Here is a 288,358-nt window from a genome sequence, read left to right as displayed (position 1 = left end):
AGTCTCCATTTAGAAGGAAAGCTAAGGTGCACACTTACCCAGATTCTTTGTTCCAGAGGGCATGAAATTTGAGCTTTGGATCAAACTGCCTGCTGTTTTTTGTTTTTGTTTTTTTGCGGTACGCGGGCCTCTCACTGTTGTGGCCTCTCCCGTCGCGGAGCACAGGCTCTGGACGTGCAGGCTCAGCTGCCATGGCTCACGGACCCAGCTGCTCTGCGACATATGGGATCTTCCTGGACCGGGGCACGAACCCGTGTCCCCTGAATCGGCAAGCGGACTCTCAACCACTGCGCCACCAGGGAAGCCCCAGAGTGTAGAGTTTTAAGAAGGGAAATGGAAAAGCAGAATTGGAAGCCTTGATAACATACAAGTTAAGGTGGGTGGAGGGGAAGCTCTCAGAATTTGGGTTGAGCCTGGAGAATAATGAAGGTCCTTCCCCAACTATGCAGGGAGGGGATGGCATATGATGCCTGCATGCCCAGAGGGAGGAGGACTAGCCATTCTTTGTCACCTTCTGCTTCTGCATCTTGGGTCTGTCTAGTGGGAAGTATGGCTTACCTTTGATCACTTTCAGACAGATGCTGCATCAGGCAAGCTTGGGGGCTCTGCTCGACCCCAGCCTCTTCTCAAGGCATCTTTTCTGCAGAGCCCTGACTAAAGGGCAAGGGGTCACGTAATCCCACTATATTGTCCTTTGGCGTGATGATTAGATGAAGTATGGACACCTGAGCCATTTGCCGGGTTGGGGATGGGGTTGCTCATCAGTGTGTTGGGCTGAGCCAACTGAAGCCTTTTCTGAGAATTTGAATTAAGATTCACAGAGGGCTTCCCTGGTGGTGCAGTGGTTGAGCGTCCGCCTGCTGATGCAGGGGACACGGGTTCGTGTCCCGGTCCGGGAAGATCCCACGTGCCGTGGAGCGGCTGGGCCCGTGAGCCATGGCCGCTGAGCCTGGGCATCCGGAGCCTGTGCTCCGCAACGGGAGAGGCCACAACAGTGAGAGGCCCGTGTACCACAAAAAAAAAAAAAAAAAAAAAAAGATTCACAGAAATGTTCTGGTTGGTGGTAGGCCCTAAATCTGAGGGGTAATGGATCAGAGCTGTGACCAGTGGTTGTCTTGCAAATGGGCACACAGACGAAATGCGTTGAGGAGAGAGTTACAGAGTAAGTGTATAGGGATGGCTCTGGTGCTCCAATCCCTGGTTCCAGTTTCCATGAGGCCTGGACACACTTTGTTTCCTGCCCTTGGATTCTCTGAAATCCCTTTTCTCATGAGCTGACTTGAGAGAGCTTCTCTTCCTTGCAACCAAAAGATCATTGACTAGAACAGATGTTAAGAGCAGGATCCATGTGACAGCTACAAAGTGCAGAATTCAGCCGGATGAACCACTTAGCAGGCCAGGGAGACTCTACAGTCGACTGTGTGTGTGTTTCGGGGGAGGGGTGTTAAATCACTAGAGATGAAAGGACCCTCCCATAACCCTGTTCTCTTTCCCATCTTAGTTCCTTGGCTGCTCTCCATCTCCTGGCCCCAGCTGCCGAGAGCTATTTCTAGCTGAAGTCAGGAAATTGTTTTTGTCTCTAGGACTCTGAGCCCAGAATCCCCTGCTCAGGAATACCCTCTTTGCCCTCCACTATCTGCATGCCTCCTTTCTAGCTTCCTCTGTACCACCGCCCCACCTCCCTACCCTGTGGAATTGCAACCTCTCAGGGAAACCAAAGTAGAATATCAAACTCCAGTAGTAGTATCTGTCTCTCTGGTGGAGGTGGAGGGGCAGGGGAGTAGCTTTCTGCAAGGAGTTCCATAACCTCCCCTACCAGGAAGACCTCAACTCCAACCCGTTCTCTTACCTGCATTTAGGCAGAGCTCTTCATAGCTCCAGGGTCTTCAGACAAACTCAGGTCAGGTTCATACAGTCTGTGTGTGTGTGTGTGTGTGTGTGGTGGGGGGGTGGTGGTAAGATGGGGACACAGGGGTTGGTCTCCTCACGTCAGTCACGATGGTGGAATGGAAGGTGCTATTGTCATAGATCCAGCCGTGGGTGCAGGGCTCTGTGGCCCGCGTGCTGTTGGTCTCTGTGCCATTGGGAAAGGATGGTCCCTGCTGAGGGGGAGGTGAAGCAGAGGCAGGACTTGGGCTGCCCCTGCCCGTCCTGGGGCAGCCAGGCGTCCTGCTCCCCGTCCTTGCTGAGGTTGGTGTCGGCAGGTGGGTGGCAGTGGTCGGTGGGGATGGCAGTGGTGAAGTTCTGCAGGGTATTGTGCAAAAACATTAGGAGCGGGGGCAGAATCAACAGAGTGGTCTGGACCTGCTGGAAGTGGCCGATGCCCCCCAACCTGCAGCAGGAAGTCATTGAAGGCCATGGGGCAGGATCTCGCAGGGGCACTGGAGCTGAGGCCTCTCCCTCCCACAACCTGTTTCCTGTCTTTCGGTGCAGGGGGAGGAGACAGACTGCCCTTTGCCTCCTCAGCTCATCAGTTCCTGGGTCTGCTGTGGCCCTCGAGGCATCAAGTTAAACTGTGACTTGAAAGTAAGACGTTCAAGGATTAAGACTCATCGGGTCAGTGATTTGTTCAAGGGGATCTAAAGGGCAGGTAAAGTTGGATGGGGTGGAAGAAACCACCTTCTTGTGAAGGAGGGATATGTGTGACGCCCCAAAGTTTGGTGGTTTGAATCTCCCCACCCCAGGCCAGAGCAAGCAACCTCCTTCCTTGAGGAGATAGGAAAGAGCAGAGAGAGGCCCAAGCTGGTTTGAGCACAAAGCCCCAGCTGAATTCCCTTTTCTCAAGGCCACTTGGGCCAGATGGAGTTGGGTAAAGGCTCTGAAGAGCTCACATAGAAATGCCATTGTGCTGTGCTTGTCAGCAACCCCCAACCTGTGAACACTGCCTCTGTGTTAATCCCAGAACCTGGGCCTTCAGCTAAGCCACAGCTTAACCTCCACTCAAAGAGTGAACACTGGGAATTCTCTGGTGGTCCAGTGGTTAGGACTCGGCACTTTCACTGTCGGGGGCCAGGTTCAATCCCCGGTGTGGGGAACTAAGATCCAACAAGCATGACATGCGGCCAAAAACAAAAACAACAACAAAAAAAAGTGAACCCTCCTCAGAGGTAAATATCAGCAGGGCCTCTTTTCTCATTATAATACAATCCACTCCAATTTTTCTCTTTCCCTCAGTTGTAACAGCTAAAACCAAGGAAATGTCCACCACCGTCTATCCCATTAGCTGGTTAACCATCCTCAAAACTGGGAAAAAAAAATCTTTATTGAGATTTAGTATATACAGTAAAATGCATCAATTTGGGGGGCTCATTTTGACAAGTTTTGACAAATTTATACACCCATGTAACCACTATATAGAACATTTTTATCACCTCCAAATTTCCTGGTACCATACTCCAGATAGCTCTACCTAGTCCTAGGCAATAGAGTTGTCTTTTCTAGAGTTTCAAATGAATATCATACAGTGTATACTCTTTGCACCTGGTTTCTTTTATTGAGCCAAATGTTTCTGAGATCCATCCATGTTGTAGTGTACCAACAGTTCATTCTTTTTATTGTTGAGTAGTATTGCAGTATATGGACATACCACAATTTGTTTATTCATTCATCTGTCGATGAACATTTGTGTTGTTTCCAGCTTTGGGCTGCTGCAAATAAAGCTGCTTTGATCATTTGTGTACAATGTGTGGACATAAGTTTTAATTTCTCTTGGGTAAATGTCTAGAGGTAGAATTGCTGGGTCATATGGTAAGTGTATATTTAAGTTCATTAGAAACTGTAAAATTGTTTTCCAAAGAGTTTCCAAGTTGTATATTTCCATCTGCAATGTGTGAAAGTTCCAGTTACTTTATGTTCTTTCCAACACTTTGTATGGTCCATCTTTTGAATTTTAGCCATTTTTAGTAGGATGTGTAGTAATATCTCATGGTCTAGTTTGCATTTTCTGCATGACTAACGATGGTGAACTTCTTCTCATTTGTTTATTGACCATTCTATTTATTTTCTGTGGTAAAGAGTATGTTCAGGGCTTCCCTGGTGGCGCAGTGGTTGAGAGTCCGCCTGCCAATGCAGGGGACACGGGTTCGTGCCCCGGTCTGGGAGGATCCCACATGCCGTGGAGCGGCTGGGCCCATGAGCCATGGCCGCTGAGCCTGCACGTCCGGAGCCTGTGCTCCACAACGGGAGAGGCCACAACAGTGAGAGGCCCGCGTACCGCAAAAAAAAAAAAAAAAAGAGTATGTTCAGGGACTTTCCTGGTGGCACAGTTAAGAATCTGCCTACCAATGCAGGGGACATGGGTTTGGTCCCCAGTCCAGGAAGATCCCACATGCCACAGAGCAACTAAGCCTGTGCACCACAACTCCTGAGCTTGCACTCTAGAGCCCGAGAGCCACAACTACTGGGCCCGTATGCCACAACTACTGAAGCCTGCACGCCTAAAGCCCATGCTCCACAACAAGAGAAGCCACCGCAATGAGAAGCCCTTGCTTGATGCAACTAGAGAAAGCCTGTGCACAGCAGTGAAGACCCAATGCAGCCAAAGATAAATTAAAAAAAAAAAAAAAAGCGCACGTTCAGATTTTTTTTTTTTGCCCATTTTTGAATTGGAGTACTTGACTATTTTTTATTGAGTTGTGGACTTCTTTATATACACTACAGATTTGTGGAACTATGTTTGCATAGCTCTCTCCTCTCCAGGAGTTTGTCCTGCAAATTCTAGCTGCCTTGGCCACTCTTAACTTTTTTGTCCTCCTCAACTCAATAAGATTGCCAGGCTTTCTTTGGATTCCACTTCTCTACACTAAAGTCTGGAAACTACTTCCAGGAAGAAAGCCTGGGTGATGATAGGTAGGTCTCACATCATTTGTTTCTATTATCAAAGAAATTACAAATCTCCATGGCCTGTTGTTCAAAGGCTGACTGTGGTTTCCCACATTTCCTTCAGTTTTCTTTTCTTTTTTTTTTTTTTTGCGGTACGCGGGCCTCTCACTGTTGTGGCCTCTCCCATTGCAGAGCACAGGCTCTGGATGCGCAGGCTCAGCAGCCATGGCTCACGGGCCTAGCTGCTCCACGGCATGTGGGATCTTCCCGGACCAGGGCATGAACCCATGTCCCCTGCATTGGCAGGCGGACTCTCAACCACTGCGCCACCAGGGAAGCCCCCTTCAGTTTTCTAGTTGTAGTTGTTTACAGTGGGAGAGTTACTTTGGACACTGTTATTCCCTCATGCCTGGGATATTTTGTTTTCCATTCATAATGATTTTAAAACAACAATGCTCCTAGTGTAATTGGAAGTGGACTTTATCCCTCCCTAAAGGGAGATGCTAGGTAGGGAGTGTTGGAGAAACTTCCATTCTTCTGGCTTCTTGTATCTTTGTGGAATAAGGAATGAGTTATCTGATTGGTGAGTTTGGGAGAAGAAACAGGGCATGTATGATTTCTTTCCTTCTTTCTCTCTTTTGGGGTATCCTTGCCTTCAGAGAGCATGTATTTTGCTCACTTTTGACCACACAGAAAGGTATTTGACAGCTGGGTCTATCTCTCAATAGTTTCCATACTTTGGTGAAGAAAAGATGGGTGTTTTGATAGTTTATTTCATCCAGCTCAAAGTTCAGTATTTCTGAGTAACATTGTCTTCTTTAATTCTGTTGCTCTCCTGTCTTCATGGTATGTAGAGAAATCAGAAAATATTGCTTTTTATTTCTTCACTTGTTCCTGTTTATAGAAATGTATTTGGCAAGAAGTCATGAGGACTATAATAATGTGTCAGTTGTCAGGACTTCTGCTTCCAGTCAAGAAGGAGCAGCACAGACTAGATTTACTCTCCTGTCTCAAACTAACAAAAAGCCTATCAAATTATATACAACAGCTCTTTTTAGACATTGGGCAACAGGAAGCACAGGACAGTTACTCCCCAAGAGAAAGAAAACCAACAAAATGAACCTTAAGAATCAACTTATTGACGAGAGAAAATTTCAAGTCTGTAGAACAGTGGGTGTGGAGAGGAACCTAGTTGAGGCCTGAAGTCTCCTGGAGCTAAGGGAATGGATTTGGGAATTTGGGATATCTTGTCAGAAATCATACAAGCCAGCAGATAATGGAGAAATATCTTTAAAGAACTGAAAAGGAAAAAAACTATCAAGCTAAAATTCTATACCCAGCAAGAATATCTTTCTAAACCATACAGAATCAAGACTTTTTCAGGCATATACACGTTGAAAGAATTCAGAAGCAGCAGACCTACAGTACAGGAAATGTTAAACGAAATTATATTTGTACTTAAAAACCATCTTGCAAGGAAAATTCCAGGCACATATGACTTCACTGGCTAATTCTGTAAAACATTTAAGGAAGAGATAATGCCAAATTCTACCCAGACACCTACAGAAATTTCAAGAGTAGACAATACTCCACAAATCATTCTATGAGGTAGCATTACCCTGTGTCTTAGGCAGCTCTGGCTGCTATAACAAAATGCCATAAAATGGGTGGCTTATCAAAAACAGAAATTTGTTTCTCACAGTTCTGGAGGCTGGAAGTGTGAGATCATACTGCCAGCATGGCTGGGTTCTGGTGAGGATCTCTTCTGGGTTGCAGATGACTAACTTCTCATTGTACTCTCACATGGTGAAAAGAGGGCTAGTTCTCTGGTCTTTTCTTATAAGGGCACTAATCGCATTCATGAGGGCTCCACCCTCATGACCTAATTTTCTCCCAAGGGCTCCACCTCTAAATACCATCACATTGGGCATTAGATTTCAACATATGAGGGAATTTCCCAGTGGTCCAGTGGTTAGGACTCCATGCTCTCACTGCTGAGGGCCTGAGTTCTATCCCTGCTTGGGGAACTAAGATCACACAAGCTGTGTGGCACAACCAAAAAAAAAAAAAGATTTCAACTTATGAATTTTGGAGGGACACAAACATTCAGTCCATACCACTCTGATGCTAAAACCAGACAAAAACATTGCAATAAAAGAAAACTAGAGACTGATATCCCTTATGGTGATAAATGCAAAGTTCTTACTATAATTTTATCAAATTTTAGTCAGCAATACATAAAAAGGATAATGCATCTTGACAAAGTAGTGTTTATCCCAAGAATGCAAAATTGATTTAACATTAAAAAATCAATTAATGTAATTCACCATATTAATAGACTAAAAAAGAAAAACTATATGATCATCTCAATAGATGCAGAAAGATCTGTTGACACAACTCAATACCAATGACATCCATGATAAAACTTCTCAGCACACCTGGAATAAAAGGGAATTTCTTCAAATTGATGAAGGACATCTATTGGAAAACTGTAGTCAACAACATACTTAATTGTGAAAGACTAAATGCTTCCTTCCTAAGTTCAGGAATAAAACAAGGATATTCACTCTCACCACTTTTATTCAACATTGTACTGAAAGTTATAAGCAGTGTAATAATGTAAGTAAAATAAATGAAAGAATTCCAGAAAAGGAAGAAGAAATCTGCTTTTATTTGCAGACAACTTGATTGCTTGTATAGAAAATCCTAAGGAATCTACAAAAAGCTACTAGGACTAATAAGTGATTTCAGCAAGTTTGCAGGATGCAAGGTTAATATACAAAAATCAGGTCAGTTTCTGTATAATGGCAACAAACAATTGCAATTGAAATAAAATATCATTAATAATTGCATAAAATATGAAATGCTTAGGGATAGATTTGACAAAATGTGTGCAAGATCTATACACTTAAAAGTACAAAACATTGCTGAGAGAAATTAAAGAAGATCTGAAAAAATGGAGAACTATATCATGGATTGGAATTCTCAATATTGTTAAGATGACAATTATTCCCAAAATGATCTATAGATTCAATGTAATACAAATCAAAATTTTAGTAGTTTTTTAGGTAAAAATTTACAAGTTGATTTTAAAATTTATATGGAAATGCATACGATCTAGAGTAGCCAAAACAACTTTGAAAAAGTTAAAATTAAAGGATCTACTCTGAGTTCAAGACTAGTTATAGTTATTAAGACAGTGTGATATTCATATAAAGACACATAAAGAGATCAGTGGTATAGAAGAGTCCAGAAATAGAGCCACACACATAGCCAGTTTACCTTTGACCAAGATACCTAGGCAATTCAATGAGGAAAAGAAAAAATTTCAGCAAATAGTGCTGGAATAATTGGTTACCATATGCAAAAAACAATGAACCACAACCCTCTTTACAAAACTAACTCAAAATGGATCATAGACCTGAATATGAGTTAAAACTATAAACTTTCAATAAGAAAACATAAGAGAAAATGTTAGTGTCCTTGGGTTTGGCAAAGATTTAAAAAATAAGACACAAAAAGCATGAATTATAAGAGAAAAAAAAATTGGACTTCATTAAAATTTAAAAACTTTTGCTATTCAAAAGACACTCATAAAAATGAAGAGACAAGCTATAAACTTAGGGAAAATATTTGCAAAACACATAACTGGCAAAAGATTTAAAAATTTATGTGGAAATACAAAGTATCTAAACTAGCCAAAACAACTTTGAAAAATTTAAAATGAAAGTATATTCTTGTTCCTAGAATACATTAAAAAACAGCTTCCAACTCAATCATAAAAAATCAACCAAATTTAAAATGTGCAAAAAGTTTCGAACATATACAAAAGAAGAGATCTAGATGGAAATAAGCACATAAAATTTTCTTAACATCATTAGTCATTAGGGAAATGTAAATTAAGACTACAGTAAGATACCATTACACATTCCCTCCAATGGCTAAAATTTAAAATATCTACATTACCAAGAGTTGGCAAAGATGTGGAGCAACTGGAACTCTCACATACATGGTGGGAATGTGAATTGTTACAACCACTTTGGAAAACTGGCTATTTCTTAAAAACTTAAACATACATCTTGCACACTACTCAGCCATTCCACTCCTTAATGTTTGCTCAAGAAAAATGGAAGCCATGTCCACACAAAAACGGGCATGAAGAAACTTTGGTGGCAATGGCTATGTTCATTGTCTTGATTTTGGTGATAGTTTCATGAGTGTATGCATCTGTCAAAACTCATCAAATTTAACACTGTAAATATGGGCAACTAATTGTCTATTATATTTCAAAAAAGCTGTTAAAATATATTAGTTAACATGTCTTTGGCTGCAAGTCACAGAAAAACCAACTTACAATGGCTTAAAGAATCAAGAGGATAAGGAGGACTTAAATTTAAATTCTTACCTTCTACCATTAGAGTAGATGTAGGTGGCTCCAGGATTGGTTAAATCAGTGGCTCAGTGACACCATCAGCCCCCTAGGTTAGTTCCATCTTTCCACTTTGTTACTCTTAGTTGCTGCCTTCATCTTTGCTCTGGTTTCCCTCTTGGGTCATAAGATGGCTGACACAGTTCCAGACATCCCATCCAGACTCAGCATTGTCTGTCAGCTAAATCTAATCTAGCCCTAACAGGCTATTTGGTTTCTTCTCTGGGTGTGGCTTACATGGAACTTGCTACTGGGGTGTGGGTTTCTCTTGGGGGAGACATTTAGGAGAAGCAGGAGCAGACCTTACTAGAACTGGTCAGGGAAACCGAGGCTCAAGCTCATCTAGCTTATTACTCCAGCTTTTTGCAGTGGAGTCAGCTACTGTTCCATGATTACAGCATGAACTACGTGGAGACGGTCACATCTCAGAGAATAACATTAAGTGGTTTTCTTGAAAGAGGAAGAACAATGGGGCAATGGGGCCCACCCAGTGTTTTTCTTTTGCTCTCTATACATATAACAAAAATCTTTCCTTCAACAATTTAAAAAATGTGAAGGTAAGGTAGGGGTTAAACAGAGAGGGGTCTAGGAGTCCTAAACTTAACTGGCTACAAGGGTCAGAGGGTAACATAAATATGTGAATCTGTCAGATGTAAGACAACAGGCAGTGGTGAGGCCTATGGTGATTTGGACAGTACAGTCCTATCCCCACCAAAAACATAATGCATGGGAAAATAAAAGCTCTATGGGCCAGTTTGAGACCCCTGGAGGAGTCTGAGAATAAGGGATGTGTATTCATTTCCTACTGCTGTTGTAACACATTGCCACAAACTTAGTGACTTACAACAGCGCACATTAATTTTCTTATAGCTCTGGAGGTCAGAAGTCTAAAATCAATGTGTTGGCATGGCTACATTCCTTCTCGAGGCTTCAGAGGAGAATTCATTTCTTTGCCTTTTTCATCTTCTAGAGGCTGCTTGCATTTCTTGGCTTGTGGTCCCTTCCTGTATCACTAGGACCTCTTGTTTCTGTTGTCACATCTCCCACTACCCACTCTGATCTCCTGCCTCTCTCTTTCTTTTTTTTTTTTTTTTTTTTTGCGGTATGCGGGCCTCTCACTGTTGTGGCCTCCCCCGTTGCGGAGCACAGGCTCCGGATGCGCAGGCCCAGCGGCCATGGCTCACGGGCCCAGCCGCTCCGCGGCATATGGGATCCTCCCAGACCGGGGCACGAACCCGTATCCCCTGCATCGGCAGGCGGACTCTCAACCACTGCGCCACCAGGGAGGCCCTCCTGCCTCTCTCTTAAAAAGACTATGGTGTTGGGACTTCCCTGGTGGTGCAGTGGTTAAGAATCTGCCTGCCAATGCAAGGGACATGGGTTCGAGCCCTGGTCCGGGAAGATTCCATATGCCGCGGAGCAACTAAGCCTGTGCACCACAGCTACTGAGCCTGCGCTCTAGAGCCCGCTAGCCACAACTATTGAGCCCATGTGGCACAACTACTGAAACCCGCATGCCTAGAGCCCGTGCTGCACAAGAAGAGAAGCCCATGCACTGCAACGAAGAGTAACCCCCGTGTGCCGCAACTAGAGAAAGCTCATGCACAGCAACAAAGACCCAAAGCAGCCAAAAAAATAAAATAAAATAACTAAATTTATTTTAAAAAATCACTATTGTGATCATACCAGGCCCACCCAGGTAATCCAAGATAATCTCTCCATCTCAAGATCCTTAACTTATTCACATCTGCAAAGTCCCTTTTACCATGTAAGGTAACATATTCACAGGTTCCAGGATCAGGATGTGGACATCTTTGGGCGTCCATTATTCAGACTACCACACGAAATGAAAGCTTAACTGGATGGGCATCTGCTCTCCAAGGAGCCATGTAACTCCTGGGAACTGGGGAGAAGAGCCTGATGGAGGAGCTTGGTGTGGACTGAAGCTTGAGTTGTTGAGGTGGGACTTGGGATGCAAGGGTGGGGCCCTGGGAAGGTGGCTTCTGGTGAGCCCTCTACCAGTGTCATGCAGGTGAAGAACCTCTTGAATGTGCCTTCCTGTCCAGGAAGTGCTCAAGGCTGTAGGCAGAGAAATTGAGGGTGGCCTCAAAGGCTCTACCTACCCTGGCTGAAGATAGGACCTTGTGTTCAAAACTGGGGACAGCATCTGTGGCCAGTGGGGTGGTGCATGACTGTATTAGAACTTGGCCTTCCAAGGCAAGAGGATGAGATGTGAGCCAGTGTTTGGGGGCTGACTCTTTGGGGAGACCGGGTCAGAAGTCACGTACTGGTGACTTAAGAGTGGAAGGTAGAATTCCATTTGGTCAAGGGCATGGGGTGAGTGCAGGAAGTCTCAGGCCAGGAGCTGGGGAAACAGAGTCCGTGCAGATGGTGCAAGCCACCTGAGTCAGCACCAGGTCTTTACCAGTTGGGGGTGTATGCAGCGGGACAGGCCAGGGACTGGCTCTGGTTGAGACAGATGCAGGTACCAGGTGATCTAAGCACAGAGATGACAGACCTACAGGAATCAGAACATGTCAGAGCTGCTAGCAGGGTTTTGAGGCAGGGGTAGGTTTGGTCCCCAAACCCCTACATCTGCAGAAGCAGAAGATGCCATCCTAGGTGTCCCTGATCAGCCACGAGGGCAACACTGCCTGAGAAACAGCAGCAGGGGTGGGGCTGGTGGCGCTCTGGCATCTACTGGACCCTACAATGGCCAAGAAATTCTTGGGGAGCATGGGAATGTCAGCACCATCGGGGAACACCAAGGTTTCAGATGTTCCAGGGTGTGGGGTGGGTTACGGTGATTTCAGCTCTGCCCAGTCTGTCCTCTGGCTTTCTGAGCTGCCTTGAGCTCTCCCAGGGCTTTGTGGCTTTTTCAGGGGAGCTCCAGGCCACCTCCCCTCTCCAGGTTGCCCTGACTCAGCTCGAGCCCTCGGGTCCCACCTGGAAGGCAATGTGTACAGCTTGAGAGTGTGAACTTTCTCCAGGGGACGAGGGTCTGAGGGGCTGGGTCGCTTGCAGGGGAAATAGTAAGGGGCAGTGTGCCAGCAGACAAGCATGACTAAGCAAGTACATGTACTAGAGGGCACTGCTGGCCCCCTCCTTCCTGCCACCTGTGGGTGTTAAAAGGACTATCTTTTCCCGTGGCCTCCCCACTCTAACTCCCCACCTCCACCTCCACCCCCAGCTTCCCTGAAGGGAGCTCCCTTGCTGATGCAGGTGACTGGATATTCCTCTTTTCCTGGCTGTGTTCCTTAAACTGCCTTCTCTCCCTCCTTTCATATGGTTCTTACCATGTGATCTGGTCTCCTCCACCCCCCACCCCCCCTTCTCTGTCTCTTTTCAGCTCAGGAGGCAGGAATAGGAGAAGCACAGCCCTGGGGGTGGAAGAGGCCAAAGTCTCAGTGCCTCACAGCCTCCAGGCATTTGGTGGGGAGGGGGGATGTCCTGGCACACACATTCCACGTGGTCTGGTTCTAACCCTGACTCTGCAATTTAATAGCTGTGTGAATTTGGGCAAGTTACTTAACCACTCTGTGCCTTGATTTCCTTACCTGTAAAATGGGGATAGTACTAGCACTTATCTCTAGAAGGTTCCTGGGAGGACTGAATGCGTTAATACATGCAAAGGGCTTAGGACGGTGCCTGGCACCAAATTAGCACTCAGAGGTGGCTCTCTGGCTGGGTTCCACACTCCCCTTTTCCTCCTCCTTCCCCTCCACCAGCCCAGGGCCCGCTGGAGGCTGAGCAGCAAAGAAAGGCCAGGAAGTGCAGTGCGGAGGATTAGGATAGCTAGCAGGCTGAATCTCCAGGTGCAGAGCTGGAAGTGGCAAACTGGTTTTGAGTCCAGACCCTGCTGGAATCCAGAGGAGCAGGGATCAGCATCCTGACGTCACAGCTGCTCTCTTTTTTCTCCTCCTTTGCTGCCAGAAGTTCCCAGGAGCTTTCACAGAGAGGGAGGATCCTGAAACAAAGCCTCTGATTGGCTGCTTTCATTTTAGTCCCTTGTCAGTTTCCAGCCTGATAGGGAAGGAGTGGAGTGTAAGGGATTTAAAACTCAGAAGTAGCAATATTTAGATAGGTTAGAGAAGGAAGGAGGGAAGAGGGAGGAAAGCAGGGACAGGGGAGCGGGCCAAGGTAAGAGGTTCTTCTCCAGTTGCCTGGGATGGTTTGTGAAGTCCTGGGGATTGAGGGTGGGGACTGGATTGTATGCTCTTTTGGACTGGAAGCTGGCTGAAGCGGAGTGGCTGTTACTTTTGAGACAGGAGAGACAAAGGGAGATGCTGCGCACAAACCTTTTAATATGCGGTCTTCGTGGCGTCTATTCAGAGAGGGGGGCCCCTGGGGAGTGCTCCCTGAACCATAGCCCCAACACTTGGGCCACCATTCCCCCTTCCCCCTTCTCCTGTGAGTGGCCCAGGACCTGTAGGACCCTGTCTTCCTTTAGGGCTCTGTAAGGCTCCTTTTCAGTGCTCAGAGTCCGTCCTTCGCTTGTGCTGAGGCCTGGAGTGGGACCATCTGCTTTCGCTCCTGTCGCAGCTGCCTCCTCTTCCCTCTCCTCCTGTGGCAGGTGGGGGTGGGTGGGTGGGCAGGAGAGTGGTGCCCTCGGTATGCAGCCTCCAGGCCAGCCTGGGGCTCCCAGGGGGGCTCTCCATTCAGCTGTGCCCAGCTACCAGCTCTCTGCCCCAAACATCTGCCACTCCCTGGAGCCGCGAGCCCCAGGAAGGACTCCAGGAGACTCTCAGCCAATTGGGGACACAGGGACAAAGAGCCCTGGCCTGGAAGAGGAGGCCTGGGTTTGAGTCTTAATGCCACCCCAGCCTGGATGTGTGACCCTGGGAGAGTCTCTGCTGTCTCTGGGTGGAGGCCCACCTGTTTTCCACATCCTGCGCAGTGTCTGGCAGTGGCTGGCCCAGGGTCTCCGGCAGGAGGGCAGTGGCAGCGCTGGCAGCCACGGGGACAGCGCCGTAGATAAAGAGAGGCACGGAGGGGTAGATCTCGGCGGTCATGCTCACCAGCGGGCTCACAATGCTGCCCACTCGGGCCAGCGTGCTGCCCATTCCCAAGCCTGTCTGCCTGCGGGACCCAGGGGGATGGGTGCCGGTTAGTGTTCTGTCATGAATGCTGAGGTTCTGGCTGACTCTGGGGCCAGGGCAGCTCGGGCCCAGCCCCAGGAGACCCGCTGGTGCCTGCTCTGTTCCCCATTTGATTAGCTAACCAATTTGGCATTTATTTTGGAGATTAAAAAAAAAAAAACAGGTTGGGAAAGGCTCTGGGCAGAGAATCAGGAGACTGAATTTTGCCTCTGCCTTTAACTTGCTATGTGACCTTGGGCAAGTCTCTTGCCCTCTCTGGACAGTTTCCTGAACGGTTGAGTTAGCTCAGTTCGGCCAGTTGTTCTCAGATCACCTGAGGGATTTCATTTACAGTTGCCCCAGCTCCACACAGACCTCTTGGGTTAGAATCCCCAGGGGACGGGACCTGGACTCTGCATGTTAAGAATATGTTAAGAACATTCTCTATGAGAGCAGAGGTTAAAAACTTTGACTAGGGAGATAAACTGCTTGGTTTCAAATCTAAGCTTCCTGACTTATAAGATATGTGACCTTGGGCAAGGCACTTAACCTCTCTGTGGCTCAGTTTTCTCATTTGGAAAATGGGAATTATCATAGTACCTACCTCATAAGCGTGTTATGAGGACCAAAAGAGTTGATATTTGTAAACAGTTTGACAGCGCCTGGCACATAGTACTACCTTATACTATTGTTCTTTCAGCTGAAATCCTTTGAAAGTACAGTACAGTAACCATGACCCCTTGGGGTTCTCATTCCAAGTAGCCTAGGGAAGCCTGGCATTTCTTTGACATCTCATATGAATTTTGCACCCCATTCTATTTTTTTTTTGTTGTTGTTGTTTTGAATCCCATTCTTAAAATAGATATGTGTTTCTGGTGTCTTCATGCAAAAATACCCCCTCCCTGCAACCTTGGCACTCAAAAAAGCAGTGCTGTATTTATCCATACAACTCCCAGAACCACCGTTATTAAGTGGTTGCTCTGTGACAAAAAATTACTTTCATGTTTGTGGTCTTTGGTTTCAGACATACTACTTGGTTAAAGATGGAATTTAGATTTTGTGGCAGCTTCTAACTTGTGCTTTGGAGATCAAGGGGAGACTTCAATTAACTGCCTCTGAGATGTGTCTTCTTGGCCTCCATTCAATTAACTGCCTCTGAGATGTGTCTTCTTGGCCTCCAACCTTGTCCCAGTTGGTGGCTCAGATCTTCCCCTTAGGTCAGGTAAGAGCTTAGTGGGCAGCCTACGTGTGTACTGAGCGGCTGATATAGACCTTTCACTGTTAGGTGCTGGGAGGGCGCCTTGGGCTGGGGCATACTGGACTGTGCTCTGGGTCTGACCTGTGTGCGGGGGAATGTCTTGCCCCAAAGCCCCTCCCATTAAGCTCCCACTCACCGGATCATTGTGGGGTACAGCTCCCCAGTGTACAGGAAGATGCAGTTGAAGGAGGCAGCCAGGCAGCCCTTCCCCAGCACAGCAAGGGAGGTTCGGACAACGGACTGATCTAGAGAGAAGAGAGGGGGTCAGCAGATCTCGGGAGTGTGGGCTGAGAAGTTGGGTCATGTCTGGGGGTGTGGCCAAGGATGAGGGACCAAGATGTTCATGGGTGCTCACCCTGGGGTACCACCCCATTGATCAGGATGCAGATGCCTGCCAGCAGCAGTGAGGCCATCTGGGCAGGCCGGCGGCCCATAGAGTTGATGACAAGGAAGCCCACAAGCTTGGCAGGCAGGTCCACAGCACCAAAGATCACCTGGATTAGGTAGATGCTGACCCCAAAACCCTGCAGGTCCATGACCAGCCCATAGTAGGCAAAGCTAGTGGCAAGCCTAGTGGGGAGGGATGAGGGGTATGGAGTTCGTTAGGAAGATTGAAGGAGGGGGTGCTCATCCAAACAGGGGTGAGCTGCACAGGTTACCCTACTTAAGAATCTGGAGGGACTTCCCTGGTGGAGCAGTGTATAAGACTCCACACTCCCAGTGCAGGGGGCCCAGGGTTCGATCCCTGGTCAGGGAACTAGATCCCACATGCATGCTGCAACTAAGAGTTCGCATGCCACAGCTAAGGAGCCTGCCTGCTGCAACTAAGACCCACAGCAACCAAATAAATAAATAATTAAAAAAAAAAAAAAAAAGAATCTGGAATCTACCTTGCCTGATATTTCTTCTGTCATTTAGTATGCACTTTAAGTATTGGGGTAGTCCTCCAATACCCCAGATTTCTCAGTCTTCTGATAGTGTCCCCAGTGTATTAGGGAATTTTCACTTAGTTGCCATGTAGGATTTACACAGTTTTAGTCTTTATTTTATCTATTAATACTGGACTGAGGGAGGACAAGTGGATATCCAAAGCCATATGTTTAGGGCCAAGGTGTTGGGAGAGGCCAGTTTTCCGGGACCTGTCCGTGGTCCTGGGATGGGTGTTGTGCTTCTTAAGATGTCAAGAGCCCAGAATATAAAGCTCAGGTTGTTGGACAGAACCCACCACCTGGAGTAAATCCCAAATTGGAAGCAAAGAATTCATTGGTAGGATTGTTCCTTCTGACCATGTTTCTCTTGACTGTCTTGGGATTGCTATGATGATGGGGTTGGGAGAGTAGCACGTGAGAGGGGTAATGGGTGATGTTGCAGTGGGAAAGGAAGATTTTTGGCTGGTCTCAACCCTGGCCAGAGTGTACTTTCAGAGATGAGTTTTGCCTGTGCCTGTGTTTCTGGCAGGCACCACAAGGCCAGTAATGTCTCTCAATGTTTTGCAAGCCAGCCTCGTCTCTGCCTTTGTGATGTCATTTGGTTGACTCTGCGGCCGGCCATCAGTACCGATGAAGTGTTTCCATATTGGAACAGAGCTGATAAAAGGAGAAGAATATGGAGAGATTGATGCCCAGTTTGGGGATTGGAGGCAAACTGAGGCTGGAGGTCATCTGGTTCTTTAAGACTCTCTCTGGTGGGGGATTCCTGCCCCTCATAGCTGGTCTGCTGACTTCCTCCCTCCTGTCTCCCTTCTTCCATCCCCTGCGTCCACTCTTTCCCCAACCAGTCTTTTGTCTCTTGGTCTGTCTGTCTGTCCATCAGTCTGTCTGTCTGGGCCTACCACAGCATGGAGAGGCAGAGGAAGAGGCGGCGAAGGGCAGGACAGCGCAGCAGCTCCATGGCCGAGGCCTGGCCCTTCCCCAGGGTCAGCTCCTTCTGCAGACTGGCCCGGAGCACCTGCTGGGATGGACAGGGCTCAGGGCTTGGACTTCCATAGACGCTCCTCCCAGCCTAGCTCCTCAGTCAGAGAAGTCCTGTGAGTCCTGGGTTTAGGGGTGGAGCCCTGGTGGGGTGTCATGGGAAGTCTCAGGGGTCTCACCTCCATACTTAGACTGGCCCCCTCTTCCCGCTTCCCATTGATCCAGGCCACTCTTTGCAGGGCCTTCAGGGTGAGGTCCAGCCTCCCAGAGGAGGAGTACCAGCGGGCCGACTCGATGAAGAACCTGGGAGCAGGGGTGAGCGTGGGTGTTGGCATGGCTTCAGTTCCAGTCACTGGGGCTGGAGGTAGGGCATGGGCTTTCCAGAGGTCTGCAGTGGGATTTTATGTAAGGGTGGGAACCCAGGACTTTGCCACACCCCAATCTCTAGGACCGTAAGGCAGTGCCCAGCTTGGATGACTTATTCCCCAACACGGGAGCTCAGCCCTTGGGTGCTGGGTAAAGGGAGCAAGGCAGGCAGGCTGGAGAGCTGGGGGGAGCTGGGGAAGCCAGAGAACCAGACACCCTGGGGCAAGTCCTTCCGCCCAGAGCCTCAGTTTCCCCATTGGTCACACTGAGTCACTGGCCTGGGTTTGACCTTCTCTGATTCTGCGGGCGAGATCTGGGGGAAGTCTTGTCCCTCGCATCCCTCTGGGCCCCACGCACCAGGAGTAGATGAAGAAGGCAAAAAAGGGCACAGAGACCAGCAGCTGCAGGTAGCGCCAGTGGGGCACAGCATAGGCCACACCAGCCAGGAGAAACTGGCCCAGGCTGTAGACATAGCCAATCAGGGTGCCCACGCAGGCCCGCGTGTGGATGGGCATCCACTCCACATCTGAAAAGAGGGTTAGAACAGAGTGGTGGAACTTACTGGGTGCCAGGTGGATGGAGACCTGTGGAGCCCACCAAGACCCCTCTCTCTGTTCAAACCTTGGTCTGTCCCAAGGCTCAGTGGAAGATACATCAAACGAGGTTGGGGGCCATGGGAGGGGGAGTGGGGGACCTGTGATGGAGGTGGGGATGGGGAGGTAGGTTTGGAATCCCCAGGAGTTGTCCCCTCCACTCCCCTGCTGTGTGTTTTTGCTCCTCTCCAACCTACTGTCCTGGCCAGCGTCCTCTTTCCCTTCAGAGCATCTCTGACCACTCATTCCGTCCTCAACAGCACCCGCCCCTCTGGTCCTTCTCAGTCTGGGCTGGATTTCAGCCTCAGTGGCCAGAGCAGCTCAGAGGAGACAGTAGTATTCCTCTACTCTGGAGAATTGAGGTGGGAGTGGGACCACCTCTCTGCTTCTGTCTGAAGAGGTCCAGTTTCGTTCCTTGTGGGCTCCTGATGTGGCAGCTGGGGCAGTGGCTTGAAGACTTAGATTGGCCTTTAGGACTGGATTCTCTAGGTGTCCTGCCCCTGCCCTAGCCTTGTCCTGGTTAATTCCTTTAGTCTGGAGAATCCCAAATCCTTAGATTCCCTTCTGGGCTTGAGGAATGAGCTTGGGTAAATCCTTTCCCTTCTCCCCAGCCTCAGGTTCCTCATCTGAGAAACAGGGAGCAGGGGGGTGACTTATCCAAGGATGCACACTGATGACTCATGGACAGGCCATGCTCAGTCCATCAATGTGTCTGGTCTATATGATGCTGGCTTGCCCTATGTTAAAAATATGAGAATGAATTGCAAATGTTAAAAAAAATTGGGATATTTTACACTGATAAAAAAAGATGGGGGAAGATCTGACAGCCCTGAGACTTCTTGGCTTGAGCAGCTGAGTGGCTGTGGCCCCTCTGGATGGATGTGACTATCTTTTGAAGACAGTTCTCACCACTGCCTAATGCCTGTTGTCTGCTTCAGTCATTTATGGGAATTACCTGGCCCTAACAATGGAGTTTGCAATCACTTGTCTAAATGAGAGGCCAGGATGGTGTGAGCCCCGGGAAAAAGGCTGTTATGTTGGCTGGAAGGGCAGGACAGGCTGAATGCAGGAGGGGTGGGCTGGGAGAGGAGGCTGGAAAGGGGCTGCAGGGCTGGGTGGTCGGAGGGGAGTGGGTAGGGGCCTGCCCTGCCCTTCCAGCCTCCCTCACTCAGTGTCATGCAGTTGAGGGAAATGCCAGCCAGCGCCATGCCCGAGAGGAGCCGGAAGGCACAGTAGACGGGGAAGTTGGGAGCAAAGGCGGCGCAGGTTCCTGACACAGCCGTCTGCAGGTAGTTCAAGATCAGCACCTTCCGGCGGCCCAGCCTGTCGGGGGAAGGAAGACCTGCAGCAGGCGTCCTGAGGACCAGCAGGGCCAGGCTAAACTGGGAGAGGGGCGCTTGCCCTGGGTGAGTCCCTGGGGTGGGGGTCTTTGCAGGACCCGTGACTTATCATGAGGCTGTGCTATAGGTCCTCAAACGAGCCCCAGCTGGTGATGCCAACCTCCCACCTAGGCCCCCCAAGCCCAGGTGAGGAGCCCCCAGTCCCAGCCCGGCTCCTTGGCCCTGCCCAGGACTGACCTGTCTGCCAGGTGCCCGAATATCATGGCTCCGAGAAGCACCCCTACCATGTACAAGGACTGAGCCAGCTGGCGTAAGGCCCTACGAGAACACACGAGGTCCCACTGTGGGGAGAGGGGGCAAGGGTCAGGCCAAGGTGAGCCTGGGCTGCAGGGCAGCCCCTTGCCCTCCTTCCGGCTGGCCCTTTGAGGCCTGTGTCACCCTCTTCCTCTGACTCTTCTCTTTGGCCCCAGGAGCTGAGAGACTTTTCTTGACCCCTACAACTCCCACCTCCCCCTTTCCTACAAAGACCCCCATCTTGAACCCCTTTCTCCATTTTCCCATCTTGGCCTCTGGAGAATTTGAGACAGTCTCTGTGTGTGTGTATGTGTGTGTGTGTGTGTGTGTGTGTGTGTGTGTGTCTCAGAGGGGAAAGCACACTCTGGATGGTGCACAGAGGGGCCCAGGTCTCCTCACCTCCATCACGATGGTGGAAGGGAAGGTGCTATTGTCATAGATCCAGCCGTGGGTGCAGGGCTCTGTGGCCCCCGTGCTGTTGGTCTCTGTGCCATTGGGAGAGGGCAGCCCCCGCTGGGGGGAGGTGAAGCGGAGGCAGGACTCGGGCCGCCCCTGCCCGTCCCGGGGCAGCCAGGCGTCCAGCTCCCCGTCCTTGCTGAGGTTGGCGTCGGCAGGCGGGCGGCAGTGGTGGGTGGGGACAGCGGCGGTGAAGTTCTGCAGGGTGTTGTGGGAGGCCATCAGGAGCAGGGGGAGGACCACCAGAGTGACCTGGATCTGCTGGAAGCGGCCGGCGCCCCCCACCTGCAGCAGGAGGTCATTGAAGGCCATGGGGCCAGGCCTGGCCGAGAGGCTGGGGGCTGAGGACGTCCAGTCCCAGGCCCTCCGTCTGTGTGCCCGTCTGCCTGCTGCTGTTCCCTGGTGGAGAGGGACTGCTGTTGCTTCCGCAGCCAAGCTGCTCCTGGAACTGAATCTGAGCTGCCTCTGTAGGGGGGGACAGCAGCCCGGCCAGGCGGCCCCTCCTTCCTTCTCTCTCCTTGTTCCGTCCCTCCCTTTCCTTGGCAGCCGCTCCTCACTTGGTGTGAGTGTGTGGGGTGTTTCTCAGCTTTCAGGGTCTGCTGTAGCGCTGACCCCTACAGGGGCAGTATTTAATCCTTGGCCTGGAGGGAATGAGTTAAAGTGTGACTTGGTATCAGAAGGATTAACCCTCCAAGTATCCTTGTATCAGTGGAATTTCTCCACATAGGTATAAAGGGCAGGAGAGGGTGGACTGAAGTGGGGGTGATGGGAGCAGATTGTACTGGGCATCTGGGGGCAGGAGGGGACAGGGTGGGACCTTTCTGTCTTCCTTTTAGTGAGGGGATGGGGCTCTGGGAAGTGTGCTGGCCTCTTGTGGGGCTTCTGTCCCTTTTAGTGGGCAGGATCCAAAGGGACCGTCGTGGGGAGGGGGTGCCAGAGAAAATACAGGTCGCCCAGTTAATTTGAATTTCAGATCATCAAAGAAATTTTTTTCTTTAGTGTTAAGAATGTCCCTAATAGTTACATGGGACATACTTCTACTAAAAAAGTATTCATTGGGGCTTCCCTGGTGGTGCAGTGGTTGAGAGTCCGCCTGCTGATGCAGGGGACACGGGTTCGTGCCCCGATCCGGGATGATCCCACATGTCGCGGAGTGGCTGGGCCCGTGAGCCATGGCCGCTGAGCCTGCGCGTCCGGAGCCTGTGCTCCGCAACAGGAGAGACCACAACAGTGAGAGGCCCGCGTACCGCAAAAAAAAAAAAAAAAAAAAAAAGTATTCATTGATCTGAACTTCAAATTTAACTGGGTTTCCTGTATTCTTTTTTTTTTTCTTAACATCTTTATTGGAGTATAATTGCCTTATATTGTTGTGTTAGTTTCTGCTGTATCACAAAATGAATTAGCTATATGTATACATATATCCCCATAAACCCTCCCTCTTGTGTCTCCCTCCCACCCTCCCTACCCCACCCCTCTAGGTGGTCACAAAGCACCGAGCTGATCTCCCTGTGCTATGCGGCTGCTTCCCACTATCCTGTACTATTTGCTAAAATTGGCAACCCCAGTCTTTGGTCTTCTGGGGACAGCTTACATCTTATAGGACCACGGCTTTGTTCAATTGGAAGACACAATAGAGGTCAGAGGCTGCTTTTGAAGCAGTGGGACCTAAGACCAACATCTTATGTGATGTAGATTGAGTCTTCCAGTACCTCAGCTTTTACTTTCTTTCTCATCCCGATTCAAAATTTCCCTTTGTCTTGTCTTCTGTCTATAGCTTCTCCTCCTCCCCTCCTCCTCCTCCCCCTCCTCCTTTTTCTTCTTCTTGTTCTTGTTCTTGTGCTTGTTCTTCTCCTCCTCCTCCTCCTCCTCCTCCTCCTCCTTCACAATGAGCATGAACTTATTTTACTTTTAGCCACAACTCTAAGACATTCACTTGATTTCCCCAGCGGTTTGGTTCCTGTGTCCAGTTCACTCCTGCTCAGGGCAGTGCCAAGCTCTGATTGGATGGGTTTCTATGGGATCCGATTGGTTGGATCCTGGGTTGGGGATGTCAACAGAGTGGATTACAGCTTCTTGCTTTACTTTGCATAGTGTATATTATATAAACCATGGACACTGGAGTCAGCTTACTTGGATCCAAATCCTCACTCCACACTTGCTGGCCATGGGCAAGTTGCTAAACTTTCTGTATCTCAGTGTCCTTGTTTGCAAGATGGGGATAATGGTTGTGTATACCTCATTGGGTTGTTGGAGGGTTAAATGAGCAAATACAGGTAAAGATCTTAAGGTGGTCCCTGCCCTGTGGCTCAGTGATCATGAGCTGTTCTTATTATTTGTTTCTGGTAAAAAGGTGATACTATCACACTGATTTTAGAGAGAAAGTGTGCCTAGGCACATCTTACCCTCAGAACAGTGATTCCTGATTGGGGGAGATTTTTCCCCAGGGGACATCTGGAGACATTTTTGGTTGTCACCACTGGGGGTGGTGGTACTACTGGCATCTAGTGGGTAGAGTCCCAGGGATGCTACTCAACATCCTACAGTGCACAGGACAGGTCTCCATAACCAATAATTTTCTGGAGCTAGAATGTCAATAGTGCTAAGAAACCCTACCCTAAAAGATGTCCTCAAACTTCTTTTGTATAGTGATCAATCCCATACCTGCTTGGCAAAGGACAGTGCAGTCAGACGGATGACTCCTACCAACATATTTCTAAGAATCCCCACATGCTTATTTGAATGGGCAAATGTTTGCAAGGTGAACACGAGAACTCCTCTGCCTCCCCAGAATAACAGCAGACTTGCAGGCTCCAATGTGCTGCAAGTCTTCCCCTAGCTGCGCCTACCCAGCCAGTTTTGCCACTGGAGTGGCTGAATCAAGCAAGACCCTGGTCTCCCTGTGTCCAGGCCAACACCCTTTCCCACCATGTTCTAACTCGATCGCTGGGCTTGGGTTACCATATTAGCCTCTTTTTTGCCCTTCATGGTGTGTTTCCATCTGGGGTCTCTGGCTGTCCCTCTCTGCAATCTGCCACCCAGTGACTGCTCCTCTAGCCCACTTCAGAGATTTTGGCATATGTCTGAACACAATGGATTATTGGGGTTCCATAGTTTTACAGGAGGTATGCCAGGCCCTGCACAAATTAGCTGATGCGAAGGGCCGTGAAGGGAAGGGGCATTTCTCAATTCTTCTGGGCACAAATCTCCAAGTCTTATTGAGGGGAAGCAGTTTGACGTCTGACTTCTCTTGTAAGGAGTCAAGATGCTCTGTTAACATCGCACAGTAGTTTACACAAACTACACTTTTGTGTATGAAGTTGGGGGATTGTTTATTGTCTATTGAAGTCCTGGGTACATAAAGTCTTACGCTAGTTCAAACCTATTCTGTCTAACTTCAAAACCAACCAAGTTCTTAACTGGTACTCTGGAGGTGTGGACTGCCCAGCTAAAGAGCTCTTGGTGACTATGTGACCTCATATGTACAGAAGAGAATAGGGGAGGCCCAGAGAGGTATGAGGCTCAGCCCAGCTTCCCTCCTCCCACCCTGTGTTGGTTCTGGGCCGGGACCCCATGGGTGTCCAGATGCCTGACAACATTTTCCAGGCCAAGGTATATAAGAAACTTGTGGCCTGGGGATGTGAGGACAGCTGGACAAACAGCTTGGGGGTTCTGGGGCCAGTCTCCTGCCAGGACTTGGTGCCCTCATGGGGGAGTGGGTGGAGTGCCAAGTGCAGTGGGGGAGATTGTGGGCCCCTACAAGCACCCTTCTTCTCTGAGCCTGTGTCCAGTCCTGCCTGGGAGAAGAGTTCCTTCCCTAGTGTCTGACCAGCTCCAAGCCAGCCTAAGTCTGGAAAAGGCTCAACTGGAAACTCTAGGGACTGAACTGTGGTTGGCTCCTGGAATTATCTGGTTAGTGAGGGGATTCCCCACCAGGCTCTCAGCTCATGGAGAGTTTCTGGATGGAATTGCTCCCTTGGCAAATGATTTGTAGAGCCAAGAACTATCCTTTAGGAACATTCTGGGTCATTAAACACCCAGAGTTGGACTCCCCTGTGCTCACTGGAATGTGCACTTAAATTCTGGCCATGCTCACCGAGAAGGGGTCAAATCTGAGGACTTCCGACTGGCCAAGAGCCACAGAACCACGTGCCATTAGCGATGAACGCCATCACACAGGTGAAAACTTCCATTGTGCAGATGAGGAGACCAAGGCCCAGAGTAAGCAAGGGATTTGTCTAGGATCACACAGCAAGCAAATCTAGAACTCAGCCCTCCTGATTCCATTGCTTTTTCTACTATGTTAGCAGCCATCACATATCCCAGATTTTCTGAGACATCCAGATTTTGTATAATTTTATTCCATTAACTAAATGGGATTTAAGGTGTGTGACTACCTGTGATTTTGATGTTGATTATTTTGTGAGACTTTTCAAATAAAATAATTTACAGATAAAGAAAACACTCTTGCTCAGATCACATGCCCTAAGTGTGAGTTTGAAATGATTGACCTGGAGAGAAGTCTGGCAGACTCCAAGTGCCTGCCAGGCCTACAACAACATTCGGATCAAGAAGCCAAATTGTGAGCTTTATGCCTGTGGCCTGGCTACTTAGAAATTAATCCAAAGACTGCCATTTAAAGGCTGGATATGAGGCTTACCTGGTGGCGCAGTGGTTGAGAGTCCGCCTGCCGATGCAGGGGACACGGGTTCGTGCCCCAGTCCAAGACGATCCCACATGCCGCGGAGCGGCTGGGCCGGTGAGCCATGGCCGCTGAGCCTGCGCGTCCGGAGCCTGTGCTCTGCAACCGGAGAGGCTACAACAGTGAGAGGCCTGTGTACCACAAAAACAAACAAACAAACAAACAAACAAATAAATAAAGGCTGGATGTGAGTCTAGTAACCAATGAAGTAGCTCAGTATGAGGACGCCCTCCAAGTGAGGTGCTCCACATTGGGTGGCAATTCACTGAGCCAGTTCAGGGACAGAGAGAAGCAAATAGGGAAAGCGGGAGGAGCTGGAGTTGTGGAGGAACAAGCAGACATGGAGAGAGGGTGGAATCCAGATAGGGAGTTGGGAATGGCCAGAGGAATGGCGTATATGGGGGGGTGGGTCAGTACATCCTGACACCAGCATCGCAGGTCATCAGGAGTCCTGAACATGTGACTAGGAGCTGCTTTCCTGGGCATCTTCCTTTACCTTCCTGTGTGTCTTTGCAGTAAACCCCTGGATACAGCACAGGAACAGCTAGGACGTCCTGGGAGCCACCCTGAATTCTGGACAACTGAAAGACGGGGATGGGGTGAGAGAGCCAGTGTACTTCACTGAGCCCAGTTCTTCTCCCTGCAGGTTGAGACCAACTCAAGCCAAGGGGAGACATTGGTGGTCCCATTGTCAGCTGACCCTAAGTCAAATGTTGTGGAGGTGGGACGGGGAGAAGTCAGGTGCCAGGCAGGCATGAAGGGCAAGCATAAGAGGAGCTGTTGCAGTCTAGGAACCGAAAGAAGTGAAATGAGGCTAGATTTCAGGGTGCAAGGTAGAGGGTGTTAAAAACTGAAGCCATTGGGGCAGGTTGGGGCCTGATCATGATGGGCCTTGTAACAGAGTTTAGACTTCATCCCGATGGGGTGTTACCAAAAAACTGAAGCATGGGGGCAATATGATTTAGTTCACGTTTATTAAGCACTCTCTCACAAATATCTAAATACAGACTTGAGAGTAATTAGCTCCGTGGCTGATAATTGAAGCCCTGCTGTGTGTCTGAGTTGTCCAGTATGGTAGCCACTAGCTACTACTGGGCGCCTGAATTGAGCTAATCCTAATGGAGATATGCTGTTAGGGTAAAATACATATGGATTTTGAAGACTCAGTATGAATTAAAGGCTATAAAGTATCTCATTGATAACTTTTCTATTGATTACATGTTGAAGTGGTAATATATGGATATATTGGGTTAAATAAAAATATTATTATAGTATTAAAATTAATTTCATCTTTTTAATAGTTACTAGGAATTTTTAAATTACACAAGTGGCTTGCATTATATTTTCACTAGACAGTGCTGGTAAAGAATCCTAGAGGAAGAGGTCCTAGGAAGAGTTTTGAGAGATGATCATTAAGAGCTGATAAAGGAATTGCTTTTGGAATTGTTTGGTTATAAGGAACAGAAACACTTGAGTTTATCTTTGAAAAGAAGGAGTTTATTCAGAGAATTAAAAATAGTTGATAGAACTCAGGGGCAGAAAGGGCATCCAGGGCTGAGAGGGAATTGGGACCTGGAATCCATTAAGAATCAACGCACGGACTTCCCTGGTGGCGCAGTGGTTAAGAATCTGCCTGCCATTGCAGGGGACATGGGTTCGAGCCCTGGTCAGGGAAGATCTCACATGCTGCAGAGCAACTAAGCCCGTGCACCACAACTACTGAGCCTGCACTCGAGAGCCCGCGAACCACAACTACTGAGCCCACGTGCTGCAACTACTGAAGCCCGCATGCCTAAAGCCCATGCTCCGCAACAAGAGAAGCTACCACAATGGGAAACCCATGCATCGCAATGAAGAGTATTCCCTGCCCGCCACAACTACAGAAAGCCCTTACGCAGCAACAAAGACCCAACGCAGCCAAAAATAAATTTAAAAAAAAGAATAAATGCAAATGATCTCACCATTTGTTTATCTGTTTATCTGAGCCCATGTCTTCCCCCCCGCTCTGTGCATCTGCTTCATTCTTTCTCTGCAACTGATTTTCTCTGCTCTACTTTTATCTGGGCCAGCCCACCTTCATGCTAACTTGCCTTCTCAGGACGGGAAACAAGAGATGGACTAGAACTTCCATGACCCAAATTCCAGCCTGGAGGGAAAATGTGATTAATGAGATTTGGACCTGAAGTGCCCTCTTGTCCAGTCAGTCATGACCAGAGGTGCAGGGTCATGTTAACTGTTCAGTTAGCAGGCTCTGGGGAATGTAGACCCTTGAGGAAGGTGTGGGTGCGGGACAAAGTGATCACCATAGCATTTTACAGGAAACCCTAAAGGAGACTGAGAAGGAGCAGCCAGAGTGTGGGAGGGAGCTGTAAGCACATGGCATCTCAGAAACCAAGGAAGGAGGCCATGACCAATAGAAAGAAATCTGCTGTGAGGTCAAGTAAGACAAGGGATGACCAGTGACCTATGGATTTGGCACAGGGCTGATGAGTGTTGTTGGTGAAAACAATTTCAGAGAAGGGTGGGAGCCAGAGCGAAGTTTGGATGAGGTTAGAGGGTGGAGGCAGGGGAGGCAGACAGGAGCTTTGTGAAGTTTGGCTGTGAAGTGGAGAAAGAGACAGTGTGGCCCTGGAGGGAGACGTGGCCTCCAAGGAAGTTTGGTTGGTTGGTTTGTGTTAAGATAGGAGAGATTTGGGTTTATTTAACTGGTGATGGGAAGGAGCCAGGAGAGAGGGAAAGGGCAGAGACCCAAGGAGAAGGCAGATGGCTGCTGGTGGGAGAGGCTGGATGCAGAGCCCCAATGGGAGGACTTGCTTTTTGTTGTGATTGGGGGAAACTTGGGAAACATGGTGGCAGACGTCTACGATGTTCAGTTACGGTTGCAGTTTTCTCAGTTATATAGGAGACAAAGCTGCCTGGTGGGCGCAGGGTTGGGACATGGATCAGAGACTTGGGGTGAGCAGGGAGAAGGAGGTCGGGATTGGAGGAGCCCTGGCTTCCGTCTGCAGCCACTCTGGGCTTATCTAGTCAAGTGCTCACATGCATGACGGGACGTAGATACACACGTGGTATTTCCAAGGACAGGACTTGCTATAGACTGCTTTGTAACCCCCAATGTGATGGTACTAGGAGGTGGGGCCTTTGGGAGGTAATTAGAGTTAGATGAGGTCATGAGGGTGGGGCCGTCATGATGGAATTAGTGCCCTTAAAAGAAGAGAAACCAGAAAGCTCGATTCATCTCTCTCCCGCCATGTGAGACACAGTGAGAAGGTATCTGACCATCTGCAAGCCAGGAAGGGGGCCCCCACCAGGAACTGAGTCTGCCAGCACCTTGATCTTGGACTTCTCAGCCTCCCGAACTGTGAGGAAGAAATTGTTTAAGTGATTCTGTCTGTGGCATGTTGTTATAGCAGTCCGAGTCGACTAATACAGGCTTGGCGTATACACACGTCAGTGTGCTCACACTGGACACACGTGTTCACATCAGCCCACCTTGCATGTACCTGTGTGCCCACACCTGTATGTACATGCCAGTGTGGATGGGCAGATGCACATACTCACATGTCCATACCAGGCCCTGCCCCCTTTCCCACCCCTGTTCCTGAGCAGCATGGCTTGAGTTCTTCACTGCTGTTTATTGAAAACTCCCATTGAAGAAAGGGGTGGGAGCAAGGGGAAGGGAGTGGGAACAATGGGAGAAGTGGTCAGTGGGGAAGGGCTGGACAGAAGAATGGCAGGGCCTGGGCTGCAGGGAAGGTGAGGGCAAGGTGGGGTGTGCAAAGGCCTGTAGCCAAACTTTTGAACTGTCCAGGGCTGGGCTGGGGAGCTCCGGTGGTGGTGGAGATACCTCCACCAAGCTCTTAGAAGACTGTGTCCTAGGAGCATAGATGCACCCAGGGCCCTCCCCAAGGTGCCTGTGGAGCCCAGAGACAGGCAAGGACCTGGCTGGGATTAGTCTCTGGAGGGCAGGGAAAGGAGGGTCTGTTGCCTTCAGTTGGGGCCCAGGCCCAGTTCACAAGGCTGCAGAGGGATCCTCTGGGATGCGTTTTCCGCTTCTGGCTCCTGCTTTGGCTCCTTTGCCTGCAGGGACCTAGGGAAAGAGGGCTCAGGAAAAGCCTTGGGCTTCCCCAAGGAGGAGGACTGGAGGGGCCAGAAACAGGGGACTGACCAGTTTTCTAAGTCTTCAACAGTCTCTGGCAAGGGCCGATTGAGCGTCTCAGGCAGGAAGAGGGCTGCACTGCCTCCCAGGAGGGCGATGGTCCCAAAGATGACGTTGGGGATGAAGGGCTTCAGCTCCCCGGTGATTTTCACCAGTGGGGCCGTCATGCTTCCCACGCGGGTCCACAGGTTATTTATGCCCATACCTGTTTGCCTGGGAGAGTTCAGAGCAGAGATTGGCAGCCTCTGTGTGGGTTCTCAAAGAACAGCTCTGGGACCCCTGGACAGGGGCCACAGTCCCACCTGCCCCTGTATCCTTTGGCTAGGCCGCTTCCAGGCCCAGCACCTACCGGATGACTGTGGGGTATAGCTCGCTCGTGTAGAGGAAGAGGCAGCTGAAGGAGCTGGACAAGCATCCCTTCCCAAACACAGCCAGTACTGTCCTCAGGGTCAACAAGTCTGCAGAGGAAAGAAAACGCAGTAGACCTTGGGGCTCAGGAGCCCCTGAGTTTTCTCACTCCTCAGAGACCTTGTCTCCCTTTTTGCTTTGGCTGCCAGACAGCTCAGATCCAAACTTAAAGCTGAGTAATAGCCCCTCTGCTATTCCCAGTGCTTCGCAGGCTTGCGTCCTGCTGCATTTGGGGTTTTCCCTGGCTCTGATTCCCTATTCTCATATTTTGTTGTATCTGTTTTTGTCCTAAAATATCTCCAGTTCCTTTGGAAGGATATAGGTGTATCAACACACAAACATCTATATAAAGTAAAAGTGGCTTTTCCAAGGTCATGGTGGAGTAGGTTGTGGGGTGTTCCTTGAGCACTGGGCTCTGATGTTTCCCCATCCAAGCTTGTCTTCTGCAGCAATGTCACCCAGGCAACACCCAAATCCCGAGCAATTCCTCTCACTGTGTAGACACCACCATACTTTGCCCTGAGTCAGATCTGAAAAGGATCTTTGATATCATCTAGCCCACCTGTGTTATTTTCTAGAAGAGAAACCTGAGCCCCAGAGAGTACAGGGGGCTGCTCAAGGTAACACAGTGAATTAGAGGCAGACTCAGCAGATCTGGAGTCCCTGGAACCCCACTTCCCAGCCTGTGAGGCCCACAGACACATTGGTCTCATGGGTCAGCCTTTTTCGGAGGGTTCTGGGGCTCGACACAGCTTCTCACCCGAAGGCACAAAGATGAGAGACAGGATGCATCCTCCTGCCAGGAGTAGAACAACGGCCTCCGTGGTGTGCCGGCCCAGATAGCTTATGGAGACCATAGTGATGAACTTGGCTGGGACGTCAACCCCACCAAAGATGAGCTGGAGAACATAGAGGTTGACGCCAAATTCCTCCACACCCATAGCCAAACTATAGTAGGCGAAACCGGTGGAAAACCTGAGGGTCAGAGAGTGATTGATTAGGACCCACAGCCAGGTGGGGGCCTCTCCCCCTACTGCTCATTGGGTCACCAGGATGATGACTAGTTTCATTTCTTGTCCTAACTGCAACAGATTGATAGGGGCTGCTTCAGTGCTCTTTTGAGGCCTCTGAGATTGTGTCTGGGCTCAGTGAGAGAGTGCTGGGATTGATTGGTTATGTCTGACATGGACATGGTCTAGGGTATGGTGACAAAGTGCCATATAATTGACTCCAGAGAATATAGGTCCTGGAGGGACTCTTGGAGACCAAAGGAGGCAGTAAACAATCGCTCTTTGTTGGGTAATGGTTTAACATTCAGCTGTGGGAGGTGAAAGTCCCCAGGGCTGCACACATGGGTCAGATGCCTCCCCTCCCCCTCTCAGAATTGTGGGATCCCTTTTGAAGAGTTCCTGGATATACTGAATCCTTTTCACATGGGGGTGGCCAGGATGAGAAGGGCGTCAGAACCAGGTCATGGAAAGGGCTTTGAAGGAGATGTGGGATGTCCGGCAAAAGAGAAGACTTAGAAGAATCACAATTTCTGTCATTAAATCTTGAAGCCCTGAGAGCCAGGCTTGTTCTGTGGGGTCCCAGAGGGCAGAGCGGAACCAGTGGGGGGCAGGGGCAGAGAGGCACAGCTCACATGGTAAGGATGTGAGCTGGTGAAGGTGTTTGGAGCATTTGTCCTGTGGGTGAGGTGGGTGTGACCCCAGAAGGAAGCAGACCCTTATGGCTGGACCTGGGTGTGGGGCAGGGATGCCAGAGATTACTGGGGTTGGGGCTGGACTGGGGCAGCCCTGAGGAGGGGATCCCTTGAATCTTCTTGCAGGTATTTTAGGCCTTGCCCTTAGGTGAGCCTGCCAGAAGCCTTGTTCATGACCCCTGCTTGGCAGGGGTGCTAGGGTGTGGGCAGGGAGGGGTGGTGGGTTACCAGGCCAGGGAAAGACAGAAGGTCACACGGCGCAGGATGGGCGTCCGGAACAGGTCAGCTATGCTGTGCTTGGCCTTGGCCAAGGTGATCTCCTTCTGCAGGCTGAGTTTGATCTCCTTGGGGCAGAGGAAGGGGAGGGGTCCATTAGCGACCAGCTGGTGGGCAGAGGAAGAAGAGAGGGAGGTGCAGGCCTGGTGGCTTTGGAAAAGCTTGCTTAGGGCATCAGATGTAGGCTTGTGATCAGGGGAAGCAGAGGCAAGAGGAGGGGACAGTCCAAGAGCAGAGCCCGGGTTCGTGCCCCAGACTACAGTCCCTCTGGGTCTCTACCTCCAGGCTGAGTTTTTCTCCTTCCTCCTTCTTGCCATTGAAGGCCGCCACCTGCCGGAATGTCTTCAGGGCCTTGGAGGACCTTCCAGACAGGATCATCCAACGTGTGGACTCTGGCAGCCACCTGGGGGCCAGAATCAAGTCACAGTGGCTCCCAACCCCCAACCTCCCAACACCAGAAGTTCTTTGAGAGGCTGGAAAAAGATCAAGAGCCAGGGCCAAAGGGTAGGAAGACCAGAAACCCGAGCTGCCTTACTGCAGGTTTCATGGAATTTAAACCTGGTCAAGCTCTGCACCTGGGCTGCCTGCAGGCGGCACAAATTCCAGAGATCTCTTCTTCCCTTTCCAGAAGAGCCTTTCCCCTGCCCCCGACCTCGGGCAGCTTGTTATCCTTGGGTGTTGTTCTTAGCTAGGAGCCTCGGGCCCCAGGTCAAGGCAGGTGGGGCCTGGGGAAGGGTTGGCATGCTCGAGGCTGGACAGCTGGAGGGTCCTGCATGTCCACGTCCCCAGCCGTCCTTGGGCCGAATTCCAGGTCCTGGGTGAAGGGGGTGGGCAGGACTGCAGTCCCAGGGCAGCTTAGGAAGGGGGCTAAGCTTAGGGTTGTGGTCTAGGGAAAGGGTCCGAGGACCCTTTGATTCTCCCTGCAAAAGGCCAGCTCTGCTGGGTCGGGGGACGGTCTGCAAGCGCAACATGGGGCCTTGGGGTTGGCAAGTGTGTGGCCAACCTCACTCTCCCCAACCCTTGGGCTGTGCTTTTGGGGTTGGTTCACCCCTGAGCAAACCCTGAGGGTCACAAAGTGAAGGGAAATGGAGGAGGCAGAGGCGTGGGGAGAAAGGAGGGATGCTTGGAAAAGTCTGGTCCCAGGTGGGGTCCGTTCTGGCTGTGGACCCCACAGGCACCCAGGACCTGGCTCCAGTGAGACCCTCAGGGGAGTGGACACGGGTCACCTGGCCTCAGACCTTTGGTCTTGCTGGTAGTGGCAGCTCCCTGGGCCCATTGCTACCTGCCCTTCTGGCCTTGTGGTCTTATTTCTGCCCTGACAGTCTTCTCAGCCTGCGCCTACCAAGATGATGGGTGACTTCCTCCCAAATCCCATAGCCAGGGCCTGGATTCCATCCTCCTCTCCCTGAGAATAATGACAACAGTGGCTTCCAATTAGTGAGCCTTCCTGTGGACCAGGCACATGTAACTCTGGGAGACAGGCATTGGTATCTCCATTTTGCCTAGAAAAATCTTGAGGCTCAGAGTGAAGGGACCTGCTGACCACCTGCCCTTATTTTGCCTCCCAATTCTCGGCTCCCATCCTAGGCTGTGGACATGCCGAACTCCACTCTGGACTCTCTGACCATCTCTCTCACTGCAAGATTACCCACCCCCTTGGGAGGTTATTCTCATTTTCAAATGGAGGCCCCATTCCAGTCCTGCGTCTTTTTGTGTAACCTTGGAGGATTGCTTCACCTCTCTCATCCTCAGTTTCCTCATCTGTAAAATGGGAATACTAATGTCCCCTTCACACAGAGATGCCGTAAGCGTTGGTATGATGTGGGTTGATGCCCAGAGCAGGGCCTTGCACATAGTAAGTGCTGGATAAAGGATCCTCCAGGACTTCATTTCTGCTCCTGAGTTTGTTCATTATTTCCTGTTCTTTGGGCCCAGCTATCAACTACCACCTACAGATTGGCTTCCTGTCTTTCACATGTCCTCACTCGGGGTCTCTGCCCCAGACCCCTTGATTCTCCCAGGTTCTCAGGTTGGAGCTTTCCTTTCCTTTATACCTCAAATCCAGAAGTCCCCACACTCTGAGGATTTCTCCTTCAAAATGCCCCTCAGACTCATCCCCCAGGCTCCACCTGCCCACGTGGTCACTTCCCTTTGCCTCTCATCCCCACCCACTTGGGTTTGTCCTTCTGTGTGATTATGTCACGAACGGAGGTTTGGTCAGGCCTCTCAGCACCCCTGGCACCTTCAGAGGCGTTCTCTGTCCCTCCACGTGAAACCGAGGGCCTCTCTGGCTTTCTGTGCTCTTCACAGCCTGACCCTAACCCCCTCACCTCCCCCCACGCCCCCAGCCGAGCGCTCCCTCCCGCGGCATGCATCGCTGTGTGGTTCCTCCTCCCTGGGATGGGGTGTCTCGGGACAGACAGAGTCAGCCAGCCTGGTCAGGCCTGGGCTCCTCCTGTTTGATCCCGGTGGCTCTAAGGAGGGGGCTGAGGAAACGAGGGTCACATACCAGGACAACAGGAAGAAGGCGAAGAAGGGAATGGACACGGTTAACTGGAGCCAGCGCCACTGGGGGATGGCGTAGGCCAGGCCAGGCAGAATGAACTGGCCACTGGTGTAGAAGTAACCGAGTGAAATCGACTTGATGGCCCTCATCCGGGTGGACACCCACTCGACACCTGCAGGAGGAACCCAAGGACCAGATTAAGACCCTACTGGGCAGTGGGCACCTCCTGAGAAGAGGCACCAGCCCCTGCCCCTCCGTTGGCTGCTTGATCTGACCCTGATCCTAAGGTTTCATTGCCCCCATTTTAGAGATGCGGTGACTGAGGCTCAAGAAGGTAGGACTCAAGCGTAGGTTTGACTGACTCCCAAGCCTGCGGCCTTGACTGCCTCTCCAGTGGCAGGTGACGTCCCTTGTCTTAGCACTTGTGTGTATGGGCTGAACGAGGTCATGTACCTGGCAGATGCCAGGCCCGGGGTGGGTCCTCAGTACTGAAGCTGCTGCTATTATGCTGCTGCTATTATGTTCAGAGGGGGCCTCTGGGGTCCTGAGAGGGGCAGCGACCTTGCCTGACCAAGGTCGCCCAGTGCCTGTGGCTGAGCCACACTCTTGGCTTCAGGCTGGTGCTCCCCAAACTCCGGGTCCCTGTCCCCTCCCCCTGTGGCTCACTCAAGATCGTGGTGCTCAGGGTGATGCCTGAGATGCCGCAGCCACACAGGAAGCGGAAGACTGTGTAGACGGGGAGCGTGGGGCTGAAGGCTGCGCCTGAGCCGCTGGCTGCCAGCAGCAGGTAGCTGCAGGTCAGGATGGGCTTGCGGCCAAACCTGTAGCTCGAAGAAGAAGAGGGTCGTTAGCTGCCGTGAGCCACCCAAGGATAGTGACTCTGCAGGCCTCCGGGCAAATGGCTGGACCCTCCACCTCCCAAAGGGCCAGGCAGGGCATGTAACTCCCTCCCCAGACAGAGCCTTGCTGGTAATTGCTTTTTTTTGTTGACAGGTTTGCAGTTAGATGTTTGAGTTAATGAGTGATCTCCTCCACCGCCAGCTTAGCTACCCGAGCAGGGGTCAAAGGACCTCTCCTCTCCAAGCCGTTCATCCACCCACCTCCACGGCCATGCGGCCACTACTGTGTCTGAAAACACTGAGGCCGTTTCCCCAGGTCTGGGGAGGCTGGAAGACTCAAACTGTAGGGGTTTTGGGGCAGGGAGAAGGCTGTGGCCCTGAAAGGGGCTGGCCACACAGCAAGGACCATCTCTCCCCCCTACCCCAGCTCTTTGCCCCTTTGGGGGTGCATGGGTGGAATGGAGAGGGGCGGGGAGTCTCCATGGGTTGTGCCTCCCCTGGCGAGGCCCCCGCGTCTCACCTGTCAGACAGGTCTCCCAGCACGAGACCCCCAATCAGTATGCCCGCCATGAAGATAGACTGGGCCATCTCCTTCAGTTTGTTGGAGTTGCACACCAGGTCCCACTGTGCAGGAGAGAGGGAGAGCCAGCTGGCCAGCCGGCCACCCGGCTCAGTCCAGCCCAGCCTCTCAGCCACGCTCAGCCTGTGCCCCCATGTGTGTGCTCCCTCCCCCAGCGCCCACACTTGGCTTCCCTGAGGCTAGCCCCTGCTCCCCGTGCCGCTTCCCCCTTCAGGCTGGCTTGGGGCTCCTTGGGTCCCTGCCTTGTGGTTCTGTAATGACGACAACCCTTCGGCACATGTGGCCTGCCATATGGCTTGTGAAGTCTGCTCAGCTGTCACAACCAGGTCTGTCTTCAAGCTCCTCCAGGCTCACCTGCATCCTGTGGTTACCTGTGTGTCTGCTCCCCAACTTCACTTGTGCAAGGCTGGTCCCTCTGCTTGCCCCCTCTCTCCTCCAGGGGCCATTCCCGCTGCCACCTCCCTCCATCCCACACCTTCAGTCTCTCTCCTGACTGCTCCACATCATCATTAGCTTGTGTTCCAGTCTCTCCACTTAAAGCCTCTTTCCCTTCCACATTTGCTTCATTTCTCTCTTCCCTTCAAAGTCAGATCTCTTGAACAAGGAACCATCCTGGCTGTCACCCTGTCCTCATGTCCCACTCATTTCCCGAGTCTGCCCCCACCACTCCACTGAAACTCTGCTCTCCAAACCCAATGGAACCTTCTGTTTCCTGACCTGACTTCCCTTCAGCAGCCCATGACCCCGCTGACCTCTCCCTCCTCCGGTCTTCCTCCTTTCCCTCCCTCTGTGGTCTTCTTTCTCTCTATCCCTTAAAAGTTGCCCAGGCCTCTTCTTGGATCTTTCTCTTTTTATTCACTTTCCCCAGGAAATGCCACCTGCTCCTATGGTTTCAATGACTATTTTATGGTGAAGGCTCCAAATCCCTCTCTTTAGCCCAACCTTTCTTCTGGCCTTGAGACCCATCGATTCAGCAGCCTACTTGAAATCTCCACCTGGAGGGTGTCTTTTGGGCATCTCAGAGTCAGCGAGACTTGCCACCCCCTCCCTGTAAGGTCTGAATCACAGTGACTGGCAGCCCTTTTTGGACTCCTTCCTCTCCCATGTTACAACCACTTCATCCTCCAGTTTCTAACTTTTTAAATACTTCTTTCTTTCTTTTTTCTCTGGCCGCTGCTAGCGGCATGTGGGATCTTACTTCCCCAACCAGGGATCGAACCCATGCCCCTGCAGTGGAAGCATGGAGTCTTAATCACTGGACCACTAGGGAAGTCCTTTAATATTTCTTGAATCTGGATTCTTCTATTTCCACTACTGCTATCTTAGTGCAGGCCTCATCCTCTTATGCTTGGATTAAGAATAACAGCCAATATTCCGTAGAAATAAAAGCAATGGGACCTAATGAAAACCACAAACAAAATGAAAAGACAACCTATGAACTGGGAGAAAATATTTGCAAATGATGAGACCGATGAGGGCTTAATTTCCAAAATTTACAAACAGCTCATGCAACTCAAAAACAAAAAACAAACAACCCAATCGAAAAATGGGGAGAGACCTAAAGAGACATTTCTCCAAAGAAGAAATATGGATGGCCAACAGGCATATGAAAAGATGCTCAATTTTGCAAATTATTAGAGAAATGCAAACCAAAACTATGAGGTATCACCCCACATCGGTCAGAATGGCCATCATTAAAAAGTCCACAAATAACAAATGCTGGAAAGGGTGTGGAGAAATGGGAACCCTCCTACACTGTTGGTGGGAATGTGAATTTGTGCAGTCACTATGGAAAACAGTATGAAGGGTCCTCAAAAAACTAAAAATAGAGTTGTCATATGATCCAATAATCCCATTCCTGGGCATATATCTGGACAAAACTATAATTAAAAAAGATACATGCAGCCCTATGTTTATAGCAGCATGGTTCACAATAGCCAAGACATGGAAACAACCTAAATGTCCATTGACAGATGAATGGATAAAGAAGATGTGGTACATATATACAGTGGAATACTATTCAGCCATAAAAAAGAATGAAATAATGCCATTTGCAGCAACATGGATGGACCTAGAGATAATCATACTAAGTGAAGTAAGTCAGAAAGAGAAAGACAAAATATCATATGATATCACTTACATGTGATGACACAAATGAACTTATCTACGAAACAGAAACAGACTCACAGACATAGAGAACAGACTTGTGGTTGCCAAGCGAGAGGGGAGCAGGGGAGGGATGGATTGAGAGTCTGGGATTAGCAGATGCAAGCTAGTATATATGGCATGGATAAAAAAACAAGGTCCTACTGTATAGCACAGGGAACTATATTCAATATCCTGTGAGAAGCCATAATGGAAAAAAATATGAAAAGAGTGTATATATGGGTAACTGAGTCACTTTGCTGTATAGCAGAAATTAACACAACATTGTAAATCTGCTATACTTCAATAAACTAAATTTAAAAAAAAGAATAACAGCCAAGATATATTGAGGGCTTACTCTGCACCAGACGCTGTTCTAAGTAAGCACTTTCCACGCCTTAATTGTTTCAGTCATCATAGCAACCGATGACGTAGAGCTGTTGTCATCCTCATTTTACAGTTGAGGAAATTGAGCCCAGAGAGGATTATCGCAACAATCTTCTGACAGGTCTCCCAACCTTCGACCTCAGTCCTTCCTATCCATCCTTTCCCTGATAACCCGAGTGGCTTTTCTGAAGCACCTCTCACATCAGCTTACTGCCTTGCCTAAGGCACCCCCTGGCTTCCTCTTGCCCTCTGGGTAAAGAGAAAGCTCTGTTAACACAGATTTATAAAGCCCTCAGGCTCTGGCCCCTGCCCACCTGTCTGGCCTAATCTCCTGCTAATCCCCAGCACGCACCCTTTGTCCAGTTGTCCTGAATTACTTGTGTAATGAAGTGAAGAATCTCATTCACTGGAAATGCCTTATGAGAATGTTTTGGAAGCAAAACAGTGCGGGGAGGGGGGGGAAGAACCACACGTCCCAGGGAGCTCTTTCTGCTTTCCCCCCCGGAAAGCAAGGGGGATTGGGCAAGGGGGAAGCCTCCAGGTCCTCCAGCTTGCTCACAGTGGCCCAGAGTGGCCAGCAAAGCCAGGGCTCTTCTGGCTGGAAAGGGAGCCTGCATGGTACATGTGTGGGGATGGGGAGGGAAAAGAGTAAAGGAGGAAGTGAGGTGGTGTGAAAGGAGTAGGCCAGTGGGTGTCTAGAGAGACTTCCTGTACTGTGTAGCATGCGGTGTAAAGGGACAGGCCATCCAGGAGGGAGATGGGGCCATGTAATTCTTGACAATGACGTGTGAGTGGAAGAAATGGATGCTGCTTCCACTTCATTTGAGTACGAGGGAATCCCTGGCTTGGACTTGCATGCTTTCTCCCTTCCTGTTGGTTAGGAATGGTGATAACTAGAGCAACTCTGGGAGCCACGTGTTGAAGATGGCGGAGCTGCTGTGTGTCTCGGTCCCCGAATGACCTAGGAAGGGGACTGGGAACACAAGAGCGTGGCAAAGAGCATGGGACCAGATATAGAGAGAACTGGAGAGATTTTTAAAGGCATCTTGGAATTTTGGGGGGGAAGGGAAGCTATTTTGAGGCATTTTTGGCATGCTTTCTGTGTTAAGAAAACCTGTAGCTGAAGTCTCCGTTCTTCAAGGTGTTGAGAGAGTGATTTATGTTTCCTTTGACTCTGACTCCATGCATAGGCCTGGCCACGTGGGGTCCATGGTTGTAATCAGTTACACTAGTGATCCTACAAAAGCTTCAGGCTATTGTGTTCCTCTTTGCTTTTGTACTTGATATCTTTCCCTACGCTAGCAAGGTTGTCAGTCCTTCAAAAGACATGTCAAGATCACTTACGCTGAGTGCCAGAAGCATCTTTTCTGGCTGCCTGGCACAAGCAGGTAGTCAGTAAATATTCGTGCAATGGATAAATGGCTGAGAAGCACATCCAGGCTCCCAGTGTCATTCCTCATTTCTCCTTCCACGCTCGGCATCCTGTTCTTACCTCTAAGAGGACACAGATTACATAGCGTGCTACCTGCCTATTTGCTTGTCTATCTCTCCTGTATAACCGCACCAAGGGCGGAGGCATCTCATCTGATTCTTTATTGCTAGCAGCTAGCAGAGTAGTCGGTGCACAGTAAATGTTCAGTGTTTGTCCAATGAATCATGAATGGCGTTGCCATACATATTTTACTGATGAGGCCCAGAGAGGAAGAGGTAACCAGCTGACTGGAGGGAACAGGTCAGTCAACTTCTATTTAGCCCATGGCATGGTCTGGGCTGACCACTTGTCTACCAGCTTTTGGCAGCTCCACATAGAGTTCTTGCTCCCAATATCCTATCCAACGTTCTTGGCCTTCTTTTTTTTTTTTTTTTTTTTTTTTTTTGCGGTACGCGGGCCTCTCACTGTTGTGGCCTCTCCCGTTGCAGAGCACAGGCTCTGGACACGCAGGCTCAGCGGCCATGGCTCACGGGCCCAGCCGCTCCGCGGCATGTGGGATCTTCCCGGACCAGGGCACGAACCCATGTCCCCTGCATTGGCAGGCGGACTCTCAACCACTGCGCCACCAGGGAAGTCCTCTTGGCCTTCTTTTTCCTTTCTTGGAATGTTTACTCCTTAGGGAGCTGGATTCAGGAAGGGAAGAACAGGAAGCCCACTGCCATGTCTTCCTGAGTGATGATATACCAGGAAGATGGTGGGGGAGAAAGAGAGGGCTTACTCTGCTCCGGAGCAAGCTTTGCAAATGATGCCATAATAATCCTATGAAGTGGGTACTATTATTATCTCCATTTTACAGAGCACGAACCTGAGGCTCAGAGGGTAAATAACTTGCCCAAGCACAGCTTGGTTCATTTCAAGGCAGAGACTCAAACTCAGGTCTTCTGGAACCCCAACTAGTGCTCTTGACCATGGCTCCCTGATGTGTGCTTTGCTCTGAGTCCTGAGCTGCTGGAGGGAAGGCTCAGTCCATGGGAGCTGTAGCCATGTGCCACTATAAGACACAAGCACAGGATGGGCTGGAGTCATGGTCAAGGAGGCAGCCAAGGCCAGAGCCAAGTGAGCTGATCTGATGTCAGGCTCAGGAGCTGGAGCAGCAGCAAAATCATAGGCCAGGAGGCCCCTCAGAGGGCAAAGAAGAAGGCCTGACGTAAACGGTCAGGGCGAGCCATGTGTGATCAAGGATGGGGACCCTGCTCCGTGTGTGTGTGTGTGTGTGTGTGTGTGTGTGTGTGTGTGTAGGTTAACTCTGCCAGGGGACCCCACACATGGTCCATACTCCCTCCAGAGCAAGGACAAGGGAAACAAACTTCCCTAGATTTGGGGCCTTTTATTTTATATTTTAAATTATTTATTTATTTATTTATTTATTTATTTATTTATTTATTTATTTATTTATGGCTGTGTTGGGTCTTCGTTTCTGTGCGAGGGCTTTCTCTAGTTGCGGCAATTAGGGGCCACTCTTCATCGTGGTGCGCGGACCTCTCATTGTCGCGGCCCCTCTTGTTGCGGAGCACAGGCTCCAGACGCGCAGGCTCAGTAATTGTGGCTCACGGGCCCAGTTGCTCCGCGGCATGTGGGATCCTCCCAGACCAGGGCTCGAACCTGTGTCCCCCGCATCGGCAGGCAGACTGTCAACTACTGCGTCACCAGGGAAGCCCTTGGGGCCTTTTAGATCCAGTTTAGAACTTGGGGACAATTGCTATGCCTCTGTCTACTCTTGGACCTCTGATGGAACCAAGGCTGGGGCACAACGGCCAGAGAGCCAGGTACCTGGGAAGACTCAAAAGGTCATGAATCTCTAGCTCTGCCACTTAGTAGCTGTGAGTTCCTGGGCCAGTTACTTAACCCCTCTGTGGCTCAGTCTCTTTATCTGTAGAATGGGGGTAATACTAATACCTGCTTCTCAGGATTGTAAATAAAATAAGGAATGAAGAGCACCCAGCACGGTACCTGGCGGACAGTCGGCACTCTACGTGATAGCTGGTTTATTATTATTGTCACATGTCATTGTAAGGCCTGTGCTCACAGGGACATGTGATGCAGTAGAAGGGGATGGATTCTGGAGTCAGGACCCCCATCCCTCTTCCTACAAAAACTTGATTTCACCATCATGGCTGAGAGAGCCACCTTCTGGATCTGAACCCAGTGTATTCCTCTGTAAAAAGGGGCAATATTCACAGTGGCCATAAGAGAAGATTCGCAGGATCGTGAAAGAAGGAATGCAAAGCACCAGCCCAGGGCCCTGCACACGGTAGATGTTCACCCTGACCCTAGAGAACCCAGGGGATGGCCCCGGGCTCCTCCTGCCTGGGATTACAGCTTCCTAGGTGAGGGCTGCAACGGTGGGGGTCAGGCTGGCCCAGACACGTGGCTGAGCTGGGGCCCCCTGGTCATTACACAGGAGTCAGATTGGAGGCTAGGAAAGGGGAGATGATAGGAGGGGCGCCCAGGGCAGGGGCCAGGGTGAGCAAGTAGGGGTGACGCAAGAGCTCAGCTGGAGACAAGAGGTGGACAGATGGTCTGGGAGGTGGGCAGCCTGGGGATTTGGGGGTGAGCGTGGAGGAAGACCAGACACTCGGCAGGGGAAGCTTCCAGGGTGGAGACCCACTTCTGGGAGGACCACTGAGTGGGATATCTGCTTCTCCAGCGGCTGACTTGGGGCCTCCAGGGACCTGTGTGGGGAGACAGGATTTCTGTGGCCCTGGAGACAGAACGGGAAGGCTCAAGGTCCAGAGAGGACTCACAGGGGCCTCAGAGGGGAGGGCCTGCTCATCCAAGGCCAGGCCCGGGCCTTCGAGGGCTGCAGGGTTGGGTTTCCGGAGCCCCAGACTGAGCTGGGCACCCACAGGGCTGTGTTCTGCGGTGTGGAAGCTGTGGGCTCCTCTCCAGGGAATCCAGAGTCCACAGTCCTCACTCCTCACACTTTCCAGACTTAAAAGAAAGGCCTTTGTTTCCTCTTAACGTCCTGGTAAAGCTCCTTCTGAAAAATTCCTACCTTGTCTCTGCTGAACCCAGAGAAAGGAATGTGTGGTCACCTCTGCCAGCAAAGCTTATGGGATCAGAAGGGGGAGGGAAACTCCCTGCGCTCCTGGTTGGACCCAGCGCAGTCCTCCCACCCTCGCCTCTTCTGCGGGGAAGGTCCTTATTATCCCATTCTACAGATGAGGGGACTGAGGTGGGGAGGGAGATGACTCACCTGGTCCCCGGCTGTGGGGGGGTGGAGCTGGGCCCTGTGTGCTGGCCTGTGCTGGGTTGGGGAGTGGAGTGAGAAATAGCCCTGCAGCCTGGGTGAGCTGGAAAGAGCTGGGACAGCTGATTCTCCTTTTACCAGGAGTCCCCCTACTCTTCTGGGGGGACTAACCCCCTACTCCTCAGGACATCTCCATTAGTCATGACCACCACAAGAGCAACAGTGGCAGCAAACATTAGCTGAACACCTTGTAGGTGCCAGGCCCTGTGCTAATGCTGGCCTTGCATTATCTCTTTTAGTGGTCACACTTGTTCTCTTACCCCATTTTACAGATGAGGAAACTGAGACTTCTGGAGTTGTAACATCCCCAGTAAACGGCAGAGTCAGAGTGTGAACTCTGCTGCTTGGCCCTGGCTCATGGCGCCACACTGTCCACCTGGGAGACGGCTCCCTGCCTACTAACCAGGGTCACCTGGGCTGAGTTGGTTGCCAGGTGCTGTCTTCCTGATTACCACCCTTCCCCCCAGGGCTGGCACACCCAGCTCCCTGCCTCCACACCAGAGACACACCCCTAGGTGAGCCAGCCACTGTCTTACCTCCACCCCGTGAGGGACCGGAACCCCACCCCACCCCAAGTGATGGAGCATAGATTTGCCACGGCTTGAGCCACAAGCAGAAAAGCCAAAGGGGTTTTGACCTTGTTGTGCTGCTAAGAGCACCTGGCTGGGTCTGGCCACTGACATTTCCCTGACTGGGTGAGGACCCTGATCAGGGGTTCTCATGGCTGAGAGTCCTCAGGGAGCCTGGGCCTGACCAGGACCCGACCTGGAGAAGGGGGCAGACCCCGAGGCCTGGTGAAACCCTGTGTATTTGGGATGCAGATTCACATGGCCCTAACTGCTGGAATGGCGACTGGGTGCTCAGCTGGCACAGATGTAAGCTGATGCTTGACGGGGTACAAGAACTGCAAGCTGGGCTTCCCTGGTGGTGTAGTGGTTAAGAATCCACCTGCCAATGCAGGGGACACGGGTTCGAGCCTTGGTTCGGGAAGATCCCACATGCCACGGAGCAACTAAGTCGGTGCGCCACAACTACTGAGCCTGCATTCCAGAGCCTGCGAGCCACAACTACTGAGCCCATGTGCCACAAGTACTGAATCCCATGCACCTAGAGCCTGTGCTCCGCAACGAGAGAAGCCACCGCAATGAGAAGTCCGCACACCACAACGAAGAGTAGCCTCTGCTCGCGGCAACTAGAGAAAGCCTACGTGCAGCAATAAAGACCCAACGCAGCCAAAAAAAAAAAAGACCTGCAAGCTCTGCTCTTGGCCAGGCTCCCTGTAGCTCAAGGCGCACCCTGGAGGGGAAGACACTTCCCAGCAGTCAGCACTGTCTGAGTCCCTCCTGCCGGGCTCTGAGGGCATATGGTCTTCATCCAGCATTAACTGAGCGCTTCCTAGAACCTAGCCCAGGGTGCAGTGGTCGAGGGATGCAGTCCCCAGGAGCATGGGGGTGGGGAAGTGGCGGCAGGTGGCTCTGGAGCCCTGCTGCCTGGGTTTGGCTCCCAGCTCCACCATTTATAAGATGTGGTGCCTTGGGCCAGTAACCTGTACCTTGGTTTCCTCATCTGCAAAATTGACATAATATAGGTACTAACCTCAGAGAGTTGTTGTGAGGATTAAATGAGTTCATACGAGCAAACTGATTAGAGCCGCCTGGCAAGGGGTTAGCACGCGGTAAGGGGTAGCGATGGTTGTTATTTCATTGCTCCCTGTAGGATTTTTGTTTCCTCGTCTAGGTTCTGTATTCTGGAGGACATGGATGGTGGCTTTACCCCTTCTCTCTGTCTTCCAGGGACCAGATGTACAGCAAGTTGCCCACACATCTGGAAACTTATTTACAGATATTGGGGCATTTCCACGCCCCCCACCCCCCACCCTGTTCCTCGCCCCTACATCCATTTGGTTCCCGAGTCCCAGAGATTCTGACTCCCCAACCTCTCTGGTATTTATTCCGACTGCCCCTGCCGTCTGTCATCTTGGTCCTGGGTCCCTGTAGCAACCTGCTAACCGGTCTCCCAGCTGCTGGACCAAAATGCTCCACAAGCTACCCTCCGCCCTGCAGTTGAGGCAGGAGATAGATGGGCCCCAGGCTGAGCAGCCGGAGTTCGTCCCCTATGGACAGATACTCCAAAGTAGCAGGAGGGAGGAGAGCTGAGCCCTGTCCAGATAAGAGATAAAAGACTGCATATGCCGGGCTTCCCTGGTAGTGCAGTGGTTGAGAGTCTGCCTGCCGATGCAGGGGACGCGGGTTTGTGCCCTGGTCAGGGAAGATCCCACATGCCGCGGAGCGGCTGGGCCCGTGAGCCATGGCCGCTGAGCCTGCGTGTCCGGAGCCTGTGCTCCGCAACGGGAGAGGCCACAACAGTGAGAGGCCCGCGTACCGCAAAAAAAAAAAAAAAAAAAAAAAGACTGCATATGCCTCATTCTTGAAGTCAAGGAGACCTTCCCAACTATACGTGCTCAGAAAGGCTCCTTGAAGGTCAACAACGGAGGGGGTGCCACTCCATAGTAAGTGACATCAACCTACCCACAGGCCTCTTGGCTAGAATCCATCTTGGCTAAGAGATGCGCACACACACATGGGAGGACTCTGAGATACACAAAATACGGCCTCAGAACCAGGCAGAGCGAGATGATTGGCCAGAGGAAACCCGGAAGAAATGCCCCATATAAGTGATTCAAACTATCACAGGGTGCAACTCTCTCTCTGAGTCTGCCCATGTGTCTATCCACATGTACCCTTTTACCTCCTAATAAATATTTTACTTGTTTCACTACTTTCTGTCTTTGTGGGAATTCATTTCTACAAAGCCGAAGGGCCAGGACCTTGTCACTGGCCACTGGTCTAGTCGCCAGGATTCAGCGCTCTCACTGCTGTGGCCTGACTTCAATCTCTGGCTGGGAATCGAAATCCTGCTTCAAGCCGCTGCTGTAGGCTGAGGCTACCCGAGATCACAGTCAGAGTGCAGATCCATAGAAGGTGATCTGAGTATGCCACACTCCTGCATAACACCATACAATGGCTCCCTGTCACCTTCGAGACAGAGGCCAGTCTTTTGCCCCGGCATCCACTCCAGGCCCTCCTGCTCCCTATGCCCCTGGCCTCCGCAGCCCGCTGCCCGCCTCTCCAGCCTTCCTCAGTCTCTTGCAGTCCTTACTGCTTTGCTCTCTTTATGCTCCTGTGACTGTGCATGTGACTCCAGGCACACCGTTCCTTTCGCCTGGGGTGCACTTGCCCGCATCAGCCCCCTCCCTAACCCTGACCCCTCCTTCACACTCAGCTCAGGCTTTGCTGACTCCAGTGAGCCCCCCTGGGTTCCCCCTCCAGTCAGATTCCATGCCCCTCCTCTGGGCTCCCAGAGCACCCTGAGTTCATAAAGCTCGTATCCATTCATTACACAAATATTTATTTCACAGTGCGCCTCCTCTGTGCCAGGCACTGTTCCAGCTGCTGGGGATATAGCAAAGCAGCTGAAAACCCCTGCCCTGGGAAGCCTGCATACCCCACCACGCTGCTGGTGAGTTTCCTCACTACAGGTGAGCACCTGGAGGACAGGCAGGGCTCATGAGTTCTTTGACTCTGTGTCCTCAGTATTATGAGTGTAGCTGTCAATAAATGTTGGGGTTTCCCTGGTGGCACAGTGGTTGAGAGTCCGCCTGCCGATGCAGGGGACACGGGTTCTTGCCCCGGTCCGGGAGGATCCCACATGCCGTGGAGCGGCTGGGCCTGTGAGCCATGGCCTCTGAGCTTGCGCGTCCGGAGCCTGTGCTCCACAATGGGAGAGGCCGTGACAGTGAGAGGCCTGCGTACCTCAAAAAAAAAAAAAAAAAAAATTGTTGGATGCTGGATGTATTTCAGGCCCTGGGCTGGGTGCTGGGGAGAAATAGTGCATAGGACAGGGATGGAGTGTCCAGGACTATGAGAGTCAGCAGATGTGATGGTTAGGAGCGTGGCTCTGGGGCCGGTGCCTGTGTTCAGGTCCTGCATCTGCCTCTTACTAGTGGCGAGACCTTGCACAGGCTCCTCATCCTCTCTGTGCTTCAGTTTCCCCATCACAACAATGGGCTTATCATACTATCTTATAATGGTGTCAGGAAGGTTAAAAGGGTTAGTTAATATTTATAAAGCACTTAGGACAGTGCCTTGCGCGTGGTCAGAGCTTTATACAGAAATAAATATTCACTAGACAAATGAACAGCAATCATAGATTCTGAACATAGATAGTCCTGGATTCAAATCATTTCTCTGCCAGGTCCGAATCATATGTAATCCTGAGAAAGTCACTGAACCAGGCTGAGCCTCGGTTTCCTCATCTGAAGGTACTAACAATACTTCCCTCACTGAGATACCATCTCCAGGGATTCCAGGAGCCCACGCTCATAGTGTGCCCAGCACAGGACTGGCACCAGGTAAAGACTTTGAAATGCATCCCTTCTAATGCGGCAAAAGCAAGATCCTGCCCTTGAGGGGCTCATGGTCCCCGAAGGGAGAATGAAAACGTTGGCTTCTGCTCACTGCTCAGATGTCACCCACTCCAGGAAGCCTTCCTAGAATCCCGTGGTCCCCCCACTCTTTTGTACTGCCATGAATGCTTGTCCCCCTGTGCCTAGTATGGGCTTTTGCTTTAAATTCCAGCTCCGAAACTGACCAGCTGTGTGGCACTGGACCTTCACTTCCTTCCACTGAGTCTTAGTTTCTTTTTTCTTTTTTTTTTTTTGAATGAAAAAGGAGATAAAATCACCTTCAACAGAATACCATTGTGGGAATCAAAGTATGGGAGACAATGTCTGCCAGACACCAAGATGTGCCTGGCCATTTGTGGATCCTCAATAAATGCCAATTCCCTTTTCGCTCTCTTCATCTGACCATGGTCTCCAGGTCATTCGAGAGCCTGATTTACCTCTGTAACTCCTGGAGACGGTGGGTAAAAGAATCAGTGAATAAATGAGGGTGTGAATGAATGGGAGATGCACACATAAGTGACTGCAGGAGCGGATGAGATGTTTTCTGGGTCTGCTCAGGCATGTCCCAACCCTCACCTCTGTCCACCCCCTCCTCCACACACTGTCCCACCTTGAGACCTTTGCACAAGATGGAATTTTCCTCCTTTTCCCCATTGCCTGGCTAACACTTGCTGAACTCCCTTATCTCTGCCCAGGGTCACTTTTTAAAGGAAGCTTCTTCCCCTGGCCCCTGCCCGCAGTCCAGGGGTAGGTTGTAGTCTAAGGTCACAACTTTAAGTACTTTGAAGTTGTAATTTGACATTTCTTTGTGTGGTCCTCTCATTAATTTGTGTTACCCCTGCTGGGCGGTGGACCCCGTGGGAACAGGGACAGTGCATTTTTGTATCCCCAGAGTTTGGCACTGCGCCTGGCATAGAAAGGGCCGTTTGCACTCTGAACGTGAAGAGACGGGACCTTTTGGTTGGTGTGTCTCTGCACCCGGCTCCTTCCTCTCTGCCTGCCCAGTGCCTGTCCCTGGGTCCTTAGGGAGACTGGGCCCCAGCCTGCTCCCCTGTCCATGAGTGTGGGGTTCCTGCTGTAATCGGAGGGAGAGGGCTGGCCTCTGGGCATACCTCAGTCACAATGGAGTCCCTGGTGCTGACGTCGTAGGTCCAGCCATCCAGGCAGGGCTCGGTGGCCCCCTGGGTGTCATTGGGCAGGCTGGCGTTGGGTGGATATACAAAACGGAGGCACCGCTCAGGCTTCTCATCCCGGCCCATGGGGAGCACCCAGGGCCCTGCAGAGGCGTTGGGTGGTGGGCGACAGTGGTGGGCGGGGGTGGCCGCTGTGAAGATCTGCAGCAGGTTGTGGTTGGCCATGCTGAGGATCGGGAGGCCGAGCAGGACTGTGTGCAGGAACTGGAAAGGCCCTTTGCTGGCCACGCGGTCCACGAGCTCGGCGAAGGTCATGGCACCGGACAAGATGAGCCAGAGCTACGGGTGGGTGGGGCACCAGGCCGGGGAGAGGGATGTGTGCATGGGGGTGAGGCGGGGCAGGTGGACGGTTGTGGAAGCACAAGGGGGAGGGTGTGCCCAGGTGTATGTGTAAGCCTGTGTATGTATAAGTGTGTGAGGATGTGGGGCTCAGCTGTGCGTACCCACAGATTTGCGTGTGGATGAGGATGTACCCAACTGCGCGTACAGACGTGGGGTCACAGGTGTGGTGTGTGCTCACAGCAGTGTCTGCTGGGATGTGCACACTTAGGCTGGAGTGTCAGGGCACAGCTGTGTGAGCGCAGGTGTGTCGCTGTGTGCGTGTGGGGACTTGTGGGTGCGAGTATGTGTTCAGCCTGGCTGGTCACACGCGCTGCAGGCATGGGGCAGTGCAGGCCAGGCCGCTGGGACCGAGGGGCCCCGTCTTGGACGTTGTCCCCACAGGATGGATGTCAGGAGTAAGTGGGGGAGGTCCCTGGTTGCCTCGAGCAGACACACGGGACTGGCAGAGCTCAGGTTGCCTGCTGGGAAGGTCTCCCCAAGCCCAGCGCCTCCTGGTTTTGGCTGTCCCCTGGGGCAGGGTGCACCATAGCAGGGCAGCAGAAAGGGGCCAAGCAGATCCCAGAGGGCATAAGGGGCTTGGTCAGTTGCAGTGAGGAAGCAAGGCCCGGCCTTGGGGGCTTCCCAGGGGTCCCTCCTCACCTGGTAGCTGGGCCTGGCTCCTCCTCCAGTGGGGTCGGTGGTCGATACGGCTGAAATCCTTGCTCTGTCCCAGGGTCCGGCAGCTGCTGTAGTTTGGCGGCTCAGCTCCAACAAGCTGTGTTTGTGCCTTCCCCAGGGGAGCTTATATAAGGCAGGCATAAGCTGTTTCCCAAGCTAATGTTTGACTTTCTTTGGGGGATTAATGACACTGGCAGGGCCAGGGCTGTGGACCCACTAAGCCCAGCTTTCCTCAAAGGGCTGCCTCAGCAAAGGCTGGTGTGGTGGCGTGGCTGAGTCTAGTGGGGCTGCTGGGGGGACAGAAGCCTAGGTGGTTTGGGCAGGGGGAGTCTGGGGAGGGGGTGGGGGGCTGGCTTGAGTCCTGAGGGCCCAGGGTCCTCTCTGAGCTGACGGTCTGAAGACTCGGAGCTGAGAAGAGCCAATGAGAGAAGTGCTACTGCCCGTGAGTGGACAATACTCTCCAGGGCAGCGACTTCCCCTGCCTGGTGCCTCTTGGTGGGGCACAGGAAATAGTAGGGCACGTCCAGGCCGAAAATGTCACCTGTGTCTGTCCCTGAGGGCTCCGGGCTGTCACCCCCTGGGCCCCTGGGGCAGCCAGGGCTCCCCTGTCTGAGTCTCAGACCCAGGGGAACACCCACGCCCCCTTCCATCCTCATGCTCAATGGATGGGTTCCTCTTCTGAAAACTGCTTCCCTTTAAAGACAACTTGCAGTCCCTATGGTTCTGTTTTTTCCTCTGAATATTATTTTAATTATATAATCAACTGTTTCTCGCATAAAGTACAGGAAGTACAAACAAGCCAAACAAAACAAAACGCCCAATCTCACCTGACAGCCAGGCCTGTGAGTGATCTGATGTATGTGCTTCCAGCCCTTTCCTCATGAGACTGCGGTCTAAGCCTCCACTTTCTTTATTTTTTTTTTATAAAGTTATTCATTTTATTTATTTATTTTTGGCTGCGTTGGGTCTTTGTTGCTGTGCGCAGGCTTCCTCTAGTTGTGGCAGGCGGAGGCTACTCTTCCTTGCGTGGGCTTCTCATTGCCGTGGCTTCTCTTGTTGTGAGCACGGGCTCTAGGCGTGCAGGCTTCACTAGTTGTGGCTCGCGGGCTTAGTTGCTCTGCGGCATGTGGGATCTTCCGGGACCAGGGCTCGAACCCGTGTCTCCTGCATTGGCAGGCAGATTCTTAACCACTGCACCACCAGGGAAGCCCCCTAAGCTCCCACTTTCTAGCAGCCAACGTGAGTCTCGTTTTACTCTCACAGCAGCCTTGTTATTACTATTCTAGCATTATCCTGGGAAATTGAGGCACAGAGAGGTTAAGTAACTTGCTCCTGGTTCCCCAGCCAGGAAGTGGCAGGGCAGGGGCAGTGTGGCTCTAAGCCCACTTCTGTCTCTTGGAGCCAACATTTCTGCAAAGTCCGTGGGACACTGTGCTGCCTCTCCCTTAACAAGTTCTCCTAGCCTGGCCTTCAGCATCACTCCTGCCTGCCTTTAGCTCTCGGGTTCTTCCTCCAGGGACCCTAGGAGCTGCCCCTCCTGCCTGCTCTGGGGGCTAAGAAGGAGCCCACCTAGGGCTCCCCTTCTCGGTTGGGGAGGGGGCTCCCCATTCTCTTCCTTGGCCCCCTTCTCCACCAAGGCAGCATCCAGCTCCCTGGGCTCAGGCTGGAGGCTCAGGCTCCCCCTGAAGTCTCCTCCAGCTCTTCCTCCCCTATCGGCCTCCCCAAGGGCAGGGTCAGCTGTAACCCGGGTCCAGCCCCTCCTCTCCGCTCCCCACCTGGGCCCAGCAGTAATTGATGTTCTTAAAGTGGCCCAAGGCAGGGCAAGATCCGGAGTCATCAAAGGAAGATTAAATTATGTTCCAAGGCAACCAAGGGGTTGTTTTAGGAAGGTTTTCGACTGTGAAGCTTGCAGAGGGCTGGGCCCCCGCCCTGAGCCCCCCCGGTTTTGGGCATTCGCCCTCTGTGAGATTTTCCGGTTCCTAATTGGGCCAGGGTTATCTGATTGTTCCTGTCCTAGTGGAATGTTGTTTAAAGGAGGCTGATGACCTCCCACTGCGGCTGCTGGAGCTGAGCCAGAGTATAGCCCAGTCAGGGGCAGTGCCCCCGACCCCCATGGATGTGCTTGGATTCCTGAATCTGAACTGAAGGAATGTGTTGATGCACTGGCTGTACGACCTTGGGCAAATCACCTCCCTCTGGGCCTCTTGTTTCTCTTTATTAGTTAAGTGGCTTAAAACACACACACACACACACACACACACAGAGAAACCTTTTATTCAAACAATATAGTGGGTTCCTAAGGTCAACATATAAGTCAGGTCCTAAAGGAGGTGGTCTGCTTAAGTGGTGAAGGGGGTGGAGAGAAGCCCCCTCCACACCCCCAGCCTCCCAGCCCATCCTTCCCTTTGGCACCTTTTGCCCCAGGCCATCCCAGCCTGAGGCAGCTCCATTATATTAGAGGATCCATCTCTTCTTACATGCTGTGATCCTAAATTCAATATGTTGAAATTAACTTTTTTTTTTTAAGAAATGATGCATTTGGGAAATCTTACATACTAGATGCATTTTTTAAAAATGCATTTTTAATCTGGGGCATGGGAATCGATTTTCTTCCTTCCTTCCTCCTTTCCTTCCTCCCCCCTTCTTTCTTTCTCTTTCTTCCTTTCATTTTTACCTAAACTCTTCTAGAGCCTCTAAGCTGAACTAGGTTCAATCAGTTGCCCTGTTCTTTGCTGGGTCTCAGCAGTGACATGTGTTTTGCTCTGGAAAGGCCCAAAGAATCATCTGGTCCCGTGTCCTCATCTTATATAAGGGAGACTGAGGCCCAGTGAGGGAAGGAACACAGATCTGACTCCCCGTGTCCCTTGCAGCTCCACACAGTACAGTCTCTAAATCTTCAATTCACTGAGGCAGGGGAGGGGCTGTGATAAGTGAAACAGGGAAATCTCATTCCCTTGGAGGGGGAGTTCTGGCCAATTACGGAGGCCATACTGAACCTCTGTGGGCCATCCACCCTCCTACCCACTCATTTGTTCATCTGTTTATCTGGTCATCTCCCCATCCTCCCTCCCTTCCTTCCTTCCTTCCATCCATCCATCCAGTGTGTCTCATGCTTTGTGTGTATGAGGCCCCATGCTAGGAGCTATGGTGCCTGCTGAAACTTGCAGTCCACTTGTCAGAGAAGACAGTGTTCCAGAAACAATTATAGCATAAACGAGACTGACCTCAATGCCACAGGAGAGGTCCACGCAGTTTCAGTGGTCTCAGGAGAGGGAGAAAATGACCAGATCTGAGGGGTCACATCAGGGTGGGTTGCCCATAGAAGGTGGCATTTACACAGGCAGAAATGGGGAGGGGCTTGCAGACCCAGTGGTGTGAGTGCAGGGCATGGTGGGAAAATGGGAGGTAAACTGGATGAAATAGCCTGGACAGAACCTCTCTTCCTACCCAGGGTGGTGGCCTTGGTCACTTCGCTGTGATAGTCTCAGAGGGGCTGACGATCCCTGGGCTTCTCTGTCTCCCTGTAGGTGGGAGGGGGGAGCTCCTGAGGTTGTGGCTCATGAGCTGACCGAGTCATGCTCAGCGGTGCTTAAGCTCACCTTGTACAGACTCTGGGTCTCTTGCCCCTCATCCAGGCCCCCTCCAGCTGAGTTGGCCATTTGAACTGTCCAGGTGTCTTTGTGCCTGGCGCTGTCTGCTCACCACCCCTCATGGGTTCAAGGCAGAAGCTGTAGCATGTGTGGGACCCTGTCCCGCTGCTCAGATCCCCAGGTGGGGATCATGAGGCATTCAGTAAATTCCCAAGGGCCAGGAGCTATTCCTCCCTGGTGGCCATGCTGAAGCTCTGAGCCTTCCTCACTGGTTTAGGGGCCCCAGATCCTGCCCCTGTCCTTGGGCGGCTCCAACAGGATAGGTGGCCTGTGTGGGGGTGGTTTCAGCTGGACCCGGGGAAAGGGATTGTCCTCTGCCCTCAAACCCTAAGCAACCCCTCCTCCTCCACGGGCTGATTCTAAAATTTCCTTCATGGGAACAAAGCAGTCCAGGGAAGAGGGGTTCCACAGGCCTGGATCTGAATCATGACTCCACCACTCGCTAATTGGTTGGCCCTGGGCCCGTGATGTCGCCTGTTTCAGCCTCAGTTTCCCCACTTGTAAAATGGGGATTAATACCTACCTTATAGGGTTGTTGGGATTTAAAGTGCTAAGCACATAGTACTTAATTTGAGGGTCAGCCCTGAGGGACCAGCAAGGCTGAGCAGTCCCAGAAGAGGAGGAAGAGAAGGTTGCTAGGAGAAGGGAGGGCAGAAGGCGTGCCCTTTGGCCCCTGGGTCACAGGCTGGAAGGGCTTCAAGGTGGGTTGTGGACCTCTTGAGGCTGTCCTCGGGCACCTGGAGTATGTCCTGGCCCAGCTAATCACCGCTGAGCCCATCATGTTGCCAGACAGGCTGGGCCTCAGCTGTCACCCCAAGTGAGAAAATGCAGGGACACAGGATCATTCCGGGACTGTTTTCCAGCAGCTGGAGCCCTGGCTGCACCGTCAAGGCCAGGAGTGGAGCCCCCCGCCTCCTCCCCGCCCTACCGCCCTGCAGTTGAGGACACAGTAGGGAGAGGCGCCCCCTGCTGTTGCACTTCGGGAACTGCACCTCTCGCCTCGACTGAACGGCCGAAGTTTTGGCCTCCCGGCACCCGAACCCACAACACAGCACAGAGAACCGATTTAAGTGGACCTGGAAGCCCCCGCACACTGGACAACTGCCATAAGAACCTGAGGGAGGGGACCTCAGTCTGACTCTCCTTAGCTGCAGGCTGACGCGACAGATGCCATGGTCCCCATGCCCCTTGCACGACTTTCTGCTCATCAGATCTCTTAAACCAGGGTTGTCCGATTCAGATGCCCACGGGGCCAGTGATGTGAACGAGTGGTGTGGGTTAAGTGTCTGCAGCAGTGAGCCGCCTGTCCGCGGCGAAGTGCAGAGCGCATGTCCAGTCACCAGGGCCGCTCAGCACCAGCTGGCGTTGCCATGGGGATGTGCAGGCTCGGGGTTGCCAGATCTTCAAATATTTTAAAAATAGCTTGAAATCTGGACTTCTGTGCGAAAATTTCCAATTGTGTAGGCGACCCCTCCTCCCACCTTCTGGAATCCCTTTGTCTTTTCTGCTTCTACCACCGACAGGAGCCACAAACTCCATCAAGTGATTCCCTGTAGAAGAAGGTAGGATTTCCTTGGGTTTGTCCTCACACTTCCTCCTTGCTGGCCCTCGGGATTTGGTGAGCAAGGCCTTCTGGAGGTTGTTCATTTGGCAAAGTTTATCTAGAGCCTGCTTTGGGCTGGGCCTTGTGCAGAAAGGTGTTGAAGATGGGAGGAAACAAAGACGACACAGAGCGTCACAGACCCACATTCCGGGCGGGGACTCACAGACCCCTGGAGGGAGAGTGGAGGCATCCATGGAGCCCGTGCCAGGACTCGGGCATCCTGAGGACACCGGCCCACATGCTTCCCCACTGAGGCTTCACATCAGAGCCATGTGGTTTCCTCTCTGTAATCCTCCATGGTGGGGGTGGGTGGATTTGGTACCACACTGCACTCATTCTCTTTCAGCATCTTTATACTTGCTGTTCCCAAGGCCAGCTCCTTCTTGGCTCCTAAAATGTCACCTCCTCAGAGAGGCCTTCCAGGACAATGCTAGCTGGAGTAGCATCCTTAACTCTACTGACACCTACTGACATAAAGCTCTCCCTGGCTTTATGCTCTTCGTAGCATTTACCACTGCCTGAAATTATGGGCTGGCTTTATTATCTATCTCTACTGCCCCCGAAACTGAGGCCATAAGGGCAGGGCCTGACTCTGACATATTTGCTGCTTACTGGGTTTATGGTAGGAGCTCGCTGGGTTCTTGTTCAGCAGATGCATTCTGTCCACAAGTCTCTGATCTCTTTTCAGGAAGCAGTCTTAGCAGAGGTAGTATCCAGGCCTGGATCCCACCTGCTGCACCTTAGTCTCCTTGCCTGCAAAATGGGCACAATGATAATATTTCCAATCTTCTGGGGCTGTGAGGAGGGTAGGTGCCTGTGGTCCTGTGAGGTGGTAAGCTCAAATCCTGTCATGGGGTATGGTGTCCCCGGGTCTGGCTGGGAGCTTGGAGCCCATCTCAAACCTCCTCTCCCCAACGGAGCAGTGCTTTATTCTGCTCACCTTCTTTCCTGCCCCCAGCCCTCGCACAGGCCTGCTCTGCAGTTGGTCTCCCTTAGCTTGGCGGAAGAGCTGAGCGAAAAAGATGGGCTGAGCCTCTGGGAGCAGAAGGTGCGGGAGAGCAGAAGCCTCAGATGCAAGGGGGGAAGCTCAGAGCCTGAGAGATCCCAGCTCAACTGCCCTCTCCTCGTCTTGGGCTTCAAGTCTCCCTCTTGGAGAGGGACATTGGCACATGGAGCTTTACCATGATTCAGGCAAAGGCCAGGCACAGCTGGTCTCCTGCATGTAGAGGACTTGGCAGTGGGGGCTGGTTTTTTGGCAAAGACGCCAACAACCAGATACATAGCTGCTTGGATGGGGAGCGAGCCCGGGTCCTGGGGTGGAGGGAGGAGAAGGGTCAGGGGGCCTCCAGTCGAGTGCATTTGTATCTGCTGAGCCCACAGGGTGCAGAGTCATAGATGGCTGTCCCTCTGGGGTAGAGGGGCATTGGTGACTCACCCCAGGTCTCTGACTTCATCTTAGTTTCATCAGGGCTGTTGATGAAATTCAGAGAGGTGAAGTTTATCAGGTTTGCAGAGAACCCAAAGCTGGGAGAGAGGGTATCTATGCAGGAGGAAAGAGCCAGAATCTAAAGCGATTGAAGGGTTGAACGCTGAGCCTGCCACTTTCCAGGTATGCCACTTCAGACAAGGCACAAACATTTTTTGAACCTCGATTTCCCCATTTGCAAAATGGGAGCAATGCTACCTATACTGCAATGCTTTGAGGGTCAATGAGACAAGCTACATGCAGCCCCCAGCACAGTTCCTGGCACACAGCAGGCCCTTGATAACTATGGTGGCTGCTGTGATTAATGACAGTGTGAGCTCCTCAAGGACAGGGGATCTGTCTTTCTGTGCTGCCAGTTCTTGGTATGGCGTGGGCACCGAACAAATGTTTGTCAGATGAATGAACAAGATGAAATCTGACGGGGATAAATGTCAGTTCCTGGACTCAGATCCAAAGACCCAGCTGCACATGGACGCAGTGGGGGGGGGGCGGGAAGAAAAGGCTTAGCAACAAACAGCACACGGGAGAAAAGTTGAGGGATTTAAGCTGATGGAAATTTCGGTCAACATGAGGTGGCTGCCAAGACCAGCCAGGACAGACTTGGGTGGCATTATTAGAGGCCTAATGCTCAGAAGGAGGGAGACCACGGTGGTCCGAGCAGCTTCAAGAGCCGCATCCCATTCTGCGCTTCCCTTGCAGAGACTGGCCAACAAGATCAAGTGGGGAATGAGGCCTAAAGCCACACTGGGATATGGTTGAAGAAATCAGGGCACTGAGCCTGGAGAGGAGAAGTTCACAAGCCCCACCTGGCGGCAGGTGTTCGGACCTTGCCTCCTCCGCTTGCTCTGGACAAGTGGTCAATGGCTCCCAGCTTCAGTTTCCTCATCTGTGAAACGTGCAAGCCTTAGGCTGGAGCTCACCGGGCCGCTGGAGAACAGCAGGACAGGGAGCCCGAGGCTCCCTGGACACAGTGCCCCGCCTGCTTCACTCAGCTCCTCAGCCGGGTTGTTCCCGCCGGAGGACGGCTGGTTGGGAAGCTAGAGGTGCCCGGCGTTTGTTTCCTTTGCGGGTTGGACCAGGATTGCAGGGGCGACACTTCCCACCCCGACCTCCTCCCTTTCCTCCCTTTGAGGCCAATTCTATAGTTGGGTCTCTTTCCCTGCAGCCAGCTTCCCTCTCATCTGCATGTTCCTTGGTGTGGGATGTGCGTGTAAGAGGCTGAGCTCCGGCTTCCTCTTCCTCCCACAAACCGCCAAGTGCCCGCAGCGCGCCCGCCTGGGTGGGTGGGGAGTGGGTAGGGGTGGGAGTGGTCTCTGTGCGCCCTCTGGTGGCTGCTGGGGGCACTGCGCTGGACTCAGCGCCAATCAGACATCTTGGTAAAAATCCTGGCCCTCCAACAACAGATGAATGGTTAAACACAATGTGATATACACACAATGGAATATTATTCAGCCTTAGAAATGAAGGAAATTCTGATACGTGTTACAATATGGATGAACTTTGAAAATATTATACTGGGAATTCCCTGGTGGTCCAGTGGATAGGACTCCTCACTTTCACTGCCGAGGGCATGGGTTCCCTCCCTGGTCCGGGAAATAAAATCCTGCAAGACACTCGGCGTAGCCAAAAAAAAGCCAAAACCAAAACCAAACCAAACCAAAAAAACGTTGTACTCAGTGAAATAAGCCAGACACAAAAGGACAAATATTATATGATTCCACTTACAGGAGAACATTCATAGAGCCAGAAAGTAGACCTCTATTATGGGCTATCAGGGACTGGGGTAGGGGGACAGGGGAACTATTGGTGAATGGGTACAATTTCTGTTTGAGATGATGAAAAAGTTCTGGAAAAGGATAGTGGTGATGGTGGCACAACATTGTGAATGTACTTAATGCCACTGAATTGCACACTTAAAAATGGGTAAAATGGTAAGTTTTATGTTATGTATATTTTACCACAATTAAAAAGAGTACCCTCCCTCCCCCTCGAAAAAAAAATCCTGGACCTGCCACTTAAAGGGAGCATGATCTTGGTCAAGTCACTTAACTTCTCTGAGCCTCAGTTTCCTCATCTTTAAAGTGGGGGCAATAATGCCTACCTTGGGATACCACTCTGATCCAAGCCGCCATCCTCCCTGGCCTGGAGGATTGCAAACAGCCTCTTTGGTTTTCTGGGCTTCACTCTTGGGTCTCCCCCCAGCTCTTTTTCACCTGAGCAGCCAGAGTATCTGAAACCGTAAGTCCAATCAAGTTACTCTCCTGCTTAAAATTCTCTCCAAATTCCTCCCCTTGGCTGAGAGAGCAGGGTCCCTGTCACTTCTCCTGTCTCTGTACTTTCCATACCCTTTCTCCGCAAGCTGTCACTCCCTGCTCCTTTGTGCCTCCGGGCCCTTGGCCTTGCTCTTGACTCTGTCTTGAACACCGTTCTTCTGACTGTCTGGCATTGCTGACTTGAGGTCTCAACTCAAAAGTCACTTTTTCTTCCTGAGGGGTTGACTCCTTACCACTCCCATGTTGTCTCGCCTCCTGGTCTTACCCTCATCACCTCTAACCTGTTTTATTTTTTTTTATAGCATCTGCCATTACCTGAAATGGTCTTATCTTCTTCATGTAACTAGTTTTTTTCAACTGGCTGGACTTTGTAGGGTGCAAGCTGGAAACAGCTTAATTTGTCTCCCACAACCATCCTAGTATTTGCTCTGTTGCTTCTCTAATCCCTCTCCTTGAAAGTACTTCAACTAAATAGAGTTTTACCAATTCCTTTCAGGTATTAGATCAATTTCAATTTCAGACTTTAAAAAGTGATTCTTTAGGAGATGTGCATTGAATGATCCAAGAGTGAAGTGTTGTGATGTCTGAGGCTCACTTTCAAATAGTTCAGCCAAACCAGGTCACACACACACACACACACACGCACCCCACAATGTCAAACATTTTTGAATCTAAGTGGTGAGTACATGGCTTTATTGCATTATTCTTTCGACTTTTCTGTGAGTTTGAAAATTCTTATCAAAAGTTGGCTAAGGGCTTCCCTGGTGGCGTAGTGGTTAAGAATCCGCCTGCCAATGCAGGACACATGGATTTGATCCCTGGTCCGGGAAGATCCCACATGCCACGGAGCAACTAACCCCTGTGCCACAACTACTGAGCCTGCGCTCTAGAGCCTTCAAGGCACAGCTACTGAAGCCCACACGCCTAGAGCCCCTGCTCCGCAACAACAGAAGCCACCGCAATGAGAACCCGCGCACAGCAATGAAGACCCAACGCAGCCATAAATTTAAAAAAAAAAAAAAAAGTTGGCTAAAAAAGAAACTGTTTTTGCCAAGTTAAAAAATAAGCCCAGTCCCATCGAAGTAAGAATATTCACCTCCCATCCAACATAAGTGTCTCCTATTCAAGCTGACCCAGTTTCACGTGGTGGGAAAGGCAGGCGGCGGCAGGTGGGCGGTCTTGGAGGGTGCCCTGGCTCTGTTTGGTTCGCCTCCTCTCCCACTGCTAGCCGCTGCTTTCCGGCTCCTTCGGTCCAAGAGGGAAGGAGGGATGAAAAGAAACTGTTAAGGGCTCCTTGATGATGGGACTGTCACGCACGTGGGGTGCGCAGGTGAGTTAGCCCCTCCACAAACTGCCTGCACCCTTTCCTGACACAGGTCACACCTGCTCCGCTGCCCTCTCACACCCTGCCCGGTCCTCCCGCAAAGCCGCTTTCTGTGGGGTCGCCTCGTGCCCGCAGGCAGCCTCCCCGGGTGGGGTCCTGTCGAGATTGCTCTAGCTCAGCTCTCTTCCTGAATGTCCACTTTGGCCATGGGAATTTGGCTCCTGCCCTGCCAGTGGTGGCACGCAGGTCACCCCCGCTGCAGCCCTCTGTCCTTCATCCTGCCAGTCTTGACGCTGTTGCAGGTCTCTGGTCCCTTGCTCTCCCCTTGCCCTGCCCTGGTAGCAGCAGTGGCAGGTTCCTGAGTGTCAGCGGCTCAGCAGTGAGGGTGGGGATGAGGTGCCAGGGTCCCCTCTGGCGACCCCCTGTCCTCCAAGCAGTGGTCCTGAGTCCCCCTCATCTGGCTTGAGGAGTGTTTTTTTGGGGGGTGTGTGTGTAAGCCCTTCTCCCTCCTGGGCTGACAACTCTCTAGGAAGAAATTCTCATTTGGAACAGTCTGTTTTGAATTTCTCAGCCTCTTTCCCATGGACTGGGCTGAGGTAAAGGGCTAGGTTTTGTAACCTCACAGTAAGTCCAGCACAGAGCCCTGAGGGCAGGAAAGGTCCAGTTCGAGGTCCCGTCCCCTCTATTTACTTGTTACAGTCTCTGCAGAAGGCCAGCACAGACCAGGGAACAGTTTTATTACGGTCTATCAGTTGAAGGCGAAGCCAACAGCAGCCAGGGTTCAGTAGGGCAGGGGAGTGGATACACGAATCAAGAGTTCACAGCAAAGAAGCCAGATGGGCCCAGATCCCTGGTCCCGCCCAGACTCAGCCTCACCCCTGTTCCTCCCACCCCGGCAGAACTGGCTAGACGTAGTCTTAACTTTTGCTGAGTTGAGTCAGCTCAACCTGGAGGGTTAACATGGAAAGGAAAATAGTCCAGAAAGCAAAGGCTAAGCAGAGAGTGGGTGAGTACGTGTGCACGCATGCTTGTGCACACGTGTGAGTCAGTGTGTGCATGTGTGTGCATGTCCCGCACTCGTGTGTGTGGTGGCTAGCTTGCAGGGTCTGTGGTGGGGCCGGCAGAGGAGGTGGATTTGAGAGGTAGTGAATGTTTGCTGTGGGTGTGTAAGGGCAGATACAAATGAAAAATAAGAAAGAAAAGAGTTTAATTCTCCCTGTAGAAAAAAAGGGAAGAGACTTTTCGTCTCTTTTCAGTTTAGAAACCTTATAATTGTAGGCTTTGCCTCTTTGAAATGTATGTAAATATTTTCAAAAGCTAAATAAGCCTCTTGCCAGTTTACCATCCCAGGAACGTTTCCTCAGGGATGCGCAGCTCTCTCTCTGAAATGGATCATCCAGAAACTCATCTCCCACTTTCTGTGGGAAAGCAGGAGCCTAACTTGAGCTGGTGCCGGGCCCCAGGTTGCAAACCTACCTCTGGAGGTAGGTATTTTTCCTCGGCATAAAGGCAATTAACAAACACAGGTGGCTACTGTAATTGCCAGGCAAATGTACATGACAGTGGTGCTGTCCAATCCTTTTGCTGGAGGACTAGCTGTGGTTGATCTTGAGATGTGTACGACGTGTCGTTATCTGCCTGGCTCTATGAAAGGGTGAGAGTTCTTTGTAACCTCGTAGCGGATAGCCTGTTCTGTGCAGCACATTCTGGTCGAATGCTAATTCACTATAAAAAGGTTCTTTCCCTCTTAATTTTTCGGAGAGGTTTTCTGGCTTGGCAGGAGATTTTGCCCCTAGTTTGTATTTCCCCAGCAGGTGTCTGGGCGCCCTCCATTTTTTTTGGTACATGCGTGTGCGTCTTTACCAGACAGAGAGGTGGCAGCAAGTCTCCCGGCCTGGGTCTCCTGGACCACTGGGGCTGCCTTGGGCCAGCCATCCTGGAGGCATCTCTCTGAGAAGGGGGTGAGGGGCTCGCCGCCCAGGGAAAGGGGACGCAGTCTGAGGATTCACAGCGACGGCTGCTGACCCTCGGCAGGCCTGGGGCCCTGGACAACAGCCGCGTGTGGAATCTCAGAGTCCTCGGGGCCCACGGTGGGGCTCTGGGGTGGGCGCTCTGCCCCAGCCGGGGCTCCGAGCCCCGCGGCCCCGCCCGCATCCGGCCCCGCGCCGGGCTGGCTCAACAGCGACGCCGTGTGGCCGAGAGAGGCAACGGCGGCTGGCCTGCGGCTTCTCTCTACCCAGCGCCAGGAAGCCAGACTGACCGCCGCCCTCCTGACAGCATCAACCTCTGGGAGAAAAGAACGATAGTAAGGCAACCGGGGGCTTGATGAACTGATTGGGAAAAAAAAAATAGGAGCTATCATCTAATATTTCCCGAACACCAACGAGTTATAATGCAACAGGCATCCCCGAGCCCTGCTTCATCCCTGATCCACACCTGGGTAGGGGTCAGGGGTAGGGAGGGTCTTAGATTTGGCAGCAGGGTGTCGTTTCCCACATTACTTAATAATAAAGACGTTGACTGTTTAGTGGCTTGTCTCTTAGGCTGTGTCAGAATGTCCCTGAGACAAAATGGCAGCATCGGAGCAGCTGCAGTGAAGCATCTCACACCCAGTGGCTGCATCACAAGTTCAGGCGCTCCCGGGTGGCTCCTCCTCACCCCCATTCCCCCTCCGTAATATCTGGTTCTTTCTCTGTCGTTTCCCAGGAAGCACCTTTCACACAGAGAGTCAGGGAAGTGGTGCCCCTGATTGTGTAATGTGGTGGACCCTGGGAACACGGGCAAGTGAGGGCTGGACCCACCCAAGGGAGAGGGTTCCTCTGATGTGTCCAAAGGTTCCAGCTCTAGAGGGCAGGTGTTCATGACACAGGGATGGTACATGGGTCATTCCTTGGGTACCAATTCCTGTCAATTAGCACACGTGGGGAAGGATTCCATCACGATGCCTGGGTTCAGTGGGTAAATGTGGCTGATTGATTACTGTATGTTTCCTACTGTTGCTGCAGCAAATTACCACAAACTTGGTGGCTTAAAGCAACACAGATGTATTATCTTCCAGTTCTGGAGGTCAGAAGTCCAAAATGGGTCTCACTGGGCTTAAATCAAGGTGTCAGCAGGGCTGCATTCCTTCTGGAGGCACTAAGGGAAAATCTGTTTTCTTGTCTTTTCCAGCTTCTAGAAGCCGGCTGGCTTGTGACCCCTTTCCATCAATTGCATTGCTCTGACTTCTGTTTCCATGATAACATCTTCTCTGACTCAAATGCCTCCTTCTTATAAGGACTCTTGTGATTACACTGAGGCGACACAGATCATTCTGGATAACCTACCCATCTCAAGATTGGCAAAATCCCTTTTTTCCATGTAAGGTAATGAAATGGAGCAGGACCCTATCATCCTCCCCCCCCCCCCGCCGCCCCCATGCCCTCCGCCTGCCTTTTGTCTGTGGAAAAACTTTAGCCAAAGAATAAGTTTAATCAGAGAAGTGAGAAAATGCAGAAACAAAGGAAAATAGTCCAACAAGACTAAGTAAGAATAGTTTAGTCAAAGATCTTCAGTTCCCTCTCAAGGGCTATAGGTAATATTCTGAGCCGTATCCTGGGAGCTGCCTTGTAGATACTGAAAACCCTCACCAGGTGGAAGAAGTTAACTACGTGATGACCAGAGTGTACCCATGACGTAAGCTGCCACAATTCCAAGAATTGTCCTCAAAGAACTGGGAACAAATTGACCCTGGAACTGAAGATTAACTGTACTTGAAACAATCAAGATGACGCTGGTCAGACCACTGATGACCAATTGCAAGATGACTTTCGGAGCTGACTGTGCTGTTTCTGCATGTAGCCCCCTCCCTCTGCCTATAAAAGCTCTTGCCCACTGGTTGTATGTGTGTGGGAGGTGGAGTCTGCCCCTCCCTTCCGCCCCGGTTGCCAACATCCAAAATAAAGCAAACTTTCCTTTCCACCAACTTTGCCTCTTTATTGGCTTTTGAGAGGTAAGCAGCCAAACCCCACTTTCAGTTACAGTAACATATTCACAGGTTCTGGGGATTAGGATGTGGACTCCATGGGGGGAACATTATTCTGTCTAGCACAATTACCATAGTCTGTATCTTGGTTTGGGTTCCCCCGTAAGCATGCTGATCCTGAGACAAAGGTCTGAGTGCAAGTGGTTTATTAGGAGGTGATCCCAAGACACCCAGTAGGGCAGTGGGGAAGTGACATAGGGAAGGGAAGGGGTCCATAAAGTGTGTGTCATCGAGCCAGATGCCCTTGTGGACCACTGGAGCTGGACCTCGCTGGGGAACTGAGGGACACAGCATGGAGCACACGCCTGAGTCACCCCTGCACCCCGGCCGGGGGAGCTGGGGCATTCTTCCCTGTACTCTGGTCAACCATGGGTCGAGGGCTATTGTACGGTAGTTAATTCCCCTGCACTTCCAGTCTGCCATACTTGGGCAGAGCAGGATCTGGTGGCCAGGAAACCCGTTAGCAAAGAGTTGCAGGTTCTCAGCAACAGGAAGTCAGGCTGTCAATCACTAAAATGGTAAAGGCCAATGGGATGTGGTCTGGGAGTTGATGGTCTCTGCCGGCCCGTCACAGGTATAGGGGGAGGGTGTGGTGGCAGCATAGCAGGTCCCTGTCCATCTCTATATTGACAGGACTCCTGGAGGGGCATGTAGCCAGGGCCATCGGGCAGTCAATCCACCTGCTTTGCTCAACAGGTGGGAGGATAGGCAAGGGCAGGCAACCATCCCCTCCCTCAGCCTGTTCACAGCCACATTCTCCTCGGACCTCCTGTGAAATAGAGAGCCCTGTTATGACTTTTTCTCACTTGCAAGTCAGGGTGAAAAAGTTTCCCTTCCAGGACCCAGGGGAGAAGGGAGGGAGTTGGGGCGGGGAGGATATTGCAGAGAGAAGTGTGAAGAGGTTGTATTGCCGGTGTATGAATGGCATTTACTGAGAGCCTACTAAGCTCTCTCTGTCTGCATGTATCTAATTTCCACAGCAACTCTTCTTCCTCATCTTCTCCTTCCCCACCTCCTTCTTCTCTACTTTATTGTTAGAACTGCCCTTTCATCCACTTTAGAATTAAAACACACACGGATGCACATACAAACACCATCATGACTTATTTCTTATGGAAATGTTCAAACATATACTAAGATCACCCAGTTTCAACAGCTATTAACAGTTTGCAAATTTTGTTTCACCTATATCCTCTCCCACCCAATACCTTATCATTTCTTAAAGGACAACTTAAAAACATTACAAACATAAGAAGGATATGATCTGAAAATAAAGAACAGTCCTTTAAATGGAAGAATTCTAGATTAAATAGGAACTTTAAAATGTCTTATTCTTTCTTATTTTAATGCATCCAGTTGTGAACTTTGTCTTGAATCAGCGTTTGAGAACCACTTGTTAAATCCATTGTGCTAATTGTACAGATGAGGGAACCAAGACCCAGAGAGAGAGGGGATTGGCTAAGATCATCCAGAGAGGAACAGCAGGGCAGACCAAAGGTCCTCCTTGGCACATAGGTCCATCTGAAGCAAGACTATGAAAATCTATTTTTTCCCTGGAAAAGAGAAAAAATCAGGAAATGGCCCATGATAGTATCAGAGCTTGACCCCCTGTGGGTGTAAACATTTATCATGGAATTGTGGTGTTGGGAACTGTATCAGTTATCTACTGCTGGGTAACAAACAACTCCAAAACGTGGTGGTTTAAAACAACAGCCATTTATTTGACTCCTGAGTTTGTGGGTCTTCCTGATCTGATCTCTGCCTGGCTTGCTCAAGTGGATGTGGTCAGCTGGTGGGTCAGTTGGCAGGCTGGTTGGTCTAACAGAAGGTCCCTCAGCTGGTTTGGCTCACCTCTGCTCTGGTGGTCTCTCATTCTTATAGGAAACAAGTGAGCCTGGGCTGCCAAAGAGCAGCAAGAGGGAAACCCTATGAGCAAGTACCTTTCAAGCTTCTGCTTGTGTCATGATTGGTAATATCTCCTTGACCAAAGCAAGTCACAGCCAAGGGGTGGAGAAATAGATTACACCTCTCAATGGGAAGACCATGTCACATTACAAGAGAATAGATGCAATGTATGAATTTTGGGAGGACACAAACATTCAGCCCACAACACACGGGAACCATAGAGGGTGTCTGTACATGGAATTAGACTGGTGTATTAGTTTCCTGAGGCTGCTGAAACAAATTGCAATAAACTATGTGGCTTAAAACAACAAACATTTATTTTTTAATTTTTGTTTTGTTATTGAAGTATAGTTGACTTGCAATGTTGTGTTCGTTTCTGGTATACAGCAAAATGATTCAGTTATACATATATGTATATTCTTTTTCATATTCTTTTCCATTATGGTTTAATCACAGGATATTGAATATGGTTCCCTGTGCTATACAGTAGGACCTTGTTTATCTATCTTATATATAATAGTTTGTACCTGCTAATCCCGAACTCCCAATCCAACCCTTCCCCACTCCCCTCCCCCTTGGCAACCACAAGTCTGTTCTCTATGCCTGTGAGTCTGTTCTTGTTTCGTAGGCAAGTTCATTTGTGTTGTATTTTCGATTCCACATATAAGTGATATCATGTGGTGTTTGTCTTTCTCTTTCTGACTTAACTTTACTTAGTATGATCATCTCTAGGTCCATCCATAGAAATTTATTCTCTTACAGTTTTGAAGGCCAGCAGTATGAAATCAAAGTGTCGGCAAGGCCACACTGCCTCTGGAGTCTGTAGGGGAAAACCAGTTCTTTGCCTTTACCAGCTTCTGGTGCCTCCTGGCATTCTTCGACTTGAGGCTGTATCATTCCAATCTCTGTCTCCTCCTCTTCTGTCTGTGGAATCTTCCTCCTTCTCACTCTTTTAAGGACACTTGTCCCCCTGGACAACCCAGATATGCCCTTCCTCTCAAAATCCTTAACCACATTTTTAGTCATATAAGGTAATATTTACTCTTTTATCATATAAGGTAATTTTGACAGGCTTTGAGGATCAGGATGTAGACATATCTTTTTGGGAGCTACTATTCAGTCGAAGATGATTTTGGAAAACTGGATTTACCTAGCTCAGTTTAGTAAGAGTGGAAGTAGAGGGTACAGGTGAGTACGTGAGCAGGTGCTAGGAAAGTTCAAGAGGGAGTAGGTTCGTCATGAACCTGCTGATGGCTGTTAAGAATGTGAGTCAGGAACTTTCTTTAATGGAGGAAAGCACACAGACTCAAAAATGCATGCTTCATCACTTTGCTGCCTCATCCATCCCCTTAATTTCCACAGCATCAGAGGGAACTCCAAACTTCAGCCTCCAAAGTACACATTTCACATCCTTCCACAGACCCAGATTCCCATGGAACATAATCTATTAGCTATTTATTACCTTGTAACAAATCACCCTCCAACTTAGTGGCTTAAAACACATGTTTAGTAGTTCACAGTTTCTGTGGGTCAGGATTCTGGACCTGGCTAAGCTGGGTGCCTCTGGCTCAAGTTGTCTTATGAAGTTGCAATCAAGCTGCCGGCTAGGACTGGGGTCTTATCTGAAGACTCTACTCAGGGCAGGGCATCTGATTCTATGTGGTTGTTGTGAGGGAGCCTTTCCACATGGTCACCTCACAACATGGCAGGTGGCTTCCTCCACAATGAGTGAGAGAGAGAGAGAGAGGGAGGGAGAGAGAGAGGGGTTAAACGGACATCAAGAGCCTCAGCAGGGTTTTGAGTTAGATGGCATTATCCCCTCCTCCCTTTGTTTTTCTAGATGAAATAGGGCTTGGAGAAGTTAAAAAGGTTTCTTAAGTAAACACAGACGGTAAGCCAGCATTCAAACTCAGGTCTACACAGTTCCACCTCCTAGATGTGCCCTTTCCATTGGGCCACGATGATTCTTGAGGGGAGAGAAGATTGTATGAGGGACTCTCAGCTTCTTCTCCACTCAGTTGACTCCTGTGTTAGTCTCCCAGGGCCACTGTAACAAAGTATCACGAACTGTGTGCTTTAAAACAACAGAAATTGTCTCACAGTTTAGGAGGCTAGAAGTCCAAACTCAAGGTGTCAGCAGGGTTGGTTCCTTCTGAAAGTTCTTAGGGAGGGTCTGTTCTCTCTCCTAGCTCCTGGTAGCCCCAGACATTCCTTGGCTTGTAGATGGATCACTCCCATCCTCCGTCTTCACGTGACATTCTCCCTGTGTGTCTGTGTCTTCTTATAAGAACACCAGTCATATAGGGTTGGGGGCCCACCTTACTCCAGTAGGACCTCATGTTAACTAAATACATCTGCAATGACCCTTTTTCCAAGTAAGGTCACATTCTGCAGTACTGGGGATAAGACTTCAGCCTATCTTTTTTTGGGAGGACATAATTCAACATAATGGACTCCCAGTGAATGGAAAAGAGTAGCATTTAGGACCCCTGGGCTCAGGTTAGTTAGAAAAACGACTTGTGTTTTACCAAATAAAGGAGGAATTTGAAGTTGTTGATTCAGCTTGACATTTTAAAAAACTTTTTGACTCTAGGGTTTGCCTGACAGGTTAAAGGCTCTCCGTTTTAGCCATAGGAGGGATTTAACTGGGCTGCCACACATGGCAATCATTCCACCTGGGCCCTTCTTGGCCCTTGAAGCTGGAGGGGCAATTCCTTTAGTAGTTGTTCCTGTCATAAAATACTGAGCTGTTGCCTGGGCATACTGGGAGGAGGGGATGTCCCTAGGACTCCTGGGGATGACTTATTCCAAGGTGGCTCTAAAGCCTCTTGGGTAGTGGCCTTTTGGGATGAGGGACTGATGGCACCTACATGCCTGGAGGGTGCTGGAACGCTGTGGACACTTTCTCTTCCCTCTCTACCCTCCCTCCAGCCCTGTCAGTGCTTTGACTCAACGATTATGTCAAGTACCAGATCATTCCACTAGAGGGCTGTAGAGCACAGTGTTAGGAGTTTGGGATCGGAAGGCAGTTCCTTAAGTTTGTCTCTTCCCTTCCAGGTGAGTGGAATGCAGACAGGAGAGTGAATCATTTTGGATCATGATGAGGAAGACAACATCCTAGGGACAGCGGAGGAGCAAGCTGGGGCCAGTAGCAATATAACACATATAACACGACGGTTAAGAACAGGTTCGACCATGGCTCACGGGCCCAGCTGCTCCGCGATATGTGGGCTCTTCCCGGACCGAGACACGAACCCGCGTCCCCTGCATCGGCAGGCGGACTCTCAACCACTGCGCCACCAGGGAAGCCCCAAGAACAGGTTTTTAGACTCAGAGAGAACAGACTTATGGTTGCCAGGCGTGGAGGGGAGGTGGGGGAGGGATGGATTGGGAGTTTGGGATTAGCAGATGCAAACTATTGTGTACAGAATGGATAAACAACAAGGTCCTACTGTATAGCACAGGGAACTATATTCAGTATCCTGTGATAAACCATAATGAAAAGAATATGAAGAAGGAGGTACATATATGTATAACTGACTCACTTTGCTGTACAGCAGAAACTAACACAACAATGTAAATCAACTATACTTCAATAAAATAAATTAAAAAAAAGAACTTAGATTTTTGTTTGTTTGTTTTTGGAGGTAGGCTGCCTGGGTTCAAAAGTGGAGGGAAAGGACACATCTCTTCCCTTTAAAGACAACGTAGAGGTTGTGCACATTGTAATGCTCACATCCCACTGTCCAGAAAACACTGCTGCTAAGGATTCATATGGCCAGACTCTTCTGCAAGGGAGGCTGTGAAATGTAGCCTTTCCTCTGGCCAAAATTCTGTATTATGGAAGAAGGGAAAAATGGACATTGGCAGTTAATTAGCAGTTTTGACCACAAATCCTCAAACCAGCTTAGGTTAATTAATCTGGATTATAAATGGACTGATTTTTGGTTAGAGAAGGAGACTTCCAAGGTGACTGAGATCCAAGCTTCTGGCTTAGCTTCCTTCTTTTGTTTGTATTTTAACTTAATTTGTTACATCAAGAAGATTTTTGGATATTACAACCTGGATCCAACCCCAGTGATGTTCTTTTAGAATCCTCTTTGGCTGGTGTCCTGTCACTACGATTATGCTGAACTGGTCTCTTAGCATTATTATTATTTTTAAAATTTATTTATTATCTTTTTTTTTTTTTTGCGGTATGCAGGCCTCTCACTGTTGTGGCCTCTCCCGTTGCGGAGCACAGGCTCCGGACGCGCAGGCTCAGCGGCCATGGCTCACGGGCCCAGCTGCTCCGCGGCATGTGGGATCTTCCCGGACCGGGGCACGAACCCGTGTCCCCTGCCTCGGCAGGCGGACTCTCAACCACTGTGCCACCAGGGAAGTCCTCTTAGCATTATTAAAGACTTTGTTTGCCCTATTAACATCTTTTTTTAGATGCCCTATTAAAGTCTTTTTTAACACTCAACTTTTTTCAAATGACCATCTTTCCCCCTTATTCTTTCCATCTGCTTCTTCCTTCTCCTCGTCCTCCCTATTCATCTTCTTGAGGCTGAATGATTTCAACACTGCAAAAGAGAGCCCCTATAAAATGGTCTGTAGGCTTTTTAAGCATTGCTCTAGTATTTTGACAGCATCTTACTTTCATAAATCTTTTTATTGTTTTTTCTTGTGTCTGTATAATTTTTTTCTGCTCTGTCTAATTTGCTGTAATTTCCATGTCTGTATAATTGTTACTTCCTTCCTCTGCTAACTTTGGTCTTAGTTTGTTCTTCTTTTTCTAGTTCCTTGATGTGTAAAGTTAGGTTGTTTATTTGAGAATTTTCTTTTTTCCTAATGTAAGCATTTATTGATATAAACTTCCCTCTTTGAATTGCTTTTGCTCAGTCCCATAGGTTGTTATGTTGTGGTTCCATTTTTATTTGTTTCAAGATCTGTTTTGATTTCTTCTTTGACCCACTGGTTGTTCAGGAGTATGTTGTGTAATTTCCACATATTTGTGAGTATTCCAGATTTCTTCTTATTATTGATTTCTAGCTTCATGCCACTGTTGTTGGAAAAGTTTCTTAGTATGAGTTCAATTTTTTTAACTTTACTAAGACTTGATTGTGACCTATCATATGATTTATCCTGGATAACGTTCCATGTATGCTTGAGAAGAAAGCATATTCTAGTGCTGTTGGATGGAATGTTCCGTATATGTCTGTTTGGTCCATTTTGTCTCATAGTTCAATTCTAATATTTCCTTATTGATTTTCTGTCTGGATAATCTATCCATTATTGACCTTGTGATAGTGAAGTCCCCTACTATTATGATATTATTGTCTATTTCTCTCTTCAGATCTCTTCAAGTCTGTTATATGTTTAGGTGCTCTGATATTGGGTGCATATATATTTATGACTCATATCTTCTTGATGATATGACCCCTTTATCACTATATTTTGATCTTCTTTGTCTGTTGTTACTGTTTTGGCTTAAAGTTTATTTTGTCTACTATAAGTATAGATATCCCTGTTCTCTTATGATTTCCACCTGCATGGAGTATCTTCTTCTATCCCTTTGCTTTGAGCCTATGTGTGTTCTTAAAGCTGAAGTGAGTCTCTTGTAAGCATCAGGTACTTGGGTCTTGGTTTTTTTGTTTTGTTTTGTTTTAATCCAGTCAGCCACTCTATGCCTTTTGATTGGAGAATAAATCTATTTACATATAGAGTAATTATTCATAGTTGAACACTTACTAATGACATCCTATTAATTGTTTTCTGGCTTTCTGTAGTCTCTGATTCCTTTCTCCCTCTTTTTCTGCTTTCTTTAGTGAATTGATGATTTTTCATAGTGGCAAGCTTTGGTATCCTTCTCTTTATCTTTTGTGAATCTGTTGTAGCTTTTGCTTTATGCTACCATGGGGCTTATATTAAACTACTTATAGATACAACAGTCTATTTCATGCTGATAAAAACCTGACTTTGCATACAAAAACTATCCTTTTACTCCCCATTTTATGTGCTTGATTCACAATTTACCATTTTTTATATTGTGTAATCATAAACAAATGATTGTAGCTATTTCTATTTTGTCTCTTGTTCTTTGCCTTTAAATCTGAATTAAGTAGTCAACACACCACCATATTACAGTATTAGAGTATTTGAAATTTGACTATATACTTATCTTTGCCAATGTGTTGAATATTTTCATATATATTCATGTTACTAGTTAGTGTCCTTTCATTTCAGCTTGAAGAACTCCTTTCAGCATTTCTTGTAAGTCAGGTTTGTGGTGATGAACTCTCTCAGCTTTATTTCATCTGGGATAGTCTTTATTTCTTTGGGTAACTGTGCCAGATAGAATATTCTTTGTTGGCAGTATTTTTCTTTCAGGGCTCTGAATATATCATCCCTCTCACTACTGGCCTCTAAGGTACCTGCTGAGATATTCACTGATCACCTCATGGGCGTTTCCCTTGTAATTTACAAACTTCTTTTCTGTTGCTGCTTTTAGGATTCACTCTGTTTTTAACTTTTGACAGTTTTATTATAATGTGTTTTATAGAGGATCTCTTTAGATTGAGTTTAAATGTTTAGTGATCTATGAGCTTCATGAACTTGGATATCCAAATGTCTCCACAGATTTGGGAAGTTCTCAACTATTATTTCATTAAATAAGTCTTCTGCCCCTTTCTTCCTCTTTTCTCCTTCTGGAACATCAATAATTGGCAAATTGTTCCTTTTGATGGTAGCCCACAGATCATGTAGGCTTTCTTTACTCTTTTTTATTCTTTTTTCTTTGTTCTCCTCTGATTAGATAATTTCAAAGTTATTGTCTTTTAGCCCACAGATTCTTTCTTCTGCAAGATCCATTTTGCTGTTGATGCTCTCTATTGCAATTTTCATTCCATGCACTGTATTCCTCATTTCTAGAATCTGTATGGTACTTTCTTTGTGATTTTCATCTCTCTCTCTCTTTTTTTTTTGGCTGTGCTACACAGCCTGTGGGATCCTAGTTCCCTGACCACGGATCAAACCTGAGCCCCTGGCAGTGAAAGTGCAGAGTCCTAACCCCTGGATGGCCAGTGAATTCCTGATTTCCATCTCATTTTTATTTATTTGTTTGTTTGTTTGTTTATTATTATTTCTATTTTTTAACCATCTTTTCTTTTTAGGGCTATAACATAAATTAATGCTTTTTAAAAATCTTTATTGGAGTATAATTGCTTTACAGTGGTGTGTTAGTTTCTGTTTTATAAAAACAGAATCAGCTATACATATGCATATATCCTCATATCTCTTCCCTCTTGCATGTCCCTCCCTCCCACCCTCCCTATCCCACCCTTCTAGGTGGTCACAAAGCACTGAGCTGATCTCCCTGTGCTATGCGGCTGCTTCCCACTAGTTATCTATTTTACATTTGGTAGTGTATATATGTCCATGCCACTCTCTCACTTTGTCCCAGCTTACCCCTCCCACTCTCTGTGTCCTCAAGTCCATTCTCTAGTAGGTCTGTATATCTAATCTCATCCTGCCCCTAGGTTCTTCATGACCTTTTTTTTTTTTTTTTTTTTTTTAGATTCCATATACATGTGTTATTATATGGTATTTGTTTTTCTCTTTCTAACTTCACTCTGTATGACAGACTCTAGGACCATCCAACTCACTACAAATAACTCAATTTTGCTTCTTTTTATAGCTGAGTAATATTCCATTGTATATATGTGCCACATCTTCTTTATCCATTCATCTGTCGATGGACACCTAGTTTGCTTCCATGTCCTAGTTATTGTAAATAGTGGTGCAGTGAACATTGTGGTACATGACTCTTTTTGAATTATGGTTTTCTCAGGGTATATGCCCAGTAGTGGGATTGCTGGGTCATGTGGTAGTTCTATTTTTAGTATTTTAAGGAACCTCTATACTGTTCTCCATATGGCTGTATCAATTTACATTCCCACCAACAGTGCAAGAGTGCTCCCTTACATGTAAAAGTATGAGATTAGATCATTCCCTAACACCATACACAAAAATAAGCTCAAAATGGATTAAAGACCTAAATGTAAGGCCAGACACTATAAAACTCTTAGAGGAAAACATAGGCAGAACACTCTATGACATAAATCACAGCAAGATCCTTTTGGACCCACCTCCTAGAGAAATGGAAATAAAAACAAAGATAAACAAATGGGACCTAATGAAACTTCAAAGCTTTTACACAGCAAAGGAAACCATAAACAAGACCAAAAGACAACCTTCAGAATGGGAGAAAATATTTGCAAATGAAGCAACTGACAAAGGATTAATCTCCAAAATTTATAAGCAGCTCATGCAGCTCAATAGCAAAAAAGCAAACAACCCAATCCAAAAATGGGCAGAAGACTTAAATAGGCATTTCTCCAAAGAAGATATACAGACTGCCAACAAACACATGAAAGAATGCTCAACATCATTAATCATTAGAGAAATGCAAATCAAAACTACAATGAGATATCATCTCACACCAGTCAGAATGGCCATCATCAAGAAATCTAGAAACAATAAATGCTGGAGAGGGTGTGGAGAAAAGGGAACACTCTTGCACTGCTGGTGGGAATGTGAATTGATACAGCCACTATGGAGAACAGTATGGAGGTTCCTTAAAAAACTAAAAATAGAACTACCATATGACCCAGCAATCCCACTATTGGGCATATACCCTGAGAAAACCGTAATTCAAAAAGAGACATGTACCAAAATGTTCATTGCAGCTCTATTCACAATAGCCCGGAGATGGAAACAACCCAAGTGTCCATCATCGGATGAATGGATAAAGAAGATGTGGCACATATATACAATGGAATATTACTCAGCCATAAAAAGAAATGAAACTGAGCTATTTGTAATGAGGTGGATAGACCTAGAGTCTGTCATACAGAGTGAAGTAAGTCAGAAAGAGAAAGACAAATACCGTATGCTAACACATATATATGGAATTTAAGAAAAAAAATGTCATGAAGAACTTAGTGGTAAAACAGGAATAGAGACACAGACCTACTGGGGGTGGGCTTGGGGATATGGGGAGGGGGGGCTGTGACGGGGCGGGGGAGAGGCATGGACGTGTATACACTGCCAGGTGTGGGGTGGATGGTTGGTGGGGGGTGGCCGCGTGGCATGGGGGGATCGGCTCGGTGCTTTGTGGCCGCCTGGAGGGGTGGGATGGGGAGGGTGGGAGGGAGGGAGACGCAGGAGGGAGGGGATGTGGGAACAGATGTATATGTATGACTGATTCACTTTGTTGTAAAGCAGAGACTAATAAAAAAAAAAGAAAAAACACGATTAACAGAATGAAAAGACAATCTACTGGGAAAAAATACTTGCAAATCACATATATGATAAGGATTTTATCTGGAATATATAAGGAAATCTTACATATAAAAAAATTTTTAACTAAAAAAAAAAAAAAAGAGTGCTCCCTTTTCTCCACACCTTCTCCAGCATTTATTGTTTGTAGATTTTTTGATGATGTCATACTGACTGGTGTGAGGGGACACCTCACTGTAGTTTTGATTTGCATTTCTCTAATGATTAGTGATGTTGAGCAGCCTTTCATTTGTTTGTTGGCCATCTGTATATCTTCTTTTTTTTTTTTAAATGATATTTAATTTATTTATTTATTTTTGGCTGTGTTGGGTCTTCGTTGCTGCGCGCGGGCTTGCTCTAGTTGTGGCGAGCGAGGGCTACTCTTCGTTGCGGTGCACGGGCTTCTCGTTGCTGTGGCCTCTCCTGTTGCGGAGCACGGGCTCTAGGTGCGCGGACTTCAGTAGTTGTGGCACGTGGCCTCAGTAGTTGTGGCTCACGGGCTCTAGAGCGCAGGCTCAGCAGCCATGGCGCAGGAGCTTAGTTGCTCTGCGGTATGTGGGATCTTCCTGGGCCAGGGCTTGAACCCGTGTCCCCTGCATTGGCAGGCGGATTCTTAACCACTGCGCCACCAAGGAAGCCCTGTATATCTTCTTTGGAGAAACGTCTATATAGGTCTTCTGTCCATTTTTGGATTGGGTTGTTTGTTTTATTGATATTGAGCTTCATGGGCTGCTTGTGAATTTTGGAGATTAATCCTTTGTCTGTTGCTTCATTTGCAAATATTTTCTTGTTTATGGTTTCCTTTGCTGTGCAAAAGCTTTTAACTTTCATTAGGTCCCATTTGTTTATCTTTGTTTTTATTTCCATTTCTCTAGGAGGTGGGTCCAAAAGGATCTTGCTGTGATTTATGTCATAGAGTGTTCTGCCTATGTTTTTCTCTAAGAGTTTTATAGTGTCTGGCCTTACATTTAGGTCTTTAATCCATTTTGAGTTTTTTTGTGTGTATGGTGTGAGGGAATGTTCTAATTTCATTCTTTTACATGTAGCTGTCCAGTTTTCCCAGCACCACTTATTGAACAAGTTGTCTTTTCTCCACTGTATATTCTTGCCTCCTTTATCAAAGATAAGGTGACCATATGTGCATGGGTTTATCTCTGGGCTTTCTATCCTGTTCTATTGATCTATATTTCTGTTTTTGTACCAGTACCACACTGTCTTGATTACTGTAGCTTTGTAGGATAGTTTGAAGTCAGGGAGCCTGATTCCTCCAGCTCCATTTTCTTTCTCAAGATTGCTTTGGCTATTCGGGGTCTTTTGTGTTTCCATACAAATTGGAAATTTTTTGTTCTAGTCCTGTGAAAAATGCCATTAGTAGTTTTATAGGGATTACATTGAATCAGTAGATTGCTTTGGATAGTATAGTCATTTTCACAATGTTGATTCTTCCAATCCAAGAACATGGTATATCTCTCCATCTGTTTGTATTGTCTTTAATTTCTTTCATCAGTGTCATAGTTTTCTGCATACAGGTCTTTTGTCTCCATAGGTAGGTTTATTCCTAGGTATTTTATGCTTTTTGTTGCAGTGGTGAATGGGATTGTTTCCTTAATTTCTCTTTCAGATTTTTCATCATTACCGTATAGGAATGAAGAGAGTTCTGTGCATTAATTTTTTATCCTGTTACTTTATATCCTTTTGAAATCCTTGTCATGCCTCTGTTGGCCTTTTGAACATCCTCTTTGGAGAAATAAATGTTTATCCAGTTCCTCTGCCCATTTTTAAATCACGTTGGTAGGGTTTTTTTTTTTTTGAAATATAGTTGGAGTACAATATTGTGTTAGTTTCAGGTATACAGAATAGTGATTTAGTATTTTTTTTAGATTTTTTTCCATTATAGGTTATTACTGAGTATAATTTCCTGTACTATACAATAAATGCTTGTTGGTTATTTATTTTACATATAGTAATGTGTATCTATTAATCCCATACCCTTAATTTGTCCCTCCCCACTCTTTCTCCCTTTTGGTAGCCATAAATTTGTTTTCTATATCTGTCAGTTTGTTTCTGTTTTTTTTTTTTTTTTTTTTTTTTTTTTTTTGCGGTACACAGACCTCTCACTGTTGTGGCCTCTCCCGTTGCGGAGCACAGGCTCCGGACACACAGGCTCAGCAACCATGGCTCATGGGCCCAGCCACTCTGCGGTATGTGGGATCTTCCCAGACCGGGGCATGAACCTGTGTCCCCTGCATAGGCAGGTGGACTCTCAACCACTGCGCCACCAAGGGAGCCCCCTGTTTCTGTTTTTTATATACATTCATTTGTATTATTTTTTAGATTCTACATATGACTGGTATCATATAGTATTTGTCTTTCTCTAACTTATTTCATTAAACATGATATTGTCTATGCCATCCATATTGTTACATATGGCAATCTTTCATTCTTTTTTTATGGCTGAATAATATATATATATATTCCACATCTTTTTAATCCAATCATCTGTTGGTGGACACTTGAGTTACTTCCATGTTTTGGTTCTTGTAAATAATGCTACTATGAACATTGGAGTGCATGTAACTTTTCCAATTAGAGTTTTGTGGGGTTTTTTTGGATATATATCCAGGAGTGGATTGCTGGATCATATGGGAGTTCTAATTTTAGTTTTATGAGGTACCTCCATACTGTTTTCCATAGTGGCTGCCCCAATTTACATTCCCACCAACTGTGTACAAGTGTTCCCTTTTCACCACATCCTTGCCAACATTTGTTAATTGTGGTCTTTTTCATGATATCCATTCTGACAGTTGTGAGCTAATACTTCATTGGAGTTTTGGTTGACATTTCTCTAATGATTAGCGATGTTGAGTTTCATTTCATTTGCCTTTTAGTCATCTGTACATCTTCTTTGGAAAAATGTCTATTCAAGTCTTCTACCCATGTTTTGTTTGGATTGTTTGTTTTCTATGTTGAGTATTATGAGCTGTTTATATATTTTGGATATTAACTCCTTGTCAGCTGCATCATTTGCAAATATTTTCTCCCATCTCGTAGATTCTCTTTTCGATTTGTTGATCAATTCATTTGCTGTGCAAAAGCTTTTAAGTTTGATCACATCCCATTTGTTTATTTTTGCTTTTATTTCTTTTGCCTTAGGAGACAGATTCAAAAAATATTGCTATGATTTATGTCAAAGAATGTTTTGCGTATCTTCTCTTCTAGGAGTTTTATGATGTCATGTCTTACATGTAGATCTTTAAACCATTTTGAGTTTATTTTTGTATATGGCATGAGGGAATGTTCTGATTTCATTGATTTACATGTAGCTGTCCAGGTTTTCTGGTACCACTTGTGGAAGAGATGGTCTTTTCTCCATTGTATATATGTTCTTACTTCCTTTGTCATAGATCAATTGACCATAGGTGCAGAGGTGTCAATGTCATGCTGTTTTGATTACTGTTACTTTGTAAATAGTATAGTCTGAAGTTGGGCAGTTATACCTGAACTTTGTTCTTTCTTCTCAGGGTTGCTTTGGCAATTTGGGGTCTTTTTTAGTTCCATATTAAATTTAGGATTATTTGTTCTATTTGTGTGAAAAATATCCTGTGTACTTTGATAGAAATTTCATTAAATCTGTAGATTGCTTTAGGTAGTGTGGGCATTTTAATACTAATGATTCTTCCAATTCAAGAGCATGGAATATCTGTCCATTTCTTCAAATCATCTTTGATTTCCTTTATCAAGGTTTTCTAGTTTTCAGCATATAGATATTTTAATTCCTTGCTTTTGTTTACACATAGATATTTTATTTGTTTCTTGGTGCAATTTTAAACATAATAGCTTTTTTTTACATTTCATTTCTAATATTTCTGTTCAAAATGCAATAGGTTTCTGTATATTAATATTGTGTCCTACAACCTTGCTGAATTCGTTTATTACCTCTAATAGTTTTTTGCTGGAGACTTTAGGGTTCTCTACAGAGAGTATCATGTCATCTGCAAATAGTGATAATTTTATGTCTTCCCTTCCCATTTGGATACATTTTATTTCTTTTCCGTGTCTGATTGCTGTGGATAGGACTTTCAGTACCATGTTAAATACAAGTGATGAGAGTGGGCATCTTGTCTTGTTCCTGAATTTAGCAGGAAGGCTTTCAATATTTCATAGTTGAGTATTATGTTGGCTGTAGGTGGGTTTGTCTTAAGAGGCCTTTATTATGTTGAGATATGTTCCCTCTGTACCCACTTTGATGAAAGTTTTCATAATGAATGGATGTTGAATTTTGTTAAATGCTTCTTCTTTGTTTATTGAGGTAATTATATGATTTTTTATCTTTCTTTTTGTCTATGTAGTGTATCACATTAATTGATTTGCCTATGTTTAACCATCCTTGTGATCCTAAATAAATCAAACTTGATCATGGTAAATGATCCATTTTATGTACTGTTGGATTTAGTTTGATAATATTTTGTTGAGGATATTTGCATCTATATTCATCAAAGGTATTGACAAGTAATTTTCATTTTTTTCTTGTCTTTGGTTTTGGCATCAGGGTAATAATAGCCTCACAGAATGAAGTTGGGAGTGTTACCTCCTCTTCATTTTTTGGTAAAGGTTTGAGAAGAATAGGTTTAATTTCTTCTTTATATGTCTGGTATAATTCCCCAGTAAAGCTGCCCAGTCCTGGACTTGTTTTGTTTTTTTTTTTTTTGGCAGGGAATTTTTCAAAATACAGATTCTACTTCACCTCTAGTAATTGGTCTGTTCAAATTGTCTGTTTCTTCTTGGCTCATTCTTGGCAGGCAGTATGTTTCTAGAAATTTATTCATTTCTTCTAGGTTGTCTAATTTGTTGGCATATAATTGTTCATAATATTCAATTCGGTTTTTTTTTGGTATTTCTGTGATATCAGTTGTTATTTCTCCTCTTCCTTTCTCATTTTGTTTATTTGGGGCCTCTCCCTTTTATTGTTGGTGAGTCCAGCTAGAGGTTTGTCAATTTTGTTTATCTTTTCAAAAAATTAGTTCCTTTGATTTTTACTACTGATTTTTAAGCTCTATTTTATTTATATGCTCACTGATCTTTATTATTTCCTTCCTTCTGTTGACTTTGGGCTTTGTTCTTTTTTTCCTGATTATTTTAGGTAGTAAGTTAAGTTGTTTATTTGAGATTTTTCTTGTTCCTTGATGAAAGCCTATACCGCTTTGAACTTCCATCTTAGAACTGCTTTTTCTGCAACCCATAGATTTTGTAAAGGTGTGTTTTCATTTTCATTGTTCTCAAGGTATTTTGTGATTTCCTCTTTGATTTGATTATTGACTCATTGGGTTTTTAATAACATGTTGTATAGTCTTCATATGTTTATTCTTTTCTGTTTTTTTTTCTGTAATTGATTTCTAAATAGTTTCATAGCATTGTGATCAGAAAACATGCTTCATATAATTTCTATCCTCTTAAATTTTTTGAGACTAGTTTGGTGACCTAGTATGTAGTCTATCCTAGAGAATGTTCCATGCATGCTTTAAAGAATGTGTATCCTGTTTTTTGTTTGTTTGTTTGTTTGTTTTTTGGATGTAGTGTCTTTTAGATATTAACTAAGTTCAATGGGTGCATTGTGTCATTTAGGACCTCTGTTGCTTTATTTATTTTCTCTCTGGATATTCTGTCCATTGATGTCAGTGGGGTTTAAAGTATCCTTACAATTACTGTATTATTGTCAGTTTCTCCCTTTATGTTTTTTAGTATTTTCTTTATATATTTAAGTGCTCCTATATTGGATGTGTGTATTTTTGTGTGTGTGTGTGTGATACACAGGCCTCTCACTGTTGTGGCCTCTCCCATTGTGGAGCACAGACTCCGGACGCACAGGCTCAGTGGCCATGGCTCACGGGCCCAGCCGCTCCGCGACATGTGGGATCCTCCCAGACTGGGGCACGAACCCGTGTCCCCTGCATCGGCAGGCGGACTCTCAACCACTACGCCACCAAGGAAGCCCTTGGTGTGTGTATTTTAACGAGTGTAATAATATCTCTTGTATTGATGCCTTTATCATTATATTATGCCCTTCTTTGTCTTTTTTTATGGTTATGTTTTAAAGTGTATTTTGTCTGATATGATTATTGCTACTCCCCCTCTCTTATCATTTCCATTTGCATGAAATATCTTTTTCCACACCCTTGCTTTCGGTCTATGTGTGTCTTTTGTCCTAATGTGAGTTCTGCATACTGATTCTTATGTTTTAATCCAATCAACCACTCTAGCTTTTGAGCTGAGTATTTAATTTGTTGACATTTAAAGTAATTGTTGATAGTATGTACTTACTGCCATCTTATTCTTTGCTTTCCAGTTGTTTTTGTAGTTCTTCTTTGTTCATTTCCTCTTTTTGTTTTTCCTTTTGTAGTTTGATGATTTTCTTTTGTTGTATGCTTGAATTTCTTTCTTTTTAGTTTTTGTGAATCTATTGTATATTTTTGATTTGTGGTTACCATAAATTTCATGTATATTGACCCATAACTATATCTTCTTTCCTTAACCTAGAGTCATTTAAGTTTAAAAATATTTTAAAAGACCTACATTTTATGCTCCTCCCTCACGTTTTGTGGTTTTGATGTCTTATTTATATCTTCACACTTATCCTTTTACTGTTTATTGTATTTATAATTGCCTTTATAATTTTAAAATTTTCTTTTAATCTACATATTGATTTTACTGAACTTCAACCCTTCCTATATATTTGCCTTTGCTATTGTGATTTTCTCTCTCCTATAGATTCTTGCTTCTTTTCTATTTAGAGAATACCCTCAATCGTTCATTTAATTTAGGCTTAGTATTGCTGAATTCTTTTAGCTCTTGCTTGTATGGGAAATTCTTTATTTCTCCTTCTATTTCAATGATGATCTTGCTTGGTAAAGTATCCTAGGTTGCAGGTTTTTCCCTTTCAGCCCTTCATATATATCACACCACTCCCTTCGGATCTGCAAAGCTTATGCAGGGAAATCAGCTCATAGCCTTATGTGGGTTCCCTTATAACTGACCCTTTGTTTTTCTCTTTCTGCCTTTAGAAGCCTCTCTTTATCATTTGTTTTTGCCATTTTAAATATCATATGTCTTGGTGTGGGTCTGTTTGAGTTCATCTTGTCTGGGACCCTCTGTACTTCCTGTACATGGATATCTGTTTCCTTCTTTAGGTTTGGAATGTTCTCAACTATCATGTCTTCAAATACATTTTCAATCCCCTTGTCTCTTTCTTCTCTTTCTGGAACCCCTGTTATGTGTAGGTTGACACTTTCTATATTTTCCCATAGATCTCGTATGTTGCTGTCATTTCTTTTTGTCTGCTTTCCTGACTGAGTGATTTCCATTTTTCTATTTTCCAGATCACTTATTCATTCTTTTGTGTCATTTAGTCATCTACTCACTGCTTCTATATTGTATTCAAATTATCTATTTTTTGGTTCGTATTTACAGTTTCTGGTTGCTTGCTACATTGATCTGCATTTTTATTGATAATCTTTCTTAATTCCTTTAGTGTTTTTATTGTCTCCTTTTTGAACTCAGGTTATAGTAGACTGGTGAGGTTTGTTTCATTATTTGCTCTTTTAGGTGATTTCTCTTGTTCTTTTAATTGGGAGTAGTTCCTCTGTCTTTTCATTTTACCTAACTTTCTTTATTTCTGTGAACTTAGGAAACACTACTTCAGTCTTGAAGGGGGGTTTTTAGGTTAAGAGTAAATCTGTGCAGACTTTGTGTGTCCAATGTCTTTGGTGCAAGGGCTGGTTTTCATATGGATGCCAACCATGTCTTTCCTCAGTGTGTACTTGTCCTCATCACCTTGATAGGTGGTGCAATTGGTTTGGGGATATCTAAAGCCTGTTCACAGTGTGATGTGGGAATTTCTTTCAGCTCCATGCCTGCCGTCACTCTTGGAGTAGAAGTTCTGAGGGTCAGGTTCCATCAGGTTTCATTACTCTTGAGTGCATGCCCTGCAAAACAAAGCGCAGTGTGGAAGCAACTGAGGCCCAAGCGCTCACAGAGGATAAAACCGCTGCCTGTGTAAGCGTTTGCAGCTCTGCTTGGATGCAACCCAATGTTGCATACTTTTCCTCATGTGTTTGTCCTAGATCTAGTACAAGGCTGGGGTGTTCATACCTGGCATTCACTAGGCTGGGGCTGAGGCTTGAGGCATTGTGGCTGCAGGAATTGAAGTGGCTGCACTGTCATTAGATATATGAGCTCCCCACCCATTTTCTCCCAGGACCTCTCTGCTCCAGATCCAGCACTAAGCTGTGGTGTGGAGTGAGGGTGTTCACCTCACTCAGATTGGGGGGTACAAAGAGGCAGTCACTGCCTGTGCAAAACTTGCTCTATCCTGATTGTTGCACAGCAGCAGGTGTGCTCTCCTTGCAAATAGTGTCAAGGCTTCTCAAACCCATCTATCTGTCCCAGCAGTTCTCCCAGCAAACAAGGGGGCTTATCTCCTCCACACAGGACCTTGGACTGGGATTCCCAGTCTGTGGCTCGACCAGCTGCTCCCCAGGGTGAGAGTCTACCCTTGCAAATCTTCTCTTATTTTCAGATCCTTATCAAGGGTGGGAGTTCTGGCTTTACAACTTTTTTCCATCCTAGCCAGTTATGTGAAAATCTTTCTTCCGAAGTAAATGGAAACATCTTCTGACAGTTTCCATTTAGTATTCAGTGAGAATTGTTCTACATGTAGATGTATTTTTGATGTTTTTATGGAGGTAGTTGAGCCCCATGTCCTCCTACCCTACTATCTTGATCCCTCACTTCTATAAGATAGTTTTAAATGACAGAATTTAAACAAAAGAAAACTGATTAACTGTTGCCAAATTTGGAAAGGAAATGATAGGAGCAAGGGCAGGTGGTATATTTATATCAGTACAACAAGAGAGATGCCTATGGAGAGGGAACTCTTTAGTATCTTGACTGTGGTGGTGGGCACGTGAAGCTATACAGATGATAAAACTATATGGTACTAAGTACACCACACACACACAAACACAAGTACAGGTAAAACTGACTGGGAAAATCTGAATAAGATCAGTAGATTTTATCACCCTCAAAAAATCTGTAGTAATATTATACTATAGTTTTGCAAATATTACTATTGGGGGAAACAGGGTGAAGTGCATGCAGTTTCTCATTATATTATTTCCTGCTACTGCATGTGAATCTGTAATAATCTCCTAAAGCATCTCAATTAAAAATATAAATGATTGGAATGTTATAGCATGCAAATTATAAGCATAAGAAACCTGGAATGTTTATATTAATATGAGAAAGTACATACTTGAAATCGAGGAGCATTACTAGAGATAAAGAAGCCAAGTTCATAATGAGAAAATGATCAATTCATCAGGATTCTGAACACTGGCACATAAATGATCCTTAATATATTCTGTAAATGAATAAATAAACCTGAGAAAACAAACCCTTATGTTAGCTTACCATTACCTTTTTCCTGTATCTTTATTTGAAGGAATTTAAAATTATTGTGAGGAGCTGGTGTGATTTAAACTAAAGCATAATATCAGTTATCGAAAGTTAGTAATGGCACGATATTTCACTTTGCTTTAATTAAAAACAAAGGATTGTATTTTTTAAATTATTGTAGTCTAAAGTCAGTATAAACCAGAAAAAACTTGCTTTCTCTTCTTTCCACAGGAAAATCATAAAGCTGTTCACTTCTGTGTGTCTCAAATTCCATTTTCTGGAAATGACTGAAGACCCTGGAGCAGGTTTGTTTTAGCTTGTTTAGAGAACGTGTACATGCCGAAGTCCAATATTGATTTTACAGAGTAACTGAGGAGAAGCACATTCAGAGAGTAAATCTTTAAACAGATTTAATGGTCATCAGATAGAAGTATCTTTGGTAAATTATTTTCTCTGTGACTTTACTACAAAAAGTAATACCTACTGATTCCAGCAGGACTGGGGAAACTGCTTCCACTGCTCTCTTGTAGTAGTGAGGTGATGGGACCCATTGATGAGAAACTGGTGTGAGGTCACATAGACTTAGTGTCACCTCTTCAGAATGACATTTGAGGAACTCCTGGATGAAATTGGTGGCCTGGGGAAATTCCAGATCCTTCCTCTGGTTTTAATTCTTCCTTCTTTCATGATAATAGTTTGTCATATACTGTTGGACAACATCACTGCAGCCATTCCTGGTCATTACTGCTGGGTCCACATCCTTGATAATGACACTGTCTCTGATAATGACACTGGGACCCTCAGCCCTGACGTCCTCCTGAGAATCTTCATCCTGTTGGATTCTAACTTGAAACCAGAGAAATGTCATCATTTCCTCCTCCCCCAGTGGTATCTCCTTCACCTGAATGGGACCTTCCCCAACATGACTGACCTGAATATGGAGCCCTGTGTGGGCGGCTGGGTGTATGACTGAAGCTCCTTCTCCTCCACCATCATGACTGAGGTAAAGGCCCTATTTACCTTTTTTTGAGTATATGGTCTGGGTGTTTAGAATAACATAAAATCAACAAGGTTCATGTCTTCAGTTACTGAGTAGATAGTGTAGCCAGCTCTCTTTCATTATTTTAGGAAAACTGATTACTTATCTATTTAATGCCAAACACATTACAATTGATGACAGCAAAATCAACAACTGGATATGAATTTTACTATCACTGAGCTTTAAATTTAATGTGAATATTGATGGTTGGATAAGTAAGTACTTGATATAAATTGTGGAAAATTATTCTTGGTCATTTGCTCTTAACCTAGTTGCAAATTATAAATATTTGTATTAATTTTTAAAAAATGCCCTACCTTGGATATTGTCAGAGAAACAAATCAGAGTGCAATTCACTCTAGATGTGAAATCCAGGCATCAGTGTTGAAAAAATAACCTCAATGTTTTCAATACATGGTAAGGATTGAGTACCACTGAGATATGCAGTGTTAAGAGAATATGAAGATTGACCCTAATATAATCTAAAAGACTTTGTTGAGGATTTTTAGATTAAAAAACATGCTGAAGCTGAGATATGAATGATATAGATCAATAAATGTAGTAAAGGGAAGCCCAGAGGACACGCATTTCACTGAGGGTTCTCTGAGTGAGTGAACATTGAGGGAAGTAAGATGCTCTGAAGCTCTTCTGTGCTGGTTTCCTTCTCTTCCAGTGGGACCTCGTATGTGATCATCAGTCACAGAAACCAGTGGCTCAATCCCTATTCATGGCTGGAATGCTGGTGGGGGGCTTCATATAGTGCCATCTCTCAGACAGGTGAGTGTCTCTAGATCATTGTTGCCCTACTGTGTGGTGTTTTCACAGTTTATGATTAGTTGTTTCATAAAGAAGGTTTCATTGAGTTTCAGTAGACAATTTCTACTGCTGTGGGTTGCCTCGGTTTCCAAAGAGCTATAGATGGAAATGTAGAATTAGACTCATTGCGATGAATGTCATTTTGTTGTCACGGAGCTCTCTGTACTGGGCACAGAAATGATATCTCCATAAGATCTGGGGGCATTTCAGAATAGTATTTTTTTTAATGAAACTGCTTTATTGGAAATGAAAGAGTTGCTAGAGAAGAAACATTCAATTTGAAATTCTGAAGGCAGGAGCAGAGAGGTTCCTCCAGTTCCAGAACGCTGGGAACTGTAGTTGGGAAGTGACTCAGAAAAGTATTTATAGGTAAGTTACCATAAACTTCATTTATTATATAAAGAGGAGGAGTTATCAATGAGAAGGGAAAGGAAGTTGCTCCAAGATAGGAGTTCAGCCTGTTTTAGGAAACAGCAATGCAGGCCTTTGCCATAGCTTCTGTATTAAGTCCCTCACAGATTCAGTGAGCTGAATGCTTGTGGGTTCCCACATTGGTCACGATGTCATGGCTACCCCACTGAAATTAGTATTCATTTCTATAAAATCTGGTGTTTTTTATATGGTATTGAAGTTGAATTAAGACATAATAGTGACTATAATCTGGATGTTTGATTTTGTAAAAAAGAAAAAAAAAGCCTCATTAGAGGTAATACTTGCAACTGTGTAAGATAATTAATCTATAGACCACAGGTGTTATAATTTGTGGTGTGAGAAGTTTGGGTTATTCTGTGCCTGGCAGGGGTCATTTAAAACTAAGAGGACAACCAAGGCAGCCATACACACAAGCCTCCCATGGGGTAATCGGAGCCTTAAAATGTTCCTTGTCATCGGTAAGGCTAACATCATTTAATCTTATAGCTGAAAATTGTGAACTTTGAATGTGTCACCCCAATATAATTCATAAAAGATTTCAGGGTCATAGTGCTCATATGGACCGTTTTCTGACTGAGCCCTTTATAATGATTCACAATTAAATGCTGACTGATCAGTTTCAATGGGCATAGGTTGATACGTGTGTGTGTGAGAGTCTGTGTGTGGAAGTGTGTTATGACAGGAGACGAGAGAGGAAAATTAGGTGAAGAATAGGGAGCCTTATAGCGAAGCTAAAGATTTTGAACTAAAAATAGGCAAAAAGGATTCCATATATATGTGTTAGCATATGGTATTTGTTTTTCTCTTTCTGACATACTTCACTCTGTGTGACAGACTCTAGGTCCATCCACCTCACTACAAATAACTCAATTTTGTTTCTCTTTATGGCTGAATAATATTCCATTGTATATATGTGCCACAACTTCTTTATCTATTCATCTGTTGATGGACACTTAGGTTGTTACCATGTCCTGGCTATTGTAAATAGAGTTGCAATGAACATTGTGGTACTCTTTTTGAATTATGGTTTTCTCAGGGTATATGCCCAGTAGTGGGATTGCCGGCTGGTATGGTAGTTCTATTTTTAGTTTTTTAAGGAACCTCCATACTGTTCTCCATAGTGTCTGTATCAATTTACATTCCCACCAACAGTGCAAGAGGGTTCCCTTTTCTCCACACCCTCTCCAGCATTTATTGTTTCTAGATTTTTTAATGATGGCCATTCTGACCGGTGTGAGGTGATACCTCATTGTAGTTTTTTTTTTTTTTTTTTTTTTTTTTCTTTTTGCGGTATGCGGGCCTCTCACTGTTGTGGCCTCTCCCGTTGCGGAGCACAGGCTCCGGACGCGCCGGCCCAGCGGCCGTGGCTCACGGGCCCAGCCGCTCCGCGGCACATGGGATCCTCCCAGACCGGGGCACGAACCCGTATCCCCTGCATCGGCAGGCGGACTCTCAACCACTGCGCCACCAGGGAGGCCACCTCATTGTAGTTTTGATTTGCATTCTCTAATTATTAGTGATGTTGAGCATTCTTTCATGTGTTTGTTGCCAATCTGTATATCTTCTTTGGAGAAATGTCTATTTAGGTCTTCTGCCCATTTTTTGATTGGGTTGTTCGTGTTTTTGATATTGAACTGCATGTGCTGCTTGTAAATTTTGGAGTTAATCCTTTGTCAGTTGTTTCATTTGCAAATATTTTCCCCCATTGTGAGGGTTGTCTTTTCATTTTCTTTATGGTTTTTTCCTTTGCTGTGCAAAGGAAACTTTTAACTTTCATTAGGTCCCATTTGTTTATTTTTGTTTTTATTTCCATTACTCTAGGAGGTGGGTCAAAAAGGATCTTGCTGTGATTTATGTCATAGTGTTCTGTCCATGTTTTCCTCTAAGAGTTTTAGAGTGTCTAGCCTTATATTTACGTCTTTAATCCATCTTGAGTTTATTTTTGTGCATGGTGTTAGGGAGTGTTCTAATTTCATTTTTTTACATGTAGCTGTCCAGTTGTTGCAGCACTGCGTATTGAAGAGGCTGTCTTTTCTCCATTGTATATTCTTGCCTCTTTTATCAAAAATAAGGTGACCATATGTGTGTGGGTTTATCTCTGGGCTTTCTATCCTTTTCCATTGATCTATAATTCTGTTTTTGTGCCAGTACCATACTGTCTTGATTACTGTATCTTTGTAGTATACTGTGAAGTCAGGGAGCCTGATTCCTCCAGCTCCAATTTTCTTTCTCAAGATTGCTTTGGCTATTTGGGGTCTTTTGTGTTTCCATACAAATTGTGAAATTTTTTATTCTAGTTCTGTGAAAAATGCCATTGGTAGTTTGATAGGGATTGCATTGAATCTGTAGATTGCTTTGGGTAGTATAGTCATTTTCACAGTGATGATTTTCCAATCCAAGAACATGGTCTATCTCTCCATCTGTTTGTATCATATTTAATTTCTTTCATCAGTGGCATAGTTTTCTGTATACAGGTCTTTTGTCTCCTTATGTAGGTTTATTCCTAGGTATTTTATTCTTTTTTTGTTGCAGTGGTAAATGGGAGTGTTTCCTTAATTTCACTTTCGGATTTTTCATCACTACTGTCGAGGAATGCAAGAGATTTCTGTGTATTAATTTTGTATCCTGCTACATTACCAAATTCATTGATTAGCTCTAGTAGTTTTCTGGTAGCATCTTTAGGATTCTCTGTGTATAGTACATGTCATCTGCAGACAGTGACAACTTTATTTCTTTCCTAATTTAGATTCCTTTTATTTCTTTTTCTCCTCTGATTGCTGTGGCTAAAACTTCCAAACCTATGTTGAATAATAGTGGTAAGTGTCGTCAACGTTGTCTTTTTCCTGATCTTAGTGGAAATGCTTTCCATTTTTCACCATTGAGAACAATGTTGGCTGTGGGTTTTCTATATATGGTCTTTATTATGTTGAGGTAAGCTCCCTCTACGGTTACCTGCTGGAGGGTTTTTATCATAAATGGGTGTTGAATTTTGTCAAAAGCTCTTTCTGCATCTATTGAGATGATCAAGTTGTTTTTCTCCTTCAATTTTTTAATATGCTGTATCATATTGATTGATTTATGTATATTGAAGAATCACTGCACTCCTGGGATAAACCCCACTTGATCATAGTGTATGATCCTTTTAATGTGCTGTGGGATTCTGTTTGCTAGTATTTTGTTGAGGACTTTTGCATCTATGTTCATCAATGATATTGGCCCGTAGTTTTCTTTCTATGTGACATCTTTGTCTGGTTTTGTATCAGGGTGATGGTGGCCTCATAGAATGGATTTGGGAGTGTTCCTCTCTGCTATATTTCGGAAGAGTTTGAGAAGGATAGGTGTTAGCTCTTCTCCAAATGTTTGATAGAATTCACCTGTGAAGCTGTCTGCTCTTGGACTTTTGTTTGTTGGAAGATTTTAAATCACAATCTCAATTTCAGTGCTTGTGATTGGTCTTTTTATATTTTCTATTTCTTCCTGGTTCAGTCTTGGAAGGTTGGGCTTTTCTAAGAATTTGTCCATTTCTTCCAGTTTGCCCATATTATGGGCACATATTTACTTGTAGTAATCTCTCATTATCCTTTGTATTTCTGCAGTCTCAGTTTTTACTTCTCCTTTTTCATTTCTAATTCTCTTGATTCGAGTCTTCTCCCTTTTTTTCTTGTTGAGTCTGGCTAATGGTTTATCAATTTTACTTATCTTCTCAAAGAACCAGCTTTCAGTTTTATTGATCTTTGCTATTGCTTCTTTCATTTCTTTTTCATTTATTTCTGATCTGATATTTCTGATTTCTTTCCTTCTGCTAACTTAGGGTTTTTTTTTGTTCTTCTTTCTTTAGTTGCTTTAGATGTAAGGTTAGGTTGTTTATTTGTGATGTTTCTTGTTTCTTAAGGTAGGATTGTATTGCTATAAGCTTCCCTGTTAGAACTGCTTTTGCTTCATCCCACAGATTTTGGGTCGTCATGTTTTCATTGTCATTTTTTTCTAGGTATTTTTTGATTTACTCTTTGATTTCTTCAGTGATCTCTTGGTTATTAAATAGTGTATTGTTTAACCTCCATGTGTTAAAACTTACAAGGTTCATCAGATTAAAGTCAAACAGTATTATAGAGTATGTGGGAAAACCAAAATTTCTGGGGGTACTTGCAGTAGTATAATTAGGCACAATCTTTATGAGGCTATTTTAAAAATACAACTAAATTAAAAGGGCATAACCTTTATTTTAGAAACTGAATGGGAAGAACTTAACCTTAAAGAAGTAAATAATGAAAAGGAATAGAATGCATGTATTAGGCTGTTCATAAATGAAAGTTTCAAAGTAAAACTGAAAACGACCTTAATTTTCTGATTTAATAAATTCAAATATATCCATCCAAACTGCTTCCACTTCTGTCATTACAAAGGATAACTGTATGCATTGAAGAAGGGGAAAAAACAACATGTTAAGTTAGGAAATGAGGAAAACCCCAAAATGTATAACAGGACACTATTCTTATAGCCAGAAATAAAGGTCTATATATTTAGCCAAAATATTGACATTAGTATCTATGTGTGTTAATACAGCCTAGATCTTTTGTGAAGTAAAATTTTATTTCCAACTTTTTCTGTGAAGAATTTTTAATTCTATAGCGATAGAAAATAAAAAACTATTTTCCATAGTGGAAAGAAAAGATTATTTGTGTATATTTGCAAATTTCCTTGTCCTAGGGGAAAGAAGTCATAGTTTTCTATAATGGGGCTGTGTGACTTACAGGAGCCAAATCTCACCACACTTTCCTGCCTCTATGAATCTAAAGCTGGGATGTTCCAGAACCCAATTTATGGCAAGTCCTGGTCAAGCTGGCCAATAGACCCACTTCTTCCAACAACTACTCATTTCAGCTTGTGGAGGCTCAGCAGCCCCTCCTAACCCTGACCCCTCTTCCTTAGGCACTCATCAGACCCCTCCTTGAATCAAGCTCCCATTCCTTAACCTGCCAAGGTGCCTCTCTAGGGACATCTACTCTAAGGCCAGGGATCACACAAAGGCTTCCTGAATATCCCCCCTCCCTGAAAAAAAATTCTGAATAGACTGGCCTTTCCCTACACAGGACCCTTCTCTGTGAGACTGGGAAGTGCATGGAGTTGTGCAGGCAGGGGAAGAGGTTGCTGAGAAAGATGTCAATGCTATCCCATCTGTGCTCCTTGAAACTGCCATGTGTCACCTACACAACTCAGTGAACTTAGGTATGTGGTTTGAAGTAACTTCTCTCCATTTTGCACTTTGGACTCAAGTCACTGAATGTGGTTGCTCACTTTTCCTAGTAAATGTGATACTGTAACTACAAAGTGAATCATTGGAATTCCCTGGCAATTCTACTATATTTGCAGGATGATTTAACCCTAACTTTAGAGCAGGACCAGTCTTCCAGTTTATGTACTCAGTCCTCTCTCCTCAGACTTACAACACTGCTTCTCCTACAGGTGTACTACCTGATGGGTACCCAGTTAGTTACCTCAATAAGGGGAAAAATAACAGAGGAGACCTCATTTTTACTCATATCTTTACCCACAAACTCTGCATTTTTTCATTTGCACAGCATGACCTTCTCCTGACCAAAGCCAAACATTTCATTTTTTAAGGAAAGTCATTTCCCCACATCTACTCAAAGACTTGGCTTCTATGAATATCTCTATTCTCTCTTCAACATCCCTCTTTCCCTGGTTACTAAACTTTATGAGTTTTGTTCATCTCCATCTTGTCCAAGTTTTTACTTTTATTTTTTAAAAAATTTAATTATAGAACTTACTTATCTACAGAAAACAATTTTTTAAAAGACACTCATGTATACACCATATACAAAAAAATTAAACAGGTATTACTAGTTCATAGTACAGAGCTTTCCTTAAGAAAGGAGGAAGGAGGAAGGCTCTGATGCTGGGGATGATAGACTAAGCATACTGGCTCTGGTCTCTTTGACTAAATGCACCTTGAAACCTGAAAGAAAGCAGTGCAGGAATGCCCCAGGCTAAAAAAATCACAGGGTCAGCACAAGGCCCCACCCATCAGCAAACAGGCTGCTTAAAGACTTCCTGAGCCCACAGCCACTTCTAAACATGCCACTCGACACAGTCCTGTCCACCAGAGGGCCAAGACCCAGCTCCACTCACCCATGGGTAGGTACCAGCCCCTCCCACGAGGAAGCTTGTACAAGCCTCTAGACCAGCCTCACCCACCAGTAGGCAAACACCAGAAGCAAGAAAACTACAGTCCTTCAGTCTATAGCACTGAGTTTGCAAACACAGGTCAGAGATGACCTTGGGACCAGCTGGTCCCTGGCCCTAGGTTGACGAGAAAGGAGTGTACTCCTGGGACATATAGGACATCTGCTAGAGAGGGCCACTTCTACAAGTCGAGAAATGTAACTAAGCTACTACATACACAAAATGCAAATACAATTTTAAACAAAATGAGATGCCAAAAGGATATGTTCCAGATGAAGGAACAAGATAAAACACCAGAAGAACAACTAAGTGAAGTGCAGATAGGAAATTTACCTGAGAAAGCGTTCAGAATAATGATCAAAGATGATCCAAGGGGCTTCCCTGGTGGTGCAGTGGTTGAGAGTCCGCCTGCCGATGCAGGGGACACGGGTTCGTGCCCCGGTCCAGGAAGAGCCCACATGCCATGGAGCGGCTAGGCCCATGAGCCATGGCCACTGAGCCTGCACGTCCGGAGACTGTGCTGCACAACGGGAAAGGCCACAATAGTGAGAGGCCCGCGCACCACAAAAAAAAAAAAAAAAAAGATGATCCAAGAACTCAGGAAAAGAACGAATGCAAAGAGTGAGAACTTACAAGAAGTTTTTAGCAAAGAGTTAGAAAATACAAAGAATAACCAGAGTTGAAGAATACAATAACTGAAATTTAGAATACACTAGAAGGAATCAATAGCAGAATAAATGAGGCAGAAGACCAAATCAATGAGCTGGAAGACAGAGTGGTGGAAAGACTGCCACAGAACAGAATAAAGAAAAAAGTTGAAAAGAAATGAGGCTAGTTTAAGAGACCTCTGGTACAATGTCAACCACAACAACATTTGAATTATAGGGGTCACAGAAGGAGAAGAGAGAGAGAATGGCCTGAGAAAATATTTGAAGAGATAATAGCTGAAAACTTCCCTAACATGGGAAAAGAAACAGTCACCCAAGTCCAGAAAGCACAGAGTCCCATACAGGATTAACCCAAGGAGAAACATGTCAAGACACATAGCAATTGAACTGACAAAAATTAAAGACAAAGAGAAAATATTAAAAGCAACAAGGGAAAAGCAACAAATAACACCCAACAGTATACTCATAAGACTATCAGCTGATTTTTCAGCAGGAACTGTGCAGACCAGAAGGAAGTTGCACAATTTAGTTAAAGTAATGAAAGGGAAGAAACTACAACCAAGAATACTCTACCCAGCATGGCTCTCATTCAGATTTGACAGAGAAATCAAAAGCTTTACAGATAAACAAAAGCTAAGAGAATTCGGCACCACCAGACCAGTTTTACAACAAATGCTAAAGGAACTTCTCTAAGTGAAATATGAAAGGCCACAGCTCAAAACAAGAAAATTACAAAATGGGAAAGCTCACCAATAAAGGTAAACATACAGTAAAGACAGGCCATCATCCACACACAAATATGATATCAAAACCAGTAAACATGAGAGGAGGAGAGTACAAATGCAGGATATTGGAAATGCATTTCAAATGAAGAGATCAGCAATGTAAAACAATCTTGTATTCATATAGACTGCTATATCAAAACCTCATGGTAACTGCAAATGAAAAATCTATAATATACATGCAAAAAAGAAAAGTGAATTCAAACAAATCACAAGAGAAGAAAGCAAAAGAGGAAAGGAAGAAAAAAAGACAATCTGAAACAATTAGCAAAACAGCAATAAGAATATATATATGGATAATTACCTTAAATGTAAACAGATGAAATGCTCCAAATAAAAGAGATAGACTGGCTGAATGGATACAAAACAAGACCCATATATACGTTGTCTACAAGAGACCCACTTCAGATCTAGAGACACAAACACACTGAAAGTAAGGGGATGGAAAAAAGTATTCCATGCAACTGGAAATTGAAAGTAAGGTGGAGTAGCAATACTTATATCAGACAAAATAGACTTTAAAATGAAGACTGTTAAAACTAAAGACAAAGGAAGACATGACAAAATGATCAAGGGATCAGTAAAAGAAGAGGATATAACAATTGTAAATATATATGCACCCAACATAGGAGCACCTCAATATATAAGGCAAACACAAACAGTCAAAAAAGGAGACATTGACAGTAACACAATAATAGTGGGGGACTTTAACACCCCACTTACATCAATGGAAGTTCATCTAGACAAAAAAAAAAAAAATCAATAAGGAAACAGGCCTTAAGTGACACATTAGACCAGATAGACTTGATATTTATAGAGCATTCCATCCAAAAGCAACAGAATACACATTCTTTTCAAGTGCAAATAGAACATTCTTCAGAATTGGTCACATGCTGGGCCACAAAAGAAGTCTTGGTAAATTTAAGAAAATTGAAATCATATTAAGCAACTTCTCCAATCACAAAGCTATGAGGTTAGGAGTCAACTACAAGAAAAAAATTGTGAAAAACACAAACACATGTAGCCTAAACAATATACTACTAAACAACAAGTGGATCACTTGGAAATCAAAGAGGAAATTAAAAAATACCTAGAGACAAATGAAAACAAAAACATGACAATTCACCACCTATGGGACACAGCAAGAGGGAACTTTATAGTGATACAAGTTTACCTCAGGAAAAAAGAAAAATCTCAAATAACCATACTAACCTTACACCTAAAGCAAATAGAGAATTAAAAACAAAACGCAGTGTTAGTAGAAGGAAATAAATCATAAAAATCAGAGCAGAAATAAATGAAAGAGTAAGAAAACAATAGAAAAGATCAATGAAACTAAAAGCTGGTTCTTTGAAAAGATAAACAAAATTCAAAAACCTTTAGCTAGACACATCAAGAAAAAAAAGAAAGACAGCTCAAATCAGTAAAATTAGAAATGAAAAATGAGAACTTACAACAGACACCACAGAAATACAAAAGACCATAACAGAGTACTACAGGCAACTACATGCCAATAAAATGGAAAATCTAGAAGAAATGGACCAATTCTTAGAAAGGTACACTCTCCCAAGACAGAACTAGGAAGAAATAGAAAATATGAATAGGCAAATTACAAGTATTGAAATTGAATCTGTGATTTAAAAACTCCCAAAAAACAAAAGTCCAGGACCAGCTGGCTTCACAGGTGAATTCTATCAAACATTTGGAGACGAATTAACACCTATCCTTCTGAAATTATTTTTAAAAATTGCAGAGGAAGGAACACTTTTAAACTCATTCTATGAGGTCCCCATCACCCTGATACCAAAACCAGACAAAGATACCACAAAAAAAGGAAATGATAGGCCAATAACACTGATTAATATAGATGTAAAAATTCTCCACAAAATACTAGCAAACCGAATTCAACAATACAATATAAGGATCATACACCATAATCAAGTGGGATTTATCCTAGGGATGCAAGGATTTTTCAATATCCACAAATCAATCAGTGTGATATTCTACATTAACAAACTGAAGAATAAAAACCATATGATCATCTCAATAGAGGCAGAAAAAGCTCTTGATAAAATTCAACATCCATTTATGATAAAAAAAAACTCTCCAGAAAGTGGGCATAGAGAGAACCAACCTCAACATAATAAAGGCCATATGTGACAAACCCACAGCTAACATCATACTCAATGGTGAAAAGCTGAAAGCATTACCTCTAAGATTGGGAACAAGGCAAGGATGTCCACTCTTGCCAATGCTATTCAACATAGTTTTGGAAGTCCTAGCCACAGCAATCAGAGAAGAAAAAGAAATAAAAGGGATTCAGACTGGAAAAGAAGAAGTAAAACTGTCACTGTTTGCAAATGACATGATACTATACATAGACAATCCTAAAGATGTACCATAAAACCACTAGAGCTCATCAATGAATTTGGTAATGCAGCAGAATACAAAATTAATGCAGAGAAATCTGTTGCATTTTTATACACTAACAATGAAATATTAGAAATAGAAATTAAGGAAACAACCCCATTTACCATCACATCAAAAAGAATAAAATACCTAGGTGGGAATAAACCCACCTAAGGAGGGTTTATTAGGGTTCCCACCTAAGAAATGAAAATCAAAAGTACGATGAGGTATCACCTCACATCGTTCAGAATGGCCATCATCAAAAAAGACTACAAGTAGCAAATGCTGAAAAGAGTGTTGAGAAAAAGAAACCCTCCTACACTGTGGGTGGGACTGTAAATTAGTACAGCCACTATGGAGAACAGTATGGAGGTTCTGCAAGAAACTAATATAGAGCTACGATATTATCCTGCAATCCCACTCCTGGGCATATATCTGAAGAAAATCATAATTTGAAAAAATACATGTACCCCAACGTTCATAGCAGCACTATTTACAATAGGCAAGACATGGAAGCAACCTAAATGTCCATTAACATATGAATGGATGTGTATATGTATAAACATATATATATGTATGTATATAAACATATATATAATGGAATATTACTCAACCATAAAAAAGAATGAAATAATGCCATTTGCAGCAAAATGGATGGACCTAGAAATTGTCATACTAAGTGCAGTAAACTGGACAGAGAAAGATAAATAACATATGACATCATCTATATGTGTAATCTAAAAAAAGAGATACAAGTGAACTTATTTCCAAAATGGAAAGAGACTCACAGACAAAGAAAACAAATTTATGGTTACCAAAGGGGAAAGGGGGTGGGGGGGAGAGATAAATTAGGAGGTTGGGATTAACATATACGCACTACTATATATGAAATAGGTAACAAACAAGGACCTACTCTATAGCACTGGGAACTATATTCAATATTCTGTAATAACAGATAAGTGTTATATAGTTTCTAGTCCCTTGTACAGTGATCTGTGTTTCTATTGATATATTTTCTTAATTCCTTTAGCATATTTATTACCGCCTTTTAGAACTGGGGTTGTAATAGACTGGTGAGGTCTGCTTTGTTATTTGTTCTTTCAGAGGATCTCTCATATTCTTTTAATTAGGAGTAGTTCCTCTGAATTTTCATTTTACTTAACTTTCTCTATCTCTATGAATTTAGGGGAAACAGTTATATATTGTGCTGTTGAAGGGGTGTTTTAGATGGTAGCATCCTGGTGTAGACCATGTGTGTCCAATATCTTTGGTTCAAGGGCTGGTTTGTAATGGATGCTAGCCATGTCTTCTCTCAGGTTGGTGCAGTTGGTTTGGGGGGATCTAAAGCCAGTCCAGAGTGAGGCAGGAATTCCTCTCTGCTCCATGCCTATCACCATGCTCTCATGGGTGGGTCTGCTCCCCAGTTTTTGGAGTAGAAGCTCTAAAAGTCAGGTTCCATCTGGTTTCTTTCCCCTTGAGTGCATGCCCTGCCCCAAAAGAGGGGAGTATGGAAGCAATTGAGGTCCGTGTGCTCACAGAGAACTGAAGCGCCGCCTGTGTTGGTGTCCACAGCTCCACTCAGATGCACCCCACCCTTTTCCCTGATGTGTTAATCCCAGACCTAGTGCAAGGCTGTGGTGTGGAGTGGCCAGGCTGGCATGTTCACTAGACTGGGGCTTGGGGTCAGGGCGCTATGGCTGCAGGAATTGAGGTGGCTGCACTTCTGTCAGGTATATGGGCTGCCTCACTGGCAGTATTCTCCCAGGACCTCTCTGCCCCAGATCCAGCAGTGAGATGTGCTGTGGAGTGAGTGGGGGTGGGATGTTTACCCCCTCAGATTGGGGAGTGCAGCGAGGTGGTAGCTGCCCGTTCAAAGTTCTGTCCACCCTGATTATTGGAGCCAAAATGTGTGCTCTCGGGGCTTCCCTGGTGGCGCAGTGGTTGGGAGTCAGCCTGCTGATGCAGGGGACGCGGGTTCGTGCCCCGGTCCGGGAGGATCCCACATGCCGCGGAGCGGCTGGGCCTGTGAGCCATGGCCGCGGAGCCTGCGCGTCCGGAGCCTGTGCTCCGCAACGGGAGAGACCACAACAGTGAGAGGCCCCCGTACCGCAAAAAAAAAAAAAAAAAAAAAAAAAAAAAAAGTGTGCTCTCCTTGTGTGTAGGGTCAAGGCTCCTCCAGCTCATCTATCTGTCCCAGAGGTTCTCCCAGCCACCAAGAGGGCTTGTCTCATCCACGCAGGAACCCAGATTGGGATGTCCAGGCTGTGACACAACCAGATAGCTCCTCAGGGTGAGGGTCTGCCCCTGCAAAATTTCTCTCTTACTTGAAGATCCCTTTCCAGGGCTGGTATCCTGACCATAGGCATTTCTTCTGTCCTCCCCTGTTATGTGGAAATCTTTCTTGCAACTTTGTTTGTATAGGAGTTCTTCTGACAATTTGCATTCAGTATTCTGTGAGAATTATTCCACATGTTGATGTATTTTTCATGTGTGTAAGGATTGGTGAGCTCCACATCCTCCCACTCCACCATTTTGATCCCTCCCATTTATATAACAACTTTTAAATGACAGAGGTTAAATAATGGAAAACAGGTCACTAGATGCCAAAGGTAGGAAAGGGAATGACAGGAGCAAGGGTTGGTGGTACATTTATAAGAGTACTAAAACAGGATTTCCTGTGGAGAGGGAATTATTTAGTATCTGGGCTATGGCGGTGGGCACAGGAAGCTACAGGTGATAAAACTATACAGTTCTAATTACATGCACACACAAACACAAGTACAGGAAAACCTGACTGGGGAAATCTGAATAAGATCAGTAGACTGTGTCACTCTCAATATCTAAGCTGTGATTATTATACTGTAATTTTATAAATATTATTATTGGGGGAAACTGAGTGAAGTGCATGCAGATTCTCATTATATTTTTTCTTGCTACTGCATGTGAATCTTCAATAATATCAGTAAACACTTCAATTAAAAGTATACCAGGGCCTCCCTGGTGGCGCAGTGGTTGAGAGTCCGCCTGCCGATGCAGGGGATACGGGTTCGTGCCCCGGTCTGGGAGGATCCCATATGCCGCGGAGCGGCTGGGCCCGTGAGCCATGGCCGCTGGGCCTGCGCATCCGGAGCCTGTGCTCCGCAACGGGAGAGGCCACAACAATGAGAGGCCCGCGTACCGCAAAAAGAAAAAAAAAAAAAAAAAAAAAAAAAAAAAAAAAAGTATACCAGATTGGGGGCTTCCGTGGTGGTGCAGTGGTTGAGAGTCCGCCTGCTGATGCAGGGGACACGGGTTCGTGTCCCGGTCCGGAAAGATCCCACATGCTGTGGAGCAGCTGGGCCCATGAGCCATGGCCGCTGAGCCTGCACGTCCAGAGGCTGTGCTCCGCAACGGGAGAGGCCACAACAGTGAGAGGCCCGCGTACCGCCAAAAAAAAAAAAAAAAAAAGTATACCAGATTGGAAGTTGTAGCATGTAAACTGTAAGTATAAGAAACCTGGAATTGTTATATTAATATAAGTAAAATACATACTGGAAATCGAGAAGCATTACTAGACGTAAAGAGGCCAGGAGCATCTTGATAAAATGACCAATTCATCAGGATTCTGACCAGTAGCACATAAAAGATCCTTAATATATTCTGTAAGGGAAAACCTCAGAAGATAAATCCTTAGGTGAGCTCACCTCTGTCTTTCTCCAGTATCTTTATTTGAAGGAATTTAAAATTATTTTGAGTGCTGGGTGTGACTGAAACTGAAGCACAATATCAGTTGCTAAAAGGTAGTAATTGCACCATATTCCACTATGCTTTAATTAGAAACAAAGGATTATATTTTGTTAATTATTGTAATTTAAAGTCAGTATAAACAAGAAAAACACTTGCTTTCTGTTCTTTCCCCAGAAAAATCATAAAGCATTCACTTCTGTGTCTCTCAAATTCCATTTTCTGGAAATGACTAAAGACTGTAGCAGGCATATTTTAGATTATTTAGAGACCATGTACATGCCAAAGTCCAATGTTGATTTTACAGAATCACTGAGAAGAAGCACGTTAAGTGAGTAAACCTTTAAACAGATTTAATGTTCATCAGATAGAAGTATCTTTGGTAAATAATTTTCTCTATGACTTTACTTAAAAAACTAATACCTCGTGATTCCAGACAGATTGGGGAAACTGCTTCCAATGTTCTGGTGCAGTAGCGAAGTGACGAGAACCATTGATGAGAAACTGATGTGAGGTCACATAGATTTAGTGTGAGTTAATGAAAGGAAACATTTTTCTCCCTTTGAACTTAACTCTACAAATTCATTGTGAGTTTTCTTGAAAATTGCCTCTTCACAATGGCCTTTGAGGAGCTCCTGAATGAAGTTGGTGGCCTGGGAAAATTCCAGATCCTTCAGATGGTTTTTGTTCTTCCTCCAGTCATGATAGCAGCCTGTCACATACTGCTGGAGAACTTCACTGCAGCCATTCCTGGTCATCGCTGCTGGGTCCCCATCCTTGATAATGACACTGTCTCTGATAATGACACTGGGATCTTCAGCCCTGATGTCCTCTTGAGAATCTTCATCCCGTTAGATTCTAACTTGAAACCAGAGAAATGTCATCGCTTCCTCCTCCCCCAGTGGCAGCTCCTTCAACTGAACGGGACCTTTCCCAACATGACTGACCTGGACACAGAGCCCTGCGTGGACGGCTGGGTGTATGACCGAAGCTCCTTCTCCTCCACCATAGTGACTGAGGTAAAGGCCCCATTTACCTCTTCTGAGTACGTGGTGTGGGTGTTTAGAATAACATAAATAGGTACTGTTCAAATATTCAGTTACTGAGTAGATAGTATAATCAGCTCTCTTTTATTCTTTCAGTGATTGTTTATCTTTTTTTGTTTGTTTGTTTTTTCTTTTTTTTTGCGGTACGTGGGCCTCTCACTGTTGTGGCCTCTCCTGTTGCGGAGCACAGGTTCCGGATGTGCAGGCTCAGCGGCCATGGCTCACAGGCCCAGCTGCTCCACGGCATGTGGGATCTTCCCAGACCGGGGCATGAACCCGTGTCCCCTGCATGGGCAGGTGGACTCTCAACCACTGAGCCACCAGGGAAGCCCCTGTTTATCTTTTTAATTGCCAAACACTTACATTACAACTGAGGATGATGAAATCAACAAACTGGTTATGAATTTTACTATCACAAGGCTTAAAATTTAATGTGAAGATTGACGTTTAGACAAGGACATACTTGATATAATGTGTGAAAAATTATTCTTGGTCACTTGTTCTCAGTCTAGTTGCAATTGGAAATATTTGTATTAACTTAAAAAAATTCCATTTCCTGACTAATTGTCAGAGAAACAAATCAGAATGTATTTCACTATACGTGTGATCCAGGCATCAGTGATTAAAAAAAATAAACAAACCTCAATTTTTCCAATGGGTGACAGAGATTGAGAACCACTGAGGTATGCAGTGCTCAGTCAATATGAAGATTGGCCCTGGTATAACCTGGGAGAGTGAGCTGAGGATCTAGAGAAAGCCATGCTTAAGCTGAGACATGAATGATACAAATGAGTAGATGTAGTAAAGGAAGCCAGAGGGTGTGTTCACTGAGGGCTATTGGAGTGAGTGCACATTGAATGGTAAAAGGTGCTGTGAAGCTCCTCTGTGCTGGTTTCCTTCTCTTCCAGTGGGACCTCGTATGTGATTATCAGTCACAGAAACCAGTGGTTCAATTCCTATTCATGGCTGGTATGCTGGTGGGGGGCCTCATATATGGCCATCTCTCAGACAGGTGAGTGTCTCCAGATCACTGCTGCCATTCCTCTGTGGTGTTTTCACAGTTTATGATTAATTGCTTCATAAAAATTCTTTATTGAGTACCAATATACAATTTATACTGTTGTGGGTTGCCTTGGTTCCAAGGGAGCTATAGATGGAAATGCAGAATTAGAATCATTGTGATGAATGTCATTTTGTTGCCACAGAGTTCTCTGTACTGGACACAGAAATGACCTCTTCATAAGATCTGGGTGCATTTCAGAATAGTAGTTAGAGGTGAGTTACCATAAACTTCATTTATAAAGGTGAGAAGGAGTTACCAATGGGAAGTGAGAGGAAGGTGCTTCAAGGTAGGAGGTTCTTCCTGTTTGAAGAAACAGCATTGTAGGCCTTTCCCAAGGCTTCAGTGAGCTAAATGCTTGTGGGTTCTCACATTCGTCCTCATATCATGGTTACCCCACTGTAATTAGTATTGATTTCTATAAAATTTGTGTGCTCAGTGAGATGGTACTGAAGTTGAATTAGAAATAATTGTGGCTATAATCTGTATGTTTAATTTTGTAAGAGAAAAAAAGCCTCATTACAGGTAATACTTTCAACAATATAAGGTAACTAATCTATAGAACTCAGGAGTCATAATTTTTGGAGTGAGAAGTTTGGGTTATCCTGTGCCTGGCACTGGTCACCCAAAAGTAAGAGGACCAGCATGACTGCCACAGACTCAAGTCTCTCACAGGGGAAATGGAAGGCTTAAAGTATCTCTTGTCATCTGTAAGCCTAACGTCCTTTAATCTTACAGCTGAAAATTGTGGACTCTGAATGTGTCACCTCTCGAATCATGATTCTGTTCTATTGGTTTATCTGTCTCTTTATATGCCAGTACCATACTCTTTTGATTATTATAGCTTTGTAATATAGCTTGAAATAGACAGTGTTCTGCTTCTAGCTTGGATCTTCTTTGTCAGGATTGCTTTGACTATTTGGGTTCATTAGTGATTTCATATAAATTTTTGGACAGTTTTTTTCTGTTTCTGTGAAAGATGCCACTGGAATTTTGATAGATATTGCACTGAAGCTACAGATGGCTCTGGGTAGTGTGAACATTTAAAAAATATTAATTTTTCCCATCCATGAACATGAGTTCTTTCCATTTATTTTTGTCGATTTCAATTTCTTTCATCATCTTGTTTTTTTCAGTGTCCAGATCTTTCATCTCCTTAATCATTTTATTGTTTTTGATGCAGCTGCAGAGCACAGGGAGATCAGCTTGGTGCTTTGTGACTGCCTGGAGGGGTGGGATGGGGAGGGTGGGAGGGAGGGAGACGCAGGAGGGAAGGGATGTGGGAACAGATGTATATGTATGACTGATTCACTTTGTTATAAAGCAGAAACTAAAAAAAAAAAGATGCTATAGTAAATGGGATTGTTTCTTTTATTACCCTTTTCAGATATTTCATTGTTGGTATATAGAAATGTGTTTGATTTTCATAAGTTGATTTTGTTTCCTTCAACTGTACTGAATTTGTAAATAAGTTCTAACAAAGTTTTTGGTTGAGTCTTCAGGGTTTTCTACATACAAGTTCATATCATCTGTAACAAAAAGAATATAATTCCTTCTTTACCATTTGAATGCATTTTACTTCTTTTTCTTGTCTGATAGCTCTGATTAGGACTTTCAGGTTTATGTTGATAGGAGTGGTGTGAGTGGGCTCCCTTTATTCCCTTGAACTTAGAGGTAAATCTTGCAAACTGTCACTACTGAGTACGATGTTATCTGAAGGCTTGTCATATATTGAGGTATATTGAGGTTGAAGTATTTTCCTTCTACACCCAATTAATTGAGCATTTTTATCATGAAAGGATATTGTATTATATAAATGGATTTTTCTTTATCTTTTGAAATGATCATATGATTTTTAACTTTCATTCCATTAATATAGTGTATCACATATATTGATTTCCATATGTTGAACTCCTTGCATCCTAGGGATGAATTGCACTTCATCATATTGTATGACCCTTTTAATGTGCTGTTAAATTTGGTTTGCTATTATTTTGGTGAGAAACTTTTTGCATCTATATTCATCAGAGATGTTGGACTGTAGTTTTCTTGTTGTGTCCTTATCTGATTTTGATATCTTGAAAGTGGTGGTCTTCTAAAATGAGTTTGACCATAATTCAAAAAGATACATGTACCACAAAGTTCATTGCAGCACTATTTACAATAACCAGGACATGGCAGCAACCTAAATGTCCATTGACAGATGAATGAATAAAGAAAATGTGACACATATATACAATGAAATATTACTCAGCCATGAAAAGGAACGAATTGAGTATTTGTAAGGTGGATGGACCTAGAGTCTGTCATACACAGTAAAGTAAGTCAGAAAGAGAAAAACAATAGGAAAATGTATGCTAGCACACATGTATGGAAACTAAAAAGATGGTACTGATGAACCTAGTAGCAGGGCAGGAATAAAGACGCAGACATAGAGAACAGACTTGAGGACACAGGGGGAAGGGGAAGCTGGGACGAAGTGAGAGAGTAGCATTGACATATATACACTACCAAATGTAAAATGGATGGCTAATGGGAAGCTGCTGCATAGCACAGGGAGATCAGCTCGATGCTTGGTGATGACCTAGAGGGGTGAGATAGGGAGAGTGGGAGGGAGGCTCAAGAGGGAAGGGATGGGGGATATATGTATATGTAAAGCTGATTCACTTTGTTGTACAGCAGAAACTAACACAACATTGTACAGTAATTATACTTCAATAAAGACATTAAACAAACAAACAAACAAACAAACAAACAAATAAATAAAATGAGTTTGAGACTGTATTCTCCTCTTCAGTGTTTTGGAAATGTTTGAGAAGAGTTGGTGTTTATTCTTCAAATGTTTGTAAGAATTCACCTGTGAAATCATCAGGTCTTTTAAAAAAAGTTTAAATATAGTCAATTTATAGTATTGTATTAGTTTCAAGTACATAAAATTGTGATTCAATATTTTTATAGATTATATTCCATTTAAAGTTATTACAGGGCCTCCCTGGTGGCGCAGTGGTTGAGAGTCCGCCTGCCGATGCAGGGGATACGGGTTCGTGCCCCGGTCTGGGAGGATCCCATATGCCGCGGAGCGGCTGGGCCCGTGAGCCATGGCCGCTGGGCCTGCGCATCCGGAGCCTGTGCTCCGCAACGGGAGAGGCCACAACAGTGAGAGGCCCGCATACCGCAAAAAAAAAAAAAAAAAAAAGTTATTACAAATTAACAGCTACATTTACCTGTGCTCTACAATTTATCCTTGTGGCTTATCTATTTCATTCATAGTAGTTTATGTCTCTTAATCTCATCCCCTATCTTGCCTCCCCGCCCTTCCCTTTCCCCATTGGTAACCACTAGTTTGTGAGTCTGTTTCTGTATAATTACATAATTAATTTGTATTACTTTTTAGATTCCACATATAAATGAAAGCACAGAGTATTTGTCTTTTTCTGTCTGACTTTTTTCTCTAAGCATAATACTCTGTAGGCCCATCCACAGTGTTGCAAATTGTAGAATTTCCTTTTATTATTTTTTTTCTTTTTGCGGGCCTCTCACTGTTGTGGCCTCTCCTGTTGCGGAGCACAGGCTCCGGACGCGCAGGCTCAGCGGCCATGGCTCACGGGCCCAGCCGCTCAGCGGCATGTGGGATCCTCCCGGACTGGGGCACGAACCTGTGTCCCCTTCATCGGCAGGCAGACTCTCTACCACTGCACCACCAGGGAAGCCCCTACTTCTTTTTTATCATTGAGCAATATTCCATTGTATGTATATATGTAGATATATGTGTGTGTGTGTATATATATATATATATATATATATATATATATATATATATATATATATATAATATCTTCTTTATTCATTCATCTGTTGATGGACACTTAGGTTGCTTTCATATCTTTACTATTGTAAATAATGCTGCTATGAACATTTGTATGCACTTATCTTTTTGAATGGCATATTTTTTCTTTTCAGATATGTATCCAGAAGTGGTATTGCTGGATCATATGGTAGTCTATTTCTAGTTTTTTGAGGAAACTCCATACTGTTTTACATAGTTTCTGCACCAATTCACATTCCCACCAACAATGTATAAAAGTTCCCTTTTCTCTGCATTTTCACCAAGAGTTGTTGTTTGTGGTCTATTTCATGATAAATATTTGATAGGTTTGAAGTGATATCCCATTGTGATTTGGATTTGCATTATCTGATGATTCCTAGTGTTGAGTATCTTTTCATGTGCCAGTTGGTCATCTGTTTTTGTATTTGGAAAAATGTCTAATCAGTTCTTCTGCCCATTTTTATATAGGGTAGTTTACTTTTCTTGATATTGCGTTATATATGTTGTTTAAATATTTTGGATATTTTCTTTTGAGGATGGGTGAGGTTTTGATTAGTGATTCAATATCTTTCATCATTATTGGTGTGTTCAGATATTGAATTTGCTAATGTTTCTGTCTTGGTAGATGGTATGTTTCTAGAAAATTTTCCCTTTATTCTAGGTTATCCACTTTGTCACTTATAAATATCTGCAGTAGTCTCTTTGTATCTCTGTAGTATCAGCTGTAATCTATCTGCTTTCACTTTAAATTTTTTAATTTAAATATTCTCTCATTTTCTTAGTCAAATAAGTTTCTCAATTTTGTTTGCTTTTTCAAAAAATCGCGACTTGGTTTTGTTGATGGCTTCTATTCTTTTCCTAGTTTCTATTTTATTTATTTCTGAACAGCTCTTAGTTATTTCTTTCCTTCTGCTAGCATTGGGCTTAGTTTTTCTTCTTTTCCAGTTCCTTCAGGTGTAAATTAATGTTATTTGAGAGGTTTCTTTTTTTTTAAACATCCTTATTGGACTATAATTGCTTTACATTGTTGTGTTAGTTCCTGCTGTATAAAAAAGTGAATCAGCTATACCTATACATATATCCCGAAATCCCCTCCCTCATCGTCTCCCTCCCACCCTCCCTATCCCACCCCTCTAGGTGGACACAAAGCACTGAGCTGATCTCCCTGCGTTATGCAGCTGCTTCCGACAAGCTATCTGTTTAACATTTGATAGTGTATATATGTCAAAGCTACTCTGTCATTTCTTCCCAGCTTACCCTTCCCCCTCACTGTGTCCTCAAGTCCATTCTCTACATTTCCATCTTTATTCCTGTCCTGCCCCCAGGTTCTTCAGAACTATTTGGTTTTTTTTAGATTCCAAATATATGTGTTAGCATACGGTGTTTGTTTTTCTCTTTCTGATTTACTTCACTCTGTATGACAGATTCTAGGTCCATCCACCTCACTACAAATAACTCATTTTCATTTCTTTTGATGGCTGAGTAATATTCCATTGTATATATGTGTCACATCCCCTTTATCCATTCATCTCTTGATGGACACTCAGGTGGCTTCCATGTCCTGGCTACTGTAAATAGTGCTGCAATGAACACTGTGGTACATGACTCATTGAATTATGGTTTTCTCATAGTGTATCCCCAATAGTGGGATTGCTGGATCATATGGTAGTTTTATTTTTAGTATTTTAAGGTACCTCCATACTGTTTTCCATAGTGGCTGTATCAATTTACATTCCCACCAACAGTGCAAGAGTGTTCCCTTGTCTCCACACTCTCTCCAGCATTTACTGTTTGTAGATTTTTTGATTATGGCCATTCTGACTGGTCTGAGGTGATACCTCATTGAAGTTTTGATTTGCATTTCTGTAATGATTAGTGATGTTGAGTATCCTTTCATGTGTTTGTTGGCAATTTGTATAACTTCTTTTTTCTTTTTAACATCTTTATTGGAGTATAATTGCTTTACAATGATGTGTTAGTTTCTGCTTTATAACAAAGTGAATCAGTTATACATATACATATGTCCTCATATCTCTTATCTCTCGTGGCTCCCTCCCTCCCACCCTACCTATCCCACCCTGCTAGGTGGTCACAAAGCACCGAGCTGATCTCCCTGTGCTATGTGGCTGCTTCCCACTAGCCATCTATATTACTTTTGGTAGTGTATATAGGTCCATGACACTCTCTCACTTTGTCCCAGCTTACTCTTCCCCCTCCCCATATCCTCAAGTCAATTCTCTAGTAGGTCTGCATCTTTATTCCTCTCTTGCCCCTAGGTTCTTCTGACCATTTTTTCCCTTAAATTCTGTATATATATGTGTTAGCATACAGTATTTGTTTTTCTCTTTCTGACTTAATTCACTCTGTATGACAGACTCTAGGTCCATCCACCTCAATACAAATATCTCAATTTCATTTCTTTTTATGGCTGAGTAATATTCCATTGTATATATGTGCCACATCTTCTTTATCCATTCATCCGATGATGGACAGTTAGGTTGCTTCCATGTCCTGGCTATTGTAAATAGAGCTGCAATGAACATTTTGGTACATGACTCTTTTTGAATTATGGTTTTCTCAGGGTATATGCCCAGTAGTGGGATTGCTGGGTCATATGGTAGTTCTATCTGTAGTTTTTTAAGGAACCTCCATACTGTTATCCATCGTGGCTGTATCAATTTACATTCCCACCAACAGTGCAAGAGGATTCCTTTTCTCCACACCCTCTCCAGCATTTATTGTTTCTAGATTTTTTGATGATGGACATGCTGATCAGTGTGAGATGATATCTCATTGTAGTTTGTTTTTGTTTTTGTTGTTGTTTTTTTGTGGTACACAGGCCTCTCACCATTGTGGTCTCTCCCGCTGTGGAGCAGAGGCTCTGGACGCGCAGGCTCAGCGGCCATGGCTCACGGGCCCAGCCGCTCCATGGCATGTGGGATCCTCCCGGACCGGGGCACGAACCCGTGTCCCTTGCATCGGCAGGCGGACTCTCAACCACTGCGCCACCAGGGAAGCCTCTGAAGGTTGCCTTTTCATCTTGTTTATAGTTTCCTTTACTGTGCAAAAGCTTTTAAGTTTCATTAGGTCCCATTTGTTTATTTTTATTTCCATTTCTCTAAGAGGTAGGTCAAAAAGGATCTTGCTGTGATTTCTGTCATAGAGCGTTCTGTCTATGTTTTCATCTAAGAGTTTGATAGTGTCTGGCCTTACATTTAGGTCTTTAATCCATTTTGAGTTTATTTTTGTGTATGGTGTTACAGAGTGTTCTAATTTCATACTTTTACATGTAGCTGTCCAGTTTTCCCAGCACCACTTATTGAAGAGGCTGTCTTTTCTCCACTGTATATTCTTGCCTCCTTTATCAAAGATAAGGTGACCATATATGCGTGGGTGTATCTCTGGGCTCTCTATCCTGTTCCACTGATCTATATTTCTGTTTTTGTGCCAGTACCATACTGTCTTGATTACTGTAGCTTTGTAGTATAGTCTGAAGTCAGGGAGCCTGATTCCTTCAGTTCCATTTTTCGTTCTCAAGATTGCTTTGGCTATTCGGGGTCTTTTGTGTTTCCATACAAATTGTGAATTTTTTTGTTCTAGTTCTGTGAAATATGCCAGTGGCATTTTGATAGAGATTGCATTGTATCTGTAGATTGCTTTGGGTAGTATAGTCATTTTCACAATGTTGATTCTTCCAATCCAGGAACATGGTATATCTCTCCATCTATTTGTATCATCTTTAATTTCTTTCCTCAGTGTCTTATAATTTTCTGTATACAGGTCTTTTGTCTCCTTAGGTAGGTTTATTCCTAGATATTTTATTCTTTTTGTTGGAATGGTAGATGGGAGTGTTTTCTTAATTTCACTTCCAGATTTTTCATCATTAGTGTATAGGAATGCAAGAGATTTCTGTGCGTTAATTTTGTATCCTGCTACTTTACTTTACTTTTCTCTGGTTGCTGTGGCTAAAACTTCCAAAACTATGCTGAATAATAGTGGTGAGAGTGGGCAACCTTGTCTTGTTCCTGATCTTAGTGGAAATGGTTTCAGTTTTTCACCTTTGAGGACAATGTTGGCTGTGGGTTTGTCATATGTGGCCTTTATTATGTTGAGGAAAGTTTCCTCTATGCCTACTTTCTGGAGGGTTTTTATCATAAATCAGTGTTGAATTTTGTTGAAAGTGCTCTCTGCATCTATTGAGATGATCATATGTTTTTTCTCCTTCAATTTGTTAATATGGTGTATCACGTTGATTGATTTGCATATATTGAAGAATCCTTGCATTCCTGGGATAAACCCCACTTGATCATAGTGTATGATCCTGCTGCTATTTAACATCATACTGTAAACGTATGTAGAGCAATTAGAGAGAAAGAGAAATAAAATTTACCCAAAGTAAAAAGGAAGAATAATAATATAATTATATATAGAGAGAGAGGGAGATGACATGATTATATAGATATAGAAAATTCCAAAGAATGCACAAGAAATTCATTAGAACTAATAAAGGAATTTAAGAAAGTTGCAGAGTACAAAACGAACACACAAAAATCAGTTGTTTTTCTATATATTTGAAGTGAACAATTTGAAAAGAAAATTAGGAAATTTATTACCCACACATCATCTTCTAAAGGAATAAAATACTTAGAAATAAATTTAACCTAGGATGTGAAAGACTTGCACATTGAAAACTATACAGCATTGTTGAAAGAAATTAGAGAAGACCTAAATAACTGGAAAGTATCCCATATTAATGAGGTAGGAAGACCTAATATTATCAATGAAGTCAATCATATTTAATGCAACTACAGTTTCAATGAAATCACTATCAAAACTCCAATGTAATGTTTTTCTAGAAACAGAAAAGCTGAAACTTATATTCATATGAAATCAGGGCTCCAAATAGCCAAACAATTTTGAAAAAGAAGAGTAAATTCAGGGGACTCATGCATCTCGGTTTCAGAACTACAACAAAGCTACAGTTACCAAATGTTATGGTACTGGTATAAGGATTGACATACAGACAAATGTAATAGAACTGAGAGTTCAGAAATAAACCCATGCATTTATAGCCAACTGTCTTTTGACAAGGGTGCCAAGACCATTTAATGTGAGAAAGAACAGGCTCTTCAGCAGATGGCATTGAATAACTAAATGTCCACATACAATAGAATAAAGTTTTCTCTTCTGTGCACACTGTATATAAAAATTAACCCAGAATGTATCATTGACCTACATATAAAAATTAAAAACTTGAAAATCTTAAAAGAAAACATAGAAATAACTTTTCATGACCGTTTATTCAGAAATGAATTCTGAGAAATCAAAAGCACAAACAACAATAGAAAAATAGGTAAATTGGACTTCATCAAATTTTAAAACTATTGTGTATCAAAGTACATTATCGATAAAGTGAAAACACAAACAGAAAATGGGTGAAAATATTGGCAAATCATATATCTTTTAAATGTTTAATATCCAGAACATATAAATAACTTAATGATAAAATAATAAACCAATTAAAAATTAGCAAAGAATTTGAATAGATATGGTCACAGAGAAGATATTCAAGTTGCAATAAGCACACGAAAAGAACCTCAACAACATCACTTATTAAAGAAATGCAAATCAATACTATCTGGGAAACCAGTGCACACATACTAAGTTGGGTATAATAAAAAAATAAAAATCATAAATAGGAGAGAGCTCAAGAAGGTGGAGCAAGAGAATGAGTACCTCACTTCCCGCCATCAACACATCACAAATACATCTACATGTAGAACAATTCTCAGTGAAAACTAACTGTAAATTTCCATAAGTACTCCTGTACAGCCAAGGTTAAAAGGTAGATAAACAAGTAAGGATGAGAAAAAAAGCTATTTTGTCAGAACCTGTGCTCCTCTGAGTGGACTAAAAGAAAAAGGGAGATTTCATGGGTGCACATGTGTAAGGAGTGCATGCATGCTGGCTTGCCACCAGACAGGGCATGTAGAGGTCTGCTCTAGTGCTGCTGTGTTTATCATGACCACCTCACTATGCACCATAGCTCAAGCAGAACAAATGCTTAGGACCTGCTTACTCCACACCACCAGCAGAATTGGATCTAGGGTGGCCAGGACCTGGGAAAAGACTCAATTTTGGGATGCAGATGCTCCCTTGTAACAGAGTAGACATCAGGTGGAGCAGCGACAGCCATAGTTAGCAGTTACTCTAGTGGTGCCCTAGAAGTAACCTTGACTTGTGATAGCAGCTGCTCCACAACAGCAAAACCCTCCCCACGTGTCCCACCTGCCCTGAAGAGAAGTTCCACCCAGGGCAGGAGCAATGTAGCCTGGGGACAGTGATCAATTAATTATAAGCACAAAGGGTCTTGCCCCTGAGACAGGGCAGAGAGGGGACTGCTCTAGAGGCTGCCAGTTTTTGAGGACTGCCTTGCTGTGTCCCCCAGCCCAAGCCAAGTGAATGTTCTGTTCCTGCTCACTTTATTCCACAGTGCGGCACTGGATATGGGGTGGCCACCACCAGGGAAAAGATGCAGCCATGGGCTGTATCTGAGTGGAGCTGCAGAGGTCTACACAGCACAGAATTAGACCTCTGTATGTGCACAAGCCACACTTGTTTCACCACTCTCCTCCTCTAGAGCAAAGGTCCCACTGTCGAGAGAAAGAAAAACACACAATTAAAAGGAAAGCAGGCAGCATGAGTCCAACCCTCGGGGCTTCCAATCCAGCAATTTAAGATTAGATCTAGCTCGTGACAAGGCAATGATGGCCACTGAACAGAGGGAAGTCCTGCCTCACATCTTGAATAGGCTCTAGGTCTTCTACTGCCAGGCCTGCCCCATCAAGGTGATACCTGCCAGCACTCCCTGAGGAAACAGCTGACTGACATCCACATCAAATCCAGCCCTCTCCCCAAAGGCACTGGACACACCCAGTCTACAAAGAGATGTTCACATATGAGAGCACTCCTTCAAGACCATAATAGGTAACTGTTTCAACTAAATACATAGAGACAGAGAAAGTTAAGTAAAATGAAAAAACAGAGGGACTACTCTCAACTGAAGGATCAAGAGAAAATGCCTTAAAAAATAATGAAACAGAAATAAACAATTTACATGATAAAGAATTCAAAACATTGATAATGAAAAATGTTAACTGAATTAGGGAAAAGATTGATCTAAACACTGATCATTTAAACAAGGAAATAGAAAATGCAAGAAAGAACTAATCAAAAATAAATAATTCAATATCTGAAATAAAGAACACACTAGAAGAAATGACTAGCAGACTAGGTGACATATAACAAAGCACAAGTGATCTGAAGATAGAATATTGGAAATCACACAGTCAGAACAGCAGAATGAAAGACACATAAAAAAATGATCACGATCTACAAGATCTCTGAGATAACATGAAGCATGACAACATTTGCATTATTGGGGTTCCAGAGGGAGAAGAGAAAGATAAGTAGATTGAAAATGGATATAAGGAAATTATGCCTGAAAATTTCCCAAACCTGGAGAAAGAAACAGATATCCAGGCACAGGAAGCACAGAGGGTCCTAGAAAAGATTAAACCAAACAGACCCACAACAAGATATATCATAATTAAAATGATAAAAGTGAAAGATAAAGAAAGGATTCTAAAGGCAGCAAGAGAAAAACAATGAGTTATATGCAAGAGAATTCCCATAAGGCTATCAACTGATTTTTGTGCAGAAAATTTGCAAGCCAGAACGGAGTGCCATGACATATTCAAGGTGCTGAAAGGAAAAAAACAGCAACCCAGGATACTCTACCAAGCAAGAGTACCATTTAGGATAGAAAGAGAAATAAAGAACTTCTTAGAAAAGCAAAACTGAAAGAATTAATCAATACTAAACATATCGTAAAAGAAATGTTGAATGTTCTTCTCCAAATAGAAAAGAAGTAAGGATCTATAAGAGAGGGAAAATCCCATTAGGAAACACAAATATATAGAAAGAATTTAAGATCACTAAATGCACCAGCTGTACATTAAAAGTCAAAAAATTGTAAAAACAACCATAATTACTATGAGATAAACAGTTAAGAGATAAACATGAATATGTAAAAATGACATCAAAACCACAAATGTTGGGGAGGGGAATAAAAATGTGTATGTCTTAGAATGTGTTTGAACTTAAATAACAGCCAGTTTAAAACAAGTGGGTATAATTATGAGTCAACATACATGAACCCCATGGTAAAAATAAATCAGAAACCTATAGTAAATACACAAAAATCAGGACTTCCTTGGTGGTGCAGTGGTTAAGATTCCATGCTCCCAATGCAGGGGGCCTGGGCTCAATCCCTGGTCAGGGAGCTAGATCCCACATGCATGCCACAACTAAGGAGCCCGTCTGCCGCAACTGACAGGGTGCAACAAAACAAACAAACAAACAAACAAACAAACAAATAAATATTTTTAGGGCTTCCCTGGTGGCACAGTAGTTAAGAATCCACCAGCCAAGGCAGGGGACACAGGTTCGAGCCCTGGTCGGGGAAGATCCCACATGCCGCAGACCAACTAAGCCCATGCGCCACAACTACTGAAGCCCGCGCACCTGGAGCCTGTGCTCCACAACAAGAGAAGCCACTGTGATGAGAAACCCGTGCACTGTGAGGAAGAGCAGCTCCCGCTCGCCGCAACTAGAGAAAGCCCACGTGCAACAAGGAAGACCCAATGCAGCCAAAAATAAATAATAAATAAATTTATAAAAAGAATACACAAAAATCATAAAGAGAGAAAGCCAAGAACACTATTAAAGAAAATCATCATTTTATATATAGTAGTGTGTACACCTGAAACCAACACAACATTGTAAATCAACTATACTCCAATAAAAAGTAAGAAAAAAATTTTAAGAAGAAAATTATCAAATCACAATAGTAGGAACTAAAAGAAGATAAAATGAAGAAAGCAGATCTATAAAAACAACCAGAAAACATGTAATAAAATTGCAAAAGTACACCACTATCAATAATTACTTTAAATATCAATTAACTCATGCTCCAATCAAAAGATATAGAGTAGCTAATTGGAAAAAGAAACCAAGACATTCAGTATGCTGCCCACATGAGACAACTTGAGAGTGAGTCTGAAAGTGAAGGAATAGAAAAAGATACTTCAAAGGGAAACAACAAGAAATCAGAAGTAGCAGTACTCATATGGAACATAATAGATTTTATAACAAAGCCTATAGAAAAAGACAAAGAAGGTTTTATATAATAATACAGGGATAAATACAAGAACAGGATATTACACTAGCTAACATATATGCACTCAATAGAGGAACACCTAAATATATAAAGCAAACACTAGCAAACATAAAGGGAGAAATGGACAATAATACAGTAATAGTAGGAAAATTTAACATTCCACTGACATCAGTGGACTGATCATCCAGACAGAAAATCAGTAAGGCAAAAGTGGTCTTAAAGACACAATAGACCAGTTGGACTTAGTTGATATCTACAGGACATCACATCCACGCCCCCCGAAAAATCAGAATACACATTCTCTTCAAGTGCACATGGAATGTTCTCCAGGATAGATCACATATTGGACAACAAAACAAGTCTCAACAAATTTAAGATAGAAATAATATAAAACATTTTTTCCTACCACAGCAGTATGAATCCAGAAATCAACTACAGGAAGAAAAATGGGAAAAGAACAAACATGTGGAGACTAAATAACATGCTGCTAAGAAACTACTGGGTCAATGACAAAATCAAAGAGGAAATCAGAATATACCCTGAGACAAGTGAAAATGAAGCACACTTTCCATAAACTGTGAGATGCATCAAAAGCAGTTCTAAGAGGGAAGTTTATAGCAATACAGGCCTTCCCCCCAAAACAAGAAAATTCTCAAATAAACCACCTAAACATAGTTAGAAAAAGAAAGACAAACAAAACACAAGTCACTAGAAGGAAGGAAGTAATAAAGTTCAGAAAGAAAATAAATAAATATAAATTTAAAAAAATAGAAAAGATCAATGGAACCAAGAGTTGGTTTTTTGAAAATATAAACAAAATTGATAAACCTGTAGCCAGGCTCACTAAGAAGAAAAGAGAGAGGACCCAAATAAACAAAGTAAGAAATGAAAAAGGGGAAATAACAACTGATACCACAGAGAAACAAAAAAATCATAAAAGAATACTATGACTATTTATACATCAAAATATTGGACAACCTAGAAGAAATTAACAAATTTCTAAAAGCATGCAGCCTGCCAATACTGAGTCAAGAAGAAACAGACAATTTGAACAGACTGATCAGTAGAAGTGAGATAGAATCTTTAATTTTAAAAACTTCTTGCAAACAAAAGTCCAGGGCCAAATGGCTTCAAAGGGGAATTCTACCAAACATGTAGAGAACAGTTAATATCTACCCTTCTCTAAAGAAGGTAAATATATACAGTGGTACATATATACAGTGGAATACTACTAAGCCACAAAAAAGAATGAAATAATGCCATTTGCAGCAACTTGGATGGACCTAGATATTATCATACTAAGTGAAGTAAGTCAGAAAGAGAAAGACAAACAGCATATGATATCACTTATATGTGGAATCTAGAATAAGATGCAAAAGAACTTATCTACAAAACAGAAACAGATTCATAGATATAGAGAACAGACTTGTGGTTGCCAAGCAGGAGGAGTGGTGGGGGAGGGATAGATTGGGAGTTTGGGATTAGCAGATCCAAACTATTATATACTGAATGGACAAACAAGTTCCTACAGTATAGCACAGGGAGCTATATTCAATGTCCTGTAATAAACAAAAAAAGGACAAGAATATGAAAAAGAATGAATATATATATATTCATATATATAGTCATATATATATGACTAATCACTTTGCTGTACAGCAGAAATTAACATAACATTGTAAAACAACTATACCTCAATAAAATAAAATAAAAAACAAAAACATCTATACTTCTCAAACTATTACAAAAAATTGCAGAGGAAGGAGCATGTCTGAACATATTCTCTGAGGCCATCATCACCCTCATACCAAAACCAGACAAAGCTGCCACAAAAAAAGGAATTAGAGGCAAATATCAATGAAGAACATAGTTGCAAAAGTCCTCAATAACATGTTGTTATTAGGAAACTGAATCCAACAATATATCAAAAAGATCATACAGAATAATCAAGTGTGCTTTATTGCATGGATGCAAGTATTTTTCAGTTTCTGCAAAGAAATCAGTGTGATATACCACATTAAGAAACTGAAGAATTAAGAAAAACCATATGGTCATCTAAATAGATGGAGAAAAAGATTTTGATAAAATTCAACATTCATTTACAGTAAAAAATCTTCAGAAAGTGGGCATAGAGGAAAGATACCATAACGTCATAATAGCCATATATGACAAGCACATAGCTAACATCATAATCACTGGTGAAAAACTGAAAGCATTTCTTATAAGTTCAGGAACAAGAAAAGGGTGCTCATTCTTGCCACATTTATTCAACATAGTATTGGAAGTCCTAGCCATGCAAATACAATAACAAATATTGGTGAGAATGTGGACAAAAGGGAACCCTTGTACACTATTGGTGACAATGTAAATTGAAGCAACCCCTGTGGAAGACAATATGGAAGGTTCTCAAAAAACTAAAAATAGAGCTACCATATGACCCAGCAATTCCATTCCTGGGATAATATCCAGAAAAAATGAAAACTCTAATTCAAAAAGATACATGCACCCCAATATTCATAGCAGCACAATTTATAATAGCTGAGACATGGGAGCAATCTGTGTACCCATTAACAGACTAATAAAGAAGATGTAGTATATAGTTACAATGGAATATTACTCAGCCATGATAAGAATGAAATTCTGGTTTTTGCAGCAATGTGGATGGACCTAGAAAATATTGTGCTAGTGAAATAAGTCAGAGAGAGAAAGACAAATACTCTATAACATCACTTATATGTGGAATCTTAAAAACTAATACCAATGAATGTATGCAAAAAAAAAAACAGGCTTACAGATACAGAAAACAAACTAGTGGTTACAAAATGGGACAGGAAGTGGGGAGGGAGATATTAGAGATATGGTATTAAGAGATAGATAAGACTATTGTGCATAGAACAGAAGAGCAACAAGGATATATTTTAAAGCACAGGGAATTATATCCATTATCTTATAATAACTTATATGGAATATAATCTGCAAAAATACTGAATCACTGTGCTGTACACCAGAAACTAATATAATATTGTAAATCAACAGTACTTCAACAAAAACTTAGAAATTTCAAGTGTTGGTGAGCATGTGGAGAAATTGAAACTCTTGTCCATTGATGGTGGGAATGTAAATTGGTGAAACCACTGTGGAAAACAGTTTGACAGATCCTCAAAAATCTAAACATGTAATTGCCATCTGAACCAGCAATTCCACTCCTAGGTATATACTCTAAAAACAGGGACTTAGACAGCTGTATATCAAAGAATACAGCAAAAAAGAATGAAGTTCTGGTACATGGTACAACATGAATGAACCTTGAAAAAATTATGCTAAATGAAATAAACCTGACACAAAAGAACAAATGTTGTAGGCATCCACTTATATGAAATATGTCTAGAACAGGCAAAGTAATAGAGACAGAAAGTAGATTAGTGATATCAGAAGAATAAGAGGGCAGGAGTGAATGGGAAATTACTGCTTGATGGTGATAGAATTTCTCTTTGTGTTGATGTAAATGTCTCAGAAAAAAGACAATGATGGTAGCACAACATGACGAATGTAATTAATCACAGGTTTGTACATCTAAAAATGATTAAAATGACAAGTATTGTATCTATCATATAACAATAAAAACATTCAAATATATCTCCAAACATCATTGTGAATTATGTGTCTAGTTCTGTCAATATTGTTTCATGTATTTCAAACTTTTTTTAAGTTAAGGTACATTTGACATTTCCAGCGTTATCTTTTCTGTAAATGTATTTTGTTTTGAAATTTATTTTATTTGATATTAATATAAAGACTCCCACATTATTATTACTATTTTAATTCTATATCTTTTTCTGTCAATTTACATTTTTTTACCTCTTTATTGGAGTATAATTGCTTTACAATGTTGTGTTAGTTTCTGCTGTATAACAGGGTGAATCAGCTATATGTATACATATAACCCCATATCCCCTCCCTCCCACCCTCCCTATCACACCCCTCTAGGTCCTCACAGAGCATCGAGCTGATCTCCCCGTGCTACACAACAGCTTCCCACTAGCTCTCTATTTTACATTTGGTAGTGTATGTATGTCAATGCTACTCTCTCGCTTCGTCCCAACTTTCCCTTTACCCGTCTGTGTCCTCAAGTCCTTTCTCTACGTCTGCGTCTTTATTCCTGCACTGCCACTAGGTTCATCAGTACCATTTTTTGTTTTTTTTAGATTCCATATAAGTGTGTTAGCATACGGTATTTTTTTTTCTCATTCTGACTTACTTCACTCTGTATGACAGATGCTAGGTCCATCTTTCAACTGACAATATTTTAAGTACTACAGTGGGCAGTGTAAAAGTACATCACTTTTTTGATCACTACAAGAAACCATATGCCAATAAAATAGAAAACCTGGAAGAAATAGAAAAATTCTTAGAAAAGCACAAGCTTCAGAGACTGAACCAGGAAGAAATAGAAAATATAAACAGACCAATGACAAGCACTGAAATTGAAACTGTGATTAAAAATCTTCCAACAAATAAAAGCCCATGACAAGATGGGTCCACACGCGAATTCTATCAAACATTTAGAGAAGAGCTAACACATATCCCTGTCAAAATCTTCCAAAATATAGCAGAGAGGGGAACACTCCCAAACTTATTCAACGAGGCCACCATCACCCTGATACCAGAACCAGACAAAGATGTCACAAAGAAAGAAAACTACAAGCCAATATCACTGATGAACAAACGTGCAAAAATCCTTAACAAAATATTAGCAAACAGAATCCAACAGCACATTAAAAGGGTCATACACAATGATCAAGTGGGGTTTACCCCAGGAATGCAAGGACTCTTCAATATACGCAAATCAATCAATGTGATACACTGTATTAACAAATTGAAGGAGAAAAACCATATGATCATCTCAATAGATGCAGAAAAAGCTTTTGACAAAATTCAACACCGATTTATGATTTTAAAAAAACCTCCAGAAAGTAGGCAGAGAGGGAACTTACCTCAACATAATAAAGGTCATATATGAAAAACCCACAGCCAACATCATTCTCAATGATGAAAAAGTGAAACCATTTCCCCTAAAATCAGGAACAAGACAAGGATGCTCACTCTCACCACTATTATTGAACATAGTTTTGGAAGTTTTAGCCACAGCAATCAGAGATGACAAAGAAATAAAAGGAATCCAAATTGGAAAGAAGGAGCAAACTCACTGTTTGCAGATGACCTGATACTATACATAGAAAATCCTGAAGATGCTACCAGAAAACTACTAGAGCTAATCAATGAATTTGGTAAAGTAGCAGGATACAAAATTAATGCACAGAAATCTCTTGCATTCCTATACACTAATGATGAAAAGTCTGAAACTGAAATTAAGAAAACACTCCCATTTACCATTGCAACAAATAGAATAAAATATCTAGGAATAAACCTACCTACGGAGACAAAAGACCTGTATGCAGAAAGCTATAAGACACTGATGAAAGAAATTAAAGATGATACAAACAGATGGAGAGATATACCATGTTCTTGGATTGGAAGAATCAACATTGTGAAAATGACTATACTACCCAAAGCAATCTACAGATTCAGTGCAATCCCTATCAAACTACCAATGGCATTTTTCACTGAACTAGAACAAAAAATTTCACAATTTGTAATGGAAACACAAAAGACCCCAAATAGCCAAAGCAATCTTGAGAAAGAGAAATGGAGCTGGAGGAATCATGCTGCCTGGCTTCAGACTATACTACAAAGCTACAGTAAACAGGACAGTATGATACTGGTACAAAAACAGAAATATAGATCAATGGAACAGGATAGAGAGCCCAGAGATAAACCCATGCACATATGGCCACCTTATATTTGATAAAGGAGGCAAGAATACACAATGCAGAAAAGACAGCTTCTTCAATAAGAAGTGCTGGGAAAACTGTACAGCTACATGTAAAAGAATGAAATTAGAACACTTCCTAACACCATACACAAAAACAACCTCAAAATGGATTAAAGACCTGAATATAAAGCCAGACACTATAAAACTCTTAGAGGAAAACATAGGCAGAACACTCTATGACATAAGTCACAGCAAGATCCTTTTTGACCCACCTCCTAGAGAAATGGAAATAAAAACAAAAATAAACAAATGGGACCTAATGAAACTTGAAAGCTTTTGCACAGCAAAGGAAACCATAAACAAGACCAAAAGACAACCCTCAGAATGGGAGAAAATATTTGCAAATGAAGCAACTGACAAAGGATTAATCTCCAAAACATACAAGCAGCTCATTCAGCTCAATATCAAAAATACAAACAACCCAATCCAAAAATGGGCTGAAGACCTAATTAGATATTTCTCCAAAGAAGATATACAGATTGCCAACAAACACATGAAAGAATGCTCAACATCATTATTCATTAGAGAAATGAAAATCAAAACTACAATGACATATCTCTTCACACTGGTCAGAATGGCCATCATCAAAAAATCTATAAACAATAAAAGCTTGTGTGGGTGTGGAGAAAAGGGAACACTCTTGCACTGTTGGTGGGAAGGTAAATTGACACAGCCACTATGGAGAACAGTCTGGAGGTTCCTTTAAAAACTAAAAATAGAACTACCATATGACCCAGCAATCCCACTACTGCACATATACCCTGAGAAAACCACAATTCAAAAAAAGTCATGTACCACAATGTTCATTGCAGCACTATTTACAATAGCCAGGACATGGAAGCGACCTAAGTGTCCATCAACAGATGAATGGATAAAGAAGATGTTGCACATATATACAATGGAATATTACTCAGCCATGAAAAGAAACGAAATTGAGTTATTTGTAGTGAGGTGGATGGACTTAGAGTCTGTTATACAGACTGAAGTAAGTCAGAAAGAGAAAAACAAATACCGTATGCTAACACATATATATGTAAGCTAAAAAAAAATCATTCTGAAGAACCTAGGGGCAGGACAGGAATAAAGACACAGACGTAGAGAATGGACTTGAGGACATGGGGAGGGGGAAGGGTAAGCTGGGACGAAGTGAGAGAGTGGAAAGGACATATATACACTACCAAATGTCAAATAAATAGATAATGGGAAGCGGTTGCATCCCATGGGGAGATCAGCTCGGTGCTTTGTGATCACCTAGAGGGCTGGTATAGGGAGCACGAGAGGGAGATGCAAGAGGGAGGGTTTATGGGGATATATTTATACATATAGCTAATTCACTTTGTGATACAGCAGAAACTAACACAACATTGTAAAGCAATTATACTCCAATAAAGATGTTAAAAAAATACAACAGTTTTTTAATTCACTCTGGTAATCTCTATCATTCGATGGAGTGTTTAGGTCATTAGCAATTAGTTTGATTGGGGATTTTCTTTCCATCTACCATTTCATTTTTTGTTTTCTAAACCATTTTCTTGATGATGATAGTGATTATGAACATGATTATTTGGTGTTGTGTTTGTCCTTATGTATCCCATTTTCTGTTTGGGAGGAAATTATTTGATGCTATTTTTAAATATTGCAGAGGAATTCCTAATACCAAACACTGTCTGTCTGTTTTTATTACAGACAATGGGCTTATATTTACATTAACACATCTCGTTTAGTCCACGTTGTCTCTACTAAGGCCCTCTTTTCTTGATGCCCAATGAAAGAAAAAATTCACTTTTCCTTATTTGTCTTTCACATTCTTTTTCCCTTCATTCTCCATTTTACATAATTCTTTCCTGTGAGAGATTGATATAATAGCCACTGTCTGGGTTATGGTGCTCTTATATTCTATTCTAGGAAAGCACATTACTTGAGGTTTATAAATACAGATTCAACAAAGAGTGACTCTTACATAAATCTTCAACAACTTTGATGCATTGCTTCACTGATCATTTGCATCAGTTGCGTCTTCACCTGTCTGGTGCTAGAGACCAAAGTACACTTTTAGCTCTCTTGTGTTCTACACACTATACAGACTCTCCACTATGGTAAATACATAACGTTAGTACAATGAATGCTCATGGTATATTCCAATATCCAACATTGTAGTTTCTTTTGTATGGTATCACTTCCTGTCAGAGTCCTCCTGGGGATTGGATGATGAAGTTTTAGTAATGTTAGTCTGTAAACCAGAGTGTTAGTATGAAGCGATTTCCGTTGTTGATTTAGCTCTTGTTTACTCAAGGTTTCAAGTACAAAGAATCACTTGTTAAAACATTGTCTAAATTTCAATGTATGCTTTGTTTTCTTAATTTTTTTTTTTTACCACAAATTATCATTCCTCCCATAATCTAACCTGCCTCTCTGTTTCTTAGCTTTGGGAGAAAGTTGATTCTCAGGTGGTGTTTGCTCCAGCTCGCCATCTCTGGGACCTGTGCAGCCTTTGCTCCCACCTTCCCCATTTACTGCTCACTACGCTTCTGGTCAGGTTGTTCTGTTGTGGTCATCATAACAAATAACTGGATGCTCAGTAAGTCAACAGTTTTGATTTTCTTGATTTTCCAAGCCTTGAATTTAACCTTGAAATTTCACCCTTATGTGACATTAATATCCCAATTGGGTTTTCTTTCAGTTGTAGAGTGGACAAGGTCCCAGTCAAAAGCCATGGTAATAACACTGATAACCTGTGCCATTAGTATCGGACAGATAATGCTGGGAGGACTGGCTTTTGTCTTTCGAGACTGGCATACCCTGCAGCTGGTGGTGTCTATACCATTCTTTGTCTTCTTTTTCTCCTCAAGGTATGAGCCTCTCTCTCCACTTAAGGGAACCTAGGATGAAAATGCATATTGAATTGGGATATACTGATTTTCTTATTCCCTGGACCCTTTCCTGTTGTTTTGACCTAAACCAGTGTTTCTCATCTGTTCACTCTGATCAATTTGAGATTTGAGAAGTAGAATAGGGAGTAACAGTGATCTTCCTTCAAGGGAGCTCGAGGTATTTTCTGCCATTTTGCTTCCTAAGTCTTACCCAGTATTGTGGTCATTGAGTTATTCCAATATTATTTTTCTTATAGACTTGAAGATATACTTTCAATTTTTTGGCTTTGGAATGAATAAGGTACAATAAAGTTTTCCATGATTTTCTATGTTGCAGATGAAATTGGATAAAGGAAGAGGCAGAAAATTTATTCATAGAGCAATTTAACAAAATAGCAACAGAATTTCTCCAGAAGTGAAAATGACATGCAGATTGGATGACTTACATTACGTATTCAACACTCCCTCTTCCCTTAAATAATTTTAACAAATATTTATTTATGGATAATTCCACCCCTACACTTAAAACCACTCTAGGGAGAATTAGCTTTAGTAGATCACAGAAAGATGACTACAGGCTTAATATAGTGAGATGAGTACAGAGAGAAAGAAGAGTAATCCATGTCAGACTCATCTGCTAAGTCATTCTATTCTCATAACAAGGAAGATGTGCTTATTGTTTCCATTTATTTATAAGAACACTAAAGCAGATGTAAATAAGTGACTCATTTATGTAGTTAGTTACCAACACTTCTGGTAGTGGCAGGAGTATTCACAATATTTGTTGGTCTAAAAGTTTACATAATTTGGGGACTTCTTTTTTCAAAATAATATACGTTATATATACTATATATAGAATATATACTATGGCACAAATTTGCCAGATCTCATGCTCAGCTTAGGAAGGGATTTATGCAAGTGAGGGACTCTCAAACTTAAGCTTCATAAGCCTCTTTGGAAAATCTCCTGGTGAATAAGCAGAGAGGCAATTTGAAAACAAAGTCTGTGATCCTATGCATGTAGTACATTTTTTGCCTTCCATCCAATATCCACCACTCCAATTGGTGGTGGATATTGGATGGAAGGCAAAAAGCATATGTTGTAATTAACCATAGGACAAATAAGCAAGAGATAGCTGACTGCACTAGTGTGCCCTTCTTTCATCAGGTGGCTGGTGGAATCTGCTCGGTGGCTGATTATCACCAATAAGCCAGATGAGAGCTTAAAGGAACTTCAAAAAGTTGCACACAGAAATGGAATAAAGAATGCTGAAGCAGCCCTGAACATAGAGGTGAGCAGGAAGGGGAAGGTGGTTATTGGGTTAGAGAGAAGACACAAATGGACACTTGCCTTCTCCTTATTATAGATAGACAAACTGCTTTTCTAACAAGGGCAGCTAGTTGAGAATGCAAATTCCCTGTCCTTTCATGGCCATCTCATAGAAAAGAAGCTGTGAGCACTGTACAGAGCTTCTTCCTATAGCTCAATTCCTGATCTGACTCTATACCCTATGTGCTCTCCTGGGTACCCTGCCCACCTCTGTGGCCTCATTTTCAAAATATCATTGTTGCCATTTAATTTCCTGGAGTCTCCTTTAACTCCCTGCATCCTTCTTCATACCATGTTCACTCCTGTGATTGTATGTGTAACATGTTACGTTATAAAGAAAGGGAACACATCTCTCCTCTCCTATTGGGTGCCAGTGCTCATCACAATACTTGGCACTGTGTTGGCAAATGACACATTTGTCGTTCTTGAAGGGTTTGAGAGCAACCATGATGGAGGAGCTGGAGGCCGCACAGACCAAAACTACTGTATTTGACTTGTTCCGCACACCCAACCTGCGTAAGAGGATCTGTCTCCTGCTCTTTGTGAGGTGGGCTCCACGCGGTGCATGACAACATTCAAAGAGTGGGGACATGAATCTATGTATTTCACAGGTTTTAACAGTGCTGTGAGAGGGAGGCGCTGATTTGGAGAAAAAATGAGGAAATCACACCAAATAACGCTCACATGAAACTGATTATATGATGAAAAGTTAGTTAGGTCATATCACACTATCAGTCTTTTCTCTGGAGATTGATGTTGAGAACTTCCATCACAGTACAGATTTGGGCACTTAATTTTCTTCATTTTTCTTTCAATTTTAATTGAAGCAAACATTGCAAACAGAAACATGAAGAGGTAAAAAACAGATACAAATCAATGAAAATGTCAGTTTGTAAAAAGGTAGCCAACATACAGATCAAGATAGAAAATCCTAATTCCCCAAGACTTCCCCTCAACTATCTGCTACAGCAATATTCACCACCTCCACACCATTGCCTGACTGTTCTCTCCTCACAGCCCGCTCCTGTGCCAAATAAAACTTAACAGTGGTTCTGATCTCCTTCACTGCAGATGAGTGTTGCCTGATCTTGACCTTCACATAATATAAATGATAGAAGGGTTCTGTGACAGGCTGCCTTTCCTCATGCTCATTCATGAAGATTCATCCATTCTGTTGCATGTGACAGTAGGTTGTTTTCCTCCCTAATGCTTTAGTTTCCATTAGATGAATACACTACAATTCCTTTATGTACTTCAATATTGATGGACTTTTGTTTCCAATTTGGATACAGTTTTTTTGTGTGTTAGCACAAGGGCTTCTGTTAAAGTCTTGCTCATTATCTCTTGAGGGGATATAAGTATTTACTTTGTTATAGTCAGGAGGAGAAATTTTAACTTCTGAATTTTTGAAGATTTACATACATGGACAAAAAGCACACAGGACGATAAACACCCACTGCCAAGCTTAAGAAAGTAACTTTTTTTTTTTTTTTTTTTTTTGTGGTACGTGGGCCTCTCACTGTTGTGGCCTCTCCCATTGTGGAGCACAGGCTCCGGACGAGCAGGCCCATCGGCCATGGCTCACGGGCCCAGCCGCTCCGTGGCATGTGGGATCTTCCCGGACCGGGGCACGAACCCGTGTCCCCTGCATCGGCAGGCGGACTCCCAACCACTGCGCCACCAGGGAAGCCCAGAAAGTGACTATTGAATAGTAAAATTTATCTTTCCCAGACATATCCTAGTAGACTGCTTATTCATTTTACTACATTGTGCTTTTTGACCTTTTCATACCCACTAGGACACAGACTTACGTTTCTGAATTCTAGATAATCAGAGTGGAAGGAAAAAGTACATATCATGATAAAGAGAAGACCTGTTTGCAATTGCTGTGTTCTGTGATAATTTCTTCTATTTTCTTTTTTTTAAAACATCTTTATTGAAGTATAATTGCTTTACAATGGTGTGTTAGTTTCTGCTTTATAACAAAGTGAATCAGTTATACATATACATATGTCCCCATATCTCTTCCCTCTTGCATCTCCCTCCCTCCCACCCTCCCACCCTCCCTATCCCACCCCTCTAGGTGGTCACAAAGCACCGAGCTGATCTCCCTGTGCTATGCGGCTGCTTCTCACTAGCTATCTATTTTACGTTTGGTAGTGTATATATGTCCATGCCACTCTCTCACTTTGTCCCAGCTTACCCTTCCCCCTCCTTGTATCCTCAAGTCCACTCTCTAGTAGGTCTGCATCTTTATTCCCGTCTTGCCCTTAGGTTCTTCTGACCTTTTTTTTTCTTTTCTTTCTTTCTTTTTTTTTTTAACATTCCATATATATATATGTTAGCATACGGTAATTGTTTGTCTCTTTCTGACTTACTTCACTCTGTATTACAGTCTCTAGGTCCATCCACCTCACTACAAATAACTCAGTTTTGTTCCTTTTTATGGCTGAGTAATATTCCATTGTATATATGTGCCATATCTTCTTTATCCATTTATTTGTTTTTTTAATTAGTTTCTGCTTTATAACAAAGTGAATCAGTCATACATATACATCTGTTCCCACATCCCTTCCCTCATGCATCTCCCTCCCTCCCACCCTCCCCATCCCACCCTATCCATTCATTTGTTGATGGACACTTAGGTTGCTTCAATGTCCTGGCTATTGTAAATAGAGCTGCAATGAACGCTTTGGTACATGACTCTTTTTGAACTGTGGTTTTCTCAGGGTGTATGCCCAATAGAGGGATTGCTGGGTCATATGGTACTTCTATTTTTAGTTTTCTAAGGAATGTTCATACTGTTCTCCATAGTGGCTGTATCAATTTACATTCCCACCAACAGTGCAAGAGGGTTCCCTTTTCTCCACACCCTCTCCAGCATTTATTGTTTCTAGATTTTTTGATGATGGCCATTCTGACCAGTGTGAGATGATATCTCATTGTAGTTTTGATTTGCATTTCTCTAATGATTAATGATGTTGAGCATTCTTTCATGTGTTTGTTGGCAATCTGTATATCTTCTTTGAAGAAATGTCTATTTACTGTGATGGTTTCTTCTATTGCAATACCTAAATCTGTCTCTCTCTGGGTGAAATAGATCTTTTATGTGGACTCCTTTCCCTTAGATGCTCTTTGGGTAAAAGGTAGATCCTCAGTGGGAATCTTTGATTCCATTTCTGATGGTACAGTTGGTACATGTTTGCTTTCCTGAATTCTTACATTTTCTTTTAGACCCAAGAACTCTTATATGAACTTTAAATTTCCCAGAACTGTGTTTGAAACCAGGACACTATGCTCCCACTCAAGGGGACACAGGTAGTTTCTTTGCAGTTTCAGTCACTAGTTGAGAAAAGGGAAACGCTTTACAGTATTGGGGCTGGCGGAATAGAAGGAGGACTCACAGCATACAGACAACTCTCAAAAAGAAATGATTTCCCTAAATTTTAAGTTTTAATGCTTATATATTCAAATTCTCTATACCATCCAGTTTGGTGACTGAGTCAGGTTATGTTTTCCCATCACTGCTAACTCTATGCTTAGGGACTCAAAAAAAAGAAGGACAAAAGGAATATCGTTTTCCTTTATAGCCATGTTATTTTAACGGTAACTTTATCACCCTAAAAGGAAGTGTTATACAAATCAGACTACACCTTTATTCTTAAACATTGATCATTGGCTGCCTGGGTCAATATAATAATCGACTGCAACACGTTGGCTCTAAATCTTACAGCTTGTGTCTTTCCTCTTTTGTTCACTACAGATTTGCAAGCACAATACCCTTTTTTGGCATTTTTATCAATCTACAGCAATTTGGGAACAATATTTTCCTGTTCCAGGTAATCTTTGGAGTTCTCACTGCCTTAGCCCGATGTCTTGCACTTCTAGTATTGAATTATGTGGGCCGTCGACCAACCCAGATGCTTTTCATGTTCCTGGTGGGACTTTCCATTTTGACCAACACGTTTGTGCCCCAAGGTGAGAGAAGACGGGACTTTGGGGAGAAAAGTGTCTTTTTTCCACCCTTCAGGGATTGTATTGGTCACACTTGTCTGAAGTCAGGTTTAAAAAGAGGTACCACTTATGCGCTAAGTATTCCCCCAAACCAATCTGATGGTTTATGAGAAATTCTGCTAAAAATTTTTTGGGAAAAAAACTAAAGGTCAGCGAGGGGCAAACCAGGCATAAGTTCATCTCATCACATTGTGAAGTGTCTTAAACTGGTACAATTTATCCCAGATTATTTCTCTAGGACAGCAATTGTTTACCTGCCTTTTGTCCATTCACACTTCAAATAACAAACATGGAGGGGTGAGGCCTTGCAATGATCCCCCAGGTGAGGACACAGCATGGTCACTCCCTCTGTTTGGGCTCTTCATTACCAGCTTTGATGACTAGTCACTTCCCCGTCTCTACATACCCACATATGAGTGTGGTGTTAAGTCACCATGACTGCAGCTCTTGCTCATGAGAGTCTCCAAGGAAATGAAAAAAATCCCCCTTTTTCAAGGAATGAAGGAGTGAACAGTAGGAATAGAATTTAAGCAGATTAAAATCCTTGTCCAGGGGTTCCCTGGTGGCGCAGTGGTTGAGAATCTGCTGGCCAATGCAGGGGACACGAGTTCGAGCCCTGGTCTGGGAAATCCACATGCCGCGGAGCAACTGGGCCCGTGAGCCACAACTACTGAGCCTGCGCGTCTGGAGCCTGTGCTCTGCAACAAGAGAGGCCGCGATAGTGAGAGGCCCGCGCACCGCAATGAAGAGTGGCCCCCGCTCACCGCAACTAGAGAAAGCCCTCACACAGAAACGAAGACCCAACACAGCCAGAAATAAATTAATTAATTAAAATAGGTGTTAAAAAAAAATCCTTGTCCATTCCCTGTTAGATTACTTTACAAGTTAATAGAAAGATGATATGTAAGGATTAGTAGAACCTTAGTGGGCACTATGCTTCACGATCTCCCGATGCAAGAATATGCTTCACAGCATTACAGATGGGTGGACTCTGCTCTTTAGAATACCATTAATGATGCAGGCTTACTCCCTTACGCGAGAGTTCTTTCCAATATTATAAAGCTATAATTAGATTTCTTTTTATACTGTGCAGAAAACTGTTTCTCTGAAATTTTTTTTAGTGGTCCCAAATTATTTTTTTCCAAATAGAAGTTTCCATTCTTGGTTCTTCATGTCTAACATTGATGTAGATCCAGCTTCTCTTCAGCCTGTCCACTAACAAAAAAGCCCTGTCCTTCTATTACTCTCTTGTGCCATACTCACCCCATGGCAATGCTGTATCTACACTAGGTTGACTGACTCATTGAGGTTTGTCTGGGACTTTCCAGGTTTTATTAATGAAAATCTCACATTGCTAAAACCTCCTAATTCCCAGAAAAACCAGGATGACTGGTCACTTTAAATTCTGCACTTTAATTGTAAAGTCCTCAAGGTTAAAGCTGAGGCTTAGACACAGTAATTGTCCACATGACAGTCCTACTTTCTATAATAAGCATAGAGCAAGTACTGGACAGAATAACTAAAAGCAAATTTCTGCCACACTCACCTTTTCTTCTTCTTCTCTGGCAAATCTCAGATATAGAGAGAGATTTGCTACAATTAACCGAGATAATTTTATGTACATTTTACAACCTACATTGATAACTTTATCTTTCTCAGTTTATAAAAGACTCCATGATCCTGCTACTGTAATATTTTCTACAATCTATTTCAAGCATACAAATAACCTGTAGAGTTGTTTGTCCTGAATAAATTTGGTGGGTGCTGATTCCTTTAACACAGCTTTCTTAATCTCACTGGTCTTCCTCTCTCTAGAAATGCAGACCCTGCGTGTGACTTTGGCAAGTGTGGGAATCAGCTGCGTTGCCGCTTCTATCACCAGTTATTCTGTCCACTGTAATGAACTCATCCCCACTCTCCTCAGGTATAAGGATTTTTTATATCCTTCCGAAGCCTGAGTAAAGATTGATATATAGTGTCAGTAGTTTAATATAATTTGTGGTTTAGGAAAGGGACCAGGAAACTGTTCTAATTCCACTAATAATAAGGTAGTAGTTACCCATTTGTAAGTTCCAGTTATGAGTGTAAAACAGAAATATAAAGCACCAAACATATTAGAAAATAAAAACAAACAAAAAAAGTGGATTTAACCTTAATTACTGTGTATTTGAGGTTGGCTTTGGATATGGATTTTCTAAAAAGTGACTTTATTGTTTATCATCTAATAGCTGTAAACTGTACTACTAGAATAGAAAAATGGAAAATCAAGAACAAAGAACTTTGACTATCCCTCCAGTGCCAAAAAATAGGACTTTCCCAGTTAATTGATGCTTATTGTGGAATAACATAATAAGAAATGTTAATTATAAAGCAATTATTTGTAATAGTAATAGTAACAATATACTAAAAAACAATTATCACCAAAGTTTATCAAAAAAGCTGACTTGGTATCATGTACTGTGCTAAGCAGTATTTCAATACATCTGTTTTTATTAAAATGATGAAAATGGGTCTTAACACATTTTGACCCTGTCAAAGACAGCTAGAAAATCACAGAGCAAATCACAAAAACAAGTGTTTCATAAAGCCCACATATGTAATAATTGTGTTTTAGTGTGTTCCATAATCACATCAAAAGAATAGATCATAAGTTACATGCATGGATTTTTACTGGATTATTATGTATTCTTGTTTACCCTTCAGGGCAAAAGCTTTGGGATTAGATGTAATGGCTAGTAGGTGTGGGTCAGCACTGGCTCCTCTCTTGATGACCCTGGTGGTGTATCTACCCACTCTGCCCTGGATCATCTATGGAGTATGTCCCATTATTGCTAGTCTTGTTGTCCCTTTCCAACCTGAAACCAGAAATCTGCCTCTGCTTGACACCATCCAGGATGTGGAAAATAAGTGAGTAATGCTTCTAGCCATCCCCTGGGAGAGACTGTGTGCTTTGGATCTGTGAGTGAGGAAGACAAAACACAGAGTGGGGCCCTCAGATCACTGGGAAGGCTGAGCCTGCCTGGGATACTTCCATCTTGGGCCATTGCCTTCACAAGTGGCAAGGTCATTTCTAACCATTGTGAGTTCCAGTCTAGACTGCAGAGATTCCTCTCTGCCCTGTTCTCATTGGTAGTTTTAGTGCTGAAGACACAGTAATTAGCTCTCTTGTGAGGGCATATCCTACCCGCCCTCATGATAGTATTTCATGATCCTCAGATCCGTAAGAGCATGGGATATAAAGGGAAAAGAAATGGGATGACCAGTGAAGGAACAATGTTAGGAAGATCATGTTGAGTTAAAGACTCTTTGATGATGGCCATCCTGAAAATCTACAAACAATAAATGCTGGAGAGGGTGTGGAGAAAAGGGAACCCTCTTGCACTGTTGGTGGGAATGTAAATTGATACAGCTACTATGGAAAACAGTATGGACGTTCCTTAAAAAACTAAAAATAGAATTACCATATGACCCAGCAATCCCACTACTAGGCATATACTCTGAGAAAACCATAATTCAAAAAGAGTCATGTACCACAATGTTCATTGCACCACTATTAACAATAGCCAGGACATGGAAGCAAACTAAGTGTCCATTCACAGATGAATGGATAAAGAAGATGTGGCACATATATACAATGGAGTATTACTCAGCTATAAAAAGAAATGAAATTGAGTTATTTGTAGTGAGGTGGATGGACCTAGAGACTGTCATACAGAGTGAAGTAAGTCAGAAAGAGAGAAACAAATACTGTATGCTGACACATGTATATGGAATCTAAAAAAAAAAAGGTTCTGAAGAACCTAGGGGCAGGACAGGAACAAAGATGCAGATGTAGAGAATGGACTTGAGGACATGGGGAGGGGGAAGGGTAAGCTGGGACGAAGTGAGAGAGTGGCATGGACATGTATACACTACCAAATGTTAAATAGATAGCTAGTGGGAAGCAGCCACACAGCACAGGGAGATCAGCTCGGTGCTTTGTGACCACCTAGAGAGGTGGGATAGGGAGGGTGAGAGGGAGATGCAAGAGGGAGGAGATATGGGGATATATGTGTATATATAGCTGATTCACTTTTTTATACAGCAGAAACTAACACACCATTGTAAAGCAATTATAGTCTATTAAAGATGTTAAAAAAATTTTTTAAGAAAAAAAATAAAGACTCTCTTTGAAAAGAAAATAAAGAAATAAATCTTGTGTAGGTGCTTGTAAGATTCAGGCAAATTTTGTCACTGCAAGTAATGGAAAGTATCAAAGATAGGGGAAAAAAGAAACTAGTAAAAGTCTTTTAATATGAGAAATATGCCATCTTCGTAACCTAGGACTTCAATAATAAAGTTCTACAAACTGAGTGAATTAAACAACAGAAATGTATTGTCTCACAGTTCTGGAGCCTGGAAGTCTGAGCTGAAGTTGTTGGCAGCCTCTGAGGGCTCTAGAGAAGGGTCTATTCCAGGTCTCTCCTGGTTTTTGGTAGTTCCTTGGCTTGTGGCAGCTTAACTACAATCTCCACATGGCATCTCCCTGGCATGTCTCTACGTCCAAATATCCCCTTTGTATAATGACACCAGTCAAATTGGTTTAGGGGCCCAACCTACTCCAGTATGACTTCATCTTAATTAATTATATCTGCGAGAACCATGTTTCTAAATATAGCAATCTCATATTCTGAGATACTGAGAGTTAAGGCTTAAGCATATGAACTTTTGAAGGGACACATTTCACTGCATAACAAATGGGGCTAAGATTTTCAACTCACCTACTGACTTTCCAAAGGTGTCTTTGGTCAGAGGTCTAAAAAGTCCAAGTGAGAGTAGCACTTTCTAACTGCTTTCTTGGGTCTGCACAGTCAGCAGAGCCTTTTCCAGGATGAGTGTCAATCTGTCATGAATTTTATTGGATTATAAAAAGCTGATGGTTAAGGATCAGTTTGTGCTTGTGCAGGGATGGCATCCAAACTTACTTTTATTTTTTTCTATTTTTTAATGTGTGTTTTTATTTGCTAACTGGTTGGTTGATTTGTTTTTTTCTGTTTTGTTTTTCCAGCAAAAGATTCTCAAGAGAAGCAAATGAAAAAGATTTCTACATTAAAGTGACAAAATTTTAAGTGGATTTCATGAGATGACTGGTGACGAAAATAAAAATATGGAGAAAAAAATGGGAGTTTTCCTTTATCTTTACATACTAGCAAGAAAATATACTGGAACATGAATCTCATTTACAATCATGGCATTAATTTGCAATTAAACATATGATTTCTTGGAACATGTAATTCCATGATCAGAAAAATGGTGCCCACATAGAATGTTAGGAAACATTTTTTCCTCTTCTATTCCTGAAGGAGTTGGTGTAAAATGGGTAATATGTCTTCCTTAAATATTTGGTAAAATTTCCAGTGAAAAGACCTGTAGTTTTCTTTGTGGGAGAATGCTTAACTATAAATTTATTTCATGTAATAGATATAGGACAATTTAGTTTATCTTTTTCTTCATTAATAGTTTCTCTCCTTATCATGGATTCTATTTTCCTATAACTTTACTTACCTAATTTTTGATGGATGCCAAGCATTGTGTCTTAACTTCTTGGGTGCTAGATATTTTTTATTCCTAAAAATATTATTGAGTTGTTTGGGGTATGCCTAAGTGACTTGAAAACACTGATCTTTTTGGGTCTGGGGGAAATCCTGTGGAGTGTCTACCAGGTAGCTGTTTGGACTCATCCACAGGCTATCAATACTGGTAAGGGGCTGAAGAACCATGGACAAAAGCACTGTCTGGAGTTATCTCCTGGCTTGCTCACCAAATATGTAACCAAACCAGGTTTGTTTGCCCGTCGAGCAACAAGCCAAACACTGAGTCACTGATGTTTGCAACAGAGAAAGTTTTATTTGTGAGGTAGCCAAGTGAGGACACAGGAGAATAAATCTCAGATATGCATCTCCAAAGGCCAGAGGCTTGAGATATTTATGATATAAAGAAGCAGAGTGGTCTCAGGCATTTGGAAAGGTGATTGGAGATTGGGGAAAGATGAAGTAACTCATTTCTGTGCAGGCCCAGCTTTAGGGTCAGTGGGCTAAACTAATCTTAGCCAGGTGTATTGGGCAGGAGCTGACTCCAAATTTTTGGAAAACAACTTAAGCCCTCATTACTATAGTGACTCATACATCAGAAGTATTATCTATGGGGGTGGTTAGAAGTCTGATGATAAATTATGTAGGGTTCATGAAGTTTGGAGGGTTTGCAGTTAGAGAAAGGGGAAAAATACAAATGAAGTAAGCTTAATCAGTAAAGACAGGTTAAAAGCAGAGGGTTTTCTAAGAAAACCCTGTTCCCTTATCTACTGCTCTGTTAGACGCATTCAATGATTTCTGTTAAACACCAGCTTCCATTAATCCTATGGAGCATGGTTTCATAATTTCTCCCTCTTCATCGTCTTTCTCTCTCTTGCTACCAAACTTTATGTGTTTCTCTGCTTCCCATTCATTTCCCTTTTGTTCTATTCTTTATTTTTTCTTTAAAAATTTTTAATTATGGAACTTAATTATCTACAGAAAACAGTTTTAAAAAGACACATATATACACCATAAATATTAAAACTAAACATATATGACTAGTTTGTTGTGGTACAGAGCTTCCCTTAAAAAAGGAGGAGGGTTCTGATCCTGAAGAAGATAGAGTAAGCATACTGAATCTGTTCTCTTTTGACTAAATGCACCATGAAAGAACTCATGGGGCAACTATTCTAGACTGTGAAAGTCTATATAGTAATATATTAACATGTCTAAAAAATAATAGCACAAAGTAGATGGGGGAGGAAATAGAGCTCTATAGGAGTAAAGTTTCTATATATTATGGAATTCAGTGAGTATAAATATGAAGTAGTTTCTGATAGCTTATGCTGTGTATTATAAGCTCTAGAGCAACTACTGAGAAACCACTGAGAAAAAAAAGAGTTAAAAATACTTAAATGAATTAAACGATACACTAGAAAATATGTACTTTAAAGGTGGTATTAAAAGAGGACCGGAGGAATAAAATAGTCATGAGACAGAAAGAAAAATAAAATGAAAATAATTGATGTGATTCCAACTGTATCAATAATAATATTTACAATCTAATTAAAAGCAGAGACTGGCTGGATGAAAAACAAAAATATCCAACCATCTGTTGTCTACAGGAAATATACTTTAGACCCGATACCAGTAGATTGAAAGTAAAAGGATAGAAAAAGAAATACCATTCAGACAGCAACTGCAAGATAGCTGGTGTGACTATATAAATATCATACAAAATAGACTTTAGGACAACAACCGTTGGTAAAGCAAAATCTGCACATTTTAGGATAATAAATAGGTCAATTAATCGAGAAGATATAAGAATTATAAATGTGCATAAATGTAACAACAGAACCCTAAAATAGATGAAGCAAAAACTGACAGAACTGAAGGTAAAAATAGAAAATTCAACAATAATAGTTGGAAATATCAATATCCTGCTAAATATCTTTTTCTTCATTAATAGTTTCTCTCCTTATCATGGAAAAAGATAGAACCTTTGTTAGAAGGTCAGGAAGTGTAAAGAAGACTTGAACAATGCTATAAACAAACAAGACCTAACAAGTATAGAACACTTCACCTAAAACATCACAATACATATTCTTCTCAAGAACTCATGGAACATTCTCCAGAATAGACCATAAATTAGTCCATCAAACAAGCCTTTATACACAGTAAAGGATGGAAATAATGCAAAATATGTTCTTCAACCACAATAGAATTAAATTAGAAACCAACAATATAAATTTTGAGAAATTTACAAATATGAGGAAATTAAGTTATACACTTCTACCTAACCATTGTTAAAGAAGAAATCACATGGAATATTAGAGAACTTTTCAAGAGGAATGAACAGGAAAACATAACATATCAAAACTTATAGGATGCACTAAAGCAATTCTTAGGGGAAAAGACATGGGGAAAAATGACTATATTAAAGAAAAAGAAAGAGCACAAATCAGTAATCTAACCTTCAATCTTTGAACTTGAAAAAGAAGAGAAAACTAAATCCCAAGAAAACAGAAGGAAGGTAATAATATTAGTACAAAGATAAAAAAGAGAGAGATAATAGAAAAACAATGGAGAACAATCAATGAAACCAAACTGATTCTTTAAAAAGGTGAACAAAATAGGGTGAATAAACTTTATCTTAACCAAGAAAAGAATTAGAAGAGACTCAAGTTTCTAAAATCATAAATAAAAAAGAGCAGATAGGGCTTCCCTGGTGGCACAGTGGTTGAGAGTCCGCCTGCTGATGCAGGGGACACAGGTTCGTGCCCCAGTCTGGGAAGATCCCACATGCCGCGGCTGAGCCCGTGAGCCATGGTCGCTGAGCCTGCGTGTCCGGAGCCTGTGCTCCACAACGGGAGAGGCCACAACAGTGAGAGGCCGGTATACCGGAAAAAAAAAAAAAAAAAAAAAGAGCAGACAGGTAATCCTGTGAACAACTGAATGCTAAGAAATAAGATAATTTGATGAAATGGACAAATTCCTAGAAGGGCAAAATTTACCAAAACTGACTCAAAGAAGGAATAGAAAATCTGAATAAGATTATAAAAATTAAAGATCTTAAGTTACTAATTTTAAAACTTCCTACAAAGAGAAACTCAGTCTAATTTACCTTCACTGGTGAACTCTACCAAATATTTAAAAGGAATTAACATGAATCCTTCACAAACTCTTTTAGAAAATAGATGGGAAGTGAGCAAAAGAAAGGGAGTTCACCCTGGTAAACAGTGTATATGCCTTTTCATTTTGTTGATTATTTCCTTTGCTTTTTGAAGCTTTGGGGTTTTATGTAGTCCACTTTTCTATTTTTAACATTGTTGCCTGTGATTTTCATGCCAAATCCAAGAAATCATTGCCACCAACAATGTCAAAGAAGTTTTTCCCTAGCTTTTTGTCTGAGGAGTTTTAGAGTTCCAAGTCAGTGTTTACATCTTGCTTAAAAGTGGAATATTATTTGTCCATAAAAATGAAGCAAATCCTGCCATTGGGACAACATGGATAAGCATACAGACATTATTATAAGTGAAATAATCCAGTTACAGAATGACAAATATGGCATGATTCCACTTATATGAGGTTTTTAAAATAGTCAAGTCATAGAAGCAGAGAGTAGAATGAATGGTAGTTGTTAGGGGCTGGGGGGAGAGAGAAGTTGGAAATTGTTTTTCCAATGGGTATAAAGTTTTTTTATTCATGATGAGTAAGGCTATAGTTAACAATATGGTATTGTGCATTTTATAATATGTTAAAGGGATGGATCTTATGTTGTGTTCAATAAAAATAGATTACAAAGGAACAGAAGGGAATTTTTCCAGGTGATCAATATGGTTAGTACCTTAGTTTAGTGATGGTATCATAAGTGTATGCATATGCACAATCTCAACAAAATGTGAAACTATTTGGTATATCAATTATACCCCAATAAAACTAAAAAGGAGCAAATACAAAGAACTTACAGAAATTCTCACCCTAAATGGTGAAAGGCTGATTTCTTCACCCTAAGTTCAGGGAAAATATAATGATGTCAGCTATCATGTATATTCAACAAAATATTAAAAGTTCTAATAAGGATAATTAGAGAAGACAAATAAATAAAAGATAACCATATTCGAAAAGAAAAAGCAAAACTGTCTTTATCTGTAGATGACATAATTTTGTATGTAGAAATTCCCAAGGATCCACTAAATATCTGTTAGAAGTAATAAATGAGTTTATGAACTTTGCAAAATACAAAATAAATTGCAAAAATCAATTGTATTTCTTTACACTGGCAATAGACAATCCAAAAACAAATCTTATAATAATCAATTTACAATAGTATCATAGAGAATAAAATACACAGAAAAACTTAATAGGAATGCAAGAATTGTCTGCTGTAAACCAAAACACAGTGTTCTGAGAAAATAAAGAAGACCTACATAAATGGAAAGGTAGCTCATATTCTTGTATTGGGAGGCTTAGTGTTGTCAGTAAAGCAATACCCCCAAGTTGACCTATAGTTTCATCAAAATTTCTATCCAAATCTCAGCTGGCTTACTTTTGGGCAGAATTGACATTAATTGTCAATTTATAATATCATTGTCATTAATATTGATATGGACTCAAGGACCCAGATTGCCAATATTGGAAAAGAAAAATAAACTTAGAGGACTTTCACTTTACAATTTCAAACGTTACTGCAAAGCTATAGTACAGTGTGATTCAGACATTAGGATAGACTTTAACATAAAGGAATAAAATTGAGAGTACAGGAATAAACCCTAAAGTTATGGTCATTTGATTTTTAACAAAGGGGACCAGAAAATTCAGTGGGAGGAAGGAAGTCTTCAAGAAATGATGCTTGCGTAAGACGGGAATAAAGACACAGACCTACTAGAGAATGGACTTGAGGATATGGGGAGGGGGAAGGGTAAGCTGTGACAAAGTGAGAGAGTGGCATGGACATATATACACTACCAAACGTAAAATAGATAGCTAGTGGGAAGCAGCCGCATAGCACAGGGAGATCAGCTCGGTGCTTTGTGACCACCTAGAGGGGTGGGATAGGGAGGGTGGGAGGGAGGGAGATGCAAGAGGGAAGAGATATGGGAACATATGTAGATGTATAACTGATTCACTTTGTTATAAAACAAAAACTAACACACCATTGTAAAACAATTGTACCCCAATAAAGATGTTAAAAAAAAACCTCACACAGTTATGGTCAATTAATCTATGACAAAGGAGGTAAAAATACACAATAGTGAAAAGATAGTCTCTTCAATAAGTGGTGCTGAGAAAATTGGACAGCTACATGTAAAAGAATGAAAATAGAACATTCCCTAACACCATATAAAAAATGAACTCAAGGGCTTCCCTGGTGGCGCAGTGGTTGAGAGTCCGCCTGCCGATGCAGGGGACACGGGTTCGTGCCCCGATCCCGGAAGATCCCACATGCCGCGGAGCGGCTGGGCCCGCGAGCCATGGCCGCGGAGGCTGTGTGTCCGGAGCCTTTGCTCCGCAACGGGAGAGGCCACAGCAGTGAGAGGTCCGCGTACAGCAAAAAAAAAAAAAAAATGAACTCAAAATGGATTAAAGACCTAAATATAAGACCTGAAACCATAAAACTCCTAGAAGGAAACATAGGCAGAACACTCTTTGACATATATCATAGCAGTAGTTTTTGAATCTGTCTCCTAAAGCAAAGGAAATAAAAGCAAAAATAAACAAATGAGACCTAATTAAACTTACAAGCTTTTGCACAGCAATGGAAACCTTCGACTAAATGAAAAGACAGCTTACTGAATGGGAGAAAGTATTTGCAAATAATGACCAATAAAAGATTACTATCCAAAATATATCAACAGCTTATACAACTCAACATCAAAAAAAAAAAAAAAGCCAGATTAAAAAGTGAGCAGAGGGCTTCCCTGGTGGCGCAGTGGTTGGGGGTCCACCTACCGGTGTGGGGGACGCGGGTTCGTGCCCCGGTCCGGGAGGATCCCACGTGCCGCGGAGAGGCTGGGCCCGTGGGCCATGGCCGCTGGGCCTGCGCGTCCGGAGCCTGTGCTCCGCAGCGGGAGAGGCCGCAGCAGTGAGAGGCCTGCGTACCACAAAAAAAAAAAAAAAAAAAAAAAAAAGTGAGCAGAAGGGCTTCCCTGGTGGCACAGTGGTTGAGAGTCCGCCTGCCAATGCAGGGGACACGGGTTTGTGCCCTGGTCCTGGAAGATCCCACATGCCATGGAGCGGCTGGGCCCGTGAGCCATGTCTACTGAGCCTGCGCGTCCAGAGCCTGTGCTCCGCAATGGGAGAGGCCACAATAGTGAGAGGCCTGCGTACTGAAAAAAAAAAAAAAAAAAAAAAAGTGAGCAGAAGACTTGAATAGACATTCTTCCAAAAAGACATGAAGATGTCCAATAGGCATATGAAAAGATGCTCAATATCCTCAATCAGCAGAGAAATGCAAATTTAAACCACAATGAGACATTACCTCACCCCTGTCAGGATGGATATCATCAAAGACCACAATAAGAGATGTTGGCTAGTATGTGGAGAAAAGGGAATCCTCGTACACTGTTGGTGGGAATGTAAATTGGTGCACTCACTATGGAAAACTGTATGGAAGTTTCTCAGAAGAATAAAAATAGATCTACTATATGAACCAACAATGCCAGTCTTGGGTATTTATCCAAAAAAAAAAATCCCCCGAACACTAATTCAAAAAGATACATCCTTGATTTTTTGTTATAGAAATTAAACAATATCCTGGTTAGCTTTCCACATAAGTTACTTTTAGAAGTATTGTATTATATTGACCATCTCCACATATCTCTGCAGGTCAAGCCCTCGCTGGCCTGCCACCCCAAATTTGCTGCTTATTTTAATAAAGTGCTCATCTTACTTTGACAGTGAAAGAAAAAAAAAGAAAGAAATAATGCTTGGAGAAATAGATATACACATACAAAAAGTTTCAGGACCTCTATCTTATACCATAAACAAACAAACAAACAAGTCTCAAAATGAATCATAGACTTAAATATAAGAACTAAAACTATTAATTTTCAAAAGAGAACATAAGAGCACATATTCACAATTTTGGTTAGACAATGATTTCTTAAATGTGACACAAAAGAACAAATGATAAAAGAGATTGACATCAGAAAGATAGCAGAATAGGAGGTCCCAGCCCTCCTCTCTCACAGTAATACCAATTTAACAACTGTCCATGGATGAAAATTCCTTTATGAGATACCTGAAATCCAGGTGAGAGGGTTCATCAGTGTGGTACAGCACAGAAATGAGAAAAGACCTGTTTGAAAGGGTGAACAGAAAAGTTCCACTTTCCTCCTGTCACTCTCCTCCCAACAAGTCACAGAGCAGCACTGAGAAATATCCCCTTGGCCCACAAGTTCTTTCACTGGTGAAAGAGAGAGAAAGACTCTGGATTCTAGCATCAGGCCACAACCATGGACATCACCAGGCAGCCTGCCCAGGGTCCCTGACAACTGGACTGTACAGAGTCTCTGGCCAAGCTGTCTGGTGTAGACCTTTCCCTGCCTAAGCCAGTCGGTAAAGACTGGAAAGGGTGACTGCTTCTTCAAATGGGCAGACAGAAATGCAAGGCTGCAAGGGCCATGAAGACTTGGGGGAATATGATACAACCAAGAAAACAAAATGCAGCTGCACTAATTGACCCTAAAGAAATGGACATCCATGAACTGCCTGACAAAGAATTCAAAATAATCATTTCAGAGAAGTTCAGGTAGATCTTTAAGTTGCAACGAAATGATGCTAAGCAGCAATATGAAAGATTAAGAACGTGCAAATCTCACTGATAAAGGTAAAGGGAAATATATAGACAAATAATAATGTAATACTGGACCAGTGATATGTAAATTACCTTTTAGCACTGATATAAAAGTTAAATAAAATGTATTAATAATTACGACCATAAAAGTTTGTTCTATAGCTAACAGCCATAAAAGGGGAAATCAACAGTAACACAATCATAGTAGGGGATTTTAACACCCCACTTTCACCAATGGACAGATCACCCAAAATGAAATAAATAACGAAACACAAGCTTTAAATGATACATTAAACAAGATGGACTTAATTGATATTTATAGGACATTCCATGCAAAAACAACAAAATACACTTTCTTCTCAAGTGCTCACAAAACATTCTCCAGGATAGATCATATCTTGGGTTACAAATCAACCCTTGGCAAATTTAAGAATATTGAAATCATATCAAGTATCTTTTCCAACCATAACGCTATGAGACTAGAGATCAATTACAGGAAAAAAATCTGTAAAAAATACAAACACATGGAGGCTAAACAGTACACTACTAAATAACCAAGAGATCACTGAAGAAATCAAAGAGGAAATCAAAAAATACCTAGAAACAAATGACAATAAACACGATGACCGAAAACCTATGGGATGTAGCAAAAGCAGTTTTAAGAGGGAAGTTTATAGCAACACAATCCTACCTCAAGAAACAAGAAACATCTCAAATAAACAACCTAACCTAACACCATAAGCAGTTAGAGAAAGAAGAAAAAAAAAACCCCAAAGTTAGCAGAAGCAAAGAAATCATAAAGATCAGATCAGAAATAAATGAAAAAGAAATGAAGGAAACGATAGCAAAGATCAATAAAACTAAAGGCTGGTTCTTTGAGAAGATAAACAAAATTGATAAGCCATTAGCCAGACACATCGAGAAAAAAAGGGAGAAGACTCAAATCAATAGAATTAGAAATGAAAAAGAAGTAACAACTGACACAGCAGAAATACAAAGGATCATGAGAGATTACTACAAGCAAATATATGCTCATAAAGTGGACAACCTAGAAGAAATGTATAAATTCTTAGAAAAGCACTACCTTCCGAGACTGAACCAGGAAGAAATAGAACATATAAACAGACCAATCACAGGCACTGAAATTGAGACTGTGATTAAAAATCTTCAAACAAACAAAAGTCCAGGAGCAGATGGCTTCACAGGTGAATTCTATCAAACATTTAGAGAAGAGTTAACACCTATCCTTCTACAACTCTTCCAAAATATACCAGGAGGAACACTCCCAAACACATTCTATGAGGCCACCATCACCCTGATACCAAAAGCAGACAAAGATGTAACAAAGAAAGAAAACTACAGGCCTATGTCACTGATGAATGTAGATGCAGAAATCCTCAAGAAAATACTAGCAAACAGAAACAAACAACACATTAAAAGGATCATAAATGATGATCAAGTGGGATTTATCCCAGGAATGCAAGGATTCTTCAATATATGCAAAACAATCAATGTGATACACCATATTAACAAATTGAAGGAGAAAAACCATATGATCATCTCAATAGATGCAGAAAAAGCTTTTGACAAAATTCAACACTGATTTATGATAAAAACCCTCCAGAAAGCAGGCATAGAGGGAACTTACCTAAACATAATAAAGGACATATATGACAAAGCCACAGGAAACATGTTTCTCAATGGTGAAAAACTGAAACAATTTCCACTAAGATCAGGAACAAGACAAGGTTGTTCATTCTCACCACTATTATTCAACATAGTTTTGGAAGTTTCAGCCACAGCAATCAGAGAAGAAAAAGGAAATAAAAGGAATCCAAATCGGAAAAGAAGAAGAAAAGCTGTCACTGTTTGCAGATGACATGATACTATTCATAGAGAATCCTAAAGATGCTACCAGAAAACTACTAGAGCTAATCAATGAATTTGGTAAAGTAGCAGGATACAACATGAAAGCACAGAAATCTCTTGCATTCCTATACACTAATGATGAAAAACCTGAAAGAGAAATTAAGGAAACACTCCCATTTACCACTGCAACAATAAGAATAAAATATCTAGGAATAAACCTACCCAATGTGGCAAAAGACCTATGTGCAGAAAACTATAAGATACTGATGGAGGAAATCAAAGATAATACAAACAGATGGAAAGATATACCATGTTCTTGGATTGGAAAATCAACATTGTGAAAATGACTATACTACCCAAAGCAATCTACAGATTCAGTGCAATCCCTATCAAACTGCCAATGACATTTTTCACAGAACTAGAATAAAAAATTTCACAATTTGTATGGAAACACAAAAGACCCCGAATAGCTAAAGCAATGCTGACAGAGAAAAACGGAGCTGGAGGAATCAGGCTCCCTGTCTTCAGACTGTACTACAAAGCTACAGTAATCAAGACATTATGGTATTGGCACAAAAACAGAAATATAGTTCTTTGGAGCAGGATAGAAAGTCGAGAGATAAACCCATGCACATATGGTCACCTTATCTTTGATAAAGGAAGCAAGAATATACAATGGAGAAGAGACAACCTCTTCAATAAGTGGTGCTGGGAAAACTGGACAGCTACATGTAAAAGAATGAAATTAGACCACTTCCTAACACCATACACAAAAATAAACTCAAAATGGTTTAAAGACCTAAATATAAGGCCAGACACCATCAAACTCTTAGAGGAAAACATAGGCAGAACACTCTATGACATAAATCACAACAAGATCCTTTTTGACCCACCTCCTAGAGAAATGGAAATAAATACAAAAATGAACAAATGGGACCTACTGAAACTCAAAAGCTTTTGAACAGCAAAGGAATCCATGAACAAGATGAAAAGGCAACCCTCAAAATGGGAGAAAATATTTGCAAATAAAGCAACTGACAAAGGATTAATCTCCAAAATTCACAAGCAGCTCACGCAGCTCAATATCAAAAAAACAAACAACTCAATCCAAACATGTGCAGAAGACCTAAATAGACATTTTTCCAAAGAAGATATACAGATTGCCAACAAACACATGAAAGGATGCTCAACATCACTAATCATTAGAGAATTGCAAATCAAACCTGCAATGAGGTATCACCTCACACTGGTGAGAATGGCCGTCATCAAAAATCTACAAACAATAAATGCTGGAGAGGGTGTGGAGAAAAGGGAACCTTCTTGCACTGTTGGTGGGTATGTAAATTGATACAGCCACTATGGAGAACAGTATGGAAGTTCCTTAAAAAACTAATAATAGAACTACCATACGACCCAGCAATCCCACTACTGGGCATATACCCTGAAAAAACCATAATTCAAAAAGAGACATGTACCACAATGTTCATTGCAGGTGTATTTACAGTAGCCAGGACATGGAAGCAACCTAAGTGTCCATCGACAGATGAATGGATAAAGAAGATATGGCACATATATACAATGGAGTAGTGCTCAGCCATAAAAAGAAAGAAAAATTGAGTTATTTGTAGTGAGGCGGATGGACCTAGAGACTGTCATACAGAGTGAGGTAAGTCAGAAAGAGAAAAACAAATACTGTATGCTAACACATATATATGGCATCTAAAAAAAAAAAAAAGGTTCTGAAACACCTATGGGCAGGACAGGAATACTCAGACATAGAGAATGGACTTGAGGACATGGGGAGGGGGAAGGGTAAGATGGGATGAAGTGAGAGAGTGGCATGGACATATATACATTACCAAATGTAAATTAGATAGCTAGTTAGGAAGCAGCTGCATAGCACAGGGAGAACAGCTCAGTGCTTTGTTTCCACCTGGAGGGGTGGGATAGGAAGGGTGGGAGAGAGACACAAGAGGGAGGAGATATGGGGATATATGTATACGTATAGCCGATTCATTTTGTTATATAGCAGAAACTAACACACCATTGTAAAGCACTTATACTCCAATAAAGATGTTAAAAAAAAAAAGAAAAGAAAAACGGAGTCGGAGGGATCAGGCTCCTGGACTTCACACTATACTACAAAGATACAGTCATCAAGACAGTATGGTACTGACACAAAAACAGAAATATAGATCAATGGAACAAGATAGAAAACCCAGAGATAAACCCACGCACATATGGTCACCTGTTTTTTGATAAAGGAGGCAAGAATATACAATGGAGAAAAGACAGCCTCTTCAATAAGTGGTGCTGGAAAACTACATATAAAATAATGAAATTAGAACATTCCCTAACACTATACACAAAAATAAACTCAAAGTGGATTAAAGACCTAAATGTAAGGCCAGACACTATCAAACTCTTAGAGGAAAACATAGGCAGAACACTCTATGACATAAATCAGAGCAAGATCCTTTTTGACCCATCTCCTAGAGAAATGGAAATAAAAACAGAAAGAAATAAATGGGACCTAATGAAACTTAAAAGCTTTTGCACAGTAAAGGAAACCATAAACAAGATGAAAAGGCAACCCTCAGAATGGGAGAAAATATTTGCCACTGACAAAGGATTAATCTCCAAAATTCACAAGCAGCTCATGCAGCTCAATATCAAAAAAACAAACAACCCAATCCAAAAATGGGCAGAAGACCTAAATAGACATTCCTCCAGAGAAGATATACAGTTTGCCAACAAACCCATGGAAGGATGCTCAACACCACTAATCATTGGAGAAATGCAAATCAAAACTACAATGAAGTATCACCTCACAGCAGTCAGAATGGCCATCACCAAAAAATCTAGAAACAATAAATGCTGGAGAGGGTGTGGAGAAAAGGGAACCCTCTTGCACTGTTGGTGGGAATGTAAATTGATACAGACACTATGGAGAACATTATGGAGGTTCCTTAAAAGACTAAAAATAGAACTATCATACTACCCAGCAATCCCACTACTGGGCATATACCCTGAGAAATCTATAATTCAAAAGGAGTACCACAATGTTCATTGTAGTTCTATTTACAATAGCCAAGACATGGAAGCAACTAAAGTGCCCATCAAGAGATGAATGGATAAAGAAGATATGGCATATATATACAGTAGAATATTACTTAGCTATAAAAAGAAACTAAATTGAGTTATTTGTAGTGAGGTGGATGGACCTAGAGTGTGTTATACAGAGTGAAGTTAAGTCAGAAAGAGAAAAACAAATACCGTATGCTAACAGATATATATGGAATCTAAAAAAAAAAAATCATTCTGAAGAACCTAGGGGCAGGACAGGAATAAAGACACAGACGTAGAGAATGGACTTGAGGACACGGGGAAGGGGAAGGGGAAGCTGGGACGAAGTGAGAGAGTGGAAAGTACATACATACCCTACCAAATGTAAAATAGCTAGCTAGTGGGAAGCAGCCGCATAGCACAGGGAGATCAGCTCAGTGCTTTGTGACCACCTGGAGGGGTGGATTAGGGAAGATGGGAGGGAGACGCAAGAGGGAGGAGATATGGGAACATATGTACATGTATAACTGATTCACTTTGTTATAAAGCAGAAACTAACACACATTGTAAATCAATTATACTGCAATAAAGATGTTAAAAAATAAAATAAAAAATTTGTTTTATAAATACAGGATAAGAAATGAAAATTCTGACAAAAATAGCATATACCATGTGTGTTTTGTGGCAAGTAAAATTGTAGAGTTTTTGCATGCAATTGAGGTTAGTTGTTATCAGCTTAAAATATACTGTCCAAACTATTAAAAGGTTTATGCAAGAATATGGTAACAGGAAGGAAAACCTAACAGTAGATACAAAATGATAAAGAGGAAATTATCAAAGTATATTACCACACACACGAAAAGACATTTGCATTGATTTGTTCTAGAATTCATTCTTTTGATCTCATTGAAACCCTTCAATATTACAAGGGGGCAAAATTAGTGTTCATATCCATGTTTGCTTAGTGGAGACATACAGTGCCTAGACCACATGAGAAACTTCTGTAAGGCAAGGCTGCACTGAAAACTGAGGTCTTCTCAAGGGGCCTCACAAGAAAGATGCCCTTGGAAGATGCTGCCCTCAACCAAAAGACATATTCTTCTATATCAGTGGGATCAGAGCTGTCCCAAATTTTGGGGAGACAAGAAAATAGGACATAGACAGAAGAATTCTGTGGTATGAGATAAGCTTTCTCTAATCACCAGGGCCCTGAAGTACAAACAGGGAATGAAGTATTCCAACTTAAACAGAAAACAAAATAAACTTCTGATAAACCCACTTTCTCCTTCAGCTACTGCCCTATTCTCTGATTTCTTTCTTTCCCATTTGTATTTTTACCCATTCCTATAACATATTCAACCCCACCAAATTTCTTAAGATCCTAGTATTTCCCATATTTTCACATCCAAATGGTTATTTGTGGTAGCTGGTAAATTCCTCTTCCTAGAAACTTTTTTTGGCCACCAAACCCTACTCTGTTCTTGTTTTACTAACTCATTGCAGGCTTCTCTTTCTCATTCTCCTGTGCTGACTCTTCCAACACTGGAGTGCTGAAGGGCTCAGATCCTGAATATTTTCTCTTCTCTATGTGTACTCACTCTCTTCATCTCTTTACTGATGGTTCCTAAATTGACATCTCCAGCATAGCCTCTCCTGTAAACCCCAGGTTTTAAAACTTGCTCCACCTTCAAATGACATCCAGAATCTGGCTGACCCTAACTATCTGCACTATAACTTCCCAAGTCTAAGTCGCTCTCATTTCTCATCTGGACTATCGTCCCCTCCCCAATTTCTCCAAATAAATTTTCATGTAAATCTTTTAAAATTTATCATGTGATGTCAAATCTCTGCTCAAATATCTCTTATGGCTTCCAACTCATCCAGAATGAAAGTCAACACTGTTACACTCAAGTCCATGTTAGATTTAGTTCCCCTCTGTCTCTTTACCTCTCTTACATTATCTAACTTTGTTATAGACACACCAGTTTCCTTTATGTCTCAGAGGATGCCGGGCATACTCCCACTGCCTTTCTTTTCCCCACAAAATACTTACTTCAAAAATTTTTTAGTTCTTTCAGTTCTCTAGCCAATTGTTACCATATTTGAGAGAATTTCCCTATGCAGTCTCCTTACATGTTAATATTTCCTTGTCCTGCTTCATCTTCTTCACACCACTTAGCACTCCCAGCTATATATTTGAATATTGTCTATTTCCTCATTATTCAAATAGAAGAGGTATGTTTTGTTCTGTGTTGTATCACGTTGAAGAATTCTTGGCACATTAAGAATTTGGGGAATATATTAAGTGACTGTGGAATATTGAATAAAAGGAACATGAGAAAGCCCGAGGTATTGGGATCCAATCATATAACCCACAAAATATCATTTATTTCAATAAGAAGGATTTAATATGGGGAACTAAGTGGCAAATTTTCCAACAAGGGGTGGCAAGACAATTTAGGTCATCAGTAACAAGAAGTTGCTACCACAAGTCTAGACAACACATAGAGGAGTTGGTGCTACCAGAGGAGGTTCAGGTTCCAGGGTCACTCAGAGGAGACTGGAAGAAATGCACCAGATGGTGGTTGCTGGAGAAACAGAGGAGATATTGTCACTGGTGAAGTCACTGCTTCCCTTCTCCTTTTGCTCTCCAATCTTTCACCATCACCTCCTACTGCCCGAACCATAGTCCCATTAGCAAGGCCATCTGGAAATGTAGTTTGCAAGGACACCAACCTGGTTATTATCTTAAGTTCTATTGGGGTTCAACTCTAGCAAATGCTGTGATGTCCACCTATATTTGTGTTCAGAATGGGATATATTTCCATCACAATCTTTTAAAACAAATCTTCTAGCCTCTCTATATGTTATGCTTTCTGTATCATATAACAGATTCTTTGTTTTCAGAAACACCTATTCTGTTTTATTGGTCAGCTTGTTTCCTCCTGTTCCTATAACTCAGTGTTTCTTTAACTTCAGTAACTCACTTGTTTTATGTATCTTTAAAATCTGGGTGAGAAAGTCACTTACCTTTGTTCTTTTTCAAAATTAGCATAGCTATCAGCAGAACATTTTTATTCCATATACACTTTTAACCTTGTGAGCGCTGCAATTTGTTAATATGGTGTATCACACTGATTGATTTGCATATATTGAAGAATCCTTGCATTTCTGGGATAAACCCCACTTGATCATGGTGTATGATCCTTTTAATGTGCTGTTGGATTCTGTTAGCTAGTATTTTGTTGAGGATTGTTGCATCTATGTTCATCAGTGATATTGGCCTGTAGTTTTCTTTGTGACATCTTTGTCTGGTTTTGGTATCAGGGTGATGGTGGTCTCATAGGATGAGTTTGGGACTGTTCCTCCCTCTGCTATATTTTGGAAGAGTTTGAGAAGGATAGGTGTTAGCTCTTCTCTAAATGTTTGATAGAATTCACCTGTGAAGCCATCTGGTCCTGGGCTTTTGTTTGTTGGAAGATATTTAATCACAGTTTCAATTTCCAGTGCTTGTGATTGGTCTGTTTATATTTTCTATTTCTTCCTGGTTCAGTCTTAGAAGGTTGTACTTTTCTAAGAATTTGTCTATTTCTTCTAGGTTGTCCATATAGTTACTTGTAGTGGTCTCTCATGATCCTTTGTATTTCTGCAGTGTCAGTTGTTTTTTCTCCTTTCTCATTTCTAATTCTGTTGATTTGAGTCTTCTCCCTTTTTTCCTATACAGTCTGACTAATGGTTTATCAATTTTGTTTAACTTCTCAAAGAACCAGCTTTTAGTTTTATTGATCTCTGCTATTGTTTCCTTCATTTCTTTTTCATTTATTTCTGATCTGATCTTTATGATTTCTTTCCTTCTGATAACTTTTGGGGGGGGGTTCTGTTTTTTTATTCTTCTTTCTCTAATTGCTTTGGGTGTAAGGTTAAGTTGTTTACTTGAGATTTTTTTGGTTTCTTAAGGTAGGATTGAATTGCAAAAAACTTCCCTCTTAGAACTGCTTTTGCTGCATCCCAAAGGTTTAGGGTCATCGTGTTTTCATTGTCATTAGTTTCAAGGTATTTTTTGATTTCCTTTTTGACTTCTTCAGTGATCTTTTGGTTGTATAGTAGCGTATTGTTTAACTTTCATGTGTTTGTATTTTTTGTAGTTTTATCCTCCTAATTGATATCAGTCTCATGGTGTTGTGGTTGGAAAAGATGCTTGATACAATTTCAGTTATCTTAAATTTACCAAGGTTTGATTTGTGACCCAAGATGTGATCTATCCTGGAGAATGTTCTGTGTACACTTGAGAAGAAAGTGTATTCTGTTGTTTTTGCATGGAATGTCCTATAAATATCAATTAAGCCCATCTGGTCTAATCAGTCATTTAAAGCTTGTGTTTCCTTATTTATTTTCTGTTTGGATGATCTGTCCATTGTTGTAAGTGGGGAGTTAAAGTCACCTACTATTATCCTATTTTTTTCTGAATTTTTGAATTTTATTTTATTTATTTTTTATACAGCAGGTTCTTATTAGTTTTCTATTTTATACATCTTAGTGTATGCATGTCAATCCAAATCTCCCAATTCATCATATCACCACACACCTCTGCCACTTTCCCAATGGTGTTAAAAAAAATGTAAATTGTGAAATAAAATAATTTAAGAATTAAAAGGCAACCATTAATGAGAAAACTATTCATAATGCTTATAATAAATGACATATTTATTTTAATTTTTAAATTTTATTTTATTTAGTATTTATACAGCAGGTTCTTATTAGTTATCTATTTTATACATATTAGTGTATATATGTCAGTCCCAATCCTCCAATTCATACCCCATACCTCACCCCACCACTTTCCCACCTTGGTCTCTATACATTTGTTCTCTACATCGGTGTCTCTATTTCTGCCTGCAAACTGGTTCATCGGTACCATTTTTCTAGATTCTACATATATGCGTTAATATACTATATTTGTTTTTCCCTTTCTGACTTATTTCACTCTGTATGACAGTTTCTAGGTCCATCCACGTCTTTACAAATGACCCAATTTCGTTCCTTTTTAAGGCTGAGTAATACTCCATTGTATATATGTACCACATCCTCTTTATCCATTCCCCTGATACCAAAACCAGACAAAGATGTCACAAAAAAAGAAAACTAAAGGCCAACATCACTGATGAACGTAGATGCAAAAATTCTCAACAAAATACTAGCAAATAGAATCCAACAGACATTAAAAGGATCATACACCATGATCAAGTAGGGTTTATGCCAGGAATGCAAGGATCCTTCAATATACATAAATCAATCAATGTGATAAACCATATTAACAAACTGAAGGAGAAAAACCATATGATTATCTCAATAGATGCAGAAAAAGCTTTCGACAAAATTCAAAACCCATTTATGATTAAAAAAAACCCTCCAGAAAGTAGGCGTAGAGGGAACATACCTCAACATAATAAAGGCAATATATGACAAACCCACAGCCAACATCATTCTCAATGGTGAAAAACTGAAACCATTTCCACTAAGATCAGGAACAAGACACGGGTGCACACTCTCACCACTATTATTCAACATAGTTTTGAAAGTTTTAGCCACAGAAATCCGAGAAGAAAAAGAAATAAAAGGAATCCTAATAGAGAAAGAAGATGTAAAACTCTCACTGTTTGCAGATGACATGAAACTATAGAGTTTCCTAAAGATGCTACCAGAAATCTACTAGAGCTAATCAATGAATTTGGTAAAGTAGCAGGATACAAAATTAATGCACAGAAATCTCTTGCATTCCTATACACTAATGGTGAAAAATCTGAAAGAGAAATTAAGGAAACACTTGCATTTACCATTGCAACAAAAAGAATAAAATACCTAGGAATAAACCAACTTAAGGAGACAAAAGACCTGTATACAGAAAACTATAAGATGCTGATGAAAGAAATTAAAGATGATACAAACAGATGGAGAGATATACAATGTTCTTGCATTGGAAGAATCAGCATTGTGAAAATGACTATACTACCCAAAGCCATCTACAGAGTCAATGCAATCCCTATCAAACTACCAATGACATTCTTCACAGTACTAGAACAAAAAAATTCTCAATTAGTATGGAAACACAAAAGACCCCGAATAGCCAAAGCAATGTTGAGAAAGAAAAATGGAGATGGAGGAATCAGGCTCCCTGACCTCAGACTATACTACAAAGCTACAGTAATCAAGACAGTATGGTACTGGCACAAAAACAGAAATATAGATCAATGAAACAGCATAGAAATCCCCAAGATAAACCCACGCATATATGGTCACCTTATCTTTGATAAAGGATACAAGAATATACAATGGAGGGCTTCCCTGGTGGCGCAGTGGTTGAGAGTCCACCTGCCGATGCAGAGGATATGGGTTTGTGTCCTGATTGGGGAAGTTCCCACATGCCGTGGAGTGGCTGGGCCCGTGAGCCATGGCCACTGAGCCTGCACGTCCGGAGCCTGTGCTCCTCAACGGGCGAGGCCACAATGGTGAGAGGCCTGCATACCGCAAAAAAGGAAAAAAAAAAAGAATATACAATGGAGAAAAGACAGCCTCTTCAATAAGTGGTGCTGTGAAAACTGGACAGTTACATGTAAAAGAGTGAAATTAGAACACTCCCTAACACCATACACAAAAATAAACTCAAAATGGTTTAAAGACCTAAATATAAGGCCAGACACTGTAAAACTCTTAGAGGAAAACATAGGCAGAACACTCTATGATGTAAATCACAGCATGATCCTCTTCGACCCACCTCCTAGAGAAATGGAAATAACAACATAAATTAACAAATGGGCCCTAAAGAAACTTAAAAGCTTTTGCAGAGCAAAGGAAAACATAAACAACATGAAAAAACACCCCTCAGAATGGGAGAAAATATTTGTAAATGAAGCAAGTGACAAAGGATTAATCTCCAAAACATACAAGCAGCTGATGCAGCTCAATATGAAAAAAACAAACAACCCAATCCAAAAATGGGCAGAAGACCTAAGTAGACATTTCTCCAAAGAAGATATACAAATTGCCTACAAACACATGAAAGGACACTCAAAATCACTAATCATTAGAGAAATGGAAATCAAAACTACAATGAGGTACCACATCACTCTGGTCAGAATGGCCATCATCAAAAAATCTACAAACAAATGCCAGAGAGGGTGTGGAGAAAAGGGAACCCTGTTGCACTGTTGGTGGGAATGTAAATTGATACAGCCACTATGGAGAACATTATGGAGGTTCCTTAAAAACCTAGAAATAGAAGTACCATATGACCCAGCAATCTCACTACTGGGCATATATCCTGAGAAAACCGTAATTCAAAAAGATTCATATAGCCCACTGTTCAGTGCAGCACTATTTACAATTCCCAGGACATGGAAGCAACCTAAGTGTCCATTGACAGATGATAAAGAAGATGTGGCACATATATACAATGGAATATTACTCAGCCATAAAAAGTAATGAAATTGAGTTATTTGTAGTGAGGTGGATGGACCTAGAGACTGTCATACAGAGTGAAGTAAGTCAGAAAGAGAAAAACAAATACCGTATGCTAACACATGTATATAGAATCTAATAAAAAACGAAAATGGTTCTGAAGAACCTAGGGGCAGGGCAGCAATAAAAACGCAGACGTAGAGAATGGACTTGAGGACACAGGTATGGGGACAGGTGAGATGGGACAAAGTGAGAGAGTGGCATGGACATATATACACTACCAAATGTAAAATAGACAGCCAGTGGGAAGCAGCTACATGGCACAGGGATATCAGCTTGGTGCTTTGTGTCCACCTAGAGGGGTAGGATAGGGAAGGTGGGAGGGAGATGCAAGAGGGAGGGGATATGGGGACATATGCATACGTATAGCTGATTCACCTTGTTATAAAGCAGAAACTAACACACCATTGTAAAGCAATTATACTCCAATAAAGATGTTAAAAAAAAAAAAAGAAGAGGGTCTCAGCTGTAGGAATGATGTGGTTTTCAGGGGAGACAACAGAAACCAAGTTCAGCTCCTTTGGGGCAAAAATTCACCTAGCCCTGGGTGCGTAATAGCCAAGGATGCCTCCATCCATCTTTCAGAGTGTCAACCTCTCACTTGAACCTCAAAATAAACTGAATTTTGTGGACTGTGTGGATCACCACCACCATGGTTGTGGAGAACAAGCTGGTGATGCTGCAAAAATCAAAAACTGAGTAATTTTGTCTCTGCATCCCCAAAAAAGAACAGAAAATGATTATTTGTTGGAATGTTAGCTGTGCTTTAAAAAAGGAAACTAAATGAAATATAAATGACTGATTCCAAACAGCCAATAAGGAAAGACGAGATGAGATGTTTGGGATCCTGGTGATTGATCTTTGTGCTTCACTGCTGACCTGCTTTAGGCCCTTAATTTCCACCATGTATACTCTTTAGAGATGTGATCTGTGACTGTGTGGTGCAGGTTGGTCTGTTCTCCAGCTTTTTTGCCTTCTCCCTGGTGAAGATAAAATGCAGAATAAAGCTGATCCTAAAACTGAAAACAAAAATGATTGTATTTTGTTAATTAGTTTAATCTAAATTCAGTGTAAACAATAAAAACACTTGTTTTCTGTTTTTTCCACAGAAAAATCATAAAGCAGTTCACTTCTGTGTGTCTCAAATTCCATTTTCTGGAAATGACTGAAGACCCTGTAGCAGGCTTATTTTAGCTTGTTTAGAGACCATGTACATGCCAAAGTCCAAAGTTCACTTCACAGAAATCACTGAGGCCAAGCACATTCAGAGAGTAAAACTTTAAACAGATTTAATGGTCATCAGATAGAAGTATCTTTGGTAAATTATTTTCTCTGTGACTTTTTTAAAGAAGAAATACCTCCTGATTCCAAAAGGACTGGGGAAATTGCTTCCACTGCTCTGTTGCAGTAGTGAGGTCACAGGAACCATTGATGAGAAACTGGTGTGAGGTCACATAGACTTAGTGTCAATTAGTGAAAGGAAATGTTTTTCTTCCTTTGAAGTTGTAGCTAAAGTCATCCTGAGGATCACCTGTACACAATAGCCTTTGAGGAGCTCCTGGATGAATTTGGTGGCCTGGGGAAATTCCAGATCCTTCAGCTGGTTTTAATTCTTCCTTCTCTCATGATAGTAGTTTGTCATCTACTATTGGAGAATTTCACTGCAGCCATTCCTGGTCATCACTGCTGGGTCCACATCCTTGATAATGGCACTGTCTCTGATAATGACGCTGGGATCTTCAGCCCTGATGTCCTCCTGAGAATCTCCATCCCGTTAGAGTCTAACTTGAAACCAGAGAAATGTCATCATTTCCTCCTCCCCCAGTGGCACCTCCTTCACCTGAATGGGACCTTCCCCAACATGACTGACCTGGACACGGAGCCCTGCGTGGGCGGCTGGGTGTATGACCGAAGTTCCTTCTCCTCCACCATCGTGACTGAGGTAAAGTCCCCATTTACCTCTTCTGAGTACATGATGTGTGTGTTTACAATAGCATAAAATAAACACAGTTCAACTGTTCAGTTACTGAGTAGATAATGTAGCCATCTCTCTTTCATTCTTTTAGGAAAAGTGATTGCTTATCTATTTAATTGCCAAGCACTTATAACACAATTGGTGACAGTGAAATCAACAAACTAGACATGAATTTTCTATCACAAAGTTTTAAATTTAATGTGAATGTTGATGGTTGGATAAGTACTTGATATAAATTGTGGAAAATTATTCTTGGTCATTTGCTCTCAACCTAGTTGCAAATTGCAACTATTAGTTTTTTTTTTAATTCCATGTCCTGGCTACTTGTCTGAGAAACAAATCGGAATGCATTTCACTCTGGGTGTGAAATCTGGGAATCAGTGTTGAAAAAAAAACTTCAGTGGGGCTTCCCTGGTGGTGCAGTGGTTGAGAATCTGCCTGCTAATGCAGGGGACATGAGTTCGAGCCCTGGTCTGGGAAGATCCCACATGCCGCGGAGCAACTAGGCCCGTGAGCCACAACTACTGAGCCTGCGCGTCTGGAGCCTGTGCTCCGCAACAAGAGAGGCCGCGATAGTGAGAGGCCTGCGCACACCGTGATGAAGAGTGGCCCCCGCTCGCCACAACTAGAGAAAGCCCTCACACAGAAACGAAGATGCAACACAGAAAAAATAAATAAACTAATTAATAAACTCCTACCCCCAACATCTTCAAAAAAACAAAACAAAACTGGGCTTCCCTGGTGGCGCACTGGTTGAGAGTCTGCCTGCCGATGCAGGGGACACGGGGTTCGTGCCCCAGTCCGGGAAGATCCCACATGCCGTGGAGCGGCTGGGCCCATGAGCCGTGGCTGCTGGGTCTGCGCGTCCGGAGCCTGTGCTCCGCAACGGGAGAGGCCACAACAGCGAGAGGCCAAACTTCAGTGGTTTCAATGTGTGCAAATATTGAGGTCTACTGAGGTATGCAGTGCTAAGTGAATGTAAAGATTGGCCCCAAGATAACCTAGGAGAGTTAGCTGAGGAATTCTAGAAAATATATGCTTAAGCTGAGACATGAATGATACAGATGAGTAGATGTAGTAAAGGAAGCCAGAGGGTGTGTTCACTGAGGGCTATTGGAGTCAGTGCACATCGAGGGATTCAAGATGATGTGAAGCTCCTCTGTGCTGGTTTCCTTCTCTTCCGGTGGGACCTCGTATGTGATCATCAGTCACAGAAACCAGTGGTTCAATCCCGATTCCTGACTGGAATGCTGGTGTGGGGCCTCATATATGGCCATCTCTCAGACGGATGAGTGTCTAGCTCACTGCTGCCCTTCCTCTGTGGTGTTTTCACAGTTTATGATTAACTGTTTCATAAAGAAGTCTTTATTGAGCTCCCCTAGTATATAATTTAAACTGTTGTGGGTTGCCTTGGTTCCCAGGGAGCTATAGATGGAAATGAAGAATTAGACTCATTGTGATAAATGCCATTTTGTTGCCACAGAGCTCTCTGTACTGGAGACAGAAATGACCTCTTTATAAGATCTGGGTGCATTTCAGAACAGCATTTAGAGGCAAGTTGCCATAAACTTCATTTATAAAGATGAGAAGGAGTTGCCAATGGGAAGTAAAAGGAATGCAGGCCCTTGCCATAGCTTCTATATTAAGTACCTTACAGATTCAGTGAGCTAAATGCTGTGGTTTCCTACATCAGTCATCATGTTGCGGTTACCCCCACTGTAATTAGTATTCATTCTATAAAACCTGATGCTTTGTTATTTGGTACTGAAGTTGAATTAAGACATGTTGTGGCTATAATCTGGATGTTTGATTCTGTAAAAAAAAAAAAAAATCCTCGTTAGAGGTAATACTTGCAAACATGTAAGGTAATTAATCTGTAGACCCCTGGTGTTATAACTTGTGTGTGAGAGGTTTGGGTTATTCTGTGCCTGGCAGTAATCATTTGAAAGTAAGAGGACAACCATGGCAGCCATACATGCAAGTCTCCTGTAGGGGAAGTGAAAGGCTTAAAGTATCCCTTGTTGTCTGTAAGCCTAACATCATTTAATCTTACAGCTGAAAATTGTGGACTCTGAATGTATCACCTCAGTGTAATTCATAAAAGATTTCAGGGTCAGAGTGCTCATATTGGCCGGTCTTCCAACTGAACCCTTTATGATGATTCACAATAAAATGCTGATTGATCTCTTTATATGGGCATAGGGTGATAGATATGTGTGGCTGTGGGTGGAAGTGGGTTATGACAGGTAATGAGTGTGGAAACTTAAGGAAAGAAGACGGAGCCTTATAGCTAAGCTAAAGATTTTAAACTAAAAATAGGTTAAAACTTCTGAACACCGTCATGAAAAGGAAAAACAAAGTGGGATTATATCAAACCAAAAAACTTAGCAAAGCAATGATCAACAAAATGAAAAGGAAACCTACAGAATGAGAGAAAATATGTGAAAGTCATATAGCTGATAAAGAGTTACTATCCAAAATTTACAGGGAACTACTAGAACCAATGGCAAAAATCCACAAATAACCTGATTTTTTAAAATGGGCAAAGGAAATCAATAGGTATTTCTCCAAAGGTCACATAGAAATAGTGAACAGGTATATGAAAAGATGCATAACATCTCTAATCATTAGAGAATTACAAATGAAAACAATGAGAAGTACCCTTATGCCAGTTCAGAAGGCTAATATATCCAAAACACTGTTTTCAAGAATGTCAAGGGGCTTTGTCCTTATCTTTTTTTCCAGGAGTTTTACTGTTTCAGGGTATTGTGTAAGTGTAATCCATTCTGAGTGAATTTTTTCAATTGTGAATATAGGGGTCAAACTTCATTCTTCTCTATGTGATTATACAGTTTTTTCAATACCATTACTGAAGACACTGTTATTGGCTTCTTTACCACATATGGTATCTGAAGACTTAATTTCTGGGATCATGATTCTTTTCTATTGGTTTATGGTCTTTTTTTGTTGTTGTTGTTGTTGTTTTTTTGGCGATATGTGGGCCTCTCACTGTTGTGGCCTCTCCTATTGCGGAGCACAGGCTCCGGACGCACAGGCTAAGCAGCCATGGCTCACGGGCCCAGCCGCTCCGCGGCATGTGGGATCTTCCCGGACCGGGGCACGAACCCATGTCCCCTGCATCGGCAGGCGGACTTCCAACCACTGCGCCACCAGGGAAGCCCCCTATGGTCTATTTTAATGCCAGTACCATACTGTTTTATTACTATAGCTTTGTAGTATAGTTTGAAATCAAAAGTGTGATGCTTCTAGCTTGGATCATCTTTGTGAGGATTGCTTTGACTATTTGGGTCATTGGTGATTTCACATAAATTTTAGGATAGTTTTTCTATTTCTGTGAAAAATGTCATTAGAACTTTGAAAGAGACTGCACTGAATCTACAGATGGTTTTGCGTAGTATGGACATTTTATTTTTATTTTATTTTATTTTATTTTCGTGGTATGTGGGCCTCTCGCTGTTGTGGCCTCTCCCGTTGCGGAGCACAAGCTCTGGACATGCAGGCTCAGTGGCCATGGCTCACAGGCCCAGCTGCTCCAGGGCATGTGGGATCTTCCCGGACCAGGGAACGAACCCCCATCCCCTGCATCAGCAGGCGGACTCTTAACCACTGCGCCAACAGGGAAGCCCCTGGACATTTTTAAAATACTAATTTTTCTAATATGAACATGGGTCATCTTTCCATTTATCTATGTCTTACATTCTTTCATCAAAGTCTTGTTGTTTTCAGTGTCCAGATCTTTCATCTCCTTGGTTAAACTTATACTTAATTATTTTATTGTTTTTGATGCTATAGTAAATGGGACTGTTTCTTTCCTTTTTTTAAAACATCTTTACTGGAGTATAATTGCTTTACATTGGTGTGTTAGTTTCTGCTTTATAACAAAGTGAATCCGTTAGACATATACATATGTCCCCATATCTCCTCCCTCTTTCATCTCCCTCCGTTCCACCTTCCCTATCCCACCCCTCTAGGTGGTCACAAACCACTGAGCTGATCTCTCTGTGCTATGTGGCTGCTTCTCACTAGCTATCTATTTTACATTTGGTAGTGTATATATGTCCATGCCACTCTTTCATTTTGTCCCAGCTTACCTTTCCCCCTCCCCATATCCTCAAGTCCATTCTCTAGTAGGTCTGCATCTTTATTCCCATCTTGCCCCTAGGTTCTTCATGACCATTTTTTTTTAGACTCCATATATATGTGTTAACATACGGTATTTGTTTCTCTCTTTCTGACTTACTTCACTCTGTATGACAGTCTCTAGGTCTATCCACCTCACTACAAATAACTCAGTTTCGTTCCTTTTTATGGCTGATTAATATTCCATTGTATATATGTGCCACATCTTCTTTATCCATTCATTTGTTGGTGGACACTTAGGTTGCTTCCATGTCCTGGCTATTGTAAATAGAGCTGCAATGAACGCTTTGGTACATGACTCTTTTTGAACTGTGGTTTTCTCAGGGTGTATGCCCAATAGAGGGATTGCTGGGTCATATGGTACTTCTATTTTTAGTTTTCTAAGGAACGTCCATACTGTTCTCCATAGTGGCTGTATCAATTTACATTCCCACCAACAGTGCAAGAGGGTTCCCTTTTCTCCACACCCTCTCCAGCATTTATTGTTTCTAGATTTCTTGATGATGGCCATTCTGACCGGTGTGAGATGATATCTCATTGTAGTTTTGATTTGCATTTCTCTAATGATTAATGATGTTGAGCATTCTTTCATGTGTCTGTTGGCAATCTGTATATCTTCTTTGGAGAAATGCATATTTAGGTCTTCTGCCCATTTTTGGATTGGGTTGTTTGTTTTTTTAAGGTTGAGCAGCATGAGCTGCTTCTAAATTTTGGAGATTAATCTTCTGTCAGTTGCTTCATTTGCAAATATTTTCTCCCATTTTGAGAGTTGTCTTTGCATCTCATTTATGGTTTCCTTTTTCATGCAAAAGCTTTTAAGTTTCATTAGGTCCCATTTGTTTATTTTTGTTTTTATTTCCATTTCTCTAGGAGGTAGGTCAAAAAGGATTTTGCTGTGGTTTATGTGATAGAGTGTTCTGCCTATGTTTTCCTCTAAGAGTTTGATGGTGTATGGCCTTATATTTAGGTCTTTAATCCATTTTGGGTTTATTTTTGTATATGGTGTTAGGGAGTGTTCTAATTTCATTCTTTTACATGTAGCTGTCCAGTTTTCCCAGCACCACTTATTGAAGAGGCTGTCTTTTCTCCACTGTACATTCTTGCCTCCTTTATCAAAGATAAGGTGACCATATGTCTGTTGGTTTATCTCTGGGCTTTCTGTCCAGTTCCATTGATCTATCTTTCTGTTTTTGTGCCAGTACCATACTTTCTTGATTACTGTAGCTTTGTAGTATAGTCTGAAGTCAGGGACCATCACTCTGATACCAAAACCAGACAAAGATGTCACAAAGAAAGAAAACTACATGCCAATATCACTGATGAACATAGATGCAAAAATCCCCAACAAAATACTAGGAAAGAGAATCCAACAGCACATAAAAGGATCATACACTGTGATGAAGTGGGGTTTATACCAGGAATCCAAGGATTCTTCAATCTATGCAAATCAATCAATGTGATACAGCATATTAACAAACTGAAGGAGAAAAACCATATGATCATCTCAATAGATGCAGAGAAAGCTTTTGACAAAATTCAACATCCATTTATGATAAAAACCCTCCAGAAAGTAGGCTTAGAGGGAACTTTCCTCAACATAATAAAGGCCATATATGACAAACCCACAGCCAACATTGTCCTCAATGGTGAGAAACTGAAACCATTTCCACTAAGAGCAGGAAAAAGACAAGGTTGCCCATTCTCACCACTATTATTCAACATAGTTTTGGAAATTTTAGTCACAGCAATCAGAAAAGAAAAAGAAAGAAAAGGAATCCAAATTGGAAAAGAAGTAAAGCTGTCACTGTTTGCAGATGACATGATACTATACATAGAGAATCCTAAAGATGCTACCAGAAAACTACTAGAGCTAATTGATGAATTTGTCAAAGTAGCAGGATACAAAATTAATGCACAGAAATCTCTTGCATTCCTATACACTAATGATGAAAAATCTGGAAGTGAAATTAAGAAAACACTCCCAATTACCACTGCAACAAAAAGAATAAAATATCTAGGGATAAACCTTCCTAAGGAGACAAAAGACCAGTATGCAGAAAATTAGAAGACAATAATAAAAGAAATTAAAGATGATACAAATAGATGGAGATATATACCATGTTCTTGGATTAGAAGAATCAACATTGTGAAAATGACTCTACTACCCAAAGCAATCTACAGATTCAATGCAACCACTATCAAACTACCACTGGCATTTTTCACAGTACTAAAACAAAAAATATTTCACAATTTGTATGAAAACACAAAAGACCCCAAATAGCCAAAGCAATCTTGAGAAAGAAAAATGGAGCTGGAGGAATCAGATATTTCTTTGTTAGCATGTAGAAATGCATTTGATCTCTATATGTTGATTTTGTATCCTACAAAGTTACTGAATTTGTAGATTAGTTCTAGCAAATTTTTTTGTTTGAGTTGACAGGATTTTCTATGTACAAGTTCATATCATCTGCAACCATAGAGAATATAATTCCTCCTTTCCAGTAAGGATATATTTTACTTCTTTTTCTCACCTGGTAGCTCTGAGTAGGAATTCCAGGATTATGTTGATAGGAGAGGTGTGAGTGGGCCCACTTTTTTCCCCTGAACATAGAGGGAAATATTTCAAAGTGTCACTACTGTGTATGATGTTATCTGAAGACCAGTTGTATATCATCTTTATTATGTTGAGGTATGTTCCTTCTATACCCAGTTAACTGAGCACTTATATTTTTATCACAAATATGTAGACATTAACAACACACTCTTGAACAAACATTGCACTGAAGAGGAAATTAAAAGAGGGTTTTAAAAATATCTGAGACAAACAAAAACAAAATCAAAGCACACCATAATTTCTGAGATGTGGCAAGATACTAGTAAAAGTGAATTTTATAGTAACAAAAGTCTATGTTAGAAAGAAAAAATATCTTAAATAAACAATCTAACTTTATACCTCAAAGAAGTAGAAAAAAGAACAAACTAAGCCCAAAGTTAGTAGAAGGAAGTTAACAATCAAGATTACAGCAGCATTAAATGCACCAACATTCGAATTATAGGGGTCCCAGAAGAAGAAGAGAAAAAGAAAGGAACTGAGAAAATATTTGAAGAGATTATAGTTGAAAACTCCCCTAACATGGGAAAGGAAATAGTTAATCAAGACCAGGAAGCACAGAGAGTCCCATACAGGATAAATCCAAGCAGAAACACGCTAAGACACATATTAATCAAACTATCAAAAATTAAATACAAAGAAAAAATACTAAAAAGCAGCAAGGGAAAAACAACAAATAACACACAAGGGAATCCCCATAAGGTTAACAGCTGATCTTTCAGCAGAAACTCTGCAAGCCAGAAGGGAGTGGCAGGACATATTTAAAGTGATGAAGGAGAAAAACCTACAGCCAAGATTACTCTACCCAGCAAGGATCTCATTCAGATTTGACAGAGAAATTAAAACCTTTAGAGACAAGCGAAAGCTGAGAGAATTCAGCACCACCAAACCAGCTTCACAACAACTGCTAAAGGAACTTCTCTAGGCAGGAAACACAGAGAAAGAAAAGACCTACAATAACAAACCTAAAACAAATAAGAAAATGGTAATAGGAACATACATATCGATAATTACCTTAAATGTAAAAGGATTAAATGCTCCAACCAAAAGACAGACTGGCTGAATGGATACAAAAACAAGACCCGTATATATGCTGTCTACAAGAGAACCACTTCAGACCTAGGGACACATACAGACTGAAAGTGAGGGGATGAAAAAAGATATTCCATGCAAATGGAAATCAAAAGAAAGCTGGAGTAGCAATTCTCATATCAGACAAAATAGATTTTAAAACAAAGACTATTACAAGTGACAAAGAAGGACACTACATAATGATCAAGGGATCAAACCAAGAAGAAGATATAACAATTGTAAATATTTATGCACCCAACATAGGAGCACCTCAATACCTAAGACAAATACTAACAGCCAGAAAAGGGGAAATCGACAGTAACACCATGATAGTAGGGGACTTTAACACCCCACTTTCAACAATGGACAGATCATCCAAAATGAAAATAAATAAGGAACACAAGCTTTAAATGATACATTAAACAAGATGGACTTAATTGATATTTATAGGACATTCCATCCAAAAACAACAGAATACACATTCTTCTCAAGTGCTCATGGAACATTCTCCAGGATAAAACATATCTTGGGTCACAAAATTAGGCATGGTAAAGTTAAGAATATTGAAATCGTATCAAGTATCTTTTCTGACCACAATGCTATGAGACTAGATATCAATTACAGGAAAAAAATCTCTAAAAAATACAAACACATGGAGGCTAAACAATACACTACTTAATAACCAAGAGATCACTGAAGAAATCAAAGAGGAAATTAAAAAATACCCAGAAACAAATGACAATAAAGCAAGATGACCCAAAACCTATGGGATGCAGCAAAAGCAGTTCTAAGTGGGAAGTTTATAGCAATACTATCCTACCTTAAACAACCTAACCTTACATCTAAGCAATTAGAGAAAGAAGAATAAATAAACCCCAAAGTTAGCAGGAGAAAAGAAATCATATAGATCAGATCAGAAATAAATGAAAAAGAAATGAAGGAAACGATAGCAAAGATCAATAAAACTAAAAGCTGGTTCTTTGAGAAGATAAACAAAATTGATAAACCATTAACCAGACTCATCAAGAAAAAAAAGAAGACTCAAATCAACAGAATTAGAAATGAAAAGGAGAAGTAACGACTGAAACCACAGAAATCCAAAGGATCACGAGAGATTACTGCAAGCAACTATTTGCCAATAAAATGGACAACCTGGAAGAAATGGACAAATTCTTAGAAAAGCACAATCTTCTGACACTGAACCAGGAAGAAATAGAAAATATAATCAGACCAATCACAAGCACTGAAATTGAGATTGTGATTAAATATCTTCCAACAAACAAAAGCCCAGGACCAGATGGCTTCACAGGGGAATTCTATCAAACATTTAGAGAAGAGCAAACACCTATCCTTCTCAAACTCTTCCAAAATATAGCAGAGGGAGGAACACTATGAAACTCATTCTATGAGACCACCATCACCCTGATACCAAAACCAGACAAGGATGTCACAAAGAAAGACCACTACGGGCCAATATCACTGATGAACAAACATGCAAAAATCCTCAACAAAATACTAGCAAACGGAATCCAACAGCACATTGAAAGGATCATACACCATGATCAAGTGGGGTTAATCCCAGGAATGCAAAGATTCTTCAATATACACAAACCAATCAATGTGATACATCATATGAACAAACTGAAGGATAAAAACCATATGATTGGAATTCCCTGGTGGCACAGTGGTGGAGAGTCCACCTGCCGAAGCAGAGGACATGGGTACGTGCCCCTGTCGGGGAAGATCCCACATGCCGCAGAGCGGCTGGGCCCGTGAGCCATGGCCACTGAGCCTGCGCATCTGGGGCCTGTGCTCCGCAACGGGAGAGGCCACAACAGTGAGAGGCCCACGTACCACACACACACACAAAAAAAAGCCATATGATCATCTCAGTTGATGCAGGAAAAGCTTCCAACAAAATTCAACACCCATTTATGATAAAAACCCTCCAGAAAGCAGGCATAGAGGGAACTTACCTAAACATAATAAAGGCCACATATGACAAATCCACAGCCAACATCATTCTTGATGGTGAAAAACTGAAACCATTTCCACTAAGATCAGGAACAAGACAAGGGTGCACACTCTCACCACTATTATTCAACATTGTTTTAGAGTTTTAGCCACAGCAATCAGAGAGGAAAAAGAAATAAAAGGAACCAAATCGGAAAAGAAGTAAAGCTGTCACTGTTTGCAGATGACATGACACTACACATAGAGAATCCTAAAGATGCTAGCAGAAAACTACTAGAGCTAATCAATGAATTTGGTAAAGTTGCAGGATACAAAATTAATGCACAGAAGTCTCTTGCATTCCTATACACTAATGATGAAAAAAGAAATTAAGGAAACACTCCCATTTACCACTGCAACAAAAAGAATAAAATACCTAGGAATAAACCAACTTAAGGAGACAAAAGACCTGTATGCAGAAAACTACAAGATGCTGGTGAAAGAAATTAAAGACGATGCAAACAGATGTAGAGATATACCATGTGCTTGGATTGGAAGAATCAACATTGTGAAAATGACTATACTACCCAAAGCAATCTACAGATTCAGTGCAATCCCTATCAAACTACCAATGGCATTTTTCACAGAACTAGAATAAAAAATTTCACAATTTGTATGGAAACACAAAAGACTCTGAATAGCCAAAGCAATCTTAAGAAAGAATAACAGAGCTGGAGGAATCAGGTTCCCTGACTTCAGACTATACTACAGTAATCAAGAAAATGTGGTACAAAAACAGAAATATAGATCAATGGAACAGGATAGAGAGCCCAGAGATAAACCCACACACATATGGTCACCTTATTTTTAATAAAGGAGGAAAGAATATACAATGGAGAAAAGACAGCTTCTTCAATAAGTGGTGCTGGGAAAACTGGACAGCTATGTGTAAAAGAATGAAATTAGAACACTCCCTAACACCATACACAAAAATAAATTCAAAATGGATTAAAGACTTAAATGTAAGGCCAGACACTATCAAACTCTTAGAGGAAAACATAGGCAGCACACTCTATGACATAAAACACAAGATCCTTTTTGACCCACCTCCTAGAGAAACAGAAATAGGAGCAAACAAACAAACAAACAAAAATGTGACCTAATGATATGTAAAAGCTTTTGGACAGCAAAGGAAAACATAAACAAGATGAAAAGGCAACCCTCAGAATGGGAGAAAATATTTGCAAAAGAAGCAACTGATGAATGATTAATCTCCAGAATTTACAAGCAGCTCATGCAGCTCAATATCAAAAAAACAAAAAAACAATCCAAAAATGGGCAGAATACCTACATACACATTTCTCCAAAGGAGATATACAGATGGCCCAGAAGCACATGAAAGAATGCTCAACATCATTAATCATTAGAGAAATGCAAATCAAAACTACAATGACATATCACCTCACACCAGTCAGAATGGCCATCATCAAAAAATCTAGAAACAATAAACGCTGGAGAGGGTGTGGAGAAAAGGGAACCCTCTTGCACTGTTGGTGGGAATGTAAATTGATACAGCCACTATGGAGAACAGTATGGAGGTTCCTTAAAAAATTAAAAATAGAACTATCATACGACCCAGCAATCCCACTACTGGGCATATACCCTGAGTAAACAATAATTCAAAAAGAGTCAATTACCACAATGTTCATTGCAGCTCTATTTACAGTAGCCAGGACATGGAAGCAACCTAAGTGCCCACCAACAGATGACTGGATAAAGAAGGTGTGGCACATATATACAGTGGAATATTACTCAGCCATAAAAAGAAACGAAATTGAGTTATTTGTAGTGAGTTGGATGGACCTAGAGTCTGTCATACAGAGTATAGTAAGTCAGAAAGAGAAAAACAAATACCATATGCTAACACATATATATGGAATCTAAAAAACAAACAAACAAAATGGTCATGAAGAACCTAGGGACAAGACGGGAATAAAGACACAGACCTATTAGAGAATGGACTTGAGGATATGGGGAGAGGAAGGGTAAGATGGGACAAAGTGAGAGGGTGGCATAGACATATGTACCCTACCAAATGTAAAATCGATAGCTAGTGGGAAGCAGCTGCATAGCACAGGAAGATCAGCTTGGTGCTTTGTGACCACCTAGAGGGGTGGGATAGGGAGGGTGGGAAGGAGGGAGATGCAAGAGGGAAGAGATATGGAGATATATGTATATGTCTAACGGATTCACTTTGTTATAAAGCAGAAACCAACACACCATGGTAAAGCAGTTATATTCCAATAAAGATGTTAATAAAGAAAAGAATCTAAGGTCAGGACAGGAATGAAGATGCAGACGTAGAGAATGGACTTGAGGACATGAGGAGGGGGAAGGGTAAGCTGGGACAATGTGAGAGTGTGGCATGGACATATGTACCCTACCAAATGTAAAATAGATAGCTAGTGCGAAGCAGCCACAATGCACAGGGAGATCATCTCGGTGCTTTGTGACCACCTAGATGGGTGAGATAGGGAGGGTGGGAGGGAGATGCAAGAAGGAGGAGATTTGGGGATATATGTATACGTAAAGCTGATTCACTTTGTTATACAGCAGAAACTAACACACCATTGTAAAGCAATTATACTCCAATAAAGTTATTTAAAAAAAGACTGTTACAAGAGACAAAGGACAGTACATAATGATCAAGGCATCAGTCCAAGAAGAAGTTATAACAATTGTAAATATATGTGCACCCAACATAGGAGCAAGTAAATATATAAGGCAAATGCCACAGCAATCAGAGAAGACAAAGAAATAAAAGGAATCCACATTGGAAAGAAAGAATTAAAACTGTCAGTGTTTGCAGATGACATGAAACTATACATAGAACATCCTAAAGGTACTACCAGAAAACTACTAGAGGTGATCAATGAATTCAGTAAATTTGCAGGATACAAAATTAATACAGAGAAATCTATTGCATTCGTATACACTAACAATGAAAGATCAGAAAGAGAAATGAAGGAAACAATCCCATTTACCATTGCATCAAAAAGAATAAAATACCTAGAAATAAACCTATTTAAGGAGGCAAAATATCTGTACTCTGAAAACTGTAAGACGCTGATGAAAGAAATTGAAGATGACATAAACAGATGGAAAGATATATGAATGTTCTGTACTGGAAGAATCAATATTGTCAAAATGACTATACTACCCAAGGCAATCTACAGACTCAATGCAATCCCTGTCAAATTACCAGTAGTATTTTTCACAGAACTAGAACAAAAAAATCTTAAAATTTGTATGGATACATGAAAGAACACCAATAGCGAAAGCAATCTTGAGAGAGAAAAACGGAGCTGGAAGAATCAGGCTCTCTGACTTCAGACTACACTACAGATGTACAATAATCAAAACAGTATGGTATTGGCACAAAAACAGAAATAGAGATCAAGGGAACAGGATAGAAAGCCCAGAAGTAAACCTACGCACCTATAGTCAATTAGTCTATGACAAAGGAAGCAAGAATATACAATGAAGAAAAGGCAGTCTCTTCAATAAGTGGTGCTTGGAAAACTGGACAGCTCCATGTAAAAAAATGAAATTAGAATGTTCTCTAACACCTTACACAAAAATAAACTCAAAATGGATTAAAGACCTAAATGTAAGATCAAATACAATAAAACTCCTAGAAGAAAACATAGAACACTCTTTGACATAAATCACAGCAATATTTTTTGGATCCACCTCCTAGAGTAATGAAAATAAAAACAAAAATAAACAAATGGAATCTAATTAAACTGAAAAGCTTTTGCACAGCAAAGGAAACCATAAAAAGAAAACCTGAAAAGACAACTCACAGAATGGAAGAAAATATTTGCAAATGAAGCGACCAACAAGAGATTAATCTCCAAAATATACAAACAGCTCATGTGGCTCAATATCAAAAAAGCAAACAACCCAATCAAAAAGTGGGCAAAAGATCTAAATAGACATTTCTCCAAAGAAGACATACAGATGGCCAAAAACACATGAAAAGATGTACAACATCGCTAATTATTAGAGAAATGCAAACTACAATGAGATTTACAATAGCCAGGACATGGAAGCAACCTAAATGTCCATCAAGAGAGGAATGGATATAGAAGATGTAGTACATATATATGGTGGAATATTACTCAGCTGTAAGAAAGAATGAAATAATGTCATTTGCAGCAACATGGATGTACCTGGAGATTATCAGTACTAAGTAAATCAGAAAGAGAAAGACAAATATAATATGATATCTCTTATATACAGAATCTTTTTAAAAATGATACAAATGAAATCATTTACAAAACAGAAACAGTTTCACAGACTTAGAAAACAAACTTATGGTTACCAAAGGGGAAAGGTGGGGGGAGGGATAAATTGGGAATTTGGGATTGACATTTATGCACTGCTATATTTAAAATAGATAACCAACAAGGACCTACTGTATAGCACAGGGAACTTTGCCCAGTATTCTGTAATAACCTAAATGGGAAAAGAATTTGAAAAAGGATAGATATATGTATATGTATAACTGAATCACTTTACTGTACACCTGAAACTAACACAACATTGTTAATCCACTATACTCCAATATAAAGTAAAAAATAAATATATATGTTGAAAAATAATAAAGTCAAATTAATTGCCCAAAAAAGAATTAATTAGTCATAAAAAGGAATGAAAGAATGGCATATGTTACAACATAGATGAAACTTGAAAACATTATGTTAAGTGAAAAAAAAACCAGAAAGAAGCCAAATACAAAGGCCCACATACTTTATAACGTGATTTCTATGAAATACATAAATTAGGCAAATCCATAGAGACAGACGTAGATTAGTGGTTGCTAAGAGTTAGGGGTAAAGTGGGGAAGGGGGTGTGACTCCTCGTGGGTACAGGTTTCTTTTGTGATGACAAAAATGTTCTGTAATGAGAGCATAGTCATGGATGCACAACTGTAAACAAATAAAATCCATGTAAGTGTATATTTTAAAGAGAATTATGTGTTATATGAATTATACCACAATAAGGCTTCAAAAGATTTTTTAATGGAAGATTTAGTGCTAACAAAGGTGACATTTTTCCTATATTGCTCTTCAGTTCTTCCATAGCACATTGTGCATTTGCCATATATATGTTTTATAATATCAGATTGTAGTTATTTACATACCTCTCCCTTACTCACCATAGTCTTACACTTAAAGACCTTGTCTAACACAATGCTGTATTCCTAGAACAGAACAGGTCCTCACAAATGTTATCCGAATGAATCTACAAGCCTGTAAAAAATAAACTTCTCTATGCACTTACCAATGACTTAACCCTCTGCCCTCCATCACTACCCACCCTGATCCCATTTTGAGTAATTTATTTTCAATGTGAAATCATGGTTTGATTTGACTTTAAGCAGAATAATGTCATTTACCAAAAGAAAAATATTGTATCATATTTCACTTGCTTTAAATTAATTCAGGACTATTTTCATTAACTCTTTTAATCAAAAGTCAGTACTAAAAAGCAAAGCACTTACTTTCAGTACTTTTCACAGAAAAACAAAACACGTTTCACTTTCGAGTCTGACAAATGACATGTTCTGAAAGGGACTGCAAACCATGTAGCAGGTTTATTTTATTTTATTTACAGATGTGTAGCTCAAAGTCCAGTGTCACTTTGGGACACTGCTGACAAAAAGAATTTTCACAAAGTAGACCTTTAAACAGTTTTGTCAATTGCTGGAAGCATCTCAGCAAAATATTTCTCTGTGACTTTAGAGAAGACAGTTACCGACCTGATTCCCAAAGAAGTTGGAGAAATAGCTTCCATGGCCTTGCTGTGAAGGTGAGACAGGGCCCATTGAGCTAACACTGAGATCAGGATCAATACACACTTAGTGTGTGACATAGTGAAAGGAAACTTTTTCTCCCTTTGAACTTCTCTAAATAGTCATTTTGCCTCCCCTTGGGGATCACTGCTCAGCTCAATGGCCTTTCAGGACCTCCTGGATCAAGTTGGAGGCCTGGGGAGATTCCAGATCCTTCAGATGGTTTTCCTTTGTATCTCCAGCCTCATAGTGTACCCTCATATTCTATTGGAGAACTTCACTGCAGCTGTTCCTGGTCATCGCTGCTGGGTTCACATCCTTGACAACGACACTGACTCTGCTAATGGCACTGGGACCCTCAGCCAAGACATCCTCCTGAGAATCTCCATCCCACTGGACTCAAACCTGAGGCCAGAGAAGTGTCGTCGCTTCCTCCTCCCCCAGTGGCAGCTCCTTCACCTGAACGGGACCTTCCCCAACATGAGTGACCTGGACACAGAACCCTGTGTGGATGGCTGGGTGTATGACCAAAGCTCCTTCTCCTCCACTGTTGTGACTGAGGTAAGAGGCCCCATTTACATCTTATGAGTGCATGGCCTGGGTGTTTAAGGGTAACAGAGTAATGAACAAGCTTCTAGAATTTTTATCACTATTAGGTGCTCATTCTTCATTCTTTCAGCAAATATTAATTACTTCTTTACTGAATGCCAGACACCTATATATTTAATGAGTCTAATGAACTCAAAAATAGATGTGACCTTGCTATTATATGGCTTTTATTATTTAAAAGACCAAAGGTTAAGCAAGTAATTTATGTGATGTGTTTAAAAGGTCAGTAATGCTCAGCCTGGCTTGAAAATTAGAAATATCATGGATATTGACCAAAACCTCCAAGCACCGTACCCCAGAGTAACCATATGAGAAGATCTGTAATGAAATTCTGGCATCAGTAAATTTTTAAATCTCCTCAAATGAATGCACTCTGTGGCCAAGTTTGAGGATCACTTATTATGGAATTTAAAAAGGCATAAATATAAGCAACAGGTTTAGAGGAGGCTTCTTAAAGGAAGTTATGTTTAAGCTGATACCTGAATGATAAAAGTCAACTAAAGTAAAAAAGGAAGCTGGAGAGGAAAAAAGGGCTGAAATAAAGAAATGTGTAAATCATTTAAACTGTTTCAATCAGGTTTCCACTGAGGGGTTATAAATTGTGGAGCTCTCCTTTGATGGTTTCCTTCTCTTCCAGTGGGACCTGGTATGTGAATCTCAGTCACTAAAATCAATGGCCAAATTCTTATTCATGGCTGGAATGCTGGTGGGAAGCATCATATATGGCCATTTATCAGACAGGTGAGTGTCTCTGGATCACAGATCTCTTTACTCAGGTATTTTCATGAACTCATGAATCATTCTTCCATTAAGAAACACTTATGATTACTGTAGCTTTGTAGTATAGTCTGAAGTCAGGGAGCCTGATTCCTCCAGCTCCATTTTTCGTTCTCAAGATTTCCTTAGCTATTCGGGGTCTTTTGCGTTTCCATACAAATTGTGAAATATTTTATTCTAGTTCTGTGAAAAATGCCAGTGGTAGTTTGATAGCGATTGCATTGAATCTGTAGATTGCTTTAGGTAGTAGAGTCATTTTCACAATGTTGATTCTTCCAATCCAAGAACATGATATATCTCTCCATCTATTTGTATCATCTTTAATTTATTTCATCAGTGTCTTATAATTTTCTGCATACAGGTCTTTTGTCTCCTTAGGTAGGTTTATGCATAGATATTTTATTCTTTTTGTTGCAATGGTAAATGGGAGTGTTTTCTTAATTTCAGTTTCAGATTTTTCATCATTAGTGTATAGGAATGCCAGAGATTTCTGTGCATTAATTTTGTATCCTGCAACTTTACCAAATTCATTGATTAGCTCTAGTAGTTTTCTGGTAGAATCTTTAGGATTCTCTATGTATAGTATCATGTCAGTATGATACTGGCACAAAAACAGAAATATAGATCAATGGAACAAGATAGAAAACCCAGAGATAAACCCACGTACCTATGGTCACCTTATCTTTGATAAAGGAGGCAACAATATGCAGTGGAGAAAAGACAGCCTCTTCAATAAGTGGTGCTGGGAAAACTGGATTTTTACATACTGTAAAAGTATGAAATTAGAACACTCCCTAACACCATATACAAAAATAAACTCAAAATGGATTAAAGCCCTAAATCTAAGGCCAGACACTATCAAACTCTTGGAGGAAAACATAGGCAGAACACTCTATGACATAAATCACAGCAAGATCCTTTTTGACCCACCTCCTAGAGAAATGGAAATAAAAACAAAAATAAACACATGGGACCTAATGAAACTTAAAAGCTTTTGCACAGCAAAGGAAACCATAAACAAGACCAAAAGACAACCCTCAGAATGGGAGAAAATATTTGCAAATGAAGCAACTGACAAAGGATTAATCTCCAAAATTTATAAGCAGATCACACAGCTCAATATCAAAAAACAAACAACCCAATCCAAAAATGGGCAGAAGACCTAAATAGACATTTCTCCAAAGAAGATATACAGATTGGCAACAAACACATGAAAGAATGCTCAACATCATTAATCATTAGAGCAATGCAAATCAAAACTACAATGAGATATCATCTCACACCAGTCAGAATGGCCATCATCAAAAAATCTAGAAACAATAAATGCTGGAGAGGGTGTGGAGAAAAGGAAACCCTCTTGCACTGATGGTGGGTATGTAAATTGATACAGCCACTATGGAGAACAGTATGGAGGTTCCTTAAAAAACTAAAAATAGAACTACCATACCAGCCGGCAATCCCACTACTGGGCATATACCCTGAGAAAACCATAATTCAAAAAGAGACATGTACCAAAGTTTTCATTGCAGCTCTATTTACAATAGCCAGGACATGGAAGCAACCTAAGTGTCCATCAACAGATGAATGGATAAAGATGTGGCACATATATACAATGGAATATTACTCAGCCATAAAAAGAAACGAAATTGAGTTATTTGTAGTGAGGTGGATGGACCTAGAGTCTGTCATACAGAGTGAAGTCAGAAAGAGAAAAACAAATACCGTATGCTAACACATATATATGGAATCTAAGAAAAAAAAAAAAGGTCATGAAGAACCTAGGGGTAAGACGGGAATAAAGACACAGACCTACTAAATAAAGACACAGACTTGAGGATATGGGGAGGGGGAAGGGTAAACTGGGACAAAGTGAAAGAGTGGCATGGACATATATACACTACAAACGTAAAATAGATAGCTAGTGGGAAGCAGCCGCATAGCACAGGGGGATCAGCTCGCTGCTTTGTGACCACCTAGAGGGGTGGGATAGGGAGGGTGGGAGGGAGGGAGACGAAAGAGGGAAGATATATGGGAACATATGTATATGTATAACTGATTCACTTTGTTATAAAGCAGAAACTAACTCACCATTGTAAAGCAATTTTACTCCAATAAAGATGTTAAAAAAAGAAAAAAAAAAAAGAAACACTTATGGCACATTACACTGCCCTGGGGCTTCCTTGCTCCCCAGGGATCTAGAAACACAAACAAATGGAGAATTACAGTCCATGTGGTGAGGGCTATTTTATCAGCTGTGAGCAGTGTATGGGATACAGAAACAACATCTCCATCAGACATGGGAGCATTTTAGGGTGAGGTTTAGAACAGAGGTGCCACAACATATGGTTTATAAAGACGAGAAAGAGGTACCTATGGGAACAGAGAGGAAGATGTTTCACATCATGAGATTCAACCTGTTCAATGATACAGTATGGAAAACAGTGTTGCATGCCTTAGCCAGGGGACCGTGTTCAGTCCCTCTTAGCTGAATGCTTGTGGATTTTCAGAGCATTGTCATCATGTCCCTGTTTCTCTAGTGTGATGGGTAGACATTCCTAAGAAACCTGTGTTATACATAGCAAAGCGTCTTGGTGGTGTATTCCAATGACCTTGATTTTTATTTTTGCTGAAACATTACTTTAAAGGTAAATTTTTCAACCATGTAGCTAATTAATCTAATGATAACTTCTGTCACCATTTGTGGTATTAGAAACTGGAATACCCTGTGCCTGACCATATCACTTCTGAATTAGACAGCCAACCTTTGCCACCACCCAAGCTTGTCTCCTCTAAAGGGTATGGGGAATTAAGGTGCCCCTTACCACTACTAGCATAATGCCATCTGTTATCTCAGGTGAAAACTGTGAATTCTGAATTTATGACCTTATAAATGGTAACTTATAAAAGCGTTCAGAGTCAGAATGTTCATTTCTAACAGTTCTATAACACAGAACTACTCATCTTGCAGAAATAAAAATAAAACAATATATCTATGCTGATTGATTTTGAAAAAGTTTCCAACACCATTCAATGGGTAAAATATGGCCCATTTAACAAATGGTACTGTGACAATTGGATATCCACATGCAAAAGAATGTGAATAAACCTAAAACCATAATAAATATTAACACAAAATGGATTAGCAACTTAAATATAAGATCTAAAACTATAAAACTCAGGAAAAAACAGGTGTAAATCTACATGTCTTTGGGTTTGGCAATGTATTCTTAGATATAACACCAAAAGCCTGAGTAACAAAAGAAAATATATACAGATAGGACTTCATCAAAATTAAAAACTTTTGCACATCAAAGGACATTATCAAGAAAGTGAAAAGATAACCTATCTGATGGGAGAAAATATTTGTAAATCATATATAAAGAATAGGTAGGCAAATAGACCAATGGAATAGGGTTTAATATCTAGACTATACAAAGAACTCCTACAACTCAACAACAAAAATACAAAAAACTCAATTTTTAAATGGGCAAAGGACTTGAATATACATTTATTTTATGAAGTTATACAAATAGTGCATAAGTACATAAAAAGATGCTCAACATGATGTCATTTTAAAAATGCAAGTCAAAAACCACAATAAAATGCCACTTCACACCTACTAGGATGGCTATAATTCAAAAAAAAAAGGAAAATAACATGTATTCACAAAGATATAGAGAAATTAGAATCTTGTACATTACTGATGGGGAGGTAAAATGGTGCCACCACTATGACAAATACTTTGGGAGTTCTTCAAAAAGCTAAATGTAGGGAAGCCACATGACCCAGCATTCCATTGCTAGGTATAAAACGGAAAGAATTGAAAACAGGAACTCAAACAAATAGCTTATACAACAATGTCATTGCAGCATTATTCACAATAGTCAGAAAATGAAAACAACCCAAGTATCCATCAACAGATGAATGGATAAAATGTGATATGTACATACAGTGGAAATTGTTCAGCCATAAAGGAAATAAAGTTCTGAATCATACTAAAACCATGAAAACATGTAAAGTAAAATAAGAAAAAACACGACAAATATTTATGATTCCACTTATATAAAATATGTAGAATAGGAAAATTCATAGAGAATAATGTAGAATATAGGTACCAGAAGATGGGGAGAAAGAGGAATGGAGAGTTATTGCTTAATGGGTACAAAGTTTCTGTTGAGGATTTTGAAAAATATTGGCAGTAGCTAGTGACGATGGTTGCACAACTTTGTAAATGTAATTAATACCAGTGAGTGATCTATACAGTCAAAAGCGGTTAAAATAGCAAATCATATTTTATATATTATACTGCAATTAAAAAGAGACTTAATCAAGAGCATGAGAAGACAAACCACAGACTTGGAAAAAATACTTGCAAAAGACACCTGAAAAAGTATTGTTATCCAAAATATACAAAGAACGCTTAACAAAAGGAAAATGAACATTCCAATTTAAAAATGATCAGAAACTTGAAAGACACCCCACCAAAGAAATTATACAGATGGTAAATAAGCATATGAAAAGATGCTCCACAACATATGTCATTAGGGAAGTGCAAATTAAAACAATGATATACTACTGCACACCTATTAGAATGGCAAAAAAACAAAACACTGACAACACCAAATGCTGACAAAGATGAGGAGCAAAAGGAACTCTCTCTCATTCATTGCTGATGGGAATGCAAAATGTTACAGCCACTTTTGAAGACATTTTGTCAGTTTCTTACAAAATTAAGCACACTCTTGGCAAATAGTCTAACAATCAAGTTCCTTGGTACTTTCTCAAAGGAGTTGAAAAGCTATGTCCACACAAAAACCTACCTGTGGATGTTCATAGCAGCTTAATTCATAATTGCCAAAACTTGGAAGCAACCAACATGTCCTTTAGTAGATGAACGTATAAATAAATTGTGTTACATCAATTGTTACATCAAACCATAGAATCTTATTCAATGCTAAAATAAATGAGCTATCAAGCCATGAAAAGACATGGAGGAACCTAAGATATGTATCACAAAGTGAAAAAAGCTAATCTGAAAAGGCTACATATTGTGTGATTCCAACTATATAACATTCTGGAAAAGTCAAAACTATGGAAACAGTAAAAGGATAAGTAGTTGGTAGAGGGGGAAATAAATGAATAAGCAGTGTACAGAGGTATTTTAGGGCAGTGAAACTACTCTTTATGATACTGTAATGGTGGGCACATGTCATTATACATTTGTCAAAACCCATAAAATGTACAACACCAAGAGTGTATCCTAATGTAAATTATGAACATTGGGGGATAATGACATATAATTGTAGGTTCATCAATCGTATCAAATGGATCTTTGATATTTAAAATCCTTGTTGGTTACTTCCAAAATTTGTCTCATCTCAGGAGAAGATTTGAAAGATTTCCATTCTCTTGGAAATGAGTTCCATTTTCTTGGTTCTTCACATATCAAGATATTTTGAATTATATCTTGAATATTATAAATATTAAGCTGTGAAGATTCTATTTTCCATTATTATTCATCAGTAATATTGATTCCTTCATTTTAGCAAGTAATTTTCATGCCTGAAATTATACTAAAAACTGTTTCTTATGCAGCAGCTCTGACCTCAGTTTAGATCTTTGTCCTTAGTTGAACTTATTCTGCAGGTGTATGTTTCAGGGGCCATCTGGGGGATGTATGGTAGACACAATTTTGGGATCCCCTCTTTACCACTTTCCCTTGCTGGAACCCCCACTTTTTTCATTGTTCCCAGTTTCCCACCATCTGTGCCCTGATTCTCCAGATTGCAGGATGGCAGTTTTTTTTTTTCATGCACCTCATTCACTTTACTGTGAGGACTGCACCTTATTCCAGGCTAAGAGCCATGGAAACAGGATGTTCTTTATTTGCTCTCCATCTGTTCTTATCTGAGAGAGTATACACTCCCCATTACAGTCTATCTGCTTTTGTTCACTCTCACCTATGTTCCAGTAGTTCCTTTTTGTGAATGTACCTGCATTATATTTCTTTTCGGAGGGAATGGAGGGCAAATAGTAGGGTTTAAGGCCTTTATTCCTGGAACCAGAAATGTATACATCAGAGGCTTTTAAGAGGAGTATTATAATAATATATTTTAAACCTAATTCTTGAATCTCCATTGATAATTAACTAAGAGAGCCAGAATCATGTTGGGGAAGACATTTTAAAAGTCTGTCAAAATAGGCCTTAGGAAAGATGGTGGGAACTTGAATTAGGAAGATGTCCACAGAAATGGTAACAAATATCTGGATTTGGGTCATAATTTGAGGACAATGCAGTAGAACTTCCTGATGCTTTCAGATTTTTAAGGAGGTAATGGTGTGGCAGAGGGTCGAGGAAGATATCTATGTGTCCAGGCTGAAGAGATGGATGAATGCTGATACTATTTAGTGAGATGAAGGAGGATAGGGAATGAGGACATATAGAGGAGAAAGTCAAGACTGCTGTTTTGGGGGAGGTGGCCAAGATAATTGGAGTAGGAAGACCCTGAGCTCACTTTCTCCCTGGGGCACACCAAAATTACAACTATTTACATAGCAACTATTGATAAGAAAGACCAGAATCTAGCAGGAAAAAAATCTTTTACAACTAAAGATATAAAGAAGGAACCAACCACAAGACAGGGAGAAAGGGCAGAGATTCAGTATAGTCAATACCTATACCCTCAGGTGGGTGGCTCACAAACAGGGAGGATAATTACAATTGCTGAGGTTCTCCCCAAGAAACAAGAGGCCCAAACTTTACATTGATCTCCCCAGCCTTGGGGTCCTGCATCAGGAAGATGAGCCCCCAGAAGGTTTGGCTCTGAAGGCAAGCAGAGCTTAATTTCAGGGGAACCAGAGGCCTGTGGGAAATAGAGACTCCACTATTAAAGGGCTCACACAAAATCTCACATGCTCTGCGATGCAGTGCAGAAAGAGAAATTTGAAAGGAGCCTGGGTCAGACCCACTTGCTGATCTTAGGGAGCCTCCCAGAGACGCAGGTAGTAACTGGAACTCACCCTGGGGACATAGACACTGGCATCAGCCATTTGGGGAGCTCATTCTACAATGTGGACACTGCTGCTGGCTAGTGCCATTTTGGAATCCTCCCTCTCCCAGGACCTGGCCCTGCTCACCAGCTTGTCAACACCAGTACTGAGATGCCTCAGGCCAAGCAACTAGCCATGTAGGGACACAGCCCCACCCACCAGCAAGAGAGCAGCCTTAAGATCCCCTGAGGCCACAGCCACCCCAGCACACATCCTTTTCCACCAGAGGACCCAGGACCCAGCCACACACACCAGTGTGCCATCACTAGCCACAGGACACCCAGGGCCTTGCAACCAGAGAATCTGGAACCCACCATATGGCCAGCTTCACCCACCAGATGGCCAGCACTAGCTCTGGGCCAGCCACACACATGGCAGTGGACAGGCATCAACTCCAGGACCCACTGAGCCCCAGCCCTGCCCACCAGCAGGCAAACTCCAGCCCCAGGACCATGGCAGCTTCACTGCTCACCATGTCAGGACCCAGCCCATTCACCAGCAGGCTAACACCAGCTCCAAGACACCTTGGACCCCTCAGCCAGCTGCCCCAGGATCCAGCCCCACTCACCAACAGGCCAGAAACAGATTTAGAATAACACAGACCTCACAGCCAGGTATGTCAGGAACTGACCCAAACGACGAGCAGGTCAACACTAGATCTGGAACACTGGTCACAAAAGCAGCCACCCCAGAACACACCCACCAGAGGGTCATCACTAGCCCTGGGATAATGCAAGACTCTGTATCAGCCTCCTTATAACCGAGCCCAGCCAACCAGCAGCCAGCAGCCTCTGCACAAGGCAGGGCCTGGCAACCAACTGGACTAGGGATCAGAAACTCCTATGAAACTGTCCACAGTTGGCATCCACAACAACAGAAGGACCCATGCAGCCCACATAGGGGGCACCTCTAGAGCATATAGCTCTGGTGACCAAAGGGAATTGCACTGCTGGCATGGATAGGACAACTCCTACAAAAGGCCACTTCTTCAGGTCAGGAAACATAACCAACCTACCAAATGTATAGAAATAAAAACAGCAAATTATAAATAGAGCTAGCACATATATATGGAATCTAAAAAAAAAAAAAGTTCTGAAGAACCTAGGGACAGGACAGGAATAAAGATGCAGACAAAGAGAATGGACTTGAGGACACGGGGAGGGAGAAGGGTAAGCTGGGATGAAGTGAGAGAGTGGCATGGACATATATACACTACACTGTCTGTAAAACAGACAGCTAGTGGGAAGCAGCCGCATAGCACAGGGAGATCAGCTTGGTGCTTTGTGACCACTTAGAGGGGTGGGATAGGGAGGGTGGGAGGGAGATGCAAGAGGGAGGAGATATGGGGATATATGTATACGTATAGCTGATTCACTTTGTTATACAGCAGAAACTAACACACAATTGTAAAGCAATTATACTCCAATAAAGATGTTTTAAAAAACCCCAGCAAATTAGGCAAAATGAGGAAACAGAGGAAAGACATTCCAAATGAAGGAACAAGATAGACCCCAGAAGAACTAAGTGAAGTGGAGATAGCCAATCTACCCAATAAAGAATTCAAAGTAATGATTATAATGATGATCAAAGAAATCGAGAGAAGATTGGATGAACAGAATGAAAAGTTAAAAGCTTTTAACAAAGAGTTAGAAAATATAAAGAAGAACCAAACAGAGATGAAGAATTCAATAACTGAAATGAAAAATACACTAGAAGGAATCAGTAGAGTAAGTGATAAAGAGGAAAAGATCAGCAAACTGGAAGACAGGGTAGTGGAAATCACTAAACCTGAACAAAAGAAAAAGAAAAAGAAAAAAACAGTAAAAAGAAATAAGTACAGTTTAAGAGACCTCTGGGGCAACATCGAGTGGGCTAACATTCACATTATAAGGATCTCAAAAGGAGAAGGGAGAGAGAAAGGGGCAGAGAACATATGTGAAGACATAATAGCTGAAAACTTTCCTAACCTGGGACAGAAAACAGACAGCCTGGTCCAGGAAGTACAAAGAGTACAAAACAGAATTAACCCAAGAGGACCACACCAAGACACATTGTAATTAAAATGGCAAAAATTAAAGATAAAGAGAGAATATTAAAAGCAGCAAAGGAAAGGAACAAGTTATGTACAAGGGAACTCCCATAAGTCTACCAGCTATCTTTTCAGCAGAAACTCAGCAGGCCAGAAGGGAGTGGCACAAAATATTTAAGCTGATGACAGGAAAAAACTTTTGACCAAGAATACTCTACCCAGCTAGGCGTTCATTCAGATTTAATGGAGAAACCAAAAGTTTCACAGACAAGCAAAAGCTAAAAGAGTTCAGCACCACCAAACCAGATTTACGAGAAATGTTAAAGGGAAGTTTTCAAGTGAAAAAGAAAAGACCACAGTTAGAAAAAAGAAAATTGTAATAAAAAGGGAAGATGGTGGAGTAGAAGGACATGGGCTCACTCCCTCTTGAGAGCACCAGAATCACAACTAACTGCTGAACAATCATCAACAGGAAGACACTGAAACTCACCAAAAAAATACCCTACATCCAAGACAAAGGAGAAGCCACAATGAGTTGGTAGGAGGGGTGCAATCACAATAAAATCAAATCCCATAACCTCGGGGCGGGTGACTCACAAACTAGAGAACAATTATACCACACAAGTCCACCCACTGGAGTGAAGGTTCTGAGCCCCACATAAGGCTTCCCAACCTGGAGGTCCGGCAATGGGAGGAGGAATTCCCAGAGAATCAGACTTTGAAGGCTAGCAGGATTTGATTGCAGGACTTTGACAGGACTGAGAGAAACAGAGACTCCACTCTTGGAGAGCACACACAAAGTAGTGTGCACATGAAGACCCAGGGGGAAGGAGCAGTGACCCCACAGGAGACTGAACTAGACCTACCTACTAGTGCTGAAGGGTCTGCTGCAGAGGCCAGGGGTTGCTGTGGCTCACCACGGGAACAAGGACACTGGTGGCAAAAGTTCTGGGAAGTACTCCTTGACATCAGCCTTCCCGGACTCTGCAATTAGCCACACCAAAGAGCCTGTAACCTCCAGTGCTAGGATGCCTCAGGCCAAACAACCAGCAGGGAGGGAACTCAGGCCCACCCATCAGCAGACAAGCATATTAAAGTATTACTGAGCTCTACCCACTAGAGCAACATCCAGGTCTACCCACCACCAGTTCCTCCCATCAGGAAGTTTCCATAAGCATCTTAGATGGCCTCATCCACCAGAGGGCAGAGAGCAGAAGCAAGAAAAACTACAATTCTGCAGCTTGTGGAATGAAAACCACAATCACAGAAAGATAGACAAAATGAAAAGGTAGAGGGCTATGTACCAGATGAAGGAGCAAGTTAAAATCCCAGAAAAACAACTAAATGAAGTGGAGATAGGCAACCTTCCAGAAAAAGAATTCAGAATAATGATAGTGAAGATGATCTAGGACCTTGGGAAAAGAATGGATGCAAGAATCAAGAAGATACAAGAAATGTTTAACAAAGACCTAGAAGAATTTAAAAACAAACAGAGATGAACAATACAATAACTAAAACGACAAATACACTAGAAGGAATCAATAGCAGAAAAACTGAGGCAGAAGAATGGATATGTGACCTGGAAGACAGAATGGTGGAAATCACTGCCATGAAACAGAATAAAGAAAAAAGAATGAAAAGAAATAAGACAGCCTAAGAGACCTCTGGGATAACACTAAATGCACCAACATTTGCATCATAGGGGTCCCAGAAGGAGAAGAGAGAGAGAAAGGACACGGGAAAATATTTGAAGAGATTATAGTCGAAAACTTCCCTAACATGGGAAGGGAAATAGCCACCCAAGTCCGGGAAGCACAGAGAGTCCCAGGCAGGATAAACCCAAGGGGAAACATGCCAAGACACATGGTAATCAAACTGATAAAATTTAAAGACAAAGAAAAATTATTAAAAGCAACAAGGGAAAAAGGACAAATAACATACAAGGGAACTCCCATAATGTTAACAGCTGATTTCTCAGCAGAGACTCTACAAGTCAGAAGGGAGTGGCATGATATATTTAAAGTGATGAAAGGGAAGAACCTACAATCAAGATTATTCTACCCAGCAAGGATCTCATTCAGATTTGATGGAGAAATCAAAAGCTTTACAGACAAGCAAAAGCTAAGAGAATTCAGCACCACCAAACCACCTCTACAACAAATGCTAAAGGAACTTCTCTAAGTGGGAAACACAAGAGAAGAAAAGGACCTACAAAAACAAACCCAAAACAATTAAGAAAATGGTAATAGGAACATACATATCAATAATTACCTTAAACATGAATGGATTAAATGCTCCAACCAAAAGACACAGGCTCTCTCAATGGATACAAAAACAAGACCCATATATATGCTGTCTACAAGAGAACCACTTCAGACCTAGGGACACATACAGACTGAAAGTGAGGGGATAGAAAAAGATATTCCATGCAAATGGAAATCAAAAGAAAGCTGGAGAAGCAATACTCATATCAAATAAAATAGACTTTAAAATAAAGAATGTTACAAGAGACAAGGAAGGACACTACATAATGATCAATCCAAGAAGATGATATAACAATTATAAATATATAGGCACCCAACATAGGAGCACCTCAATACATAAGGCAAATGCTAACAGCTATAAAAGAGGAAAACTTACACCAACGGACAGATCATCCATACAGAAAATTAATAAGGAAACAGAAGCTTTAAATGACACAGTAGACCAGATAGATTTCATTGATATTTATAGGACATTCCATCTGAAAACAGCAGATTACACTTTCTTCTCAACTGCACACAGAACGTTCTCCAGGATAGATCACATCTTGTGTCACAAATCAATCCTTGGTAAATTTAAGAAAACTGAAATCATATCAAGCATCTTTTCCGACCACAATACTATGAGATAAGAAATAAATTACGAGGAAAAAAACTTAAAAAACACAAACACATGGAGGCTAAACAATACGTTACTAAATAACCAAGAGATCACTGAAGAAATCAGAGGAAATCAAAAAATACCTAGAGAAAAATGACAATGAAAACACGACGATCCAAAACCTATGGGAAGCAGCAAAAGCAGTTCTAAGAGGGAAGTTTATAGCAATACAATCCTACCTCACAAAACAAGAAAAATCTCAAATAAACGATCTAACCTTACACCTAAAGGATCTAGAGAAAGAAGAACAAACAAAACCCAAAATTAGCAGAAGGAAAGAAATAATAAAGATCAGAGCAGAAATAAATAAAATAGAAGCAAAGAAAACAATAGCAAAAATCTTCTTCTTTGAGAAGATAAGCAAAATTGATAAACCTTTAGCCAGACTCATCAAGAAAAAGAGAGAACTCAAATCAATAAAATTAGAAATGAAAAAGGAGAAGTTACAATGGACACCACAGAAATACAAAGCATATTAAGAGACTACTACAAGCAACTCTATGCCAATAAAATGGACAACCTGGTAGAAATGGACAAATTCTTAGAAAGGTATAACCTTCCAAGACTGCACAAGGAAGAAATAGAAAATACAAACAGACCACTCACAAATAATGAAATCAAAACTGTGGTTAAAAATCTTCCAACAAACAAAAGTCCATGACCAGATGGCTTCACAGGTGAATTCTATCAAACATTTAGAGAAGAGCTAAAACCCATCCTCCTCAAACTTTATCAAAAAATTGCAGGGGTTTCCCTGGTGGCACAGTTGTAGAGAGTCCGCCTGCCGATGCGGGGGATGCGGGTTCATGCCCCAGTCCAGGAAGATCCCACATGCCACAGAGCAGCTGGGCCTGTGAGCCATGGCCACTGAACCTGCACGTCCGGAGCCTGTGCGCCACAATGGGAGGGACCACAACAGTGAGAGGCCCGCGTACTTCAAAAAAAAAATGCAGAGGAAGGAACACTCCCAAACTCATTCTATGGGGCCAACACCACCCTGATACCAAAACCAAGCAAAGATACTACAAAAAAAGAAAATTACAGACCAATATCACTAACGAATATAGGTGCAAAAATCCTCAACAAAATACTAACAAACAGAATCCAACAACACATGAAAAGGATCACACACCATGATCAAGTGAGATTTATCCCAGGGATACAAGGATTGTTCAATATACACAAATCAATCAATGTGATACACCATATTAACAAACTGATGAATAAAAACCATATGCTCATCTCAATAGATGCAGAAAAAGCTTTTGACAATATTCAACACTGGTTTATGATAAAAAACTCTCCAGAAAGTGGTCATAGAGGGAACCTACCTCAACATAATAAAGGTCACATATGACGAACCCACAGCAAACATCATTCTCGATGGTGAAAAACTGAAAGCATTTCCTCTAAGATTAGGAACAAGACAAGGATGTCCACTCTCACCACTATTATTCAACATAGTTTTGGAAGTCCTAGCCACAGCAATCCAAGAAAAAGAAACAAAAGGAATACAAATTGCAAAAGAAGAAGTAAAACTGTCAGTGTTTGCAGATGACATGACACTATACATACAAAATCTTAAAGATGCCACCAGAAAACTACTAGAGCTAATCAATGAATTTGGTAAAGTTGCAGAATACAAAATTAATGCACAGAAATCTCTTGCATTCCTATACACTATCAACAAAAGATCAGAAAGAGAAATTAAGGAAATAATTCCATTCACCATTGCATCAAAAAAGAATAAAATACCTAGGAATAAACCTGCCTAAAGAGATGAAAGACTTGTATGCAGAAAACTATGACACTGATGACAGAAATTAAAGATGACACAAGCAGATGGAGAGACATACCATGTTCTTGGATTGGAAGAAACAATATTGTGAAAATGACTATACTACCCCAAGCAATCTACAGATTCAATGCAATCCCTATCAAATTACCAGTGGCATTTTTTACAGAACTAAAACAAAAAATCTTAAAATTTGTATGGAAACACAACAGACCCTGAATAGCCAAAGCAATCTTGAGGGAAAACAACACAGAGCTGGAGGAATCAGATGCCCTGACTTCAGACTATACTTCAAAGCTACAGTGATCAAGACAATATGGTACTGGCACAAAAACAGAAATATAGGTCAATTGAACAAGATAAAAAGCCCAGAGATAAATCCATGCAGCTATGGTCAACTAATCTATGACAAAAGAGGCAAAGATATACAATGGAGAAAAGGCAGTCTCTTCAATAAGTGGTGCTGGGAAAACTGGACAGATACATGTAAAAGAATGAAATCAGAACACTCCTTAACAACATACACAAAAATAAACTCAAAATGGATTAAAGACCTAAATGTGAGGCTAGACACTATAAAACTCTTAGAGGAAACCATAGGAAGAACACTCTTTGACATAAATCACAGCAAGATCTTTTTGATCCACCTCCTAGAGTAATGGAAATTAAAAAAAATAAACAAATAAGACCTAATGAAACTTAAAAGCTTTTGCACAGCAAAGCAAACTTTAAACAAGACGCAAAGGCAACCCTCAGAATGGGAGAAAATATATACAAATGAATCGATGGACAAAGGATTGATCTCCAAAATATATAAACAGCTCACGCAGCTCAACATTAAAAAAACAAACAACCCAATCCAAAAATGGACAGAAGACCTAAATAGAAATTTCTCCAAAGAAGACATACAGATGGCCAAGAGGCACATGAAAAGCTGCTCAGCATCACTAATTATTAGAGAAATGCAAATCAAAACTACAATGAGTTATCACCTCACACTGGTTAGAATGGGCATCATCAGAAAATGTACAGACAACAAATGCTGGAGAAGGTATGGAGAAGAGGGAACCCTCTTGCACTGTTGGCGGGAATGTAAATTGATACAGCCACTATGGAGAACAGTATGGAGGTTCCTTAAAAAACTAAAAGTGGGGGCTTCCCTGGTGGCGCAGTGGTTGAGAGTCCGCCTGCCGATGCAGGGGACATGGGTTTGTGCCCCGGTCCAGGAAGATCCCACATGCTGCGGAGCGGCTGGGCCCGTGAGCCATGGCCGCTGGGCCTGCACGTCCGGCGCCTGTGCTCCGCAGTGGGAGAGGCCACAACAGTGAGAGGCCCATGTACCACAAAAAAAAAAAAAAAAAAAAAAAAAAACACCACAACTAAAAGTGGAACTACCATATGACCCAGTAATCCCACTACATACCTAATGATAATTATTAAAAATGTAAATAGACTAAATGCTCCAATTGAAAGACATAGTGTTGCTGAATGGATACACACACCTAAAAACAGACCCCTATATATGCTGCCTACAAGAGACTTACTTCATATCTAGAGACACATGCAGACTGAAAATGAGGGAATGGAGAAAGTTATTCCATACAAATGGAAATCAAAAGAAAGCCAGAATAGCAATACTTATATTAGACAAAAGAGACTTTAAAACAAAGACTGTAACAAGAGGCAAAGAGGGCCACTGCATAATGATCAAGGGCTCAATTCAGGAAGAAGATATAAAAATTATATATATATATGTGTGTGTGTGTGTGTGTGTGTGTGTGTGTGTGTGTATAAAACATAGGAGCACCTAAATACATAAAGGAAATATTTACAGACATAAAGGGAGAAATCAACATGGCACAATAATACTACAGGACTTCAACACCTCAATTACACCAATGGAGACATCTTCCAGACAGAAAATCAACAAAGGCTTTAAATGACATATTAAATCAGTTGGAGTTAATAGATATATATAGAATATCCCATCAAAAAGCAGCAGAATGCATATTCTTTTCAAGTACTCATGGAACATTCCCCAGGATAAGTCATATGATAGGGCACAAAATAAGTCTCAGTAAATTTAAGAAAATTGAAATCATATCAAGCATCTTTTCTGACCACAATGCTGTGAGACTAGAAATCCAATACAAGAAAAAAAACTGCAAAAACCACAAGAATGTGGAGGTTAAACAAATGCTACTAAATAACCAATCGTTCAGTAAATAAATCAAAGAAGAAATTTAAAAATATGTAGAGACAAATGAACATGAAAACACAACAATCTGAAATCTATGGGATACAACAAAAGCAGTACTAAGAGGGAGTTTTATACAAGCTTACCTCAGAAAACAAGAAAAAATCTCAAATAAACAATCTAAACTTATACCTAAAGGAACAAGAAAAAGAAGAACAAACAAAACCCAAAGTTAGTAGAAAGAAAAAAATCATAAATATCAGAGCAGAAATCAATAATACATTAAAAGTATCCCAAACCATGATCAAGTGGGACTTATCCCTGGGATGCAAGAATGGTTCAATATCTGTAAATCAATCAATGTGATACACCACATTAACAAACTGAAGAATAAAAATCATATGATGATCTCAATAGATGCAGAAAAACCTTGACAAATTCAACATCCATTTATGATAAAAAAAAAAACCTCTCAACAAAGAGGGAACATACCTCAACACAATAAAGGCCATATGTGACAGGCCCATAGCTAAGTAGCATCATACACAATGGTGAAAAATTGAAAGCATTTCTAGTAATATCAGGATGAAGACAAGGATGCCCACTCTCACCAATTTTATTCACTTTTATTTACATAGATTTGGAAATCCTAGTCACAACAACCAGTTGAAAAAAGAAATAAAAGTAATCCAAATTGGAAAGGAAGAAGTAAAACTGTTACTGTTTGTAAATGACAAGACACTATACACAGAAAATCCTAAAGATGCTACCAAAAAACTACTAGAACTCATCAATGAACTTGGCAAAAGTTGCAGGATATAAAATTAATACAGTAAGTTTCAAACTTTCAAAGATGCGAATGTGCCCAGTGAAAGGACAAAAAGAGAGAAGAGGAAGAAAAAGTAACTGAAGAACCAAAGAGATTCATGATGCAGGAAATGGCAAGGGGATTTTCTTTCTTTGAGGAGGCACTGTTAGTTTTTGAGACACAGGACCAAAATGTAGAACAGTACATGAAGTTTGCAGCAGCCATTCAGAATGCAATCCAGTGCTACTGTGTCATCTATGATGAGAAAAAAAAAAGATCTGTTACCAAGACATCACTGTATTGTTTTTTCAAGAGGGTAGATAGAATTGAATCTAGCAAGGAACCAGAAGCTGTGCCATCAACGTCACCCATGAGTGCAATTGCGGCTTGCACTCAGTCTCCTATTGCTGATGATCTTTCAGCTCTACCATCTCCCACCTCTCCTCCCTCCTCCATTCAGTAACTCTTCTTGCCTGTTCACTTGATGCCAGCTCCTGTATGCCAGCTGTTGTACTGTACTACTGTACTTTTCAAGGTACTGTACTATAAGATTAAAAATGTTTTATTTTTGTGCTTGTTTTTATGCATTATTTGTTCGAAAAGTATTATAAACCTATTACAGTACAGTACTGTACTGTACAGCTGATTGTGTTAGTTGGGTACCTAGGCTAACTTTGTTGGACTTACCAACTAATTGGACTTATGAATGTGCTCTCAGAACAGAACTCTTTCATATGTAGGGAACTTGCTGTATACAGAAATCTGTTGCATTTCTATACACTAACCAAGAAACTATCAGAAAGAAAAATTAAGAAAACCATCCCATTTACAATTGCAACAAAAAGAATAAAATTCCTAAGGATAAGTCCAACTGAGGGAGTAAAAGACCTGTACTTGGAAAATTATAAGGCACTGATAAAAGAAACTGAAGACAACAAAACAAATGGAAAGATAAATTGTCCTCAAGGATTGGAAGAATAAATATTGTTAAAATGACCATACTGCCCAAGGCAATCTCCAAATTCAATGCACTCCTTATCAAAATACCAACGGTATTTCTCATAGAACTAGTAAAAATAATTCTAAAATGTGTATGGAAACATGAAAGACCCCAAACAGCCAAAACAATCCTGAGATAAAAGAACAAAGCTGGAGTATCGTGCTCTCTGGTTTCAAACTATACTACAAAGCTACAGTAATCAAAACAGTATGATACTGGCTCAAAAACAGACACATAGATCAATGGAACACACGAGAAAACCCGGAAATAAACCCACATTTATATAGGCAATTAGTCTCATCAAAGGAGGCAAGAATATACAATGGAAAAAGACAGCCTCTTCAATAAATGGTGTTGAGAAAACTGGACAGCTACACACAGAAGAATCAAACTAGACCACTCTCTCACACCAAGCACAAAAATAAATTTAAAATGAATTAAAGACTTATATGTAAGGCCTGAAACCATAAAACTTCTAGAAGAAAACATAAGCAGCACACTCTTTGACATGGGTCTTAGTAATTTTGAGGGGTGGGGGGTATGTCTCCTCAGGCAAGGGAAACAAAAGTAAAAATAAACAAATGGGACTACATCAAACTAAAAAGCTTTTACACAGGGAAGGAATCTATCAACAAAATGAAAGGCTACTACTTAATGGGAGAAGATACATACAATAAGGGGATAATATCCAAAATATACTGGAATTCATAGAATTCAATATCAAAAAAGCAAACAACCTAATTAAAAAGTGGGCAGAGGATCTGAATAAACATTTTTCCAAGGAAGACATACAGATAGCCAACAGACACATGAAAAGATGCTCAGCATCAGTAATCATCAGAGAAATGCAAATCAAAACCACAATGAGAGTATTTATTGAAGATGGCGGAAGAGTAAGACGCGGAGATCACCTTCCTCCCCATAGATACACCAGAAATACAGCTACACGTGGAACAACTCCTACAGAACACCTACTGAACGCTGGCAGAAGACCCCAGACCTCCCAAAAGGCAAGAAACTCCCCACGTACCTGGGTAGGGCAAAGCGGAGAGATTCCCGCACAGAGGATCGGTGCCGACCGGCACTCACCAGCCCGAGAGGCTTGTCTGCTCGCCTGCCGGGGCGGGCGGCGCTGGAAGCTGAGGCTCGGGCTTCGGTCAGAGAGCAGGGAGAGGACTGGGGCTGGCGGCGAGAACTCAGCCTGAAGGAGGCTAATGCACCACAGCTAGCTGGGAGGGTGCCCGGGAAAACTCTGGAGCTGCCGAAGAGGCAAGAGACTTTTTCTTCCCTCTTGGTTTCCTGGTGCGCGAGGAGAGGGGATTAAGAGCGCTGCTTAAAGGAGCTCCACAGACGGGCGCGAGTCGCGGCTGAAAGCGCGGAGCCCAGTGACGGGCGTGGGACACTGGGGCTGCTGCTGCCGCCGCCAAGAGGCCTGTGTGCGAGCGCAGGTCACTGTCCACGCCGCCCTTCCGGGAGCCTGTGAAGCCCGTCACTGCCGGGGTCCCGGGATCCAGAGACGGCTTCCCTGGGAGAATGCACGCCACGCCTCGGGCTGGTGCAACGTCACGCCGGCCTCTGCCGCTGCAGTCTCGCCCCGCACTCCGTGCCCCTCCCTTCCCCCCCCCCCCCCGGCCTGAGTGAGCCAGAGTCCCCGAAGCGGCTGCTCCTTTAACCCTGTCCTGTCTGAGCAAAGAACAGACGCCCTCCGGCAACCTACACGCAGAGGCGGGGCCAAATCCAAAGCTGAGACCCAGGAGCTGTGAGAACAAAGAAGAGAAAGGGAAATCTCTCCCAGCAGCCTCAGAAGCAGCGGATTAAAGCTCCACAATCAACTAGATGTACCCTGCATCTGTGGAATACATGAATAGACAACAAATCATCCCAAATTGAGGAGCCAGGAGTCAGTGCTGTGTCTCTGAGGTGGGAGAGCCAACTTCAGGATACTGGTCCACAAGAGACCTCCCAGCTCCACATAATATCAAGCGGCGAAAATCTTCCAGAGATCTCCATCTCAACACCAGCACCCAGCTTCACTCAACGACCAGCAAGCTACAGTGCTGGACACCCTATGCCAAACAACTAGCAAGACAGGAACACATCGCCACCCATTAGCAGAGAGGCTGCCTAAAATCATAAAAAGTCCGCAGACACCCCAAAACACACCACCAGACGTGGACCTGCCCACCAGAAAGACAAGATCCAGCCTCATCCACCAGAACACAGGCACTAGTCCCCTCCACCAGGAAGCCTACACAACCCACTAAACCAACCTTAGCCACTGGGGACAGACACCAAAAACAACGGGAACTACGAACCTGCAGCCTGCAAAAAGGAGACCCCAAACACAGTAACATAAGCAAAATGAGAAGACAGAAAAACACACAGCAGGAGAAGGAGCAAGATAAAAACCCACCAGACCTAACAAATGAAGAGGTAATAGGCAGTCTACCTGAAAAAGAATTCAGAATAATGATGGTAAAGATGATCCAAGATTCTATTTCTAAGATCCAAAATCTTGGAAATAGAATAGACAAAATGCAAGAAACAGTTAACAAGGACCTAGAAGAACTAAAGATGAATCAAGCATCGATTAAAAACACAATACATGAGGGCCTCCCTGGTGGCGCAAGTGGTTGAGAGTCCGCCTGCCGATGCAGGGGATACGGGTTCGTGCCCCGGTCTGGGAGGATCCCATATGCCGCGGAGCGGCTGGGCCCGTGAGCCATGGCCGCTGGGCCTGCGTGTACGGAGCCTGTGCTCCGCAACGGGGGAGGCCACAACAGTGAGAGGCCCGCATACCGCAAAAAAAAGAAAAAAAAAAAAAAACACAATACATGAAATGAAAAATACTCTAGATGGGATCAATAGCAGAATAACTGAGGCAGAAGAACGGATAAGTGAGGTGGAAGATAAAATAGTGGAAATAACTGCTGCAGAGCAAAATAAAGAAAAAAGAATGAAAAGAACAGAGGACAGTCTCAGAGACCTCTGGGACAACATTAAATGCACCAACATTCGAATTATAGGGGTTCCAGAAGAAGAAGAGAAAAAGAAAGGGACTGAGAAAATATTTGAAGAGATTATAGTTGAAAACTTCCCTAATATGGGAAAGGAAATAGTTAATCAAGTCCAGGAGGCACAGAGAGTCCCATACAGAATAAATCCAAGGAGAAATACACCAAGACACATACTAATCAAACTGTCAAAAATTAAACACAAAGAAATCATATTAAAAGCAGCAAGGCAAAAACAACAAATAACACACAAGGGAATCCCCATCAGGATAACAGCTGATCTCTCAGCAGAAACTCTACAAGCCAGAAGGGAGTGGCAGGACATAATTAAAGTGATGAAGGAGAAAAACCTGCAACCAAGATTACTCTACCCAGCAAGGATCTCATTCAGATTTGATGGAGAAATTAAAACGTTTACAGACAAGCAAAAGCTGAGAGAGTTCAGCACCATCAAACCAGCTTTACAACAAATGCTAAAGGAACTTCTCTAGGCAAGAAACACAACAGAAGGAAAAGACCTACAATAACGAACCCAAAACAATTAAGGAAATGGTAATAGGAACATACATATCGATAATTACCTTAAATGTAAATGGACTAAATGCTCCCACCAAAAGACACAGATTGGCTGAATGGATACAAAAACAAGACCCATATATATGCTGTCTACAAGAGACCCACTTCAGACCTAGAGACACATACAGACTGAAAGTAAGGGGATGGAAAAAGGTACTCCATGCAAATGGAAACCAAAAGAAAGCTGGAGTAGCAATTCTCATATCAGACAAAATAGACTTTAAAATAAAGACTATTAGAAGAGACAAAGAAGGACACTACATAATGATCAAGGGATCGATCCAAGAAGAAGATATAACAATTGTAAATATTTATGCACCCAACATAGCAGAACCTCAATACATAAGGCAAATACTAACAGCCATAAAAGGAGAAATCGACAGTAACACAATCATAGTAGGGGACTTTAACACCCCACTTTCACCAATGGACAGATCATCCAAAATGAAAATAAATAAGGAAACACAAGCTTTAAATGATACATTAAACAAGATGGACTTAATTGATATTTATAGGACATTCCATCCAAAAACAACAGAATACACATTTTTCTCAAGTGCTCATAGAACATTCTCCAGGATAGATCATATCTTGGGTCACAAATCAAGCCTTGGTAAATTTAAGAAAATTGAAATTGTATCAAGTATCTTTTCTGACCACAATGCTATGAGACTAGATATCAATTACAGGAAAAGAGCTGTAAAAAATACAAACACATGGAGGCTAAACAATACACTACTTAATAACGAAGTGATCACTGAAGAAATCAAAAAGGAAATTAAAAAATACCTAGAAACAAATGACAATGGAGACACGACGACCCAAAACCTATGGGATGCAGCAAAAGCAGTTCTAAGAGGGAAGTTTATAGCAATACAATCCTACCTTAAGAAACAGGAAACATCTCGAATAAACAACCTAACCTTGCACCAAAAGCAATTAGAGAAAGAAGAACAAAAACATCCCAAAGTTAGCAGAAGGAAAGAAATCATAAAAATCAGATTGGAAATAAATGAAAAAGAAAGGAAGGAAATGATAGCAAAGATCAATAAAACTAAAAGCTGGTTCTTTGAGAAGATAAACAAAATTGACAAACCATTAGCCAGACTCATCAAGAAAAAAAGGGAGAAGACTCAAATCAATAGAATGAGAAATGAAAAAGGAGAAGTAACAACTGACACTGCAGAAATACAAAAGATCATGAGAGATTATTACAAGCAACTCTATGCCAATAAAATGGACAACGTGGAAGAAATGGACAAATTCTTAGAAATGCACAACTTGCCAAGACTGAATCAGGAAGAAATAGAAAATATGAACAGACCAATCACAAGCACTGAAATTGAAACTGTGATAAAAAATCTTCCAACAAACAAAAGCCCAGGACCAGATGGCTTCACAGGCGAATTCTATCAAGCATTTAGAGAAGAACTAACACATATCCTTCTCAAAGTCTTCCAAAATATAGCAGAGGGAGGAACACTCCCAAACTCATTCTATGAGGCCACCATCACCTTGATACCAAAACCAGACAAGGATGTCACAAAGAAAGAAAACTACAGGCCAATATCACTGATGAACATAGATGCAAAAATCCTCAACAAAATACTAGCAAACAGAATCCAACAGCACATTAAAAGGATCACACACCATGATCAAGTGGGGTTTATTCCAGGAATGCAAGGATTCTTCAATATACGCAAATCAATCAACGTGATACACCACATCAACAAATTGAAGGAGAAAAACCACATGATAATCTCAATAGATGCAGAGAAAGCTCTCGACAAAATTCAACACCCATTTATGACAAAAACGCTGCAGAAAGTAGGCATAGAGGGAACTTTCCTCAACATAATAAAGGCCATACATGACAAACCCACAGCCAGCATCATCCTCAATGGTGAAAAACTGAATCCATTTCCACTAAGATCAGGAAGAAGACAAGGTTGCCCACTCTCACCACTCTTATTCAACATAGTTTTGGAAGTTTTAGCCACAGCAATCAGAGAAGAAAAAGGAAATAAAAGGAATCCAAATTGGAAAAGAAGAAGTAAAGCTGTCACTGTTTGCAGATGACATGATACTATACATAGAGAATCCTAAAGATGCTACCAGAAAACTACTAGAGCTAATCAATGAATTTGGTAAAGTAGCAGGATACAAAATTAATGCACAGAAATCTCTGGCATTCCTATATACTAATGATGAAAAATCTGAAAGTGAAATCAAGGAAACACTCCCATTTACCATTGCAACAAAAAGAATAAAATATCTAGGAATAAACCTACCTAAGGAGACAAAAGACCTGTATGCAGAAAATTATAAGACACTGATGAAAGAAATTAAAGATGATACAAATAGATGGAGAGATGTACCATGTTCTTGGATTGGAAGAATCAACATTGTGAAAATGACTCTACTACCCAAAGCAATCTACAGATTCAATGCAATCCCTATCAAACTACCACTGGCATTTTTCACTGAACTAGAACAAAAAATTTCACAATTTGTATGGAAACACAAAAGACCCCGAAGAGCCAAAGCAATCTTGAGAACGAAAAATGGAGCTGGAGGAATCAGGCTCCCTGACTTCAGACTATACTACAAAGCTACAGTAATCAAGACAGTGTGGTACTGGCACAAAAACAGAAAGATAGATCAATGGAACAGGATAGAAAGCCCAGAGATAAACCCACGCACATATGGTCACCTTATCTTTGATAAAGGAGGCAGGAATGTACAGTGGAGAAAGGACAGCCTCTTCAATACACTTATTGCTGGGAAAACTGGACAGGGATATGTAAAAGTATGAGATTAGATCACTCCCTAACACCATACACAAAAATAAGCTCAAAATGGATTAAAGACCTAAATATAAGGCCAGACACTATCAAACTCTTAGAGGAAAACATAGGCAGAACACTCTATAACATAAATCACAGCAAGATCCTTTTTGACCCACCTCCTAGAGTAATGGAAATAAAAACAAAAATAAACACATGGGACCTAATGAAACTTCAAAGCTTTTGCACAGCAAAGGAAACCATAAACAAGACCAAAAGACAACCCTCAGAATGGGAGAAAAAATTTACAAATGAAGCAACTGACAAAGGATTAATCTCCAAAATTTATAAGCAGCTCATGCAGCTCAATAACAAAAAAACAAACAACCCAATCCAAAAATGGGCAGAAGACCTAAATAGACATTTCTCCACAGAAGATATACAGACTGCCAACAAACACATGAAAGGATGCTCAACATCTTTACTCATTAGAGAAATGCAAATCAAAACTACAATGAGATATCATCTCACACCAGTCAGAATGGCCATCATCAAAAAATCTAGAAACAATAAATGCTGGAGACGGTGTGGGGAAAAGGGAAGACTCTTGCACTGCTGGTGGGAATGTGAATTGGTACAGCCACTATGGAGAATGGTATGGAGGTTCCTTAAAAAACTACAAATAGAACTACCATATACCAGCAATCCCACTACTGGGCATATACCCTGAGAAAACCATAATTCAAAAAGAGTCATGTACCAAAATGTTCATAGCAGCCCTATTTACAATAGCCCAGAGATGGAAACAACCTAAGTGTCCATCATTGGATGAATGGATAAAGAAGATGTGGCACATATATACAATGGAATATTACTCAGCCATAAAAAGAAACGAAATTGAGCTATTTGTAATGAGGTGGATGGACCTAGAGTCTGTCATACAGAGTGAAGTAAGTCAGAAAGAGAAAGACAAATACTGTATGCTGACACATATATATGGAATTTAAGAAAAAAATGTCATGAAGAACATAGGGTTATGATAGGAATAAAGACACAGATCTACTAAAGAATGGACTTGAGGACATGGGGAGGGGGAAGGGTAAGCTGTGACAAAGCGAAAGAGCGGCATGGACATATATACACTACCAAATGTAAGGTAGATAGCTAGTGGGAAGCAGCCGCATAGCACAGGGAGATCAGCTCGGTGCTTTGTGACCCCCTGGAGGGGTGGGATAGGGAGGGCGGGAGGAAGACGCAAAAGGGAGGGGATATGGGAACATATGTATATGTATAACTGATTAAATTTGTTAAATAAAAAGAAGTATTTATTGAGTATAGTCTAGTATAGGATTTCTCCACAAGATTCCTAAAAAAAAAAAAAAAAACCACAATGAGAAACCACCTCACATCTTTCAGAATGGTTATTATCAAAAAGACAATAAATTGGTGAGGATGTGGAGACAAGGGAATGCTTATGTACTCTTGGTGGGAATGTAAATTGGTGCAGCCACTATGGAAAACAGTATGGAGATTCCTCAAAAATTAAAAATAGAACTTCCGTATGACCCACAAATTCCACTCCTAGATATTTATCTGAAGAAAACAAAAGCAATAATTCAAAAAAATATATACACTCCTAAGTTCATTGCAGCATTATTTACAATAGCCAAGATATAGAAGCAACCTAAGTGCCCATCAATAGATTAATGGATAAAGAAGATATGTTTTATACATATAAAACATATGAAAGAATGAAATCTTGCCATTTTCAACAACATGGATGGACCTAGTGGGTATTATGCTAAGTGAAATAATTCAGACAGAGAAAGACAAATACTGATTTCACTTAAATGTGGAATCTAAAAAAGAAAACAGTGAACAAACATAACAAAACAGAAGCAGTTATAGATACAGAGAACAAACAAACAGGTAGTTTACCAGAGGGGACAGGTGTGTGGGGAAAGAAATAGGTGAGGGAGATTAAGAGGTATAAACTTCCAGGTGCAAAATAAATGAGTCAAGGGTATGAAATGTACAGTGTGGGGATCTAGTCAATAACAATGTAATATCTTTGTATAGTGAAAGACGATTTATCGTGGTGATCATTTTGAAATGTATAGAAATATGGAATTACTATGTTGTGTAACAGAAACTAACACAGTGTTGTAGGTCAATTATACTCCAAAAACAAACTCATAGAAAAAGAGATCAGATTTGTGGTTATCAGAGTCGGGCATGAGGGGAGGGGGAACTGGATGAAGGCAGTCAAAAGGTAGAAACTTCCAGTTATAAGATAATAAGTACTAGTGATGTAATGTATAACATGATAAATATAATTAACACTGCTGTGTGTTATATATGAAAGCTGTTAGGATGGTAAATCCTAAGAGTTCTCATCACAAGGAAAATTTTTTTCTATTTCTTTTATTTTGTATCTATATGAGATGATGAATGTTCACTAAGCACTGTGATAATCATTTCATGATGTATGTAAGGCAAATCATTATGCTGTACACCTTAAACTTGTCCAGTGCTCTATGTCAATTATATCTCAATAAAACTGGGGGGAAAAAGAAAAACAGAAAATAATTTAAAATAAAATAAAAATAACAAAACATCCCCTAAATTTCAAAGTGTGTCTTCTTTTTGTTCATTTCTACAACAGGTTGTTACTATTACTATATCTAACCTGTTTCCATTTCTCAGGTTTGGGAGGAGGTTAATGCTCAGATGGTGTTTGCTCCAGCTCGCCATTACTGACACCTGTGCAGCCTTTGCTCCCACCTTCCTCATTTACTGCTCCCTACGCTTCTTGGCTGGGTTTTCTACCATGAGCATCCTGACAAATATTTCTGTGCTTAGTAAGTCAAAATTTTGGGTGTTTGCCATTTTCCAAGCCTTAACTTTGACTTTGAAATTCTAACTTTGTTTGAAGTCAAAATCCTGTTTGTGTTTTCTTTCAGTTGTAGAATGGACAGTGCCCCGATTCCAAGCCATGGGAATGACCATGTCAATCTGTGCTGCTTGCATAGGACAGATCACCCTAGGAGGACTAGCTTTTGCCATTCGAGACTGGCACACCCTTCAGCTGGTGTTTTCTGTACCATTATTTGTCTTCTTTCTTTCCTCAAGGTATAAGCTTTCTTACTTCCTTTGTCTTAGAGGATCCTAGATGCAAGGTACCTGAAATTAGGATGCAAGAATTCTGGTTGGTCTTAGTCAACACTTGAGCACATGCTCTACTAATCTGTGCCCTATGTACAATTAAAGAAGCAGAACGAGTAGGGTTGCCAGATAATATCAAGGGCATTCAGTTAAACTTGAATTTTAGATAAAGCAATAAACTTTTTGTATAGTATGCCAAATATTGTATGGAGCATAGTTACACTAAAAATTATTAATTGTTTATATGAAATTTCTATTTACCTAAGAATTCTGTATTTTCATTTACTAACCAGATAAAATACAGTGTCTCATTAAAGTAAAATTTCAAATAAACAGCAAATACTCTTTAGTGTATGTCCAAAAAATTGCATGGGACATAGTCATACTCAAGAATTACCCATATTCACTGTTCATCTGAATTCAAATTTAACTAAACACAGTGGGTTTTCTTGTTGGTTTTTTTTAATTTATTTATTTATTTATTTATTTTTGGCTGCCTTGGGTCTTCATTGCTGCGTGCGGGCTCTCTCCAGTTGTGGCGAGTGGGGGCTACCCCTCGCTGCAGTGCGCGGGCCTCTCATCGCAGTGGCCCCTGTTGTTGCAGAGCACAGGCTCCAAGGCGCACGGGCTCCAAGGCGCACGGGCTTCAGTAGTTGTGGCACGCAGGCTCAGCAGCTGTGGCTCGTGGGCTCTAGAGCGCAGGCTCAGTAGCTGTGGCGCACGGGCTTAGTTGCTCCGCGGCATGTGGGATGCTCCCGGACCAGGGCTCGAACCTGTGTCCCCTGCATTGGCAGGTGGATTCCCAACCACTGCGCCACCAGGGAAGCCCAAACACAGTGTTTTATTTGCTAACACTGATAATATCTTGCTGAATAATGGGGGGAGGGCACTATGACTCCAACTCTATATTCCCGGCAGTGAAGGTGTACTGCATGGAGAGGTCATCTTCACAGCTTCCTAGTTATGGTACAAAAGAACATAAGTTTATATTTCCTGGTATAACAGAACAAGAGATAGGTATTAGATGGGAGGGGAGAGGCATTTCAGGAAAAAGCCTCTGTGAAAAAAAAATGGGCAAATGAAAGTTGATGGCACCCCTGTCCTCTTCTTTGATCAGGTGGCTGGCAGAGTCTGCTCGGTGGCTGATTATCACCAACAAACCAGAGGAGGGCTTAAAGGAACTTAGAAAAGCTGCTCACAAGAATGGAAGGAAGAATGCTGGAGACGCTCTAACCATGGAGGTGAACAGGAGAGGGAGTTGGTTATGGAATATAGGAAAGACATGACCTGACATATACACTAGTCGGTGTCCATAAAGTGAATAAGGGGTGGGAACCCTGGTGTGGTTTGGGATCTTCTTACCTCATCGTCCTGGTCTTCAATAGCTGTCAACATGGTTTGAGTGAACATTAGGATGCTGATGCCGAAAGGACTGGATGCAGATATTTTACTCAACAGAGGCAGATAACGCATATATGTGGAATCTAGAAAAATGGTACAATATTTATGATTGTAAAGGTTGTTATTGTTCTCTTAGTTCTCTTAGTTTTTAGTAACAAAAACTAATCCATTTCTTTCCAATTAACATTTCAAAGGCTTTTTTTTTTCAGGATAGTAAGGCAAGTTGAAGGGCGGCTTAGTGACCACGCAGAATAGAGCATAAGGAGGCTTATTTGTCAAGTCAATCATATATGTTTCCATTCATGGTATATTTACTGAAAGGGCATTCTGTTCTATATAGGAAATATGGTAATGACCACAATAGTCCAAATCCCTGTTTTGTGGAGTTTACATTCTACTTATTACAAGTTCCAAGAACATGACTGAGTGGAAAGGCTTCAGAGAGATTTTTCTCTTTTTTTATTTTCCACCCCAGGTATGGAAGGCAGATGCTGCTGTATGTCATAAAGTAGACCATTCACCATGTCATGAATGTATAAATTATTTATTGAAAAATTATAATGTAGTAGGCATGGTGCTTGGTCATGCATAGCAGTATGAGTCAGAATTCCATTTTTCACAGAGCTTTAATATTAAAAAGAGAAATTTTAACATACATTTTAAAATAACTTTTATTGTGTTCAAAATGCATAGAATGAAATCTAAAATTTTAACTGTACAATACAGTATTGTTAACTATAAGTACAATGAGCTCTAGGACTTTTTCATCTTGCATGACTAAAACTATACCCATTAAACAACACTTTCTCAATTCCCTTGTCCCCAGTCCCTGGTGACCACCATTCTTCTTATTGTTCTATTATTTTAATATTTTAGATACCTCATATAAGTGGAATCATGCAGTATTTATCCTTCTATGAGAACTATTTATCCTTTTGTGACTGACTTACTTCACGGAGCAAAATTTTCAAGATTCATCTATGATATAGCATATGGCAGGATTTCCTCATCTTTATGGTTGAATAATATCCTATGGTATGAATATACTATATTTTCTTTAAGCATTCATCCATTGATGGGCATTTAGGTTGTTTCCATATGTGAATAGTGTGGCAATGAATATGAGTATGAAAATATCTCTTCAATATCCTGTGTACAATTCTTTTGGCTACATAACCATAATTGATATTGCCAGATCATATGGTATTTCTGTTGTTAACTTTTTTGTTTGCAACGATAAGAGAATGAAAGGAATGCTAATAGAGACAAGGAGAAATCATCTGCCCTCATTTAACAGGAAAAAGAGAGTGCTAGGAGCTAGACAGCCAAAGAGAAGCAATAAAACATTTCTGCAAATAAGTTCAATTACACGTGTGATAGATTTTTTAAAAAACACTTTATTGAGGTATGATTAACATACAAAGAGCTGTACATATTTAATGTACAACTTGATGTATTTGCAGATGAGTATACATCTAAATATCATCACCACAGTTTATGTAATAAACATATCCATTACCTCCTAAAACTCTCTCTGCCCTTTATTCATTATTTTTTTGTGATAACACTCAACATAAGATCTACCCTCACAGCAAATTTAAGTATATGGTACAGTATTATAACCCTAGACACTAGACTGTAAAGTAGATCCCTAGGATTGATTTATCTTGCACAACTGAAACTTTGTACTCTATGATAAATATTTCCCCATTTCTCTCATCCCCCAGCACCTGGCAAACACCATTCTACTCTCTGCTTCTTCGGGTTTGACTCTTTTAGATTCCTCGTATAAGTGGTATCATGTAGTATTTGTTCTTTTGCACATGGATTATTTTACTTAGCATAATGACCTCTAGGTTCATTATGCTGTGGAAAAGGGTGGAATTTCCTTCTTTATATTGCTGAATAATATGCCATTTTACCTATATATGTGTATACACACACACACACACACACATATATTTTCTATTCATCCATGGATGGACATTTAGGTTGTTTCCATATCTTAGCTATTGTGAATAATGATCCAGTGGACATGTGAGTGCAGATATCTCTTCAAGATCTTGATTTTAATTCCTTTGGATATACACCCAGAAGAGGGATTACAGGATAATATACTAGTTCTATTTTTAATTTTTTGAGCAAACTCCATACTGTCTTCATAGTGGCTACACCATTTCACATTCCTAACAGCAGTGTACAAGGGTACCCTTTTCTCCACATCTTCACCAGCACTAATTACTTTTTCTTATAATTGCCATCCTAACTGGTGTGAAGTGATAACTCGTAATTTTGATTTGCCTTTCCCTAACAACCAGTGGTGTTAAGCACTTTTTCATGTACCTCTTGGCCACTTGTATGCTGTCTTTGCAGAAATGTGTATTCAGTTCGTATGCCAATTTTTTAATTAAGTTATTTGGCTTTTTTACTATTGAGTTGTACGAGTTTCCTATGTATTTTGGATATTAACCCTCTATAAGACATATGGCTTGCAAATATTTTCTCCCATTCTGTAGGTGCTTTTTTATTTTGTCAATTATTTCCTAGCCGTGTAGAAGATTTTCAGTTTGATGTATTTAGTACGATTTGTCTATTTCTGCTCATGGCCTGTGCTTTTGGTGTCACATCCAAAAAATTATTGCTAAGACCAATATCAACAAACTTTTCTCCTATGTTTTCTTTAGGAATTTTACAGTTTAGATCTTACATTTTAGTCTTTAATCCATTTGTGTTGATTTTGTGTATAGTGTAAGTTTCCAGTTTCATTCCTTTGCATGTGGATATCCAGTTTTCCCAACACCATTTATTGACAATATCCTGTCCCCATTGTGAATTCTTGGCACAACTGTCAGAAATCAATTGTCTGTATATGCATGAGTTTATTGCTGGGCTCCCTATTCTGTTCCATTGGTCTATATGTCTGTTTTTGTGCCAGTATCACACTTTTGGTTACTGTGGCTTCGTAATATATTTTGAAATCAGAATATGCGATGCTTCCAGCTTTGTTTCTGTTCAAAAATGCTTTGACTGTGGGGACCTTCTGTGTTTCCATATGATTTTAGGATTGTTTTTTCTATTTCTGTAAAGAATGCCATTGGGATTTTGACAGGGATTTATTGAATCTGCATATTGCTTTGTGTTGCATGGACATCTTAACAGTATTAATTTATTTGTTTAATCCATGAACATGATGTCTCTCAATTTTCTAGTATCTGCATTAATTTCTTTCTTCAGGGATTATAGTTTTCAGTATACAATTCTTTCACCTCCTTGGTTAAGTTTATCCCTTAATACTTTATTATTTCGATGCTACTGCAAACAGGATTGTTTTCTTAATTTTATTTTTAGACAGTTTATGGCTGGCGTATAGAAATATAACTGATTTATATGTTAATTTTGTATCCTGTAACTTTACTGAATTCATTTATTAGTTCTAACAATTTTTTGGATATGTATTAGGGTTTTCTACAAATTAGATCATGTTGCCTTCAAACAGACAATTTTACTTCTTCCTTTCTGATTTGAATGCCTTTTATTAATTTTTTTCTTACCTAATTGCTCTGGCCAGGACTTCCAGTCCTACACTGAAGTGTGATCCTTGTCTTGTTCCAGATCTTAAGGGAAAAGCTTTCAGTTTTTCACCATAGAGTATGATGTTAGCTGTGGGCTTTACATACATGGCCTTTAATGTAAGTTCTTTCAATACCTAATTTGTTGAGAATTTTTACCGTGGAAGTGCATTGAATTTTGTCAAATGTGTTTTCTGCATTTATTGAGGTAATCACACAATCTTTAGCCTTCATTCTGTTAATTTGGTGTATCACATTGATTTGCTTATATTGAAGCATCCTTGCATCCCAGGAAAAAAGCCCACTGGGTAATGGTGCACGATCCTTTCAATATGCTGTTGAATTTGGTTTGCTAATATCTTGATGATTTTTTCAACTATGTTCTTCAGGAATATTGGCCTGCATTTTTCTTTTCTTTTCTTATGGTATCTTTGTCTCACTTTGGTATCAGGATCATATTGGTCTGACAAAATGAGTTTAGAACTGTCCTTGTCTTCTATTTTTTGAAAGAGTTTGAGAGGATTGGTATTAATTAATTAATATCTAATTAATTAATCTTCAAATGTTTGGTAGAATTCACCTGTAAAGCTCTATGGTGTTAAGCTTTTGTTTCTGGAATTTTTAAAATTACTGCCACATACTCTTTATTAGTTATTGGCCTATTGAGGCTTTCTGTTTCTTCTTGATTCAATCTTTGTGGGTTATATGTCATATCTTTGTGTTGCAGTGATCCTTTTATCATTATAAATTACTTTCTTTGTCTCTTGTGACAGTAGTTGATTAAAGTCTATTTTATCTGTACAAGTTGACTATCCCTGCTCTGTTTTGGTTATCATTTGCATGGAATGTCTTTTTTAATCCATTCACTTTATGTCTACTGTGTTTTTAAATCTAAAGTGACTGTCTTAGAGATAGCATAAAATTGGATCTTTTTTTTTAAATTCATTCAGCCACCCTATATCTTTTGATGGATGAGTTTAATCCATTTGCATTTAAAGTAATTATTGATAGGTAAGTACTTACAATTGATAAATTGTTTTCTCTCTGTTTTATTGTTCTTTTTTCCTCTCTTCTATTGCTATCTTCCCTTGTGATTTGATTTTTTATAGTGATATACAATACTTTGATTCTTTTTTGTTTTTATTTTGTATATCTACTGTAGGTTTTCTCTTTGTTGTTTCCATGAGACTTGCATAAAGCTTCTTATAGTTATAACAGTCTATTTTAAGCTGATAACAACTTAAATTCTATTATGAGCAAAAACTATACTTTTACTTTCCCTAAACACATGTTTGATGTTATTAATGCCAGAATTCACTTCTCTCAAATCATGTATCTATTAATAATTTTTGTGGTTCTAGTTATTCTTAACAGTTTTGTCTTTTAACTTTTATACTAGTGTTAAAGAAATTTACATGCCACCATTACGGTATTAGATTATTCTGTATTTGTCTTATATTTACTTTAACCATAGAGATTTTTACTTTCATATGCTTTTGTGTTGCTGCTTAGTATCCTTTTCATTTCAACTTCCTTTAGCCCTTCCTGTAAAGCACGTCTATTAGTGACAAATTCCCTCAGTTTTTCTCTGGGAAAGTTTTTATCTTCCTCATTTTTAAAGGACAATTTTGCTGGGTACTCCATTCTTGGTTGGCAGGTTTTTCTCTCAGTACTTTGAATATATTATTCCACTCTTTCCTTTCTTACAGAATTTCTGCTGAGAAATCCACTGATGGTCTTATGGGAGTTTTGTTGAGTGTGGTGAGTCACTTTTCTCTTGATGCTTTCAAAATTCTCTCTTATTTTTCACTTTTGAGTATTTAGTTATAATATGTTTCCATGTAGACCTCTTTAGGGTCTACCTACTGGGAGTCCTTTGTGCTTCGTGAATCTGAATATCCACCACTCTCCCCAGATAAGGGAAGTTTTCATCCATTATTTCTTTAAATGAGGTTTCTTGTCCTTTCTCTCTCTCTTCTCCTTATGTGATTCCTATAATGTGTATACTGATTTTTTATATTGTTCCATAAGTTCCTTAGGCTGTCTTCACTCTTTTCCATTCTGTTTTCTTTCTGTTCCTCTGACTATATAATTTCAAATGGCCTGTCTTTGAATTCATAGGTCCTTCATTTTATTTGATCAAATATGCTGTTGAAGCTCTTAATTGAAGTTTTTAGTTCATTTATTATATGCTTCAGCTCCAGAATTTCTGTTTGGTTCTTTTTTATGGTTTCTGTCTCTTTTTGAACTCCTTATATTCTTTATGTGTTGTTTTCCTTATTTCATTTTGTTGTCTTTCTGGATTCTCTTGCAGCTCACTAGCTTCTTTATGATTATTGTTAAATATTTGTAGGCAGTTTGTAGATCTACACTTCTTAAGAATTGGATACTAGTGCTTTATTTTGTTCTTTTGGTGACGTCATGTTTTCCTGATTCTTTGTGATCCTTGCAGCCTTGTATTGGTGTTTGTGCATATGAAGAAGGAGTTATTTCTTCCAGTCTTTACAGTCTGGCTTTGTCAGGGAAGCTCTTCACCAGTCACTGGAAATTCTGGGCAGGCCATTGGCAGAGACTACAGGTGGGCCAGTTAGCAGGGTTCATTAGTTGTCCTACTGCCTCGGTCCACATATGGCTCTGCCTTCAGCCAGGGTCTGCAGGTGAGAGGGTCCACTGCTAGCATCCATGGAGAGGCAGAACTTGTTCTGGGGTCTGTGGCCAGGCCTGGTGCCATTGTCTGTGGACAGGCTAGATGTCAGGGTCCACAGGTGCTGTTGTTGGTAGGCAAGTCTCTTTTCAGGGTCCCTGGATGGGCCTGCTGCTGGTCATGGGCCAAAAGCAGGTCTGGTGATGGGATCCACAGGCAGGCATGTTGCTGGGGTCCTGAGAAGGGTGGCATGGTGCCTGGGGTTATTACATAGAGGCAGTGGCCCTGAGAGGCCCTGAGAAGATAAAGAACCATTGGCATAGTCCTTTTTTTAAAGAAATTTTGAAATTTAGGTGGAGCTCTATGGCACTCTGAGACTGTGTCAATATATACTTGATTTATAGGAAATTATTTTGGGCCAACTAATATCTTGGAAGTATCTTTAGTTCCAAGACCTCACCTAGCATTTTGTCTTCCAGGTTGGCCCAATCCAAAGAATTAAAGCTTAAATCTTACAGGAAAGTTATCTGCCAGGTCAATAACAAAAATAAGTGTTACGAGCTGGAAGAAAGAAAGGAACAATGCACTATCAGGGTAAACGGCAAATGACAATCACCTCAGTGCCAAGAAGAAGAACGACAACATTGTAAAAGAGGAACAAATGAAATTTGGTTTAGGAACTGGATTCTATGTATGAATGAGTACCCAAAATTGCCTTAATTTCATTTTTTAAATTTTGTAAAGATTATTCAGAAATTTGTGGTCTTAGTCATGTTTAACCTCCATCTGACAGATTGCCAAACACATTCACTCCAGACAATCCTTCTTACTTAAAGCTGTTCCCCTTCATGTCAATAACAATCCATTGATTAATCCAGTTTTGGCTGTCTTGGAGTCCAGTAAATGATAAACATTTCCTCTGCTTAAATCACACCCAACTGAGGGATAGTTAATGTGCTCAGAAAGATGACAATAAAAAATTATGTTTTTCACAACAGTGAAAACTGAAATAGAAGAAGTGTCTAATTCAAGCAACAATAAGTTTGCTAACACTTCAACCCACAACTGAACTTATTCACAAGTGCCAGGTTTTTCCACAGATGCAGAGCCTGCATTGCTAAATATAAGGTGTGACCCAGGCAGCAAATCTGAATGAATTTTCATTCTAAAGGCATTCTGGGTCACTGAAGCATATCCATTGCATTCTCCTAGTTTACCAGTCAAATACCTCAGTTCTCCAGGGGCAGTGAGGGTAGGTATAAAGTGGTCTGTAGTATTACTCTTTCAAAGTCTTTCTTCTTGGAAACATGAAGATTATGAAGAAAGTGCCCCTACCCCAAGCCACCAGTGTGTCTCAGGCAACTTCTTTTTGGTCAGTTCTTATTTCAGTCATCCTTTGGCAGATTCATTTTTCCATCTTTTTCTTCTTTATCTTTTAATAAATTGTCCTCCTCCCCTGCTCATTTCATTCTACTGGTTCTGGTATTTCAATGCAATTGTGGTCTTATCTACCTTCCTTCCTGCTCTAAACTCTGTACATTCCAAATTCTGATACTCTCCTCTCACTTCTGCTCTGTCCAATTTCCTCCTCCTATTCCTGTGTGACATGTACAGTCTTCTTTTCTATTGTCCTAATTGTTTCAGACCCAGTAGAAACACAAGAACCATGCTCCACAGTAGCCCAGCCTGAAATACACTTCAGGCTGTATAAGAAATACAGTTTCTTAAAGGATCCCAAGGTGCACTGTCCAATCAAACCATTAAAAAGTATTCAATTGAAACTCGATTCTCACAAACTCAGTGACGGCACACTTATGTGATGGTAAATGACATGGCAACTATGAGAGACCAACACAAATTTCTCCCCTGAATCCTCTGCAGGTTTCTCTTACATCCATAAAACTTCAGAGTTTTCCCAACTATTCTACATTAAGAGACGTTTCTTTCTAAATATCATAAATTGTAATTTTGAAGAAATAAATGTCCATTTTCTCCATTTCTGATCTCATTGACAAACATCTTCTCAAAGCTCTCCAAATCAATGTTTTATACCTATATTGGTTCTTGAATTTCAGATCTTTCAGCTCCTAAATGCATTCCACCTTCAGCCAGTTTCTTCCACCCTCCCTGTCTTCCCTTTTTCTTTTTGTCTTCCTCTTTCTCTTCCAAATTTATTTCAGGACTATTTGATGACAGATCCTGTGACAGTCATGGAGGGGAAAGGTCTACAGTTTCTATCTTCAGAAAGATCACACTCAACAAGTAAAATGGGCTTGATAAAGTCTCTTTGAATTAAAGCAAGGGTGGAATGTGACTGTCAAGGAGGGACATATAATCTGAACTGCAGATATGTGGGCAATGAATGCATATTGGAAGTAGTTACATCTGAAATGGGTCTTACAGGTTAAGGTAGAACTATCCAGGTTTAAACCAGGCAGAGAGATGATTAAATTTGCAGTTGAGAGCAGTCCAAATGACTTACAGAGGGGTCAAGCCACTGGTGTGCTGGTAAATGTTTAACACTTAACGTTACAAGAGGAAAAGAAGCATAGATCTCAGATTTGTGGTAATTATCAATTTCCATGGTGTGACTATTACCACCACAGTGAGTTTCATGCCACCAACAAGATGGCAACTGCTTTACAAACTATCTAAAACTTTAACAAAGGGCTTTTGTGAATTTTTACACACTGATTCCAGAACGCTACTGGGCAAGGGTTCAGTCGAGGGCTGTTTCATGCTTTTTACCCCAAGGTAGTGTTATGAGTGGTACAAAGCATTTTTTAAGCAAGAAAATGAAGTGAAGATCAGAGAGAAAAGTACCTTTTAAAAAGTGAAGATACAGCAGGCTCCCATTTGAATATGGGCCTCTTTTCCCCTGAATAAGGATTTTACCAGGTAGGAGGAGCTCCTTGAGTTCCTGTAAGTGATCTGGCATCACCCCCCAAATACATCTGCTAACACTATTCACGTCTCTTCTTGCTCACCAAAAATGAACGGCCAGTGTAAAATAACCACACCATATTGCAAACTTTAACTTTGATATTGGATGTAATTTAAGGCTAGTCTTGCAGGCATTGCATCCCTCATCTGGCCCAAGTTTAAAGTATTATTTGAGCACATTCTTACATTATCATCCATGACAATGGCCTGTGGTCATGGGATTCTGGTGTTAGATGCAATCCTGACTCCTCTCTTCTTAAAGTGTAAGTCCAATATTTCACTATTTAGGCTTGTTCTTTAAATGAAAGGACATTCTTGCATGTGTAGGTCCTCAGTTAGGGTGGCCTTTCATTTCTCTGAATTCCTCATGGAATTATTCCAATGGACTTCATGGTACGTTTTCATTTGTAGAGGTGGGATAAGAATTAAGACTATATTGTTTGAATAACTAATAAGTAAGTATCTGAGGTATGCTGGATATAATTCCTTATGCATATTTTTAGCCTCATGTATGGACCAGGAAATCCTTGTGAGGGAAATGCTATTATTTTTCTCCACCTATTCTCCTCCTACTCTGATTCTTCTACTTATTATTCTTTTTAATGACAAGTAAATTGAGTTTTAGAAATATTTAATTACCTTCCTCAAGGTATATACCTAGCACGTTGCAGGGCTATTAAGTAACTCCAGATTATAACCAACTCTGGGTTTAAATCATTCTATACCAAGATCTCTCCTAATTTCATCCTCAGTTTTAATTCTAGGCATCTCATTCATGGAGGCACAACATGCCAGGATTTCCCCCAAAGTGACTGAGAAAAGAACCAAAATAAAGATTCTCAGGAAATGTTCTTTTTCCTGAGATAAACAGTTTCTCTGCAAAGGACAGCCAGCTGATAACCAAGCTTAGTTCTCAGGTCTTTCATGCCCATCTGGCACAAATGGAGCTTTGGAACGTAATCCAAGCAACTCTGCATTTGATTCCCTTTCTAATCTGAGTATCTAAGGTACACTCCCTTTCTGATGCCCTGAAGTCCTCTCAAATCTTGTGTTTGAATATTTTTGTTGCTACGTCGTTTCCTTCAGTCCTCTTTAACTCTGTAATTCTCTAGTCATACCACTTTTACTCCTGTCATTATGTCCTCAGTGGCTATATTTTCCAGTAGACAGAAAGGGACATCATCTATCTTGTCATCTGTTGAGGGCCTCACGGTGCTTCCCGTTGTGTGACAACTGAACAGTCTGTTGTTGTTGCTGTTGAAGGTTGTGAGATCCATCCTGCAGGAAGAGCTGGAGGCCGCACAGACCAAACCTTCTGTGTTTGACTTGTTCCGCACACCCAGCCTGCGTAAGAACATCTGTCTCCTGTCCTTTGTGAGGTGGGCTTCTCAGAGTGCATGAGGAACGTTAAAATAGTGGAGACATGAATCTATCCCATACCAAAGGATACAACATGTTGTGGGAACAGATTTGAGATAAAATACAGAGGAAGCCATAATGATAATTACTGTGTTTAGAGTAGTCAACGGGTTATGAAAATATTGACCCAGAGCTATTTATACAATGGAGAGTTTTGTTTATCATTTCACCCTACCAATCTCATCACTGGAAACTGAGACTGAGAACTTCAGTCATGGTACAGACATTGGCTTTAACTTTCTTCACTTGTTTGTTTCCATTTTAATGGAGGTAAAATTACAAGCAGTAAAGTGCACAAAAATATACAGCTCAATGAATATTTCCATATGTAAATATGCAGCCATCACCCAGATAAAGATATAGAAAAAAACTCTAAAACACTAGAAGGCTCCATCATGCATCCTCCACAAAAAACACTCCAAACTCTCCCCCAAAGCTTAATAATAATTAGGAGCTCCAATTTTAGAATTTTAAGATCATCACCTTGCGAGGAATTATTCTATAAAATATACCATGTTTTTATACTTTAAAACCAACCACTGGCTGCCTGGCTAATATTTATTATCATCATTTGTAAGACAAAGGCTCTAAACCTTATGATAAGTGTCTTTTGTTTTTGTTCACCACAGATTTGCAAACTTCATGTCCTTTTTTGGCCTGATTCTCCACCTCCAGTACATGGGGAGCAATGTTTTCCTGTTCCAGGTTCTTTTTGGTGCAGTCAACCTCCCAGCCAATTATGTTGCATTTTTGGCACTGAATCACCTGGGCCGTCAAGTAAGCCAGACGCTTTTCATGTTTCTCCTTGGAGTCTCCATTCTGGCCATCACATTTTCGCCTCAAGGTGAGAAGAGAGCACAGGTTGAAATAAGAAAATGTCTTACCTCAGCGATTTGAAGACAGAATCTGAAGGCAGAAGGAAGTGAAGACTAGGGTTTTAAGGATTTTCCAAAACCAATCTGAGGATTTAGGATAGATTCTGTCATTAAGTGGCTGAGAAATAGTCAAAGGTCAGTAAAAGTCAGTTCAGACATATGGTTGTCTTCATCATATCTGAGAAGTATTTGGTAATTGGTGCCATTTATTCCTGACAGTTCCTCTGGGAAAGCAATTGATCACTTTCTCTTTGGCCAATCACCCTTGTAACTGTAAATGACAGTATTATGTCACTATATATAATTGTATCTCATGTGAGGACACAACTGTCACTTCCTCTGTCTGGTCTCTTTCTTATTACTACAGTTTCAGTGAACATTTACTCCCTGATTCTATGTATCTACTCTTGTGTCTGGAATTAGGTTGCCATAACTGCAACCCTGGTCCCAGGGTGTCATCTTGACTCTAAGGTATTTTTAATCCTTTGTCTTCAAGCATAGAAGGTACAGAGAGTAGGAAAAAGGCATTAAGCTGTTAACAGCCTCTCTTAAAATCAATTTTACAAAATTAAATGACCATATGTAATCAATAGGGGAACCCATGTGGTCACCATGCTTCAGCTAACTCCCAGTGCAGTGATGCACTTTACAGGATCCCATCTTGAATATCAGCATCAACGCAAATTTGCTGCCTTACAACAGAGCCCACTCCCATATTGTAACACTTTCGTGATTTTTTTAATTGAATAAAAAACTGACTTTCTGAAACTTCCTTTCAGAGGTTTCCAAAGTCTAACTATATTTTCCCTAAAACAGATCCTTATTCTTGAATCTTCAAATATTATTCTAGATCAAGCACTTCTCCAGCTTATCCATTAATATGAGCCCCATTCTTTTATTACTCTCTACTGAATTACTAGCCCCATGTCAATATTGTGTAAACACCCAGGTTTTGAACTCCTGGAGGATATTGATGAGTCTTACGTCCATCAGTAATTGCTCATATGATAGTCCTATGTTATACATGAAAGGCAGAGGAGACACTGGTCAGAGTAAATGAAAGCAAACTCTTGCTGGGCTTTTGTTCCCCTCTCCATCTTTGGCAAATTTCTGAAATCTCTGATATGTAGGAAGAGTTGATGCAATAACTCAGGTTTTTAATTTCTTATTTAAGTTGTAATATACAGATGTCACATTTCTCAGCTATTAGGCTGTGCACATTCTCTGCCCCTGTGCGCTTTCTCTCCCAGGTATTTAACACATGCAAATGTCTCCAACTGTCTTTTTCTTTTTTCTTTTTTAAAAAATATTTATTTATTTACTTAATTATTTGTCTGCACCGCGTCTTAGTTGCAGCACGTGGGACCTTCATTGCCGTGTGCGGGATCTTCAGTTGCGGCAGGTGGGATCTAGTTCCCTGACCAGGGATCGAACCCAGGACCCCTGCATTGGGATCGTGGAGTCTTAGCCACTGGACCACCAGGGATATCCCGCAACTGTGTCTTTTTCAGTTATAATTTGGTGGATGGTGATTTCTTCAGCTCCGATTTCCTGAGTCTCACTTGTCTTCTTCCCCAGAAATACAGACCTTGCGTGTGGCTTTGTCAACTTTGGGAATAGCAGTTTCTTCTATGGCTCTCATGTGTTCTTTTGCCCATGGAAATGAACTAGTCCCCACCGTTATCAGGTACACAATCTCATGGAAGCTCTATCAGCGTCAAAACAGACCTTTCCCAGCTAATCAAGACTTATAGTGGAAAGAAAACTAATCTGATTCATTATCAAAAGCATTGATTATAATAGTATTAATAATAACAAAAATTATAGCCAAAATTTTTGTTAAAATCTCACTTTTGTCAGGCATGGGTTAAGCCCTTTAATGTATCATCTCCCATAATCTGCTGAACGATTAAAGGGTAGGTGCTGTTGGTAAGAGTATTTTTTAAATAATGAAAACATGTCTTAATGCACTTGTGCACTTGAAAAATTTGTGAGCAAATAAGAGCATATTTTAAGTGTAAGAGTACGTCATCAGCCTTCATGTATCTAAATATTGCTGAGGTGTCTCCCATAATCAAAGCAAAATAATAAATCACAAATTACTTGTATGGATTTATACCAGATTATTTTTGTATTGTTGTTTGCACTCCAAGGGTAACAGCTTCGGGATTCATGGGAATTGCTTCTAATATTGGAGCAGCCCTGGCTCCCCTCTTGATGATCCTAACGGTATATTCTCCCCACCTACCCTGGATCATCTATGGAGTCTGCTCTATCGTCGCTGGCCTTGTTGTTCCACTCCTTCCTGAAACCAGGAATAAGCCTCTGCCTGACTCCATCCAGGATGTGGAAAAGGAGTGAGTAAACCGCTGGCTCTCCCTTAGGGTTGCTGTGTGATATAGGTTCGTGCTGAGGAGGGCAAGGCACCATGCAGGGTCATTGTCCCCAGGAGAAGGCTTACACCTAGACTACTCCAGGTGGTCAGTGCCTTTGGTTTAGCTACAGCCTCATCCCTCCTCACAGTGACCTCAGACTCCCCCAAGCCTCCCTAGATCACACAGACCAACACGAGTAGGCACCAGTAGGTTTAGTGATGAAGAAGCCAAAATCAATGCCCTAGTGTGACATACATACCCTTGAAAGTGTTTCACAAACATGCACAGATCCAAACACCAGATTCTCATCCCTCAGATCCTGGCAGTCCTCAGCCCAGTGAGGGCAGTAACCTCCTGAGATTGCTGGTGTCTGTAGGTCTGTGACCTGCCCTGGTCGCTGAAGATCTGAGGGAGATCAGTGAGAGGACAAGAGCCCCTTCCACAGATGACAGTATATCTCAGGGGAAGGAGTCCTACTGTGCTGCCTGTAAGATTCAGACCATCTGGTTTTCACTGGGAATTAAAGTGTTAAGAAAAGAGAGGGGGCTTCCCTGGTGGCGCAGTGGTTGGGAGTCCGCCTGCCGGTGCAGGGGACGCGGGTTCGTGCCCCGGTACTGGGGGGTCCCGCATGCTGCAGAGCGGCTGGGCCCGGGAGCCGTGGCCACTGGGCCTGCGCGTCCGGAGCCTGTGCTCCGCGGCGTGGGGGGCCGCGGCGGTGAGAGGTCCGCATACCGCAAAAAAAAAGAAAAAAAAAAGAAAAGAAAGGAAAAGGGTGGTAGTTATTGGTATTTTTAAGTGATCAAGAATTTGAAAGGGTTTAAAAACTTTTATATACTTCCCTTGCCTCTTCCAAAGACCCCGTTAGCCTATACCATGGTGTCCAAGGGTGAGCGCTGAAACTATCAAAGCTGCCTCTCTAGATTCTGCCCTGGGAGCTTGGCTTTTTTCTTCACAAAAGTTACTCAAATTCTCAAGGCAGGTGTCATGGTTGTTTTTTGTTTTTTGTTTTTTTGTTTTTGCGGTACGCGGGCCTCTCACTGTTGTGGCCTCTCCCGTTGCGGAGCACAGGCTCCGGACGCGCAGGCTCAGCAGCCATGGCTCACAGGCTTAGCTGCTCCGCGGCATGTGGGATCCTCCCGGACCGGGGCACGAACCCGTGTGCCCTGCATCGGCAGGCGGGCTCTCAACCACTGCGCCCCCACGGAAGCCCAGGTGTCATGGTTTTTATCAAAACTCATGGACCAAGAATCAGCTTGCTCTAAAGAATACAAGACATAGATGTTTTTCCATGTTTTTTAAATTTTGTTCGTTTGTTGTTTTCATTGTATTTGTCCTAGGAGAAAAGGCTCAAGAAAAGCAAAGCAGGAAGATACTTCCATGAAAGTGACACAGTTTTAAAGGATTCCAGGAACTAACTGCTAATCAAAGAGCAAGATAAACAAGAAAAATTAGGATCATTCCCAGATATTGGCAAAATTTGGAAAACAAATAAATAAAAAGATATAAAGGAAAAATGGACCCCATTTACAATTGCAGTTCTAAATAACTATATATAAAATGCCTATGACTAATCATAATAAGAAGTTTGAGGAAAGTCATAATACTTTTAAAGGGATCATAATAAAATATGTGTATAATTGTAGAACCCTAGCATGTTTCTGGAAAGAAAGATAGAATAGTATTTAAAACATTGATTCGGCTGTAATTAATGACTGAGTAATTGATGTAATAATTACTTTGGGGACAATTTGAAAAAGTTCCAAATATATCTACAAATTAATTATAGACAAGATCCAGAAAAATGAAGTTTATGGAGGGAAGGTGGTGCAAGTATTTGGGGCAGCATACACTGAAATGAAATGCAGATGCATTTACAAATCAAAAGAAGTCCAGAATGAGATGGTGGTGTGTAGAACACTTAAAATTTGATAATTGGGGCATCATAAATCACTGGTAGAAAAAAATGATTATGTAATAAATATCATTAACTAACTTTAGAAATAAATGACTAATAATTTGATTTCATTCTCTAAACCAAAAAAATATATATTCCATATGGTTAAAATGACAAATAGAACAATTAAGCCATGTTATTAATAGAAAACGTGGGTACAAAATCTTGGGATTAAGAAAATGTTCTGATAAGTAAGGCAAATGCCAACGACTTAAATATAGGTAGATTTGACTAAATACTCATTTAAAACCTCTATTGGACAAAACTCTAAAAACTTATGGGAGAAGTCTAGAAAAAATATTCACCAAAGTGATAAAAGCTGTTAACTTTTAGTGGTGTACCTTTATGAGATTTTACTTTCTTCTTTGTAAGTTTCTGTACTCTAAGTTTTAAAAGGATAATGCAACATTCTAAAATATTATAAGATACTATCAAAAATAAACTGCAAAAGACAAATTAACAATTTTCAAAATGATTATATATTAATATGTAGGATTCTAATAAATATTCATGAAAAGAATACATAATTCAATATTAGATGGTCAAAAGGCAAGAGCATATAATTTTCGAAAGAAAAATATCCTATGACTAATAAATTTATGAAAAACTGTACAAAACCACTGGAATTTAAAGACATACAAGCTAAGTAAAATACCAACTTTTATTTTCCGAAGAATGTAAATGGAAACTTGTTAATTGATGGTGGAGTTATAAAATAACGTATGCCATACAACTGCGTAAAACAGAATGGTGTCATTATAAAGAGCTTTAAAAATCTTTCATTGATTCAGCAACCATTTATTCAGCATATAATAGTTACCAAGCAGTATGATAGGAACCTTGGATACAAAGAGGAAATGAAAAAATTTTTATAAAAACAGATATAGCAGATATTAGTCTATGTGTACTGGTGTGGCATCACATTTTTATTTTCTATGGGCAAAGAAAATTTATTTTAAAGTCCTCATTCCCTCCAAGCTGGTAGAAAATTGCAAATCAGTTACTTTGGGAAATTATTTCCACAAGTCTTCCACACCAGAGCTATCCAGATTCCAGGAGTATATACGGTTACAAGCAGGAGCTGCACTGGTTATCAGTTACCTGTTCAAAGAGATTACTACTGGACCAGTGGATACTCAAGTGCAGCAATTCTGCCATTCACACCACAATGAAATGTTGGAATCTGGGGCTTCTCATCTGATAGCTCAGCTCCTTTTACAGCCACAGTGGAAAGGGTCTTCTGTTTCCATAGAGTGTTGCCAGGGCTCAGGACTGGGTTCCTGCTCCCCCAGAACCTAGAAGCACTCCTCCATCCTCAGACTTCCTAGACACTCAACTTCTTTCTCTTATTAGCTCTTCCACACATACCTTCTAGTTATCCCATGGGCTTTAGTTTTTGAAACACAATCAAGTCAATCAGTCTTACAGTCTTCTTTTTTTAAATTTCAGTTCTTTTTAAAATAAATTTATTTTTTTATTTTTATTTTTTTATTTTTGGCTGCGTTGGGTCTTCATTGCTGTGAAAGGGCTTTCTCTAGCTGCAGCGAGTGGGGGCTCCTCTTTGTTTGGTGCACACACTTCTTATTGCGGTGGCTTCTCTTGTTGCGGAGCTCAGGCTCTAGGTGCGCGGGCTTCAGTAGTTGTGGCTTGTGGGGTTAGTTGTTCCACGGTATGTGGGATCTTCCTGGACCAGGGCTTGAACCTGTGTCCCCTGCATTGGCAGGTGGATTCTTAACCACTGCACCACCAGGGAAGCCCCAGTCTTACATCTTCTTTTGCCTTTTCCCTGCCAAATGACTTCCAAGAGATCAAGAAGCACAGAAATTACCACTTGCAGAAAGTGGGAATGAGAGAAAGGAGATACCAAGGAATTATCAATAATGAATGTCATTGGTTTATCTGATCTTCTTCCTAATGAAATGTTTGATATCCCATCATGAGAAAGACTAGACAGCATCTATTGTGCCTCACCCCAAAGGCTAGCTGCCAGTCCATAAAATCTGATGCTGCATGGCAGATAAAGTCCCACAGGTCCTCATGGGTCTTTGACGTTACACCAGCAGTTGTGGCCCAGCAGATGCTCTGTGATACAGAGAGTAGAGTGAGGTATATTTTGGTGGAGAAGTATAGTAAGCACAAGTATAGAAAATTGTGGTGAGAGGGTTGGGGAATTTTCCTTTCAGTGTGACACAGAGTTGCAGGGTCATTCTTCAAAAACGTCCAATCTGCCATTGTTCTGCAACAGGATAATCAGTGAACATGTTTTGTTTACTCTGTATTTTGTAGTATTTCTTAAAAGGATTTTTATAAAAGGAAAAACCGAATTCAGATAACTAATGACATTTAAAATCAAGTGAGGAAATGTTATATGGCAAATCTTGCCTCCTAATTATAATATTAGAGCTTCTTCCTGGACATAGACACAGACTACCCACTAACAGAGGCCTTGTCAACCATACCCTTTTGAACCATGAGGCTGTATATAATTTTTGACAATCGTTATATAAAATCTATTAATTATTCAGAAATAGTATCATGGAATCTAGTCAACGGTTCCTAAAGAAGGGTAGTACATAAAGCAAGTGCAGCTATTAGTAGGACAGCAGGTGATTTATGTAATGACAAGGCATGAAAATCTCTGCTGAAAGAGGCTTCCATTGGTACCCTCTCTAAGTTATTACCCTTTATTATTCTCAAAGTTATTATGACATCACTGAGTGGAATATAGTCTTGTAGTGAACCTGAGAAAAGGAAATGTGTGAAAACTAGAGACCTGCAATTGCACTCATGCAACTTAGTAAAGCTGGGGTTTGTTTGTTTTTGTTTTTTACCATCCTATCATCTTTCTTTTCAGAAAACTCAAAGATACATTGGTTGATCCCTGTTTCCCAGAATCTATTTTCTCCAGAGTCCATAAGCTGCTGTTGATCACAAGACAGAGACTAAGTGGCTTAGTCACCATAAGCCATTGTCTGTATAGCATGTTCTATAGGAGCTGAAAACTCTTATACAAGGATATCTCAACTAAAGAGCTGTTTTTTGTCATTTATCAATGTGTTTCACTTCCTAGATATAGCAGATATTGTTCCATTTTAGACAACCTATGGCAATGATAAATAAAGCATACCATCCCTATGGGCAAGATAGATGGGCTACAACAAGAGTATGACTTAATGCACACAACTATTCCTTGGACTGGTCCTTGGTCAAAGTGATGTACATCCTTCAATGTTACACTCCTGAGGGACTGCCCATACACAATAACTCGTCCTTGTGGCATTAACTTGGCTCATTCTGTGACTTGATACCAGACATTTCTGAAGGGCTCTTCCATCTCTACCTCCTCCCATAGATTGCCTGGGCACTCTGTTGCAACAATACTGGTTCAACATTTAGCTGTAACCAGTCATGCCTTCCTCACAAACTTATAGATTGTAGTTCTAATAAACCTCCTGCATGAAAATTAATGGCTAAGAGGGGTTTTTATCCCAAAACACCAGACGCAAAACAAAGACTAATCTGTTGATTTACCTTCACTGAAGTATCCCAAGAGTGTTGGGGCTCCCCAAGAACACATTTGAGTTTCATGATTGACTGGAAGGAGTAACAGAATTCTGAAAAGCTGTTATAGTATGCTTATGGTTTATTACAGTGAAAAGAAAAATTAAAATCAGAAAAGGAAAAATGCCTTAGGTGGAATCCAGAAGAAATCAAGCACAAGCTTCCTGTTGTCCTTTCCTGTTTGGAGTTACATACACTGCTTAATTCTACCAGCAACACGTGTGTGGTATATGACAAGATGTATGAAGAAATTCCAGCTACAGAAACTCACCCAAGCCTAGGTGTCCAGGGTTTTTATTGGGTGTCTGTCTTGTAAGTTGGACAGCTCCAAGTGACTGCCCTTAACTACTCAGTTCTAGTCCCCCAAGAGGTCAAACTGATATAAAATGACCCATGGCCCCAGGTTAACAAAAGCACTCATTCACCATAAATCAGATTCATAGCTCAACTATCTGTCATAGCTCAAGTCCCAAATATACAAATAAACCCTTATCAAATCAAATATTCAAAAGACTTATAGGTTGTCTCCCAGGAGAGAGAAAAAGGCCAGTCCTTTCCTCAGATAGAGCAGGTTTTGAACATCCTAAGCCATTGAGTTAAAATCTTTACTGCACACCAAGAGACCATGAATACTGTTTCTTCATTGTGGGCTAAAATTGTATTAGGTCAGGAAATGTTATGATTTTCATTCTGATTTCATTATGATGATAGAAATAGATTTAGTAGATAGAATTGACCAAATTTGACATTGAATTTTGAGTGAATGACAATAAAGAGTTAAGGGAAGGGCTTCCCTGGTGGCGCAGTGGTTGAGAGTCCGCCTGCCGATGCAGGGGACACGAGTTCGTGCCCCGGTCCAGGAAGATCCCACATGCCGTGGAGCGGCTGGGCCCGTGAGCCATGGCTGCTGAGCCTGCGCGTCCGGAGGCTGTGCTCTGCAACAGGAGAGGCCACAGCAGTGGGAGGCCCACGTACCGAAAAAGAGTTAAGGGAAAACCAGGTATTTTATTTGGATGACTGTATGGATGAGGGTAAAATTTACAGAGATATCAGGAGAAGCAAGCAATAATAAGTAAAAGAATATCTGAAGTAGACAATATCTAAAATAGATTTTCTAGCTATTCCTAATGTCTCTTTTGCTCGTTATATTTCCTCCATGCTCCATTTTCAAACCACAACTCCAAGAGCTCATCCTTAGTCTGTCAAGATCACATCAAAAGATCAGGACCTTAACTAATTCAGATAGTACAGATAAAACAAACCATTTTTATTTATCTACATAGACAGTAAAGTGAAGAGTAACCAAGGATACAAGTTCTTCATAGTCTTTGTCCCACAAACCACAAAGGAGGTCACAAAAAGGGACCAGAAGACTATAGTCTGAGTTGTGGGACACCCCACTGATGAAGAGCTGATACTAGTCTGCAGCTAAAGTATATATTTCACACTCGGCAGCTCCTTCCTGAGGGAGGCAGATCAGGAAGGCTCATACCTCACTAGAACCCAAATGGCAATAAGAAACTGTCTCTTAACAGGCATTAGCAATGTCATCACTGCTTAACATGTGCCCTCGGTCTGCACAATGGACTCCATGACGACTCCATGACTTCATGATATCACAACTGCAGTTGCAAGGGAGATAATGCCTCCCTAAATTTCAGGGGTCCACAGTGGAGCACCAAGCTTCATTGGACTTTTTTGATTGATCACACAAAGCTATTTAATAATGTGATATTTTTATTAAGCTCTTCTTCCTCCATTATCTCCATGATTACTGTAGTAACCAGCTTCCCTCTACAATGCTATCCTCTACTATTACAAAGGAACTACGTGACAATGCTGGGGAAGATAGATGGTTCCTGGTGTACACTTATCTTACTAATCTGCTTTGAATTACAACATTTCCCCATTGGGAACACCCTTACAATAACCAGAATACTATACATATATAACATATTTATTCCCACAATACATTCAGCAGTATCAATCACCACTACTTGATGTGTATCAGCCCTAAAGTTCCCACCCACAAAATTATAACAGTCCTTTGTCCAATCTGAAAGTTATTGCCATATCCAGTTAAAGTAATTTCCCAATGTAACATGAGTACCTCCTGGCAGCACAGTGAATTATTCCTCAGTATCCAAAAACATGAAGAGATTCCTTTGTTGCCATAAGTTCCCCAATACACCTTCATCAGTGCATAATGTATCTGGTGCTTGTTAGGAACTGATGAATTTTAGACTTTGCCCCAGTTCTGTTTTTCCTTGAACGGATAAAGTTTGACTATAGGGATTACGTCAAAGTCATTGAATCAATACCAGTCCACTCAGCATAGGCGGGAGGGAGCCAGATTGTGCACTATAAATGAGAGAGTTCACTGATCTTCAATCTGGATCTTAAAATTTTGTTGCCATTTGCTGGCCTGTTATCAATAGGTAATATCCATCATGAGAACATTATCAGTCACTTCTGTGGGTACCCCCTAAAGTAATCATCAGATACATAAGAGTCCTACAGTATGGATCTTCAGTTGGCCTGTTTAACTGCCCAGTAGCCTAAAGAGCATATACCATAGTTTGTGTTCAGGCTTTAATTCTGTGGTTTTTATTGCCCAGGAGCAGAATTATTTTCCAGAAGCACAAGAGAATATGTTATTGTCCAAGGAGCAGGAGAAAACATAATTGTCCCTAGTAGCTTGATGCTGCAAATTGAACAAATTGGCCTGTCTGAATCTGGGTGAATGTCTCATTATCTTATTCTTCATCGCAGTGCATGGGCCTCTCATTGCAGTGGCTTCTCTTGTTGTGGAGCACGGGCTCTAGACACACAGGCTTCCGTAGTTGTGCCATGCGGGCTCAGTAGTTGTGCCTTGCGGGCTTAGTTGCTCCGCAGCATGGTGGATATTCCCAGACCAGGGCTCGAACCCATGTCCCCTGCATTGGCAGGCAGATTCTTATCAACTGCACCACCAGGGAAGTCCCAACAATTCACTTTTAATGGTGGACTTTTAAGTGACTGTTATTTTCTTTTTTATAAGTTTCTGTATTCAAAGTTTCAATCAAGGAATATGTAAAATTTCAAAATATTATAAGGTTTCAAAAATGAAAGCACAAATGATGAAGTAAAAAATTTTCAAAGTGTATTTTAATATGTAGAATTCTCATAAATATCTACCAAAAAAGATGATAAATAAGTCAATAGAAAAATGAGTAAGAGCCAGAACATAACATTTTTAAGAGAAAAAAATGCCACATGGGCAATAAATGTATGAAAAACTGTACAAACCCACTGGAAATTGAAGACCTACAAGTTAAAATGAAATATCAACTTTTATTTTCAAAAGACCAAAAATTAAAGTGTGTTTATTGTCAAGACTAGTGAGAGTGCAGTTCAATGGAAATGTATTAATCGATGGTGGAATTATAAAATAATTCATGCTAGATGGGTGCTAAAAACACAGTTTGGCATCATTATCAAGAGCTTTAAAATAAACTTTCATTAATCCAGCAGCTGTTGACTGAGCACATAGTAATTACCAAGGAGTGTGGTAAGCAATCTATGTATACAGATGAAATGAAAAAGATGGGCATAAAGCAGGTGTAACAGTATATATCTCAGTACACAGCTACAGGTGTGGTCTCACATCTTTATTTTCTACGGGTGAACATAATTTTAAGTTCCCTTTTCCTCCAGGTTCGCAGTCAATCACAAGTCAGTTAGTTTGGGAGATTATTTCTATAATCCTTCCCTACCAGGACTGTCTAGATCCCATGGGCATATGCAATGCCACAGTGATAGGTTAAGAACAAGATAGCTGATTGTCAGTTATCTGTTAATACTGGCCCTGTACACACTTGGTTGCTACCACCTTGCCATTCACCACCACATCAGGCACTGGAATCTGGCCTACTCGTCAGCAGTTTATGCAGCCACTCTGTTATGGGTCTGTTGTTTCCCCAGGGCGCTACTGGGTCCTTCTCCTCCATAACCCACAGAATCTCCCCCATTTTTCTACCCTTCCCAAACAAACACTCAATATCTTTCCCCTTCTTTCATTACCTCTTCCAGAGACCTTCTAGTTATCCCCATGGACTTCAGATTTTTAAAACAAAGTCAATCAGTCTTACAAGCTTCTTCTGCTTTTCACCTGCAAAATGCCTTCCAGGAGACAAAGAAGCACAGACATGGCAAACTATAGGAATGTGGGAAAGACACAAGGGTAAAAAGGCAAGGGTTGATATATTTATAGTTCTCACTGTAGAGCCAAAGAAACAAATAGGTTGAAAGTGAAAGGATGGAAAAAGATATTCCAGGCAAATGGGTCTGGGTTGGCTATACCAGTATCAGACAAAATAGACTTGAAATCTAAAAGTTCACAAGAGACAAAAGAGAACATTATATATTAATAAAAGTTTCAATGCAGTATGAACATCTAACAATTACAAACATTTACACACCTAATAAGAGACCTTCAAAATATAAGGAGAAAGATGGCAAATGAGGAAACGCAAAGCACTCATTCCCTCATGGCAACATTGATTAAAAAAAAAAAGAGACTGCCTGAAATAATTTTATAGGAGATCTGGAAAACAAACAAAGGACAACAGCAACCAAGAGAACACCAGTCAAGAAAAAGGACATTCAAAAGGGTAAGAAATGTTTACTCACATTTACTCCATCCCTTCCCCAGTGTAACACAGTGATAATCCAGGGAAAGTAGCAGCCCAGCTCCCAATCCCTTCTGCAAAACTGGAAGGAGCAAATACGACCTTATTTGCAATGTTCTAACTGATTTGGGGGCTGCCTGAAGTACTGGTCTCTGTTTCACCAAAGATCTCAGGGCAGGAAAAGGAGCATAACTCAGATCTCAGGCTGAAAAAAAGAAACTAAAAGTAAGGGGCAATGGTTATAAAAACTGGGTGGGACCACAGATCTACAGAAGCCTCAGGCAGAGATTACTGGTGGAGAATACAATAAACCATGAAAGCCCCGAGGGGAAGCTGAAGTGAGATTCTTTGCAAAATTAAGAAATTCAAAAGCAGCAGTGTATACAGAGGAATTGTAAAAGCCACATGAAGACCCACACAGGATGCATTCTCAGAAAAGGCCAGAGAAGACCTTAAGCTTCACCTTGAGCTGATTTTAAGGCTCAAAACACACTCTGCTAACTAGTGAAGGACAGAAAGGACAGTAGAAAGCCATGTACAAAGATTAGCAGAGGTGGCTGTTTCTTCAAATGCCCAATTTTCAACCAAACAAAGTATACAAAGAAACAGAAAAATATGGTGCAATCAAAGGAAGAAAATGGCAGCAGAAAACATCCCTTTGTAAACATAGGCCTCAGACATAATAGACAAGGACTTTAAAACAACGCTGAAAGAGCTAAAGGAAAACATGGACGAAGAACTAAAAGGTATCAGGAACACTGTATATGAACAGGATAAGAACAAGAGATAGAAGTTGTAAAAGGGAACCAATCAGAAATTCCGGAGATGAAAAAGACAGTAACTATATTGAAAATGAGGAATTCATGAAACCATAGCAAAAAAAGAAAAAATCCAATTAAAAAATGTGCAAAGGACCTGAATAGATATTTTTCCAAAGAAAACATACAAATGGCTAATAAGGATATGAAAAGGTGCTCAACATCACTAATCATCAGGGAAATGCAAATCAAAACCACACCTGTTAGGATGGCTATTATCAAAAAGAAAAAAGATAAATGTTGGTAGAAACGTGAAGTTATCTACTGCTGCAAAACAATCACTCCAACATTTAGCAGCTTAAAACAAGAAACATTTGTTTTCTCTCACAGTTTCTGAGGATCAAGAATTCTGAAGCAAGGGACAAGCACAGGCAGGGACAGAGGACACAAATAAGTTACACAAGAGTGTAGTTCAGAGTCCCTGTCATCTACTATTATTACACTTCATCTCAGTTCACACCAAGCCCCCCTGGGTATCTGTCATGACTAGAAGACAGCAGAAGAAAATAATTGAGCTAGGTTCACATGTGGAATGACTCGGTATATGCATACAAGTCACAAACTGACTGTTTTCGGAACTCCTGGCCCACTCTGGGTGACCTTGAATGTCAGTGCTTACAGGAACTTCTCTAAATGGGCAGAGATTCAGGCATGACACCTGGTCATCTACTTTGTATAAAAAGAGAAGTAGCCTGCCATCAGATACATATGGATTAAAGAGATTTTCAAATGGCTTAGCTTGTTAGTCTGGGCCTAAACACAGAAAGATTGGATAGTAGGGGGATAGAAGACCTGGGCAAGAGGCATGTGGAGGTGTCTACGGGAGTGGCATGAGTTGTGAAGGTCTTTGTATCATATTTATCACCCACTAGAGCCCACAGAGGGTAGATGAGGCACTAAACAGTGACATAACCAAAATGACTTAGAGTTGATGCCCACCATTGTCTGTCATCAGCCTCTCCAGTGTAAGCAAAATTGGCTCCTGATTGGAGGCAGGGATTGAGGTTAGGTACAGGTCCCATAGCATGGGATCCCACCCACTACCTGTGAACGAGCTGTCACTGCTGCCAAATGTCTAAACTGCAAGCAATAGAGATACGCGCTGTGTCACCAATATGGCACAATTCCTCAAGGAGACCAACCAGCACCTTGATGACAAATTGATTACATTAGATACCTTTCATTTCCAAAGGGGTAGAGGTCATCTTGAATAAAATTAACATATATTCTGGGTAAAGATTTCTCTTTTTTGTCTTCATGCCTTCAACCAGTCCTCAACTATCCAAAGGCATTGAGAATGTATGGTCAACCAAACAGGATTCTTCATAACATTTCATTGAACCAACAGATGTGGAAGGAAAAGAGCATGGCAGTTGATTCATGACCATGGGATCCCCTGGTTCTATCACACACTCTACTACCCAGAAGATGCCAATCCCAAGAGCAATGGAGCAGCCTTGTGAAAGTGCAGTTGAGACTTCAGTTAGGAGATGATACTCTGCTAAAATGGGAAACTTTTTTCAGGATGCAGTATATACTCTAAATCAATGACCAGTATATGGTGCATTGTTCCCCCATAGGTAGAATTAAATAGCCTGAGAACAAAATGGTAGAAGTTGAAATGGCTCAATCTTATCAAACTCTCAGCGCCCCATTTGGGAAGTTTGTTCTTTCTCTCACTGCAAATCAAGGGTCTCTGAGTACAGAGATCCTGGTATACAGAATGGGAACATTTCCAGCAGGAGACACAGGAAGAGCCTCAAACATTAAGCTATGCCTACCCTAATTCACATCAGATTTCTAGAAGGGAGTCACCAATCTGACTAGATTAACAGACCCTGATAAGCAGCAGGAAGTACAGCTGATCTTCTCAGTGTGCCTTACATCATTTTTCTCTGCTATCAGTGTTCCATTGGGACATCTCTTGGTACTATTCTGAATGATTTTGACAATAAGGGGACATGAGAATTTGCCAGGACCTGAAAAAGCCATGGTGAATAGGACCTCTGATGCCTCAGGGATTGGATTTGTGTCATTCCTTCTGGTGTGCAGACCAGACCAGGAGACCAAGAGATATCTAGAATGGATCTTGCAGGAGAGAGATGATGAGTAACATCTGCAACACTGAGACCAGCTACAATGATGGGATCTGTGTATAGATCACCACTCTAACTCTGTCTTATAAGTTTTGCCTGAGGAGCTGTTCCCTGGTGAGATGAATTCATACAAGTCAAGTGGATCTGTGTGGCACAAATTGTGGACTGTAATGGAAACTGTGATAGCTTTGATGTACCACCTAAATCTCCCTTTAAGGACCAAAATACTAATCCCTCATTGCTGTGAGTTTTGGCAAGTGGTGGCTCATAGCTTCCCTTAGAATTGCCCTCCGTCAAAGGGAACTACATTTCCCAAGGTTACATCCCTCCAGTGAGGGGCAGCCTGTATCTACTGACTAGTCAATGTGGGGTTACAAAGGTTCCCACTATGGCTTAATTCCAGACACTTCTGAAGGGCCATTCCATCTCCACACCTGCCCGTGAAATGGCTTAAGGATTTTCTATCATGATTCAACATGTACCTCTCAACAATCATGCTTCCATTACATACTTATGGAATGTAATTCTAAGAGTACACTGTAATAAACCTCCTGTGTGCACATTTGTGCCTCAGAACTTCTTTTCCAGGAAACCAACCCAAGACAAATACTAAAGTGTTCATGGGTCTGCAGTGAAGCAGCCCAAATTAACATGAATATCATTTCTTCAGTTTTGGCTGGAACCATATGAAGTCAGCCAACACTACAATTTTCTCTCTGGACTTATTGTGATGATGGAAAGATGTTTAGTAAGTAGAATTCACTGGATGTGGAACTGACTGAGCCTTGAGTGAGTATAAAGGAGCGTCAAAGGGTATTGTAAAGGCTTTGACTTGGGTAACTGGGTGAAGGGGAGTACCATTTACAGGATAAACAAGAGGAGCAAGTGGTAGCAAGAGGTAGAATATCAGAAGGAGATAGTGGCAAGATACATTTCTTTTTCTCTTGTAGTTTGTCTAGCCACTCTTAATATCTACTTTGCTGGCTCTCTCTTCTCAATGCTCTACTTAAAATCAGAGTTCCAAGAGCTTATCCTTAGCCCTCTTCTCTTCTCCTTTGACATGACCTTCTTTGGTACTCCTGACAGATAGGGACTTGGTGTGCACCTGTACCTGCTATGTCTACAGCCTAGACCCTCTATTTTGTCTAAACGTATATTTCAAATACCAACTAGAAAACCCTACTTAGACATCCCCAAGAAAATAGTAGAAGGAAAGCATAAATCTGCCCTTCTGGTATTTAGAGAATGTCATTCTGATGCAGAAGAAAGAAATCTAGGAGTCAATTTGATTTTTTCCCTTTTCCTATTCCTAAATTCAATATTCAATGATTTGGCAGGTGACCAATATGGTGGAGTAGAAAGACCCAAAACTCACCTCTGACCATGGACACACCACAATTACTACTTACAGAACAACCATCTATGAGAACTAGCAGAAAAGATTTTCCACAACTAAAGACATAAAGAAGGAACCACAATGAGACAGGAGGAGGGACAGAGACACGATATTGTCATGATCCAGAACCCCAGGTCAGTGACCCACAAATGGGAGGACTATCACAAGTGTAGAGGTCCTCCCCAAGGAGTGAGGGGTCCAAGTCCCACGTCAGGCTCCCCAGCCCAAGGGTCCTGCACCAGGAAGACAAGACCCCAGAAAGTCTCACTTGAAAACCAGCAGGATTATAATCAGGAGAGCCAGAGAGCTGCAGGAAAACAGACTCCACTCTTAAATGGGGCACGCAAAATCTCACAAGCTCCAAGTCCTAGCACAGAGGTAGTAGTTTGACAGGAGCCTGGGTCAGACCCACTGGCTGATCTTGGAGAGCCTCCTGGAGAGGCAGAAGGGAACTGGGACTTCCGCTGGAGACGCTGGTAGCAGCCAGTTTGGGGAGCTTGTTCTACCTCAATAACACTGGAGCTGGCAACGTCAAAGGATTTTGGAATCCTTTCTCTAGCCTATTGGCACTGGGGACCTGCACCCACCCTCCAGCAAAAGGAGGACCGCAATGGACAAAGAGGGGCCGTATTTCTCCTACCCCATCTCCCTGAACCCCGGGCTTTTTTGGAGCCCCTAAAGTTTGGTGCGGGGTGGGGAGGGCTTGTGGTAATTAAAACTTGACTCTTCAGTGAGAGGAGAGTCCTGACACACAACACCAAGGTCTCCTCCCTTCAATTATCTCGCAGTGGTTGAGGCTATTCGGGGGCTCAGGCAATGCCCTGAGTTTCATGTGCTGGACCAATAATGTCAAGGTTTGGCTCTGTTGAGCTCCATTTTAAGGTATGCAGAGCAGCTAGAAGCCACTACCCCAACCCAGAGTCTCCCATTCCTCATCCTCTTTACCTCTGGTCTAAGACAGCACCTTCTTTCTCACCGAAGACATAGAACAGACAACCACAAACTGATTCCCCACCGTGTGTCACAGGCTACAGTTTTCCCATCCAGGAGTAAGGAACGGAAGTCTCACTGACTTTTGACCCATCTTAGCCTGAAAAACAATTCCTGACAATCAAACTGGGTTTCTGATTTTTTTGGTGGGTGGAGGTGGTTCTTCCAACTTCAAGCAACAGAGCCAGCCAGCTTATGCAACAAAAGGAGGGTTCTTGAAAGGATATTGGGGCGGCTTAGAAAATCAAAAGATTTGAAGAAACAGGTCTCAGAAAGGCAAGGATGAGGCTACCTCTGGAGCCCGGGCAGCAGGAATCTGGAACTTGTACTCTGAAGCCATTAACATGACTGAGCCCAACAATTTCCCTTCTGTGCATTTCTTCAGCCAAGTTTCAAATTCCCAGGACAGAAATATTTGCTCAGAATGATTCTCCAGCAACTTCATACATATTTCACATCCAGTCGACCCTAGCTGTGAAAGATTAATCCAAGGGCAGAGATACCCCATTTAAGATGGTCAGTTTAGTTCAAATGTATTTATCCATGGCCATGAATAAATGGCTCTTTTATCAGTAGGCAGGGAATAGGCTCTTTCTTCTCTGAATAAGTGCCCTTCCCTCACTTCCTGCCTTTTGGAAGACTAATGCATTTCTGGGTAGCTATTGTGATGCTGCACTGACCGGGGCAAGGAACAGCTTCGTCTTCCATGTACTTGAGTTCCATACAATCTTCATCTCTATGTGTTAGTACATTCATGCACCTTTGATGGGCTGCTCTTCATACACCAATGGATAAACATTTGCAGCTACCGAGCAGTTACATTGCCCACCAGATTAACGGTTCCACTCTGGCAGCATCACCATCTCCGACTACATAGCAGAGTTTGGGCACTTATACTTGAGGTATTTGACACTTTTATCTGTATCAACAAAAGTTACCTTCTGTCTGTATATAAAAACATCACACAAAACTGCTGGATGGATTTCACTAAATTTGGAATTTATTTTGGGGGTGGTCTGCCCTAAAATCTAGAGCATTCTCATAGGCCCAAAACTTTCTTGGCTAGACCTTCAAAGCACCTCAAGAGCATGAGCAGTCACTCTTTAGAGCAGCAGGACCTAAAGCCCCAAAGGAAGCCAAAGACAGAGAAAACAATGTGATTTCAAGTATAACTTAAAATACGGTCCCAAGATGAAGGGCACAAGAACAAATGCTCTGAATGACAAGGGTCGGAATTTGGAATCCAGTTGCTTCACACAGGGGCAAATCCCGGTAGTGAACTCCAGGTTGAGTTACATCAGGGACTGATTTAATAAAGAATAGTTGGGCCTCCCTGGTGGCGCAGTGGTTGAGAGTCCGCCTGCCGATGCAGGGGATATGGGTTCGTGCCCCGGTCTGGGAGGATCCCATATGCCGCGGAGCGGCTGGGCCCGTGAGCCACGGCCGCTGGGCCTGCGCGTCCGGAGCCTGTGCTCCGCAACAGGAGAGGCCACAACAGTGAGAGGCCCGCATACCGCAAAAAGAAAAAAATAAAAAAATAAAAAAATAAAGAATAGTTAATGACTTTTCTGAGCAATGCCGGGAAAGCAGCAAATAATTTTACAAAATAACTGGAAAATATAAAAATGAAAGCACCACATTTTTTTTAGTGAAAAAGAAACATACGGTCTCAGAAAATGATCGCTGAGGAAAAGAAAAAAAATTATCTGGCATTCTTAAAAACTAGAAACCTTTTTTGGTTACATTAGGTGATACTTTGGCTTAAGCCAGAAGACTCTGTATTTAGTGCAAAGGGAAAGAACATAATTTAAAATAATATATGCTAGAGTTATATCATCAAAAATGTATCTTAAAGGCCTGGGGTATTTATCAGTGCTGTAAGTTATATTTTTACATGAAACAAGATAATATTTTTAAGTAATAACCACTATGTCTTATGTTTTCTCCAGCCCCAAATACACACACACATATACACACACATACACACACACCCCTCCATTTAACTTCTTCAGTTATGCGCTAGGGTGGATACATCCTGGTTTGCCCAGCCTACACCTCTTATCTTGGAATAATTATTCAGAGTGTCTCCTTTTACTACCAAAAGTGCCTGTTTCATTTTTATGATCATCCTACCTAGACCTTTCTTTTCAGGTCAACTAGCTAGAAATGAATTTTTTTTCAACATCTTTATTGGAGTATAATTGCTTTATATTGTTGTGTTAGTTGCTGCTGTATAACAAAGTGAATCTGCTCTACATATACATATATCCCCACATCCCCTCCTTCTTGCATCTCCCTCCCACCTTCCCTATCCCACCCCTCTAGGTGGTCACAAAGCACCGAGCTGATCCCCCTGTGCTATGCGGCTGCTTCCCACTAGCTATCTATTTTACATTTGGTAGTGAATATATGTCAATGCCACTCTCTCACTTCATCTTACCTTCCCCCTCCCCATGTCCGCAAATCCATTCCCTACGTCTGCGTCTTTATCCCTGTCCTGCCCCTAGGTTCTTCAGAACCATTTAGAAATGAATTATTAAACCTAGAAGCAAGTCACCATGTCATAGGAGGGAAACTGTCAAGGTGAAGCGAGCAAATTTTTTACTTTGGGTTCAAAAATCTTTGTCCAAGTGTAACAAAAATTTAGGAAGGCATTGTATTTAGCGAGTCCTGTCCTCTATGTCATTCCCTTAACCCCAAAACTAGCCAAAGATCTTCTAAGCTGGAGAAGGGGTGTCTGAGAGGAAACAAGAGGGTAGGAGCTTTTAAGACTCAAAAAAAAAAAAATTGAGAGAGAGAGAGAGCAAGAGTAGGAGCTGATAAAGAACTTTGGTCAGGGTACACACCCCACCATCCACAACGGAGACAATGAACTCACCCACTCAGTAGGAAACAAAGAATGTAAGGAGGTGCATTTACATAGAGAATTTGAAAACAATAATAAAACTTAACCCAAAGTCAGTCTCTGTTTTATTATCACCGAGCATCGGTAACGTTCATGTAAATGATAAGCTCCTTCTAACCAACCAGAAACAATATTTTGTTGGTCTAAGTTCTAAATAATTGATGTGATTACTGTTGTTTGTTTTTTGTTTTTATTTATTTATTTATTTACGTTTGGCTGCATTGGGTCTTCCTTGCTGCCCGCAGGCTTTCTCTAGTTGCGGCGAGCGGGGGGCTACTCTTCGTTGCGGTGCACCGGCTTCTCATTGCTGTGGCTTCTCTTGTTGCGTAGCACAAGCTCTAGGCACGCAGGCTTCAGTAGTTGTGGCACTCGGGCTCAGTAGCTGTGGCTCACGGGCTTAGCTGCTCTGAGGCATGTGGTATCTTCCTGGACCAGGGATCGAACCCATGTCCCCTGCATTGGCAGGCGGACTCTTAACCACTGTGCCACCAGGGAAGTCCCTACTGTTAAGTTTTAATAATATATCTGTAGGCTCCAAATTAGCACATTTTGTTACTTATCACTTAATAAATATTGTACCCTACATGGACATTGATTTGGAGAACTCCCAGTTTTCCAGTTGGTTTCAGGCATCTGTGGGCGCAGCTACACACATTCATTTCAAGAACAAGTTCGTGAGGATTCAGAATCATACCAGCTCACTTTGGACATTCTTATGTCTGCAGTCCCTGTGGTATGACATATTCCTGACTTTAAATAGAGGATTCAAAGTAAACAATGAAAGCATAGTGATTGGACAGATAAAAAACCTGAACTTGACTGACTTTGACTATGTCATTTTATGTGACGACTTGAAGTTTTATCTGTGTTTAAAATTTAAAACAGTAAAACAAAAACTGTGAGATGTAAATTTTTGTTCGGTGAGTGAACATTTCATTTTGCATATGAAATATTTTACTGAATTTGAATAATATTTTTACATTGAATTTTACAGTTTTTAAGTGATTAACTCATTTAAAACTAAAGAGAAAAATTAAGAAAACAAAATATTATATCAGTGGTATAATTTAATAGTTGCCTAGATTGTACCTTTTGGTGATGTTTCCTTTTTTTTTAATTTGCTTACTGGACAGTTATTTACATAAAATGTTATTATATAAGGCTGTAGCTAAAGAACTAAAGTTCAAGCTGTAAGGTAGAATAAAAATTTTTGAGTAAATAGTTGTGCTTTGTAATTCTTTTTACTTTATTCTGTTGTTTTTGTTGCATAGTTATGTATATGAAGTTTAAAATTTTTTTTCACTATATATTTATTCTGGCTATTATTATTATTTGTTTCATTTCATGACTATTACCAAAAATAATTTTGACATAGAGGATAAAGTGCTTAAAATGTGACCCATTCCAGGTGACATATACGCTAGGTTCTGTCCCCCTCAAATTAGGGAAATGAGAGCAGAAGGAATCTGTGCCCCACTCCCAAGAGAGGCTTTTGTCAGCTGACTGCATTCTAGTTTGGAATTTTTTTTTTTTTTTTTTTTTTGGCCGCACCATGTGGTTTGTGGGATCTTAGTTCCCCGACCAGGGATTGAACCCAGGACCACCGCAGTGAAAGAACCGAATCCTAGCCACTGGACCGCCGGGGAAATCCCCTGCATTCTAGTCTGGATGTTCCCCTGCCCCAAGATAAGGAAGCAGCAGAGTAAAGGCAACTATATGCCAGAAAGGGCGTGATGACAGACCCAAGACCCTCAAGGCCTCCAAATAGGCCAAGAGAACAGCTAAAGCTAAGAATTGATGGCTTGAAATAAGTGAAGCGGATTAAGAGGTACAAACCTCCAGTTATAAAATAAAGAAGTCACAAGGGTGTAATGTACAGCATTAGGAGTACAGTCCATAATATTATAATATTTAACTTGGTATGGGGACAGATGGTTACTAGACATCGTGGTGATCAGTTCATAATGTATGCAAATGTCAAATCACTGTGTAGCATACCCGAAACTAACATAATATGCACGTCAACTGTATTTCCATTTTTAAAAAGGGGGTTGGGGGCTGTTGGCTTGAAGAGTTTCAGAGTCTTGAGGAGGGTGCACCCTACTGGAAAGCGGTATGAACTGCACCTTTGGGAAAGGAACAAACCTGCAAGTTCCTCAGCAAGATGCTGGGTCAGAGGGACAGTCACAGACCGAGACAGGATAAGTTCAATTGAGGCAGATGCAAGCATAGGACAGAGGGGAGTAGAAGACTGGACTCCAGCCTCCTCCCGTGTCACTTAGGTACCATTCTTGGGCAAAAGAAAGAGAAGAAAATATTCTGAAATGGCTCAATTAAAACCTGAAATGACTGAGTTTACCAGTGCTGTCTGCCATCAGACAGAATGGGGACTCCAAGTAGAGGTGAAGTTACATTCTTTTTTTCTAAGTTACACTTTTGCACAAACTAGTTACCAGGCTGTGAAGAAAGTCCCATCTGCAACTTTTACATTAGTGAGTAAAATCCAAACAACCCTAAAATGGAAATCATTTTCACATTTGTCGACAGGATCCCATTGATAGCATATGCGGAGGGCAGGCAACCCTGTGGTTTTCTCTCCTGTGGGTGTCTCTTCCAGAGGCTGAATTTCTCAAGGAGTCTCTACCACTGAATCTCCAGAAATTGACACACTGCCCAGAAAACGGTAGGTGTGGTGAAAAGTGTGTGCTGCCTGGTTCCCCGTCTTTAGGTCTGAGGGGCAAATTCCCCCAACTGCTAGGATTGGTGGTGGCTGACAGCTCCCAACTGAGACCCTCTCTTGGAAGGTCACCCCCGCATCCTTGACAGCTGGCAGCCACACACTAATAAATGGAGAGATGGAGAGGACTGGCCCTCTTGCCTCAATGCAGGACAACTCTGTAAGGCCATCCCAGCCCCAGAGCTCCCTTTAGGCTGGCTTGAGCCTCTGCTGGGACCATATCACAGTTTAGCTTCTCCCTCTGCCCCAGCCTGCTTCCTCCACTTTCCCCCAGTAAGCTTCCTGCCCACGAACCTCCACCTCAGAGTCTGTTTTCCACGGAGCCCGATCTGTAACCATAGATTCTCTACGATGCTGAATTGAACTAAAACCACAAAAACTGTATACCCCAAAACACACACTTCCTATGGAATAACCTAAGGGGGGAAATCTGTTAACAAGTGCTACACGCGTATCTCACTACATTTAAAGCTTCTCTAAGGAATCCCAGCCATGAGTCTGGACAGAACCATCAGCTTCTGTGCGCTAGGTCATGTTTGGGGTCCTACTGGGAGAGGAAGAGCAAAGATCTGAGATCCTAAGGTGTACTGTGGTCATTTGCTGCTTCTGCCCGCCTGACTCCTTCACTTCCTAATCCACAGTAATCACACAGTTCTGGAGAACTGGCCCATCAGGGTATTTTGACGCTGATGTTATGAAGGCCTAAATCCAGATGTACTCTTTTCTGTTCCAGGATTTGACAGTCACTTAAGCCAGTAAGTTCGTCACTTCGCTTAAGCAATTTTGTGGTTGGGTATTCTGTCCCTTGAAACTAAGAGAGTCCTAACACAGGTCTACTTGTGGCTCAGGGAATATCCAGAGGTGAGACTTCAAGACGTCTCTAGCAGGTTATTTCCCTGTATTTGGAGGATGACAGCTCAACCATGCCAAATATCTTTCTTTCCACACTTTTCTTAATATTATATGTCTGGCCGGGTCCTCGTGTTTGGGGTCTGGGTAGTGCCCTTAAACAGACAAGGCTCAGTGAGCCTCTCCCGCCCCACCCTTCTGGAGCCCAGCCTTGCAGAGTAGAAGTCCTGAGTGTGAGCCCCCAAAAGGCAGTTTCATCAGTTTAGAGCACTGTTTTCCTATTGTCCTGCGAAGCCCTAGGGCTGCCACCCATGGGGCATAGAGGAATGGAAGAACAGAACCCTCAGCGTCTGCATGTGAGTGAGAAATACTGAAACTTCTTGTTTTATCCCCCTGAGCCAAGATGGTGGTGAAGGCTGCTCCTGCTACAATGTGCCAGACTGGGATCCCTGAGACGCCAGAGCTGCCCTCCCGATGGGTTTCAGCGTCCGGGCAAGCTCTGCTGCAGCCACTGGTGGGTGGCCCTGTGCAGCCTCAATCCTGGAAGTGGATTCCCACCTAAGAGGTTCTGATGATCCATGGCTCTTGAGTTCCTCCCGGGATTGAGTTTTTTCCCGCCACCTCCCAGTAAAGAGGACACACCTTGTTGCTTCAGCCCTGTGAGAGACACTGCATTTGGGTAATCACAGTTCAGTGTCTGTACCCTGCAGGGACTTTCTGTCCCAAAGGTATCATAGGTCAGCTCGAAAGCTTATCCTAGTCATGAATATCTATTACTATTCACCCAAAAGCCAAGGTCTGGTATTAGGATTATATGCAATTAATTCCGCCTCTGCTGTGAGCCCCGTGGATGACTAGCCCTTTCTCCCTGCCCACATTTCCCTTTTCAATTATGCATCTTCGGGCCTTAAATACCCTCTTCTGGTATTTATCTCTGGGTTCATGATAAAGCAGCTCTTGACTTTAAAGTCCTTATTTTGCCAAGTAGAGACATTACTGCTATAAACATTTACCCAGTTGGAGCACTGTGTAAAGCTGGGTGAGCGGGTGCTACTTGTTCACGGGGGCCAAGTCTGTAATGGACATAATGAACACATGGAGCCCTAGGGTGACTGAAGGTCGTCCAAAAGTACTTAAAACAGCACAGGGATAAATTAGGAGGCTGGGATTAACATATACACGCTACTATATATAAAATAGATAATCAACAAGGAACTACTGTATAGCACAAGGAACTCTACTCAATACTCTGTATGACCTATATGGGAAAAGGATCTGAAAAATAATGGGTATATGTATACGTATAACTGAACCACTTTGCTGTACATCTGAAACTAATACAACATTGTAAATCAACTATACCCCAATATAAAGTAAAAATTACATTTAAAAAATTTTTTAAATAAAATTCACTATAAATTTAAAAAAGAGAAAGAAACAGCACCTGGAACAGCGTGAACGCTCCGCGAATGTCACTGCTGTCCTTGTCATTATTACTTTATTCCCCTCAACTGTTGGCAGAGCCTGTCCGCCAGGGCTTCGGGTCTAGCACACGCCCCCAGGCTGCCCAAATGAAGCTCTGGGCCCTGCGCAACCCAGAGCTGCTCCATTTTTCCTGTTTCACTCATCAGGCAGCTCGATGATATTATGCCTAAAGGGAGGGTTCTGATGCTCATGCAAAGTGCAGAAGCCAGGGCTCTGGGAAATCCACTAAAGCCAGCCAAACCTCCCTTGTCTTCCCAACTCAGAACTCTCCCTGCCACCACGCTCACGGCTCACAGGATCAAGCAAAGGTTGCGGGAGCCATCCTGCATCAAGATGGAAATGCCAGGAACCTGTGGCCTCCAGTGATTTCTTTTCAAACGTCCTTCTTTTGAAACGGAACTGGAAGAACCCCAAATTACTCATTTACAAGGCACCCCCCCCATGTGGCTACAAACTCAAATATGCTTTAACTTTGAAGTTGAACTTTAAGCAATCTTTCTGAAAACACACAGAAAAAATTAGTCTTTTTGTATTTAACCTAGCAAACCGAATATATTTTAATACCCACCATAATCAAACAAAAAGAAGAAGAAGAAGAAGAAAAAAAAGAACCACTTTGCACCAAGAAACATCATGTGGTCCATAAATAGTTATCTTCTGGTTAAAGCATCTGCCCAGTTAACGATAGGCTGGTGGGCTTCAAAAGCACTGGGAACAGACACTTCAAGAGAACAGAACTTTGAGTGGCTCGGAAAGCATTCTTAGAGTATGTATTGTTCTGCTAAAGTGATAAAAGAAGTTTCAACAGGAACAGTGTAGGGTCAGAATGGTCTATTCGCAGCATCATGCCATGCCTCCAACACCCCCTCCCCTTGTGCTGTGCTTGACTACGTGTGACATAAAAATCCCAGTTCTGAAGAGTCAAAAGTCATGATTCCCTTTTAAGTCTTTACTTTTTTGAACAAGCTTCCCTCCCGCCTGACTGCGGGAAATCCAGTTCCGTCCCAGAAGGTTCCAGAGGACTCCCACACGGAAACTCTGGTCTGCTTTCTCCCAATAAACTCCCTCTAGGGGGGTCCCTGAACCTCTTCTCCCCGTAGCCGCAGCCCTCTCAGGTGCTAAAAGCCATGAACACTGGCCCCTTCCTTTATCCCCCCCACACACACAGCGAGCAGAAGGCTTGCAGCTAACAAAAGGTGATTATAAGCATAAGACAAAAACATAAAACTAGGAACTGGGGAGCAGCTTATCCCTGCTCCCAGTGTCACTAGGGGGTCTCCTCTGTCTGGCTCTCTCCTCAGCCTCTGGCCTGCTGCCCCAGAGATGGGGTTCAGTCCCCTTGTGTCAGTTGGCACGCCTGACGGGTATATTTTCCCCTCGTTATCTCCCACTCCTGGCCAGCAAAACCAGATGCCTTTTTCATCACAATAATCTCTGCAGAGGTTATTCAGGTTTCCCGAAGTCCATCTTTCCATCATTAAGCAAAACATCTGGGTTGTACGTAGCACCTGCCGGGCCATGTGTCACTTAGACCGGGCCTCCCTAATTAAGGAACACAGCACGTTTCTGTTCTCTGTTCCCTGTGATATGCCAAGCAAATCAATGCCACGACTGTCCCCACTCACCCATCCCCCCAAAGCAAAAAGGAATAAACACTAAAAAAAAAATAAGAACACAAACAAGAGACCAGTAGTTAACATCTCAGAAACATCTGCGTTCAGATGACTTTCCCTTGGAATTTCCCCTCCAACAGTGGGTATGTGCCTTATATCTACAAGACTAAATAGGCTCACCAAGGGGTCCCACTCAAAGCAGAGTTGTTTTTACCCTAGAATGCAGGAACTGCTACAGGTTTTTTAGTAACACTTCAGGAAACGCTCCCCTCCTCATCTGCAAAGTGTGGTGTGTGCATTCCAGAGCTCATGACTTTATGGACAGCTCGGAAGCAGGGGGAGACCACTGTCCAGCAGGTAGTCTCCACCCCATGCTCCACTGTGTCTTGCATCCCCCCAACCATCTCAGAACTGCTCACTGCCAGCCCTGACCACCGCGCATGGGTTCAGGCAGAGGTGGGCGGAGCCAGGGCTTGGCACGTGGCAGACACTCCAAAATGTCTGTTGGATGAATGAGTGAACATCAGCCCTGAAATGCTCCTGAGGGTCTCTGCCTCACTGGGTACAAACCAGAAAGGACCCAGGGAAGTGTCTTTCTGTCCCAAACAAAATAAGCGAGAGACAGATGCGTGCTGTATTTCGAAGTTACTACATACGCCCTGGCGTGGGGGAGTTGTTGGTCTCTTAATCAAACACCACCTGGTTCCCTTGATTAATTATTAATATGGTCTATGAGTTCAAAGTGATCTTCAGATCAAAAGGTTTACTAATCCATGACTGAGTTAATTCAAAGCTAAAATTTATAAAGTATAAATTCCCATGGGGCTTCCCTGGTGGCGCAGTGGTTGAGAGTCCGCCTGTCGATGCAGGGAACATGGGTTCGTGCCCTGGTCCGGGAAGATCCCACATGCCGCGGAGCGGCTGGGCCCGTGAGCCATGGCCGCTGAGCCTGCGCGTCCGGAGCCTGTGCTCCGCAACGGGAGAGGCCGTAACACTGAGAGGCCCGCGTACCGCAAAAAAAAAAAAAAAAAAAAAAAAAAAAGCCAGCAGTACACACTTCCTCCTCTCATCTCATGGGGTTTTAGTAAGGTCCAAATAGTAACAAGAGCAGCTCAAATTGTCACAGGTATTTAGGCTCTCAAAGCTTTTTCACATGTAGTGTACCACATGTAATTTATCACCATCCTACATGGGGCGGGCTGGGGGAGGAAGGAGGCCAGACCCAAATGCACACAAGACAGGCAGGGAATGTGGGTGAAGCTGGTAGGTGACATACCGACGCGCCACACCCCTTCTAAAGGGGGAGCTCCTACTCAGCCCTGTAGAGTGTTAGCAGCTGGAACGAGGGCCCAGTGGCCTGATCAATAGGTTGTCCAAGAGAGGCTGGGAATCCAGATGTTTTTAAATAAATGTCTATATTCTTAAATGTTGGCAAGTCATTCAAATTAAGAAGAAAAAAATACTCGTCATCCAAGCAAAACACGTCTGTGGGCCAGATGTGGCCTGCGAGCTGCCAGTTTGCAACTTCAGCTCTGAGTATCTACCTCAGCTTTTCCTTTTTGTAAAGGAAGAAAACAGTTTCACAAGTAAGATGACTTGGCCGAGGAGACGATGCCAGTTTAAGTGGCTGAGGAGGGATTCCACCTGGTGGTCTTACTATGCAGCCCAGTGCCCCCTCTACTCCTCCATGAGTCAGTAGAGGTGAAAACACCTCCTGAGCCGTCCTGGAGCAATGGAAGGCCCCACAAGGCCAACAAATAATAATGAAAACACGGATCACCAGTTGGACCCCTGATACAGCAACAAGCCCCAAGACCCCGAGTCAGAGCTGGGCGGGGGCAGGCGGTGCCACACCTGCTGGCTCCAGGGCATGCCGTATCTCAGGTCGTTGACAAAGTACTCGCAGTTCCCTTCGATCAGACTGCACTGCGCTATCTTGCTGATCATCTTTTTCATCTGCTGGATGATCTTGTCCACGGGCAGGGGCAGGTATGTCCCATCCAGCTTGTTGTTGACCTTCCAGGAGCAGCCATGCAGCACGTCCTCCAGACAACTGTATTTCACCACCGCCTGGTTGCTAAAGACGGACATGATGCTGCTGGCCTCAAATTCCTCACCTAGAGGCCAAAGACAAGCCAAAGTTGGAAACTGCAAGGGGCAGTGGGGCAGAGCACCGGCTCACTCCAGGTGCTGGATCAGTGGCTCCTCTCGGGGTCCTGGTCTCACCTTCTCTAAAAGGCACAGCAGAGGATGGGGAGCTGGACTAAATGAACTGCAAAGGGCCAGCTTTCCGCACTCCCCACTTTCAACCACCGCTGCAATCTCTTGCTCATCAAGCTCCAGGGGTACCTTATGGTGTAGGCCCAGACTCCACTCGGTGTACAGACCTGACCAAATCCTAGGACTGGAGTCTTGCTTTCCTAACCAGACTCCAGTAATCTTCACAAACATGTGACGAATACCCTTACAGGTAAGAGTCAGCTCCTGGACAAGGGACTGTCATGCGGTTCCAGGATAGGCCTCCCTCTGCCACCATGCAGACCCGCTCCAACCCGCTTCCACCCAGAGGCACTCTGCCTTTCTCTCTGCTCAAGTATCAGGATTCTCACCAAGGGTTTGTTTGAAAACAGGGTTCCACAGCTTGGAAAAACAGAAACGTCTGAAAACTGCTGTATTATCATATTCAGTCCTTAGAGGAGAGAGAGCTCCAGAGAAGGTCTGGAAGCTGCCCAAGGCCAGGTGGGTGGTAATTTAATATCAGGACTGTTTTTCTGCTACAACCATATGGAGAGGCAAACGTGGGATCCCTCCCCCTCTGTAAGTTGTCTGAGTGCAAGAAATGTCCCTTGTTCCTTTCTCAAGTATTTGAGGACTACCTGCTGATTTTACAAAAGCTGGCAGTAGGCAATTCGGCTCTCAGGAACAAAGATGGCAGAATTCATTTTTGGAGGAAGATCTGATGGGGGGCGGTGGTGACAAAACTGTTAACTTGTACAACTCTTTGGTTACACAAGAGGAAGTCTCCTGGACTTAGTCTGGAAAGGAGAGATGGAGATGAATGCAATGTGAAGCAATTTTTCATTCTTCGTGTAGGCATCCAGACAGGAAGGGGGACGGGTATGAGTGGATGGGGTGGGGAAGCAAAGCGAGGGGAGAGGGACTCTGCTCTGCAGGAAGGTCTCAGCCAGGTGAGAGGCGGGACCAACCGAGGGGGACAGGAGACAAGGATGAGAGCTGTGAACAAGGTGCGGCCACAGGCATTTGGTACCAGTGTCCTTCTGTAATCTAATCTTTTTTTTTTAAGGTGAAAATTACTTGCTTTTATTTATTGTTAAAACAACTTTATGAAATGATTTGCAATGCAAAATGTGGAAAACTGCTTTTAATAACTGGGAAAATAGCTACAGCATGGGAAAACGTATGTAAACAAACTTCACTGCCACCAAACTAGAATCTACTAATTTATCTCAGATGTTATCACAGAGTAGCAATGGCAGCTTCTGGTAAACGGAGAAACAGCAGCAAAGTCCTGCAGTGAAGCTGTGATTAATTACCAAACTGAACTGTTCACTCCACTAATCCTACAACTTCCCTACATTTATCTGTCTATATATTCCTACTTACTACAGGACAAACACCCACCAAAGTGGTTCCAAAAACAAATGATAGAAATTCACAATTATAAAACAAATCCAATAGAAGGCAGTGGAGAAAATTGGGAACAACTGCAAAGTTTCACTATCTAGTCCAGGTGATGAAAACAAAGTTTTTCTTTCAAGGCTGACCACCGTCAGGAATGAAATTAAGTATCAAAACTCTCACTTCTCTAGGAGTGATTCTAGCTCTTCTTGCAAAGAGCTGAGCTGCTCCTTTTCTCGGTCTTCCTTTTGTTTCAGTTCATCCAGCACAGCCTGAAATCTGTTCTTAAGAGCCAGGTTTTCCACTTTCATAATGAGATCCTCCTGTCGCTTTGCCCTGTCCTGGGTCTCTTGGAGCTTGCCTTTCATGTTATCAATCTGTTTCTGAATTCCCATAACCAGCTGATTAGTTCCCTCGTTTTCTTGGTGGTGTTCATCTGACTCATTTAGCTTGTCCTGTAGCTGCCTTTCCAGATCTTCCTCAGTGTCCATGATGTTTATATCTTCTTCTTCTTGATGCTGTGTCTCATCTTCATCTTCACTGCTGCTGCTGAGGTCATTGAATATCTCCCGAAGCTCATCATGTTCTAATGAGTCATGGCCCTGCCTGTGGCCAGACATTCCTGGGGAAGAGATATCAAGGCCTTGACTTTCTGCTTCTTTTGTTTCATCTTCAGCAATTATTTCCCAACGGGTACTGACAGCTTCAGCATCTGTGCTCAGCAACCGCTTTACTTCTTTTTCCACATCTGGAGACTCAATATATTTCTTCTTTGCTGTCTTACGGAACCTTCTCTTTCTGACATTTTTTAGAGGCAGAGTAATTCCATGGTTCCACATAAACTTTTTCTCTTTGTCCTTATCCTTTTTCTTCGTTGCTTTGGGATCAGCAGTGGCAACTGGTTCCTCAACAGGAGGATAGAGATCACCATCAGCTGTACAGACAAGCATCTGACAGATATCAGCTGTCTTGTAAAAGGTTTTTTTATCAATGGTTTTCAAACTTTCCATAACACATGGCAGATCTACCAACTTTGACGCCAATGGGACCCGGTCCACTCTGACAATTCCATGACGCCCATCAGGGTGTAACTCAATTGTCAGTCTGTCCTTCAGGTTGACATGACCAGACTGTACCGCCCGCCTCACAGTAGAGGCATACTCCGGAGGTAGGCGTAAGATAAACTGGCTCTCTAGTTCGTGAGGAGCATCATCTTTGCTCTTACTCATCTTTATTTCTTTGTGACTCACTTTTTCTCTAGTAACCACTTGTTGCACTAAAAATTTTCAGCTATTTCAACTGAAAGACCAGTTCTTTATAAATTGAAGTCTTTAATTACAAAGAGTTCTAGGTAGAACAGCAACTAAGCGTCTATTCTGAATTAAGCCCCAAGTCTTTCTAAATATGCTGTGACAATACCAGTCGTTAATGACGCATTGCCTTACTCAGGTCCATTTAAATCTGTTAGCTGCAATGCCAAGTTCCAACCTCTGGATGCCGCTGCAGGACAACGCAGGGAAAGCAAATGGCGGCTCCTAGAAATGATTTTCGGCACAGAAAGTAAGGCTCAGCAGATACTCCCAATCCACAAACTCTCCCGGAACAAAGATACGCAAAAAGCGGGGCGCAGTGAGCTCTTTTCGCCTCGGGTACTTACAATCCAGTGACGGTTATAAGTCCAGTTTCTCCGGACAGGCGCGAGCGGAAAACGAAGCCACTCAGAGAAAGGCGGCCGGGAGCCGAGAGTCTCCTTCCGAATTCCTTTGTTCTTCCCGGCACTTGGCAAAGCGATCCGCTGATTATCGGTGAAATGGCTGAGGACGGGCAACGCGAAATCTCGCCAAGAACCGCAGCTCCGAACGCCAGATTCTGCAACTCCGCAGCTCAGGCGGCCTCGGTCCGTTACAGCAGACCTAGCCGAGAAAAAACAGCTGCGTCACCACAGGAGACGAGCAGCTGCTGAGTCGCAACACGCCTCGGGCGGAAGTGCGAGCTGCCCTAGCGCGCGCAGGCGCAACGCGCGATTACGCTATCCGGCGTCTTGTCGTCTCGCGAGAACTTGGCCTTAAAGGGATGAAGACTGTTTCGCAAAGAGCTGTTGGTTTAAAAGTATTTAGAGGAGGGCCTCCCTGGTGGCGCAGTGGTTGAGAGTCCGCCTGCCGATGCAGGGGATACGGGTTCGTGCCCCGGTCTGGGGGGATCCCATATGCCGCGGAGCGGCTGGGCCCGTGAGCCATGGCCGCTGGGCTTGCGCATCCGGAGCCTGTGCTCCGCAACGGGAGAGGCCACAACAGTGAGAGGCCCGCATACCGCAAAAAGAAAAAAAAAAAAAAAAAAAAAAAAAAAGTATTTAGAGGAAACGGTTCTAAGAAGGACATAGATTCTCCCGCGCGCCTCCGCTAAGCCAGGGCTTTTACCGGATCTCTCTGTAATCTAATCTTTAACGGGCAGTACTTGCACAGGAGGCAAAATCCCAAAAGCATCAAAGATTACACAGAGGAGCCCCCGCCTCCCCTTCTCCCAGCTCCCCCATCTCCTGAGGCCACCATGTGACCAATGGTTCTGGATGTCCAGTTTTAAGCTGTTTCACATTCTGTGCTGTAATCGTCCACTATCACCACTTCTGCCCCCATCAAATCTCCACCAAAATTTAATTAGTCACCCGTTTAATCTCAGCCCTGTATTAATGCTGCAATGAAAGGAGAACGATGTCCACACGGTGGGTGGAGCAGCCTGGGACGGGTTGGAAAAGCAGGGAGACAAGGTGAGGATGGAGGTGCCAAAGGTGACCAGGAAACCAGATGGATGCAGCAATTGGGGACAATAGGAAGCAAGTGACAATCAGAACGCATAAGCATCTGCACCCCTCCCAGGGGACCCTCAGAAACAGAGGAAGGATATTGAACTGCTGTCATTACAAAATGGAGGCTCCGGTTCTTACGTTTCTATTTTAAAAGAAAGAGTGGTCTAGGTGGTCAGGGAACTTAGGAATGATCTTTATAATTTCATCTGTCTTAGGGCTGGACACTCAGTGGTTTTTGGTGGACAGAGACCAAGCTCTATCACACAGTAAATTAAGGTCCAGTCATGCTTTGGGTGTTCTGTTGCTAAAGTAAGGCAGCAGCTGAGGAACACAGTAATTAACTGTCCTCCTTTTTACTTTGCTAACTTCAATATCAATATTTCAATAGAGTATTCACTCTGACTTGTGGGAGCAGGTGGACCACACAGTCATCCTCCACATAGACGGCCCAGTGCTCGTAGCCAATCCAGAAAATCTCAATCAGGTCTCCAGGTCTGGGTCTTGGTTTACCCTATGATGGAAATGGAATGGAATGGAATGGAATGAAATGGAATAAAATGAAATGAAATGAAATAAAATAAAATAAAGTAGACTTCACACGCCCAAGGAACTCCAGAGACCTTGTTTGGGGATTGGCTACAGCTCAGCCTGAAGACACTGCCTTTCATCACTTTACAGAAACCCAGGCTGCAAAAAGCTCTCTTCACACAAATGGCCGAGGGACCCGCCCACTCCTGCTACCACCCTCATTATTAAAGCCACTGAGGCTGACAGTGCCAGCTCCAAATGCACAGCTCCGTATGTATACATGCCCTGTGATAAGTGAAGGAGCGCCTGTAAGCATTTCTCCTTGAAACTCAGCACCATGCGAGCTTTCTCAATAGAGGGCGCTAGAGAGACCCTGCAAGAGGAAAAGGTTCTCCTGCAGGTTCTGGCTTTGGGCTGCGGAGTTACACCAAACTCCCATTCTTGGGATAAATCTCACTTAGTAATGATGTATAATCCTTTTTATATGTTGCTGAATTCAGTTTGCTACTATTTTTTTGAGGACTTTCACGTCTACATTCATAAGGGATATTAGTCTGTAGTTCTTTTCTTTGCCTGACTTTAGTATCAGGGTAATATTGACCTCAGAATGAGTTGGGAAGCATTCCTTCCTCTATTTTTAGAGTTTGTGAGGGATTGGTAATTCTTCTTCTTCAAATGTATGGTAGAATTCTCAAGAGAAGCCCTCTGGGCCTGAATTTTTCCTTGTGAAAAGATTTTTTATTTACTAATTCAATTTACCTGTTATAGGTCTGTTCAGATTTTCTAGTTATCCCTGAGTCAGTTTTGTAATCTGTGTCTTTCTAAGAGTTTGTTCATTTCATGTAAGTTTTCTAATTTGTTAGCATAAAGTTATTCATAGTATTCCTTTATTATACTTTTAATTTCTGTAAGACTGGTAGTAAGCCACCTCTTTCATTCTTAATTTTGGTAACTTGAGTTTTCTTTTTCTTGGTCAATGAACGTAACCAAAGTTTGTCGATTTTATTTATCTTCTCAGAGAACCAACATATGGCCTCACTGATTTTCTCCATTTATTTCCATTTTCTATTTCATTGATTTCTGCTCCAATACTTATTATTTCCTTCCTTCTGCTTGCTTTGGGTTTAGTTTACTTTCCTTTTTCCAGTTTATTAAGGTAGGAATTTGGATTATTGATTTGAAATCTTCCTTTGTTTTTAAAAGATTTTTTTGATGTGGACCATTTTTAAAGTCTTTATTGAATTTTTTACAATACTGCTTCTGTTTTTTATGTTTTGGTTTTTTGGCCATGACGCATGTGGGATACTAGCTCCCTGACCAGGGATCAAACCCGCACCAGTCTATATTAACTTTTATTCTAAGCACTGCTTTAACTGCATCTCATAAAACTTGATATGCTCTGTTTTCATTTTCATTCAACTCAAAATATCTTCCAATATCTCTATTTTTTCTTTTACCCATGGGTTATTTAGAAGTATGTTTTTTAATTTCCAAATACTTGTAGATTTCCCAAATTTCATTCTGTTATTAATTTCTAATTTAATTTCATGTGAACAAAGAAATATTTTATATTATTTCAATCCCTTTAAATTTGCTGAGACTTGCTTTATGGCTAGAATATGGCCTATCCTGGGGAATATTCATGTCTGCTTATGAAGAATATGTATTCTGCTATTGTTGAGTGGACTATTCTGTAAATGTCAGTTAGGTCAAGTTGGTTAATATCGTTGTTCAAACCTTCTATATGCTCACTGATTTTCTGTCGCATTGTTCTATCCAGCATTGACAGTGTAGTATTTAAGACCCCCAACTATTATTTCTGAATTGTCTATTTCTCTCTTCAATTCTATCAGCTTTTGCTTCATGAATTGGGGGATTATGTTGTTAAATGTGTGTGTTTATAATTGTTATATCTTCATGATGAATTAATGTTTTATCATTGCAAACAGTTTCTCTTTTTTCCTAGTAATATTTCTTCCCTTAAAGCCTATTTTTTCTGATATTAGTGTAACCACTCCAGCTGTGGTTCTGCTTGCATCTTTTTACATCCTTTTACTTCCAACCTATTTATGACCTTGAATCTAAACTATGCCTCTTGTAGGTGGCATATAACTGGATCTTGTATTATCAAGTCAGATGATCTCTGCCTTTTCTGGACTGTTAATTGAGTCACATTTCTCCCTGTTGATTTGAGTTACTGTCTAGTGTCCTATCCTTGATCCAAAATAGCTCCATTTCAGCCTCCCTCCCTTGTGCTATTATTGCCATATTTATTATATCTTTGCATGTTAAAAGGCCAATAATAAAATTTTATAATTACTATTTAATTCGATTGTCTTTTAAATTAGGATAAAAGCTAAAATATATATTTATACTCTTTTATAATAATAACCAATGTAATTACCTTTATGGGTGCTTTTTTCTTTTTCTTTTTGCCACACCACATGGTTTGTAGGAGCTTAGTTGCCTGACCAGGGATTGAGCCTGGGCCTTAAGCAGTGAGGGAGCAGAGTCTTAACCACTGGACCACCAGGAATCTCCCATGCTTTGTATTCTTTCATGTGGATTAGTTACTATCTGGTGTGACTTCCTTTCAGCCTAAAGAATTTTCTTTGCTATTCCCTTTAAGGCAGTCTTCACTTATCTGAGACTACCTTTATTCTACCTTCATTTTTGAAAGACAGTTTACTGGATATAGGATTTTTGGTTGACAGCTTTTTTTTTCTTTCAGAACTTTTCATATGCCATTCCACTGCTTTCTGGCCTCCATCGTTTCTGATGAAAAGCCAGCTACCAATTTTATTGTGGTTCCCTTGTACATGATGAGTCTTTTTTTCTCTTGTTGCTTTCAAGATTTTCTCTTTGTGTTTGGCTCTCAACTGTTTGGATTCTGATTCTCCCCCAGGGCTAGTGGTTGCTGTTGTTTGTTTGTTTAGAGGCTTGCCTGGATTGATTCTGTGATGTCTGTTTCCCTCAGAGCATGCAACCACTGGTGTATCTGCTTCAGTTTTGTTTGTTTGTTTGTTTGTTCTTGCTCTTATTTTTAAGCCTGGCATAAAAATAATGGTCAGCCAGTGACTGGTCAGAGATTAAGCCACATCTTGGGCCAATAAGGCATCACTCTTTGCCTACGGAGTTCGGTGTGGTTTGGAGAATTCATTCAGGTTCTAAAGTTTAAAAGTCTGTCCCAGCTGTTACTTTCTGCATTCACAAGGCCTCATGTTCCTCCAGGAGCTAGAGACTCATGCAGGCCCCTCTAGTCTCTCCCAAATGTGTGTGCAGCCTTGTGCACCCCTTAGAGAACAGCAGCTTTTCTAGACCCTCTTTAGCTGTCTCATTACCTGGGTTTCCGTATTAAAGTTCTGGCTGGTCTGTTAGTCCATCACTTGTCCCAACCAGTATTTCAGGCTCAGGCTATCTGCAATTTTGGCCTTCCATGATGTTTGTCACTGAGATAACTATTGTTTTCAACAACATCTCTGGGCATGGAATTTTCCACACTCTGCTCCAAATAAAGTTGCCCTCTGCTGCCACTGCCAGTCCTCCTGGCATGTCCCACCCACCCACCCAGGTACAACTTCCCCACCACAGAGCTGGGGGAGGTGGGGGACTTACTAAGACACTACAGATCTCCATTGTTCTGAGAGTCCAAGACTCAGTAGGTTTTCTTGATTCAACACTTATCAATTTGTTGTATGCCTTTGGTCAAATTCCAGAGTCTTTAAATGGTTGTCTTTGATGGTTTTGTCCAGCTTTACTTTTGCTCTTTGGGGAGATTTTTCTGAGATGCTCAGTTAGCCACTCCAGAAGTCCTGCCCACTTGACGGAATAAATTTTTATGGGCAAAAAGCAGACCATCTACTCAGTGATATTACATGGAAGGAATTGAGGCCAAGAAAGATGAAGTGCTTCGTCCAAGGTCCTAGGCAAGTCAGTGGAAGAGCTAGGACCAGAACTGGGGTCCTGGACCAAACCAACTCCTTCTGCCTTAAAGAGAAAATATGGTGGTAACTGAGCTCCCACTAGAGGGCGCCCCAAACTAGCCTTCTCATCTGGAAAGCAGAATCACTATCCTTGCTGTTTTTTCCTCGAATTATCTGCCAGTAGGAAGACAGCACAATTCATTGTGATGCTATTCTAAGCCAAAAAAAAAAAAAAAAAAAAATTCAAAAGAAATCCACGTGCTGCTCATCAAGAATGTTGAACAAGATTTGTGGTACAGGAAACAAAAAATTCTGGGGTTGAGGGGAGTGGATTTTAGAATTTTAAGTTTTCTTTTGTTCCTTAATACTCTCCACCTGCAATATTGCCACTGGATAGGGGTAGTCAGGTGGAAACTTGAATGGGATTCACAACAGACTTAATAGTCACCTAGAGTTACCTGCTCTCTTGCTGAAGTTTCTCCCACTATAAATTGATGGTATTGAGCTTTGAGTCTCAACATTGGCTGCACATGGAAATCACCTGTAGACGTTTAAAAATTAAGATTGATGTGGAGTATGGCCTGGGAACCAGAATTTTAAGAGCTCCCCAGGTGACTCTAATGGCAGCCAAGGTTGTAGCCATATTGGGAGCTTTTCCAAGGTCCCATCCTTCCTTTTTCCTTGACTTTACCCTGTCCCCAGCATTTCATGAACCTTAGGGAACCTGTCTATATCCTCCAGGGTGAACTCCACTCCCAGCTGATGCTCCAATCTTCAAATCCAGGTTAAGGTTTCCCTGCCCCTTCTTCTCCCTTTGGAATAAGATATGACTTTGAAATCCTCCATCCACCTGCTATTTATCTCCTTTGCACAAGCTGGCAACCCAGTTCTGGCTCTTCTCCCAGAAATAGGCACCTGGTTGTAAAAACCAGTCTTTCATAAGGCCCCTGGATGATAACAGTTTCTGAAAGTCTTATAACTATTACAGGGATGGTGCAGGGAAGTGGGTGGAGGGCTCGTTCCTGCCTGCACCATGTGGCAGGGAGGCAGGAACAAAACCACAAAGACAGAGCTTTATTTTGAACTCCTGGGAGTAAAAATGTAAAGTCCCTAGCTGTTTCTGAAACACACTGATTCTTGGGTCAGTCTCTGACCAGGCATTGGAGCAGATGTGGGAAGCTGGGAGCAGAAGAAAATCATCATGATACAGGTATTAGGAATTTCACTTTCAGCTCTGATCCTAACCCAGGTGATACCTCAGAAATAAAACCTGAAGCCTCAGACACTGACATGACACCAAGGAGAGAATTCGAGTTAGAATGGTAGGCAGAGAATAGCCAGCTCTACCATCCACCAGTCCCTCACATCAGGAAACTTCCACAAGCCTCTTAGATAGCCTCATCCACCAGAGGGCAGACAGCAGAAGCAAGAAGAACTACAATCCTGCAGCCTATGGAACAAAAACCACATTCACAGAAAGATAGACAAGATGAAAAGACAGAGAGATATGAACCAGATGAAGGCACAAGATAAAACCCCAGAGAAACAACTAAATGAAATGGAGATAGGCAACCTTCCAGAAAAAGAATTCAGAATAATGATAGTGAAGATGATCCAGGACCTCGGAAAAAGAACAGAGGCAAAGATCGAGAAGATGAAAGAAATGTTTAACAAAGACCTAGAAGAATTAAAGAACAAACAAACAGAGATGAACAGTACAATAACTGAAATAAAAAATGCACTAGAAGGAATGAATAGCAGAATAACTGAGGCAGAACAATGGATAAGTGACCTGGAAGACAGAATGGTGGAATTCACTGCTGCGGAACAGAATAAAGAAAAAAGAATGAAAAGAAATGAAGACAGCCTAAGAGACCTCTGGGACAACATTAAATGCAACAACATTCGCATTATAGGGGTCCCAGAAGGAAAAGAGAGAGAGAAAGGACCCGAGAAAATATTTGAAGAGATTATAGTCAAAAACTTCCCTAACATGGGAAAGGAAATAGCCATCCAAGTCCAGGAAGTGCAGAGAGTCCCATACAGGATAAACCCAAGGAGAAACACTCCGAGACACATAGTAATCAAATTGGCAAAAATTAAAGACAAAGAAAAATTATTGAAAGCAGCAAGGGAAAAATGACAAATAACATACAAGGGAACTCCCATAATGTTAACAGCTGATTTCTCAGCAGAAACTCTACAAGACAGAAGGGAGTGGCATGATATACTTAAAGTGATGAAAGGGAAGAACCTACAACCAAGATTACTCTACCCAGCAAGGATCTCATTCAGATTCGATGGAGAAATCAAAAACTTTACAGACAAGCAAAAGCTAAGAGAATTCAGCACCACCAAACCAGCTCTACAACAAATACTAAAGGAACTTCTCTAAGTGGGAAGCACAAGAGAAGAAAAGGACCTACAAAAACAAACAAAGATTGGTTTTGACACGTATACACTGATGTGTATAAAATGGATGACTAATAAGAAAATAAAGAAAGAAAGAAAAAAAGAAAAAAGGTATAGGGAAGATAATCATAAAAGATTTGGGAAAATTGTAAATAGTTAAAAGAGATCTGCACTCAGATTGCTTTACAAGCATCTTCAAGTTTATGTACCATCTAAAAGAAATGGAAAATAGAAATCATAGAAGATACTTTTTGTACTTAAGCAAGATTCATACTCAAAGAAAAAGTTTTACCCCAAGTCAACAGATTAGCATATATATAAATATAAATGTTCATTTGTAAGGGTTTTGTGTGTATGTATTTATTGAAATAAAATGTCCATATTTCTTTAAAAAAAAAAAAGAATGGTAGGCAGCTACAAAGTAATAGAAAGAAGACAGGGTTTGTTGTTAGGAGACCTGGTTCAAATCCCAACTCTGCCACTTACTAGGTGTTTGACACATTCTCAGTAGAACTTCCGAGAGAGCAAAGATGTTGGTCTTTACAAAAGAACATTTTACAAATGTCAAAAGATTATTGTATGCCCCAATGGAGCATCTCACTCCTAATTACTTTGTTATGAATCTGCCATGGTGAACTTTTTTCTAATCCCTTGCAGTGAATATGATGGTTTTATTCCTCCCAGAAATTCTCCCTTTATGTATTCAATCAACAAATATTTATCAAGCACCTACTAGTTTAAGCACTGGGAATACAGCAGTGAATAAGGCTGATAAAAGCTCTGCCCTCTTTTGGAAGGAGACAGACAGTCAATAAGCAAAATGACTATATAATGTGATACATGCTATTAAGGAAATAAATGGGGTGATATGATGGAATGCTAAGACTACTTTAGTACCATAAGTACTAAAGTGTAGCCATGGCAGATGGTTTGGATTCTTCTGATAGCAGCCCTCTCATTTCTCTTTGGGTAATTTCTCGCTTCCTCCCCATCCCTGTGATCCTAGTGGGGATGCCAATCATTGCACCCTTTTAACTCAGGCCAATCCGAGCCTTTCCCTTGGGATTTTTTAAAAAATTATTATTGAGGTATAATTGGCATGCAACATTATATTAGTTTCAGGTATCCAACATAGTAATTTGATATTTGTATATATTGCAGAATGGTCACCACCACAATAAGTCTAGTTAACACCCATCACCATACATAGTTACAGAATGTGTTTTTCCTTGTGAAGAGAACTGTTAAGATTTAGTCTCTTAGAAACTTTCAAATATGCAATACAGCATTATTAACTTTAGTCGCCATGCTGTACATCACAACCTGTTCGGTTTTATAACTGAACATTTGTACCATTTGACCCCCTTCACCCATTTTACCCACCTGCCACCCCCTGCCTCTGGAGACCACCAATCTGTTCTCTGTATCTATGAGCTCGGGGGTCCTTTTGTTTGCTTGGTTGGTTGGTTGGGGGTTGTTTATTTCTCTGTTTTCAGGATTTTTTTGTGTTTAAAGCAAGGGAAGAGATGCTGTCTATTTCCTCTGGGGTTGCTAAGCAGGGCCTCCCTTCTGTAAACCACATGGAAGAAGCTGTTGATGTAGAGGAAAATTGAGGCCATCGATCTGAAAGAAACCAAGGGGAGATGTGGCCAGACAGACAGGATCCCCTGGCAGTGGCAGGGGCCCAGATCCTGGTTCCAGTCTCTAAAGAGCCCAAATCTGCCCAGGTTCCTACGGTGAGTCCTCCCTGACTCTAAGTTACCCTAGTAACCTTCCAATTTAAAAATCTCTTCTTGGCTTCCCTGGTGGCGCAGTGGTTGAGAGTCCGCCTGCCAATGCAGGGGACACGGGTTCGTGCCCCGGTCCGGGAAGATCCCACATGCCGCGGAGCGGTTAGGCCCGTGAGACATGGCCGCTGAGCCTGCGTGTCTGGAGCCTGTGCTCCGCAACGGGAGAGACCACAACAGTGAGAAGCCCGCGTACCGCAAAAAAAAAAAAAAAAAAAAATCTCTTCTTGACGTATACTAGCTAAAGCTGGTTTTCTATAATCCAACTGAAAGGGGAGTGGTGTGGTAGAGGGTGACTGTGGGTACACTCTGGGCCCCAAGGGCAAGAGAGACCTCTATGAAGAGGTAAGATTTAGGCTGAGAAAGTAAAGGCACGAGGAAGAAAATTATGTGACCATCTGGAGGGTCATTCCAGGCAGGGGCAGAACAAAGACTCTTGGGCAGGAGGGTTTAGTGTGGCTGAATATGAAGGGAGAGAAGGTCGGATGAGACTGTAGAAGAAGAAAAGGACCCCATCGTGGAGGAGGTGGAGGTCTTTCCGACACCAGTTATAGACAGGAGACCGTGAGGGCAGACGAGTCCTTCAGGATACCGGTTGTGAAAGGGAGGAGGGGCACCAGGTGGGAAATGGACAGAAACAGGGGTCCAGGGAGGGCATTTTCAAGACAGGAAAGATGACAGCACATGTGAGTGCTGGTAGCACGGCTCCAGCGGGAGGGAGATGTTGAAGGTGGCAGAGAGAGAAGATTAATCAGCAGCAAAGGGTCCTGAAAAAGTGGGAGGGGCTGAGATCAAGAGCCCCCAAGGAGGAGCTGGCCTTCCCATAGAGAGGTCAGGGAGGGCCTTTCTGACCAGAAGACACACACTGGTCTGCTTGGGCTGCCATAACAAAATACCACACACTGGGTGGCTTAAACAAGGGAAATTAATTTTCTCACAGTTTTGGAGGCTGCGGAGTCCAAAGACCAAGGTGCCAGCAAGGTAAGTTTCACTCTGAGGCCTCTTCTTTTGGCATGTAGGCAGCTGCCACCTCACTGCAAGCTCACATGACGACACATGGGAGATCTCAGTTCCCCAACCAGGGACTGAACCCCGGCCACAACAATGAAAGCTCCTAATCCTAACCACTAGACCACCAGGGAACTCCCAAGTGACTACTTCTTTGTGTGTGGAGAGAGAGAGCTAGCTCTCTGGTGTCCCTTCTTATAAGGGCACTAATCCTATCATGTTAGGGCCCCACCATTATGATCCCATTTAACCTTAATTACTTCTTACTCCAAATAGAGTCATGCTGAAGATTAGGACTCCAACATACGAATGTGGTGGGGGGAGGGAGGGACCCACATACACTGAGTCCATAACAACATATGTGAGCTGGATTTGCAAAACCAGGAAAGAGCAGTCTTGGCAACCCAGTGAGTGCAAAGGCTCTGAGAAAGGGAGGACTTGGGTTCATGAAATGTACAGAAAAGAGGGGGGGATGGTTGGTACAGAGTGATCAGGGGGAGGAGAGGGATACAAGATGAATTTGGAGATGATATACAGATCCAGACAATAGAAAGCAAACAGGAGAGAATGTGGGCAGGGTGGGGGTGGACATGTGTCCCTGGTGAGCAATCTCTGAGGCATCATTTGAGTAAAAGAGCTGGCGCTCCTCATGTGCTAGGACCTCAAGATGCATTTATTTCATCTGTCCTATCTTGGCATTAATTCACCCCCTGTTACACAAAGCAGTAAGTCGTTCCATGTATTTTAAAGGATATGTACATGTCTTGATGAAATCAGCAGAAATAGGAGTCAAATGATAGAAGGGATGTATCCAGAGCCTCAAAATGACATGAGGTTAGTGAAGGTGAAAAGTAAGCATGTCCGTCAAAGACCTACGCGTAGACCTCAATCAGGTTAAGATGAAAACATAACAGCTTGAAGTGATACATCCCAGCAGGTTTTTGTCCTGACTCTCTGAAACAGGGGCAAGTGAATGAAACCTTGTACTAATGTTACACAAAGTTTCATATGGGGAGCTGGTAATGATGTTGCTTGTCATATTATAAGATAAATTCCTCTCTTCCTTCTATTACCCAAATAGTCCAGGAGCACCTTGAGGCCAAGGAAAAGACTATCTTCCCAGATCTCTGCTGAGTAAAAAACTGTAGAGAAGCAATGCTATACACTCCTTATGTCGCTATTATTAAGTAAAATCCTATTCATCTTGTATTACATTTTTGCCATTAACACTGAATTCTACAGACCTGCTTTTGCTTATAACATTATCAAAAGAAACTCCAGAGTGCTCACTTCGGCAGCACATATACTAAGGAAACTCCAGAGCCTAACCTTAAAAAATGCAGGTCCTTCTAAATTTCCATTTAAAAGGAGTCTTCGCTTTGTGACCACCTAGAGGGGTGGAATAAGGAGGGTGGGAGGGAGACACAAGAGGGAGGAGATATGGGGACATATGTATATGTATAGCTAATTCACTTTGTTATAAAGCAGGAACTAACACACCATTGTAAAGCAATTATACTCCAATAAAGAAGTTAAAAATAAATACATAAAATTAAGTGTTTAAAGTGATGGCCACCCTGCAGCTGCAGAGATAGCTGTATCTTTCCGAAGCATCAAGCTTGCTAAAGAACCTGACTTGATAAAGTGTCAAATTGAAAACACAAGAGTATCAGGCTTCAGATACTGTGCAATATGGAGGCTTCCTGAATATTCATTAACTGTCACCAACTTGTTCTGTTCTCTGTTAATATAAATCAGTCCTTAGAATATCATCTGAACAAAGTGGTCTTGAGACATTCTAGAAATTGTTGTAGTTCAAGGAGGAACTGAAATTCCTATTGGTGGTTGGGCTTGATAACTCACCGGCCTGGCAATAATGTTGGAATCTTGACGCCTCTATATTCCTAAACCATAAAATTGAGACCAACTCAATTGGCACCTTCCTCTCCTATCATAGAATGAGAAATAAAAACCTTTGACTGTAAGGATTATTATTCTACTAAAGAGATTAAGAGCCTCACCACCATTTGAACAAGTACAATGTAGCGAGTCACAGTAAGCCCAACAGTAACTGTGATGGCCAAGCTCTCTAGCAGTCCCTGAGTACTTCAGATCACATGACACTATAATCACTGCTAGAAGACACCTTCAAAACTTCGGATCAATCTACTCATCTTTTCTTATAATTTAAATTCTTTTAGAAGATAACTGTATATATCCAAGAGAACTGAAATTGTGGACACAGGTCCACCCTTGTACATGAATGTTCATAGCAGCATTATTCCTAACAGCCAAAGGTGGACACAACCCAAATGTCCATCAACTGATGAATGGCTAAACAAAATGTACTGATAGTATATCCATACAATGGAACACTACTGGCCAATAAAAATGAATGAAATACTAACACGGGCTACAACATGGATGAACCTTATAAACATTATGCTAAGTGAGAGAAGCCAGATACAAGAGATCACAGATTGTATGATTCCATTCACATGAAACATCCAGAAGAGGCAAATACTTAGAGACAAAAATCAGGTTAGTGGTTTCCAGGGACTGGGGACAAGGGAAAATGAGGAGACTGCTAATGATGGGAGTTTCTTTTTAGGGTGATGAAAACATTCTAAAATTAGACCATTATGATGGTTGCACAATTCTGTGAATATACTAAAAACCACCACATGGTACACTTTAAAAGGATAAATTTTAGGTATGTGAATTATATCTCAATAAAGTTGTCATTTTTTAAAAAGGTAACTGACAGCTTAAGCAAAAATACAATAATAACAATGTATGTTGGGATTTATAACATATGTAGAAGCAAAATGTATGTTAATAATGCAGTGAGGCCAGATATGGAGAAATGGAACCACTGTAAGCTTCTTATACTATAAATAAAGTGGTATAGTATCACTCGAAGGTAGACCATAATAAGTTAAAAATGTAGAATACAAAAACTAAAACAAGAATTAAAATTATAAAACACAAGGAATTATAGTCAATAAACCACAAATGAAATAAAACTGAATCAGAAAAAACACTCAGTCATAAAGAAGTCAGAGGGCTTCCCTGGTGGCGCAGTCGTTGAGAGTCCACCTGCCAATGGACAGGACACAGGTTCGTGCCCAGGTCCAGGAAGATCCCACATGCCGCGGAGCGGCTGGGCCCATGAGCCATGGCCGCTGAGCCTGTGCATCCGAAGCCTGTGCTCCGCAATGGGAGAGGCCACAACAGTGAGAGGCCCGCGTACCACACACACACAAAAAAGTGCCTGTTCGTGTCTTTTGCCCATTTATCTTTGGAGTTGCTTTCTTACTGATTTGTAGGAGCTGTTTATATATCCTCGATACTCATCTTTAGTCGGTTGTATTTGTTTACACGTCTTTTCTTCCAGTTCCTGGCTTGTCTCTTCACTCTCTTTATGAAGTCTTTCGATGAAGAGAAATTATGGACTTTAAAGAAGTAGAATTTACTAATTCTTTCTTTTGTGGTCAGCTCTCTGTGTCTTTTCATGAAGTTCTTCCTTGCCCTGCAGTCAGAAAAATATTCTCCTGTATTTTCTTGTAAAAGTTTTTAAATGTTGTCTTTTTCGTTTAATCAACCTGGAGTTGATTTTTTTGTATGTGTGAGGCAGAGATCCAATCTGATTTTTCCCTACATGAATAATCATACATCTCAGCATCACTTACTGAGAGTTTCTCCTTCCCCCACTCCGTGATGAGCAAGACCACCTCTGTCATGTGTCAGGTTTTCATGGACGAGCAGAACGTTGCTGGCTCTATTCCACCCCACTGGCAAATGTGTCTGTCTTTGTGCTACTATCATATAATCTTTATTACTATACCTTTATGATAAATCTTAATATATGGATATCTTCAGATTCCCCCTCCTTATTCTTCCTCAGGAGTTTCTTGACTCTTCTTGAGCTTTTGCCCTTCCATAAATATTTCAGAATTAGCTTGTCAAGGTGCTCAAAATACTCTGTTGGCATCTTGATTGACATTACACTGAATCCACAAATCAATTTGGCAATTTTGACATCTTTGCAAAATTGAGCCTTTGATCTATTACATATTATGTCTCTCTATTTGTTAGGACTTCTTTAATGTATTTCAATGGAGTTTTATAATATTCTTCATACAGATCTGATCTTAGGTGTGTATTACATTTTTCTCTCTATTCATTTGGAAGTTTACACTCTATTCTTTTATTCATTGCCCTTGAAAATTTAACATTCATACTCTAAAAGTCATATCCTAAACACCCCTCTGAAACAATGTGAGGACCTTGGAATGCTCTCACTCCAATCTGTCCCTTCCATGCTATTTTAGTTCTGCCCTTTTTTTAACCCCAAATTCACATTATTATTATTATTATTACCATTATTATATTATACAGACATTTGCTTAGATTTGCCCGGTGGGTCCCTCTGAGGTCATCTTTCTTCTTCCTAAAATATAGGCCTTTGCAGTTCCTGTAGTGAACGTCTGTGGGTGATTAACTCCTGGCTCTCATGAGGCTCCTGGCATCATGTGAAGGAGCTGAGGTGGAGGAGCGAGCGCCACAGGGCTGTTCAGGCAGCCAGGCTGGGCAGGAGGACTGAGGGGGGGGATGGGCTCCTACTCCTGGAAGGGCCCAGAGGGAGCTCCAGGTACCTCTCTGAGGGGCTCCTCCATGGCAGAGAGTGCTGGAACACTCTCTACTACTTGGTAGAAATAGTGCACACTATTTCTACCAAGGCTCCCACCCCTAAGACTAGAACTGCCCAGAGCTAGAGCGAGTCCATGACAGCCCCCATAGCTTGCCTGGCATCTGTCAACCTTGTTCCTCGCCCCTGCCCCCAACTGCAGTAGCTCCCACCACCCCTGCCATTCAGGGTACTGTAGTAGGACGGTGCCCACAGGAGCAGACTGTGCTCCCGCACTTCCAGGCCATTAAGCCATACATCTCTCCCCAGGTGAAAAGTAGAGGAGATCAAAAGCTGTGCACTGATTGAGTTGTGGTTTTGGATTTGGGGGTTTTCGTTCGGTTGATGTTGGTTTTGGTTTGGTTTGGGTTTTTTCACTTCTTATTACGAAAGTGTTCACACACAAATAAAAGTAGAGGAAACAGAATAATGGGTCCCCATTTACCTTTCACCCAACTTCTCCAGTCATCAGGACATGGCCAGTCTTGGTTCATCTATATCCCCCACCCACTTCCTCTATACCCAGATTATTTTGGAGCACATGGCAGATGCCTTATTCTTTCATCTGTAAATATTTCACTACATATTTCTAAAGGATAAGAAATAAAGATGAACACAATATCATTAGCACATTTTAAAATATTTTAGCAGTTCCATGTCCTCAAATAGGCAATCAATGTTCACATCTCCCTGACTGTTTGTATGTTGTTTAACTCTTTTTTGTTTGAACCAAAATCCAAATAAAACCATAAATTAGAACTGGCTGATGTGCCTCATACTTTCTTTTAACTAAAGCAGGAGTCAGCAAGCTACCCATGAACTACCACCCACTGCCCGTTTTTGTGTGGCTTAAGTGCTAAGATTGGTTTTATACATTGTTAAATGGTTTCGAAAATAAAAGAATATTTGTGTCATGTGAAAACTATAAGAAATTCAACTTTCAGCATCCATAAAGTTTTATTTGAACATAGGCATGCCCATCGTTTACATATTGTCTATACAAATTTCCCACTACAAGGTCAGGGACGCATAGTTGCTGTACCATCTGAGACTTGATGGCCTTCAAAGCCTAAACTATTTACTCTCTGGCCCTTTACAGAAAAAGTTTGCCAACCTCTGATCTTATGGGTTTCTCCTCCACCTTTTTTTTTCCCTTTTAAGTTTTTGTTTTTTTAAATATTAATTTTTTTAATAATAAAAAAAGAAAGAAAGAAGAGAGCAACCAAACCAAAAAGCAAATCCACCAACATAACAAGTGTTAACAACTATACTAAAACAAAGTAAACAAAGCAACAAAGTAACGGACATACGGAACCGTAGGACAAAATGTAAAGGCAAAGCTATACAGACAAAAAGTCATACACAGAAGCATACACATACATACTCACAAAAAGAGAAAAAGGGAAAAAAAATATATATTGTTGCTCCCAAAGTCCACCTTCTCAATTTGGGGTGATTCATTGTCTTTTCAGGTATTCCACAGAGGCAGTGTACATCAAGTTGATTGTGGAGATTTAATCCACTGATCCTGAGGCTGCTGGGAGATATTTCCCTTTCTCCTCCGTGTTCACACAGCTCCTGGGGTTCAGCTTTGGATTTGGCCCCGCCTCTGCATGTAGGTCATTTGAGGGCATGTGTTATATGCTCAGACAGGACGGGGTTAAAGGAGAGGCTCATTCAGGGGTTCTGACTTGCTCAGGCCAGGGGTGGGAGGGTTATAGAGTTCTGGGCAAAACTGCGGTGGCAGAGACCAGCGTGACATTTCACCAGCCTGTGGTGTGCCATGTGTTCTCCCGGCGAAGTTGTCCCTGGATCACTGGATCCTGGCTGTGGTGGGCTGCACAGGATCCCTGGAGGGGAGGTGTGGATAGTGACCTGTGCTTGCACACAGGCTTCTTGGTGGCTGCAGCATCAGCTTTAGTGTCTCATGCCCATCTCTGGGGTCCATGCTGATAGCCATGGCTCGTGCCTGTCTCTGGAGCTTGTTTAAGCAACCTTCTTAATCCCTTCTCCTTGCGCACCAGGAAACAAAGAGTCAAGAAAAAGTCTCTTGCCCCTTCGGCAGTTCCAGACTTTTTCCCAGACTCCCTCCCGGCTAGCTGTGGTGCACCAGCCCCCTTCAGGCTGTGTTCATGCAGCCAACCCCAGTCCTCTTCCTGGTGCAATGGCTATTTTAAATTCTTGATTGGACTGATCTATTAATTCTGTTAGTTGGTTAAGTTGTTCAATTTTAAAATTTTTTACAAAACTTTAATTCCTCAGATGTTTCCCATTATCATCTACCTTTACCTGCTAGTATTAAAGGGTCTCCTGCAGAGGTGTGGGGTGACTAGGGCTCACTGCAGGAACAAGGATACTGGCAGCAGCAGTTCTGGGAAGTACCCATTGGCATGAGTCCTCCTGGAGGCCACCATTAGCCGCACTAACCAGCCTATAGCCTCCAGTGCAGGGTTACATAAGGCCAAACAAAAAACAGGGTGGAAACAGAGCCCCACCCATCAGCAGACAAGCAGATTAAAGTTTTATTGAGCACAGCACTGCCCAGAGGAGGGAAAAGACCCACATCCACCCACCATCAGTTCCTCCCATCAGGAAACTTACACAAGTCTCTCAGCTAGCCTCATCCACCAGAGGTCAGAAAGGCGATGCAAGAAAAACTACAAACTTGCAGCCTTTTCCCCATGTGCATCTCTTCCATCTGGCTGTTCCTAAGTCACATCTTTTTACAACGAAACAGTGATCCAGGGACTTTGGCTGTGAGAGTGTGAACCCATCAGGACACCTGGAACAAAAGATCCTTTTTAAGTTTTTAATTGAAGAAACTGGGTCATTGGTCCTGTAAAGTCTCCCAGGGTCTGAATTTTGCTGCTATTGTTCAACATGATCATTTGTGCCCTGTACTCCTGTAAGCTGGTGGTTAAGTCCAGAGGCTCAATCAAATTTAGATCAGATGGCTTTTTCTTCAAGAGGATTTCATTAGTAACGATGTGTTCTACCATCAGGAAGTAAATATGTCTGCTTCTCTTTCTTTGTGTGATGTCAACAACCATTGATGATCAGTGCTAAACGGGGTTGAGTTTCAGTAACCAAAAGTGATTGGAAAGTGATAGGAACTGCCTGGGATATTATGGGGTCTTCGACCCATCAGGGAAGAGAGAGTCAACATATATGGGCAAAAGCAGTGGTTGGAAGAAAATTAAGCTACTTCAGGTTTTGAGTTGAGATTCCGTAATAAATATATGATCTGCGGGGGAGGGAAGAAGTTCAGTAGGATACACAACAAAGTAACAAGAAGTGTCGTGTTAGCTTACTGAGGTTATGGGTGATGCTTGTTCTTTACCCGATTTTATATTTCTAATCAAGTGGTTCTATCTCTTTGGGGGGAAAAGATAAATAAAAAGAAGCTGGCTTTGTCCTATTGGTTCTCCCCTCCAAGTGTATGTCTTCTCTCTCCAATTACACTGGAAGCTCCCTGAGAGCAAGATTGATTGTTGATCCTTTTAACGGCCACAGCACCCAGTTATGAAAAATTGTTGCAGCCACTAAAACTCACTTACAGGGCAAAATAGCACCAAAAGAAATTGAAACTGTTTTCTCAAGAGTATATGAGCATGCTTTTAGGCAATAGCATCCATTCTTTCAAAAACACTGACTGGACATCCCTGGTGTCCGGGCTCCATCCAGACTGATTCCTATACACCCACCTCCTCCAAAATGGTCTTGGCTGAAATTAGCCAGCTTGCCACCCCCCCCAGATTATACCTAGATCTTCCCTGTTTTTCCAGAATCTTCCCAATCATTTGATTCAAGATGTTGGAGCCACTTTTTGGGGCCCATTCTCCTTGTCTCCCTTATCCAGGCAGCTGTCGGGTTCTGTCAATTCTTCTTGCCTAGTATTCCTCCTAATTATCCTACCCTCTGTTCCAGGATGATGCAGAATTGGTCCCAAGAGAAAGAGGATCCATGAGAGTTTCCAGATAGAAGGAATCAGATAGAAGAAAGAGGTGGAGATGTAGACCAAAGTAGGTTAATCTATGCATTAGTCCCTCCCTAGGCCCAGAGAGTTATACCCATTCAGGAGCAGGGATTGTGAAAGAGGCTGCTGGATCATAGAAAGGGGGAGAGTGGGGCACCTGAGATCCCTGACCATGAATTATGTTTCCCAGGCTATTAACTGGTAATTGACAGATATCAATAAAATTGCCTCAATTACAATCTGTGGCCAGCTAGAAGAGTATATGGACAATTTTGTGCTTGGGCCACAATTCCACACCTGCTGGGGGAGAGACAGAGAAGGAGGCAGAGAGAGGACAGGAGCCATAAACCATCACCTCTTACAGTCATTCAGTCTTTAAATAGATTTTGAGCACTTCCTCTGTATCAGGCATTTGCTTGGTACTGAGAATGTAAGAATAAATCTGCCCAGGCTTCCCTGGTGGTGCGGTGGTTGAGAGTCCGCCTGCCGATGCAGGGGACACGGGTTCGTGCCCCGGCCTGGGAGGATCCCATATGCCACGGAGCGGCTGGGCCCGTGAGCCATGGCCGCTGAGCCTGCGTGTCCAGAGCCTGTGCTCCGCGATGGGAGAGGCCACAGCAGTGAGAGGCCCGCGTACCGCAAAAAAAAAAAAAAAAAAAAAAAAGAATAAATCTGCCCTCATGGAACTTATAGGTGGGGAGTAGGGGGAATGGGAGACAAACATTAAACAATTCTTTTTAAAAGTATTTATTTATTTATTTGGCTGTACCAGGTCTTCGTTGCAGCATGTGGGATGTTTTTTTTTTTTTTTTTTAGTTGCGGCATGTGGGATCTAGTTCCCTGACCAGGGATCGAACCCGGGCCCCCTCCATTGGGAACACGGAGTCTTGACCACTGGACCACCAGGGAAGTTCCAAACAATTCTTCAATATATAATGATAAGTTATGTTAAGTGCTCTGAGGAAAAAGCACAGGGTGGAGGGAATTGGGAGGATGGGGTGGGAGGGTGCCAGTCTGGGGCAGGAGAAACCCACCTGCCAGTGTCAGGGTCACCATCAGCCCTGTCCTGGAGCTCTCCCACAAGTCCTTCCCTCACTCTGGCTCAGGAGAGGAATTTACCCCCCTGTGCCCACCCCAAGACAGAACAACAGACACTAAGACCCTCTCTTATTCTGGAGCCTCTTAGATCAGATTCAACAAGTTCTGAACATGTGCTTTAAGCCAACCAGGTCCCTCCCAGTTGTCAAAAGCTGGGGTCACCTGAAAAGAGAAATGAAATGCACCATCCGCCTTCCTTCTGCTGCCTTCCCACTGCAGGTCCTCAGCATCCCCCTCTCCCGACTGCTGCAATACCTTGGAGTTTCAAAAAGAGAACAGTTATAACTACTCTTCTGTTATGGGCTGAACTGTGTTCCCCACCCCCAAGTCGTATGTTGAGTCTTAACCCCCAGTACATAGGATGTGACTGTATCTGGAGATAAGGCCTTTAAAAAGATAATTAAGGTAAAATGAGGTCAAGTGGGTGAACCCTAATCCAATATGACCAGTCTCCCTACAAGAAGAGATTAGGACACAAAATCAGCAAGCCAAGGAGAGAGGCCCCAGATAAAAACAACCCTGCTGACCTCCTGATCTGGGCTTCTAGCCTCCAGAACTGTGAGAAAATAAACTCCTGTTGTTTCAGCCACCCAGTCCATGGTATTTCGTTATGGTGGCCCTGGTTCCTCAATTCACAGAAGAGGCGCTGAGGCTGGGATGGGAGTGGGGGAGGGGCACCATTTGGGTGATGCCAGGCTGGGACCAGGACCCAGATCTGACTCCCAGCGGCAAGGCCAACCTTGTCGCTGCCCAAACGGTTTCTCCACCTTTCATTTTTCCTCCTTCCTCAACGCACCTCTGATCACATTTCCCCCACGAAACACCTTCAGCCACGCAGCTCCACCTACCCAGCAGGATCTGAACAAACACCTTGGCTCTGTATCCCAAGCCCTGCCGGTTAGGACCCAAGTCAGTGCTTCTCAAACATTAACATGCATCAGAATCACCGGGAGAGTACGTTAAAATGCTGATTCCTGGGCTCTGCCCCCCCAGTAGTTCTGGGGTGGGGCCCAAAAGTTTGCATTTCGAACAAGCTTCCAGGCAGCCCTTCAGCAGCATGGCTAACACACGTCTTTCCACAGGACTGCCCAAGTACTCACTTGCCCCACCATCAGAGCAGCTGCTTACTTTTCCCTCAACACCCCGTGCCCTTGAGCCCTTGCCCAGCCTGGTCCTGCCAGGAATTCCCTGCTGCCACGTCTGACGCTGTGGTCAGATCCTGGGGCCTCCCAACTCAGGATAAAGTTGAGAGGTTGTGCTGCTTTTTAAAGGGAAAGGCTTATTGGAATGTGAACCAGAACCGGAATGATTCCAGTCCAGAGGATCATAGGGGAGCTTGAAAAAAAAAAAAAAATCTAGACCCACCCCCAGATACAGACCTCCCTTCGAGACAGGAGACACGCTACTGTGATCACCCTTTCTATACACAGATAATCAAAGGGAGCCCCAGAGAGGGTAAGTGACTTGTTCCAGGGCACACAGCACATTAGAGCAGAAGCTGAGCAAGAACCCAGGTCTCCTTCGGTCCAGCTGTGTGCTCCCCACTGCCCACCACTCCCTCTTCTGAGCCTAAGAGGGTCTTCTCTCTCCCTGCCTTTTCTCACCTCTCCCCATCCCACTTTCTTGTGACCCCAGCTGGGTCCTGGCATTTCCACCCAGTGCTGAAATGGAGCCCCAAAGGACTGTAAAATTTGCCAAAGGGAGAAGAGTGGGGAAAGGCGGGGGCGGGGGGGAATGAGGGAGAGAGATGGAAACCTTTGTGGGGAGGGGAGGGGAAGCCACTCATTTGGTGTCCAGGAAGCTGGGGGTGGGGCTTCTCCTGGGACCTGCCCCCGGGTACCATCCCCCCTGCCTCTGACCCCTGGAGGGCTCAGGCTGCAGCCCGGGAAATCACAAACCCTGCTGGCCCCAAGGGAGCCAGCCTCTGGCTTCCCTCTGCAACGGGCTCTGTGCTTCAGACCCAAGGGTTAGTTAGTACAAGCTTCACGCCCTTCAACACGGATTTCTTCTAACACCCAGTCCGGCCGGTGGGGCTGGAGCTGGGGTGGGGCGCTGGACAGCTGCCCTCCCAGACCTGCTCCAAGCACCATTATGAAGGACCCTGCCAGGTGCAGGTGAGACTGACAGCTGGGAGAGCTGCCCCAGGCATTTAGGATCTGGCTGGGAAAGGTGAGTCAGTCCAGTGGGGGCAGGGCTCCTGGAATCAGGATCTGCAGCCCAAGTTGGAGGCCCCCCCTCCACCATGTCACCTGGAGAAAAATTGGACCCGCTTCCTGACACTTTCATCCTGCAGCCGCCAGTCTTCCACCCGGTGAGCAGCCGCTCGGGTCCAGAACCTCCTGGGTCTCAGGGCTCCCCCTTCCAGCTGGGCCCAGTCTCCCAGGTTGGGGGCTGGAGAGGCCCTCAGTCATAGGTCCTGTTTTCCTGGCCCCTGCCCATGGGCTCTGGAAGGCCATCCTGAGCTTAGCAAAGTGGCTGACAGCTCATTCCCACTCGCGTGTCAATGACTGTTGTGTTCACAGGGTACTTGTGTTTCAAAACTAGTAGGGCCTTGGGCTTCCCTGGTGGCGCAAGTGGTTGAAAGTCTGCCTGCCGATGCAGGGGACACGGGTTCGTGCCCCGGTCCGGGAAGATCCCACATGCCGCGGAGCGGCTGGGCTGGTGAGCCATGGCCGCTGAGCCTGTGCGTCCGGAGCCTGTGCTCCGCAACGGGAGAGGCCACAACAGTGAGAGGCCCGCGTACCACAAAAAAAAAAAAAAAAAGAAAAGAAAAAACTAGTAGGGCCTGGAGACAGAGTGGTGTCCCCTACTGTACGATGGGTGGCTAGGAGGGTCTGGAGAAGTGCGTAGTATCATTGGGGGACATTGATCACTAGGAAGGGCAGGCTCATCTCCAGCCTGGGAGTCAGGTCGGAACCTCCAAGTGAGAGATGGTGCTGGGGTTTCCTCGATTCCTCCTTCAGCCCAGTGCCCTGCAGATTTCCTGAAGCCTGACAGTGCTTCACAGAAGGCTGAATTCCCAGCAGACTCCACCCTCCCACTAATGAGCACTAATTATCACTTTCTCTTTACTTGGTCCTAACCTCCCAGGAGAACTGCTTTGGCTCAGTTAATTACAGGCCAGGCCCAGAGCCTGGGAAGCAGGAGGGACTGACATGCTGAGCCTGGCTAAGCTGTGGGTGCTCGGACAGCCCGGGGTCTCCCACACCTCCCCAGGTGCCTGAGTGATGGGATGAAGCAGCCGCCCAGGTTACAGTGGCTCCTTTGCTTTGCAAGCTGCGAAATCCCACCTGGAGGGTAACACTGTTGGATCTCAGCTCTTTCTGGGCAGTTCAGGCTTCTGAAGGCTGCTAGGAGTTGGAGAACACCACATGAGGCCCAGTCTTGAGATACTGCCCAATGAGTACCTGCTGCATGTTCATATTTATTCTACACATACCTGCTCGGAGTCCACTCTGTGCCAGGCCAGGCACTGAGCGTGTAGAAGCGAAAGACAGGGCTTCGGCTTTGAAGGGCTTGTGCCTTCCAGCATGAACAGCCAGCCACATGGCTCCCTCTAAGCCAGATGGCCAAGGGCCAAACTAGCCATGCCAGTGGAGAGCACGGTGAGGGAAGGAATAATTCAGGCACCAAAATGGATGATGCTTGGAGAAGGTGTCAGAGCCTGGAAAGTCAAGTCAGATTTCACAGGGTAGAAGGAGAGCAGAGGAAACAGCCCCAGAAAGGGTCAGGAGTGGTAAAAGTGTACGCTGTATTTTAGGAATGCCAGGGGAAAGGTGAGCTGGGAAGGTAGGCTGGGTCATTATCAGGTATCTCTCCAGGCGTCCATATCAGGATCTGCGCTCAGATCCCATTTTGTCCACCCTTCTGCCTCCCACTTCCCAGGCTCTGGCCAGTAAACAGTCCCTGGGAAGCCTCGACACCAGGCTTCTAGAGATCAGGGTGGCAGCCAGGGAACAGTCAGCCTCACTGGGGACACTACTGTGCCCTAGGAGCTGGGGTAAGGGGCTGGGCTGGCGCTCCAAGGGGGCAGTGGGGTTGAATCTGGTTTGCCCGTGCAGTGTGGCTTTGATGTGTGGTGGTCCAGGAAAGGGGAGTAGATGGAAGAGAACACTTCAGAGAAAACTAATTTTTCCCCATTAGGACATTTTCTGTCTGGGGTGGGAGAGCTGAGTCTTCTTGTTCCTCTTCCCTCCCCACCGCACCCCCGACCCAGGGGTCCCTAGGCCCTTTCTTCAACCCTGTATGGATGAGTTTCTCCCCTTGTTCAGGTGGTTCCTTATGTCACGACAATTTTTGGTGGCCTGCGAGCAGGCAAGATGGTCGTGCTCCAGGGAGCGGTCCCTCTAAATGCACGCAGGTAAGGGGAGTGCTCCACAGGGCTTCCTCTCTAGCTTCAGGGTCTCCGGGAGTCTCTGACTGGAGGTGCCCTTTGGGGGCCACATCTCCCCTAGGTTCCAGGTGGACTTCCAGTGCGGCTGCAGCCTGCACCCCCAGCCAGATATCGCCATCCACTTCAACCCTCGCTTCCACACCACCAAGCCGCACGTCATCTGCAACACCCTGCACGGTGGGCGCTGGCAAGCCGAGGCCCGGTGGCCCCATCTGGCCCTGCAGAGAGGAGCGAGCTTCCTCATCCTCTTTCTCTTTGGAAATGAGGAAATGAAGGTGAATGGAAGGGGAAATCAGGGGGTCTAGAACTTGTGTCCTGCTTCTCTTTCCTTCAGCCGAGTTCCCCATGTCATGGTGTTAAGGGGCAGTTGGGGGGATGGGGCACAGAGTCCAGCACGCAGAGGACCGAGGAGCTGCCAAGCCCGGTTCCAAGCTGCCCTGGGCCCACTTGGCCCGATACACATGGCAGCATTCAGCAGGCCCTATGGTGCCGGCCCTGCAGAGGGTGCCACTGCCACCATCACAGGGAGCGTCTAGAGAGCGCGTGCAGTATGCCGGGCGCTGTTCTCATCCCTTAAATATCAGCTCACTGCAGCCTCACAACAATGGGGCACTTTCCTTCTCCCCATCTCACGGAAGAGGGGGAAGGGACAGGGAGAGTGAAGCCTCAAGGCTTCCACCGCTGATGTGAACTCCTGCCAGGAAGATCTTCAGACTTCTCCAGGGGAGAGGGAGCTGGTGGGAGCCAGCAGTGGAGGGGGGGACCTGTGGGACAGGGGTCACACAGCCTCCGGAGGCTCCTCACCTGTGGATGGTGGGGAGGGCTCGGGGGCTGCTGCTCCAGCTCCTGGTGGGTCAGCTGAGAGGCGAAATGGGGCCAGCATGGGGTGTCAGGGGCCAGGAGAGGCGTTGAAGTTGCCAGCTCCCCAAACTTGGGGAGGCTACTTAAGCTCCCCAAGCCTCGGGCACCTGATCTGTAAAACATGCCTGCCTCGTAGAGTTGGTGTGAAGTTAAATGAGGAAAATTTCAGAAAGGATTTCTGAATTCATGTTGCCTGGCACGTTAGTACGAACTCAGGAACATCAGCTGCTGCTGAGCCAGCCTAGTCTGTCTGTCTCTCTAGGTGAGTGTAAATGGACAACACTTTCTCCATTACCGCTACCAACTCCCACTGTCTCGTGTAGACACCTTGGGCATATATGGAGATATCTTGGTGACGGCCGTTGGATTCCTGAACGTCAGCGTAAGTTCCCTTGGGGCCAAGTCCTGGGTGGCAGCAGGCTCTGGCTTCCCCTGATGCCTGGACAGGCCCAGGATCCCCTCCCGCCCCAGACAAGCCGTGTCACACCAAGTATAGCCAAGGTGGAGGGCATCCATCCAGGTGTTGGACATGAGGAGGGGTGAGAGGACCACAGAAGTGGGTCCAAGAGCCTCGGGCAGAATCCTATCCTGGGCATGGCGTCTGGTCAATGAGGAGCAGTGGCCGGAAGGCAAATGACTTGGAGTCTTGAACCCGTGGGGTATCATTCCCAGCTGAGGAGCTGATTAAAAATGCAGATTTCTGAGACCCGCCATCAGAGATTCTGATTCAGTAAGTCAGAGGTTTGGCCCAGGAATCGGCATGCTCAAAATGCCGGGTTTGAGAAGCCCTGACAAGGCCTCGGGGGAGAGGAGGCGCTATCAAGGCCAAAGCTGGCCTCTGCCTGCTCCCAGGCACTGGAGGGCAGGTGGGAACCAAATCAATCAAGCTCTGGGGCTTGCAGTGGTCCCGAATCTGGCCTGTTGCTTTTTCTCTCTCCTAACAGCCATTTGTGGAGGGCGGTAGCGAGTATCCGGTTGGACACGTGAGTCTCCTGGGGGCAGGGTTGGCCCTCGCGGTCCCAGCCACGCCAGCTGAGCCGCTGGCTCTCCCTCCCCCCACAGCGGGACCTGCCCCTCTCTGGGCTGCTGCTCATTTTGCACAAGGCCCGGCTGCCCCCTCCTTCACTGTGCGGTTGCCATGGAGACGGCTGGCCCCACCTCAGTCCCTGGGAGCCTGGATTTGCCTCTCCCAGCACCAGGGCCAGCTCAGGAGGATGGCTGGGGTAGGCTGGCTTCCCGGAACGGGCAGGGCCCCGGTCTTCCTATCAGAAGATCCGTCTCAGTTGGAGCTTTCAGTTCTTAGCATCCCTGTGAGGTAGCGGTTGGCCAGCAGGGCAGCAGGGGAGATGACGCCCAGGGACTTGCTCAGAGCCACAGAGTGAGTGAATGACAGGACCGCACCCCCCTCACCCCCTGTCCACTTCTTCTGCATTATTCCAGAGCTGGTGTCCATCTGAATTCAAGAGGGCCCCACTGGGGTTCCAGTCATTTTCCCGTATTATCTCTGAGAGGGGCACACCCCAAATATCCCCATTTTTTTAAGAATAATATCAAGAGGCTCCCTTTCAATGAGGAAACACCGTGTGGCCTCCATGTCCCCTCTTTCTTTCCTTGACAGCCTTTCCTGCTGAAGAGCCCCAGCCTGGTGAGTGACCTCCTCCTCCTCGGCCTGGCAGAGGGACAGTCCCTCACCTGCTCCATCAGGAGTGGGAGGGCACCCCCGCCCACTCATATCCTGTAGGCTGGTGGCATATGGCCTCAGCATCAGGGTCTCCCCTTCTTTATAGGAAACTGCAGGCTATGGGTGGGCCAGTCGACTTCAGGCTGAAGCTCCAGCTTCATTTTACCTTTTCTCCATTTATTCTGCACACAATTATCTGATACTCTCCTGTGCTAGGCCCAGAGCCAGGCTCTAGGATGGAGAGACGAATCAGTCCCAGCTCCCCCAGCTGCCCACAGGCTGGTAGCGGGGCAGACCAATGAATGAGCCATTACAGTTTGGAGCACAGCATTCGGGGCTCCCAGCACGGGGGCTGGGCGGGTTGGGGGGAGGCCAGAGAGAGCCGAGTACTGGAGACAGGCCTGAAGTAGGTGTTTAATAACTGAGCAGAGCTGTCTCCTCCTGGTTGCAGGCCTAGAGGCAGAGATTAACCAGCCCCGGGGCTCCCTGGCCCCTGAGGGCAGCCCATGAAGCAGCTCCTAGGGGCAGTATCCCTCCCCGAGCCCCTCTGGGTGTCCCCCTCTCAGTCATTTCCCGTGTTCCTTCAGGAGGTGCCCTGCTCGCGTGCCCTTCCCCAGGGTCTCTGGCCCGGACAGGTCATCATAGTGAGGGGGCTGGTCTTGCCAGAGCCAAAGGAGTAAGTATGCAGAAGGTGGGGGGGGAGCAGGGGCATCTCTGTGCCAGGCACAAGCTTGATAAACATCGCCGCTTTAACCCCCAGCACCACTACTCAATCCCCATCTTCCCGATCAGGAAACAGAGGAACAGAGAGCAGAAGTAAGTTGCCCAAGGTCGCAGAGCTTGTGAAAGTCTGATCTGGGATTGGGTCCAGGGCTCTGGTGCCTTTGTGGTACCAGCAGCTCCCACCCTGGGAGTATTTTCCCTTCCTGTGCATGTGGTCAGGCCAACCAGCCTCTCACCGCAGGTCCCAGCTGGAGCCTCAGGAAAGGCCCTTTAAAGGCACAGGCTGAGACCCAGAGAGAGGATGTGACCTCCCACAGTGCCCTGGTTTAGGAAACACAGCCAGGCGACCCCAGAGAAGAGGCCCAGTGCTGGGAGGTGGGGACTTGGAGGGACGCAGTAACCAAGTGGATGCTTCCTGACTTCTCCCATAGGGGGTGCTCATGCTCCATTTCCCAAACCTGCGGATTCCAAGCCAGTTAGACGTGTCTTTCTCGTTCCCTTTGTTTCTTTCCTTTTCCTTCTTTCCTTTCCTTCTTCCCCTCCATCCTTCCTTCCCTCCTCCCTTCCTTCCTTCTGGAATTGATTTGGATTTCATGACTTTCCTGGGCCAGATTTCCTGGGTTTGACTTCTGCTGAGGACACTTAAAACCTGTGCAACTTCACAGCAGTTACTTTTCCTTTCTGTGCCTTAGTTTCCTTGTCTGTAAAAAGGGATAAAAATAGTGCCAGCTTCAGGGATGGTGTAAATACGGAGAATTGTGCCAGGCACATAGCAAGTGGTCCACAAATGTGGTGATATCAGAATTCTTTTGGCGGAGGGCCAGGGAAGTAAGGCTAGTGCCCTATGTTCTCCCTGCCCTACCCACTTCTGTTTTGTTTTGTTTTGTTTGCGGTACGTGGGCCTCTCACTGTTGTGGCCTCTCCCATTGTGGAGCACAGGCTCTGGACACGCAGGCTCAGCGGCCATGGCTCACGGGCCCAGCCGCTCCGCGGCATGTGGGATCTTTCCGGACCGGGGCACGAACCCGTGTCCCCTGCACCGGCAGGCAGACTCTCAACCGCTGCGCCACCAGGGAAGCCCTGTTTTTGTTTTTGTTTTTGTTTTTGAAGTCACTGACCTCGTTAACCCTTGCCCTGCATGCTCTTGATCAGGCCTGTGAATTATGGGCAGGCGTGCAGCACAGCCCTGGGTAGCATGAGCCTCCAAAGCCGGGCATGACTGGATTGGGTTAAAAACTGTGGTCTTGGGCAAGTCACTACACCTCTCTTAGCCTAGAGTGCTGAGTTCCCCCATCAGAAAAAAAGGAGAAAGATAATCCCAGGGAAAATGGGAAAATGAAAAAGTTCCCAGTGAAGGAAAGAACCCCCACTCCTCCCCAAGCTTGGAGACAGGAGACCAGGTGCTTATCTTAGCTCAATTCACATGGTTATTATTAGTGACACAGCGAATTATTTTACTGCTCTCTCTCAAGGGCCATGAATTCACGTGTCCTCAGAGGCCAGGCAGGTCACATAAATAGCGAGGCACAAGGTTGGGAATGTGGTGAAGTGGAAAGAATATTTCCGTAGATCTTCTGATGCCAGATCTTCTAATTATTTAAAAGAGAAGCTGAAAGCTATCTTTTATATAAACTTTCTCAAGTTTTGAAAATGGTGTTACTTTAAAGTTGAAGAATACTGTGGACCAGCCAGAACATTTCTACAGGTTAAGTCAGCCCTGGGCCACCGACATCAAGGCTTAGCACCGCACCTGGCACTTAGCAAGGCTTCAAGCCCCTTCTCCGGCCCCTTTCTGCAGTTTCACGCTCAGTTTGCTGGACAAGGCCGCCCACGTTCCTGTGACGCTCAGAGCTTCCTTCGCCGACAGAACTCTGGCCTGGGTCTCCCGCTGGGGCCGGAAGAAACTGATCTTGGCCCCCTTCCTCTTCTACCCGCAGCGATTCTTCGAGGTGGGTCGGAGCCAATATGCCTGGTCCCTCTGGGGTGGAGTGTAGAGCTGCATTCCCATCCGGGAGACTGGGGGTGTGTCGGGGGGGCAGGGAAGCCAGTGCCCGCTGGGGCAGAGGAGATCTGGGCTGGGGATCCCATGCCCAGAACCCCCTCTTTAATTAATCAGGGGGGGCCTTGGCCTCAGCATTATCAAAAAGCCCCCCTAATGACTCCAGTGTGCCACTGAGGTTGAGACCACTCGTCCAGGGAGAGCAACGACCCCTTTTACAGATGGTGAAACTGAGGCCAAGTCCTGGGCAGATCCTTGTGGAGGGGCTGATGATGAGCTGGGCCCCTAGTCCTGGTCTTTCCCACCACTGGGTGCCCCATGGGTCCAGTCTTTGTGTCCTTGCCAGGTGGGGCATCAGGCAGGCAAGGGACGGTCTGGAAGCCTGCAGAACCCCATGCCCTCCTTTCCCAGGTTCTGCTCCTATGCCAAGAGGGAGAGCTGAAGCTGGCGCTCAGTGGGCAGGGCGTGGGGGCCACCAGCCTGGGCCAGCAGGCCCTGGAGCGGCTGCGGGAGCTGCGAATCAGTGGTAGCGTCCAGCTCTACTGCGTCCACTACTGAGGAAGGATCCAGAGGGCCCAGCCGGAGAAGAAGAGGGCCAGCCTATAGCCGGGGCCCCACCAGATGGCCCCACTCTCCTACCCTCATTAAAATCTCCACCTGTCAACACGGTGTCAGGCCTGGCTCACTTCTGGAACCAGGAGCCTGAGTCTGCAGGTGCTTTGGACCCCACAGCAGAAAGAGGGCACAAGAGTGTGAAGGCTCCGGAAACTCTGCAGTTCCCTCCACCAGGAGCCTGGGATTTGGCTCTGCCTTCCTTCAGGGCCTAGACAAGGAGGCAGGCTTTGTAGCCTAATGAAGGTACTCCAAAATACAGCGGCTTTAAACATTTAGATGTTTATTTCCTTCTCATCTAAACAGAAAAATCGTCCAGGTCAGTGACCTTCTGGGTCATCCTAGTCGTCATCCCACCACCCCCAGGGCATCAGCATCACCTGCATGGCAGAAGCTCAGTAGCCACCATATCTAGGTTTCAACCACTGAGAAGGCAAATAGAGAATATGGACAAGGCCCATCTGATGTCATAAGCCCAGACCTGGGATTAGCACATGCTATTTACACTCACATCTCATTGGCAAGTACTCAGTCACGCAGCCACATTATCTGCAAGGGAGGCTGGAAGTGTCCTCCATGGGATGACCACGTGCCTGGCCATAGTTCTACTGCTGTGATTCCTGGAGTATTTGGTTTTATTTATATTACACCATCTTATTTTGTGTTTTCTATTTACCGCTGCTATTTTTCGTCATATTTTCAGCTCTCTTACTTGCTATTGGATTGATAAAGTCAGTCTTCTTTAACACCCTCCCCCTTTTTTTTCTTATGCTAATTTGGAAGTTGTAAATTCCATTTTATACTTCTAGTGGTTATCCTTACTTTTTATTTTATTTTTTAGTTAACACAATAAAATTGACTTTTGGGGGTGGGTAAAATTCTGAGTTTTAACATATATGTAGATCTGTGTGGCCACTACCACAATCAAGATACATAACAACTCCACCATTCCAAAAAATTCCCTGGTGTTACTTCTGTGTAACTGCACATCCTCCACCCCCTCCCTTAACCCCCAGCAACCCCCTGATCTGCTCTCCATTACTATATTTTGTGTTTTTGAGAATGTCATATAAATGGAATCAGGTAGGATGGGACCTTTTGAAACTGATTTCTTTCAATCAGCATTACCCTTTGGAAGTTAATCTAAGTTGCTGTATGTCAGTGACCCATTCCTGTTTATTACTCAGTAGTATTCTGTTGTACCACAATTGACCCACTGAAGAACATTTGGGTGGTTTTCAGTTTTTGACAATGAATAGAGCAGCTAAAATCATTTGTATACAAGTCTTTGTATGAATGTAACTTTTCATTTCTCTTGGGTTAATACTACTAGTGAGATTGATGGATCATATGGTAAATGCATGTTTAACTTTATAAGAAACTGTCACAATTTTCCAGAGTTCTTTCAGAGTAGTTTTGGGAATTTTGCTTTCCCACCAGCAATCTATGAGATTTCCAGTTGTTGTGCATGCTCATCAATACTCATAATTGTCGGGGTTTTTTTCTTTGCGGTACGCGGGCCTCTCACTGCTGTGGCCTCTCCCGTTGCGGAGCACAGGCTCCAGACGCGCAGACCCAGTGGCCATGGCTCATGGACCCAGCCGCTCCACGGCATGTGGGACCCCCCGGACCGGGCACGAACCCGTGTCCCCTGCATCGGCAGGCAGACTCCCAATCACTGCGCCACCAGGGAAGCCCTGTCGGTATTTTTTTTGTTAGCCATCTTCATTGGTGTGTAGAGGTATCTCATTGTGGCTTTAATTTGTATTTGCCTAGTGGCTAAAGATGTTGAGCATCTTTTTATGTGCTAATTTTCCATCTGTGTATTCTCTCTGGTGCAGTGCCTGTTCAGATCTTTTCTCCATTTTTAATTGAGTTGTTTGTTTTCTTATCATTGACTTTTAAGAGTTTCTTTATATAGGCTGGATAAATGTCCTTTGTCAAATATGTGATCTGTAAGTAATTTCTCCCAGTCTTAGCTTATCTTTTCATTCTCTAAACAGTTTCTTTCACAGAGCAAAAGTTTTTAATTTTGATAAAGTCCAATTCATCAATTTTTTCTTGAATTGTATTTTTGGTGTCATATCTAAGAAGTTTTTGCCTAATGAAGATTTTCTCCTTTGTTTTCTTCTAAAAGTTTTATACTTCATAGTTCACATATAGATCTATGATCCCTTTTAAATTAATTGTTAATTATGTTGTGCAGTTTAGGTTGAAGTTTTATGAGGTTTCTTTTGGTTTGGTTTGGTTTGGTTTTTGCATTTGGATGTCCAATTATTCCAGTAACATTTTTGAAAAGACTATCTATCCTCTGTTGAAGTGCTTTTGCCACTTTGTCAAAAATCAATTGGCCAGGTCTTCCCTGGTGGTGCAGTGGTTGAGAGTCTGCCTGCCGATGCAGGGGATACGGGTTCGTGCCCCGGTCCGGGAAGATCCCACATGCCGTGGAGCGGCTAGGCTCGTGAGCCATGGCCGCTGAGCCTGCGCATCCGGGAGCCTGTGCTCCGCAACGGGAGAGGCCACAACAGTGAGAGGCCCACGTACGGCAAAAAAAAAAAAAAAAAAAAAAAAAAAAAATATATATATATATATATATATATATATATATATATATATATATATATATATATATATATATATAGTTTATGCCGAATACCAAGTTTCCTTCTGGGAATCTAGAATTTTGGTACATGCTAGGCAGAGGGTGACTATATTACTTACCCTTTATAAAAGCCTGAATTTCTAGACTCAAAAAACTTCCCTGGTAGACAACACTGCACATGGCACAACTCATCAATGGAAAAGAACACAATTCAATGTGCACACGTTCATGCTTCCAAGCTCAAGGGATGATATTTAGACAGAAAATCCTTCCCTGCTTGCGGGGGCCAGATGGATCACGTTCTCATCTCGTAGCCACTTTGAAAAATCTCAACCAGGTCTCCAGGTGTAGTGTTTGGCCTGCCTGCCCTAGAACAGCCAGATGTACATGAACCTGAGCCCCACCGCCCAGAGAGTGGCTTCTTTCGGGGAAAGGGGGGATGCTTCAGCTTCATCAACTGGTGGGAAACTCAGAAAGTGCAAGCAGTTGTCTCGGCTGGCACCCTCACCACCCCCCCTGCCTACTGAGACATGGGAAAGGAGGGAGGTTCCAGGGACTGTGCTGGCTGAGTACACGTTCATTCAGATGTGCCTTCGCATGCCCAGGGCTGTGTGGATGTGTTTCTGCACATGTGTACTCATGACATGGTATGTACAGCATCTTTCCAACATGTCCAAGAGCCAGGCCCACCCAGGACAGCACTGAGCAATCAGTCTTGGTCCCTGCCCTTCTTGCACACTGACCCTCGAGCCCAGCACCCCCTGCGCGTGGTGTTCAGGGTCACATTAGGCCCCCCACTTAGATCCCCTCCTGGCCTCAGGATGCCCTTCTCTCAGAGCTGATGTCCTGAAGATGCAAGTTGAAGGATCTTAATGTGACCCAACAGGCAATTTGGCCAGGGACCAGGACCTTGTGGGATCACACAGCTGTCTGCAGTGGGGTGGACACCTGCCATGTGGCCCTCAAGGGCGGTGACTTGTTCAAGGTCACCTGTGTGAAGAGTTCGAGCTGGGTCTTTCCTCTGCCCACATCTCTCACTAGGCACCCCACGGTCCTGACTTTCTTCCCTTCCTCACCCCATTCCTCACAGTCCATGTTCCACCCCAAGGCACCCCAGCTGCAAGAACTATTACTTTTTCTATTCCCTCTACATTCCTGATCTGGGGAATGACATCCCCCCTTCCAACCCCTCCCCCAGGTTTCCCAGTCCCAAAAGAGGACCATCCCAAGTCTTCCATCTCCCGGGCCTCCCTGGTGGTGCAGTGGTTGAGAGTCTGCCTGCCGATGCAGGGGACACGGGTTCGTGCCCTGGTCCGGGAAGATCCCACATGCCGCGGAGCGGCTGGGCCCGTGAGCCATGGCCGCTGAGCCTGCGCGTCCGGAGCCAAAAAAAAAAAAAAAAAGATACCAAGTCTTCCATCTCCCTAGCACATCCTTTCCCTCTGCCCCTCCTTCACCCCAACCCCTGCCACCTGCATCCAATCACGAAGTCCGGTCAGTGCCAACCCTGGAAGTTTCTCCTGAATTCACTGCCTCGTCCATCTCCCATCCACTGACTTGGTCCAGGGCAGCCCCGTCCCTGCCTCTGTGACCCCCTCGGCCCCCTCACTGCCCACCCCCGCTCCCATCACTCCACATCCAGTCTCCCCAAGACCCTCTGTGACCTGCCTCCTAAGAGCACGTCTGCCCATGACCGTCCTCTGACCTCAGAGCACAGGGCAGGTCCTTTGGGCAGCTCACAGCCCTTCCTGACCTGCCCTCCTCACCTCTCCTCGCCCTCCCTGCTCCACCCAGGCTGACTGGATGACTTGCCCTTTCCCTGACCCACTGCTTGTCGTTGCCTCTGCTCCTGTGCACATCCAGTTCTCTCTGACCCCACACCCTGCCCCATACCCCCCTTCCTCTTCTCCCCCATCAGACCCCCCACATCTGAGAAGCTGCCCTGCAGGCCCCAGCCTGGTCAGCTGCCACCCTCTGGGTCCCCAGGCGCCCAGGACCTCCCCGTCTCCCCCATGGTTGTGTCGTGCTGTGATTCCCTGTTCCTGTCTCACCCCTCTGGACTTGGATCTCCATTCAGGCAGGATTCTGTGTGCTCGTCCCTCCCCCTCTGCATCTCCAGCATCCACTGAGGGGCTTGGCTTGGGACAGGAGCAAAGCAATTGTGCACGCAAGAGGGCTGGAGGCTCCGCGGGGCCAGGACTCCTGCTCAGCTCCTCTGCTGTCTCATCCCAAGGCACCTTGTCAGCCAGGGCAGGGCCAGAGATGGTCTCCATCTGGAGGACATGTAAGGACTATTCACTCTATCCCTAAATGTCCCCAGATGTCTAAGACCATGGCCAGGGCACTGTCAATAGCAATGCTGAGCTGAAGTCTACCCTTGGCCCCCATCTGGATGAAGAAACAGGATGGTCACTAGGGGTGGGGAAGTTCCCTTCTGGAACTAGGCCAGACAACTGCCTTTTTTTAAGATGATGATACATGCCTTCCTGGAATTGTCCCGTTTCCTGGAATAAATGTACGAACGCAGCTTATCTTTTTCAGCTGCATACCACTGAGCTGAATCCAACCCCGCCTAGAACTTCAATCACACAGAAAATCAACGCTGCTGGATATTGCACAGCTTAAACTAGAATGGTCTTGAACTGTGAGGAAAAGACTGTGAAAGGAAAAGGGGGACAGAGGTGCTGTTTGGGGGCTGAGAAGGGTCTAAACCCTCACCAGCAGCAGAGGGAGGAAAGACAGGGATTAGTTCACCTCCCAGAGACCCAAGGTTTCCCCCATAGACTCAGTATCGAGGCTCCTCTGTGAACTGGGCGTGAGCAAGCTGGACCCCAAGACCCAGACAGACACAGCTTCTAGAACAAGGACCAGATCCCCGCATGTATCACTCACAGTGCCTCCCCCTCCCCATGTGCCAGACATGTAGTCTGTGGTCACAGAAAGGAAATATCCACTCTGCAAAGACGTCATAGTCCCCCAGGGAAAAGAGGCTCTTATGTAATAACAGAATCCTTATACAAGTTTGCAAAATAGCAGCTGGTGCCCACTGTTCCCAAGCCCAGGAAAGGGAAGTGAGGGAGCCAATCCACTACGGATTTTCCCTCATCAATCAAGAGGACATAGCGTAGACATCATGGAGCCCAGGCTGAGTGTGCTCTCCTGCCCGGCCTTCTAGATGGACTGCAGCGCCTCACTCTTGGTTTCATCTGCACTGCTCAGTCTATGATTCACTGACCAAACTTTGATCAAAACTCCAAAGCCTGAGAAGGGGACCACAGTATGCAGTTGGCCCATCACACACAGAAGCAGGAAATTAAATTTATGTTCACATAAATACCTGGACACAATTGTTCATGGCAGCTTTATTTGTAATAGCCAAAAACTAAAAACAACCAAAATTATCTTACAACAAGTGAACTGTTAAACAAACAGTGATACAGCCATATCAAGGAATATTACTCAGCAATAAAAAAGAAACAAACTGTTGATGCAGGCAACAACTTGGATGGATATCGAGGGAAATATGTTGAGTGAAAAAAGCCGATCCCAAAACTTCACATGTGTGATTTTATTTATACAGCATTCTCAAGAAAGACAAAATTATAAAGGACAGATAAGCGTTTTCCAGGGGTTAGCAATGGTAGGAGGGAGAGGAAGAGCTGAGGTAGCTTGAGGGAGAGCTTTGTCGTAACGGAACCGTCTGTCTCCTGGTGGTTATGGCGGTTACATGAATCTATACATGTGATAAAATGACATAAAACTGTACACACACTTGTACCGATGACAATTTCCTGGTTCTGATATTGTACTATAGTTTTGTTCGATGTAACTATTGGGGGAAACTGGCCGAAGATAACAGGACCTCTCTGTATTATCTTTGCAACTTCCTGTGAATCTCTGAACTATTTTCAAAAGGGTTTGTAGCCACTGGACAGCAACAAAGATCCTTGATAGAAGGGACGTGATGGAGGCAAGGCTCACGTGCGCCCAGACTTATGCCTGAGGGTATTTCCCAAACCTTGGTGCAGGTAAACAGAGTCAGACGTAGACTGACAGTCTCATTAAGTGCAGGAAGCAGATCAGAGTTCAGGGATTTTCTAAGACCACTGGGATTCAAGGAGCAGGGTACCAGAGAACAGGGAGCTGCAGAGAAAGAGGCCCCCAAAACTGCATAAAAATGTCCCTTGGAAGAGTGAATGTGAATGTAAACTATAGATTTCAGGTGATAATTATGTGTCAATGTGGGTTCATCGATTATAACGATAATATAATACCTAGAGCAACCACCAAAAAAATCTACAAAACCACTGTAGATAATAGAATTCTAAAAACGTTCAGGTAAGACATACAAAGGCAAGAAAAGTGAAGCAGAAGAACAAAAGCAGAAGGAACAAAGAAAGTGTTCAAAACAGTGTAATGGCAGACCGATGCCCCTAACGTATCAACAATTACATAAAATACAAATGGTTTAATAAATCAATTAAAAGAGAGATCGAGGGCTTCCCTGGTGGCGCAGTGGTTGAGAGTGTGCCTGCCGGTGCAGGGGACACGGGTTCGTGCCCCGGTCCGGGAAGATCCCACATGCCACAGAGCGGCTGGGCCCGTGAGCCATGGCCACTGAGCCTGCGCGACCGGAGCCTGTGCTCCGCAGCGGGAGAGGCCACAGCAGTGAGAGGCCCGCGTACCGCAAAAAAAAAAAAAAAAAAAAAGAGAGATCGATAGAACGGATTTTAAAAAAAGCATGTTGTCTACAAGGAACTCATTTCAAGTATTGATATAATGATATGTGCAGGTCAAAAGTAAACAGAAAGAAAAATATACACACACAAACATTACTCAGAAGAGAGCAGGGAGACCATAATAATATCAGAAAAAGTAGAAAAATGACCAGGGACAGAGAGGAACATTTTATAATAATACAGGGGTCAATCCACCAAGAATATTTAGCAATTGCAAATATGAATGTACCAAACAACAGAGCTTCAAATACATGAGGTGAAAACTGATTGAGGTGAAAGAGGAAATATATTTCTTATAGTGCAAGAGTGCTGGCAATGAATTCTCCTAAGTGTTATTTATCAGAATACATTTTTCTTTCACTTTTGCTCTTGAAAAATATTTTAGCTGGATACATACTCTGATTTCTCATTTTATTTTTCATCACTGTACAGATGTTTAATTGTCTTCTGGCTTATTCTGTTTCTGGTGATAAACTGTTCTACTGTTTTTAATGTGTCTTTTTTCTCTAGCTGATTCTAAGACTTTTCTCTTTAACATTGCTTTTCAACAATTTGGTTATGTTGTGCCTTTGTGTGATTTTCTTCATTTTTATCCTGCTTGGGATTTGTTGAACTTTGAAAACTTTGAATTTATATTTTTCCTCAGATTTGTAAAATGATTGGGTCCTTGGTGGCCTTGGTGAGCTGCTGAACTGAACCTGAGTCACCTGCCTCTGTCTTTTTGTTACGGAGACAGTGACTATCCAGGCTGTCAAAACCCCTTTTAGTTAAGTTTTGCTTCTTGCAGCCAAATGTGTCCTACAGGGGGAGATGAACTCCTGGGATCCATGTGCTCCAAGGCACCCACCCCCTGAAGGCTTGCCCTGTGGAGTGAAGCACCCCATTTGGCCTCTCCCATGGCTTCCGACCTAATATTTCCTGGAGTTTTTATGATGGCCTAGGTAAGTGCACTCGGGGTTGGCACCTCTGTGCCTCTAAATGCCCCCCTTCCTGGAGTAGGAATAGTTGTCCAGGTTTTTGTTGAAAGACACCTTGGTTTTCTCAAGCAGGAGCAGATTATAAGGTCTCCCTCCTACTCTGACTGCTTTTAGGTGGCTTTAAAGCCTCGGTGATTCTATGTTTTGATGTAGGTAACTACTGACGTTTCCAATTAGAGCAAATCTTTAGTCTCCCTTAAAAAAAAAGTTTAGTGTTTAAAGCTTTTCAACAGTGTCAGAAGGAAAGTGAAAGCAAAATTCTTAACTTTAGGGCTTTCCTGGTGGCGCAGTGGTTGAGAGTCCGCCTGCCGATGCAGGGCACACGGGTTCTTGCCCCGGTCCAGGAAGATCCCACATGCCGTGGAGCGGCTGGGCCCGTGAGCCATGGCCGCTGAGCCTGCGCGTCCGGAGCCTGTGCTCCGCAATGGGAGAGGCCACAACAGTGAGAGGCCAGCGTACCGCAAAAAAAATAATAAAAAAATCTTAACTTTAACATAAAACTGGGTTCAGGAACCCCAGACACAGCCCTGGCCTGCAGATGGCTTCGGTAAGTGCCCTGAAAGTTCCCATCACTGACTTTGTGGTGAGAGGGCAGCTCCGCTCGTATTAAGGCCTCAGTCTGGCTGCCAGAGCCTGTCTTGAGAAGGCTTTCATGCGAAAATATATTTGGTGTTTGAAAGTCCCTTTTCCTGTAGGACCGTGAGGTCTTTGGGCAGAGAGAGCCTCCTCTCTGCCTCCAGCGCAGTGAGGGGCAGGGACCTCCGCGGGGAGGAGCGGCGGGTGCTGTGGGCGACGTGGGGGAGAAGCTGGGGGGGTGTCGGGGGTGAGGGGGGGACCCTGGGACTTGGGGAGTGAGCGCATCCCACCTATTCTGCCTCAGCCACTGACTGGAGTTCGGTGCCTCCTCCATCCCCCAAGGCATTTGTCCTGCCCTAGAAAGCGCATTTGCATTTCTGTATTCTGACTCTGAAATCTCCCCTCCCAAGTAGCCCAATGTTTCTGAATTAGGGAAGTTTCAGTGGGCGGCTGGCTCCTTTCCCGGTGTGCAGCTGGGAAGGAACAAGCCAGACCCCTCCCATTACTGAAAACCAACCAGGTCCGGGAAGAGGTGTCTCAGATTTCACAGGAAGGGGGAAGGGTGCAGCAGCTAGCCTTGCTCTGTGCTGCTCTGTGCCTACATCCTGCTCCATTTCCTTTCCAAGTAGAGACACAGCTGAAGTCTTGCCTTTCCACTGGCTGCTGTTGTCAGTGCCCTGGCCATGGTCTTAGACATCTGGGGACATCTAGGGATGGATTGAATAGTCCTTACATGTTCTCCGACGAGGACCGTGTCTGGCCCGGCCCTGGCTGACGGGGCGCCTTGGGGTGAGAGAGCAGAGAAACTGGGCAGGAATCTTGGCCCCTTCAGCCTCCAG

The 288,358-nt window shown here is 42.8% G+C and overlaps 6 protein-coding genes across 15 annotated transcripts; 3 read left to right on the top strand and 3 right to left on the bottom strand.

Annotated features, from left to right (window-relative positions):
* Nucleotides 1-13,922: 13,922 nt before the first annotated feature.
* Nucleotides 13,923-48,901, bottom strand: SLC22A6 (solute carrier family 22 member 6; the record flags this gene model as incomplete). Its single annotated transcript, XM_082629327.1, has 20 exons — nt 13,923-14,329; nt 15,723-15,831; nt 15,942-16,156; nt 17,418-17,533; nt 17,676-17,799; nt 18,220-18,388; nt 19,624-19,778; nt 20,033-20,136; nt 20,489-20,886; nt 25,741-25,825; nt 28,524-28,603; nt 29,237-29,616; nt 29,753-29,861; nt 30,572-30,786; nt 31,742-31,857; nt 32,069-32,192; nt 34,299-34,467; nt 34,962-35,122; nt 35,655-35,758; nt 48,566-48,901. The coding sequence occupies 20 exons, from the start codon at nt 48,899-48,901 to the stop codon at nt 14,059-14,061; spliced, it is 3,540 nt and encodes a 1,179-aa protein (XP_082485453.1). The 3' UTR covers nt 13,923-14,058.
* A 36,230-nt stretch (nt 48,902-85,131) lies between these two features.
* LOC309808303 (solute carrier family 22 member 10-like) lies at nt 85,132-136,891 on the top strand. Of its 8 annotated transcripts, XM_082628432.1 has the most exons (14): nt 85,132-85,684; nt 85,810-85,935; nt 86,394-86,497; nt 92,059-92,194; nt 101,454-101,773; nt 102,709-102,812; nt 124,244-124,398; nt 124,501-124,669; nt 125,858-125,981; nt 126,451-126,566; nt 129,783-129,997; nt 131,849-131,957; nt 132,737-132,940; nt 135,081-136,891. In XM_082628432.1, the coding sequence occupies exons 4-14, from the start codon at nt 92,164-92,166 to the stop codon at nt 135,139-135,141; spliced, it is 1,608 nt and encodes a 535-aa protein (XP_082484558.1). In that variant the 5' UTR covers nt 85,132-85,684; nt 85,810-85,935; nt 86,394-86,497; nt 92,059-92,163; the 3' UTR covers nt 135,142-136,891. The 8 variants fall into 8 exon arrangements, with proteins under 8 accessions (XP_082484558.1, XP_082484562.1, XP_082484557.1 ...); XM_082628436.1 differs by lacking the exon at nt 85,810-85,935 and having other exon boundaries at nt 101,657-101,773; XM_082628431.1 differs by lacking the exon at nt 85,810-85,935.
* Nucleotides 136,892-173,325: 36,434 nt separating this feature from the next.
* Nucleotides 173,326-221,658, top strand: LOC309808305 (organic anion transporter 7). The gene is made up of 10 exons (XM_082628440.1): nt 173,326-174,025; nt 174,711-174,814; nt 201,734-201,888; nt 201,991-202,159; nt 203,310-203,433; nt 214,013-214,128; nt 214,798-215,012; nt 216,622-216,730; nt 217,197-217,400; nt 218,756-221,658. The coding sequence occupies exons 1-10, from the start codon at nt 173,624-173,626 to the stop codon at nt 218,814-218,816; spliced, it is 1,659 nt and encodes a 552-aa protein (XP_082484566.1). The 5' UTR covers nt 173,326-173,623; the 3' UTR covers nt 218,817-221,658.
* A 21,685-nt stretch (nt 221,659-243,343) lies between these two features.
* On the bottom strand, nt 243,344-265,696 carry PLAAT5 (phospholipase A and acyltransferase 5; the record flags this gene model as incomplete). The annotated part of the gene is given in 4 exon segments (XM_082629326.1): nt 243,344-244,609; nt 249,332-249,349; nt 249,352-249,445; nt 265,640-265,696. Coding segments are annotated over 4 exon segments (510 nt in total). The 3' UTR covers nt 243,344-244,268.
* Nucleotides 245,860-248,124, bottom strand: LOC309808306 (transcription initiation factor TFIID subunit 7-like). Its single transcript, XM_082628441.1, has 2 exons — nt 247,789-248,124; nt 245,860-247,666 (listed from the first exon to the last, which is right to left on the bottom strand). The coding sequence occupies exon 2, from the start codon at nt 247,358-247,360 to the stop codon at nt 246,311-246,313; it is 1,050 nt and encodes a 349-aa protein (XP_082484567.1). The 5' UTR covers nt 247,361-247,666; nt 247,789-248,124; the 3' UTR covers nt 245,860-246,310.
* Nucleotides 265,697-270,598: 4,902 nt separating the features above from the next.
* Nucleotides 270,599-280,622, top strand: LGALS12 (galectin 12; the record flags this gene model as incomplete). 3 transcript variants are annotated; one of them, XM_082626432.1, is made up of 9 exons in its annotated part: nt 270,599-270,667; nt 272,628-272,716; nt 272,811-273,024; nt 273,873-273,992; nt 274,555-274,593; nt 275,229-275,255; nt 275,879-275,967; nt 277,813-277,963; nt 278,425-280,622. In XM_082626432.1, the coding sequence occupies 9 exons, from the start codon at nt 270,599-270,601 to the stop codon at nt 278,569-278,571; spliced, it is 945 nt and encodes a 314-aa protein (XP_082482558.1). In that variant the 3' UTR covers nt 278,572-280,622. The 3 variants fall into 3 exon arrangements, with proteins under 3 accessions (XP_082482558.1, XP_082482559.1, XP_082482560.1); XM_082626433.1 differs by lacking the exon at nt 274,555-274,593; XM_082626434.1 differs by lacking the exon at nt 275,229-275,255.
* Between the last annotated feature and the right edge of the window lie 7,736 nt (nt 280,623-288,358).

The sequence above is a fragment of the Mesoplodon mirus genome (assembly GCF_964341445.2).
Source record: "Mesoplodon mirus genome assembly, chromosome: 7".
Lineage (NCBI taxonomy): Eukaryota > Metazoa > Chordata > Mammalia > Artiodactyla > Ziphiidae > Mesoplodon > Mesoplodon mirus.
Note: the sequence above shows the minus strand (reverse complement) of the source record. Positions and strands in the feature narration are given on the sequence as shown.

Excerpts from the sequence above, each read along its gene's own strand:
- LOC309808303 (XM_082628430.1), top strand. The coding sequence starts at position 101,372 with ATGGCCTTTGAGGAGCTCCTGAATGAAGTTGGTGGCCTGGGAAAATTC. Across the intron at positions 125,982-126,450 it reads AAGCAGCCCTGAACATAGAG|GGTTTGAGAGCAACCATGAT; the intron begins GTGAGCAGGAAG and ends TCGTTCTTGAAG. Across the intron at positions 131,958-132,736 it reads CTCATCCCCACTCTCCTCAG|GGCAAAAGCTTTGGGATTAG; the intron begins GTATAAGGATTT and ends TTTACCCTTCAG.
- LOC309808305 (XM_082628440.1), top strand. The coding sequence starts at position 173,624 with ATGGCCTTTCAGGACCTCCTGGATCAAGTTGGAGGCCTGGGGAGATTC. Across the intron at positions 216,731-217,196 it reads CTAGTCCCCACCGTTATCAG|GGTAACAGCTTCGGGATTCA; the intron begins GTACACAATCTC and ends TTGCACTCCAAG. Across the intron at positions 217,401-218,755 it reads ATCCAGGATGTGGAAAAGGA|GAGAAAAGGCTCAAGAAAAG; the intron begins GTGAGTAAACCG and ends TATTTGTCCTAG.
- LOC309808306 (XM_082628441.1), bottom strand. The coding sequence starts at position 247,360 with ATGAGTAAGAGCAAAGATGATGCTCCTCACGAACTAGAGAGCCAGTTT.